General features: G+C 39.3%; 5 protein-coding genes and 4 long non-coding RNA genes across 16 annotated transcripts; 2 read left to right on the top strand and 7 right to left on the bottom strand.

Moving 5' to 3' along the window:
- Positions 1-424: 424 nt before the first annotated feature.
- LOC311085576 (calpain-2 catalytic subunit-like) lies at positions 425-5,224 on the top strand. Its single transcript, XM_084118096.1, has 5 exons — positions 425-498; positions 3,570-3,648; positions 3,728-3,844; positions 3,925-3,983; positions 5,102-5,224. Exons 2-5 carry the CDS (start codon positions 3,591-3,593, stop codon positions 5,123-5,125), a joined length of 258 nt encoding a protein of 85 aa, XP_083974222.1. The 5' UTR covers positions 425-498; positions 3,570-3,590; the 3' UTR covers positions 5,126-5,224.
- Positions 5,225-24,641: 19,417 nt separating this feature from the next.
- LOC311084443 (beta-1,3-galactosyltransferase 2-like) lies at positions 24,642-92,139 on the bottom strand. Of its 5 annotated transcripts, none has more exons than XM_084116454.1 (3): positions 91,931-92,120; positions 29,286-29,351; positions 24,642-27,244 (listed from the first exon to the last, which is right to left on the bottom strand). In XM_084116454.1, exons 2-3 carry the CDS (start codon positions 29,297-29,299, stop codon positions 26,245-26,247), a joined length of 1,014 nt encoding a protein of 337 aa, XP_083972580.1. In that variant the 5' UTR covers positions 29,300-29,351; positions 91,931-92,120; the 3' UTR covers positions 24,642-26,244. The 5 variants fall into 5 exon arrangements, with proteins under 5 accessions (XP_083972580.1, XP_083972578.1, XP_083972579.1 ...); XM_084116452.1 differs by lacking the exon at positions 91,931-92,120 and adding an exon at positions 40,868-40,943; XM_084116453.1 differs by lacking the exon at positions 91,931-92,120 and adding an exon at positions 30,542-30,759.
- LOC311085106 lies at positions 64,317-65,754 on the bottom strand. Its single transcript, XR_014606741.1, has 3 exons — positions 65,391-65,754; positions 64,865-64,941; positions 64,317-64,583 (listed from the first exon to the last, which is right to left on the bottom strand). It is a non-coding gene; the product is annotated as an uncharacterized lncRNA (long non-coding RNA).
- A 36,825-nt stretch (positions 92,140-128,964) lies between the features above and the next one.
- On the bottom strand, positions 128,965-143,706 carry LOC311084439 (beta-1,3-galactosyltransferase 2-like). Of its 2 annotated transcripts, XM_084116449.1 has the most exons (3): positions 143,631-143,706; positions 132,049-132,114; positions 128,965-130,026 (listed from the first exon to the last, which is right to left on the bottom strand). In XM_084116449.1, the coding sequence occupies exons 2-3, from the start codon at positions 132,060-132,062 to the stop codon at positions 129,027-129,029; spliced, it is 1,014 nt and encodes a 337-aa protein (XP_083972575.1). In that variant the 5' UTR covers positions 132,063-132,114; positions 143,631-143,706; the 3' UTR covers positions 128,965-129,026. The 2 variants fall into 2 exon arrangements, with proteins under 2 accessions (XP_083972575.1, XP_083972576.1); XM_084116450.1 differs by lacking the exon at positions 132,049-132,114 and having other exon boundaries at positions 143,631-143,705.
- Positions 143,707-165,386: 21,680 nt separating this feature from the next.
- LOC311084440 lies at positions 165,387-167,011 on the bottom strand. The gene is made up of 3 exons (XR_014606533.1): positions 166,459-167,011; positions 165,935-166,009; positions 165,387-165,653 (listed from the first exon to the last, which is right to left on the bottom strand). It is a non-coding gene; the product is annotated as an uncharacterized lncRNA (long non-coding RNA).
- A 4,245-nt stretch (positions 167,012-171,256) lies between these two features.
- On the bottom strand, positions 171,257-232,024 carry LOC311084438 (beta-1,3-galactosyltransferase 2-like). 3 transcript variants are annotated; one of them, XM_084116447.1, is made up of 3 exons: positions 231,622-232,024; positions 172,981-173,046; positions 171,257-172,749 (listed from the first exon to the last, which is right to left on the bottom strand). In XM_084116447.1, the coding sequence occupies exons 2-3, from the start codon at positions 172,992-172,994 to the stop codon at positions 171,750-171,752; spliced, it is 1,014 nt and encodes a 337-aa protein (XP_083972573.1). In that variant the 5' UTR covers positions 172,995-173,046; positions 231,622-232,024; the 3' UTR covers positions 171,257-171,749. The 3 variants fall into 3 exon arrangements, with proteins under 3 accessions (XP_083972573.1, XP_083972574.1, XP_083972572.1); XM_084116448.1 differs by lacking the exon at positions 231,622-232,024 and adding an exon at positions 195,239-195,310; XM_084116446.1 differs by lacking the exon at positions 231,622-232,024 and adding an exon at positions 191,476-191,826.
- Positions 232,025-235,551: 3,527 nt separating this feature from the next.
- On the bottom strand, positions 235,552-266,239 carry LOC311084437 (beta-1,3-galactosyltransferase 2-like). Its single transcript, XM_084116445.1, has 3 exons — positions 266,036-266,239; positions 237,034-237,099; positions 235,552-236,802 (listed from the first exon to the last, which is right to left on the bottom strand). Exons 2-3 carry the CDS (start codon positions 237,045-237,047, stop codon positions 235,803-235,805), a joined length of 1,014 nt encoding a protein of 337 aa, XP_083972571.1. The 5' UTR covers positions 237,048-237,099; positions 266,036-266,239; the 3' UTR covers positions 235,552-235,802.
- Positions 266,240-270,429: 4,190 nt separating this feature from the next.
- On the top strand, positions 270,430-273,292 carry LOC311084442. The gene is made up of 3 exons (XR_014606535.1): positions 270,430-270,923; positions 271,661-271,746; positions 272,422-273,292. It is a non-coding gene; the product is annotated as an uncharacterized lncRNA (long non-coding RNA).
- A 2,666-nt stretch (positions 273,293-275,958) lies between these two features.
- On the bottom strand, positions 275,959-279,755 carry LOC311084441. The gene is made up of 4 exons (XR_014606534.1): positions 279,709-279,755; positions 278,887-278,972; positions 277,528-278,211; positions 275,959-276,109 (listed from the first exon to the last, which is right to left on the bottom strand). It is a non-coding gene; the product is annotated as an uncharacterized lncRNA (long non-coding RNA).
- Between the last annotated feature and the right edge of the window lie 413 nt (positions 279,756-280,168).

Here is a 280,168-nt window from a genome sequence, read left to right as displayed (position 1 = left end):
ATCTTGTTGTTTGAATAAGTACTAAACATTATGTCTATAAAGGCTCATATTTTATTTATTTGATGTCTGACTGAGACATCAAATAAACTAGCATTTGCCATCTAGTCATAGAGCCAATACATAGTCTACACTTACTGTGCATACAGTATAGCATTTCATCTTTTATAAAATGAGATTTTGGCCAAATGTATTTTACAACAGGAAAAACTGAGCGCCCATATAGCTACAACAAACTAGTTTGTAACCTGTTGATGAAAATGTCATGTGATGCCGACGGCGCCGTTTTAATGACGGACAAAATCCACAGTTGCACACATCCGCTGGTCAAAAACCTCGCAAGCAACTGCATTTTAGTTTGACTTTTGTAAAATGTTATACAAGTAATACAACAACATATAGCCTATAATTTGTTTTTACCATTGGAAAATCACAGGTGCGCCCCCGCGCTGTTTCGTACTGGAACTTACACAAAGCAACTGAGTGATCCTCGTCACCTAGGTAACATATTTCTAAGAAATTTCTTTATTGATTTATGATTGCTGATACACTTAATTTATTAACATTTAATCATGTTATGGTAATAATATTAAATTATGGTTAATTCAAGGCTGTTAAATATGCACGTAATTCGCTCATTTTTGAATCTATACTCTCCGTTCGTCTTCACATGTATAAATGTAGTTAAACGTTTTTTTTTTTTTTTTTTTAGGGTTTTAGCCCTTTAGGGCTAAAGAAGCCCTGAAACCCTGTATATCTATATTATTATTATGGTTGTTATTAATAGTGAATAATTCTGAAGCTTTTTAGACTATTATTTTGTGTTATTGAATTTGTCATGAAGATGTGACCATTTTTTTCCTTTTATGTAGGCTTATTAAATAATTGTAATATATATAAAAAAAAAAGGGAGAGGCGTGCCCTTTTTCAGTTTCAACACATGCCCCTCAAAAGGTCTGTGCGCGGCCCTGCCTAGACCTACATACAAACATAAGCTACGTTCTTTCTTTTAAATAAAAACCTGTGGCGCGTCATCTATGATTATGTTTACACCATTGGTTAACGCATGTCACACTACGGCCTGTAGGCTAAGTTCGCTTCGTTTCATTCACTGTCAATGGTTCGCGCTTGGTAATTGCTTGGTAATGATGGCTGCGGCTTTACTCTAAAGATTATTTTATTTTTATATTGTAACAACCGTAACAAATGAAGATGGCAGAGATCAACACACTCGGATGGCAATTAACACACAATTCTTTATTTACTATAAAACATCACTCATCTCATAGGCGAAGTCGGTCCACGTCCCGAGCAGACAAACTCAGGTCAGGCAAAGTGGGTGCAGGCAAAGTTCACAGATGGACGGCTCACGTCCAACAAGAGGATACACAGACGGGCGGTCCTTTCTCAGACAGGATCAGCCTCTCCGGGTGCTTTAATGCACAGTTCAGTTGCACTGGGCAAGAGCTCTCCTAGCTCAGCGTCATGTCCCTAACTGTCTGACACATTTACCCCCCACTAACTGTCTATCTTCACCGCCGGAGATACTAGTTATCCCGAGCGGCCGTCTAGCGTTTCCCCACAAATGAGAGCTCCCCCAAATCTCTCTCGAACAGTAGCCTACTCAGAGTATCCTTAAATAATCATCATCTCCTCCCACATCAGCTGTACACGTTAATTTAATTAGACGCATCCCTTCATTCAGATTGAGGGGGCGTGTACATTAATCACCCCCATGATTCATCACACTACCCCCCCCCCAGATGAAAAGGACTCGTCCTCGAGTCAAGCAGATAAATCATAGTCCAAAAATCGAGCTGGTACCTGCCTAGCCCGCGACGAACGTCCCTCAGAAAATCCATTACTTATCCCAGAGTCAGATCGCAACTCACAAACTCCCGGTTCAATAGGTACAACCCCACAAGAGCCATCACCAGAAAGGGCTGCAGCCATATCCAATGTAGGGGCAGGCAACCGGATGGATACAGAAGGCATCACCGCATCCAACGCAGAATCAGGGGGCAGCGCAGAGTCAGGAAGTAGCAGATCAGGATGCCGTGCAGAATCAGCCAGTAGCACAGAGTCAGAAGGATGCAGTGCAGAATCATCCGGTAGCGCAGGGTCAGGAGGATGCAGTGCAGAATCAGCCAGTAGCGCAGGGTCAGGATGCAACGTTCTCCTTTCCACAGCCGACATTCGATCCCTCTCAATACTCTGCAACTCCGGTCCTCCTGCAAATAGATTAACAACAAATGGCTTAAGACGATTAAAATGCACAGCTCGCTCAAGTCCTTTTCCTTTTGGGGCTATTCGCTACAAAACATCTGTAACCCGCTCAATGACAACAAAAGGCCCCACAAAATGCCTTTGTAGCTTCGGACATAGCCCCCGCTTACGCGCCTTATTTTTCACCCAAACCAATTCCCCTTCTGTATAAAACTGATGGGAAACCTTTAAATCAAAAAATCGTTTCTGCCTTCCTGATGCTTTCAATTGATGTGCTTTCACAGCCTCCACTACCGTAGACATGCTTTCAGCTACTTTCTCCACATACTCATTCGCTGAATCAAAATGTTCCGTCTTCCCCACTCCCAGCACAACATCCACAGGCAAAACAATCTCTCGTCCAAACAGAACCTTATATGGCAAAAAACCTGTAGTAGCATGTGTACTGCTTCTATAAGCCATCATAACGTATGGCAGGAGCACGTCCCAATTCTGCTGGTTACTATCCACAAACAAGGACAGCATGGAAAGTAAAGTGCGATTAAACCTCTCCACCATCCCGTTTGACTGCGGATGATAGGCTGTAGTTCTTGTTTTATGCATTTGCAACAAGCCACACAACTCTGTAAATAACTTTGATTCAAAGTTTCGACCTTGATCCGAGTGAATACTACGTGGGACCCCAAATCTACACACCCACTCCTGCACCAAAACTTTAGCTATGGATGCGGCTTCTTGGTTTGGAAGCGCGACCGCTTCTGTCCACTTCGAGAAATAATCCCCAATTACTAGAATATACTTATTCTTCTCTGTTGTTAAAGGCAAAGGGCCCAAGATGTATACCGCTACACGTTCAAAAGGTCGAGAAACCAAAGAGGGCTGCAAAGGGCCACGAACGTTCAGCGCTGAAGATTTACGAGATGCACATTCTGTACATTCTCTACACCACCTCTTTACATCTTCGAACCACCCGGGCCAATAAAACCGGTCTCTCACTTTCGCCTGTAATTTTTGCACCCCTAGATGACCACCCGTAGCAGAATTATGCAACGTTTTCAACACCTCTGGAACCATTACCTTTGGAAGGATCACCTGAATTTTTAATGCAGCATCTGTATTTAGAGGTAGTTTACGCACTAACCGCCCTTGCTCAAATGCCAACTGATCCCACACAGGCAAAAACCCTTTTACTTCCACTTTAGTCTGTGCTTCAGCCCGCCCTTCCTCCTATGTTTTCATGCTTCTATCATTTTCATTTTTTGTACAATCCAACTTCGAAAGCAACATTTTGTATATTTATATAAAATGTCGTAACATTGCGATCCGCCTGTGTTTGTCTTCTGTAGGACATTTACTGTAAAATTGACATGGACAAGTCAGGCACAATGAGCTCTATGGAGATGAGAGGAGCCGTGGAGAAAGCAGGTCAGATCTTGTGTCTTAAAGGTACAGTTCAGCCAAAAATGGCAATTATGCTATCATTTAATGGTGTTTTTTTGTACAGGCTTCTCTCTGAGCAACCCTCTACACCAGATCCTGGTGGCGCGCTACAGCGACTCCGATCTCACCATCGACTTCGACAACTTCGTGGGCTGTATTATGCGTCTCGAATGCATGTTCAGTGAGTGTCTGATAAAGAGCGCCATTTGAATAAAGACTGATATGTAAATTGTGCATTTATATCTAAATTCTCATTTGCAGAAATATTTAAAATGCTGGACAAGGACAAGAATGGCACAGTAGAGCTGAACATGATGGAGGTTGGTGTCTTTGTTAGTCATGCGACACGCAGTGACACTTCTAGGATGATCTAGAATCGTGGCATGTTTATGAAGAAAACCATTTTTGTTCAGTTATCATCTTGGTGAATTTCCATTTTCCCCAAATGATGAGTCAAAAAAGACTATTGTTTTATTACTTTATGACTGTAATTCTAATTCACATCTCTACACTCTTAGAAAGGAAGGTTCTAGGGTTCTTGACTCAGTTTTGTTTAATTGGTTATTTCATTTTTTTCTAAGTTTTAATGTATGTTTATGAGCTGTTTAATTCATTAAATTTCATGAAATAAAAAATGAACTAAAACTAAATTAAATAATTAAAACTAAATCCATAAAATGATCCCATGATGGGGACCTTAAAATGTTCTATATATGAAGCGTCTGACGGAACTCTTTAAGGTTCTATGTAGAACCTTCTTCCAAAGGCCCATTCACACCAAGGACGATAACTATAACAATTAAGATGTAGGTCTTCAAATCATTCTAAATATAAAAAAATAGCAGAGTTCACACCACTATTATAACGATAACGGCACAGAGAATGATTGAAAAACACATTGACAGCCAATCAGAATCCACCCTGCTTTAAGAGCTCGAGCATTTAAAGTGAAAGACGACAAATATGCAGCGCACGCTTATAATAAACAGAACAATATCATCCGCTGGTGTGGACGCTAATATACTTATTGTTATAGTTATCATTTTTGGTGTGAATGGGACTTAACAGTGTAGAAATGGAAGGTCAAGTTGAGCGCATTGAATTGAGGGATGCAGTATTCCATCTTTCTATTCAATGCACAATACAGATAATGTGTTTACTGTGCACAGTATATACTACACTGTAAAGAAATATATGATCAATAAGTTATGACAACATGTGTTTTTACATTGCTTTAACTCATCAAAATAAGTTATACTAGATTAAGTGAGTTTAATGTAATTTAGGTTGAAATGACTTAAACATCCAAGTTGGTTGTACTTAAAAATGTAAGGCAGCAGTGTATATATTGCAGCAACAGTTATAAAATTGTTATGCTCTTCCAAATATATCGTTCCCAGTCGATTGACTCTGAAATGTATTTCGTCTCCCTCTCTAGTGGCTGAATTTTTCCATGCTTTGAGGGAAATGAGCAGATTCTGGACCGCTGGGAGGAGATCTGACCAGTTTCTTATGCATTGCTCTAACATTGACATCTACTGGAATTACTAAGTGACAGAAGAAAAAAAGAAAAACTGATGTCGCTATTTGCGTCATAATGTGAAATGCAATGTAATGCTACATGTTCTCCAGACTCAGGCCTGCATCAAACTGATCATCACCATCTTCATATAGTAAAAATGGGTTTCTGTGCAGTTAATAGAAATCATTTCATGTTAGTTCAGCTTGGTAATTATTGGTAGGTATTACTATAAAGAATACTATGATAAAAGAATAATACTTTGATGATAGATGACAAAAATATGTTAGATACAAACGACTATTTTATGTTTCTATTTCTAAAAATGTAATCATGAGCGCAAATAAATTGTCTGACTTTAAGGACACTGTTAATGACAGCAGCACTTCTTTCTACAACAAAAACAACAACAACAAAAAAGATCTAGCCAGATGAAGAATCTCCTTAGTGAACAAAACATATAGAATGTGTGTGCATGTGTGGTCCAGGTAAACCCTACGTTATTGGGTCAAAATGTCCCCACAAGGATAATTATATCATTCATTTCTTGCTTAACAAGAATCAAAACAGCTTATAAATCATACTAAATTATGTTTTTTTTAAATGTAAAATATGATAATGTGCATAAATGTGTGTTCCCTTTTTGTCTCTCATCTATTCTTCTTTATAATACTTGAATGCCAGTTACGATTTCAACTGATTGTAACAATTTCAATCGATTGTACTTACATTCACAAATCAAAAGCCATCCATCCATCCATCCATCCAATCCTCTCACAAAGAATATCCAAGCATCTCAGGCCGCAGGTGGGGAAAACACCCTGGACAGGGGCCAGTCCATAGCAGGGTTCTCCAATTCACCTATCCTGCATGTCTTTGGACTGTGGGGGAAGCTGGAGTACCCGGAGGAAACCCATGCTAAGGCCATCCTTAAAAATATTCTTGTTTGCCGTAACCCGACCGACCCTGTCAATTTAGTACCGACCCAATTATTTATTTATTTTCCCTTTTAGTCCGACCGACTTGCCGGTTGTAAAATGCGATTTTTTTTTTAACTCTTCAAACAACTAATACAAATGCAATAAAATAATATTAGTTATTAAGTATTGTGAATATAAATTGCCTAGACCCAGGCACGAGCACAGGTAGTCATAGACATCATATAGAGACTAGATGCCCTATTGGCTGTTGGGCACTGAGAAATGCGGCCGCCATCTTAAACCGGTCGTACTCCTAGTTTCGTTGCGTGTTATAGGCCTATAGCATTAACATCACAACTGGGCAAAGTTATGGAGAGAATAGTCACAGAAAGAATAGCATACTACATTGAAAGCAAAGGTCTTTTCTCTCCCTATCAGAGCGGTTTCCGTAAGGGCCGTAACACAATGGATTCAGTCTTATGTCTAGAGTCTGACATTAGAAAAGCACAAACCAATAAAGAGACAGTAATTGCAGTATTCTTTGATATAGAGAAGGCGTATGACATGCTCTGGAAGGAGGGTTTGCTAATTAAGCTAATGTCAATGGGAATAGGGGGTAAGGCATACAACTGGATTTTGGTTTTTTTATTTGACAGGAAGATACAGGTAAGAGTAGGTACAGAGTATTCTGAAATATATGCAGTGGAGAATGGTACACCGCAAGGTAGTGTGTGTAGCCCATTATTGTTTAATATCATGATTAATGATATTTTCTCAAATGTAGAGCAAGGTATAGGCAAATCTTTGTATGCGGATGATGGAGCATTATGGGCCAGAGGACGTAATATATCACATATCAAGACAAGAATGCAAGCAGCAATAACAAAAGTGGAAGAGTGGGCAAATGAATGGGGTTTTAGACTATCAGTGTTGTTGTAAAGTTTTTCTTTCTTCAAAGCAAACCAGGAGACATTGGGATGAGCAGAAGTGATTTATTTGGATCTTTGCTGTGTGTCGTCTGTAGTGTTCTTCCAAGTCTAACGTACATAAATTTACATGGTGTCTTATAGGCATTTTAGGAGGAGGGACTTTTGAAGGTGGAGACAAATTCAAACAAAGCATGTAAATGAGTATACAGGTTAAGGTAACACCCTAGACTGTGAGGGTCTGGCGAATCCTAATTCAATCAGCATAAGGCTCCAAGAGCCATTTGGGTCCGAAAGCCATTTGCAGAACAAAAGGTGAGATTCTCAGTGAATCATTCGTGAGCTAATCCAATCAGCCTGACTGTATCACCCATACCTTCACATCAGTGGCGGCTGCTGGTCTTTCAAAGAGGGGAAGCTCATTTTCGGCCTGCATCATAAAAATTGTCCATTTATTTATACGTAAATTCTGCCCTACGTTCCTTTTCAAGAAAATGCTCTGTGACCCTGTCGTACCAACTAGGCGTCTTTTCCAGTGACTTGACCAGTGTCCTCTCAATGGCCAGCAGAGCTAGGTATAATTGTATAAATGTAATAATATAATAAATATATAAATAATAATATAATACTACTACTACTAATACTATTTTTTAATTATTTTTTAATTATTACTAATAATAATATAAAAATATAATAAGTAATAATATAATAAAGGTATAAATGTATAATTGTGTGAAATGTATGATGAAAATTTGCTAGCAATTTCACCAAGCAAATACCAGGAAATAGGTTGCAGCAGTTTGTCTTTCAACTACACTTGCAAAATCCGCGATGGGACTGAGCTCGAACAGCTTCAGCGTCAGCGACTTTTTATAGAATGAAATCGCTGTCAATCAAAAGGAGCCTTTCGACAGACCCTCCAATCAGCACGCAGAAGCCCGGAGTCCAGGCCAGCCCACTCCTCCATTCACTCCAGAGACGCTGAGCGTCCGTGGGCGGGACATAATCGCAGCATTTATCCAATGACCGTCTAGTTTCGAAGCACTGAAAAAAACTGTTCGAAGCAGCCCCATTGAAGTCAATGGACGCTGGGCTTCAACAGGGAAATGCACTGTGACGCTACGGGAATGAATGAGAAGGAAATCGAGTCAGCCGACCTGCTATATGTAGCTGATTCTGAACGAACTCATCTTTGAGATGAATGTGTTCTAACGCATTTTTAGTCAATAAAATGTTAACACAATAGTACATATTTGACCATTGATTTTTTGACATTATAGGGGAAGCCGAGCTTCCCTTGCAGTCTTAAAGAAACCCCCACTGCTTCACATGATAACAGAGACAAAAGCACAGCTGTACATTGAGCTTACTGGTTAGGAAATGCATAAGGACAAGTCTCAGGAATTGACTCATTTAGAGCAACAGGACTGGCCAGAATCTCTTGATATACTCATCATAACCGCTGCTAAACTTTCTCAGTCTATATTGGAAACTAAATTAAACATTTAATAAAATATGTAATCCAACAGTGTCAAAGACCCAAGTAATTTGTTTTTCAAGGAGACGTAAATTCACCCCATTAATTTTAAAACTTTATGATCACCCTCTTGAGCAAGTCTTTAAGGCTATCCGATTTCTTGGGGTATGGTTTGACGAAAAGTTAACATGGAAAGTTCACATAAATAAGGTAGAAAGCAAGTGTAAAAAGGTTGTCAACATTCTCCGCTGTTTATCAGGGCAGTCCTGGGGAGCAAGCAGAGCAGCTTTGCTTAATATATACTGGGCACTTATGAGATCTATCTTTGATTATGGATGCATAGTGCATATGTCTTCAGCAGAGTCCAACGTGAAGGTCTTGGATATATTGCAAGCTCAGGCTCTGAGGATCTGTAGTGGATCTTTTAAAACATCCCCTGTACCAGCAATGCAGGTGGAAGTGGGTGAAATGCCACTAAGGATTAGAAGAATGCAACTGATGTTAACATACTGGGTTAACCTTAAAGGGCAATATGCTGATCATCCAGCTAAGAATATTTTAAATGACTGTTGGGAGCATAACAAGTCCAACTTCAGAAGCTTTGGGTGGATAGGTGATGCTAAAGCAGAGAGTTTAGAGAGTTTGTTTCACTGTCCTCTATTCAGCCATGGATGTTCCCGTTACCTTCTGTAGACATGGGAGTTCATTTAGAAATCAAAAAGAAACCAAAAGAGATGTCAGTAAAGACCGTAGTACAGAATTATTTAGAGTTACATTTTTCAGGTCATACCTATGTATTCACTGATGGGTCAAAGGATCCAAAAAGAGAGTGTGCTGGTTGCCAATAGATGGCAAATTATCTGTGTACACTACGGAGTTAGTAGCGATCTGGCTGGCCCTGGAATGGATAAAAGAAAAGAAAATTCACAATACTGTTATCATCTCAGATAGTTATTCAGTTCTACAAAGCATACAGTCAGGTAAGTCGTTCAGGGGCGACCTCATCAATGAAGTGTACAAAGCATTATTCCAATTAGAGTTAAGAGGAATAGCAACTCATTTTCTTTGGGTACCGGCACATGCTGGTGTTGAGGGTAACGAGCAGGTGGACAAGTTAGCCAAAATGACGCTCAAACATAAAGAAGTAGATTTGCAAATCCCTGTGAGTAAAGATGAGGTCAAGGTGCTTATAAAGAATCATGTAAAATCAATATGGCAGGTATACTGGGATGACAATGAAAAGGGTAGGCATCTATATAACATTCAAAAACAGGTGGACAAAGGAAGAATGGAAGGTAGAAACAGGAAAGAGAACCTGATAACCCGTCTGAGAATTGGTCACACAGGACTTAACTATACACTTAAAATAATAGATAAGCATCACACAGGAAACTGTGATTATTGTAGCCAGCCAGAAACAGTAGAGCATGTTTTATTTCATTGCAAACAGTATGAGGAAGGAAGAAGAAACCTTTGTCAGTCATTAAGTACAGTAAAACACAACAGTTTTAGTCTATCTGGCATCTTGGGTAAGGCATCTAGTCACATACATCATTTTGTTCTCAGGTTTCTCAAAGAGACTGGACTAGCCAAGAGGATTTATTTATTTTTATTTTTTTTATATTGTTTTGTTCATTTGATCCGATCTACCTGTTCCACACTCCAGCCCAGTTGGTGGCGGTAATGCTCCTATTAAGTTGGTTGCCAACCGCCATAAAACCCTAAAGAAGAAGAAGGAGGAGGAGTTTCGTGGCAGCAGTTAAGATGCCAGAGCACTGTGGACCATTTTCCTGTTCTAATCGGCGGACCATCGCAAATAGTGCCCGGGGGATTACTTTTAACATTACCGTACTATTGGTTGTATTTTGTGAATAGAATATTACCAGATAATTGAGAAGGAGCAATGATCTTTGATATTACTGTACTGAAATCGTAGCTAGCTAACGTTAGCTAGGCTATGTTTACTGCACCAGCCGGTGTTCACCCAGCATGGAGAGATGGGGTAGCCTAAAGTAATAATTACAAGAGCTTCTTGGTTATTTTAGTCCCGTCCGAATGTGCTATCTCAGTAATCATTACGGACAATGTCAGTAAAGATAATGGCGACTTTTACCTTCTGTAAAAAGGTCCGGGAAAATAACCTCAGGTAACGTTTTAATAGACGTGCGAATAGACCCACTGTAAATCAAATAATTTCGTGTTTAAAAGTAGTTTCCTGTGGTTTTTCAAGTATTGACACGCCTGAAAAGGCATTCAGTTGCGTTCTAGACACTGGGAGAAGTGCGTTAGCGTTAGGTTAGGTAAGTGCCTGCAGCCTATTACCAACACAATCCAAACTGAAGTTAATTCATACATTGTTCGACCGGACATAACTGTTTTACACAAATAACCTAGCCTGTGTGTGTGTGTGTGTGTGTGTGTGTTATTTGTGTTTGCACACGTGATATCAGGAAGCAATGTAATACACACACGTTTCTTCAACTTATTAAAATATTACTTTACTGCAACTATCTGTTTCTGCTTCTTTATCATATTTATAGTGTGTGATTTATAAAGTACCTTATATCCTACATCACATATTTTGATTTTGGACGTCTGGTCACTTTATATCTTATATCTGAATATTATATTACTGTTAAGCCTACTATGAATATTAAAATACGCCGAACCATGTGTCCTGTATCATAGCTACATGAATGACCTTTGCAGCAAAAAAACCCCGCTTGAAAATCAGTTCGGTATGCTTGATTAAATGCGCTGACAGCTCATTGCACCTGCCATTCAGATTACACTGAGTGGAGCGGGCGGGTGATCGGTCTAGACGGCGGCCCCACGGCTCGACCGCGCCATTAGGCAGTAGCGGTCGATAGGGCGTCTATCTCTATATGATGTCTATGCAGGTAGTGCTCAACCTGTGCAGAGCGCATGCCCTTTTTGCCCTTACACTCCGAAGTGCCCTTTTTTTTTGTGGTGGTTTTCTTCTTCTTCAATAAATCAATGCTATTGTTCACCCTTTACGTCTGTCTTTCTGTTTTACAAATATTTAGCCAATGAAAGTTCTTAAAAAGCGCTTGTGTAAATCGTGTTCGATCCTCGAACTGTCTGATAAATCCGCCCCCATATCTTGACTGAATGAACTGAAGTCCCACAGCAGACAGCAGCTGAACGAAGTTTTGCAAGGGTAATCAAAGATCTTGTTGTTTGAATAAGTACTAAACATTATGTCTATAAAGGCTCATATTTTATTTATTTGATGTCTGACTGAGACATGTGGGACCTGAGAGAGAGGTCTAGCATTTGCAATCTAGTCATAGCCAATACATAGTCTACACTTACTGTTTATACAGTATAGCATTTCATCTTTTATAAAATGAGATTTTGGCCAAATGTATTTTACAACAGGAAAAACTGAGCGTCCATATAGCTACAGCAAACTAGTTTGTAACCTGTTGATGAAAATGTAATGTGATGCCGACGGCGCCGTTTTAATGACGGACAAAATGCACAGTTGCACACATCCGCTGGTCAAAAACCCCGCAACTGCATTTTAGTTTGACTTTTGTAAAATGTTATACAAGTAATACAACAACATATAGCCTATAATTTGTTTTTACCATCGGAAAATCACAGGTGCGCCCCCGCGCTGTTTCGTACTGGAACTTACACAAAGCGACACAAAGTGATCCTCGTCACCTAGGTAACATATTTCTAAGAAATTTCTTCATTGATTTATGATTGCTGATACACTTAATTTATTAACATTTAATCATGTTATGGTAATAATATTAAATTATGGTTAATTCAAGGCTGTTAATATGCACGTAATTCGCTCATTTTTGAATCTATAGCCTATAGCCTACTCTCCGTTCGTCTTCACATGTATAAATGTAGTTAAATGGTTTTTTTTTTTTTTTTTTTTTAGGGTTGTAGCCCTTTAGGGCTAAAGAAGCCCTGAAACCTTGTATATCTATATTATTATTATGGTTGTTATTAATAGTGAATAATTCTGAATCTTTTTAGACTATTATTAGATGTGACCATTTTTTTCCTTTTATGTAGGCTTACTAAATAATTTTAATATATATAAAAAAAGGGAGAGGCGTGCCCTTTTTCAGTTTCAACACATGCCCCTCAAAAGGTCTGTGCGCGGCCCTGCCTAGACCTACATACAAACATAAGCTACGTTCTTTCTTTTAAATAAAAACCCGTGGCGCGTCATCTATGATTATGTTTACACCATTGGTTAACGCATGTCACACTACGGCCTGTAGGCTAAGTTCGCTTCGTTTCATTCACTGTCAATGGTTCGCGCTTGGTAATGATGGCTGCGGCTTTACTCTAAAGATTATTTCATTTTTATATGTTGTTGATTATGGTTTATTAAAAAATAAACATATGAGAGCGTGTTATAGGCAATATGTCATGTTTTAGTCAGATATGACGACGCTACTGCAACACGTATCGCCGCAGATGAGAAGCTGAGCATCAACGTGCTATTGCAAATCAAAGTGAAAGTAGGCTAAGTCGCAGACGCTTAACACACAATCATCTTCATTAAATGTAAAGAAACGAAATGATCTTACCAGGGCTGTTTCCGCTTTCTCTTATTGCGGGCTTTGATTCAGAAATTTTAGCTTTTGATCAATAAAATAATGTATCTCATAACTGTTGCTTTCGGTGACGTGCACTCCATTAAATCTGCATATAACGGGAATTGAAGATCGGATTTATATCCGCAAAAAACAAACAAAAAAAACCACACACACATTTGTATATGTAACCAGGTGTAAATGGAATCGTTTTGATAAATCAGATTGCAATCCGATCTGAGAAAACGCATTAAGTGGCCTGGTGTGAACAGCCCCTAGACATCGGTGAAAAATGCCCCCCCCCCCCCATACTTTTTTATATATATATTTTATATATATATAAAAATATAGACCTACCTACCGACCCTTTTTTTCATTTTTTTTTTTTTGCTGTTACTGCAAACCAAAATATTTTTAAGGATGGCCTAACACTGGGAGAACATACACAGAAAGGCCTCCCGTCCCAGCCAGAACTCGATCCGGGGACCTTCTTGCTGAGAGGTGAAGCGACACCACCGTGCCGCCCCAAAATTAAGAGCTAGGATATTTTTTTAATATAACTCAGACTGTATTCGTCTGAAAGAAGGATGTCATATACACCTTGGATGGCTTGAGAGTAAATCATGGTGTAATTTTCATTTTTGGGTGAACAAACCCTTTAATGCACACAAACTCAGATATTTTCTTCTGTCGTGAATGACCTGCAGAGGGCAGCAGAGGAGATCTGATACAAATAGAAAATACTTCTCTTTTTTTTTGCCATTTTTGCAGAAGCTGTATGATCTGTCGAGTTAAAGCAATATCACACGAGCGAGAGCAGCTATACTGAATATTAGACTATGCAGCAGCTAATATGACATCTAAAATATTAGAAGGTAATGTTTAAATGATTCAGAGCTCCAGTGAACACAGCACAGGTGTGACCAGTGGGTTTGAAATGAAATATAAACAAGCACTTATGGTTGTGGTGTTCAGGTGTCCACATACTGGCCATGTAGTGTTGTTGAGGTCTTTCAAGACTCTCACAATGAGGTAATTCTCATCTTTCCTGCTGACAGTGACATTTAGACACAGGGGCGGATCAACATAAGGGCTAGGAGTGGACCTGAAATTGGCTATAGAGGGACAGAAAAATAGGTAACTGGGAGAACCTGAACTTTTCCCCAGTGGGCCAATCGCCAAAACACCACCATGCAATATACTAAACTATCAGGATCTGAGTGAGAGAAGAACCAAATGCAGGACGTGCAGTGAGTAGATTTTGTTAAAAATGCAGCAGACAGGACACAAGTAGGTGTGGCGTGAAACAAACGGAAACAAATGGGAAGCGGAGGAAAGCATTTGGTGCAAAGCCTTGGTTGATTTTACTCCGAACTATCCCTTTAAGAACTGGAGAGGATGTGGCAACACAAGACAGATAGTTGTGGAGAAGCCCAGACAAGAACACAATGAACCAGCGTGTGAACTGAAACTTGATCACATATACTATACCTGCTAGGTAAAGGAAACCAGTGGCAAGTCTCAGGATAAATTTCAGGAGAACACAACACAACAGGACTTAACAAGACAAGACTTGTAGATATGTGATGACTTGTTATGCAGTTAGGTATGGTATTTGATGGGTGTATCAACAGAAGTTAAGGACATATATGGTCAGTCTCTTGGAGGGTTTTATGGAGATAAACAAGTTCATACTGGTTGAGTGATGGGGGGTCCTCTGGAACAGATAATAAAAGATGTTGTTCCCCAGCAAACAAAAGCCTCCGTGTCTATAATACCTGCAAGACTCAAGATCACAAGAACAACACAATGGGAAGAGGCAGCAAGAGAATGCACAAAATAATAAAGAACTGATGAAAGATAATGACTCAAGTAACAAAAACACAAGATAAGAACAAAAGAGAAATTAACAAAACTAAAAGCAAATAACTACATTATACAAAACAAAAATAAAAGGGAAATATACAAGGCTGATAGAGATTGCTAAAGAAAGAAAATAACGAAAATACTATAAAAAAGTATTTTTAGAAGTAGAAGTCTTGAATAAGCAACTTAATCAAAAAAGAAACGATGAAATCTTTGACAAGGATACACAAGAAACTGTAGCAAAGACTTTGGCTGCATTCGAAAACATGTTGTCTCATGCCTTAGGGATAGTTCACCCATAAATGAAAATTCTGTCATCATTTACTCACCCTCAAGTTGTTCCAAACCTGTATGAGTTTCTTTGTTCTGCTGAACACAAAGGAAGATATTTGGAAGAATGTTTGTAACCAAACAGATCTCGGTCCCCATTGACTACCATAGTATATTTTTTTCCTACTATGGAAGTCAATGGGGACCGAGATCTGTTGATTACAAACATTTTTCCAAATAAATGAAATTAAATGCTATACTGTATGCACAGTAAGTGTAGACTGTATTGGCTATGACTAGATGGCAAATGCTAGACCTCTCTCTCAGGTCCCACATGTCTCAGTCAGACATCAAATAAATAAAATATGAGCCTTTATAGACATAATGTTTAGTACTTATTCAAACAACAAGATCTTTGATTACCCTTGCAAAACTTCGTTCAGCTGCTGTCTGCTGTGGGATTTCAGTTCATTCAGTCAAGATATGGGGGCGGAGTTATCAGACAGTTCGAGGATCGAACACGATTTACACAAGCGCTTTTTAAGAACTTTCATTGGCTAAATATTTGTAAAACAGAAAGACAGACGTAAAGGGTGAACAATAGCATTGATTTATAAAAATAAATAAATAAATAAAAACACCACAAAAAAAAGGCCACTTCGGAGTGTAAGGGCAAAAAGGGCATGCGCTCTGCACAGGTTGAGCACTACCTGTGCTCGTGCCTGGTGCACAAAGGTTCCTCACTGATTTCAGACAGACTTTTTTGAGGTAGTGTTACTGTTTAATGATCAACAGCAAAATAGATAGAGCTTTGGTGAAAATTAAGCTAATATTTAATTACTACAATAGTAATTACTCGCTAGAAATTACATCAGAAGTGTAAAATGTTGGTCAAAAAAGTACATTTACACACAAACTGACCACCAACCGCAACCACAAACTGACCACCAACCGCAACTTTCTGATCCCATCTTTATTTTCTAGCTCAACTGTCAAGGAATGGAAAGCACAGGATTGTGGGATATCAAAGGCAGAGAAGGATACATCTATGCTGCCTTCAAAAATCCATCAGATGAAGGAGACAGGAAGTGAAGCAAACATTGGATTCGAATGCCTAAGACACAGTTTAAAAACTGACTACACGTGGCACAAAACGAACTGGCAAAGACAAGAGGGTAAAGGGTGAAGAGCACAATAAATTGGGAGGAAAGCACACAAGGCATATGTGGATCACACAGCACCACCTATAGGTGAGGCAAACGAGGACTAGACAAGTAGTGTGTTCCACTTGATGCTGCGCTGCGCAGACCGATTGGTGTGTGACATCAAAGTAGCATATGGAACTGTCTGCTCTCTGATCGCTCTCGCGATACTTTGACGTCACACACCGACCGGTCCTAAAGCACAAGGCAAACATAGAAACATTAAACAAAGACAAGACAGACAGAGCTGCCAGGGCAGAAACCCTGACATTAAACTTATTTGAATAGGCGCACAAGAGCCGTTAAATGGGTGGGACATGTCCCCACCACTTTTTGCCAGGGTCGATATTGTCCCCACCACTTTTTAAAACATCTCGCGGCACGAACTGTAGCCTACCAATTCTACAAATAAATAAAACATCTCCAGTTAACTGGCAGAGCATTCATTTCGTTATTTTTTTAAATAAGAGACGATCTAGCGCTGAAATGTGTTTTTTAAATCAAGTGATCAAACTAAGTGCTTGTTGCCGCTGCGATCAGTGGCGCGGATACGGTGTTTTCTCATGTGGCTCGCGCACACGCCGCACTGTCTTCACTCCGACGCGCGCTTCAATCTGTTGCGGATACTCTCTATTCGTTCTGGTGAAATCACAAAACATAATGCACACAAACGTGTCCCTGCTTGATATACAACCATGAACGTAATCGGTTTTGATTAGAAAAAAAAAACTATATGAGTTTCTTTTTGGCGAAAGTTCTACCACTGGACCATTAAGATACTATGGCAGTCGATCGGGGCCAAAAGTCTTTAAACGAAACGCGTGATTTTTGACCGTGTCAACACGCACCGTTTGTCCGTGTTAACGCGACAACACGCACAGCAGCCAATGAAATTGTTGTATTTGAGACTACATTTGCATATGTGACGTGATGGTATGTTGGTATATATGTATACAAACATCAGACGTCATGTTTATTCATGAAGGATGTTGTAATGGTATACTGGTATACACGTATGCAAACAGGGCCGGCCCCTTTTTTTAATAATTTTTTTTACTAATACTATTTTAAAACCATTAATTCGAAATACTAATATTAAGTAAAAAAACTCCACAAAAACTTAACTAAGTCCCCTGACTCCGGTCCGGCGCATCAGTCTTCCCCCACCCAGCGAGTGCTTGAAGTGCGTCAGAAACAGAGCGCGTGTGATCAGTTGTTGGTAATTTGTTGTGTAGCGTCGCCTCTCGCCGCATCCAATGTAGACAGCACTTATGGCAAGCCATTTTAACATTTAAAAGCTAGACTGGATATGTGTTGCAGATATCTGTAATTCAGTTTTGCCTAGTCAAAAAGAACATTTCAGATATCCACAACTACATTCTTCCTATCCATAATTGTCATTTCAGATATCCACAAAGACATTCTTCCTAGGACAAATGACATCACTTTTGCCATTCATTTGTATGGGGTTAATCATTACAGTTATCTACAATTCAGTTGCAGATATCCACTATGTGAATTACGGATATCTGCAACTGAATTGTAGATATCTGTAATTCTAGTTTGAGATATCTTCAATTTGATTCTGTCTAGTCATAACTCCAGTTCAAGATATCTTTAATTCACCTCAATTCAAGATATCTACATGTTCCTTTTCAGATATCTTAAATTAAGTTTTGACTAGTCAAAATGACGTTGTAGATATCTTAAACTGGAGTTAAGGATAGTCATAATTTAATTGTAGATATCTATTATCAAGTTATAGATATCTTGAAATTAATTTTGATTAGAGATATCTGAAATTTGAGATATCTGTAACTTTCATTCTGCCTAGTCAAAATGTAATTACAGATATCTTGAATTAGAGTTTTGAATGCCAAATGACGTTGCAGATATCTGTATGCATCACACTTTAGGCGGGAGCAGAGCGTGTTGTTCAAATCATCAAATCACATAGCACCTGTTAACTGTTAACTTTAATTAGCACTGATTAGCACCATGTCGGAGCAACCAGAGTTTTTAATCGTCTTTTTAATGCTGTTAGATACTGTTTCAAACTGAAAAAATAAAATAAAAAATAAGAACTAATCTGAACTAAGAACATTTTTTCTCATCTAAGGAAGTTAATGTTATTGTACTTCCATGGCAAGAATAGCATGCATGTCAGCATCTTTATTAAAGTGAATTAGTGTGAATCTCTTTCACGCATAAATTTTACGGCAACAATAACCTTTTAAGCATGATCATAAACATAGCATTGCAGCATTTTCTTTTTTTTATTTTATATAAAAAACATTTTCTGGTGTTTTTTTTCGATTACAGCCAACGCCATGACTGCTTCTTTCTTCTTCCATTCATAGAAATAAGGAAATGAACCCACTTCTTCTTTGATTATGGCGGGGAGGGGAAATGGATATCTAAAATAGAGCAACGTCATATGGCAAGCCATTTTAACATTTAAAAGCTAATTTTGACTATCCGGAATTAACATTGTAGATATCAACAATGTCTTTCTGACTAGTCGTAATTACATTTTGGATAGTTGGAATTATCATTCAAGATATCTGTAACGTAATTGTGACTAGTCGAATCCAGTAATCCAGTAAACTAGGCAAAACTGAATTACAGATATCTGCAATGACGTCATTGAAAATGACATTCAACTCGTCACACATCTTAAATGACAATTGCAGATATCTGTAATTCAGTTTTGACTAGGCAGAATGAAAGTTAAAGATATCTCAAACGTCATTATGACTAGTGCAAATTATTTTGCATGACATTGCTCTATTTTAGATATCCATTTCCCCTCCCCGCCATATTCAAAGAAGAAGTGGGTTCATTTCCTTATTTCTATGAATGGAAGAAGAAAGAAGCAGTCATGGCATTGGCTGTAATCGAAAAAAACACCAGAAAATTATTTTTATATACCAAAAAAATAAATAAATGTTGCAATACTATGTTTATGATCATGCTTAAAAGGTTATTGTTGCCGTAAGATTTATGCGTGAAAGAGATTCACACTAATTCACTTTACATGCATGCTGACATGCATGCTATTCTTGCCATGGAAGTACAATAACATTAACTTCCTTAGATGAGAAAAAAGTTCTTAGTTCAGATTAGTTCTTATTTTTTTTTTTTTTTTTTTATATTTTGAAACAGTATCTAACAGCATTAAAAAGACGATTAAACACTCTGGTTGCTCCGACATGGTGCTAATCAGTGCTAATTAAAGTTAACAGTTAACAGGTGCTATGTGATTTGATGATTTGAACAACACGCTCTGCTCCCGCCTAAAGTGTGATGCATACAGATATCTGCAACGTCATTTGGCCTAGTCAAAACTCTAATTCAAGATATCTGTAATTACATTTTGACTAGGCAGAATGAAAGTTACAGATATCTCAAATTTCAGATATCTCTAATCAAAATTAATTTCAAGATATCTATAACTTGATAATAGATATCTACAATTAAATTATGACTATACCTAACTCCAGTTTAAGATATCTACAACGTCATTTCGCCTAGTCAAAACTTAATTTAAGATATCTGAAAAGGAACATGTAGATATCTTGAATTGAGGTGAATTAAAGATATCTTGAACTGGAGTTATGACTAGTCAGAATCAAATTGAAGATATCTCAAACTAGAATTACAGATATCTACAATTCAGTTGCAGATATCCGTAATTCACATAGTGGATATCTGTAACTGAATTGTAGATAACTGTAATGATAAACCCCATACAAATGAATGGCAAAAGTGACGTCATTTGTCCTAGGAAGAATGTCTTTGTGGATATCTGAAATGACAATTATGGATAGGAAGAATGTAGTTGTGGATATCTGAAATGTTCTTTTTGACTAGGCAAAACTGAATTACAGATATCTGCAACACATATCCAGTCTAGCTTTTAAATGTTAAAATGGCTTGCCATAACGTCATGCACAATAATTTGCACTAGTCATAATGACGTTTGAGATATCTTTAACTTTCATTCTGCCTAGTCAAAACTGAATTACAGATATCTGCAATTGTCATTTAAGATGTGTGATGAGTTGAATGTCGTTTTCAATGACGTTATTGCAGATATCTGTAATTCAGTTTTGCCTAGTCAAAACTGAATTACAGCTATCTCTATCTGTCGTTTCGACTAGTCACAAATACGTTACAGATATCTTGAATGACAATTCCACCTATCCAAAATGTAATTACGACTAGTCAGAAAGACATTGTTGATATCTACAATGTTAATTCCGGATAGTCAAAATTAGCTTTTAAATGTTAAAAGGGCTTGCCATAAGCACTGCTTTTGTTTGAGGGTGCTTTACACAAACACCCCTGTAGAAACGGGCCTGGCAGCTCGCGCCAGGTCTAAACCAAAACGTCTCGATCGCCCCCCGGTGACTGGTCCTAGTATAGGTCATAAGCCCCGCCTCCCCATGTTATTCAACGGGACGTGAGACCAACTAAACAATTAAATTACACTTCAAAGATCTTTTTTCCAAAGGTGGTTTCTTTCATTTGCTGTCGTTTTTATCACGCTGATGTAAGTTCAAGTGTCTGTTTCAAAAATAAGTTGGTTTTTAGTTAGTTACGTGATGCGGTGTTGTAACGTCATGATTGACAGCTGTGATTGACAGGTTCTCGAGCGAAGTAGTCACTGAAGCACCAACAGACATTTTTTTCGGGATCTTCGGAAGACTGAGGAGATTGTATTTACTTTATTTTAACAAGCCTCTTGTCGTATTGCAATCAATTTTTAAAAAAGTGTGCAGAATCCTCTCTCCCTGAGTGCATTCTGCGAGAGTGAGGGCAGAGCGTAGATTTCGCGGCTTTACTTCCTGCTCACTACTGCGCAGGTCTGGTCACGAGATCGCTACTGCGCAGACTCAAGTTCCAATATGTCAGCGCCATATCGGGACTCTGGCAGCTTCAGTTCTCATCAATGGAAGAGAGCGAAGGGGCGTCGTCCATCTTTTTTTACCGTCTATGGGGAAAACAAACACTTTTGCTTGTGCTCCATGAATAGTTTGTGACATTTGGACGAGGACATCACTGTTTTTTCCAGAGTGGCTATATTTAAATGAACTAAATTTTATTATAAACTTTTATTATTTTATTATATTATAAAACTTATTTACAACAAAAAATAAACCATCACTGAACTTACTTAAGCTGGACTATGACACTATTTTCTTCTAGATCTGCTGTACAGGAGAAGCAAACTTTTTTGCGTTATTTTCCTGTTATCACTGTAAAGCTGCCTTGAAATAATCTGTATTCTATATTATAAAAAGCGCTATATAAATAAAGGTGACTTAACTTGAATGCTAGATGTAATGCTCTTGCTATTTGTGTTTAGGCTGTAATGTATATATAATGTATATATATATATATATATATAATTTAGCATATATATATATATATATATATATATATATATATATATATATATATATGCTAAATAAACATGAACACAGCAACCAATTTTGCTGCCACAACACAATGGCAGCAAACTGGTCAGGGCCGGCCCTGTATGCAAACATCAGACGTTATATTTGTTCATGAGGGATAATGCATTGGTAATTTGTCTTATGTCATGATTTGTCATGCCCTTTTAAGTTGTACTTTTAACGTTCTTTCTCAAGGTAGAAAAGTCAACAGCTGAAACGATGGCTCTTAGAATGGCTCTTTTATTTTAGCAAACTGCCAAAAAAACGTTTCAGACTGTGTACAGGTGAAGCTTAAGATTGCATGGAGCTGATGAGCATGAATGGCAGAAGAAAAAGACTGCAATTAAAAAACAAAACAAGAGAAAATTATTTTAATGCAAGCAATAAAAAACTGCACACATCAGTTGTGGAATAAAAGAAAAGAAATGCACGATTAACTTGATGTTTTCGGCTTCTCTATTGAAGCGCAAGTCGCTTGACCCATTTGAATTATGACACAAGAAAAACATGATATGTGAACATTAAAGTCTCTGTGGTGAATCTATGGCTGAAACCATACTGAATAGATCCGACAATGTAAACTGAAGTGTTGAGGTAAACTGTACACAGTGCTGGGTAGATTACTTACAAATTGTAATCAGTTACTGATTAAATTACATGAATTTTTTTTTTAGGTAATATACACGTTTTAGGTAATATAATCTGACTACTTTTAGATTACTTTTGACCTAACTTGTTTATCACATTGACCTAACTTGTTTATCACATTGATTTGAGTAGAATAATCTCGGACCATACTGATATAAAAATACAAAGAGAAAGAAAATATATTCCATTCTTTGATATGTTTTAGCCTACATTATGTTAGGGTTTCTCAGACTGGAGTTTGTGATGGAACTGCAGGGGTTTCTGAGTTTAATGAAAAGCTATTAAGTAATTAAATCATAAACATTTTAAATTAAAATAAATATATTTTTGAATAAAAACAATATGAATAAAACACTATTAAAAATATTTTATTGGTTTGGCTGCATGTCATGTGACCATTAATGACATCAGAGAACCGTGAACTTAATTTTAATTTTATTGACTTTTATTGAATTTTATTATTAACCTAACTTAAATTTTTTAATCTCAGGGGGTACTTCAAGTGAATATATTAGGTCAAAGAAATTTCAGCTGACAAAAAAGTTGGGGAATCCCTGCATTGCATGTAAATGAAATTATATGAATTTGTACATTTTAATGTGTTTGAAAGACAAAAGCCTTCCAAAGACATTATAACTCACTGAAACTTAGTAATAATTAAAATAATAATTAATGTGTGAATCAGGAGTTGATTACATATGCAATGGCAACATATCCAAGTTACAGATGATAACACTTAGTTTAGGGTCCAATTCTTACTAATAACTAACTATTAACTACGACTTTTGCCTCAAAAAACTCCTAAATAATACTACTTATTAATATTAGTAGTTGTTAAGTTTAGATATTGGGTAGGATTAAGGATGTAGAATATGGTCATGCAGAATAAGGAATTAATATGTGTTTTAAAAGTACTAATAAACAGCCAATATAGCAATACGCATGCTAATAAGCAACAATCTAATAGTGAGAAGTGGACCCTAAACTAAAGTGTTACCAACCGAAATGATTTCTGTGATGAAATGCTGTGTGGGTCTCAGTTTTCAGTTATAGTCACATGACTAACGGCTGGTCTGTGTGTAATTTCACAAACCTGCAGACCTTCTGAATGTATATAAGCAGTAGGCATTTTATAGAAAGGAAAATTTAACAGATTAAAGAAGTAGGGAGAATCAATTAATTATGAATATTTGACTGCCATTGTGAGAATAACATGTAATCAATAAAAAAGTTACTGTAGTCTGATTACAAGTATTTTAAAATGTAATACAATTACAAGTGCTTAATTTTTCGATTCTGATTACGTAATCCAGATTACATGTAATCAGTCACTACCCAGCTCTGACTGACGATAATTACAAGCGTTTCACACAGCACCACATCTATAAAAATTGCCATGCACTTCAATTACTAACGCTTTAGAAATATTTATTATTAAAGTTACTATTATTAAGTCTTCTATTAAGATTTTTGGGGTAATTGGGTAACGTAAGGGCAGTGTTGGGGAAACAAGTGTTAACAGTGTTAACAAGTAACATGAGTTAAGTAATCAGATTACTTTTTCCCAAGTAACTCGTAAAGTAATGCATTACTTTTAAATTTACAACAAAGTCTCAGTTACTTTTTCAAAAAAGTAACGCAAGTTACTTTGTTTTCCCATTTATTAACTGACACTCTCCTGTCCTCATGTTGAGAGTAAGAGGCAGAGTAAACATGGTTATTGTAATCCAGGCCTGGGACAGGTCTTTCTTACAAGACTAGGTAAGGTTAGTCATGTTTGCTTTGTAGCTGCTCTCACAAAGAGGTAATTCTTGTTGATCTTTAAACATTATTGCTTTTCCACTGTCAGGCCAAACTCAAATTCTCATTAATCTTTGATTGATTCTGTGGTAGATTTTTCCCTATCTCGCTCCTACTCTAAGTCTACCTGGGTCGTCTCCAATCGACGTTCCCTAACGTCTCCAATCGACGTTTAATATATAGTCTACCTGGGTCGTCTCCAATCGACGTTCCCTAACGTCTCCAATCGATGTTTAATATACCTCTCTAAACTAACTCACCTGCTGCGCAGCAGAAATTAACAGACAGACTTCAGCAAATGTCCTTCAGATTCTTTAATCATGGCCGGGAGAGTACTCGAGCAATTTTCAGAGAATCTCGCCCAAGCAGAAGAATATATCAGGTTTCATAGGATAAAGACAGACACATCAAAATAAGATCAGCGTGACTAACATGTGTGGTGGATTTTTAATAGATAAAATAGTAAACTGTATATTAAACTAACCATATAGGGACTATATAGGGAATGTCGACTGGAGACAACCCATTAGAATAGAAAGGGAATGTCGATTGGAGACAACCCAGATAGTTAGGTTTAGAGAAAAATCTACGACATGTCACCTTCTATCAATATGATTGGTTCAATTGGTAAAGCAAGCCCCTCCCTTCTTTACCATCTGTTACTGGCATAAGTAAAATCATCACAAAAAAAACTAAAGACCTAATAGTAAGACCTAAAAGAAGAAGTAAGATTTAGTTTGTTATATTGTTAGACCTTGAAGGGGAAGTCAGGTAAAAGTTTGTCATAATGTTAGACTCAAAGGAGAAGTTGTCAGATTTTTATAATGGTTAGTTCTAATAAATAGTTTACTATCTTATTAATTAAAAATCCACCACAATACTCATTAATAATTGAACTAACTATAAACTAGCATACAAACCAGAATCAAATAGTCCAGATAGTTTAATTCATGTAAGCAAATATTTACTTTCTTCATCAGTTAAATGACGACCATAACGTAATTTAGGTAGTTTAAAACATCTTGAAGATCATATTTTTAAAGGTTTAATTATTTTGTGAAAATGTTTAGTGTGAACTGTAAAGTTGTCCTTCAGAGTCAGCAAGTTCAAGGCGGATGAAAGTATGGTTATATAAATGCTGTGGGAGTGTCCATGTAGGTTTATATGACCAATGACTTGAATGATATTTAAATTGGCAGGCTATTCAGAAAGAAAATGATTATATTATGCTAGTTAACACTTCATATTTAAAGTAACCATGACAAAAATTTATAATTTTTTATGGAATATTGCAGTTTATAATAAATTATTTATCTGTGCATTTTTTTATTTATTAATGTGCCCTCATATTCTTGATATAAAATAACTTCCCCTCCCTCTTGCAGCGTCATCTATTCTCTGATGATGTGTTTACTGGCAGACGGACGGGACAACTCACATGAGATCCACCAATAGCAAACCACAACAATCCAATGAAAACAATGATCAGACGATTAACCAATGACAAGACACATGGCAGGATCACATGACAAACAGGGAATCACATGACAAGACACAGAAACATGACAATGATAAGAAAACCCAAACCGTGACAAAAAATGGATGTATTAAGAGTAATATCTGCATATTGTTTTCATGTCAGTTCTCAAACAAAACTGTAAATCATCAGAGTAAATAAGCAAGTAATAAATAATTTTTACATGTAACACTTGTTTAATTGTTCCTGAGGATATGTTCATGATGCAAATGGTTTCACTTGAAAGAAACAAATAAAATGCTCTCTCACACACACACACATTGTACTTTTGTAAACTGATGTAAAGTGAACCAGTACACCAAAGTAACATGTTTTTTTCTTGCTGTCAGAAACATAATATGAGGAATATTCGGGATGTTTCCACCTCAGCATGGTTGGCTGGATGAATAAATATCTGTCCAATAAGAAGTCATCTGATTTGTGTTTTCTGTTTGTATTGCTATTAGTCTAGAATAGTAACAGCGATTGTACTGCAGTAGTCCCACCACAAACAGTTCGATGTTTGGCGGTTTGGTGGGGACGATACCTAAACGCTCCAAACACATTCCAAGATATGCATCCTCGATATATATGGGCTTAACTTCCCTTGCTCCCAGTAGAATCTTTTGTGGGAGGTCCATAGAAATGATGTAACACATGCCCAGAGGATATGAAGGAAATGTGTCCCTGGAGTACACGTTGTAGGGGAGAAAAAACCTGTTGGAAGGGTCTCGTATTACAATGCTGTCATCCCACACTAACCCGGTCATATAGTTGCGTTGTACTGCGTTCAAACTCACAAGCATATTTATTAGGTTGTTCATGTTGAGGAGCACGTCAGCGTCCACTTTCGCCGCGTAGGACGCCTGTTGACATTTTTCGCTGAGCCATTCCATCATCACCATGGTTTTAATGGTCAGATTCCTGTAGGAATCCTGGAAGTTGCTCTGCAGAAGGTCTTTGTATTGTTGGCTCTCATTCCGGAGTTTTTCCTGCAACATCTCTTCATCGTTTCCACTGTGTACGCCTATAAGAAACAGAACCAGCACCACTTTGTCCCCAAAAACCTTTTGTTTACCCCACGTCTTCCTGATGCCATTGCGTGCATCAACGTCCCCAGGGGGCACGGGGACAACTGCCACCAAGTAGGGCTTTTGTTGTTCACATATATCTGGCTGGTCAATGATGAATTCGTATTTTCTGGGGTAAGCAACATAGTAAATCCCTGATACTTCCTGAAAAAGTTCCTTGGATGGTCCTTCTGTCCTTTGCAACCAGTTTTTTTTCAAAGGGATGCAAGTGAGATAGAGCAGTAAAGATGTTCCTGAAACCAGGACACAAAGCAGTAACCCCTTCTTTAAGGACATCTTTGTGAACGAGGTACAACTGAAAGAGCACAAAAAGAGACTAGGTCAATGACAACTTTTACATTTAATGAAAGAAAAATTACATTTAACTAGATTAAAAAGTTAGTCGAGACAAACTTTAAGTTGGCTTGAGAAAGTTTGGACCAGAAAGTTTGAATTAAGTTTAAAGTAGTTTGACTCCGCCCACACGCTGTTCTGATTGGCTGTGGCGTCTCACAGTCGCGTCGCGTCTAGTGTGGACAGACACACTGCCTGTCGCTGGAATTTTATCGCGTCGCGTGTAGTTAGGACACGGTGTAAATTAGTTTAAAGTAGTTTAAAGTTTAAAGTAGTTTTAAGTTTAGATTAGTTTAAAGTTTAAAGTAGTTTGATGTTTAAAGTAGTTTAAAGTTTAAAGTATAGTTTGAAGTAGTTTAAAGTTGCTAGGGTGTTTCTAGTGGGTTGCTAAGGTGTTCTGGGTGGTTGCTAGGCAGTTGCTATGGTGTTCTGGGTGGTTGCTATGGTGTTGCTAGGTGGTTGCTAGGGTATTCTGGGTGGTTGCTGTGGTGTTGCTAGGCGGTTGCTATGGTGTTGCTAGGCGGTTGCTATGGTATTTTGGGCGGTTGCTAGGGTATTTTGGGTGGTTGCTAGGGTGTTCTGGGTGGTTGCTATGGTATTTTGGGTGGTTGCTAGGTGGTTGCTAGGGTATTTTGGGTGGTTGCTAGGGTGTTCTGGGTGGTTGCTAGGCGGTTGCTAGGCGGTTGCTATGGTGTTCTGGGTGGTTACTAGGGTGTTGCTAGGAGGTTGCTAAGGTATTTTGGGTGGTTGCTAGGGTTTTCTGGGTGGTTGCTAGGCGGTTGCTATAGTGTTCTGGGTGGTTGCTAGGGTGTTGCAAGGTGGTTGCTATGGTATTCTGGGTGGTTGCTAGGGTGTTGCTAGGCGGTTGCTAAGGTATTTTGGGTGGTTGCTAGTGTGTTCTGGGTGGTTGCTAGGCGGTTGCTAGGGTGTTCTGGGTGGTTGCTAGGGTGTTCTGGTGGTTGCTAGATTGTTGCTAGGCAGTTGCTAGGGTGTTCTGGGTGGTTGCTATGGTGTTGCTAGGGCATTCAGGGCGGTTGCTAAGGTATTCTGGGTTGTTGCTATGGTGTTACTAGGTGGTTGGTAGTTGTTACAGATGGTTACTATGGAGTTTTTATAGAGTTCTTAGCATGATCTTGGCATGATTTAGCACTAAACTAATCGCTATTAGCATGTAGCTATTCACTGCTAGCATGTGTAGCATGTTGGAAGTGCTGTTTGCTAGCATGAGTCAAAAGAGCCAAACCTCATCTCTATACGATGTTCTGATACAGAGATATAGGTCTTGCAAAATATATAGGTTGCTAGGGTACTCAAGTTTGGTTGCTATGGAGTTGCTTGGGAGCTGGAAGCTTTACACTTAAGAAGTTTAAAGTAGTTTGAAGTTTAAAGTGATTAAAATTTATATTGTTTTTACCTCTACACAACCACGTCCAAGTGATCTGAGGGCGCGCGCGCTTCCTGGTGTGTGACGTGTGCGCGCATTCTGGCTTAGTCTGCGCAAGTGCCTGAAAGCGCCGGACGTGATCTCGGATGTGTACAAGAGGTAAAAACGATATAAATACTGTTCGTTTTCTCACACAAACCGCTCGTTTCGTGTCTTAGGCCATCAATGTGTACTTACGATGGGGAATTGTTTAATTTGGACTCTGTTTATGCTCACTGTGCATGCTCTTTGAGATAGTGACCATAGACCTGCATTATATGACTGACAGACAAGAACGGTTTGACCTAAAAATATCAAAATTGAAACTACTGTGGAAAAAAAGACACCTACATCTTGGATGCCCTTGAGGTAAGCTAAAACATACCAAAATTTAATTTCAAAGTGAACTATCCCTTTAATGACTCGGAAATGGCGTAACCATCAAGTAAAAAGAAATAAATTATTTGCATGTTGCACTTTGAATGTGTTGAAAATAATATTTTATTTTATTCTTGAATGCCATTACGTTTTGGGGAAGTACCACATGATGTTATCTGATTATTTTAAGAAACGAACTGACCTTTTCACAGTCATGAGGGTCTGCAGGGGTCACACCGTTGTCATGTTGCCGAACCTTTATCTTTATCTGAAGATAGACATGAGACTGTCAGGTGTTAAACAGTAAACTTAACCCTGCATTTGAGATGATGGCTGAAATCCAATGCCTCTCATTAAAAACCCAAGGTATCGAGTTTGACGACATATAGACCTTATTCACAGCAGAGCCATCTTTGATTTTTAACAGGAATGAAAGTGAGGCTATGAGGGATAGACAGACATACATCTCTTCAGTTGGTTGCACTGTTATTTAATGTGTTTTTGGATTGTTCTACTGATGAAACACTGCAAAAATATATTTCCAAGAAATTTCAGAAGACAAAAAACTCCAGACAATATGAGCTGTGGAAAATGATAAGTGATATAGGAGATTTATACAGCTTTTTACAGCAGATGCCATTGAAAACATGTTAAGTTTATCCCTCACAGCCTTGCTTTCATACCTAAACGTTCTAAACGGTCTAGGGTGAATACAGGTAAAGTGGGACATTTTCTCACACAGTATGTCTTTGGTTTCATGTTAAAATATGTTCCAAATGACTTCCTCATACTAAACCATTTGAAGTAGAGATCTTGACAACAACATACAGGTTCCTCTTTTTTTTTGTATAAAAACTTGTTCATATTCATATATTTTCCAAGCATTTCATGCAATGAACTAACCTTTATTGTCAAAGTGGGACACCTAGTTCTTTTAACTTTTAATTGTATTGATGTTTTATAAATAAACAATGTATTTTGAAGAACAAATACAGCACACAAAAAGTCGATCCTTTATCAAATATCTTCATTTCTCTTTTTAGACTGATTTTCCCTAATTGCTGGCCCTGACCTTTTGTCTTCATTTCCTGGATTCTGAAATGATTTATTATTTTATCAGTAGGCAAGTTGTACAATAAGCAAATTTTAAGAGCAAATTACACATTACATATGAACTTAATCATGTAGACTTACCGAGAACTAAAAAAAAATTCGTATTTTGACCAAAATTATGACCTACAATTTACGCAAAAAAAAATAAAAATAAACCATTCGCCATTCCCGTTACATTCTCACATACTAATTCAAAGCGCTGTAATCTTGACAACCCCGCTACTTAAACCAGACCACATGTTTCTTCCTTTACTAATGCGCACTGTAAAGTACGGCAAAAACAAAACAAAAAACTGTCATGTGAATTAAACTCTCGAAATGAGGAAAATAAATATATCTGCTTACATCAGTCCGCGGTTTACGGCAGCACACCTGGTGAACAGCTCTGAAACGCGTTAATACCTGATGGCTGCGATTCACTCCGGCCGTTTCGACAGCCAGCGGCACAATAACAGAAATATTCAATAAAGTATGCCAGTCGATTCTTATGGCAGCAAACAGGATCCTCTGTTTAAGACAAAACAACAGGTGTGCCCTCACCTCTATAGCCACACCCGCTCACCTTAGACTATTTTGCTCCTTCATTTGCCAAAGTAGGACACTTGACTAGATCTTTTAAATACATAATTTAATTGTAAAAGCGAATCTCTTTAAGTTAATATGGGATATCCTTCGATCACTTCGATGCCTTTAAAAAAATTACTAGGCCTAATTACATTTTTAGACTACATTTAATTTAACTTTTTTTTTCTTGACAGCTTTTTTATGCAATTTGTTGTACAAAAATAATAAAATAAATAATAATAATAATAATAATTAAAAACTGAAGTATGGTAGGCCTATTTGAAATATGTATGTTTGAGCATCAAATTGTGATCATCATCGTTAATTATTAACACAATCTCTACATTAACAGCATCCTCAGAGTTTCAGAACAGCATGAAACATTCCAATCAAAATCAGAATGAGAACAGACAACATACATATTTGTCAGTGTATATAGCCTATATTTATAGCCTAATCAAATTTTTTGGCTGTAGGCTACATACATCAACAACCAAGATTAGATGGCGTCCTGTTTGTTTAGCAGAGCTTTGCTGCCTTCTAGTGGCTTTAAAGCACTTAAGTATAGCTGATAGAAAATCCAAAATCAAGTTCCTGTTCTGACTCTTAAAGGTACAGTATGTTGTTCCGAAACAGAGTAAAATATGTGCAAACACTTCCTTTCTTTTAACAATGGCCACTTAAATTCATTTATGATTTACCAGAGTTTGCAAGGCTGTTTTTGTGGGGGATAGACCCCTTTATTAATGCAAGTTTATCTTAGAAGAACAGACACTGCTATTGCTTCCCTGACAGTGATCACTCACTTTGTTAGACCCTCGGTCACCTAAACACCTACTGAATATGCCTATAAGATCCCAAAGCAGTCTTCACCATCCCCAGTCATGTGACCTTTGACTTTCACTATGGCCGTTAGTTGTACCGCTTAAATAAGGTCTGCTATTAACTCTGAGTGGGATATTGGTTTCCCATCTGCGTTTTAAAAATTTCTTTGCGCCCATGTTTTGGCAAAGTGGTGTAGGCTACTACACAATGAGCATACTTAGAATCTGTGTAAATTGTTACTGCTTTATCTTTTGTAAGTATTTGTAGTGGGTTTTCTTCTGCGTTGTGTTTGATTTTAAAGAAAGAGATCCCACACAATGATGTACTTTTGTTTTTCTTTACTCTCAGCCAGTGGTGGACAGTAACAAAGTACATTTACTTGAGTACTGTACTTAAGTACACTTTTTGAGTATCTGTTCTTTACTTGAGTATTATCTTTTCTGGAAACTTTGTACTTTAACTTCACTACATTTGAAAGACAAATATCATACTTTTTACTCCACTACATTTCTGTCAAGGTCCTTGAGTAGAAAGTAGTAACATCAGTCAGGGGATGATTTTGGTTTGGAAATGAAAGTCGGGTTGACGTCAAAACCCGACGTCATATTTAGGTCAAAACCCGACGTCAGATTTACGTCAAAACCCGACGTCGGACAGACGTTGGATTTTGGTTGGAAATGAAAGTCGGGTTGACGTCAAAGCCAAAAAACTAAGCCAAGGGCACTATTTGAGGGAACAGCCATTTGGGTGTCCGAAACCATTGTAGACGTTATTGAGTGCACTTATTCAATCTCATATTCAATCCCACTACTGGAACTGTGTTCTAGAAATAAATGTGATATTGATATGAGGGCAGGCAGACATAGATTCAGAGGCATAAGGTACTGTATTACATTCAGCAATGCAACAATAATAAAACAATGCATTGACATTTACTTTTTACTTTTGATACTTAAGTACTTTTAAAAACGAGTACTTCTGTACTTTTACTTAAGTAAGAATCGGTCTTTACAACTTTTACTTGTAACGGAGTAATATTTGACCAGTAGTATCTGTACTTTCACTCAAGTAAGGAAGTTGTGTACTTTGTCCACCTCTGCTCTCAGCCTCACTGTGTCTGTGTCAAAAGAAATAACAGACACGATCACACTTAAGCACAGGTAATTGGCATTTCTGGTCTAGCCGTGCCTCTCGCCACGACATCCAGTGAAAGAGAGAGCGCGCACGCAAATTGCATCAGCATTCCCCTCACGCATGACGAAGCTTACGTAATAGTGCTTCCTTAATTTAGTGCAGAAATATTTATCAAGAATGAAACCAAAAACAATACAAAAAAAATAAGAAATATACATGTATGAAGAATTGAAAACAATGCAAATTATTAAGTTTATGATCACATGACCATTGACAACTGTGCAACTTCCAAAACAAATGTTTTCAAAATAAGATTCCCATAAAATAATACTGTTATTGATTAAATTATAGCAATAATCTAGTGTAACAACATACACTCGTCACATTCACCCCCACTGTTTTACGCTAGATTATTGGACAGGTCATCCACTTGACATATCGGTGATGTCATTTCACATAAACCACCTTAGGTTATACAGCTCTAAAGCCATCTTGTTTAAGATTCAGATAAATCAAGGGTAGCTAATCCCCAATCTACCATTCGAAAAACCATGCCATATACATAGTTTCAAATATGACATACACCAATAAATCACTTTTCTTACACTAATTGTTTGTTTTAAACAACTTAATGTATGACAGATCATGAAAGATCATGCCACCTCTGACAGATCGACAGATGCACACTCAATCAAAAACACTTTGAGAAAAAAAAATATATATACAGTGAGGAAAATAAGTATTTGAACACCCTGCTATTTTGCAAGTTCTCCCACTTAGAAATCATGGAGGGGTCTGAAATTGTCATCGTAGGTGCATGTCCACTGTGAGAGACATAATCTAAAAAAAAAAATCCAGAAATCACAATGTATGATTTTTTAACTATTTATTTATATGATACAGCTGCAAATAAGTATTTGAACACCTGAGAAAATCAATGTTAATATTTGGTACAGTAGCCTTTGTTTGCAATTACAGAGGTCAAACGTTTCCTGTAGTTTTTCACCAGGTTTGCACACACTGCAGGAGGGATTTTGGCCCACTCCTCCACACAGATCTTCTCTAGATCAGTCAGGTTTCTGGGCTGTCGCTGAGAAACACGGAGTTTGAGCTCCCTCCAAAGATTCTCTATTGGGTTTAGGTCTGGAGACTGGCTAGGCCACGCCAGAACCTTGATATGCTTCTTACAGAGCCCCTCCTTGGTTATCCTGGCTGTGTGCTTCGGGTCATTGTCATGTTGGAAGACCCAGCCTCTACCCATCTTCAATGCTCTAACTGAGGGAAGGAGGTTGTTCCCCAAAATCTCGCAACACATGGCCCCGGTCATCCTCTCCTTAATACAGTGCAGTCGCCCTGTCCCATGTGCAGAAAAACACCCCAAAGCATGATGCTACCACCCCCATGCTTCACAGTAGGGATGGTGATCTTGGGATGGTACTCATCATTCTTCTTCCTCCAAACACGTTTAGTGGAATTATGACCAAAAAGTTCTATTTTGGTCTCATCTGACCACATGACTTTCTCCCATGACTCCTCTGGATCATCCAAATGGTCATTGGCAAACTTAAGACGGGCCTTGACATGTGCTGGTTTAAGCAGGGGAACCTTCCGTGCCATGCATGATTTCAAACCATGACGTCTATACACTATAGTGTATTACCAACAGTAACCTTGGAAACGGTGGTCCCAGCTCTTTTCAGGTCATTGACCAGCTCCTCCCGTGTAGTTCTGGGCTGATTTCTCACCTGTCTTAGGATCATTGAGACCCCACGAGGTGAGATCTTGCATGGAGCCCCAGTCCGAGGGAGACTGACAGTCATGTTTAGCTTCTTCCATTTTCTAATGATTGCTCCAACAGTGGACCTTTTTTCACCAAGCTGCTTGGCAATTTCCCCGTAGCCCTTTCCAGCCTTGTGGAGGTGTACAATTTTGTCTCTAGTGTCTTTGGACAGCTCTTTGGTCTTGGCCATGTTAGTAGTTGGATTCTTACTGATTGTATGGGGTGGACAGGTGTCTTTATGCAGCTAACGACCTCAAACAGGTGCATCTAATTTAGGATAATAAATGGAGTGGAGGTGGACATTTTAAAGGCAGACTAACAGGTCTTTGAGGGTCAGAATTCTACCTGATAGACAGGCGTTCAAATACTTATTTGCAGCTGTATCATACAAATAAATAGTTAAAAAATCATATATTGTGATTTCTGTTTTTTTTTTTTTAGATTATGTCTCTCACAGTGGACATGCACCTAAGATGACAATTTCAGACCCCTCCATGATTTCCAAGTGGGAGAACTTGCAAAATAGCAGGGTGTTCAAATACTTATTTTCCTCACTGTATATCAAACTTCCAGAACAGGATAAACTCTTTGAGTTGACATTGTTTGAATCAATCTACTCACAGGTCTAATAAGTCTACCAAATCTTGTATATAATTTCTGCTGTTCACCAGGCTGTTCTCTTAAAGCTTGACAAGAAACCGAATCACGTTCAGATGAACTTACAGAGATGTCTCGCACTACCACTGAAATGTCACCATCATGATCATTTACAGGCACAAAAATTGGAGATACAGAGACTTCAGTCTGAACATCTGACACAAATGATGTTCCAGCAATTGATGCGAAGCACAAAGACGCTGAAGGATCAGACATTCTCTCAGAAATATCATGACACTCCATCCCTTCAACCTATTCAATTTGATTCCCCACTTCATGATCACAAATCTCATGCTCACCACTGTCAATCATGTCATCATTCAATTCACCACTGGCAGTCCCTGCAACTTCGTCTAGATTAGTAATCCATTGAGAAATTCGGTCTGTAGTATCACTCTTCTGACAATCAGTATGTGACAAATCACACTCTGAACTCAAATCACACTCTGAACTCACAGGATCATCCCAAGCAGGCAATGGTAAGAAGTTCACCGGCATCAACAAGTTTCGATGAACAGTTTTGGTACGACCATTAACAGGGTGGCGAATCTTGTACGTGTTCAAAGAAAAGTTCTTACTGATCACAATATACACCGTGGTTTCCCAACGATCAGCTAATTTCCTCTTTCCCTTTTCTCCTTTGTTTGCCAGAAGGACCCGATCACCCAACTCCAATGAATGACCCTTGCACTTGCGATTATAATATTCAGCTTGTTTACTCAGCTGCTGATGCGCATTCAGTTGTGCAAGTGACATTGCCTCCCTTAAATCCTTCCCCAGAGACTGGACATATTTACTCACATCAACAGTCCCATCATCCAAAATTACACTCTCAAACAAAACATCTACAGGCAATCTCAGAGTACGGCCAAACATCAAAAAGAAAGGTGGGTAGCCAGTTGTCTCATGTCTAGTGCAATTGTACGAAAAAGTCAGTGTGTTCAGCATCTGAGGCCGAGCAGCTTTAGACCTCGGAGGCAGGGACCTTATCATGTCACCAAGAGTACGATTAAACCTTTCAGTTTGACCGTTACCCATAGGGTGATAGGGCGTGGTACGAGATTTGGTAACACTTGACAACTTCAACATTTCAGCAATCAAAGAACTTTCAAAATTTGCACCCTTATCTGAATGGATCCGTCCTGGGAACCCATATACACAAAAAAAATTGTTCCACAGAACCCGGGCAACAGACTTCGCAGTTTGATTCGGACAGACATACGCACACGCAAGTTTTGTGAAGTGGTCGGTTACTACCAACACATCAACCGATTTGTTATTGACATCCTCAGCTGACCAGAAATCGATACAAACCAACTCAAGCGGCGCTGTAGTGGTTATTGACACAAGTGGAGCTCTGGCCTCAGGCTCAGGAGTCTTACTCAACACACATCTCTTACACTGCATCACGTACAGTTTAGTGTCTTTCTCCATAGAATACCAGTAAAATCTTTGCCTCGCTAGCCAAAGAGTGCGGTGCTGGCCCTGATGACCTGCGTCATCATGCACCCCTTTTAGGACCAAGCCTCTCAAAGCTGCTGGAATGACATACTCGAAAAAGTATTTTTCTTGGTTGTCGGATTCTTAGACACACAGTAAAGTATACCTAACCTGATTTTGAATTTTCCCCATTGTCTGAGTGTTCGCACAGTTTCTTTTGACTCACTGACTTTCTCCTAGATGGTCGTCTACCTCGCTCCATAAAGAACCTCACCCTACTTATGACCGGATCATGACATTGCTTGTCAAGTAAATCTGCCTGGGTAAGTTTATCGAGTGAGCACTGCCCCGCATCCTCCAAACCCCTTAAATGCTGCACATAAGCCACTGCTCTAACAGCTGCTCCTTCCTCCCAGTGACGGTGAGAGCGGAGTACAGCTGACTTCTCTTCACAGGACACCCGCCCCCCAGCCAAACTCTGAACCATGTTAGTGACCTCATGACACTTCTGCAACCCAGATATTTTCTCCATAGCTACACTCTTTTGTATGTTCACAGGACAAATGAAACATATCCTGAACCCGCTCAACCTCAAGTGCATCTGCTTCGTGCCTCAATATATCATAAGGCGTTCTGGTAAGTCTGTGCAAGATCTTGGGAGTAGCAAAAGGTTCCCGGCTCAAGGCATCAGCCACCACGTTTTTTGGTCCAGGAATGTACTGTATGTCAAATTCAAAAGGAGCCAAGTTCGCAACCCACCTGTACTCACAGGCATCAAGCTTTGGTTTGGAGTGCTGTTGTCAGTTACTGGTGTGGCAGTTTCTGACTGAGAAGAAGACACAGAAGATGATTCACTGTTAGGCTCAAATACTTTGGCTGTTTGTTGGCACGTAACTTGCTTAGTGGCTTTCTGTTCCCTTAGCATCTCATCTAATCGCTCTTGGACCTCAGACGCGGTCCATGACTGTGCAGATTTGCTTTTGAACACCAAAGAGAGTTCCTTATCAGGACAGTGTTGAATAAATATTACAGCCAGTTCTTTGCTCCGATTTTCCAAGGTTCTGCCCTCCTCCCTAAGGCTCCGCTCAGCCACCTCAGCTGCTTTGTTTAATCTTATCCAATAGTCCAAAGGGCTTTCATTGGAATAAGGTTTCAAATGAAATATAGTTGATCACATCATTTCAGTGATTCCAGTAGCTCAGGGATGCCTTTAGCTGATATAGTAAAAATCAGCTAAAGGCATCCCTGAGCTACTGGAATCACATAAATGATGTCTCAAGACTGTGAAAACCGCGTCTACAGTCGGGGTTACCAGTCTATTACTCAGCCAGACTTTTATGATATCCCTGGCCCTCCCCATTAGTCTGTTCATCACCCCAACTCTGTCAGAATCTGCCACTTCTTTTTTGTTAAGATACACTCGCATCAATTCTTCCCACTCCATCATGGAGCACTTCTCTGTACCATCTCCACGATAATACGGCGGTGAGGAAACTTCAGACTTCAGTACCAAATTTAACTTGGAAGCATCTATAATGGTTGCATTCGATACTTTTGTGTCAGAAATGTTAGTGGCATCTGCAAAACAACCACTAGATGGCAAACTTGAACGTCCAGTCTGCAACAGGGTGTCCCTGATGGCTTCGCCAATTTCAGAACCAATTTGTCTAACGAGGTCACTCATTTCATTTGTAAGTCCTGATTCAACATTAGTATACTCTGGTTTGACCGGTTTTGCGATGGGACAACAGCACATGTCTGGCCTAGTATCACCCGATGATCTAACTGCTTTACCCCTCCCAGTGCTTGTATACTCAGGACCCATAAACTGGAAATCTCTGTCAGGTGTGGCCAGTAATACACCTCTTCCTCTACCAGCCATCATTACACTTTGATCAAATGCTAACCTTTACTCGTTTGCCACACTTATCACCCTCAATTTCTCAATACACTTTGAAATAACTTTGAAAAATAACTGAATTTGAAAAATTTAAATGAAGTTAAATATCTATCACTTTATCTCTGAAATAATTTTCCCTTAAAAAATAAAAATAAAAAACAAGCAAAAAAAAAAAAAAAATTAACCAATTTCAAAATAGTCACTAATTAAATACTCCAACCATGCAGAAGATGACACAGTCCCCGCAGACGATGCAGATTATTCACGACGACGACAGTCCCAGCAGAAGATACAGATTATTCAGGACGACACAGTCCCAGCAGAAGATGCACGCTTGCAGCATCCCAGATGGTCAGCAATCAGCGAACCAAACGACGGGTCAGCGGCACCAATTTGTAGTGGGTTTTCTTCTGCGTTGTGTTTGATTTTAAAGAAAGAGATCCCACACAATAATGTACTTTTGTTTTTCTTTACTCTCAGCCTCACTGTGTCTGTGTCAAAAGAAATAACAGACACGCCTCTCGCCACGACATCCAGCGAAAGAGAGAGCGCGCACGCAAATTGCATTCCCCTCACGCATGACAAAGCTTACGGGAACGCAAAAGTTTTGAGAGGGAACGCAAATAACTTTGCGAGGGAACGCAAAGTTTCTCGGGGGAACGCAAAAGATTAAAAAAAATAAAATAAAAAAAATCTCTCAACCTACAAATATTTCCACCACCACGTCCCTTTAGGCAGGGCCCCTGGGCACTATACCTCAAAAGCCGCTGGCAACGCTGTAACGTCTCTGCTTTGGGGTGTGTCTGTTGCGAGTGTGTTTAATCAAAGTTTTTTTCAACACACGGACAGTATAATCATCAGCGATGCACGCGATTACATTTAGAAATAGACAAGATTTGTTTCCAAATGCACCAAGCAAAAATCCTGAAAAAAACTTTTATAAACCCAGCCAATATAATCACAATGAACACATCCAAAATAAAATCTTTAACATATAACAACTGCAAAGTGTCTAATTTGTAAACAAAATGATTTACGCACTAAATCCAGCATAACTCCGGCACAATTTGCATATTTTTAAACTCTCAAAACAGACGTCACATCCCGAACCTCACAGCAATTGGCTGACGACCGCGTTTTTGGCTTGATATTTGCATAAAGTCGAGAACTGCCCAACATTTTGACGCTCTCGGTCGCTCTCAACGCTTTCTCCGGTCCGCTGTCAATCCCAAAATGCACTGCGCGAGCGTGAAGCTTGACTTCCATAGGAATGAATTGAAAACGCTCGCTCCGCTCCGCTCGCACCGTGCCAGTGGACATGCACCGTTAGGGCTGCAGCATGTCCCCCGCTAGCGGCGCTAGCGCCGGCGGTACCATCTGAGATGCTAGTGTTACCGTCTCCACAGTTAGCTCCGGCTTCGTCAGACTCAGTGCTGCTAGTGATCGCAATTCCCGTGATATTCTCGCAAAAAACTAGTGATGTTCTCACAAAAAAACTTTCGATCCCTGGAAAATTTTGAATTGTAGCTAAACGTTTAACGTTCTTGTCTTTCTTTAACTTTCTTTTTGCAAAACCACTCAATTGACGTCTGTCCATTTTGGATTTAGATTCATTTTCTGTTGCCACATTTGTGCGTAGGGGAGACCGGGGACAGTTGCAACACATTTCTCTCAGTTAGAGACTATTTGGACTAGACCCACCAAATTTGTATATATTAAACTTGCATCTGTCTGCTAATTACCCATACCATTTAAAGATGATTATATATGACATATCGTTCACAGTATTTATTTGAATGGAAGAAGTCAGATGTTGCAACTGACCCCGACCCAGGGGACGGTTGCAACACGTTAAAAATACCTATTTTTTTTATTTTAGCTTTTTGTCTCAATGAGCATATAATTCTGAAAATATTAACTGTTTTAGGCCTACTATAATATTATAGTATTATTTATTTCAATAATATTATTGTAGCCTATAATTTATTTTAGTCATATTTATCAAATAACAGTTATTGTTTTTTTTGTTTATGTGTAGAACATAGGCCTACATATATTCAGTGTGCAGGTGTTACAGATGCTATTCAGTCTCTCCATATTTCAGTGTCAGACAGGAAGAATTGAACAATTTGCAATGCAACAAACCTTTATTAAACATGCAATTTATAACTTGTTGTAACTGTCCCAAACCCTATCAGCTATGACAGAACATCATGTGCCTGCTAGACACACTGACTTTGACACATGCTAACCATGTCACTTAGAAGTCAACAAAACAATAATTCAAACTAAGTAAGTTTAGATTAATTCATACAAAATGTCTGGACAGTATGACAAAAAGTATATCTCATGAAAAAATTTACTTTCATACCTCCAAAACAAGTTTTGTTCAATAAATGCAGCAGCAAATGTTGAATATGTTTACTGTCTTCTTGGTGGGGGGAGGGTCTAACTGTGCATGTACAGTGTGAGTGTCATCACTCTAGCTTGTTTCTAATCGGAGAAAAATGACATGTTGCAACCATCCCCATGTTGCAACTGTCCCTGGTCTCCCCTACTTGTTGTGGACCAACTCAACTCTGACAGATTGGGGAGGGAGGGGGGAGTGATAGTGGTCATGTAATCTTTATTTATTTATTATTATTATTGTTAAATTAGTGTTCATAAACGAGTTATGTATGGTCTTTCAAGAATTTCAAGTTAATAATATAACAATTTACGAAAAATATTTTTAAAGCTTGTGTCATGTGGTGCCCCCCCTAGTGGTTGTGAATGGTTGGTGCCCCTGAGCATTGGCCCAAGTGCCCTTATGAATAATCTGGCTCTGCCTTTGGGGCTCCGTAGAAAACACCATCAGAAGGTTTTGAGCAAGACCCATCTACAGGGGCGTATCTAACAGATATGGAGGATTTCTTCCAAACAGTCATGATGTCCCTGTGTTATGTCATCCAGTAACTTATTCAGTCCCTAAATAGCCAGCAATGCTTGGTTCACTACGACGTCTGTTTTATTGTCAAGTTAGGCGTCGTGCACAAAGTTGCTTCATTCCCTGAACATCGTTCTACAGTCATGTGTTGTGTTTGCAGGTTATGACTTGTGAAGTGTAGGCTAGAATTAAAGGGTGCGGTGAGGTGAAGCTGGTGGTTATAGCAGTGGATGTAGGGGATATGCCTGCCAGACAAGTGTTGTAATATTCCAGTATGACGTAATCTGCATCAGGCTGCTGGGGTTCTAACAAGCCAAGATGTTCCTCTGGCACACCATTGCACAAAAAACGAATTATAACGGACACATTTTCAGTGTTGCACCGCGATCCCTTGTGCCATCATTTTTTAAACAGAATGCAGCTGAATCAGCAGTGTCATATTTCTGTTTTATTTTTATTTTTCAGAACCACCCTTGTGAAAAAAAAAGCACTTTAGTGTACTTTTATAAAGTGTACTTATTATACAAATAATATACTTTAAATGTATACACTTAAGTGTAACTCAAATGCAATGTTTTCACCGGTCTGAATGCACATCAAGTATAATTGATTTGAAATATATCACATATTAAGTTGAAATAAAATGCAATAAGTTGTCATTAAGAGTGATTTTTTGGTACCACTTAAGTGGGACTTTAATACAACTTTATATTTACTTTCGTAATTGCTTCTAGTGTCTTTTAAAATTGATTTAAAGTGCACTGCTCAATGCATTGACAAGCAAATAATGTGAACTAAAATGTACTTTAATGTCAGTTAACAATACACTTAAGTGTGAATTAAATGTAATGTTTTCACTGCTTAAGTGCATTTTATTTGTATTTAATTTCAAATGTATCACAAATTAAGTTCATATTAAATGCAATTAGTTGAACTTTTGAATGCTTTTTTTAAACATAAATGGGACTTTAATACATGTTTAATAAGTACTTTCAGTGTATTTAAAATATAGTTAAAGTGTAGTTTAATGAACTGACAAGCAATTCATGTGAACTAAAATATACTTTAATGTCAGTTAACAATACACTTAAATGTGAATTAAGTGTAATGTTTTCGACAAACGTATTGCATGTAATTGATTTCAAATGCATCACAGATTAAGCTCAAATTAAATTAGTTGAAATTAAGAGTGCTTTTTTGGAACAACTTAAGTGGGACTTTAATACATTTTTATTTGAACTTTGAAATATGATAAAAGTGTACTTCCAAATTGTAACGATCACCAGCTGGAGTTGCCCTTGAGAGCCACCAGAGGGCACTCCACATAAGACCATTATCACTCTCAAACTACATTTCCCAGAACTCACTGCCTGGACTCATTATCACTGATCACATTCACCTGTACCTCATTCACTGATTGCATTCACCTTTGTCTTATCATCCTGTTAGTCTCAGTCTATATATACCTTGTTCATTCATTCACTCACCGCGAAGTCTTGTTTGTGTCTCACTGCATTTCTGAGCATTCTCCTAGTTTTCGTGTTTCTTGGTTCTGATTATCTTGCCCTGTTCCCTGGATTACTCTCTTGCCTCTGGTCCCTGCCTGTTTGTTTGTTTGTTTGTTTGTTTGTTTCTTTCTTTGTTTTGACTGCCTGCCTGTGTATGACCCTTGCCTGTACATTGGATTACGCCTCTGGATTGCCCCACAAAATAAAGCTGCATTTGGATCTCCTACTTCGTGTCTCTGAGCAGTTCGTGACAGAAGACTTCGCCATACCCAGATCCAGCAGCAATGACAACATGGACCCAGTAACTAGACTCTGCTCCATCTTCCAGGATGGTCGCCCCATAGAAGACTATGTGGGTGAGTTTGTGGCTTGTTGCCACCTGGCCCCGCTGGACGACGGGGAACTCAAGGATTGCTTTTGGATGGGACTGGATCAGGACGTGAGTTTTTATTTGCCTGAGACTGACCCCAGATGGACTCTGGTTCAATATATAGATTTTGTTTTGCTATTTTGTGGGTCTCCCTTCATAGTGGGCGAGGTTGAGCCCGCACTTCACGTCGCTTCTGCTGATCCAGAGACCGTTCACGTCGCTTCTGCTGATCCAGAGACCGTTCACGTCGCTTCTGCTGATCCAGAGACCGTTCACGTCGCTTCTGCTGATCCAGAGACTGTTCACGTCACTTCTGCTGATCCAGAGACTGTTCACGTCACTTCTGCCGATCCAGAGCTTCACACCAGTCCAGCCGAGCCTGCACTTCACGCCAGTCCAGAGTCTCCTTCGCCACTGGTCCCGTCCAGTCCAGAGTCTCCTTCGCCGCTGGTCCCGCCCAGCTCAAGGCCCTCTTCACCGCTGGTCCCGTCCAGCTCAGAGTCCTCTTCACCGCTGGTCCCGTCCAGCCCAGAGCCTTCACCGCTGGTCCCGCCCAGCTCAGAGTCTTCTTCGCCGCTGGTTCCGTCCAGTTCAGAGCTCTCATCGCTGCCCAGCACAGAGCTCTCATTGCTGCCCAGCACAGAGCCCTCATCGCTGCCCAGCTCCAAGCCCTCTTTGCCGCTGGTCCTGTCCAGCTCAAAGCCCTCTTCGCTGTTGGTCCTGCCCAGTTCAAAGCCCTCGCCGCTGCTGGTCCCGTCAAGCTCAGAGCGCGCTGATTCGGAGCCAGAGCTTCCCGTCAGTCCTGCCGAGCCAGAGCCAGAGCTTCACGTCAGTCCTGCCGAGCCAGAGCCAGAGCTTCACGTCAGTCCTGCCGAGCCAGAGCCAGAGCTTCACGTCAGTCCTGCCGAGCCAGAGCCAGAGCTTCACGTCAGTCCTGCCGAACCAGAGCCAGAGCTTCAGGTCACGTCTGCCCGTCCAGAGTCTCGTCTCGCCGAGACTGAAATTGTTCCTGAGCCTGAATCTGATCCTGAGCCTGAATCTGTTCCTCTTCCTCTTTCTGCGCCTGTGTCTTCGGACAAGATGGCCGACTCCACGCCTGTGTCTTTGGACAAGATGGCCGACTCCACGCCTGTGTCTTTGGACAAGATGGCCGACTCCAAGCCTGTGTCTTTGGACAAGATGGCCGACTCCACGCCTGTGTCTTCGGACAAGATGGCCGACTCCAAGCCTGTGTCTTCGGACAAGATGGCCACCGCATCCCCTGAGCCCGTTCCTGTTCTTGAGCCCGTTCATGTTCCTGAACCGTTGGAGCCGCCTGAAGGGTCGTCTCCGGCCCAGCCGCCTGAAGGGTCGTCTCCGCCCCGGCCGCCTGCACAGCCTGCTCCGCCCCGGCCGCCTGCACAGCCTGCACAGCCTGCTCCGCCCCGGCCGCCTGCACAGCCTGCTCCGCCCCGGCCGCCTGCACAGCCTGCTCCGCCCTGGCCTGCCGCCCTGCCAGAGTCTTCAGGTCCCCTTCCGCTGCACGGGCCTGGCCCTCCGTCCCGCCCCCGGGTCCGCCTCCGCTCCACCTCCCTCCTGGACAGTTTTAGGAGCGTCTGGAATCCGCTCCTTAAAGGGGGGGCTATGTAACGATCACCAGCTGGAGTTGCCCTTGAGAGCCACCAGAGGGCACTCCACATAAGACCATTATCACTCTCAAACTACATTTCCCAGAACTCACTGCCTGGACTCATTATCACTGATCACATTCACCTGTACCTCATTCACTGATTGCATTCACCTTTGTCTTATCATCCTGTTAGTCTCAGTCTATATATACCTTGTTCATTCACTCACCGCGAAGTCTTGTTTGTGTCTCACTGCATTTCTGAGCATTCTCCTAGTTTTCGTGTTTCTTGGTTCTGATTATCTTGCCCTGTTCCCTGGATTACTCTCTTGCCTCTGGTCCCTGCCTGTTTGTTTGTTTTTCTTTCTTTGTTTTGACTGCCTGCCTGTGTATGACCCTTGCCTGTACATTGGATTACGCCTCTGGATTGCCCCACAAAATAAAGCTGCATTTGGATCTCCTACTTCGTGTCTCTGAGGAGTTCGTGACACAAATATACTGACAAGCAATTAATGTGGACTAAAATGTACTTTAATGTAATATACATGTACACTATTATATAATTAAATACATTTGTAATTAAAAAAATTATAATAAAGTTGCAATTTATTTCAAATTTGAATTAAAAAAATCTTAACCTAGTTACAATCAACACAAATTCAATTTAAAACCCTCTAGGCAAGGCAAGTTTATTTATATAGCACATTTCATACACAATGGCCATTCAAAGTGCTTAACATAGAAGAAATTAAAATAATAAAAAGAAATAAGAATAATTAAAACCGTTTAGAAAAATAAAAAATAAAATACAGTACAGTATAGTACAAACAGTCGGACGAACATTGCCACAGTGCTCATTCATTAAATGCATAGCTAAACAGATGTGTTTTGAGTCTGGATTTGAAAGTGACTATTGTAGGAGCACGTCTGATCTCCTCTGGAAGCTGGTTCCAGCTGCGGCTGGCATAATAGCTAAAAGCGGACTCGCCATGCTTTGAGTGAACCCTTGGTATTTCTAGCTGATATGATCCTAGTGATCTGAGTGATCTGTTGGGTTTATATTCAGTGAGCATATCTGCAATATATTGAGGTCCTAGGCCATTGAATGATTTATATACCAGTAATAATACTTTAAAATCAATCCTAAATTTAATTGGGAGCCAGTGTAAAGACCTGAGGACTGGTGTGATGTGTTCATATTTTCTGGTTCTGCTCAGAATCCTGGCGGCAGCGTTCTGTATGAGCTGCAACTGTCTTATGGTCTTTTTGGGAAGGCCAGTGAGGAGTCCATTACAATAATCCACCCTGCTAGTGATGAAAGCATGCACAAGTTTCTCTAAGTCTTGTCTGGAAACAAAGCATCTAATTCTTGCAATATTTTTCAGATGATAGTATGCTGATTTAGTTATTGCTTTGACATGACTACTGAAACTAAGGTCTGACTCTAGTGTCACACCAAGATTCCTGACTTGATTTTTAGTTGTTTGACCCCTAGAGTGAAGGTATGCATTCACCTTGAGAACTTCATCTTTGTTTCCAAATGCAATGACTTCAGTTTTGTCTTTGTTTAACTGAAGAAAGTTTTGACACATCCAACTGTTGACTTCATCGATGCATTGGCACAGGGAGTCAATGGGGCTGTAATCGTTAGGCGATAGGGCTAAGTAAATATGTGTGTCGTCTGCATAGCTGTGGTAAGCAATTTGGTTCTTTCTCATTATTTGGCTCATTGGGAGCATATACAGGTTGAACAGGAGTGGCGCAAGAATTGAGCCTTGAGGGACTCCGCATGTCATGGATGTCCACTCAGACTTATGATCTCCTATACTCACATAATAACCTCTCCCATCTAAGTATGACCTGAACCATTTTAGGACTATCCCAGAAAGCCCCACCCAGTTTTCCAGCCTGTCAAGAAGTATGTTATGATCGACAGTGTCAAATGCAGCACTGAGGTCGAGTAGTACCAGTACTGATAATTTGCCTGAATCAGTATTTAAGCGAATATCGTTTATTATCTTTATGAGCGCTGTCTCTGTGCTGTGGTGCGGTCGGAAACCAGATTGAAAATTGTCAAAGTATCCATTCGAGCTTAAGAATTTGTTCAGCTGATTGAAGACAACTTTTTCAATGATCTTGCCTATGAAAGGAAGATTTGAGATCGGCCTATAGTTGCTTAATATGGTCTTATCCAGATTGTTCTTTTTCAGGAGGGGCTTGACAACTGCAGTTTTCAGGGAGTTTGGAAAACTCCCAGAGAGAAGTGAAGCATTAACCACTTCTAGAAGATCTGCTTTGAAAAATGATGTGGGAAGTGTGTCAAGAGCGCAGGTTGATGTTTTAAGGTGCTGTACGGTTTCTTCCAAAATTTTGCCATCAATTTCTTTGAAGTCAGACATAGTAACTACTTTCTCAGGTGGTTTGATCTGTCTAACCCCAGGGCAACTCAAGGATGTGCTGATCACCTTTCTGATATTATTGATTTTCTCAGAGAAGAAAGAAGCAAACTCACTGCACTTGTTGTCTGAGAGCATTTCACTGGGAATCTGGCTTGGGGGGGTTGTCAGTCTCTCTACAGTAGCAAAAAGAGTGCGTGTGTTGTTTAAATTACTGTTTATAATATTTGAGAAGAAAGTCTGTCTAGCTTTGCCTAGTTCCATATTGAAAGCATGGATGCTGTCTTTGTAGATGTTATAATGGACTACAAGTTTTGTCTTCCGCCACATGCGCTCTACTTTTCTGCATTGTCTTTTCATATTTTGCACTGCTGTTGAGTTTCTCCAAGGTGCTTTTTGTCTGCCACTCTTCTTCCTGACTTTCACAGGAGCAATATCATCAATTACACTTTTAACTTTTGAGTTAAAAGAATCAAGGAGAAAATCAACAGAGTCTGCAGATATGCTTGGTGTTAAGGATATAGCCTTCATAAATAGTACACTCTCATTTAAGCATCTCTTCTTGACAGACACAGATCTAGCTTCAGTGGCAGGAGAGATCAATATATCAAAGAAAATACAGAAATGATCAGACAGTGCTACATCCTTAATAACAATCAGTGAAATGTTTAGACCCTTACTGATAAGTAAATCTAGAGTGTGTCCACGATTGTGTGTGGGTCCATGTATATGCTGAATCAGATCAAAAGTTTTTAAAACACTTTTGATTTCTTTTGCCATATTGTTCTCTGCACTATCTATGTGGATGTTAAAATCTCCAGCAATGGCAAAACAGTCAAACTCTGAGGTAATTTTTGATAACAGTTCTGTAAAGTCCTCAGCAAAGGCTGGAGAGTATTTTGGAGGCCTGTAAATAATGATAAGTAAAATGCGTGGAGCACCTTTTAACACAATACCCAGATATTCGAAAGACAAGTAATTCCCAAATGATATTTGCTTACATTGATACATTGATTTAAAAAGAGCAGCTAGACCCCCACCTCTCTTAACAGCTCTGCAGACACTCATAAAAGTAAAGTTAGGGGGGGGGCTGCTTCATTGAGGATTGTTGCACTGCAGCTGTCTTCTAGCCAGGTTTCATTTAGAAGCATAAAATCCAGATTGTTTGTGGTTATTAAGTCGTTGACTAGAAGTGATTTATTTTTAAGTGAGCGGATGTTAAAGAGTGCTAACTTAACAGACTTACTTTTCCCAAGGGCAATATTAGTTTGACGTGTAATAGGCACCAGATTAGTTAGGTTTGCTGTATGGCTATTGAAGGCCTTAGACTTTCTATCTTGTAATAGAACAGCAATAGAGAAAGATACAGGCACACTGGGTTCCCGCTTGTTCTGTAAACATTTGAAAAAATTACTGTTATCAAAACGGGGACCCGACACATATCACTGAGAGCTGGTATCAGTTGTTTTTGGTTCACCTCGAGCAGATGGAGGAGGGTGTGGGCCCTGGCGTTGTGGCAGAGGCCGAAGAGCTCTCACAGGAGGGGGAGGGCGAGCTGGGCCCGCAGGCTTTGGTGCGGGTGGTAGCGGTGCCTGTCTTTTTTTGGTTGGTATCTGGGGGCTTGCAGCAAAAGAGTGGGATAGTCTGGTTCCAGCATACACCAGTTCTTCCATTTTCTGTGAGAAGCACAGAAGTGGCGATGCTGGAGAGAGGGAAAAAGTGTCAGGTGAAAGGGCCTGTTGCTCTGGTGTTATCGGAGGAAGGCTGATGGCTGTTTTCCAGGAAGTCGTCCTTGGGTGCTGAATCTTCAAGCAGTTCTGATATGTCTGTCTGTGGTGAGCTCTGTGGGCAGGTCTCAGCTGAGATTGTGTCCGTGAGCAGAGGTTGTTGTGGCGGAGTGGTGTTATGTCCATTTTGCTGCTGAAGTGAAGTCCCGTGGTCATTCATACTGTGTCCAGGTGTGTGTGTGCCGTTCAGATTGAGTGGATTGGCACAAACTGCAGAAGGATGATTGAGGGAGAAGTAGATATTGTCCTTTAACACTCTTGAACCAAGTTTGTTTGGGTGATGGCCATCCCGATGAAACAGTTGTCTCTGACTCCAGAAAAGATTGAAATTGTCAATGAAGTTTACTCCTTTTATATTGCAGGTTTTTTGCAGCCACGTATTAAGCCCAAGTAACCATGAAAACCTGTTTGTTCCTCTTGCTGGGAGTGGTCCACTGATGAATGTTTGAACTTTCAGTCTTTTAAGTGTTTCAAAAAGTTCATGGAAATCCTTCTTAAGGAGTTCTGACTGCTCTTTATGAATATCATTCTTCCCCACATGAATGATGAGTCGATTTGCAGTCTTATGTTTCATCAGAATGTTCTGAAGTTCCCTGTTTACATCAGAAGTTGTTGTTTGTGGAAGGCAGCACGTAGTTGTATCCCTGCCGCTAATGTTTCTGATTATGGAGTCCCCCACTATCAGAGTCCTGGGCTCGGCAGCGCTCTGAGCTGAGTGCCGCTGTCTGCTCGACTTTGAGCGCCAGTTAGCATCAGTGTTAGCAACTGGCCCATTCAGTCTGTGTTTGATCACATTCATCACATTTGGGGATTCCTCATTTACATTCCTTAGTACTTCAAATCTGTTCTCAAGATGTATAGGCGGTGGTAGGAGACCAGTGTTTGCAATCCTTGTCAGAGCTGTATCTGGGGTAGAGGATGCTACTGCGGCAATATGTGATGCTCGTGACAATCTGATGTCTCGAGTGCCTTTGGGTCTCGCTCCCTGTTTGTGCCATCGATTAGTAAGTCGATCGTCTTGTTTCTCTACCTGTCGAGGAGCACTAGTTTCATGGGACTCACCGGTATGCTGAGGGTGTCCATGACGAAGCTCTGTTGTGTGCTCCGTCTGGTCTGTGGCAGTTGGTGCAGCAAGTAGATTCCAGAAGAGGCATTTTCTCTTATCCTTGAGGCAGTTGTGTTTTCCTTTCCCGGAATGTAAGCTGGTCGGGTAAAATAATTCTCAGTTTTTGTAGTAATCCAAACTTTGTCGTATGAGCACTGTGCTGATTTGCTAAAGTTAAAATTAGGTGATAAAAGGAAACAAAATAAAGGAAATAAAATAAAGGAAATAAAATATAAAAATAGGAGATAAAATGTAAAAGCGATAGAGCAAAGCGCGGAGCAGTAAGCAAGAGTGTCCGAACAGTAGCTGAGCAGGAAGTGATATCTACGTACATTTACTGACAAAATCTCTAAAATAAATACATAAAAACCTTTCTGTTGATGCACAAAAAAACCCCAAAGAAACACTATACATAAACAGTTACAACACCTTAAAGGGATAGTTCACTTTAAAATGAAAATTCTGTCATCATACTCGCCCTCAAGTTGTTTCAAACCTGTATGAATTTATTTCTTCTGCTGAACACAAAAGATGATATTTGTCAGTTAACTGGTCCCATTGACTTCCATAGTAGGAAAAAAAAATACTATGGAAGTCAATGGGACCAGTTAACTGTTTGGTTGCAGACATTTTTTTAAATATCTTCCTTTGTGTTCAGCAGAAGAAATAAATTACATACATACAGGTTTGAAACAACTTTTGAGGGCGAGTATGATGACAGAATTTTCATTTTAAAGTGAACTATCCCTTTAACTCATTTAAGAGTCTGGAGGACAATGATGCTTATTATGCACAATCATTTTTTCCCTCATACAAAGGTACCTAAACCTATCCATCACAGAAAACATTTAGCATTTTTACATTTTCAGAAAACATCATTCTGTATGGATTTATAAGATTGTTTGCATGTAATTTACTGGTATTACTATACTTTTGGGGTAATTTGGTCCCCATAACCTAGGGATTACCAGTACACACATCATTTTAGAAGCAAACACACAGTACCTCAAACACACAACCCATGAATTAATACAAACAAAATGTGAAGAAAAGTATCATTCCATGTACAACACTAAGATTCAAACGGGTAATGCTTTACAAAAAGGTATTATTAGTTAACTACTTCAGTTAACATGAACTAAGAATGAATAATACTTTAAGCATTTATTAGTCTTAGTTAATATTAATTTCAACATTTAATAATGCATTATTATATTCAAAAGTTGTGTATTAAAATTAGTTAATGCACTGTGAACTCACATGAACAATGACTATAAATTGTATTAACTAACTTAAAGGTGCCTTGTGTCAAAAAAAATACATTCATACTGCACATTCCATACCAGATGGGGGCAGTATACCTCCAGAAAGTGAGTTGGTCTACTCTAGAGTATGAATATGACATCTTCAAGCTACTCCCCTTCACCTTTACCAGTGAATATGTTCATATTCGTTTTGTTCATATTACATTTTTATTGTTAGTTTGAATTACATTAATTTGACAGACAGCATTCGCTGGTGTTGACCAAGCTAGCGCCAACGTAACCAGAGCTTCCAACTCTCTCGCATTCACCGTGAGACTCACGCAATTGACACTTTTCACACGCTCTCACGCCACACATCCATTTTCTCACGCACAGAAAAATCGCGAAGCAAAGAGGACACGGAGACCGACAGACTAGACAGACAGAGCAGGTTAGTTATGATATAAAAAAAAAATCTCAGCTCTCAGATTCTGAAAATTTTATTACGCAATTCAAACAATACTGTTTTGGCGCTTGTAAATGTTACACGACAGATCCCTAGCTAGCGCACGTGAACCGATCATCTCTAACGTTACTAATAGTAAAAAAACACGAACACTGTTAAAAGATACAGTAGGCTACAACTTACCAAAATGTATTCCTCATACATAATATCGACCAATCAGTGTTTTTTATCAGCGTGAAGAGGTCAATAACACAGTTGGAGAACAATTATGTCAGATTTACCTCAGGAAAGCCATTTAATAAACATAATATAGGTCACGTAAGTTAGTTGGCAAGAAAAAAAGAGCTATAGAGATTGTGCTATATATGTGTACTATTACAATACTATATTTATGTACGTTATATATACGTTTATCGAACAGCCTTCAATACATTTCTATGTTATAACTTCCCGAAAAAACTACACAAACATATAAAACAAACTTCTAACGAAATACTAACAGCATCTTACTTACCAATCCAAAAGAAATGTTGCAAGTTCGGAGTCGAACCTCATTTCTTTCATGTCCATTAGTTGTCTCCAGCGATGAAAAGCAGTGCCAATGTTTACTCTGGTTCTGTTCCTTTTTTTTAATCAGATTTTATTTGAATGTAGTAGTGGACAGTAGGCTACTTTCCACACGATTGACATCAGGTTCAAGTACGCCCACAAGCCGTGCGAGTTATTCGTGTATTGCATGTTTGACTGGTGGTTATGTTGCCCGCATACCGCCTCCCATGGCCGAAACTGGTATTACGACACCTGTCGGGCCGTGGCTAGTAATGCTAATGCTAATTCAGGTTGATATCTCTGCAGCACTATAACTTGTCATTTTTTTAATGACATCATTGCCCTTATTTCTTCTCATTCTTTTGATGCGTGTAGCTCATTTTTTGGATATTTTTACCTCAATTCTGACACATGGCACCTTTAAACTATATTTTAATTAACTAATATTAACAAAGATTAATAAATACTGTAAAAAAAAAAGCTCATTGTTAGATCATGTTGGCTAATACATAAACTAATATTAACATAGCACACTTTACATAGCACCAACATTAAACAGGACAAAATGCTTACTCCAGCATTATAGTGAATATAAGTTTGTCTCAAAACAAAAACTGAAGAAATCCAAAAGGCACAAAAACAAGAAAACCAAAATCATGTCACCAATTTTTTTGAAGTTGTTGGAAGGTGCTGTTTATGTCAATGTCCCAGAAGCTCTCCAGAGTAAATGTGAATGGAAATGTTCCAAAGAGACAGAAAAAAAAACAAAAAAACAGAAGGAAACCATTTGTTTATAAAACAGATCCAGTCCATTATTATATTTGGCTCAAATGAATTAAATTGATAGATATACAGTTGCGCTTTAAAGTTTATATTGCAGTATCTGCAAAATGTTAATAATTTTAGCAATAAGAGGGATCACAAAAATGTATATGTTCTCTTTTTATTTAGTACTACCCTGATGAAGCAGTTTATTCTGCAAAGCGTACGTAAACTTTTGACTGCTAACTGTTGATGAATGTGTGATGAATTACCTCAGTCATCAGGGTCACATCATAGTGCTGGGCAAGGTTCCCTCTATTTCCCACAAACACCAGGATTCCACTGACCACACCATCTTCACTGACACTGGGTTTAAAGTGATTAAAAATAGAGAACATTTGTATTGCTACTTTACAGGGAATTAAACATAACTTATCAATTACACAAATATAGATAAATGACCCATGCAAACCCAAGACCCATGCAAATTGGGAAAGGTAATCTTGAATTTTAAGCTCGCACATAGCTATCTTCATGAAGGATGTTCCTGTAGGCTATTTACCACGGTTGACACAGCAATGCTGCAGCCTTCTTCCTTTGGTTTGTTACCTGTAAAATACATGGTGATTATAGGGGCATATGTAAATGCACAGGTGGAAAAGATTCAAAGCATTAAAGCTATAGGGATAGTTAGTGACTTGATAGTAGTGTTTTAGCTTGATCAAGGTGTGCTGTCTTGGCAATACATTTTGTACAGACTCTTGTACATCTACTCAAATGAGTCAAAAGAATATTTTATGCATATAACAATTATGTTGACTGAACATGTTATGCATAAGATCCTTATAAACATATGTAAACCATACATATTTAACATTCATTTTTCTTTCTGCAGCGGCAGGAAATAACACAGTATTACATAAGCTGAATGTATGTCTGAAACATTTGCCTGAGAAAGTGCATCCGATCTTTATACATAACTTAATAAACCAAACACAATTTTAAAGTAAATTCATAATGAACACTATAACCTTGTAAATGGAGTCAATTTGAATCGAATTAAACGCATTTCACAATCACCTCGTGTTTGGCGGACAGTCTGCAGATCAACATATTCACAACCCCAAACGTCATTACTCGAAATATCTGCGGCATATACATTTGCATTACAGATCTCGTGTGCATATTATTAAGTTGTTGTAACAACAATACCTGCAAAATAACAGGAAAAATTGATGAGACAGGAGCCACTGTGTCACGTCGCACCAAATCCTTAGCAGAGAGCAGATGTAACGGTACGTTCACACGGGTCGTCAGTAGGGATGGGACGATTACCGGTTTTACTATAAACCACGATAAAATGTACTGACGGTTAGTAATATCGTTTAAAATTTAATTATCATTAAAACCGTGTTTGATTATCGCGATTTTAGATCCTGTTCAGCCAGCAACAGTCTGATGCAGGCACAGCGCGCAAAGTTTTTTATTATTATTATTCAAGAAGGAATTGCGGAAGGCAGTGACCGTGCTCGGGAGATTTTTCAGCCTTTTAAGAGAACCAGTTCTGAGGTGTGGTCATATTTTGGCTTTAACAAAAGTCCTGAGGGAAACTTAATCGAGGATGGTCACCCTGTCAGCAGAACATGCACGAAACTTCAGATCTGCCGAGTCGTCTTGTGTGACCACCACTGTTGTAGGCTATAGCGAACGCAAGGCAAGTTAACTTTGACCTCAATACCAAAACTACGTCTGGGAAATAATTGGGCATAAAATGTTGTTTTAAGTTGAACTATTTTATTATATCAATCACTTGAAATAAACGTGAAGCTCCCGTAAAGAAAAGTTTGCAGCAAGTGGCTTTGAGCCAAGAACGAACAAGTTCAAGTTCCATTTAATTGATACTAATTTATATTCATTATACACTTATTACACCGATTTTGTTTTACCACATAATTACGGGGACAATGAATTGAGATTAATGTTTTAAATCTTACCTGTTTATAAATCCATTATGTTCAGTGTACAAAACAATCGTTCAGACAAGATGATCACAACAATATTATCAAACTCTGTAAACAATAAATCAACTCTGATTTAATTTCCAATACAATTAAAAAGACGCAAGACGGCAAGTTGTAGGCTATCTGAATGAAACGAGAGATCGCGTCCGTTGTGATACATGTTGTAACGTCTGTCAGAGAGTTTGAAGTCTGCCCAGATGAAGAATACAAGACAGTGCAAATGAACTGGTAGTTCCACAAGACTTTTATAGATGTTTTCTCTCAGTTAAGCACACTCTTCACATACATGTCGAAGAGCGAATGTTAAAAGGGAAAAGAAAACGCTCTAAAACACGCTACAAATCAAAGTGGAAGTAAACACATTATAAAACAACGGTCAGCAAGTAGAGCGGTCATCTTCCTCTTTGCGCGAGCATTGTGCGTGCGCGCTCACATAAAAACAGCATGCATACAATAACGTACGCCATAGAAGAAGTTATCTTAAAGGCACATCAACATTCATGTCATGAACACTACTTAACACTAGGCGGCCGTTACAATGGATGTGCGCGGTGTTATAATGCGTTGCTATTGACGACCGTCATTATAAGGAAGAAAAAGCCACATAATAGAATCTTGCTTTAAAAAGTGCATAGAGCTGCTTGTTTTATTAGTTGTTTGTTGATTTTCAAATATAAAACTTGTTGAAATGTCTTCAGTGTGAGCATCAACTCTTTTTGAACACTTTCATCTCGTTTTAACAAAACCGTGATAATATTGATAATCGCGATAATTTTGGTCACTATAATCGTGATATAAAGTTTTCATACCGTCCCATCCCTAGTCGTCAGCGTCAACGCTTGACGGAAGGCGTGGCTGAAGTTTGGCACTGACGCCATGGTCATAGCAGCGTCAGCCAATGAAATTAGACAGGAACTCAACAACAAGCTTCATTGTCATTCAATGGTCATAAAGGACCGGGTGATTGCCCACCGCAATAATTAGTTTCTCCTCCATTTTAAAATTTATCCTCAGTTTGCTGCTCTTGAACAGGATGAACGTGATTGGCTGCCGCCTGGCTACTGTATTTGCATAGAGCGATCTGATTGGCTGACGCTTCCATCGGCGGCGCTTCACTGGCGTTGCTCGCGGCAGAAGTTGAAAAATTCTCAACTTCTGCCGCGAGCAACGCCAGTGAAGCGCCGCCGACGGATCCACAATTCTTTTCGGCAACGCTTGACGTCACCCATTCAAAGTCAATGGGAAGCGTTGACGCTGACGCCCCGTGTGAACGTACCGTAAGGGCGCAGGCGCACACAGCTCCTAACAGCGCATTTTTCAAACTCTAGTGAAGTAGTGCGTCATCATGACGTAGTATTTCCGGCGCATGCGCATTAAACAACGCGCATATAAAAGGGTTATTTATTTAAGCTTTTCTGTTTAAGTTGAAGTTGTTCTAACTCACTGTGTTGTTAGACTCTGTAGCCTAAATTCACAAAACTTGACTCTTTCACCTAACTAAAAATCTATATTTTTGTTCAGTGTAGTGTAGTCTGATTACAATTAAATGTGTGTTTAATTGACTAAGAACAACATAATGATATTGAAAGTATTCTGTTCACAGTTGTAAAGTACAACACATTACTATTATGCTAAGACTCCTCTCATAAATTACATTTTATTGTCAAATATTATGTATAAAACAGACAAAAATTTCAACAATATGTTGTACTTGATTATAATGTACAAGCAAATGTATTGGAAAAATACATTTCAAGTGCATTAATGCACAAGTATATATTATAGACTAAACATATTTAAAATACATTAACAAATTATTTTTGGACAACACACCTGAGTTGTAATTAAAATCAATTATTTTCCATGTTTTCCATTATAGTTCTTATTTTATTGAGCATATTAGTCAATACATCAAAATAAATTTCCTTTAATAACTTAGAACTTTAACTTTAATAACTTTAAAACACTATAAAATCATAATTATTTAAAATGTTTGTTTAAATAAAATGAATTAGACATTATTATAATGTGCATTTTTAAAAAGTACACAAGTGTGTTTAGAAATATTGTGAGGAAAGTGTACTTTCTTCGAGTAAAACTTAATTAGACATTATTACAAAGTGCATTTTTAAAAAGTACACTTAAGTGTGTTTAGAAATATTGTGAAGAAAGTGTACTTTCTTCAAGTAAAACTTAATTAGACATTATTACAACGTGCATTTTTAAAAAGTACACTTAAGTGTGTTTAGAAATATTGTGAAGAAAGTGTATTCTTCAAGTAAAACTTAATTAGACATTATTACAACGTGCATTTTTTTAAAAATTATATTATATTATCTGCAAGTGCACTTTTTAAAAAGTATACTTTTATTATTTTAAGCACACAAAAAGTACGCTTTCAATACAATTAAGTAGGCTACACTTCTTTTTCACAAGGGCATGGATGCCAAAATTTCAATCACTTAATTCTGGATGGTTTTGGAAGTGTACTTTGCATTTTGTGGATACCTGATGTAATGTCAGCCAGGTATATCTTTTTCCAACGTGTATTTAAACAACTTGGCAAAAAGCCCCGCAGCTATGCAATCTTCCTCACTATCACATTCACAATCCCCGCGTAGTGGAAGCTGACTGCTAAAAACTTCACAACACCTGCCTGCCATGCTTTTTATGTAATACTAGCGATTCTTTTCTATCTGTTGGGGGACGAGCAAACATGCTACGGTCTCCCCCGACACCTGTCGGCGGCAAAACTCTGTCCATGAGGTCGAGGCTTGTAAATGAGCTTGGTGCACGCATGTTTTTGGCGATCACGTTCTAATGCTGCTTTCCAGTTTCGAAAACCTGTCGAAACGAACGTGTCATTTTCAGAGAAAGCAACACCGAACACTCGACACGGAAAACAAAAGCATGCATCGCGATAAACAGAATATTCAAGCGTATACGTACGGCCGTGACTGATATAAGGTAACTCATAATTATGTTTCCTCATAAATATTCAATGAATTATGTAAACCTAAAACATAAATTCCGTTATCCTAAGAAATTATTTTCTGTATATTCTTCTTTCTCTTTTCTGCATTTCACATTCTTCTGTTGCTTATTTACTTTTATTAAACATGGCATTTTCTGCAAAAAAAATAATAAAGAAACTGCTGAATCTTTTTATTTCTTTTTTTTAATGTCTTTATTGTTTTTGCTCCAAATTATAGAGAAGCGTGTCATAGAGTAGGCTATTAATAAGTATCAGTGATCAAATTTAACTACACCCATCCCTAATGATAAAGACATTTTTTTCCAATAAAAAATAATAGTTGGTTACATTATTCATTGATTATGTTTTTTTGTATTAATTAATTGACGTGTTAAATTTCTGTAGGCTACTCATAATTTGTTAACACTTTACATGGTTAAAAAAATCGTTAATGTTCAAAATGTACTGGCTTAGTAATTGTACAAAGTAACACTGAATAAATGGTTTTGGGCCATTTTCTATTTAGAATTTAATAGGGGTTTGTATTGGTTTCCATTACAATTGATCCCTAAATGTATTAACTGAAAACAATACACAGTTCCCTATTAGAATTTATAAGGTTTTACAGCAGAGAATGAAATGTTTGAGTTTATCAGTTCTTATCAGTTCTATGCGGATTTCAAGGTTATCAAGCACATCAAAGTTATGTTGCTGGAATGTTATTTGGCACGTCGCACCGACTAATATGGTCCTTGTATGTTACGTCCTCGCAACATGCCAGTTTGGTCACTGAGACGTAGGCTACTCGTTACATTCTTGCCACATACCACTATAACGTCGCCATGACGATTATGGGAATCACATTACGTCGCTGGAACGTTATGTAGTATGTCGCTATGACGAATATGGTCCGGTCCGGTTACGTCGACAACGTTCTGTGTTAGCTAGGATGGTAGTTCACTGATGTAAGTTTAAGTGTTCGTTTTTTAAAATAAGTTTGGTATGGCAAGCCATTTTAACATTTAAAAGCTAGACTGGATATGTGTTGCAGATATCTGTAATTCAGTTTTGCCTAGTCAAAAAGAACATTTCAGATATCCACAACTACATTCTTCCTATCCATAATTGTCATTTCAGATATCCACAAAGACATTCTTCCTAGGACAAATTACGTCACTTTTGCCATTCATTTGTATGGGGTTTATCATTACAGATATCTACAATTCAGTTGCAGATATCCACTATGTGAATTACGGATATCTGCAACTGAATTGTAGATATTTGTAATTTGAGATATCTTCAATTTGATTCTGACTAGTCATAACTCCAGTTCAAGATATCTACATGTTCCTTTTCAGATATCTTAAATTAAGTTTTGACTAGGTGAAATGACGTTGTAGATATCTGTAACTGGAGTTATGACTAGTCAAAATGACGTTGTAGATATCTTAAACTGGAGTTAGGGATAGTCATAATTTAATTGTAGATAGGCCTATCTATTATCAAGTTATAGATATCTTGAAATTAATTTTGATTAGAGATATCTGAAATTTGAGATATCTGTAACTTTCATTCTGCCTAGTCAAAATGTAATTACAGATATCTTGAATTAGAGTTTTGACTAGGCCAAATGACGTTGCAGATATCTGTATGTAAATTAGGCCCGCATCACACTTTAGGCGGGAGCAGAGTGTGTTGTTCAAATCATCAAATCACATAGAACCTGTTAACTGTTAACTTGTAATTAGCACTGATTAGCACAGCAACCAGAGTTTTTAATCGTCTTTTTAATGCTGTTAGATACTGTTTCAAACTGAAAAAATAAAATAAAAAATAAGAACTAATCTGAACTAAGAACTTTTTTTCTCATCTAAGGAAGTTAATGTTATTGTACTTCCATGGCAAGAATAGCATGCATGTCAGCATCTTTATTAAAGTGAATTAGTGTTAATCTCTTTCACGCATAAATCTTACGGCAACAATAACCTTTTAAGCATGATCATAAACATAGTATTGCAACATTTTTTTTTGTACATTATGAATTCCATACCATGTAGGCTACATATGGGGTTCAAAGCATCAAAGGCTTCAAAGTTTTCTGGGGCTCATAAATTACTGTAGGTCATCGATATCCGACTGTGCATTTCAGACAAACAGTTGACAATGTTGATTTGCATGTGTAATGCAAATCAACATTGCAACTGTTTGTCGGTCCGTGTACTTTTTCGTTCATTCATTATTCTATTTCGGAATGAAAGATGAAATTTAAAAAAGGGTGTAGCTTGGTTTTTTTGTTTTAATCCGCAATCTGCAATAAATGGAACTCCTTGCTGGCTGAAGCCTCCCTAGTTGCACAAGCATTGGAGATTCCCGTTCAGTTCCACAAGGCAGACAGACGTAAAAGAAAAAGAAAACACATGGCAGATGAGAGCTCTCAAGATGATGCAAGCGAAGACAGCTTTCAAACACAATGTTTTCTTCGTTGAACTTGACCGCATCATTAGTGAACTGAGCACAAGGTTTCAGATCACAGCAGAAATATGAAGCGTTTGCTCCCATTCTGAAGCTGACAGTAATGAGTGAAGCTCAGATAGCTGAAGCAAGTCAAAGACTAATAAGAAAATACAACAAAGACCTAACTTCTGAATTTGAAAATGAAATCCTCCACCTGAAGTCAGTATATTCTGCAACATTTCCAACTACTCTGGCCCCATTTGAGCTTCTTAATGCCATCTTTAAGATGCAACTGCAGAGTATTTTTGGAGATGTGTGCATTGCACTGAGGATTTTTTGCTCTTTACCAGTAATTGTTGCAGGGGGTGAGCGAGCTTTTAGCAAGTTGAGACTGGTGAAAAACTACCTGAGATCAACAATGTCTCAAGATAGGCTAAACAGCTTGGCACTTCTCTCCATCAAAAGCCAACTAGCTAAGAAGTTGGACTTCAAAGATCTAATAAGTGACTTTGCTAACATGAAAACTCGCCAGTGGGCTTTGTAAATGAAATCTCGTGTAGGTCTCAAAGGATCTAGCATAAGATTTAAAGTTTATTAAATACTTTTTTTTTTTTTTTTTTTGATTGCTTGATTCAAAGTATTTATGCAGGTCAGGTGTAATATATTTATTATGTTAGTATTATATGATTTTTTTTTTTTTTTTTTTTTTGACCCTCTGAATTTCACCTTGTGAAAATAAAAAAGAAGTTTTGAATAATAGTGAAAATAAAGCAGTCTTGGGTGTTTGTGGTGTTGTGAGGGGCCCACTCCTTGGTTCTGTGACCGGGGCCCAACATTTGGTGCTACGCCCCTGAGTTTATCCCTCACAGCCTTGCTTTCATACCTAAACGTTCTAAACAGTCTAGGGTGAATACAGGTAAAGTGGGACATTTTCTCACACAGTAATTTGTCTTTGGTTTCATGTTAAAATATGTTCCAAATGACTTCCTCATACTAAACCACTTTAAGTAGCTAAAGATCTTGACAACAACATACAGGTTCCTCTTTTTTTTATATAAAAACTTGTTCATATTCGTATATTTTCCAAGCATTTCATGCAATAAACTAACCTTTATTGTCAAAGTGGAACACCTAGTTCTTTTAAATATTAATTGTATTGATGTTTTACAAATAAACAATGTATTTGGAAGAACAAATACAGCACACAAAAAGTCGATACTTTATTAAATATCTTCATTTATTGTTTAAGACTGATTTAACATCTTCCCTAATTGCTGGCCCTGACCTTTTGTCTTCATTTCCTAGATTCTGAAATGGTTTATTATTTTATCAGTAGGCAAGTACAATAAGCACATTTTAAGAGCAAATTACACATGAACTTAATCATCTAGACTTACCGAGAACTAAAAGTTTTTTCGTATTTTGACCAAAATTATGACCTACAATTTCCGCCAAAAAACCCAAAAACAAATCGCCATTCCCCTTACATTCTCACATAATTCAAAGCTCTATAATCTTGACAACCCTGCTACTTAAACCAGACCACATGTTTCTTCCTTATAATGCGCACTGTAAAGTACGGCAAAAAACTGTAATGTGAATTAAACTCTCGAAATGAGGAAAATTAATATATCTGCTTAAATCAGTCGGCGGTTTACGGCAGCACACCTGGTGAACAGCTCTGAAACGCGTTAATACCTGATGGCTGCGTTTCACTCCGACCGTTTCGACAGCCAACGGCACAATAACAGAAATATTCAATAAAGTATGCCAGTCGATTCTTATGGCAGCAAACAGGATCCTGTTTAAGACAAAACAACAAGTGTGCCCTCACCCCTATAGCCACACCCGCTCACCTTAGGCTATTTTGCTCCTTCATTTATTGTCAAAGTAGGACACCTGACCAGATCTTTTAAATACATAATTTAATTGTAAAAGCGATTTTTTAAGTTAAAAATGTAACTCTTTAAGTTAATATGCGATATGCTTCGATCACTTCGATGCCTTTAAAAAAAATGATTAGGCCTAATTACATTTTTAGCCTACATTTAATTTAACTCTTTTTTTTTCTTGACAGCTTTTTTTGTGCAATTTGTTGCACACAATTAATAAAAATAAATAAATAAATAATAATAATAATAATTAAAAACTGAAGTATGGTATTTGAAATTATATTTATGTTTATGTTTTATGATCATCATCGTTAATTATTAACACAATCTAGAACAGCATGAAACATTCCAATCAAAATCAGAATGAGAACAGATAGGCTACATATTTGTCATAGTGTATAGCCTATATTTATAGCCTGTAGGCTACATTTTTTTCATTATCAACAACCACTTAAAGAGATTAGATAGCGTCCTGTTTGTTTAGCAGAGCTTTGCTGCCTTCTAGTGGCTTTAAAGCAAGTATAGCTGATAGAAAATCCAAAGTCAAGTTCCTGTTCTGTCTCTTAAAGGTACAGTATGTTGTTCCGAAACATGGGCTGCGTCCGAAACCGCATACTCAATGAGTAGGTACTTAATTTCAATGAGTACTTACTTAACGAGCGCTAAAAAAGTAGGTACTTTATAGCCAGATCTCGTTGAGTATGAATGCGAACCGGACATCTGCCATGTTGACGTTATCATGTGACGACGCATTATCACACGCGCAACAACTTAAAAGATTTGAACAACACATTTAATTCATCTATCTGTAAATATCTTGATATTGATTAAACTTGCTGATTTTGTGGTCTTTTTGAAGAAACTGCTGCCCATTTATTTTGTGAATACATTTAGGGTTGATTAAAGTTCGTATATTTAACCCTACTAATGTGACCCACCGTTTTATCCTTAACGATATTATTTATCTCTTGAATATGTTATTAATTTCTTTATTTTATATCCATTTTTATCCACAAGCAAAAGTGGCTAACTGCTTTATGTTTTCCTCTTTTTCTTGTTGAATTTAACTCTCGTTTCATCCCTCAGGCCTAGGCCTATAAATAAAAAATAAAAAAATGTATTTTTTAAATGTATTATAATGAATTATTTAAGAAAATATATATTAAGATATTCAACCTTGTACTAGGTTCTTTTTTCCTGTGTAAAAAATCTCATATTATGTATGCAAACCCATGATTGATATATATATATATATATATATATATATATATATACCTCATAACATCAGTAACTCAACAGCCCTACCTAGAACGGTTTTCCTCAGCGTTTGTAATGTCTGCACAAAGGGCAGCTGAGCGAAGATTTGCCTTTGGAGAAAACTGTTGATTTTATACTCAAAAAATTTAAGTATCATTAATATTTAAAATTAATATTACCCCAGAATGAATTGCATTGCTATCCCACCCCAAAACATACAATAATAACAACGATAAATGCTGACCAATACTTAATTATATTACTTTTTACTGAAAATATTCAATAAAACAAACAAAATGTGATGTATGTCATATGACATAGCTATGCAGGATTGAATACACTCTACATGTGTATATAGTGAACATATCTACATTTGCATTCAAACAATTAAAGCATTAATTAAATTATATTGTATTTACTGACAACAATGAGAAATATTAATAAATTAGTAAAAGAATGAATGACAGTCACCATCACACAATAAACAAATGCATATACAAGTCAACACATGAAACAAAGCTATATTCAAACTACAATCATGTATGTAGGCTGAAGGCGCTGAGGTTGTTGCGTGATGTGTTGTGCTTCACAATCTGAGGCAATAAGGGCAGGTGGAGTGATGGAGGGTCTCGTAAGGGCAGGTGGAGTGATGGAGGGTCTCGTAAGGGCAGGTGGAGTGATGGAGGGACTCATCCATGGCACCATCTCCAGGATTCATCTCTGGGCTCTTCATCCTCAGCGCTCACACCAGCCTGCTGACATATCAGATCCTACAAAATGCACAAACATAACACAAAAGCAGCCATTTTAACCGCACAATGTCATTTGATTTCAGTATTATTTAGAAGACAAAACCGCTTCTTTTTTTTCACAAACGCCGCCATCATCTTCCCTTGCAGGTCCTGCTCCACCACAAAAGCTGTGCAGCAAATGCACAGAAATCAAGAATCAGAAAAGTGCTGTAATAGCTCTGTTTGAAATTACAATAATTAAAATAACTACAACTTAAGATTTAAATAGTTGTAGTTATTCATTTCTGTAATATACTCACTCAAAGCCTTTGATGGCAGCATTCAGCTTCATGAGCCTCTCTCCACTGGATAAACACACACATCTGTTCATCTGTCCCTGTAACATCCAGACAAGATTCACATTACCTCTGATTTATGAGCTTGTTTTAACTTTTTATCCAACATTAATGTTCCTCAATTTATCAACAGTACTAATGGACAAATAAAATAGATAACTTATGTTTAGTTACTTTATAGATTTGTTCTACATAATAGCACACATTCATCACTCAGATGTCTACGGTATTTCGTGTTGTGATGTGCTGATGTAAATCCACTTTAGAGACGTAACTTACGTGTCCTTACTGGAGCTCCCCTGTGGTTTAGCTAACGTTGTTAGCTAACAGGGGAGCTCCAGTAAGGACACGGCATAATAAAACGTGTTTTTACAGCAAAATCACAACTATACTATACTGTGTAACGTCTTTACACCTTCAACAATTCAACAGTTTACTCTACAGTAGTTCATCACATGCAATTTTAACACAAGGACCCGTGTTTACTCACATTTGAAAGCACCCGCGTCGCTGATCTCTGCGATGTTTGATAATGACGTATCCTCTCGCGTGGCCTCCTGGGATAGAAGAGTAGCCATCGGTCGAGCACTCGAAAATCTGGCCGGAAGCAGTAAACCATCCGGGAACTTCTCGCCTACTCTTTTATGAATACTGATGTTTCGAACGTACTGCTTCCTTCACGTACTGTTTTCGCCTACTATATAGTAGGAAAGTAGGCATATTCGGACGCACTTAAGTCCGAATCTCGCGATAATTAGTACGTCACCCAGGTAATTCTCGCCTACTCTTTTGGATTCGTACATAATAGGCTTGTTTGAGATGCGCCTAGCCTCGCCTGAAATGTGTGCGAGAGTAGGCGGCTGCAGTGAGGGGAGGAGTGAAAAAAGCGCAGGCAAGACGGACAGTTCTCTCTTCTCGCAATGGATCTGACACCTGTGAGATCAAAGATGGATATCGCGGGATTCACGATATTCACGCTCGTGCACGGTGTTGCTAATAAACTGGATGTAATTTAAGTTCTGTTGCTTTTATATTAAAATAAATAAAATGAACAAGACACCCAAAGTACTTATTTAATTCCATTCCAAATACATGTTTATCAATATTGTTTTTATTTATTTTATTTTTTTATAAAAATTAAATTGCATAACCCAAAGAGATCGCACTGTCAGATAGTTTGGGAATATTCACACATAAAATATACACATAAAACATGATATTAGAGTTTTAAAATCAAACATTTTAAAAGAGAACAATACATCACAGTTGTTTAAACCAATGAGCATTAAGCTGTGTCGTCAGCAAGTCGTTTCCCATCATGCTTTTGATCAGCGCAGTAAGTGGAGAGCAACTGCGCTCGCCTGCAGAATCCGACACATCCGCCTTGCGATCGCGAGAGATTTTTGACATACGTCAGCATGACATCAGAGCAAGGCGGACCGCACTCGGACACATTTCTAACCGGCATGCATCTCGCGCTGATCACCGGTGATCGATTCTGCGCAGATTTTGCTCATCTCAAACAAGCCTAATTTTTCGCTCGCCTACTCTTTTTCCCATACTAAATAGGGAAGTATGCGGTTTCGGACGCAGCCAGAGAGTAAAATATGTGCAAACACTTTTCTTTTAACAATGGCCACTTTAAATCATTTATGATTTACCAGAGTTTGCAAGGCTGTTTTTGAGGGAGACAGACCCCTTTATTAATGCAAGTTTATCTTAGAAGAACAGACACTGCTATTGCTTCCCTGACAGTGATCGCTCACTTTGTTAGACCCTCGGTCACCTGAACACCTACTGAATATGCCTATAAGATCCCAAAGCAGTCTTCACCATCCCTAGTCATGTGACCTTTGACTTGACTATCGCTTAAATAAGGTCTGCTATTAACTCTGAGTGGGATATTGGTTTCCCATCTGCGTTTTTAAAATTTCTTTGCACCCATGTTTTGGCAAAGTGGTGTACTACACCATGAGCATACTTAGAATCTGTGTAAATTGTTATTGCTTTATCTTTTGTAAGTAGGCTATGCTCTTGTGAGCGAAATTAGCTCCGAATAGTGACATATGGCATGCTTCTATGATATTCCCATCGAGTTTTACGATTGAATACCCACAGAGGAAAACACCATCAGAAGGTTTTGAGCAAGAACCATCTACATAGGCTACATTTTCTCCCCTTATCCAGGGGCGTATCTAACAGATCATACCTGGAGGATTTCTTCCAAACAGTCATGTTGTCCCTGTGTCATCCAGTAACTTATTTAGTCCCTAAATAGCCAGCAATGCTTGGTTCGCTGGGAGCGTGTCTATGTTCCCACAGCCCTATGTTCCCACAGCCTTATGTTCCCACAGCCCTAACCCTAACATACCTAAACCTACCCCTCACAGGAGGGAGACTTGTCTGGGATGTTATTGGGCTATCCCTGTACCAGTACAAGCACTAAAACCTACCCTTCGCGGGGGAATTAGGTTTGATTCACATTATAAAAAGGCCCTAAAAGCAGCCAGGGCTGAGCATCTTTGCAAACTAATAGAAAATAACCAAAATAATCCAAGGTTTTTATTTAACACCGTGGCTAGACTAACAAATAAACAGACATCACCTGAGCAAAATATTCCGTTACAGTTTAGTAGTAATGATTTTATGAATTTCTTCACTGAGAAAATAAAAAGCATCAGAAACACAATTGTAAATGTACAATCTTTAATGGTGTCTTATGATTCAGCCTAGTTCTTACTAGGTCAAGAAAATATGATCATATAACACCAATTCTATCATCTCTACACTGGTTACATACTAATGATGGTAATTATGTTTATACTTTTCTGGTCTTATTTTAAAATTGTGGTGATGTTTACATTTTTGCTAGTAATATTTGTATACACTGTATACAGATTCCACTTCTGCACATGAGTTGTCCCCTCTTCTGACTGATGGGAACTCTGTCAGCAAGTCTTCAACCTTTACTGAATGCAATGAAGGCAACAAAACGTCTGCATTCCCTTCCAAAAGACCCAGGTTGGATGATTCAGAGCTTGCAAAAGAGGTTGGTAAAACAAGGGATCTGACCCAGCTTAAAGAAAATGTTCTCCAGTTTATCAAAAAATGCTGTTCTATAGACAATGTGTACATTTTGGTGTTGTCTGTTTAGACCATTGAAGACATCCTAAAGTGCAAACCTGGTGGTGTAGAAGTGATGCAGTGCCATATGCTTTAACAACTGGATTAATTGGTGTGTTATAGGGTGAGTGTGTTGGCACGACCCAAGGTTATTTTTGTAAACGAAAACAAACTAAGACTAAAACTATTGTTCAAAAAACATTTTTGTAAACTGAAATAAAATACGAATTTCAACAAAAATTAAAAACTAAAACTAACAACACTTACTGAAAAAACTAACTGAAATAAAATAATAATTAGCAAAAATAAATAATCGTTTTTGTAATTAATAAGCTCTCATGCTGTAGCCTACCGGAAAATCACTTTTTTCCATTCCACTGCCTTACTTTATTTTTCAATGTATGACCGTTGCGCTCGAGTCTCGCGTCTTTTGCATCGTTTCGCGCATGACACAACGTTCTAAAAACGCAGCACACTCAAGTTAAAATAAGTTAAACTTTTTCCGTTTTTCAAAGCAAAACCGCTTTCTGTGTGAACCAGCCCTAAGAAACAGAAATAGCCAATTAAATATTTCTATCATGACTAGACTTATGCAAATACGGCTGTATGTTAATTCCAGGTAAGATAACCATCTCATGTGAAACTAAACCACACGTTAGACTAGATACCACACTGAGCAGAAAACGGAAAAAACTAATTACATATCTAGGCCAGATATAGACATAGGCTACATTTGTCAGAGAAGTAGGCCTATACTAAATGTCTGGTCTGAATAGAACATTTGAATATGAGTATAACTATGAGTATATGATTTTAAACGATGCAATAGACAAAAAGCATAAATGTATCAATACAAGAATAATGTTTGAAAGGATTAATCATAGAAATAGCCTTAAAGAATAATCAATAATCAATCAATAATCATACGCATATTTTTTTTTCTCATACACCACGTTTAACAAGATTTCATTTTTAATATGAATGAGTATGAATGAATAATTTTTACTTTCTAGTTGCATATGTTTGGTTCTTTGTTCATCCTCAAACAACTTTATTATTTTTAAGAGGTTTTCACAAGAGTTAACTGTAAACTACAAACATTAAACTTTGCTGAAATTAAATGTCTTTAACTGGAAGTGTTCTGTTAATTCTGCTAAACTATAATTACTAAAGCTAAAACTGAAACTAAATATATAAAAACTAAATAGAAATGTGTTCACAAAATAAGAATGAAACTAAAACTAACAAAACCATTAATGAAACTAACTAAAACTAAACTGAAATTTATAGGAAATTTGAAAATGATATTAAAATAAAAACTACAATAACCTTGACGACTACACCCTGTGCTACAAAATTGTCTAACAGTGGCTGGATACACAGGTGACAATGAGTACTGTTTGACATACACGTGAGATTAAGTTTTTAGCTTGGCTCTGTATGGTTCAATATTCATAAAACCTGTGTCATATTTAAATTTAAACCAAATAATTGTGTTTACTTGCTCAACTTAGGGCCTCTTCTGTGGTATAGCGCTTCTGTGGTGCAATGCGGATGTAAGTATGGTTATATAAATACTGTGGGAGTATGTAGGTTTATATGACCAATGACTTGAATGATATTTAAATTGGCAGTCTATTCAGAAAGAAAATGATTGATTATATCATGCTAGTTAACACTTCATATTTAAAGTCACCATGACAAAAATGTATAATTCTTTATGGAATATTGCAGTTTATAATAAATTATTTATCTGTGCAATTTTTTTTTATTAATGTGCTTTTATTAATGTATCATATTCTTGATATAAAATAACTTCCCCTCCCTCTTGCAGCGTCATCTATTCTCTGATGTCTGGCAGAAGGACGGACAACCTGTCACTCACATGAGATCCACCAATAGCAAACCACAACAATCCAATCCAATCAATTCTTGGACAAAATCAAGTCCCGCCCTATATTTGTTCTTGTTTCGACAAGCTGTTTCAGATGTAAGTCACAATTGGGAAGAAAAGACTATCGCAACTGTGCAATTTTTTTACTTTAAGTAAAAATAATTATAATTACAGCAATAAAAATCTAATTACATTACTACTGAGAATAATGGGAATAACAAAACAAAAAAAACTCAAATATTAAATGTGTTACAAAAGATTCACTGGAGGCAAGCTGGCTGAGAACTCAAATGCAACTTTAATAACAAAACAATTCAAAAACAAACATAAAACAAAAGCATGGCATTGACAAGACACATGGCAGGATAACATGACAAACAGGGAATCACATGACAAGACACAGAAACATGACAGTGATAAGAAAACCCAAACCGTGACAGAATGGATGTATTAAGAGTAATATCTGCATATTGTTTTCATGTCAGTTCCATAAGTTCTGACTGTAAATCAGCAAGTAATAAATCATTTTTAAAAAATAAGTTTGCATGTACACTTGTTTAATTGTACCTGAGGATATGTTCATGATGCAAATGGTTTCACTTGATAGAAACAAATAAAATGCACACACACACTTTTTATACACATTTTGAAAACTGATGTAAAGTGAACCAGTACACCAACGTAACATGTTTTTTTCTTGCGGTCAGAAACATAATATGAGGAATATTCGTGATGTTTCCACCTCAGCATGGTTGGCTGGATGAATAAATATCTGTCCAATAAGAAGTCATCTGATTTGTGTTTTTTGTAAGTATTGCTATTAGTCTAGAATAGTAACAGCGATTGTACTGCAGTAGTCCCACCACAAACAGTTCGATGTTTGGCGGTTTGGTGGGGACGATACCTAAACGCTCCAAACACATTCCAAGATATGCATCCTCGATATATATGGGCTTAACTTCCCTTGCTCCCAGTAGAATCTTTTGTGGGAGGTCCATAGAAATGATGTAACACATACCCAGAGGATATGGAGGAAATGTGTCCCTGGAGTACACGTCGTAGGGGAGAAAAAACCTGTTGGAAGGGTCTCGTATTACAACGCTGCCACCACACACTAACCCGGTCATATAGTTGCGTTGTACTGCGTTCAAACTCACAAGCATATTTATTAGGTTGTTCATGTTGAGGAGCACGTCAGCGTCCACTTTCGCCGCGTAGGACGCCTGTTGACATTTTTCGCTGAGCCATTCCATCATCACCATGGTTTTAATGGTCAGATTCCTGTAGGAATCCTGGAAGTTGCTCTGCAGAAGGTCTTTGTATTGTTGGCTCTCATTCCGGAGTTTTTCCTGCAACATCTCTTCATCGTTTCCACTGTGTACGCCTATAAGAAACAGAACCAGCACCACTTTGTCCCCAAAAACCTTTTGTTTACCCCACGTCTTCCTGATGCCATTGCGTGCATCAACGTCCCCAGGGGGCACGGGGACAATTGCCACCAAGTAGGGCTTTTGTTGTTCACATATATCTGGCTGGTCAATGATGAATTCATATTTTCTGGGGTAAGCAACATAGTAAATCCCTGATACTTCCTGAAAAGGTTCCTTGGATGGTCCTTCTGTCCTTTGCAACCACTTTTTTTTCAAAGGGATGCAAGTGAGATAGAGCAGTAAAGATGTTCCTGAAACCAGGACACAAAGCAGTAACCCCTTCTTTAAGGACATCTTTGTGAACGAGGCACAACTGAAAGAGCACAAAAAGAGACTAGGTCAATGACAACTTTTACATTTAATGAAAGAAAAGTTACATTTAATGACTCTGAAATGGCGTAACCATCAAGTAAAAAGAAATGAATTATATGCATGTTGCACCTTGAATGTGTTGGAAATATTATTTTATTGTATTCTTTGATGCCATTACGTTTTGGGGAAGTACCACATGATGTTATCTGATTATTTTAAGAAACGAACTGACCTTTTCACAGTCATGAGGGTCTGCAGGGGTCACACCGTTGTCACGTTGCCGAACCTTTATCTTTATCTGAAGATAGACATGAGACTGTCAGGTGTTAAACAGTAAACTTAACCCTGCATTTGAGATGATGGCTGAAATCCAATGCCTCTCATTTAAAACCCAAGGTATCGAGTTTGACGACATATAGACCTTATTCACAGCAGAGCCATCTTTGATTTTTAACAGGAATGAAAGTGAGGCTATGAGGGATAGACAGACATACATCTCTTCAGTGGGTTGCACTGTTATTTAATGTGTTTTTGGATTGTTCTGCTGACGAAACACTGCAAAACTATATTTCCAAGAAATTTCAGAAGACAAAAAACTCCAGACAATATGAGCTGTGGAAAATTATAAGTGATATAGGAGATGTATACAGCTTTTTACAGCGGATGCCATTGAAAACATGGTAAGTTTATCCCTCACAGCCTTGCTTTCATACCTAAACGTTCTAAACGGTCTAGGGTGAATACAGGTAAAGTGGGACATTTTCTCACACAGTAATTTGTCTTTGGTTTCGTGTTAAAATATGTTCCAAATGACTTCCTCATACTAAACCATTTTAAGTAGCTAAAGATCTTGACAACAATATACAGGTTACTCTTTTTTTATATAAAAACTTGTTCATATTCATATATTTTCCAAGAATTTCATGCAATAAACTAACCTTTATTGTCAAAGTGGGACACCTAGTTCTTTTAAATATTAATTGTATTGATGTTTTACAAATAATGTATTTGGAAGAACAAATACAGCACACAAAAAGAGCACAATAACAGAAATATTCAATAAAGTATGCCAGTCCCCAGCAATAGCCGTCATTTCACCATCTCGGTTAAATATAGACCCAATATAGTCCGGTTATGTGCAACCCACTTTTAGCCAAAATAACATTGAATCTGGTTACATGTCATTTTTTGCAAAATAACTTGCGAGATGTATGATATTCCATCATGTAGGCACAGTCAACTGTGATTACAAGGTGTTTGGTTTCATTTCTTTGACATGTTCTATGTGTAGGCTGTGCGTAGCCATGATTTAGCTCGTAGTCAGACCGGCTATTTGTAGCCCACTTATAGTCAAAACTGATTAATTGTAGTTTTTTTGGCCAGGCAGCGCATGAGATGGTTGATATCCCATTATGTTCGCATTGGTAATAATATCTACAAGGTGCAAGTGTCATTTCATGACATGGTCAATCTATAGATTTAGCTCTGAATAGCCCTGATTTAGACCAGCGATTAGTATAGCCTAGCCTAGAAATCTAGACGCACCCTAGCGGCAGCAAAATTTATTTTAACCGCTACCGCTAGATGGCAACAGCCCTACTGAGACATGACTACTGGCAACGCGAGACTTGATAATTAGTAGGCTAGAAATCACTGTTCCCGCGATAAACATTTCCACCATTTTGAAACATTTTAAACGAGACGGAGCATTGCATTCACTTATCTGTCGGTCGAAGAGAACAGGTAAAAGACATTCCTACTTTTGTCTTGTAAGTATCTGTGTTTTCGTTTTAACATGTGCTTATTTTTTTATCTAAATTATTTGTTGTTGTTGGAATCGTGACATTTTTGCGGGTAACATTGTACAGTGAACTATAACCCGTTTCCATGTGCCCTTAAACTCGAATTATCTGAATTCAAAGGGGTAAACATGAAACGTCTCGGTTACTAACGTAACCTCGGTTCCCTGAGATGAGGGAACGAGTATTGCATAAGAAGCTTACGCTATGGGAAAACTCCTTTTCTCCAGAATATTGAAGCCAAATTTTTAAAACGCAGTGCAGCTGCACAGCATACACAGATGAACGGCCAGAGCGGTCATTGGCTGTGCTGCGGCAACTGCACAAACCTATGACGGGGTGGCTCAGACACGTAAACCAATCAGGGAATTTCACGCCTTGACACGTCAGAGCCCGCCAGAATGGGCGTGGCCAGAGGCTATAAATTGAGCCCATCGTCCGCCAGGGACTTTAGGTTAAATCGACTGAAGCAATTCCCTGATCAAAGCACAAGCACGGCGAGTTACGCAATACTCATTCCCTCATTTCAAGGAACGTTTCGAGAGGTCTCTCGTATTGCGTAAGTAGCTTACGCTATGGGAACCCCCTTCAAAACCCCGTGCGTGCTTAACTTAGCTCTAATATTAGCCCGAGGCAAGATGCCTGAAGCCGTAAAGAGTAAAGTATAACCCAGTAAGCCGGTCAGTGACAGGCTTCATAAGGGAAAAGACAAGGAGTGGGCCTAATGAGGGCCAAACCTTAATAATGTGTATAAATATATATGGGAACCGTAGTTTGTGTTAAAAACAGGACCGGATAAGTATCAGGCCCAAGTTTTATGGGGGTTTTGTGCTTACACATTTCATATTGAAAGTACCCTTGAATGCAAGCAGGGACTTGTAGGTCATAAAACCTGATAAATGTGGACGGTGAGGCCCAGCCGGCCGCCGCACAGATATGTTCAATGGGTATTCAGGCCCTAGATGAGGCCATGCCTCTCGTGGAATGAGCTCTGATACCTAAGGGGCAATGAAGGCCCTTAGATTCATAAGCCAACGCTATAGCATCAACTATCCAGCGCGATAATCTCTGCTTTGAGACAGCGAGTATAATATATATTATACTATAATGTAGCCTATTATATAAATTACTTAAAACATGGTTTGCATTTTCAATGCTTTCATATTCTCATTCCATTTACAGTTTGCGATGGCCACAGGCCTACTATCCACTTAATAATGTATCAAGTTTCAGGATATTTTAGGTGATTATCAAATAATTCACTCCATAAATTCTAAATTTATGTAAATGCTGCGTGACTTCTACGTGTTTTAATGGTTTTAATGGGCGCGCGCGCTGAACATTCAAGCAGCATTTGAACTGGAGCAGAGGGCGTTACCATGGAAACGAGGCGGCAGCTCAACTGACAATCAGCGAAACTCCGTCTCTCACTGTTGTTTTAAGTTTAGTCCATAAAATTACACAATTAGTACATACAGTGAGGAAAATAAGTATTTGAACACCCTGCTATTTTGCAAGTTCTCCCACTTAGAAATCATGGAGGGGTCTGAAATTGTCATCGTAGGTGCATGTCCACTGTGAGAGACATAATCTAAAAAAAAAAATCCAGAAATCACAATGTATGATTTTTTAACTATTTATTTGTATGATACAGCTGCAAATAAGTATTTGAACACCTGAGAAAATCAATGTTAATATTTGGTACAGTAGCCTTTGCAATTACAGAGGTAAAACGTTTCCTGTAGTTTTTCACCTGGCTGTGTGCTTCGGGTCATTGTCATGTTGGAAGACCCAGCCTCGACCCATCTTCAATGCTCTAACTGAGGGAACGAGGTTGTTCCCCAAAATCTCGCAATACATGGCCCCGGTCATCCTCTCCTTAATACAGTGCAGTCGCCCTGTCCCATGTGCAGAAAAACACCCCCAAAGCATGATGCTACCACCCCCATGCTTCACAGTAGGGATGGTGATCTTGGGATGGTACTCATCATTCTTCTTCCTCCAAACACGTTTAGTGGAATTATGACCAAAAAGTTCTACTTTGGTCTCATCTGACCACATGACTTTCTCCCATGACTCCTCTGGATCATCCAAATAGTCATTGGCAAACTTAAGACGGGCCTTGACATGTGCTGGTTTAAGCAGGGTAACCTTCTGTGCCATGCATGATTTCAAACCATGACGTCTTAGTGTATTACCAACAGTAACCTTGGAAACGGTGGTCCCAGCTCTTTTCAGGTCATTGACCAGCTCCTCCCGTGTAGTTCTGGGCTGATTTCTCACCTTTCTTAGGATCATTGAGACCCCACAAGGTGAGATCTTGCATGGAGCCCCAGTCCGAGGGAGATTGACAGTCATGTTTAGCTTCTTCCATTTTCTAATGATTGCTCCAACAGTGGACCTTTTTTCACCAAGCTGCTTGGCAATTTCCCCGTAGCCCTTTCCAGCCTTGTGGAGGTGTACAATTTTGTCTCTAGTGTCTTTGGACAGCTCTTTGGTCTTGGCCATGTTAGTAGTTGGATTCTTACTGATTGTATGGGGTGGACAGGTGTCTTTATGCAGCTAACGACCTTAAACAGGTGCATCTAATTTAGGATAATAAATGGAGTGGAGGTGGACATTTTAAAGGCAGACTAACAGGTCTTTGAGGGTCAGAATTCTAGCTGATAGACAGGTGTTCAAATACTTATTTGCAGCTGTATCATACAAATAAATAGTTAAAAAATCATATATTGTGATTTCTGGATTTTTTTTTTTAGATATGTCTCTCACAGTGGACATGCACCTACGATGACAATTTCAGACCCCTCCATGATTTCCAAGTGGGAGAACTTGCAAAATAGCAGGGTGTTCAAATACTTATTTTCCTCACTGTATCTCTTTGAGAGTTTACATTTAATATCTAAATGAACTGAGAAAAGCTCTTCACAACCCATTTTACCCTCATAATGTTCTTTCTGTGTGAAAACGCCATATTCCATTAGAAATTAGGTGATTTAAAAATAGGAGTAAGGAGTAATTTCCTCCTTCTTCAGTGACTCTTTAACCAGAAATGTAACTGAACACAGTTTAATATGGTTACTGACTAACTGAGAACAAGCCTTTGAGATTTGAGCATCTTGTGAAAGTCTTGCCGGTTTCACGCAGCTCTTTTAGTGTGATTTGTTAGCGCTGGTGGGCAAGCGTTGCGTAAGGCATGCAAGCGTTCACCAGAGACAGTTTAATATCGCAGCTATAATTTCTTCATCGAGTTCTTCAGCAGCAGCGAGAGGGAGAGTGGAAGTGTGCGAGAGTAAAGGGAGATAAAATGGGAGATGAAGTGGCTGAGGATGATGAATCGATGGGGAGGAAACACACTATTACACACCATAAAGAAGCCATTAGTAATGTGTGTGGAATGAGAGCGCGACAGAAGAACTACTAATGCAGTTACACATGCTAACCAGAGTGCACGCTAACCAGAGCGCACGCTAAGCAGAGCGCACGCTAACCAGAGCGCACGCTAAACAGAGCGCACGCTAACCAGAGCGCACGCTAAGCAGGGCGCACGCTAACCAGAACGCACGCTAAGCAGAGCGTACGCTAACCAGAGCACACGCTAACCAGAGCACGCAGAGCACACGCTAACCAGAGCACACGGTAACCAGAGCGCACGCTAACCAGAGCGCACGCTAACAAGAGCACGCAGAGCACATGCTAACCAGAGCACACACTAACCAGAGCACACGCTAACCAGAGCACGCAGAGCACACGCTAACCAGAGCACACACTAACCAGAGCACACGCCAACCAGAGCACACGCTCTGGTTAGTGTGGTTTGTAGTTAGTATTAATGTAGGTTTGTAGTTAGTATTAATAATGTAGTAAAACAGTGTTATTAAAAGATCAAATTCAATATATACCGCTTATTCATGATGCATACTTTGTACAGGTAAGCAGATGAACACAGAACAAATGATTTATAACATAATAATATTGTTTGTCTTCTCCCCTTTACAGTATTGTTTGCCATCTGGTCCTGATCACAGAGTTTAGCTCCAAACCCAATTAAGCAGACCTGAGCAGCTGATCCAGCATCACCAGAAACTCTGCAGAAATTTGGTCTGGACACCAGTGATGTAAGTTCAGAACATATTGCAGGAGATCTCAACATTGTGTGTCAAGGTCCACTTACATGCAGAGGTTTACTCCAACCTAGTCCAGCACACCTGAACAAGCTAATCAAGGTGCTAAACTCTGGGTGCATATCACTCAGGTCTCTAGCTCAGTAGTCAGTGGTTAAGGGCTGTCTTTATCACAAAATCCTTACAGTGCACTGAAACAATCGCTCCCTAAAAACTCACTATGTTATCTGAAGTTCTGAAGCTCAAAACTTTAATCACACGAGACAGTTCGCTACAAAATGACATGTGATAGCTGATTTTAAAACACAAACCAATATTATATTTCAGCATAAACATACGTCGCTAGACAGGTAATGTCTAATCAAGCAAACATTTACAACTGAAATCTTGCACGTAAATGTAGAGGGAAAACTCAAGTGTATACTTTACATTTTGGACAACCATTGCTTTTTTACATTTACATTTTCGTTATTGTTTTCTTTCTCACTTTAAATGCTGGAGAAAAAACAGCCAGGCTAAAGCATTCAAAGTGGAAACTTTTGTCGTGGCTCAATAATCCAGGATTGGGATGGTGGAAGGAGCAGAAGATCAGTGATCAGTCAGAGATCTACTGGTGCCCCTGAGGGAACTGATTTACCTAATGCGTCAAATTTAACCAAACATTTTCATCACTCACCTTCATGTCGTTGCAAACCTGTAAGACTTTCGTTCATCTTTAAAACACAAATGTAGATCTTTTAAATGAAATCTGAGAGCTTTCTATACCTCCATTTCACAGTTTTTGCAACTACAACTTTCAAGCTTCAGAAAGGTAGTAAAGACATTATAACAATAATCAATATGACTCCAGTGGTTTAACCGAATGAATTCACTGTTGAAATTAGGCCTGAAAAAGACGTCTTTTAACTCACTTTACAACCTAATTTAGACGCGATTGGGACGTCCTTTTATTGGCGTCTTTTCAACGACCTGAAAAAGACAGCTTTTCACCTTTCACTTTTCAACCAAATTTTAACGTTGTTTAGAAGTCTGGCAATGTCGTCCTTTCAACGAGTTTTTGCTGGGTGGGTCACTTTTTTGGGCTTCAAATTTTCTCCAGCCATTCACTGCCATTATAAAGCTTGGAAGAGCCAGGACATTTTGTAATATAACTCTGATTGTATTCGTTTGAAAAAAGAATGTCATATACCTGAGGGTGACTTGAGGGTGAGTAAATCATAGGCTAATTTTCATTTTTGGGTGAACTATCCCTTTAAAGACATACATCATTCTTATGAAAATACCTGAGATAGCCTGATGAACACAGATATATTATCGTTATCATGTGTTTGTCTTCATGTTTCATCAGTCAAAACGTCTCTGTTTGCATGTTATTATATCTATATAAGGCATTTCCTGAAAAGTCATAAGTTTAATACTCCTATGAATCTCACTTGTGGACTTTCTGCGTGAGGTATGAATTAGTATGTACTGGGCTTCCAGTATGAATGAAACAGAATTGACATAAGAGTGTTTAGCGCTCCATATCGCTATCATCTCCCCATTTTGGGTAAAAATAGAAAAATAATACTTAAGTACTTTGTAATGTTGTTAACTGAGTAGTTTTTAAGTACTCTTACTTGAGTCATATTATTTTTCAGTACTTCGAATTGTACTCAAGTAAATTATTACTTAAGTAGCAATACTTTTACTTAAGTTAGTACTCTTTCCACCACTGTATATATTACAAGTTTGTATCTGTCATTGTATTTCTGTGAATGGCATTTTACACATTTGTGACTACTTGTGTCCAGCTTCAAATTCAGAATACAGGTTTGTGACTTGTCTGCGAGTGCAAATTTCAACATTCAACTTCAGATTTTTATTTTACAGGTTTTCACATTGGAGCTGTGAGTGTAAATGTTCACGTACAAGTATGAATATTTATTGTACAAGTTCTCAAATTCACATCTACGTGGTCTCGAGTTTTGCTACTCTTTTACCTTCATAAGCCTCACAAGCATGTAAGTGGAAAGTCTTTTTGTAGTCAGGAAGTCTCAGCATGGGAGTTGACGTCATAGCTTTCTTTGAAGCCTTAAAGTGGTGCGTGGTTTCTTCCGTCCACGTTATTCTGTGCAATGGAGGTGCTGTGTGGTCAATCAACAGTTTGTCAACTGTTTGTCGTGAAATGTACAGTCTGGTATCGATGACCTACATAAATTTATGAGTCCCAGAAAACTTTGAAGCCTTTGATGCTTTGAACCCCGTATGTAGCCTACATGGTATGGAATTCATCATAGGTGCGTTGAGGATGACTGGCATTTTCGTAAACTGAAATAAAATAGAAATTTCAACAAAAATGAAAAACTGAAAACTAAATGAAACTAACAACACTTACTGAAAAACTAACTGAAATAAAATAATAATTAACAAAAATAAATAGTCGTTTTTTTGTAATTAATAAGCTCTCATCCTGTAGCCTACCGGAAAATCACTTTTTTCCATTCCACTGCGGTCCGTGTATCTTTTGGTCATTTGATTTCCTGTTTGGAATGGAATAACGAGAAATGAAAACCAGCTTGTTTATTCGTTTTTTAGTTTAGTTTAAAGAACGAAAAATGAGATTTTGGCTCGATTTTTCATTTTTTGTTAGTGGTTTACAAATCGGTTTATGGGTTCGATATTTCATTTGCACATGTGGGCGGCGCTGAAACGCCCCTTTCATCTGATTGGTCAAAACGCTCCGCCTTCAGTAAGCTACGAGCTTTTCTTTCTGTCAGGCAGAATAAGAGTCAGTACGAGTGCGGCACTGACAAATGCACTTTAATAAAATAATGTCTGAAACCACCACTCACTGTTAACTACACACAATATTTGAAGCAGAAATATGTTGCTGGTCACATAATTCGTGCTGCTGCGACTTGCAAGCGACCCCAATAATGTGAGCCACAGTATAGCCTATGACAGATTATTTTAGCATGATGTATTTCCCGTTGATAAATACAGTGCAAATAGTTCCGTCTTTTTGGATAAAAGGGAAGTGGAAATAAAAATCAATAATAGGGTGAACTGTACATGATAATATGTCCGTAACATGTACCACTCTCATCTTTTATTTACATCAAAAGTCAGGTAGGCGTGTATGACATATGTACACACATGTGTGTGTGACATGCCAGACTGTAGGCTATAAATAATTTTGAAAATTGAATAGAAATAAAGTTTATATTTATAAATGTAAGCATGTGTAGCCTTCTCAGTTCACATGAAAAGAAAGAGACAGAAAAGAGAGAAGCTAGAATCAGTGAACGTATATTAATACTGACAAAATTACCAGGTTTGGGATTAATTAAATCATGTCGGTTGAAGAGCACGGCATACCTTTAAAATGTTATTAGTTTTATTATAAAACTAATACAATTTTATTACATACTGAATTGGTCGATGTTTCTCTTGAGTTTTCTTTATTATGTTAACTTAAGAAAGCCAGCATATTTGAACATTATTATTATTATTATTTATTATTATTATGAGAAATTGACTCTGCCTAGAACTTTAATGCTTCACCAAACTCAACTCAGACCTTCAGACTGGTCTGACTCGCTTATATATTTTCTAACTGGTCAGACTTACTTTCCCAAAAAATCCATTGACTTGCGTTATCTGAGCAATGAAGGCCGTAATACTTAATGCTGTCCACTAGAGGGGGCGACAGGATAATAAGTGTTTTCTACTGTTTGCATCAGGTTTAAATGACAAATAAATACATGAATTTCATTCATAAATAGGCCATATCTGTGTATCCACTCTCTGGTTTATTTTAACATATTGTTATTTGTGGTGTAATCTGTTTTATGGTGATGGGCCTAACAGGAAGTACGGGGACTACTGTGTGCTTACTGTGATGTGAATGGCTTTGAGTTTGAACGACGCAAAATAAATGCTGTTCAGTTTCTCTACAACGTGTCGCTTGAATCTATGCCCAAAAACACGACATGGTGTCAGAAGTCGGGCGGCAGTAAGAGCTTAATCGCCGGGGAGTGAAAGTAAGCTGTTCTGGGAGTGAAAAAGACTTTATCCGGAGAAAAAGATGTCGGATACAGATGAAGCGGAAGCTAGCGCACTGCATACGCAGCCTTGCATGCTACCGCCCCAGCTACAAGTAAACAGCGGCAACAATGCTAACGCTAATCCACCCCCGAACGCCACATTCACCATTCAACCTCCCGAAGCATTTGATTTTTCTAAGCCTCAGCAATGGGAAGTGGATACGGAGGTTTGAAAGATTCCGATTAGCCAGCAATCTGCACCTTAGCTCAGAGGCTAACCAGGTAAACACGCTCATCTACTGTATGGGGGATGAAGCGGACGACATTCTTCGAGGTCAAGCTTTATCGGACGTGCAGAGACAACAGTACCAAGCGGTAAGAGACACTTTGGACATATATTTCGTGCCCAGGAAAAACATTATCTACGAAAGAGCCCGGTTTAATCAAAGAGTGCAGCTAGCTAATGAGACTGTTGACTCGTTTGTCACCGCGCTTTATGCTTTGGCGGAAAACTGCAACTACGGAGCACTACACGATGAGTTAATAAGAGATCGCCTCGTCGTGGGACTCAAGAGACACCAGCTTAGCTGAGAGACTTCAAATGGACAAGGATTTTACGCTGGAGAAGGCAGTAAATCAAGCCCGGCAGTCAGAAGTCATAAAAAGGCAACAAACAGACATCAGAGAATGCAACATGGAAATAGATGCGTGTCAGTGAAATATAGGAAACAACAGCATCCAAAATACAAGTCCCCAAGTCAACCAAAATACACAACAAAGTCCAAAACACCAAATGAGAGATCCTGCTACAGATGTGGTAAAACCCCTGCACATGCTAAAGGACAATGTCCAGCAAAAGATGTGACCTGTCGCATATGCCTCACGCTCCTTAACTGAGACAGAGCAGAGGTATGCACAGGTGGAGAAGGAGGCGCTTGGACTAACGTGGGGATGCGAAAGATTTAAAGACTTTCTCATCGGGAGACACTTCTCCTTAGAAACTGACCACAAGCCACTTGTCAGTCTGCTGGGACAACAAGCCCTAACCGAGCTTCCACCCAGGATCCAGCGGTTCCGACTCAGGCTCATGAGGTACAGTTACTCCTTCTCACACATTCCAGGCAAAGCACTCTTCACAGCAGACACACTGTCACGCGCACCTGTCGAGCAAGATTCAGAGTCTAAGGCTACAGCAGAACTACTGGCTGACACAAACATCTACGTCGATGAAATAATCAGAAGCCTACCTGCTAGCTCAACGTACATCTCACAACTGAAAGAACAACTAAATACAGACAACACATGTTCTGAAGTCATGTCATTGTGTCAGAGAGGCTGGCCAGATTACAGCCATCTCACAGGCCCAATCAAAGCATATTGGCCACACAGAGACACTCTAACTGTACATGATGAACTGTTACTGAAAGGCACCAGACTCGTGATTCCTACCACTATGCGCAACTCTGTCCTCGTAGCCCTACATGAGGGACATCAGGGAATGTCTAGATGCAGAGAGAGAGCTAGAGAGACAGTGTTGTATGTGGTGGCCTGGTCTGAGTGGCCAAATCAACGAACTTGTGAAAAACTGCACCATATGCATTAAAGAGCGTGCCAACTCAGTGGAGCCTTTAATGCCCAGTGAGTTACCTGAAAGACCATGGCAAAAAGTTGGAGCTGATCTTTTTACTCTCAACAACAGTAACTATGTACTTGTGGTGGACTATTATTCCAGATTTGTGGAGATAGCCAAACTGACGCCCACGAGATCAGAAGATGTTATAGTACACCTAAAGTCAATCTTTTCCAGACATGGCATTCCAGAGCTTTTCTACAGCGACAATGGACCTCAGTTCTCAAGCCAGCTGTTCAAAGACTTTGCAGCAGCATATGGTTTCAGACATGTAACCAGCAGTCCAAGATTTGCACAAAGCAATGGTGAGGCTGAGCGTCATGTCCAAACTGTGAAAAGACTACTAAAGAAAGCTAAAGTCCCATATCTTGCACTTTTAGCTTACAGAGCGACCCCATTGGCTAATGTATACAGCCCAGCGCAACTACTAATGGGACGGAGACTTCACACGCCAGTACCCCAGCTTCCCTCTTTGCTCATTCCCAGCCTGCCAAACGAGGCTACGGTGGAGAAAAGGGAGAGAGAGAGGAGACTAAAGGACAGTATTGTGTATAACAAAAGACATTGTGTGAGAGATCTTCCTCAATTATCACCACACTGTAAACCCGAATAAGTTAGCAGAACTCAAAAAATTTAAGGCAATCGATTGCCTTAATTTTTTAAGTTTTGAAATTCAAAGATTAAGTAAGCAGAACTGGCAGATTTTAAGTTTGTACTTAAACATTTCAAGTTAAGAACAATTAAACATTTCAAGTTAAGAATTTACTTATTTGAATATTTTCACATTTCAAGTACACCCGTCAGACCTACAGAGGGCACCAGGCTCACACCAAACTGTTCAGAGTCTGTAGTTAAGACTCCAAAGGCAGCTACCCCAGGTCCTGTCAGAACTAGGCTTGGCAGAGTTGTCGTAAAACCTCAAAGACTGGACTTGAATACAAAAGAGTTAAATAAAAAGAAAGTGTTCAAAAATTTGTAAAAGGTAAAAGAAAAAAAAGAGAGTTTTCTTTCATGCAGTAAATGTTCATTTAAGTCTGCATTCATCTCATAGAAAGGGGGATGTGGTGTAATCTGTTTTATGGTGAAGGGCCTAATAGGAAGTACGGGGACTACTGTGTGTTTACTGTGATGTGAATGGCTTTGAGTTTGAACGACGCAAAATAAATGCTGTTCAGTTGCTCTACAACGTGTCGCTTGAATCTATGCCCAAAAACACGACATTATTCACACTGGTTTTTGCATTTAATGTTTGTCCATCTGGAACTTTTATTTGTCATGAGCTCTATATTTTAAGATGTAGCCTACTAGAAAAAAAAATATGATTCAACAACACAAACTCTGTTTTTACTCTGCAAATTTGTTTTCCTTTCAAGTAGGCTATAGCCTACAAGTTATCCTGCTTTTTGCCATGGCTTGCCATACTGCCCAGAACAAAAAATATTTTATCCACACGAGATGTTTAAAAACCCTGCATGTAGTTTTTGTGAAGACGAGCGCATATCTTACAAAGGTTCCAGTTCTGTTTAGGCTATTGTAGTTTGTAATGCTTGTTATGTTCCTAAATTTATATAGGCCTAACACATTTAAACTTCTATCTATCTATCTATCTATCTATCTATCTATCTATCTATCTATCTATCTGACTGACTGACTGACTGAGCTTCCTTTGAGAAAAATAGCAGCTTTTAAAACACCTTTTTTAAACTGTTATTTAAACCGGTGGTCTGCTATATTTCACAAAGGAAGCCCAGGTCGTTGGCGTTATATGAGAAGGACATTTTGAATATGAGCCTACTGTAAAATTAGCTGGCTTAAAAATGCGGATTGATCAGTGCAGAGTTATTCCAGAAACCTCCCGGTGTGTTCGTATTGGAATTGTGTAATCACAGATTATGAACAGATTTCAGAGGTGGACAAAGTACACAACTTCCTTACTTGAGTGAAAGTACTGATACTACTGGTCAAATATTACTCTGTTACAAGTAAAAGTTGTAAAGACCGATTTTTACTTAAGTAAAAGTACAGAAGTACCCGTTTTTAAAAGTACTTAAGTATCAAAAGTAAATGTCAATGCATTGTTTTATTATTGTTGCATTGTTGTGTGTAATACTTACAGTACCTTATGCCTCTGAATCTATGCCTGCCTTCCTACCCTCATATCAATATCAAATTTATTTCTAGAACACAGTTCCAGTAGTGGGATTGAATGTGAGATTGAATAAGTGCACTCAATAACCTCCACAATGGTTTCGGACACCCAAATGGCTGTTCCCTCAAATAGTGTCATATTTAAAGTTTTTGGCCTTTTAGTATGAATATGTTAGCCTTACTGTTATCTAAGCTAGTGTGCACCAAAACAATGACAAAATTCGCATTTAGAAGACCAAACCCAACGTTGAAAATGAAAATCAGTTTCAATACAGTAAAATCAAGTAAAGTACAGATACTCAAAAAGTGTACTTAAGTACAGAACTCAAGTAAATGTACTTTGTTACTGTCCAACTCTGGATGTTTTACACAACAAGGATATATTCCCATTGGGTTGTTGGGTTTTTAATTTTTAATTTATTTATTATTAAGAGGTTTTCACAAGAGAAAACTGTAAACTACAAACATTAAACTTTGCTGAAATTAAATGTCTTTAACTGGAAGTGTTCTGTTAATTCTGCTAAACTATAATTACTAAAGCTAAAACTTAAACTAAATATATAAAAACTAAATAGAAATGTGTTCGCAAAATAAGAACGAAACTAAAACTAACTAAACCATTAATGAAACTAAATAAAACTAAACTGAAATTTATAGGAAATTTGAAAATGATATTAAAATAAAAACTACAATAACCTTGACGACTACACCCTGTGCTACAAAATTGTCCAACAGTGGCTGGATACACAGGTGACAATGAGTACTGTTTGACATACACATGAGATGAAGTTTTTAGCTTGGCTCTGTATGGTTCAATATTCACAAAACCTGTGTCATATTTAAATTTAAACCAAAGAATTGGGTTTACTTGCTCAACTTAGGGCCTCTTCTGTGATATAGCGCTTCTGTGGTGCAATCACTTTCACTTCATATTTTTTCCACAACTCATAAGATTCATTCATATATTTTATGTCCCGATTTGTATGGGATTAATATCCTGCCATGATTCAAAACTGAAAATAAAGTTCTGAAAGGTTGAAACTAAGTGTTCGAAAACTCAAAATCGTATAAAAAAAAGTTTTGCAAGATCGAAAAATAAGTTTTGCAAGCTTGCAAAATGTAAAAAAAAATAAAAAATATCTCTGCAAACATTATGTTGTTTTTGAGATTTCCTTCTTCAGAACTGCAAAAAAAAATGTACGATGTTGCGCAAACAATTTTTCAGAGTTTCAAATTTGTCAGTGTTCTCCCACTGTATTAGTTTGTTTTCCAGGTTTGAAACCTTGTAAATGGTGATCTGAAAACTGGTGTGCGAATGTGTGAAAAAAAGTTTTGAAACTCTGAAAATAGAGTTTTGCAGGCTTGCAAAGTGGTAAAAAAAATAAAAATCTCTGCAAACATAATATTGTGTTTGAGTTTTCCTTCTTCAGAAGTGCAACACTCTTTTTTACGGTGTTGTGCAATCATTTTTTCAGAGTTTCGAATTTGTCACTGTTCTCCCAGTGTATAGTTTGTTTTCCAGATTTGAAACCTTGTAAATGGTGATCTGAAAACTGGTGTGCGAATAGGTGAAAAAAAGTTTTGAAACTCTGAAAACTGAGGTTTGAAAGGGCGCAACTTATTACATTACATTACATTTGCACTCCTATTGCAGACTATTTTTTCAGAGCTGAGTTTACAACACCCACTTTGCGGAGATACGCCCACACAGTTGCGAGCTTGCGACTCACGTGATTTGTGGCAGCGTTGTCACGCAGCTCTGCTCTGAAACTCTGAAACTCAGACTGAGCGAAAATGCAATAGCATCCAGCTGCAGCCCCGCAGACTCACCTCTGGCTAGACACCACTGGCTGGACACCAGTGGATAGACAGCCTACGTCATTTCCATTTTCTCCGTCATTTCCGGTTTCGCCGCTAATTTCCGGTTTCACCGCTTGATTGACATATATTTATTTTATATTTTCACCTCTGGATAGACAGCATATTTAGTTCTCACCTCTGGATGGACAGAATATTTATTTTATATTTTCACCTCTGGATGGACAGCATATTTAGCTCTCACCTCTGGATAGACAGCATATTTAGTTCTCACCTCTGGATGGACAGAATATTTATTTTATATTTTCACCTCTGGATGGACAGTATATTTATTTTATATTTTCACCTCTGGATGGACAGAATATTTATTTTATATTTTCACCTCTGGATAGACAGCATATTTAGTTCTCACCTCTGGATGGACAGAATATTTATTTTATATTTTCACCTCTGGATGGACAGTATATTTATTTTATATTTTCACCTCTGGATGGACAGAATATTTATTTTATATTTTCACCTCTGGATGGACAGAATATTTATTTTATATTTTCACCTCTGGATAGACAGCATATTTAGTTCTCACCTCTGGATGGACAGAATATTTATTTTATATTTTCACCTCTGGATGGACAGTATATTTATTTTATATTTTCACCTCTGGATAGACATATATTTATTTTATATTTTCACCTATGGATAGACAGCATATTTATTTTCTGTTTTCACCAGTGGATAGACAGTATTCTTTGCAGGCTTAATTGCACACGTCTTTTCCGTATTGTCATTTTACTTTTATGACTTAAAATATATAATATAAAAGCTGTGTGCTAATTGAAATATGATCTTTATCATATCTCTTTACATGAAACAATTCTCAATATACTTAATATTATAACATCAATAATTCATGCAAACTGCATTCACAAGAACCACCTTGAAAATATATATTGTTCAGATCATATCACTATTTTTTGTGACTTAAATTCAGCCTAGATCAATGGACTATAACGTTTTGTCAATACAACAGACTTGTACATGTTAATTGACCACAGTTTTTTGCCTTGCCCATTTGGATATTCAATTCTTATTTTTTTTTTTGTAAATGTAACCACTTCTGTTTTTAAAATATACATAGATTCACATGATCAGACAATTTACCAAACAATCCAGATCAAATTAACACTTCATGGTTTTGCAATATTTATTAGAAATTAGGCATTTACACGTGCATAGGGAAAAGTACTAACGTTACTTCAACAAAAAACAAAAAAACATAGCTAGCTAGCAAACTCGTGTGCATATAGACAACCTAGCATTTTAGACTATTCTCTGCCAAGACTGTTCTATGAGATCTCGTTAACTGGGTACAATCTTCACACATCCAAGTGAAAAAAAAAAAAAACGTATTTACAATATTAAATCATACCACTCAAAGAACGATTTAATTAGAAAATCTATAGCAACCTAACTCTAAAATTGAGGCACACCAGAGTTCACTAATACCTTTAAAAACACGACACAGTACCTTGAAAACAAGACGAACATTTTTTTTTAACTAGCTAGTTTGTGCATTTGAATTCTGACATGACCTATAAATCATCGACAGTTTATTATTTTTTTCTTACCGCTGACATCTGCATGGCGCGTCAAATTTGAAAAGTGAACGCCATACGGAAATGACGTCAATTTGAAAGTGAATGACGATACGGAAATGACGTCTGCTGTCCATCCACTGGTGTCCAGCCACAGGTGTCTAGCGAGAAGTGAGTCTGCGGGGCTGCAGCTGGATGCCTCTCCGAAAATGAAGCTTCGCAACTTAAAAAAAAAGCCTGGAGGGAGGGCCTTCTGCTATTGGCCAATGCTCTGTCTGCTGACGTACAGTCCAATCACAAGTCGTATTTACTGGAAAGGTGGGATTGACCGACTGCTCCGCCAATGACGAAATTCTCACTCTCGAAATTCTCATGCTCACTCGCCTCACACACAGTCTATGCTCACTAGTGATGGGAAGTTCGGCTCTTTTCAGAGAGCCGGCTCTTTTGGCTCAGCTCCCAAAGAAGAGCCGGCTCTTTCGACTCCCGAAAGGCTCTTAATTTAGGATTTTTTTGTAGGCCTTTATTTTACCATAACTTTGCAAAAATGAATGGTTTGTGTGTTGAAAACCCTTTCATGTGCAGTGTTTTTATGCATTTATTGCACAAATTAACAACAAAACAGCAAATAAACAGCTCTGTTGTCATTGAATGCAAGTTTTTTAAACCTAGGGATCCTAAATAAAGCGACGAGAATACTTTTTGTGCGCAAAAACAAACAAAAATAACGACTTTATTCCACTATTAATTTCCTTCTCTCTGGGCCTCGAGTCTTTTCACGTAGTGTTTTTGCGCAGCGCGTCAGTGTTGTACGACACACGCATCACACACATGACCAGCGTCGGCCAATAGTGAGCCTACGTGGTGACGTGTAACACAGACACGCTGCGCAAAAACACTACGTGAACTAACTCGAGGCCCAGAGAGAAGGAAATGAATAGTGGAATAAAGTCGTTATTTTTGTTAGTTTTTGCGCACAAAAAGTATTCTCGTCGCTTGATATACTTAACATTGAGCCACTGTAGTCACTTAGACTATATTAACGATCTCTTTAATAACTTTTCTGGGCCAGCAAGTTTCAATCCCTTATAAGCCTATGGAGAAGTGATCCAGCTCTCAAATTTAATCAAAAATATCGTCATTTGTGTTCCGAAGATGAACGTAGGTCTTACGGGGTTGAAACAACATGAGGGTGAGTAATTACTGACAGAATTTTCATTTTGGGGTGAACTAACCCTTTAACGTTGTTACGACTCGTTAACTTGCAGTGGAGTGCTGCTTCGCTTCACCCACCTCTCTGTTTTTACATAATGGTATGATCCCATATCCTCACATCTGATTGGCCGCGATGCGATTGCTGACCAATCAAAACAAAGTTCTGCCTTGAGGAAAGCAGAGAAAGGAAAAAAACTGGGAGCCGGCTCTCACTCGATGCGAGCCGGCTCTTCTGATTCACTACAAAGCATCGGCTCTCAGAGCCGCATCTTTTGCGCATGACACATCACTAATGCTCACACAGCGAGCGACTTACTTTCCTCAGCTGGCGACTCACTCTCCTCACACAGCGAGCGACTTACTTTCCTCAGCTGGCAAATCATTCTCCTCACACAGCGAGCGACTCACTTTCCTCAGCTGGCAAATCATTCTCCTCACACAGCGAGCGACTCAGTCATGTACATTGGCCTAATATTATAATAAAATCTCAAGTACTGTATTGGTGCAATAACTAACTTCAGTAAACTGTTCAATTGTTGTGTTGTAAAAGTCATTTAATCTGAACCAATAATCTTAAATTGATTCTCATTGCATTTTTTTTTTAACATTTATAAAGGCAATTTCCCCCTAACTGTCATCTTTCAAGTCAAATTCTATACATTTTAAGTCACTATATTAGCCTACTTTTACCAATCAAATTGACTAGTATCAACAAAAAAAATTTGTTCCCACTGCAGAGAAAACAGAATCTGCATCAGAGGTGGCATTTATAAAAAGTTTAATATGCAAAACAAGCATAAAAAAAAAAAAAAAAAAAAAAAAAAAACTCAAATATTCAACATGAATGCATGGGGCAAAAATATAAAAATATTTAGTGTATATTATGTGTATTTTATGTTTGTTTAAGGACTGCTGCTGGCCAATAAAAAAGCCAATAAAACTTATGAATACAATTGTAGTTAAAAAACAAATAATAATCATAAAACATAATGGGGCATTCATGTTGAATATTCTTTTGAATGGTGTTATTAAATAATAATCTGTTATAATCTGATTGTAATTTATAGGCCTACAGTTAACTAATGTGATCTTTACAAAAACATAATGGTGTATGTAACTTTGAAATGTGTTTTACCTATTTTGATACCAATGTGAATCAGCAAAAATGGAAACGTCACTTTTTCAGAATATTCTATTTTAAAGATAATTTATAAAATAAACTTTTTAAAAAGCCGTGCATCCTGTTAGCGTATCCTGTGCGCTTTCACAACAACATAATGTTTGCAGAGATATTTTTTATTTTTTTTACATTTTGCAAGCTTGCAAAACTTATTTTTCGATCTTGCAAAACTTTTTTTTGTAAGATTTTGAGTTTTCGAACACTTAGTTTCAACCTTTCAGAACTTTATTTTCAGTTTTGAATCATGGCAGGATATTAATCCCATAGATTTGGGTCACCCCAACCATCAAGCACCATTGATTTTTGTGACATGGGTTCAGACCAAGCAGCAAGATTGGACACTAAAGTTTCTGTCAGAAACCTTTACTATATCTATACATAAAATCCACTGGTCTTTCCCCAGGGAGTGATCTTGAAACCCTATTTCCACATTCCAGCAATTAATTTAGACACAAATCAAATGACAATCAACAGATAAAACAATTACAGATCTGGTAATATTTTAGCCACTCTCTAGTCTTTTGTATGAAAGTCGCACGACTATGATTCCCTCATCTTGTTCACTTTAACCAAAAGTGGCCTGGACAAATTCCAGCCTTAAGATATTATAAATCCTTTTCTATTTTGGGTTTTATGTCAAACAGAGACTACAGTGAGAGTTCTTCAACAAAGATTTATACAGGCTGACGTCGAGCAAGTGTTATCTCAATCTTTAGAGAAGAAAACACACTTACACAAGATCAGCCTCCTGAAGATCCAAAATTGGTCCTGGTTCTGCTTGGACTATCCCGGACAAAGCCCCCAATCTGTTAGATCATAATTATGGACCTTCCTTATCGAATTAAAGACAGTGAGTGACACTGATATCAGGGACCAAAAATGGTGCAGACACAGAAGTTTCAGTCAAAGTCAAGTCTTTGTTGAGAACCCTTGACCTATGTGTGTGCGTGTGAAGTTGGCCTGTCAAGTTGAGGATGTGGTGGTGTGATACCACAAAATGGTAGGCTATATCATGTGATGAACTTCTGCACAGTGGAAAAAAACAATATGTGCATTGTGCAATCAATTCCTTTCTTTTACTTTTTTTTTTTTCAACTGCTTAAACACAAAATCCTTACTTGTCATACAATTTTTTAAACACCACACACCAAATCTACAAAACCATACACTAATTATCGGCCTTCGACTTTCAATTTCATAAAACACTTTTTGCAAAACCACAACACACAATTATTACTCGCAAAAATCTAAAAGTAAGTATCTTGATTTCCTTTTTCAAACACAACCTATCAAAATGCCACACTAATTCATCAGAGCCTCACACTAACTCCTCACATGTGCAAACAACCCCAACCAATCATGGCTTTAGAATAGGCCTATAAATAATTCAAAGGTCAAGTTATAGGTTTTTCGGACTGTGTAATATTGTATTCACAACCACAACTTTTTACTTACAGTAAAAAAAATTATCATTTGGTTTCAATCTTGCTTTGTGTTTACCGTGAATTTTTCAACATCTCTCTGCCAATTACTTTACAGTTTTTCTCATTTGTAAAAGGGGTCATATAATGCCATTTTTGTACAAGCTAATATGATTCTTTAGGGTCTAAATTAAAAGTTTGTAATATACTTTAATTAAAAATTCTCATTAGTATTGTAAGAAAACACTCATTTTACCTGGTCAAAAACAGCTCTGTTTTCAGCACGCCGTTTCAGTGCATGTGTCTTTAAATGATAATGAGCTTTGCTCACCCCGCCCTCTGTTCTGTGCGCACACCGGTCGAAGTCCACAGTAGTTGATTGTTGAGTTCACGCACATAGGTTTAGTTACCTATGATCACGCGCGTGAACTCGACAATCGACTACTGTGGACTTCGACCGAAAACAGGATGTAAATACAGGTATGAGCGCTGACTGAATAAACATCACTTTTATTCACATCTTTCACATCTACTGCAGTCAGATTCACCGTGTTCACTCTGGATGTGTTCACTCTCTAACTATAAACAGGAGTAGTGGTCGACCGATATATCGCCAAGGCCGATATATCGGCCGATATTTGGCATTTTTGAAATATCGGCATCGGCCGATAAGTTTTTCTGATTGGCCGATGTGTTGAAAGCGGGACTTTTATTTTGACGGCGCTCCAGACTTTTATTTTGACGGGCGAAGAGAACGAAGAGAACGGCAACGGCAGCTCCTCAGATCAAACAGTGCTCACTCACATTCTCCGTCTTCATTAATTTACGATCTCTGTCAGTCATATCTAATACTATGTTAGACAGAACTGGTAAACAAAGTAAGTTAATGGTAACTTATGCGAAGTAAGTAAAGTAAAGCGTTTGCTTTTATATTATTTGTAACAGAAAAGGCAAACAATCAGGCTAAAATACTTTCTCATTTGCCCTCAACATTCAGCAAATGCGCATCTACGTCATTTAAACAAATCTCCGAATATCTAATAAACATTTAAATTCACAAACCTTGCAGATTTAATTGAATCCAACTATGATATCTTGTGAAGTGTGCATTACTGTCTGCAAGTGACGGTCGGTCCGTGCGAAGTGAGTGAATGCGAACAGAAGATCAGCTTCACGGGAGACGCGATCGAAAAACTTTAAAGTGTAAGTTGCAGGTTAAATTTTTCACGAAGATAATGCAATGTGTTTATTAAACATAACGATAAGAACCGCCCACCATTGTTTTTTTTATACCAAAATGCTGATATAATATGAAAAGTTGGCACTTTTAACAGTGGTTTTAACCGCTCCCGCTCCCTTCCACTAGATGGGGCGTGACGTCATAAGAGGAACTCACTAGTAGAGTTACCGTACGCTAGCAGCTATAGATGCCTTACATAACTTCAGAAAAGTTGGTTGTATGTTTTATTTGATAAAAAAAATCATGGATAAAATAACTCAACTGTAAACATACTCGTGTGTGCTGACTTCAAGGGGACCGTGATCCTGCCTGAAATGAGAATAAGCTATTCGCAAAACAAACGGGTTCAGGCACGTCAGATCAGCCGGTCGCAGGTCGAGCTGTTCCACTAAATTCCAAAACGCGTTCACCTCACGGCAGCACATACTCTCCACTGCTGATTCAATTGGGTGGCATAGCCCACACAAACACAGTGATGGGGACATCGATCTCTCTTTTTCTTTTCTGACAATAAACATCGCTAATTAAATCGTGAGAAATTGATAACGCGTGGATTGAGGAAGGGTATTACATGACGTTTGAGGCGTCGATGAGACTATTGATGCCTGTGCAGTGTGTGCATCTCTAACGTTACAGCTCTGATTTGGACTGACTTACTGTAAGTAAATAATGTCTTCAGTCGTTGTCCCTCCTTGCTATTCTACATGACGGCAATATTTTGAAAAGACTTGCTTGTTCCGTTATATTATCCAGGTTAAGTTTGCACCAGGCTAGACTAGCTCTAACGTAGCTAACGTTACTCACCAGGACACCTGGCCAACCCTCCACTAATTCTCCTCACACCAAGCATTAATAACTCTTTGAGTGCCATGGCTGCCCTCTCTCACGCCTGACTGGTTAAAAATTGTAGGGCTGTGGTCCATAAAGAATTTGATGGTTTCCCACATCCTCAGTCGTTCTCCAAATAGCCATAATACAGTAAGAATCTAGCAGAGTATGGGTTGCGAGTTCCTCTTGTGACGTCATCACCCAGTAACTGAAAAAACACGCTACCTTCGAAGAAACCCCAATAAATGTTATTTTAACACATTTTAAGACAGAAATAATTAAATATATACATATAGAGCACTTTAATTTACACATTAATTGGCTGTGGTGGTTAACCTGCAACTTACACTTTAAATCCTTCATTTTAAAATATGCTGATATATAACCAGTTGCCAACTGTGTCATATTCATATCGTTTTCACTGTGCTGTATGTAAAATTAGCGTTACCTTGTCTTTATTTGAAAAAATATGATTACCAGCACGAAATTACCAGATTACTGAGTGCCCTGTTACAGTGTTTACATACTTTTTATTCACATATTCATATATTTCTAAACAATTACTTTGTGAAAAATACTGTAATAGGATTGCAAATTTAAGAAGTTGCCATCTAAAGTATAAAAGCATGTTTATTTTAAAAATTTGTTTTATAATTTATTTATAATTTATTAAATATTGATTAAAATAAATATATATAAAAATATCGGCTTTATATCGGCCATCGGCCACCCTGCTCTCCAAGATATCGGCATCGGCATCGGCCATCAAAAAAACAATATCGGTCGACCACTAAATGTCACGGTCACGTTCTTCAGCCTTCATCTGTGTGTGCACTTCATTCCCCAGAATCCTCCATGGCGCACACCTGCACTCACTCACCCAATCACCAATCATCATCACCTGCACTCCCTCATTAACCACCCTTTATATTCAGCACTCTCCCTTCACTCCTTGTCTGGTCTCGTCGATGTTCACCTTAACATGACCCACAGACTTCCGAACACTTACCTGGATTCCTACCTGTCATTTCATCCTCTCCTCTCCAATCCGTCCTGCCTACCATCCTGTTCTGCCTTCAGCCCGACATCATCTGCAAAGAGAAAGAAAGACAAGGACATTACCAACCAGCTAAGCATCCACTGTTATTCTGTGTTTCTGTTACTCACCATCTGTCTGCATCTCCACACTTCCTGAAAATAAACTATTAACTTTACCATCTTGTCTGCATCCTCTGTAAAACCCTGACACTAAACAGGAGTCTCGTCTCAAAACATCAAGATAACAAGTTCTTTCTCTCAGGATAGGACACTTTAGTCTAAATGGAAAATATAGGCTTTAACTGACAAATGGTCCCTTAAACTATAGACTTCAATGACCCCTATGTGTTTTAACATGTTGAAGACCTTTCTCAAACACAAAACAAGTCCCTATTTAATTTCTGGAAGCCGGGATAAATAGGCAAGCACTGTTACTACATTCAAATATCAAATACTGATATTAAAAAGAATACATGAAAATAATTTCAGTAATCACACTGGTAACTTCAATAACAAAATAAAATCTCCAGAGAAGTCATTCAACTCATTTGATATAGAAGGAAAAATATTGATTAATACCTTGATGATAATCACTCATTACATAAACATTGAAGCAGCAGTGGATTCCAATCCACCCCCTTCACAGTAATGTCAATTTTGACATGCTTTTTGCTTTTACTTTATAGAATCCACACATTACCACACACTGGTGGCAGAGGAAAGATATTTAGTATTGAACAGGAGTCTGCCATTGTAGATATGGTAGTGGCAAACAATGCAATCAGACTGCGTGAAATCCAGGCAGCAGTAATTGCAGATCAGGGAGCATTTAGAAATCTAAACAGTGTGAGTTTGGCAACTATAGATCGAGTCCTTAAACGAAACCATGTCAGAATGAAGCAGCTGTACCGAGTTCCATTTCAAAGAAACTCTGACATCGTAAAGGAGGCACGATTCCAGTATGTGCAGGTACAGATTTTTTATTGTAATACCTTGTTTACAATAGTTACATGCGACTGGAATAATTTGCTTTATGAATTTGCTCTTTTTCTTAGAGAATAATGGAGCTTGAAGCTGAAGGGGCACATCACAAATTAATTTTTGTGGATGAAGCCGGCTTCAACCTCTGTAAAGTGAGGAGACACGGGAGGAACATCATTGGGCAGAGGGCCACTGTCGCAGTGCCAGGTCAGAGAGGTGCCAATATCACCATGTGTGCTGCCATCTCCAATGATGGGGTCCTTTGCCACATACCAACTATTGGCCCATACAATACAGAACGCCTCATCACATTTCTTGATGCATTGAAAGAAATACTGATTCCACCCGAAGAGAGAGGGCTGTTGAGGCCTGGCATGACTCTGTATGTCATAATTTGGGACAATGTGGCTTTCCACCACTCTCGCCTTGTGAATGAATGGTTTGCAGCACAGCCTCGTTTTATGATGCAATTCCTCCCTGCATACTTGCCTTTTCTGAACCCAATCGAGGAGTTCTTCTCTGCTTGGAGGTGGAAGGTGTATGATAACCGGCCATATGAGCAGATGCCCCTCCTGGAGGCAATGAATGCTGGTTGCCTGGAAATAGGTGCAGAGGACTGCCAGGGATGGATACGCCATGCAAGGAGGTATTTCCCTTGGTGTATTGCAAGGGAAAACATTCAATGCAATGTTGATGAGAACCTGTGGCATAATCGTCAAGAACGAATGGACTGAATGTGTATTTCCACCCATAAGTTTCCTTTGGTAGCTTTTTTTTTTCCAGTATCCATTTGAGTTTGTCAAGTATCATATTTCATATTGATGGCTGTATTTTGTATTTTGTTGTCCATTGTGTAATGATTGATTGAAAGAATATATTAATTTGACCACAAGTTGTGGTGTTTGATGGAAATATTTGCTTATGTTGCATGTTTTTAATGTTTTGTGAGTGTTCGAGCATTTTGCTAACAAAATGAGTCATTTTGGCCATTGAGCTTCAGTTTTATCCTGTGTTAACTGTTTTGAAAATGTGATGTCAGAGTGGGCAAATGTGTTTAAGCAATCGAGAAAAACTGTAAAATAGGAGCTCATGAAAGAAGAGCTTTAGGTTTTGAATAACTGTGTATATGATATATCCAAAAATATGGTGTAACCCAGACTTAAATTAGTACATTTGCAGTCTATGCCAAACTTAATTTGTCCAAAAAGTTCAAAATTTAAATCGATAATTACATATTTAACTAAATATGTATGTGAGTGAACAGCAAATAAAACAAAACCTTGTGACAATGTGATAGTTTATTATAATATGTAAATCATATATTTTATTATTCATATAAGTAATAGCCTATGTAAATTATTGCAACTAATAAGAACTGGAGATAGCACTGCAGATGTTTGGCATCCAATCAGAAAAACCAGGCAGCAGCACTGACTCCGCCCCCCTGTGAGCAACGCAGATCGGAAAACCGGAGATAGAATACAGAGAGGAGAAAGAGTGATTTAGAGAATTAATTGTGATAAGTCGCGTGACGAGTGAAGGAAATAGATGGCGAGCCACCTGTAAACAAATCGAACTTGGATCTACTTTTCTCATTTTCCATCGGATTTGCATCATTCCTGCAGTTCGTTCATCTGTAAGAGTTCTTCTCTTTTGAACTGAAAGGTCCCATATTGTCAAAAATGAAATTTCCTGGCTTTTTTATGATAGCAGATGTCTAGGGGCTATGTAACTACCATATAAGTTTCAAATCCACAGACAAATGCACACAGCCATCAGGGCTGGACTGGGACAAACAATCGGCCCTGGCATTTTGGCCCAGACTGGCCCACTATGATCATAAACACCACCCATCTTTGGATGCCCTTGAATATGTATACCAACTCCTATTCCTTAAAACCACTAATGCCATGTCACGAGTGAGTAAGAATGAGTGAGAGTTAACAGATGAAATAACTCCCAAATTAATTGTAATAATACAATTGAACTATACCTCTACAGTGATGAATCCTAAAATAAGCTATAAGCTGCAGTGGCATAGCAATACCAGTGTTTCCCACAGGATATTTAGAAAACTGTGGTGGGTGGACCTGGGGCCTTCTGGAGGGGTTCAGGGGCAGAGCGCGCAGACTGGCGCTTGTGAAGTCGAACTGCCTCGGACATGGATCTACACAAAATAGTAGCTTTTTACTTTTATCTGGGCTTTTAACAAAAGGAAACTCTACACAGGTGCCAATCTACCAACATGCATTACCATGGAGTTGCCTATAGACGAGCACAGACTCCGCCGGATAGGTTCACAATCTGGTGCAAACTTTATGTGGCAGTGTTTTTGACGTGTTTTCGTGCTCATCTATAGGCAACACCATCTGGGTTGAGAACACTTAACAGTAACCGTACTGTCTCCCTCTTCACCGTAAATACGTTCTGGGTACATTTTAACTGGTTTTATATTTCTATTTGCATCTGATTAATCGTATGCCTCATTTATCTGAGAGTAGGCATCTCATTTCGGTCAAAAATTGCCGGCCATTGAAAGTGAATGGGAGAGATTGAAAATAAGAGAAAATTTTAGTTTTCAGGCGCATGTTCATTATGTTCATGTATATACATGTGTGCTTGCAAACATCGAGCCCTTGGACCTGTGCATGTGTGGATACATGCATACACACACTACCTAAACACACACACACACACACACACGTTAAAACACAAACTTTTTTCTGATTTTGTTCTGTGATAGTTTCCATTTTGTCTTTTGTTTTATAGATATTTATAGATCTCCTTTGCTGGGTGTGTGTGTGTGTGTGTGCGTGCGTGTGTGTGTGTGTCTGTGTGTGTGTTGTGGGTGTGTGTATGTGTGTGCATGAGTGTGTGTGCGCGTGCGTGTGAGAGAGAGATTGTGTGTAAGTGTGAAAGAGTGCAAGAGTGAGTTTTGTGTTTCTACTCCTGCCACTCCCACACGAGGTTGCAATTCTTAAATGTGATCTAACAAAGGTAAAGAGAAAATATTAACCATACATGCTGTTTATATTGCTTGTAATTGGGATGAAGTAAACATCTGTTCAGTATTTTAACATAACATTTTTGATTGTGTTGAATTAAAAACCCAAAAATGCAGCGGGTCCACCAGACCCACGAACACTGGCTGAGTAACAAAAATATGAACACCACACAACCCAGCTGGCATTTTAACGTAGAGTCAGCGTTGAATCAACGTCAGGTGTCAGTGTTGGATAACCGTTGGATTTTGTTTAGATTTTGCAAATCTAATCAACGTTGAAATAGCAACGTCATTCCAACGTCAATCTAATCAACGTTGAAATAGCAACGTCATTCCAACGTCAATCTAATCAACGTTGAAATAGCAACGTCATTCCAACGTCAATCTAATCAACGTTGAAATAGCAACGTCATTCCAACGTCAATCTAATCAACGTTGAAATAGCAACGTCATTCCAACGTCAATCTAATCAACGTTGAAATAGCAACGTCATTCCAACGTCAATCTAATCAACGTTGAAATAGCAATGTCATTCCAACGTCACGTTTCTCAACTAGGTGAATTTGCCAACGTTGAATCAATATTGATTTTAGTTTAGATTTTGCAAATCTAATCAACGTTGAAATAGCAATGTCATTACAACGTCAATCTAATCAACGTTGAACAGTCAGCTAGGAAGAAGCCAATTGGTCAAAGCAAGACCAGGAAGAAGATTAATAAAGACATTTCACTGACGTAAGAAACATGCTTTATTGCATGGCTGCAAGTGTGCCAACATTTCACACAACATCATTTTACACGTGTCGAACTTTAACCTTTAGAAAAACGGCCCAAACATTGGGCAACATTGAACACGGCTGGTTAAATCTTCCCTTCTTGTTACTTCTTTCTGCCACCGCCACCTATCCTCTCTGGTGCATATTTCAAGTATTTGGCCATGTATTCGTCTACTTTTGTTGTAGTTGTATCAAATGAGCTCAAGACAGCGTCTGATGAGGGGGGGGAAAACAGATCAGTATTAGCAAACGTTAACCTCTCAAATTAAAATATTTTGCAAATATCAACTTTTGTGGAATTGCCAATGTTTCAAGTATATAAATTAGTATTGATCAATGTGCAAGGTCATTGATAATCATGTGCTTGGGCAAGCAACAAAAGGCAGTTGGTAGTAACCAGTGCTGCCGGTAGAGAAGTTAGTCTAGAGCCCAGAATGGAGTACTGTATATAATATTTGACCATGCTCTGTAGAGTCCTCCAACTAAAATGATTTCTTCATTTCTTATGAATTATTATTCTGCTTACTATATTCAATTATTTAAAACACGGTTACAAAACTACTATGTTAAAGCAAACTCACCACAGATTATCTTGTAGAGACGGGTCTTCATGAAGGCAACCTTCCCACTTCTTCCTCTGAGGCTCATTATGGCCATCATTTTATTTGTCATAGTTCTGCCATGGTTAAACAGATTTATATTAGAATATTATATTGCAATCAAGTTCATTATGAAAATGTAGCAGAGAGTGAGTAAGTGGGTGTGTGGGGGGAGTGCATGACAGTATATGACAGGGAACATCACTGTAAACTAATGCAAAAAAGGAACATAAAGTTACTTACGCAGCCATTGACTTCTTCACATGGTCTGCAGCATCAACGCCTCCCAACATCTTCAGTTGTTTACTCGGAAAAGAACAAGAAACAAGAAATTAAAATTATAACCAGAAAATGTGGTCAGAGTCAGACCTCCACAAAGCAGGCACATGATGAGGACGAGGAGTTTGTAGTGGTCACCAAAGTGAACAAGCCAATTGTCATAATGAAACTTTGCCAGCACTTTACAAGATTAATTATTTAAAACTTACCAGTTCTACTCCCTCATTCTTGTCCTCCAAGTGATTCTCTAAAGCTTCAAGCTCTTCTTCAGTGTTTGCCGGCTTCACTTCATAACTTGTTCCAGCAGAGCTCTTTTCCCGCTGTCTTCCCGTATAGTATTTTCCTATAAAATATCCCGAAAAATGAAAATTTCAACATTCATCTTTCTGTTGCTATCCCTCTGCTGACAGCAAAAATTCGTACTACAAAACTGCAGCATTAACTATGCGAGTTGTGAAGCTAGGTCTAACGTGACTTTGCTTACAGATTGGCATGAAATCGTGCTCTCACAACAACCACGCTGTTATCTTAAAAAGGCCAATATCACGCTAAGGTTGACTTCAAGTAAGCAAAACGATGCTTTGAAAACATCTGTTTCGCTGAAAGGGCAAGGGGGTAGAAACAGGACAACAGTGCAGAGACTGACAGGTCCGATGGAAGGGCTAACATTAATGTTATGAGAGTAAGGTATTAAAATACGGGATATTTTACAGGAAAATTTGTCCACATACTGGTCCCTGGTTTCCCCATTTAACGTATCCCGGTAAATTCCACATCCTTTTCGGGATTCTAGCATCTTTTTTCTTTCTTTTCTTCTCCCTACTCTGTTTCTCCTCGTTCGACTTGTTGTATGTTTACATTCGCGAGGCCATCAACATGGCCGCCACGCCAAGTATGACGTCACGACGCCCATATTAATATATGTGACAGAGTCAGGCACACACAACATTTATTTAGGAATTTTCTAGTTATAAAATGTGACTTCAAAAACTTTGCTTACCGTTTGAGATGTTACCACCAAATTCATTCCGAACCCGTCCAGGTCAGAATCTGCCTGACGATGACAACACAGACCCACTTCGCGCATGCGCAATCGGGTGTTGTCTGGAACCGTCAGAGCCAATAGAATCACAGTTGTGTGATGGACAACCGCCGTCCTCCAATCAAGCTCTTGTGTTGAACGATATAGTTCATATCCCGTTTGAATTGTGCCATGAATTGAACATATGTTGTCTGTGAATTTTTTATATAACTTTTCATGTTACGAGTTTGACAGTATATGGTATGATTCTTCGGCTAGCAGTTGTGGAAAAGACATAACGAGAAAGACTACATGTCGCCTATGTGACGTCACCCCATAAAGTTGACTTACCCGTGGTTTTCACCAACCTCAACGATTTTGTTCTCTCCCTGAAAGAAGGCGATGAAGTGCATCAAAGACACAGCCATGTTTAGCGGGATCCGTGAGCTAGTGTCCGTGTGCTAGTGGTGTTGACGTTTCAAACGCGTCGAAAGCAGCGAGAGTTGTAGTCCACAAAGTGCTCTCACACAAAGTCTACCCGTATCAAACTTCTACCCGCTAAATTGTAGCATTCTTTACACGAAAAGTTATATAAAAAATTCACAGACAACATATGTTCAATTCATGGCAAAATTCAAACGGAATCAGAAAATAATTATTTTCTCCCATTCACTTGCATTGACGATTTTTCAACCTAGAGGTCCAGCGGGGTTAGCGGAAGGGGCGGGACTTACCAGCTCTATTCCAAAATGATCAATCAGACTGGAGTTGCTCTCAAAGTACGCCAGGAGATGTAGAAAGCGTCTCAATTCTCTTTTGGCTGATGTGTATTTATTTTTATTTTTTATTCCTTATGAAAACATGAATTGTATCTAAATGATGTATTACAAGATCAATTTCTTTTTTCGGCAAATTGTAACAAATGTGTTATGCAAAAAAAAAAAAAAAAAAAAAGAAAAGATGTAACGTTAGAAAGCGCTTTTATCACGACTCAACAAACGTTTAATTCAGAGTTGATCTTTCAACGTTGTATCATTATTCATGTATCAACACTTTTTCAACAGTTAATTGATCAGCATTGTTTGGATGTTGGAACAACGTTATTTTTCTATTGATATATTTCAACAAAATGTTTAAAAGTCATGGTTGTAAAAAAACAATGTTGATTTGACGTACAACTAAAAAAATTATTTTTATTTCTATGTTGAATCCGTAGTGAGTTAACAACACCACTACAACCATTTAGTGTTCAACGTTGTTTTGACGTTGAATTAATGTTACTTAACAAACGTTTAATTCAGAGTTGATCTTTCAACGTTGTATCATTATTCATGTATCAACACTTTTTCAACAGTTAATTGATCAGCATTATTTGGATGTTGGAACGTTATTTTTCTCCTGATAGCCTATATTTCAACAAAATGTTTAAAAGTCATGGTTGTAAAAAAATAATGTTGATTTGACGTACAACTAAAAAATTTATTTTTATTTCTATGTTGAATCCGTAGTGAGTTAACAACACCACTTCAACCATTTAGTGTTCAACGTTGTTTTGACGTTGAATTAATGTTACTTAACAAATGTTTAATTCAGAGTTGATCTTTCAACGTTGTATCATTATTCATGTATCAACACTTTTTCAACAGTTAATTGATCAGCATTGTTTGGATGTTGGAACAACGTTATTTTTCTATTGATATATTTCAACAAAATGTTTAAAAGTCATGGTTGTAAAAAAATAATGTTGATTTGACGTACAACTAAAAAAATTATTTTTATTCTATGTTGAATCCGTAGTGAGTTAACAACACCACTTCAACCATTTAGTGTTCAACGTTGTTTTGACGTTGAATTAATGTTACTTAACAAACGTTTAATTCAGAGTTGATCTTTCAACGTTGTATCATTATTCATGCATCAACACTTTTTCAACAGTTAATTGATCAGCATTGTTTGGATGTTGGAACAACGTTATTTTTCTACTGATATATTTCAACAAAATGTTTAAAAGTCATGGTTGTAAAAATAATGTTGATTTGACGTACAACTCAAATTTTATTTATATTTCTATGTTGAATCCATAGTGAGTTAACAACACCATTTCAACCATTTGGTGTTCAACATTGTTTTGACGTTGAATTAATGTTTTTCCATAAACTGACATTATTTCAACCACATTTAAACGTTTAAGGTCAGTCGAATGCCAGCTGGGAAGGGTTAACATCACAAGAAATGGAGTTGGAGACAGTGGTTTTGTTTTAAACTAAAGATAAACCCACAGCTTCCTTTTACTGTAAGATGCTGTGTTATTTTGGGTCACGAGGCTACGAGGGAGGAGGGGGGCCTCCAGGGGCCTCTGCTCAGCGTGCCTGTTACCGCAAACTCTACACTCACTCATCTCTCCTTATCCTCCTCACTATCATCATCTGTCACAGAATGCTGCCATCTGCTGCAGAAAACATATCTGTTATTTTGACACATTTTAGCGTCTGCTTGAAGGGCCTGCTTCTTTTTTTCACGCTATTTCTCTGCACATTCCTTGCGTTTTATTCTCCATCTCTCTGACTATTTTGACAGATACACACTGACACAGCACGTGCGCGTAGAGCCCAAAGGAGGAGGTGTTTAAAGATGTGTTTGGGCCAGCCCAGTGTCAATCAATAAAAGAACCAATGGGCCACTGATCTATGTGTTTCATGGTCCGGTCTGTGAGAAAGAAAAAAAAAACTATGATGACTTTTTTTGACCAATGCAAAAGACCCCAGCGAATTAAGTAACACAAAACAAAATGAATGGGCTGCCGATGTACCAATTTTATGGGCCGTTTACTTTAGACAAAAAATATATATAGGCTATATATATATTTTTTTTTTTTTTTTGATGTATCAGCACAAAAAGCACATCGGCCCACCGGGAAAGTGCGCGGTCTATGGAAGCAGATTAGTCTCAAATATAATTCACGCAAAAAACATGATTCACAAATGCGTAGACAATTTCACATGCATGAAACCTAATTCACGTACACACAAAAAAAATCCACGTGCGTGAAAAAAAAAATATATTCACAAAAGCGATTCACATGCGCAAAATAAAATTATATAATCATAAAATTCATTTCACAAATGCAAACCACAATTCGTAGATATACAACTGTGCACAAAAACCTTTGAATGTTTAAAATGTACGAGTGTATCCTTGCATTTGAATGTGCAAATCGTCATTCACGTACGAATCGCCTTAGATATGTGTGTGTGTGTGTGTTTTTGAGACTTTCCTGGCAGCATAACACTTGTAACACAGAGCAGTCGTACTCTTTAGCCAATCAGATTTAAGCTTATCAATCGACCAATCAGTATCACGTGAGGGCGGGCCTACCTACATGTTACTTCATCAGCTTTCGACCAGTTCATGGCTGAGCAGAGGTAAGTGCAGTTAATCGTTCATTTCTGTGTTAACTGAAGTTAAAGAAGTTTGAGATCAGTTGAAGCAATAGTTTATGAACTATTAACTGATGTAAGTAAGTGTTGTTGTAATCAGATGTCCCATATCGTGTCAAAAATGAAGAAGAATGATGCTTGTTTTGTTGTATTTTAGCTGAAGGTACAGACAGCTCTAACAGCTACAATCACGCTAATGATTGCAAAACAATCATCTGTGGTCAATACCCATCGAGATTGTTCTTTAAATAGTGAATAGACCTATTTTAATGAGCAGCCAGTGTTTTTTGCCATTTGTGTATGATGTTAAATTATTATTAACACTTGTTTCCCTGCATTTTTCAGGATTACTCACCTTTGGTGTGACATCTGGATAGCAGTCACGAACATCTTAATTCATGTTGTTTCTTTATTCTCTTTTATACTTTTTTTTTTTTGTATTTATGTCTTAATTGGTAACACTTTATTAAAACGTTTCATTAGTTAACATGAACTAATAATGAACTGCACGTGAACAGCCTTTATTATTTTTTGTTAATGTTAACATTTACTAATACTTCATTAAAATCTTGTTAACATTAGTAAATGCACTGTAAACTAACAATGAACAGCTGTATTTTTAACTAACGTTAACAAAGATTAACAAACACAGCAACAAATGTATTGCTCATGGTTATTTAATACATGAACTAATGTTAACTTAGTTATTGTACCTTATTGTAGAGTGTTACCAATATATTCGACATGCATTTCCTTATGCTGTATTGTAATCACAATATTGTGAAGCATTAATTTTACTTTGCCTAGTAAAATAGGCAAATCTGATTTTATGCTGATAAGACAAAGGTACTTATCATAGAGAGGCAATTAAGATTATGCGACTAAGATTACTCAGTAAACTCTATTCAAATACCATCACTTAATCTCCCTCGTCCTCCGTCTGCACCTCTTGTACTATAGGGTTTTAGTACTTTAAATATCAGGACAAAATCTTATATGTCCTAACAGAGAGGTCTACTGATGACCGGACTGAACACAATTCATTTTTTAACTTTTCACTTGATGTATTGCACTTATATTTATATACTTTAAAAGCAAAGTACACTCTGACTGGATCTCACAACTCCTGAAGAGACGTATATTTCTCTGTACTGAATATTGTGCTTCACAGTTTAGACTGTCAGTTCATGATCTTCATATGTAACAGGAACATTAATCATGATCAAGTCATTTTATATATTTTATTCCCAAAGGATTCAGAAACTTTCAAATTAATAAAACGTGTACATCAAATTGAACTATGTCTGAATCTTTTAATTCTTACAAGAACATTTAATAATGCATGCATAGCAAGGCTTTATTCCTAAAGCGTGCACATATAGTCCGCAGGAGACAAATTAATACAGTAACAATGCATCACTTTCAACCACTTGTTGAAACAACTGTCAAAATGGATGGCTTGCAACATGACTGTTTTCAAAGAATTACAGTAGAAGTACTGGTTGTCTGCAACCTCATACATCATCTGTCTTGGAAATCTGAAACAATAAAACTACATAATATATGCAGATCAAAACATGTCTCCTATATATGCACGTCATTACATACATTATCATAAGTTGAATGTGTGGTGGACAGGACATGAAAATCCATCAATACTAAAAATAAATGTTTATATTCACATGTGGACTAAACAGCAGTTAATAAACTATTGCTTCAACTGATCTCAAACTTCTTTAACTTCAGTTAACACAGAAATGAACGATTAACTACACTTACCTCTGCTCAGCCATGAACTGGTCGAAAGCTGATGACGTAACATTCAGGTAGGCCCGCCCTCACGTGATACTGATTGGTTGATTGATAAGTTTAAATCTGATTGGCTAAAGAGTACGACTGCTCTGTGTTACAAGTGTTATGCTGCCAGGAAAGTCTCAAAAACACACACACACATATCTAAGGCAATTTGTACGTGAATGACGATTTGCACATTCAAATGCAAGGATACACTCGTACATTTTAAACATTCAAAGGTTTTTGTGCACAGTTGTATATCTACGAATTGTGTTTTGCATTTGTGAAATGTATTTTATGAGTATATAATTTTATTTTGCGCATGTGAATTGCTTTTTGTGAATATATATTTTTTTTCACGCACGTGGATTTTTTTTGTGTGTACGTGAATTAGGTTTCATGCATGTGAAATTGTCTACGCATTTGTGAATCATGTTTTTTGCGTGATTTATATTTGAGACTAATCTGCCTCCATACGCGGTCTGCCAGATGGCCAGTCCGCCCCTGGCCTGCATAAAGTAGAATAGAAATAAAAATAGAAATATCTAAAAATAAAACATCTAAAAACAAATAAATTGTTATTCATATGTTGCACAAAAGCAACAAGAATGACTAAAACTAATAAAAACGATTTACAGGCCAGAACGAGTTTCTATTTAACGTTTGCAGCGTTGAGCAATGTAGCCAATCACAGACATATGTTTTGATTTCTTGAACACAATGGCCAATGAGATGCATTTAAGATAGAATCCAAAACTGAGTTTTTGTTCATTGCTGAATTCTGCATGCTGGCAAATCCTCTGATTATAACAAACGAAGTGTTGACATTATGAAAGATTTATTGTGCAGTCAGCTTCATTGATAATAGCGGAGCTTTGTGAGATCGCGATGAACTGAGATGTCAGCTTTTTAGGAATTATTAAGGGAGCGCACTTTGCGTGATTTCTGTCATGCCAAACCCAGAGCCGTTGCCAAACCATGCACGTAGTAGCTGTGAGAGAGAGAATAGAGGGCACCTTTCGTCAAAAAACTGACAGTTTTATTGCTTTATGGCCCTCAAAGCCCCGCCCCTTTTGACCGTGGGAATTTTCCCACGCTAGCTCCTCCCACTTATGGGCTGTACATACACCGTGGGAAAATCTGACTTTTGACACGCCTCCTTAGGGGTTGAACATCTAAAGCGTGGGAAAATTTCCCATGCTCAGTAGTTCTAAACAGTGTATATTAAAACTTTTTTAAATGTACAAAAAGAACATAGTCAGAGATGAGATCAGTGTTTTTATTAAAGAAGACAGATGTACATTAATCACTTTTAAAAATGAGTTAGTGTTATTTCAAGATGTTAAAACATTAAAACAACTTTTTTTATTTACAAAAAGATCATTTTTCTCTAAAAAGTTATTAAAAAATGAGTTAGTGTTATTTCAAGATGTTAAAACATTAAAACAACTTTTTTCATTTACAAAAAGATCATTTTTTAAAATGTTGACTTGTAAGCATTTAACTTTCACATAGTATTTTGTAAAACTTTTACATAAAACACAAACATTGTTAAAAAGCCTTGCGTTTTTACATACCCAATTGTTAAAGGACTCAGAGTTTAAAGATACAAAAGTGTTTCCTTGTGGTGGAGCAGAGTGGAGAACGTCCACACAGGCCGGAGGTCTGAGAGGAAATGAAGCTCTGTGAGGCCTACAGCAGTGTTGCCAGATGTACGATAATTATCGTATTTGTACGATAATTTTGACCTCTGTACGATGTACGATCAATAATGGAAAAAATCCTATAATGTACGATAATTTCAGAAATGTGTGACACTTCAAATGATGGTCGTTGTAATAGGGCTTCTCATTGATCTAGCTGTGGATTCTACGTCTACCGGGGGAAGAACGTGTAGAGAGAGGGAGCGAGAGACCTTGCGTGTATGTGCTAGTGTGCCTCACGAAGCGCATGTAAGGACCCAACCAATCAAATGTAAGTGCGGGCGGGCTTTTATCTATAGCTACTCCCGAACCGAATCTGAACCGAACACCCCCCCTGAGAGGTCAATTTCGATTTAAGGGCGTTCCTAAAATGACGTCCCTGATGGGGGATTCCCCCTCGCTCCCTTCGTCCCTCCCACAGTGACAGCTAGTGTTTAAAAAGGAGCGCAAACTTGAAGTGAAATACTACTTGAGGTTTTATTCAAGTAGAACACTATGGCTACGTCAGACCCCAAAACACCTGAAAGAAAACACCTGACTTTGACCTTAGTGCCGCAGAATAAACATGGACCCTGTTTAACTCGATTTCTCCATGAGCCGGCGGAGCGCAAGTGAAATACTTTTCACTTGTCTGGAGGACGTGCGTGCGAAGTCAGATTGGTTAATGGATAACGACGAGCGATTCACAACGAATACAACAGAGGATCCGGATTGGATTTTATTTTATACAGGATCATGGAGAGATTTGAAAGATGATGGAAGTGAACCGGTTTTCATAGCAGAGTGGGCTGGATTAACCACGGTTGCAAGATACCGACTTCTCGCGGATTATATAAAAAAAAACACCCAGAGGATTACGTTTATATACTTTTTTGGAATGGATGTACCCGAATGTTCGTAGCCTATTTCTGAGGATGAGCGTTTAAAATAGCCTACTACGATTTAAAATTCATGTTTCAATGGAAGGTTTACCTGTGTTTTTCTAAAATCACGTAGCTTTTTTTAAATGGAGCGACGCATTTGGATCTGTTGATGGATATACGCACCAATAGGATTACCGGCTGCAACGAATGGATACCCACAGAAAAGCATCGATTGGCTGAATAAATTTTGTGATTATTTAATCCTTTCTATGCAAAGTACTTTGAATTGCCAGTGTATAAAATGTGCTATATTAATAAACTTGCTATGCCTTGCTTCGCCTATGTCACAGGAGAAATTATATTTAATTCACAACTCTATGCTCTCATACAGGCTAGAACTGGCTCACACAAACACCCACCCCACCCCACCACTTTTGGCCTGAGCCCTCCAACGTGGAAAATTCCCCACGGTCCACATTTCAAGTTGTACTTTTCACAATCACATACAAAAAAGACATTAAAACAATGTATATCATTAAAATACAACGGCTGGTAAACACATTTGTAAAATGTTAAAAAAGTTTGAATTGCAATCATGTTCTAGAATTAAAACATGTATTAAAATTATATCAACCAAATAGTTCTATTTTCTAACATACATTTGCAGAAAAGTTGTACTTTCACAATTACATAGTGTTTTAAAGACATTAAAACGTTGCATCAATTTAAAATACACATGTCTTTAGCGTTCATACATTTGTAAAATGTTAAAACGTTTTAATGTGCTTTAAACTTTTAAAAAAGTGAAGCAATGTATTGGGTAACAGATCAGAGAGTTTGTTTTTTAATTTAAGAAAAGTTTTGTTTTCCACATACATTTAAAACTTTTTAAAAACACTGTATAAAGTTAAAATGCAATGGTTTAGTATTCGTACATTTTACAACGTTATCTGAAAAAAAGTTAGAATGTGGTCCTTCACATACAGATTTAAAAAACCGTTCAAAACAACATCAACTAAAATACAATATGCTACTAAAGTTTAGTTTAGTTTTAAGTTCCGTATGATACATCACTCATCGACGGTAGAAACATGTATGAGTATAGGCTAGATCAGTGTGTGAAGCCGAGTCTCCGCCCACCTATCACTAGTTTTATTTATAATTAGGCTACACTAAATAACATTTATAAAAACAATAGTTGTTTAAAAAAATAAAAACTCATGTTTTAGTTAGTTTTGGACTTTTAGTGAAGTTAACAAATATTCACTAACTTACTGATTTATTCACTCTTCGATAGGATAATCCAGCAATGGAGAAATATGATCATTGTTTGAGAATGCGTTTTGGAGTAAAAAAATAATGAATCTGTTCAAAACTAAGTGGTAGGCAAACAGTTTTTTCACAGACATGTAACACTCTCACATACAACTTTAATAACTTTTTAAAATGATACAGACCTAGTATTTAAAACGTTAGGCCTATCAGAAAAATGTAAAACAAGTTAGAATGTTTTCCTTCACATACAGATTAAAAAAAAAAAAAAAAAAAAAAAAGTCAACGTTAAATCATTTAAAGTTATAGAATGTCTTTCACAAACGACTTTTAAAGATACCAGAAAAATGGTAAATTATGTTTTTTAAACAATGTTTCAAATGTGAGCATTAAACATATCAAACAACAACAACAACAACAGTTAAAAAATACATCAAACGAATAGATTATAAGCAAAACTTTTTAACATAAACTTTTGTTTAGTTTTTAGCTAACAATATCTCTTACGCTGTCCCGCAAAGCACATTAATGAGAAATAGAGTCTCCGCCCACCTAAAACTCCGCAACGCATGAGAATACACATGCGCAGTGCTAGCCTATAGCTACAGATTTAAATCTTGGTAAAAAGACTTATCAAAACAACGTTTTAAATTTTTTAATTTTTTGTTTAGGCTAATTTAGTTATTAATTCACTATTAGATATTTCTAGCCTAATATTTTCAAGCATCTGTCCACACACACACACACACACACACATACGGATGAAAGTCTTAACTTTTACGACATCATAGAGAGAGAGCATCACTTTGTACCATGCTGTGTTATGCCTAGATAACGAGAAATTATCTCTTGTGAACTCTGAATGGCATTGTGAGCTTTGGGTGAGCCTACTGTAAACTTTTGGTTTTCTTTCCAAGAAATTGATGAAAGCTATTTTTAGAGTCGACATGAAATCAAAATTGATCCTATTTACTTTGTTAGCGCATATTACTAGTCTTGTGGTGAACAATTAATCCGTGCAAGTTAATACACAGGAAAAATTGTTGGCCATGGTAATCTTAATCAAAGTCTGAAAAGCGACTTCCGGTCTGGAAATGGCGTTTCTTTTCTGATGACGTCAGTTTGGCGTCAGTTTGACGGCTTAACCACTCCTTAAACCGTCTGCTATGAGCAGAGATGGACAGGAGGAGCGTTAGAGTAAAACCCTACCCTCTATGGCAAGCCATTTTAACATTTAAAAGCTAATTTTGACTATCCGGAATTAACATTGTAGATATCAACAATGTCTTTCTGACTAGTCGTAATTACATTTTGGATAGTTGGAATTGTCATTCAAGATATCTGTAACGTAATTGTGACTGGTCGAATCGACAGATAGAGATATCTGTAATTCAGTTTTAACTAGGCAAAACTGAATTACAGATATCTGCAATGACGTCATTGAAAATGACATTCAACTCGTCACACATCTTAAATGACAATTGCAGATATCTGTAATTCAGTTTTGACTAGGCAGAATGAAAGTTAAAGATATCTCAAACGTCATTATGACTAGTGCAAATTATTGTGCATGACGTTGCTCTATTTTAGATATCCATTTCCCCTCCCCGCCATATTCAAAGAAAAAGTGGGTTAATTTCCTTATTTCTATGAATGGAAGAAGAAAGAAGCAGTCATGGCGTTGGCTGTAATTGAAAAAAAACACCAGAAAATGATTTTTATATACAAAAAAAAAAAAAATACAAAAAAGATTTATGCCGTAAGATTTATGCGTGAAAGAGATTCACACTAATTCACTTTACATGCATGCTGACATGCATGCTATTCTTGTCATGGAAGTACAATAACATTAACTTCCTTAGATGAGAAAAAAAGTTCTTAGTTCAGATTAGTTCTTATTTTTTATTTTATTTTTTCAGTTTGAAACAGTATCTAACAGCATTAAAAAGACTATTAAAAACTCTGGTTGCTGTGCCAGTGCTAATTACAAGTTAACAGTTAACAGGTTCTATGTGATTTGATGATTTGAACAACACGCTCTGCTCCCGCCTAAAGTGTGATGCGGGCCTAATTTACATACAGATATCTGCAACGTCATTTGGCCTAGTCAAAACTCTAATTCAAGATATCTGTAATTACATTTTGACTAGGCAGAATGAAAGTTACAGATATCTCAAATTTCAGATATCTCTAATCAAAATTAATTTCAAGATATCTATAACTTGATAATAAATATCTACAATTAAATTATGACTATCCCTAACTCCAGTTTAAGATATCTACAACGTCATTTTGACTAGTCATAACTCCAGTTACAGATATCTACAACGTCATTTCGCCTAGTCAAAACTTAATTTAAGATATCTGAAAAGGAACATGTAGATATCTTGAATTGAGGTGAATTAAAGATATCTTGAACTGGAGTTATGACTAGTCAGAATCAAATTGAAGGTATCTCAAACTAGAATTACAGATATCTACAATTCAGTTGCAGATATTCGTAATTCACATAGTGGATATCTGCAACTGAATTGTAGATATCTGTAATGATAAACCCCATACAAATGAATGGCAAAAGTGACGTCATTTGTCCTAGGAAGAATGTCTTTGTGGATATCTGAAATGACAATTTGGATAGGAAGAATGTAGTTGTGGATATCTGAAATGTTCTTTTTGACTAGGCAAAACTGAATTACAGATATCTGCAACACATATCCAGTCTAGCTTTTAAATGTTAAAATGGCTTGCCATATATTCTGCCTAGTCAAAATGCACAGATATTTTGAATTAGAGTTTTGACTAGGCCAAATGACGTTGCAGATATCTGTATGCATCACACTTTAGGCGGGAGCAGAGCGTGTTGTTCAAATCATCAAATCACATAGCACCTGTTAACTGTTAACTTTAATTAGCACTGATTAGCACCATGTCGGAGCAACCAGAGTTTTTAATCGTCTTTTTAATGCTGTTAGATACTGTTTCAAACTGAAAAAATAAAATAAAAAATAAGAACTAATCTGAACTAAGAACTTTTTTTCTCATCTAAGGAAGTTAATGTTATTGTACTTCCATGGCAAGAATAGCATGCATGTCAGCATCTTTATTAAAGTGAATTAGTGTGAATCTCTTTCACGCATAAATCTTACGGCAACAATAACCTTTTAAGCATGATCATAAACATAGTATTGCAACATCTATTTTGTATATATATATTTTTTTGTATATAAAAATAATTTTCTGGTGGTTTTTTTTTTCGATTACAGCCAATGCCATGACTGCTTCTTTCTTCTTCCATTCATAGAAATAAGGAAATTAACCCACTTCTTCTTTGAATATGGCGGGGAGGGGAAATGGATATCTAAAATAGAGCAACGTCATGCACAATAATTTGCACTAGTCATAATGACGTTTGAGATATCTTTAACTTTCATTCTGCCTAGTCAAAACTGAATTACAGATATCTGCAATTGTCATTTAAGATGTGTGACAAGTTGAATGTCATTTTCAATGACGTCATTGCAGATATCTGTAATTCAGTTTTGCCTAGTTAAAACTGAATTAGCTATCTCTATCTGTCGATTCGACTAGTCACAATTACGTTACAGATATCTTGAATGACAATTCCAACTATCCAAAATGTAATTACGACTAGTCAGAAAGACATTGTTGATATCTACAATGTTAATTCCGGATAGTCAAAATTAGCTTTTAAATGTTAAAATGGCTTGCCATAGTTTGGTCTTAGTTAGTTATTTGATGCTATAAAAACGGGAATGTGACGTCATGATGGACACCTTCTCTAAACAAGTAGTCACTGAGGCACCAACAGACTTTTTGGAGGATTTCCGGTAAGGAGATCGGAGCTTCAACTTTATATTTCAATAACTGTTCATTTCATGCTGACAGTTCTGTAAACTGTAGGCTACTAACACTACGGTTTCTGCGAGAGTGAGGGCAGGAGCTTGATATCGCGGCTCTTCACGTTCACTATTGCGCAGAATCCGGTCCCAAATCAGAGCAAGACGTCAGCGCCATATTGGGACTTTGGCGGCTTCACTTTTCTACAATGAAAGTGAATGTGCGTCGTCCATCTTTTTTACAGTCTGTGCTTGTGCCATGCTGTTGTATGAGAGTAAAAGAGTAGCAAAACGAGCAAAAAAAGCAAAAAGAGTAGCAAGAATTTGAGAACTTGTACAATAAATATTCGTATTTACACTCACAGCTCCAATGTGAAAACCTGTAAAATAAAAATCTGAAGTTGAATGTTGAAGTTTGCACTCGCAGACAAGTCGGTCTGTGTACTTTTTCGTTCATTCATTATTCTATTTCGGAATGAAAGATGAAATTTAAAAAAGGGTGCAGCTTGGTTTTTTGTTTTAAAGAAAAAAAGCAGAAATGGCTGTATTTTGTTTTCCAAATGTATTGTTGTCATCAAATAATAGTATTAGAAAATTGGACGACATTTCCGATCGTTTTTTAATTTGTAATATTTATTTGTATCCTACGTTTATTGTATTTCATTTGACTGATCCTATCTTTACCCGGAAGTAAATTACACCGTTGTGCGAAGTCATAGATATCTACACTAGATGTTGCCTTGGCTACGACAGTTCATTGGAACGAATGCGTCAATAGAGCCGCAACTATTCTAAAAGATGTATTATTCACAATAAAGTTATTTCAACATAGGCCTAAAATCTCGTTATTTCAACATAATGTGTGCGTGCAACAAGCAAGATGTGCATTTGTAAATCCGGTGACGCCTGCATTGATTTTTATTAATAAACTAGTGTTTTCTGACAGTGTCGACTGCAAAGATGAAGTTGGCGTTCGCCATCTCCGTAGTGAACGCGCCTATAGAGAGAAATGCACATAATGGATTACATAATTAGAGAGTAGCCTTTTTCTTTTCGTTTTGAATTATTTCGTTTAAAGCTTCATTATGCAGCTTTGCCGACTTCTTTGCTGTTTTCTCGCTTTTTGCTCGAGGGTTTCTCTATAGAGCTCCCCCTACAGCTTCGGAATAGATATTTGACAACACTGTCGTTAAAACTCGTTGGCTCGTCCCTTCTTCTCCCGCTGGTCATGTGCATTTGTTTTCAAAGAACCCGGCGAACGCAGGGAGCCATGTCCACTGAGGTATGTATAATACACAGAAGGCTAGCATATAAATGTTTAGATAGTGTATGTGTGCAGTGCCGTAAAGCAGTTTGTTACATCGCGAGACCTGATATCACGCGATACTTCCTGATGCTGCGGCCGGCGGCCCGCCGGCCCAAAGTTGCAAGGCTGGTTTTTCGTCTCACAGGCGCTCGAGGGGTGCGAGAAGACCACCATTCAACCCGAAAACAGTCATATAACCATTCCAATGACTCCGAAGCTGTTCGGTTAAGATAAAAAAGTTACTTAGTTCACCTTTAAAGACATTTCAAGCTTTGTGTATTTGATGTATTTCTCATGTCTGTGTGAGGCATACACTGAGTTTCGTTAAGTTAGGATGAGATGCACTCCAGTTAACGTGACCAATTGACCGGCGCCTCCATGATTATATTGTCTGTTATATTTGCTTCTTATTTATTAAATTCAGGCAATTGGTTGATTAAAAATTGATTAAAATTAAGATACAATTTATACAAAACGAAATTCACTTTAAAGAAAGGCTTTCTACAAAACAAAACTTAATGAAGTGGTCAAAATCATGTCTGACTCACTCCATGTCTCATATTGCGCATCCTATCTTACTCGTGCTGTTCACTTTTCATAAATCAACATAAATGGAAACAAAAAAAAAAATAACATTATAATATTTTAACAAATATGAAACTAAATGTGCTTATTTAATGGCTACAACAGTATAGTAGGCCTACAGACTCTCTATTTGTACAAATTGCTGCACATTCATTTAATTCTGAATTTTGCACACATAAGTTGAAAGGCATTTGTTCAAATCAAGTTCACGGATAATTGTGCGTGCATTTATTAATCATTATGATACTAAAATCATAACAAAGTAGGCTATGCTATGTACAAAAAAATCAGATGAGCCCAGAATATGAATGCACAACGTTGAATGCACAATCATTTATGTTGATTTTTGACCACTTCATTAAGTGTATATATCTATGACTTCGCACGACGGTGTTAATTCACTTTCGGGTAAAGATAGGATCAGTCAAATGAAATACAATAAACGTACAAATAAATATTACAAATTAAAAAACGATCGGAAATGTCGTCCAATTTTCTGATACTATTATTTGATGACAAGTGACAACAATACATTTGGAAAACAAAATACAGCCATTTCTGCTTTTTTTCTTTTAAACAAAAAACCAAGCTACACCCTTTTTTAAATTTCATCTTTCATTCCGAAATAGAATAATGAATGAACGAAAAAGTACACGGACCGACAAACAGTTGCAATGTTGATTTGCATTACACATGCAAATCAACATTGTCAACTGTTTGTCTGAAATGCACAGTCGGATATCGATGACCTATAGTAATTTATGAGCCCCAGAAAACTTTGAAGCCTTTGATGCTTTGAACCCCATATGTAGCCTACATGGTATGGAATTCATAATAGTAGGCGCGTTGGGTAGGCTACAACTGGCACAAGTGGGACGATTAATTGGTTAATGCACGCAGGTCTTGTGCGAGTCACCAGCTAGTGCCATATGCTTTAACAACTGGATTAATTGGTGTGTTATAGGGTGAGTGTGTTGGCACGACCCAAGGTTATTTTCGTAAACAAAAACTGAAACTAAGACTAAAACTATTGGTCAAAAAACATTTTTGTAAACTGAAATAAAATACAAATTTCAACAAAAATGAAAAACTAAAACTAAACGAAACTAACAACTAGGGATGTCCCGATCCGATCCACATCATCGGTATCGTGCCAATACTGGCCCAGAACGCTAGATCGGATATCTGAGGGGAGAAAAAAATAGGATCCGACCTATTAGGGGTGGAACGGTACATGTATTCGTATTGAACCGAAACGGTACGTGCGTCACGGTTCGGTGCATGGATTTACACGGAGAATCCACGGTATAAATATAAATAAAACTCGCGTGCACATTAATTAATGTAATGCGGAACTACTGTTAGATACGCGCATAGACATAATGCGGGTTATTTAGGGACACCTAATTATGGCAAGCCAAAGTATTCATAAACGCCTGGTCAGGCGTCTGATTGCACACTGACACGTCAAAAGCGTGTGTTTTGACAGACAAACGCGCGATTTGCCATAATAGCGCGCGTTCTTAACGTGCGCTTTGTGGTCACTGAAAACGCGCGTCAGAAACGCGCGGTTTTTGCATCAAAGTTAACCCAAACAGGCAGTACAAACGTGTGTGAAGTTTCCAACCAGGCGAAAAGGACGCGTGAAATACGAGTTAAAATCAGTTTGAACGGGTCAGTGTCACTGGCTGCTGAAGGCTTGGGTCTAACCATTTCTGTGGGCTTAGGGGGGTTTAGCTAGCCTACTGTTCATAGACTAGGCTACCACCATTTAACATGCCATAGATCAGGTTATTCAGCCTATCTATTTTGTCCTTTTTTGTAGAACTTATAGAAATAATATATTTAAATTGCAGTTTTATCAAAATTTAGATAAAAATAAAATTGCCTTGTTTTTCTTCAATCATGCCTTTTTGTAAATAAACACATTAGTGGTCATTCTAGCTCTAACATGAAATCATTAACATTTGTGTGGGAAAATCAGTTGCGGTGGAGGTAAGCAATCAATGCAGGTTAATCAATATCTGTCTTTAGAGAACAACGTGGACTTTTGTTGTGCTTACATTTGAAGGTATCACAAGCAGGTGGCGCTTATTGAAACCTTTTTGTTCAAATATTGTGCGCTCAACACAGACAAACAGTAATTAAGTACACAGGTGATATTATCCATTTAGTTTTTTTAAGACTTAGTGTTTAAATAGGGTATTTTATACTTTATAGAAGTATTTAAGATTTACAGGATTAGAATGAGAGCTTGTGCTCAGGGCAGGACATATATAAGAACTTAATTAATTTGTCCCTATATTTTTTCCATTTTCTTTTTCTTGTGTAGGCCAAAGAAAATATCTAGATTGCAATTTTATGAAAACATTTTTTTTTTACCAAGATAAGATTGCCTTCTTTTGCACATTAATACCATTCTAGCTGTATATCTATACCTCAAGTTTTCAAACTTTAAAAGTTAACATTTGATTGGGGAAAAGTGTACAGATGTGGTTCTTGATCGATGCAGTTATAATGAAAATTTGTTAAGCAACATAACCTTTTATATATATATATATATATATATAAATATATATATATAATGACTATAAAATGTATCACTATTGCGAGCAGGGTGCCATCAAAGATCCTTTACAGGGACCAAATTACAGAAACATCTGATAGTTCACTCAAAATTCAAAACATTCTGTCTACATTTATTCACCCTCATGTTATTTCAAACATGCACAAGTCATCCTAATTTTTAAGATTTAACATATGCTTTTTATTTCTTTTCTTAAATGTGAGCAATGGTAACAGAACTAATTTACATCCTGGGATCAATCAATTATATTTTTTATCCAATTTATTTTCTACAAATGTGATGCATCTTACCAGGTTTCAAATATAAATAAATACTGTCTATGTTATAAGGCTTATGTTATGAAGTCTTCACCTCAATTAGCACCAAATAAAACCAGTCAACCCATTAACATGGATAATCCATCTCTACATCTCTAGATAGATGGATAGTCATCTACATCTAGATCGATAGATAGGTTCCCTAGGAGGAGTCTTTCATATTCCACTGTATGTGTTTTCCAAACAACCCTAAATAGCCGACTTCCTGTTGGGCGGAGCTAATAACATAGAGTGCGTAAGTTGTTCGGCCCGATGAGATCTGTATGTGTACCGAGTTTCATATGATTACATGCAAGCATGTTTGATTTATGGACCAAGTTTTCGGACCCCGTTCCAGGGGGCGCTGTCGAGCCCCCCTGCCACGCCCGGGTACTAGAGATGCGCGGTTGGCGGTTACAGCCGCGGACTCCGCGGATAAACCGCGGATCGGGCGGATGACGTGACGAAAAATAATATTTTAATTCAATTCGGGCGGGTGGCGGGCGGTTGAACCAATCAAATGAAAAATATTATGTATACAGCAATCAGCGGATGGCGGGCGGGTGCGGTTTTGAAAATTGGTCAAAAACGTTGGTGCGGATGGATGGCGGACGGATGATGAGTTTTGTGATGCGGTTGCGGATGAAATAATAGTCCATCCGCGCATCTCTACCGGGTACCAGCTTCAGCCCGGCCCTGATGGCCGCGGGTTCTGACCTGTGTGCAAAGTTTCAAGAGTTTTCGAGCATGTTAAGGGCCCCAAAAGTGCCTGAATAGTCGTAAGAAAAAAATAAATAATAATAATAATAATAATAAATAATCCTAAGGAAAACAATAGGGCCTTCGCCCTTTCAGGGCTTGGGCCCTAAAAACATGGCACATAAAGTTAAACTAATGATTTTGGGGTGTGTGTATTGTAAGTTGTATACCATTTCAATTCGTTGGGTTCGTCTGCAGCATGCTGCAAAGCACACAGTACTCCTCTGCATTACCTATACATTTGTTAACATTAAAAAGTTAAATGTGAATTCTTTGGGCAATCATAGTGTAGCCTACTAAATGTCAACATACACGACATGAAAAATACTATCTCAGAACGGTTCTGAAATTACATTAAATCATTATTGCATTACTTTTTGCAACCTTCAAGTTATTTTGATGTATATCTGGATTGTATTTCTGTATATTTGAATATTCTTACTTGATTAAATACATTTTTAGACTGAAGATAGCATCTAAAGAGGTGTAATATGACATACTGTACATTAAAATACTGTACATACATTACCATTACAGAATTAAAATTAAATTAAATTAAAAATGGAGCACCCCAAACAAGTAATTATCAAAAGAAATGACAGCAGTAGATAAATACCAATATAGATTCTTCATTTGTGATGTGGAGGCAAACTATAACTCGGGCTTTGATTCTTTCCGTACATTTTTATATGTGTTTTAGAGATTGAATTCAAATCAAATATTAAGATTACTGCCCTAACTATTTCTGAATAGGATGTCTACTTCATACATATTTGGAATAGTATGGAAATATAGGGCCCTATTTTAACGATCTGAAACGCAAGTGTCAAAGCGCAAAGCGCAAGTAACTTTGTGGGCGGGTCTTGGCGCTGTTGCTATTTTCCCAGCGGAATAAATAACTCTTGCGCCAGGCGCAAATCTAAAATGGGTTGGTCTGAAGTAGCTTCATTATTCATAGGTGTGGTTTGGGCGTAACGTGAAATAAACCAATCAGAGCGTCATCTCACATTCCCTTTAAGAGCAGACGCGCTTTGCTCTAAAGCGGATTCCTATTATAACGGCGGATTTGCCAGGCGCGCGCCAGGAGCGGTTCACAGCCAAGGAGAGCAACGCTCTCGTCAGGGACGTTGGGGATGGAGAAACCCACCCAAATTAACTTCGGTTAAAAAGGTGTATGATAATTTGGGTAAATGTGTAAGCTAGATGTATGCTTTTATAATAAATTGTCTATCTATCTATCTATCTATCTATCTATCTATCTATCTATCTATCTATCATAATAATGTATGATTTGCAAAAATGAAAACTGCTGCTTCTGTGTAGATGAGAGAATCAAAGTGTATGCGCGTTGTGCACACGCTACATTCATTATGGCCAAGCATGCGCCCTTAAAATAGCATATGAATAACATGCGCAACGCGCCACTGACTTTAAACTATTTTTTCCTGGTTAGTGGCGCAATTGTTTTCTAAACCTGCAAAATAGCATGAAGGAACGTTTGCGCCGGAACACGCCTCCTTTTTTGCGCTGAACCGCCCAGGGAGCGCAAGTTCATTCCCTAGTTTAGCGACGTGCTTCTGTGGAGGGAAAAGCGCGCTTTGCGCGGGTGCAAAATAGGAATGATACATGCGTCAGCGTACAAAGTCAATTGCGCTGGGTGCAAGATAGGGCCCATAAGGTTCAGATCACTAAAAACCATACATGGAAGTCGAAGATCTCATCGGTGGAGTCTGGATGTCATCTAGTGGAAAATTTTGGTACTGCGCACAATACAATCTTTCCTAAAGCTCATTTATTGAGACATCAACCTAAAATCTGGCCCAGAACTTGTCCAGACATTTAATATTGATTTTCTTGAAGTTTTAGGGTTGAAAATGTTTTGTAAAATAATAATAATAATAATTACCCCTAATAGGTCGGATCCTATTTTTTTCTCCCCTCAGATATCCGATCTAGCGTTCTGGGCCAGTATTGGCACGATACCGATGATGTGGATCGGTTTTCGGTGACCCCAAAGCGCACGTTGCAAACGTGCGTTTTAAATAGCAGATCACACGTCGAGGACACGCGTTTTGATGCAAAAAACGCACGCTTTTGACGTGTCAGTGTGCAATCAGACGCCTGACCAGGCGTTTATGAACACTTTGGCTTGCCATACTAATCTGTAGCCCCGCCTTAGCTCTGAACGCGCGTCTATTTCGCTTCAAACGCTCGCTTTATACACGCGTCCTATTCGTTTTGGACGCGCGAATGGATTCAAAATGTTCAAGCGTCGAACTAGATGCGATAGACGCGAATTTGACGCTCTATTCGCGTTTGGTGTGAACGCAGCTTAATGAACAGGCTGCGATGTCAAGATTGCAATGTTGGAATGTGTGTGTGTGTGTGTGTGTGTGTGTGTGTCAGAGAGAGAGAGAGGGGCACGGGCGCGATCGAACAGTGGAAACATAAAAACATACTCCGTCATTTTGTTCATACAGGACATCATTAAAACTGCAAAGTGTTTAGTTTACTTATATTTGTGTAAAACACAACACTGTGCTTTTGAAAAAACACTGCACTGTGCACTGTGCCCAACCAAAATCACACACACATGCTGTTTAAAAGCAAAAATTATCTCATCTTTTGGACATTCATCATATTGCATTTGTTTTCATTTCTTGTCCTAAAACAGAGCACTAATCTGTTTATTTTTAAGCCACCCTGGGGTGGGTTTCTATTATTGTCCAGCAGTGGCTGGATACACAGGTGACAATGAGTACTGTTTGACATACACGTGAGATGAAGTTTTTAGCTTGGCTCTGTATGGTTCAATATTCAAAAAACCTGTGTCATTTAAATTTAAACCAAAGAATTGGGTTTACTTGCTCAACGTAGGGCCCCTTCTGTGGTATAGCGCTTCTGTGGTGCAATGCGGATTGGGGATGAAAGTATGGTTATATAAATGCTGTGGGAGTGTCCATGTAGGTTTATATGACCAATGACTTGAATGATATTTAAATTGGCAGTCTATTCAGAAAGAAAATGATTATATCATGCTAGTTAACACTTCATATTTAAAGTCACCATGACAAAAATTTATAATTTTTTATGGAATATTGCAGTTTATAATAAATTATTTATCTGTGCAATTTTTTTATATTAATTTTTCTCACCCAACCCGCGTAAAAATCCCTGGCCAAATTAGTACCTTCTGTTTTTTGACAAGCCTTTTTGATCACTGCCGAGCACCGTACGCAAGATGTAAACTTTTATTACTGAAATGCTGGAAAGTATTTACAAGAACAATATTTCATCGCAGCTCCACCTCAGCGAACAAAAATGGGAAAGAGAAGAAGGCACGTAAATTTTTGAAAAGGTTATTGTGGCAGCAATATATGTTACAATTTTAAAATATGTAGGCTAGGCTATTATAGGCTATTATAGTTTGGATTATTTTTTATAATATCCAATAATCATAATAAATTGCAATTTCAACTATTTCTGAAGTGCTTCATTTATAAAGATCACCGCTTTCTCACATAAACAGCCCCTGCACGAGAGAATAATTGATTCTCGAGCCATCGATATCAAACAATTCAGCACCATCGCCACGGACAGTGCCGGGTAACGTCGCACGTAAGAAGGTATATCTTAAGCAGCTTCCTAAGGTATGGTTCGGGGAACACACTTAGAAACATAAACAACTTTGGTAAGATATATCTTTCGAGCTTTCTTAGCGCGCTAAGAGTGAGCGTTATCGGGAAACCGGGCCCTGATCTCACGTGTTTATGTGTATAAATTATGTTTTAGTATTCCCAAACTCTCTGACAGTGTTATCTATGGGTTATTTGATTGATGTCATATTTATAAAAATATATACAGGGTTCCCACACCTTGGTTAACTTCAAATTCAAGGACCTTTCAAGGACTTTCCAGGTCCAATACCCTCAAATTCAAGGACTTAATGTGGGGACACATTTGTTGTGTCCAACAACAAACGTTGAGGTACCATCGTAGTTTCATGCGCGCACGAACGTCATGCCAACGTACAACCCAAAGTAGCCTACCTCATGCGGGAACTTTCCGGGCTCAAAATGAGGCGGAGGTGGTAAAATCCTAATAATGTATTTTAATAATAAGATAATTAAATTTGTATTTTTTGTAGATCATCATATAGCCTAATGTGCTTTCCCACATTATTTTTGTGGGTGGAGTCTGGTACTTCTAGGGGGGTCTGGGGGCATGCCCCCCCCCCCGTAAGAAAATTTTGTACATTTTAAAGATAAATTCATTAATCTGGTGCACTTTGAGTCACCCGAATCCACTGTTAAAAATAAATAATCCACCCGCAAACCACCCATATTCTTTGATTTAGATATCTGCATCTGATCATCACATTACAATTATTCAAATTCTTAGTGTTAAGCATGATAATATGGTAACATCACACTGAAGTAGGCTGATTTAAAATGAACATTTATTTTAAATAAAAGTTCTTCTTTTGGCAAAATTACATTTCTTAATAGCCTAAACAGAGGCTTTACTCCCTTCAAACTTAAATTGTCAATGTTTCATTACATCACTGTTTGAAAACACTAATTTTTTGTACCTTTTATAAAGGGCATTTTCCCCCTAATTTTATTAAATGTATGCTCCATCTTTCATTTCAAATTCTTAAATTTGATCAATATATTCAATTAAAATAATAAGACACTAGGCTGTTACCAATCAAATTAAATAATTTACATTGAAAAATTATAACTGTATTAAATTAGATTATTTTAAATATTTTTGAATATACAAATAAGGAATGTTGAAAAGAATGATACTTTATGAAACTAAACCGCCAGTAGGAGGCGGCAGGCGACCGTTTTAATGAGCGAGTCATTGAGTCATTCATTCAAACGATTCGTTCAAAAAGCTGATTTATTCAGAATGAGGCAGTTCATGAATGGGTAATTAAATCTTTGACTCAACCGATTAATGCGTGTTACTGTAGTGTTGCTGTGAGATGCGCTATGGTTCTGCTGTGATCTTTGTTTGGAACTATTTTCGCTGCTGAAACAGAACAAAAACAGTCATTGCGTCTAAAATGTAAGTGACTACATTTTAACTATTTGTTTATTGAACTGTTATGAAATCAATCTCGGTTTCAGTCTTGATGGCATTCAGGAAAACAGCTCTCTGGTCGTGTGTAGCCTAGGCTATATATTGTTTCTTAACTATAATATGTTATAAATAACTGCGCGAGCCTCAACAGCGCAACATTGTTACCGTCAGTACATTAGGTAGGCCTATATTATTATCAACTATAGGCTATCAATCGCCACTTACATTAAATTAAATAAAACAGAATCATTCTCACGTTTTTGGTGATTCCCTAGTTATTTTTTATTTTTATATTAAAAATTGTTTTAATCAGGGCATTTGTCCGGTTGGGCTACAATTCTCTCTCACTTTTCCCTTCAAAAAAAGAATAAAAAAACACACGTGTCCCGGACACAGTCTATGGTCCCTGACAAGCGTTACTCGAGCCCTGATATGTTTTCCTTGATGGGTTTTCCCTGAAGAGAATTACGTTGTTGAAAACGAAAGTAAAAGAGTCACGCACGATCACTGCGTTTTACCGTGATGAGAGTTCCGTGTCTTTATTAAACTCAACACATTATAATGATTTATTTGTCATCCACCCTCGATTAATTGGAATGGAATGTTTGTATTACTTGGCCCGCCCGACCTGCGGATTATCCGCGATCCGCGCAGCACTATACGGTTTGAGAATGGACACAAGCGGTAACAGCAATAGAACCATCACGGTGGGAAAAGTGTATCTGACCATGTGACTGTCTGTCCCGAGTTTTGTCGAGAGCCGGAGGCGGCACGAAATTTGACGGAGGCGGCCGCCTCATAATTCTCTATGCAGGAAAAACCCTGAACGTAACGCGTAAATGCGCTTAACTAGTGTAAATCAAGCAAGCTAGTATGCATAGGCCATGAAGTGTTGGCGAAATAACACATTAGGGGACCGGAGTGAATATGTAATTTTTTCCAGAAAACTTATTGCACAAAATAAAATCAAGCACTTTCAAGGACCTGTCTCTATGTAGGTTTATTTTCAAAAACTTTCCAGGGCCTTGAAAACATTTTTTCAGATTCACAAACTTTCAAGGATTTCAAGGACCCGTGGGAACCCTGTATATATATAAAACATGTCTGTAATTAGAGTAAAAATGATTGATAAACACGTCTTTGGTATGTAATTATAAATGGGTTTCTTGTTCATTATAATTATTTTCATATAAAAGCAACATAACTTAAATTACATCCAGTTTATTAGCAACACTGTGCACGAGCATGAATCCCGCAATATCCATCTTTGATCTCACAGGTGTCAAATTCACTGCGAGAAGAGAGAACTGTCCGTCTTGCCTGCGCTTTTTTCACTCCTCCTCTCACTGCAGCCGCCTACTCTCGACTACATTTAAGGCAAGGCAAGGCGCATCTCAAACAAGCCTATTCTTGATATAAAATAACTTCCCCTCCCTCTTGCAGCATCATCTATTCTCTGATGATGTGTTTACTGGCAGAAGGACGGGACAACCTGTCACTCACATGAGATCCACCAATAGTAAACCACAACAATCCAATCCAATCCAATCAATTCTTGGACAAAATCAAGTCCCGCCCTATATTTGTTATTGTTTCGACAAGCTGTTTCCAGGGGGGCAGCGTTTCATATTATGTTGAAGCTTCCCCGGGCGCCGCCATTGGCTAGCAGACCATCACCTGCTGTTAGCATCCCATTGACTCCCATTCATTTTGACGTCACTTTGACAGCGGATAACTTTACATCTGAGGCGTTTAAAGACTCCATTTGTCCATTAGCCTATTTATTTCTAAAGAAACACGAAAATGTATAAAAGCCTCCATTACCTTGTATCTTACGTTATGGCCCCGTAGATGCAGTTTTTGTAAAAATAGGCTAACGATTGCGTCATACCCATGCGACTCTCTGTCGCACGGTAGAGAGATTACAGTATGGACAGGAGGAGAAGCTCGCGGGCAATCGGGGGGACGTGGAGGCAAAATGGCAAAGTAATTCATTAGAATACTTAGCAAACGTTTCTCCTGCTCCTCGCTCATGGACACCTCCTACTCACACTCTCCGTCTCTGCAAGTTTCGGAAGGGAATTATTCAGATTTCTCTTGGCACGGCTACTAGAAGACAGACGGGTTGCTCACGTCACATCTACGTCGTCAAGCTCAGTTTGAGTCTGCGCAGTACGCTCAGCCATCAGGAAGTGAGTACTTCTAATTGACGTCACTTGTCTCCGTTGAATCCAATGGGGTCGCTGTGTCCAGTTTATATACTGTCAATGGCTGTTTCAGATGTAAGTCACAATTGGGAAGAAAAGACTATCGCAACTGTGCAATTTTTTTACTTAAAGTAAAAATAATTATATTACAGCAATAAAAATCTAATTAGCCTACATTACCACCGAGAATAATGGGAATAACAAAACAAAAAAAAACCCTCAAATATTAAATGTGTTACGAAAGATTCACTGGAGGCAATCTGGTTGAGAACCCAAACGCAACTTAAATAACAAAACAATTCAAAAACAAGATCAAACATAAAACAAAAGCGTGGCATTAAACTAAAAAACAAGAAACTAGATCTGGGACATAGAACAAACAGGACACAGGGCAACACAGGAACACCTGTGAACAATGATCAGACGATTAACCAATGACAAGACACATGGCAGGATCACATGACAAACAGGGAATCACATGACAAGACACAGAAACATGACAATGATAAGAAAACCCAAACCGTGACAAAATGGATGTATTAAGAGTCATATTTGCATATTGTTTTCATGTCAGTTCTCAAACAAAACTGTAAATCATCAGAGTAAATCAGCATAAATAATTTTTAAAAAATAATTTTTTACAGGTAACACTTGTTTAATTGTTCCTGAGGATATGTTCATGATGCAAATGGTTTCACTTGAAAGAAACAAAGAAAATGCTCTCACACCCACCCACACAAACACACACACACACACACACACACACACACACACACTTTTTATACACATTTTGTAAACTGATGTAAAGTGAACCAGTACACCAAAGTATAAGTTTTTTTCTTGCTGTCAGAAACATAATATGAGGAATATTCGGGATGTTTCCACCTCAGCATGGTTGGCTGGATGAATAAATATCTGTCCAATAAGAAGTCATCTGATTTGTGTTTTCTGTTTGTATTGCTATTAGTCTAGAATAGTAACAGCGATTGTACTGCAGTAGTCTCACCACAAACAGTTCGATGTTTGGCGGTTTGGTGGGGACGATACCTAAACGCTCCAAACACATTCCAAGATATGCATCCTCGATATATATGGGCTTAACTTCCCTTGCTCCCAGTAGAATCTTTTGTGGGAGGTCCATAGAAATGATGTAACACATGCCCAGAGGATATGAAGGAAATGTGTCCCTGGAGTACACGTTGTAGGGGAGAAAAAACCTGTTGGAAGGGTCTCGTATTACAATGCTGTCATCCCACACTAACCCGGTCATATAGTTGCGTTGTACTGCGTTCAAACTCACAAGCATATTTATTAGGTTGTTCATGTTGAGGAGCACGTCAGCGTCCACTTTCGCCGCGTAGGACGCCTGTTGACATTTTTCGCTGAGCCATTCCATCATCACCATGGTTTTAATGGTCAGATTCCTGTAGGAATCCTGGAAGTTGCTCTGCAGAAGGTCTTTGTATTGTTGGCTCTCATTCCGGAGTTTTTCCTGCAACATCTCTTCATCGTTTCCACTGTGTACGCCTATAAGAAACAGAACCAGCACCACTTTGTCCCCAAAAACCTTTTGTTTACCCCACGTCTTCCTGATGCCATTGCGTGCATCAACGTCCCCAGGGGGCACGGGGACAACTGCCACCAAGTAGGGCTTTTGTTGTTCACATATATCTGGCTGGTCAATGATGAATTCGTATTTTCTGGGGTAAGCAACATAGTAAATCCCTGATACTTCCTGAAAAAGTTCCTTGGATGGTCCTTCTGTCCTTTGCAACCAGTTTTTTTTCAAAGGGATGCAAGTGAGATAGAGCAGTAAAGATGTTCCTGAAACCAGGACACAAAGCAGTAACCCCTTCTTTAAGGACATCTTTGTGAACGAGGTACAACTGAAAGAGCACAAAAAGAGACTAGGTCAATGACAACTTTTACATTTAATGAAAGAAAAATTACATTTAACTAGATTAAAAAGTTAGTCGAGACAAACTTTAAGTTGGCTTGAGAAAGTTTGGACCAGAAAGTTTGAATTAAGTTTAAAGTAGTTTGACTCCGCCCACACGCTGTTCTGATTGGCTGTGGCGTCTCACAGTCGCGTCGCGTCTAGTGTGGACAGACACACTGCCTGTCGCTGGAATTTTATCGCGTCGCGTGTAGTTAGGACACGGTGTAAATTAGTTTAAAGTAGTTTAAAGTTTAAAGTAGTTTGAAGTTTAGATTAGTTTAAAGTTTAAAGTAGTTTGATGTTTAAAGTAGTTTAAAGTTTAAAGTATAGTTTGAAGTAGTTTAAAGTTGCTAGGGTGTTTCTAGTGGGTTGCTAAGGTGTTCTGGGTGGTTGCTAGGCAGTTGCTATGGTGTTCTGGGTGGTTGCTATGGTGTTGCTAGGTGGTTGCTAGGGTATTCTGGGTGGTTGCTATGGTGTTGCTAGGCGGTTGCTATGGTATTTTGGGTGGTTGCTAGGCGGTTGCTAGGGTATTTTGGGTGGTTGCTAGGGTGTTCTGGGTGGTTGCTATGGTATTTTGGGTGGTTGCTAGGTGGTTGCTAGGGTATTTTGGGTGGTTGCTAGGGTGTTCTGGGTGGTTGCTAGGCGGTTGCTAGGCGGTTGCTATGGTGTTCTGGGTGGTTACTAGGGTGTTGCTAGGAGGTTGCTAAGGTATTTTGGGTGGTTGCTAGGGTTTTCTGGGTGGTTGCTAGGCGGTTGCTATAGTGTTCTGGGTGGTTGCTAGGGTGTTGCAAGGTGGTTGCTATGGTATTCTGGGTGGTTGCTAGGGTGTTGCTAGGCGGTTGCTAAGGTATTTTGGGTGGTTGCTAGTGTGTTCTGGGTGGTTGCTAGGCGGTTGCTAGGGTGTTCTGGGTGGTTGCTAGGGTGTTCTGGTGGTTGCTAGATTGTTGCTAGGCAGTTGCTAGGGTGTTCTGGGTGGTTGCTATGGTGTTGCTAGGGCATTCAGGGCGGTTGCTAAGGTATTCTGGGTTGTTGCTATGGTGTTACTAGGTGGTTGGTAGTTGTTACAGATGGTTACTATGGAGTTTTTATAGAGTTCTTAGCATGATCTTGGCATGATTTAGCACTAAACTAATCGCTATTAGCATGTAGCTATTCACTGCTAGCATGTGTAGCATGTTGGAAGTGCTGTTTGCTAGCATGAGTCAAAAGAGCCAAACCTCATCTCTATACGATGTTCTGATATAGAGATATAGGTCTTGCAAAATATATAGGTTGCTAGGGTACTCAAGTTTGGTTGCTATGGAGTTGCTTGGGAGCTGGAAGCTTTACACTTAAGAAGTTTAAAGTAGTTTGAAGTTTAAAGTGATTAAAATTTATATTGTTTTTACCTCTACACAACCACGTCCAAGTGATCTGAGGGCGCGCGCGCTTCCTGGTGTGTGACGTGTGCGCGCATTCTGGCTTAGTCTGCGCAAGAGCCTGAAAGCGCCGGACGTGATCTCGGATGTGTACAAGAGGTAAAAACGATATAAATACTGTTCGTTTTCTCACACAAACCGCTCGTTTCGTGTCTTAGGCCATCAATGTGTACTTACGATGGGGAATTGTTTAATTTGGACTCTGTTTATGCTCACTCTGCATGCTCTTTGAGATAGTGACCATAGACCTGCATTATATGACTGACAGACAAGAACGGTTTGACCTAAAAATATCAAAATTGAAACTACTGTGGAAAAAAAGACACCTACATCTTGGATGCCCTTGAGGTAAGCTAAAACATACCAAAATTTAATTTCAAAGTGAACTATCCCTTTAATGATGGCGTAACCATCAAGTAAAAAGAAATAAATTATTTGCATGTTGCACTTTGAATGTGTTGAAAATAATATTTTATTTTATTCTTGAATGCCATTACGTTTTGGGGAAGTACCACATGATGTTATCTGATTATTTTAAGAAACGAACTGACCTTTTCACAGTCATGAGGGTCTGCAGGGGTCACACCGTTGTCATGTTGCCGAACCTTTATCTTTATCTGAAGATAGACATGAGACTGTCAGGTGTTAAACAGTAAACTTAACCCTGCATTTGAGATGATGGCTGAAATCCAGTGCCTCTCATTTAAAACCCAAGGTATCGAGTTTGACGACATATAGACCTTATTCACAGCAGAGTCATCTTTGATTTTTAACAGGAATGAAAGTGAGGCTATGAGGGATAGACAGACATACATCTCTTCAGTTGGTTGCACTGTTATTTAATGTGTTTTTGGATTGTTCTACTGATGAAACACTGCAAAAATATATTTCCAAGAAATTTCAGAAGACAAAAAACTCCAGACAATATGAGCTGTGGAAAATGATAAGTGATATAGGAGATTTATACAGCTTTTTACAGCAGATGCCATTGAAAACATGTTAAGTTTATCCCTCACAGCCTTGCTTTCATACCTAAACGTTCTAAACGGTCTAGGGTGAATACAGGTAAAGTTGGACATTTTTCTCGCACAGTATGTCTTTGGTTTCATGTTAAAATATGTTCCAAATGACTTCCTCATACTAAACCATTTGAAGTAGAGATCTTGACAACAACATACAGGTTCCTCTTTTTTTTTGTATAAAAACTTGTTCATATTCATATATTTTCCAAGCATTTCATGCAATGAACTAACCTTTATTGTCAAAGTGGGACACCTAGTTCTTTTAACTTTTAATTGTATTGATGTTTTATAAATAAACAATGTATTTTGAAGAACAAATACAGCACACAAAAAGTCGATCCTTTATCAAATATCTTCATTTCTCTTTTTAGACTGATTTTCCCTAATTGCTGGCCCTGACCTTTTGTCTTCATTTCCTGGATTCTGAAATGATTTATTATTTTATCAGTAGGCAAGTTGTACAATAAGCAAATTTTAAGAGCAAATTACACATTACATATGAACTTAATCATGTAGACTTACCGAGAACTAAAAAAAAATTCGTATTTTGACCAAAATTATGACCTACAATTTACGCAAAAAAATAATAAAAATAAACCATTCGCCATTCCCGTTACATTCTCACATACTAATTCAAAGCGCTGTAATCTTGACAACCCCGCTACTTAAACCAGACCACATGTTTCTTCCTTTACTAATGCGCACTGTAAAGTACGGCAAAAACAAAACAAAAAACTGTCATGTGAATTAAACTCTCGAAATGAGGAAAATAAATATATCTGCTTACATCAGTCCGCGGTTTACGGAAGCACACCTGGTGAACAGCTGTGAAACGCGTTAATACCTGATGGCTGCGATTCACTCCGGCCGTTTCGACAGCCAGCGGCACAATAACAGAAATATTCAATAAAGTATGCCAGTCGATTCTTATGGCAGCAAACAGGATCCTCTGTTTAAGACAAAACAACAGGTGTGCCCTCACCTCTATAGCCACACCCGCTCACCTTAGACTATTTTGCTCCTTCATTTGCCAAAGTAGGACACTTGACTAGATCTTTTAAATACATAATTTAATTGTAAAAGCGAATCTCTTTAAGTTAATATGGGATATCCTTCGATCACTTCGATGCCTTTAAAAAAATTACTAGGCCTAATTACATTTTTAGACTACATTTAATTTAACTTTTTTTTTCTTGACAGCTTTTTTATGCAATTTGTTGTACAAAAATAATAAAATAAATAATAATAATAATAATAATTAAAAACTGAAGTATGGTAGGCCTATTTGAAATATGTATGTTTGAGCATCAAATTGTGATCATCATCGTTAATTATTAACACAATCTCTACATTAACAGCATCCTCAGAGTTTCAGAACAGCATGAAACATTCCAATCAAAATCAGAATGAGAACAGACAACATACATATTTGTCAGTGTATATAGCCTATATTTATAGCCTAATCAAAATTTTTGGCTGTAGGCTACATATATCAACAACCAAGATTAGATGGCGTCCTGTTTGTTTAGCAGAGCTTTGCTGCCTTCTAGTGGCTTTAAAGCACTTAAGTATAGCTGATAGAAAATCCAAAATCAAGTTCCTGTTCTGACTCTTAAAGGTACAGTATGTTGTTCCGAAACAGAGTAAAATATGTGCAAACACTTCCTTTCTTTTAACAATGGCCACTTAAATTCATTTATGATTTACCAGAGTTTGCAAGGCTGTTTTTGTGGGGGATAGACCCCTTTATTAATGCAAGTTTATCTTAGAAGAACAGACACTGCTATTGCTTCCCTGACAGTGATCACTCACTTTGTTAGACCCTCGGTCACCTAAACACCTACTGAATATGCCTATAAGATCCCAAAGCAGTCTTCACCATCCCCAGTCATGTGACCTTTGACTTTCACTATGGCCGTTAGTTGTACCGCTTAAATAAGTTCTGCTATTAACTCTGAGTGGGATATTGGTTTCCCATCTGCGTTTTAAAAATTTCTTTGCGCCCATGTTTTGGCAAAGTGGTGTAGGCTACTACACAATGAGCATACTTAGAATCTGTGTAAATTGTTACTGCTTTATCTTTTGAAAGTATTTGTAGTGGGTTTTCTTCTGCGTTGTGTTTGATTTTAAAGAAAGAGATCCCACACAATGATGTACTTTTGTTTTTCTTTACTCTCAGCCAGTGGTGGACAGTAACAAAGTACATTTACTTGAGTACTGTACTTAAGTACACTTTTTGAGTATCTGTTCTTTACTTGAGTATTATCTTTTCTGGAAACTTTGTACTTTAACTTCACTACATTTGAAAGACAAATATCATACTTTTTACTCCACTACATTTCTGTCAAGGTCCTTGAGTAGAAAGTAGTAACATCAGTCAGGGGATGATTTTGGTTTGGAAATGAAAGTCGGGTTGACGTCAAAACCCGACGTCATATTTAGGTCAAAACCCGACGTCAGATTTACGTCAAAACCCGACGTCGGACAGACGTTGGATTTTGGTTGGAAATGAAAGTCGGGTTGACGTCAAAGCCAAAAAACTAAGCCAAGGGCACTATTTGAGGGAACAGCCATTTGGGTGTCCGAAACCATTGTAGACGTTATTGAGTGCACTTATTCAATCTCATATTCAATCCCACTACTGGAACTGTGTTCTAGAAATAAATGTGATATTGATATGAGGGCAGGCAGACATAGATTCAGAGGCATAAGGTACTGTATTACATTCAGCAATGCAACAATAATAAAACAATGCATTGACATTTACTTTTTACTTTTGATACTTAAGTACTTTTAAAAACGAGTACTTCTGTACTTTTACTTAAGTAAGAATCGGTCTTTACAACTTTTACTTGTAACGGAGTAATATTTGACCAGTAGTATCTGTACTTTCACTCAAGTAAGGAAGTTGTGTACTTTGTCCACCTCTGCTCTCAGCCTCACTGTGTCTGTGTCAAAAGAAATAACAGACACGATCACACTTAAGCACAGGTAATTGGCATTTCTGGTCTAGCCGTGCCTCTCGCCACGACATCCAGTGAAAGAGAGAGCGCGCACGCAAATTGCATCAGCATTCCCCTCACGCATGACGAAGCTTACGTAATAGTGCTTCCTTAATTTAGTGCAGAAATATTTATCAAGAATGAAACCAAAAACAATACAAAAAAAATAAGAAATATACATGTATGAAGAATTGAAAACAATGCAAATTATTAAGTTTATGATCACATGACCATTGACAACTGTGCAACTTCCAAAACAAATGTTTTCAAAATAAGATTCCCATAAAATAATACTGTTATTGATTAAATTATAGCAATAATCTAGTGTAACAACATACACTCGTCACATTCACCCCCACTGTTTTACGCTAGATTATTGGACAGGTCATCCACTTGACATATCGGTGATGTCATTTCACATAAACCACCTTAGGTTATACAGCTCTAAAGCCATCTTGTTTAAGATTCAGATAAATCAAGGGTAGCTAATCCCCAATCTACCATTCGAAAAACCATGCCATATACATAGTTTCAAATATGACATACACCAATAAATCACTTTTCTTACACTAATTGTTTGTTTTAAACAACTTAATGTATGACAGATCATGAAAGATCATGCCACCTCTGACAGATCGACAGATGCACACTCAATCAAAAACACTTTGAGAAAAAAAAATATATATACAGTGAGGAAAATAAGTATTTGAACACCCTGCTATTTTGCAAGTTCTCCCACTTAGAAATCATGGAGGGGTCTGAAATTGTCATCGTAGGTGCATGTCCACTGTGAGAGACATAATCTAAAAAAAAAAATCCAGAAATCACAATGTATGATTTTTTAACTATTTATTTATATGATACAGCTGCAAATAAGTATTTGAACACCTGAGAAAATCAATGTTAATATTTGGTACAGTAGCCTTTGTTTGCAATTACAGAGGTCAAACGTTTCCTGTAGTTTTTCACCAGGTTTGCACACACTGCAGGAGGGATTTTGGCCCACTCCTCCACACAGATCTTCTCTAGATCAGTCAGGTTTCTGGGCTGTCGCTGAGAAACACGGAGTTTGAGCTCCCTCCAAAGATTCTCTATTGGGTTTAGGTCTGGAGACTGGCTAGGCCACGCCAGAACCTTGATATGCTTCTTACAGAGCCCCTCCTTGGTTATCCTGGCTGTGTGCTTCGGGTCATTGTCATGTTGGAAGACCCAGCCTCTACCCATCTTCAATGCTCTAACTGAGGGAAGGAGGTTGTTCCCCAAAATCTCGCAACACATGGCCCCGGTCATCCTCTCCTTAATACAGTGCAGTCGCCCTGTCCCATGTGCAGAAAAACACCCCAAAGCATGATGCTACCACCCCCATGCTTCACAGTAGGGATGGTGATCTTGGGATGGTACTCATCATTCTTCTTCCTCCAAACACGTTTAGTGGAATTATGACCAAAAAGTTATATTTTGGTCTCATCTGACCACATGACTTTCTCCCATGACTCCTCTGGATCATCCAAATGGTCATTGGCAAACTTAAGACGGGCCTTGACATGTGCTGGTTTAAGCAGGGGAACCTTCCGTGCCATGCATGATTTCAAACCATGACGTCTATACACTATAGTGTATTACCAACAGTAACCTTGGAAACGGTGGTCCCAGCTCTTTTCAGGTCATTGACCAGCTCCTCCCGTGTAGTTCTGGGCTGATTTCTCACCTGTCTTAGGATCATTGAGACCCCACGAGGTGAGATCTTGCATGGAGCCCCAGTCCGAGGGAGACTGACAGTCATGTTTAGCTTCTTCCATTTTCTAATGATTGCTCCAACAGTGGACCTTTTTTCACCAAGCTGCTTGGCAATTTCCCCGTAGCCCTTTCCAGCCTTGTGGAGGTGTACAATTTTGTCTCTAGTGTCTTTGGACAGCTCTTTGGTCTTGGCCATGTTAGTAGTTGGATTCTTACTGATTGTATGGGGTGGACAGGTGTCTTTATGCAGCTAACGACCTCAAACAGGTGCATCTAATTTAGGATAATAAATGGAGTGGAGGTGGACATTTTAAAGGCAGACTAACAGGTCTTTGAGGGTCAGAATTCTAGCTGATAGACAGGTGTTCAAATACTTATTTGCAGCTGTATCATACAAATAAATAGTTAAAAAATCATATATTGTGATTTCTGTTTTTTTTTTTTTAGATTATGTCTCTCACAGTGGACATGCACCTAAGATGACAATTTCAGACCCCTCCATGATTTCCAAGTGGGAGAACTTGCAAAATAGCAGGGTGTTCAAATACTTATTTTCCTCACTGTATATCAAACTTCCAGAACAGGATAAACTCTTTGAGTTGACATTGTTTGAATCAATCTACTCACAGGTCTAATAAGTCTACCAAATCTTGTATATAATTTCTGCTGTTCACCAGGCTGTTCTCTTAAAGCTTGACAAGAAACCGAATCACGTTCAGATGAACTTACAGAGATGTCTCGCACTACCACTGAAATGTCACCATCATGATCATTTACAGGCACGACAATTGGAGATACAGAGACTTCAGTCTGAACATCTGACACAAATGATGTTCCAGCAATTGATGCGAAGCACAAAGACGCTGAAGGATCAGACATTCTCTCAGAAATATCATGACACTCCATCCCTTCAACCTATTCAATTTGATTCCCCACTTCATGATCACAAATCTCATGCTCACCACTGTCAATCATGTCATCATTCAATTCACCACTGGCAGTCCCTGCAACTTCGTCTAGATTAGTAATCCATTGAGAAATTCGGTCTGTAGTATCACTCTTCTGACAATCAGTATGTGACAAATCACACTCTGAACTCAAATCACACTCTGAACTCACAGAATCATCCCAAGCAGGCAATGGTAAGAAGTTCACCGGCATCAACAAGTTTCGATGAACAGTTTTGGTACGACCATTAACAGGGTGGCGAATCTTGTACGTGTTCAAAGAAAAGTTCTTACTGATCACAATATACACCGTGGTTTCCCAACGATCAGCTAATTTCCTCTTTCCCTTTTCTCCTTTGTTTGCCAGAAGGACCCGATCACCCAACTCCAATGAATGACCCTTGCACTTGCGATTATAATATTCAGCTTGTTTACTCAGCTGCTGATGCGCATTCAGTTGTGCAAGTGACATTGCCTCCTTTAAATCCTTCCCCAGAGACTGGACATATTTACTCACATCAACAGTCCCATCATCCAAAATTACACTCTCAAACAAAACATCTACAGGCAATCTCAGAGTACGGCCAAACATCAAAAAGAAAGGTGGGTAGCCAGTTGTCTCATGTCTAGTGCAATTGTACGAAAAAGTCCGTGTGTTCAGCATCTGAGGCCGAGCAGCTTTAGACCTCGGAGGCAGGGACCTTATCATGTCACCAAGAGTACGATTAAACCTTTCAGTTTGACCGTTACCCATAGGGTGATAGGGCGTGGTACGAGATTTGGTAACACTTGACAACTTCAACATTTCAGCAATCAAAGAACTTTCAAAATTTGCACCCTTATCTGAATGGATCCGTCCTGGGAACCCATATACACAAAAAAAATTGTTCCACAGAACCCGGGCAACAGACTTCGCAGTTTGATTCGGACAGACATACGCACACGCAAGTTTTGTGAAGTGGTCGGTTACTACCAACACATCAGCCGATTTGTTATTGACATCCTCAGCTGACCAGAAATCGATACAAACCAACTCAAGCGGCGCTGTAGTGGTTATTGACACAAGTGGAGCTCTGGCCTCAGGCTCAGGAGTCTTACTCAACACACATCTCTTACACTGCATCACATACAGTTTAGTGTCTTTCTCCATAGAATACCAGTAAAATCTTTGCCTCGCTAGCCAAAGAGTGCGGTGCTGGCCCTGATGACCTGCGTCATCATGCACCCCTTTTAGGACCAAGCCTCTCAAAGCTGCTGGAATGACATACTGAAAAGTATTTTTCTTGGTTGTCGGATTCTTAGACACACAGTAAAGTATACCTAACCTGATTTTGAATTTTCCCCATTGTCTGAGTGTTCGCACAGTTTCTTTTGACTCACTGACTTTCTCCTAGATGGTCGTCTACCTCGCTCCATAAAGAACCTCACCCTACTTATGACCGGATCATGACATTGCTTGTCAAGTAAATCTGCCTGGGTAAGTTTATCGAGTGAGCACTGCCCCGCATCCTCCAAACCCCTTAAATGCTGCACATAAGCCACTGCTCTAACAGCTGCTCCTTCCTCCCAGTGACGGTGAGAGCGGAGTACAGCTGACTTCTCTTCACAGGACACCCGCCCCCCAGCCAAACTCTGAACCATGTTAGTGACCTCATGACACTTCTGCAACCCAGATATTTTCTCCATAGCTACACTCTTTTGTATGTTCACAGGACAAATGAAACATATCCTGAACCCGCTCAACCTCAAGTGCATCTGCTTCGTGCCTCAATATATCATAAGGCGTTCTGGTAAGTCTGTGCAAGATCTTGGGAGTAGCAAAAGGTTCCCGGCTCAAGGCATCAGCCACCACGTTTTTTGGTCCAGGAATGTACTGTATGTCAAATTCAAAAGGAGCCAAGTTCGCAACCCACCTGTACTCACAGGCATCAAGCTTTGGTTTGGAGTGCTGTTGTCAGTTACTGGTGTGGCAGTTTCTGACTGAGAAGAAGACACAGAAGATGATTCACTGTTAGGCTCAAATACTTTGGCTGTTTGTTGGCACGTAACTTGCTTAGTGGCTTTCTGTTCCCTTAGCATCTCATCTAATCGCTCTTGGACCTCAGACGCGGTCCATGACTGTGCAGATTTGCTTTTGAACACCAAAGAGAGTTCCTTATCAGGACAGTGTTGAATAAATATTACAGCCAGTTCTTTGCTCCGATTTTCCAAGGTTCTGCCCTCCTCCCTAAGGCTCCGCTCAGCCACCTCAGCTGCTTTGTTTAATCTTATCCAATAGTCCAAAGGGCTTTCATTGGAATAAGGTTTCAAATGAAATATAGTTGATCACATCATTTCAGTGATTCCAGTAGCTCAGGGATGCCTTTAGCTGATATAGTAAAAATCAGCTAAAGGCATCCCTGAGCTACTGGAATCACATAAATGATGTCTCAAGACTGTGAAAACCGCGTCTACAGTCGGGGTTACCAGTCTATTACTCAGCCAGACTTTTATGATATCCCTGGCCCTCCCCATTAGTCTGTTCATCACCCCAACTCTGTCAGAATCTGCCACTTCTTTTTTGTTAAGATACACTCGCATCAATTCTTCCCACTCCATCATGGAGCACTTCTCTGTACCATCTCCACGATAATACGGCGGTGAGGAAACTTCAGACTTCAGTACCAAATTTAACTTGGAAGCATCTATAATGGTTGCATTCGATACTTTTGTGTCAGAAATGTTAGTGGCATCTGCAAAACAACCACTAGATGGCAAACTTGAACGTCCAGTCTGCAACAGGGTGTCCCTGATGGCTTCGCCAATTTCAGAACCAATTTGTCTAACGAGGTCACTCATTTCATTTGTAAGTCCTGATTCAACATTAGTATACTCTGGTTTGACCGGTTTTGCGATGGGACAACAGCACATGTCTGGCCTAGTATCACCCGATGATCTAACTGCTTTACCCCTCCCAGTGCTTGTATACTCAGGACCCATAAACTGGAAATCTCTGTCAGGTGTGGCCAGTAATACACCTCTTCCTCTACCAGCCATCATTACACTTTGATCAAATGCTAACCTTTACTCGTTTGCCACACTTATCACCCTCAATTTCTCAATACACTTTGAAATAACTTTGAAAAATAACTGAATTTGAAAAATTTAAATGAAGTTAAATATCTATCACTTTATCTCTGAAATAATTTTCCCTTAAAAAATAAAAATAAAAAACAAGCAAAAAAAAAAAAAAAATTAACCAATTTCAAAATAGTCACTAATTAAATACTCCAACCATGCAGAAGATGACACAGTCCCCGCAGACGATGCAGATTATTCACGACGACGACAGTCCCAGCAGAAGATACAGATTATTCAGGACGACACAGTCCCAGCAGAAGATGCACGCTTGCAGCATCCCAGATGGTCAGCAATCAGCGAACCAAACGACGGGTCAGCGGCACCAATTTGTAGTGGGTTTTCTTCTGCGTTGTGTTTGATTTTAAAGAAAGAGATCCCACACAATAATGTACTTTTGTTTTTCTTTACTCTCAGCCTCACTGTGTCTGTGTCAAAAGAAATAACAGACACGCCTCTCGCCACGACATCCAGCGAAAGAGAGAGCGCGCACGCAAATTGCATTCCCCTCACGCATGACGAAGCTTACGGGAACGCAAAAGTTTTGAGAGGGAACGCAAATAACTTTGCGAGGGAACGCAAAGTTTCTCGGGGGAACGCAAAAGATTAAAAAAAATAAAATAAAAAAAATCTCTCAACCTACAAATATTTCCACCACCACGTCCCTTTAGGCAGGGCCCCTGGGCACTATACCTCAAAAGCCGCTGGCAACGCTGTAACGTCTCTGCTTTGGGGTGTGTCTGTTGCGAGTGTGTTTAATCAAAGTTTTTTTCAACACACGGACAGTATAATCATCAGCGATGCACGCGATTACATTTAGAAATAGACAAGATTTGTTTCCAAATGCACCAAGCAAAAATCCTGAACAAAACTTTTATAAACCCAGCCAATATAATCACAATGAACACATCCAAAATAAAATCTTTAACATATAACAACTGCAAAGTGTCTAATTTGTAAACAAAATGATTTACGCACTAAATCCAGCATAACTCCGGCACAATTTGCATATTTTTAAACTCTCAAAACAGACGTCACATCCCGAACCTCACAGCAATTGGCTGACGACCGCGTTTTTGGCTTGATATTTGCATAAAGTCGAGAACTGCCCAACATTTTGACGCTCTCGGTCGCTCTCAACGCTTTCTCCGGTCCGCTGTCAATCCCAAAATGCACTGCGCGAGCGTGAAGCTTGACTTCCATAGGAATGAATTGAAAACGCTCGCTCCGCTCCGCTCGCACCGTGCCAGTGGACATGCACCGTTAGGGCTGCAGCATGTCCCCCGCTAGCGGCGCTAGCGCCGGCGGTACCATCTGAGATGCTAGTGTTACCGTCTCCACAGTTAGCTCCGGCTTCGTCAGACTCAGTGCTGCTAGTGATCGCAATTCCCGTGATATTCTCGCAAAAAACTAGTGATGTTCTCACAAAAAAACTTTCGATCCCTGGAAAATTTTGAATTGTAGCTAAACGTTTAACGTTCTTGTCTTTCTTTAACTTTCTTTTTGCAAAACCACTCAATTGACGTCTGTCCATTTTGGATTTAGATTCATTTTCTGTTGCCACATTTGTGCGTAGGGGAGACCGGGGACAGTTGCAACACATTTCTCTCAGTTAGAGACTATTTGGACTAGACCCACCAAATTTGTATATATTAAACTTGCATCTGTCTGCTAATTACCCATACCATTTAAAGATGATTATATATGACATATCGTTCACAGTATTTATTTGAATGGAAGAAGTCAGATGTTGCAACTGACCCCGACCCAGGGGACGGTTGCAACACGTTAAAAATACCTATTTTTTTTATTTTAGCTTTTTGTCTCAATGAGCATATAATTCTGAAAATATTAACTGTTTTAGGCCTACTATAATATTATAGTATTATTTATTTCAATAATATTATTGTAGCCTATAATTTATTTTAGTCATATTTATCAAATAACAGTTATTGTTTTTTTTGTTTATGTGTAGAACATAGGCCTACATATATTCAGTGTGCAGGTGTTACAGATGCTATTCAGTCTCTCCATATTTCAGTGTCAGACAGGAAGAATTGAACAATTTGCAATGCAACAAACCTTTATTAAACATGCAATTTATAACTTGTTGTAACTGTCCCAAACCCTATCAGCTATGACAGAACATCATGTGCCTGCTAGACACACTGACTTTGACACATGCTAACCATGTCACTTAGAAGTCAACAAAACAATAATTCAAACTAAGTAAGTTTAGATTAATTCATACAAAATGTCTGGACAGTATGACAAAAAGTATATCTCATGAAAAAATTTACTTTCATACCTCCAAAACAAGTTTTGTTCAATAAATGCAGCAGCAAATGTTGAATATGTTTACTGTCTTCTTGGTGGGGGGAGGGTCTAACTGTGCATGTACAGTGTGAGTGTCATCACTCTAGCTTGTTTCTGATCGGAGAAAAATGACATGTTGCAACCATCCCCATGTTGCAACTGTCCCCGGTCTCCCCTACTTGTTGTGGACCAACTCAACTCTGACAGATTGGGGAGGGAGGGGGGAGTGATAGTGGTCATGTAATCTTTATTTATTTATTATTATTATTGTTAAATTAGTGTTCATAAACGAGTTATGTATGGTCTTTCAAGAATTTCAAGTTAATAATATAACAATTTACGAAAAATATTTTTAAAGCTTGTGTCATGTGGTGCCCCCCCTAGTGGTTGTGAATGGTTGGTGCCCCTGAGCATTGGCCCAAGTGCCCTTATGAATAATCTGGCTCTGCCTTTGGGGCTCCGTAGAAAACACCATCAGAAGGTTTTGAGCAAGACCCATCTACATAGGCTACTCTCCCCTCATCCAGGGGCGTATCTAACAGATATGGAGGATTTCTTCCAAACAGTCATGATGTCCCTGTGTTATGTCATCCAGTAACTTATTCAGTCCCTAAATAGCCAGCAATGCTTGGTTCACTACGACGTCTGTTTTATTGTCAAGTTAGGCGTCGTGCACAAAGTTGCTTCATTCCCTGAACATCGTTCTACAGTCATGTGTTGTGTTTGCAGGTTATGACTTGTGAAGTGTAGGCTAGAATTAAAGGGTGCGGTGAGGTGAAGCTGGTGGTTATAGCAGTGGATGTAGGGGATATGCCTGCCAGACAAGTGTTGTAATATTCCAGTATGACGTAATCTGCATCAGGCTGCTGGGGTTCTAACAAGCCAAGATGTTCCTCTGGCACACCATTGCACAAAAAACGAATTATAACGGACACATTTTCAGTGTTGCACCGCGATCCCTTGTGCCATCATTTTTTAAACAGAATGCAGCTGAATCAGCAGTGTCATATTTCTGTTTTATTTTTATTTTTCAGAACCACCCTTGTGAAAAAAAAAAGCACTTTAGTGTACTTTTATAAAGTGTACTTATTATACAAATAATATACTTTAAATGTATACACTTAAGTGTAACTCAAATGCAATGTTTTCACCGGTCTGAATGCACATCAAGTATAATTGATTAGAAATATATCACATATTAAGTTGAAATAAAATGCAATAAGTTGTCATTAAGAGTGATTTTTTGGTACCACTTAAGTGGGACTTTAATACAACTTTATATTTACTTTCGTAATTGCTTCTAGTGTCTTTAAAATTGATTTAAAGTGCACTGCTCAATGCATTGACAAGCAAATAATGTGAACTAAAATGTACTTTAATGTCAGTTAACAATACACTTAAGTGTGAATTAAATGTAATGTTTTCACTGCTTAAGTGCATTTTATTTGTATTTAATTTCAAATGTATCACAAATTAAGTTCATATTAAATGCAATTAGTTGAACTTTTGAATGCTTTTTTTAAACATAAATGGGACTTTAATACATGTTTAATAAGTACTTTCAGTGTATTTAAAATATAGTTAAAGTGTAGTTTAATAATCTGACAAGCAATTCATGTGAACTAAAATATACTTTAATGTCAGTTAACAATACACTTAAATGTGAATTAAGTGTAATGTTTTCGACAAACGTATTGCATGTAATTGATTTCAAATGCATCACAGATTAAGCTCAAATTAAATTAGTTGAAATTAAGAGTGCTTTTTTGGAACAACTTAAGTGGGACTTTAATACATTTTTATTTGAACTTTGAAATATGATAAAAGTGTACTTCCAAATATACTGACAAGCAATTAATGTGGACTAAAATGTACTTTAATGTAATATACATGTACACTATTATATAATTAAATACATTTGTAATTAAAAAAATTATAATAAAGTTGCAATTTATTTCAAATTTGAATTAAAAAAATCTTAACCTAGTTACAATCAACACAAATTCAATTTAAAACCCTCTAGGCAAGGCAAGTTTATTTATATAGCACATTTCATACACAATGGCCATTCAAAGTGCTTAACATAGAAGAAATTAAAATAATAAAAAGAAATAAGAATAATTAAAACAGTTTAGAAAAATAAAAAATAAAATACAGTACAGTATAGTACAAACAGTCGGACGAACATTGCCACAGTGCTCATTCATTAAATGCATAGCTAAACAGATGTGTTTTGAGTCTGGATTTGAAAGTGACTATTGTAGGAGCACGTCTGATCTCCTCTGGAAGCTGGTTCCAGCTGCGGCTGGCATAATAGCTAAAAGCGGACTCGCCATGCTTTGAGTGAACCCTTGGTATTTCTAGCTGATATGATCCTAGTGATCTGAGTGATCTGTTGGGTTTATATTCAGTGAGCATATCTGCAATATATTGAGGTCCTAGGCCATTGAATGATTTATATACCAGTAATAATACTTTAAAATCAATCCTAAATTTAATTGGGAGCCAGTGTAAAGACCTGAGGACTGGTGTGATGTGTTCATATTTTCTGGTTCTGCTCAGAATCCTGGCGGCAGCGTTCTGTATGAGCTGCAACTGTCTTATGGTCTTTTTGGGAAGGCCAGTGAGGAGTCCATTACAATAATCCACCCTGCTAGTGATGAAAGCATGCACAAGTTTCTCTAAGTCTTGTCTGGAAACAAAGCATCTAATTCTTGCAATATTTTTCAGATGATAGTATGCTGATTTAGTTATTGCTTTGACATGACTACTGAAACTAAGGTCTGACTCTAGTGTCACACCAAGATTCCTGACTTGATTTTTAGTTGTTTGACCCCTAGAGTGAAGGTATGCGTTCACCTTGAGAACTTCATCTTTGTTTCCAAATGCAATGACTTCAGTTTTGTCTTTGTTTAACTGAAGAAAGTTTTGACACATCCAACTGTTGACTTCATCGATGCATTGGCACAGGGAGTCAATGGGGCTGTAATCGTTAGGCGATAGGGCTAAGTAAATCTGTGTGTCGTCTGCATAGCTGTGGTAAGCAATTTGGTTCTTTCTCATTATTTGGCTCATTGGGAGCATATACAGGTTGAACAGGAGTGGCGCAAGAATTGAGCCTTGAGGGACTCCGCATGTCATGGATGTCCACTCAGACTTATGATCTCCTATACTCACATAATAACCTCTCCCATCTAAGTATGACCTGAACCATTTTAGGACTATCCCAGAAAGCCCCACCCAGTTTTCCAGCCTGTCAAGAAGTATGTTATGATCGACAGTGTCAAATGCAGCACTGAGGTCGAGTAGTACCAGTACTGATAATTTGCCTGAATCAGTATTTAAGCGAATATCGTTTATTATCTTTATAAGCGCTGTCTCTGTGCTGTGGTGCGGTCGGAAACCAGATTGAAAATTGTCAAAGTATCCATTCGAGCTTAAGAATTTGTTCAGCTGATTGAAGACAACTTTTTCAATGATCTTGCCTATGAAAGGAAGATTTGAGATCGGCCTATAGTTGCTTAATATGGTCTTATCCAGATTGTTCTTTTTCAGGAGGGGCTTGACAACTGCAGTTTTCAGGGAGTTTGGAAAACTCCCAGAGAGAAGTGAAGCATTTACCACTTCTAGAAGATCTGCTTTGAAAAATGATGTGGGAAGTGTGTCAAGAGCGCAGGTTGATGTTTTAAGGTGCTGTACGGTTTCTTCCAAAATTTTGCCATCAATTTCTTTGAAGTCAGACATAGTAACTACTTTCTCAGGTGGTTTGATCTGTCTAACCCCAGGGCAACTCAAGGATGTGCTGATCACCTTTCTGATATTATTGATTTTCTCAGAGAAGAAAGAAGCAAACTCACTGCACTTGTTGTCTGAGAGCATTTCACTGGGAATCTGGCTTGGGGGGGTTGTCAGTCTCTCTACAGTAGCAAAAAGAGTGCGTGTGTTGTTTAAATTACTGTTTATAATATTTGAGAAGAAAGTCTGTCTAGCTTTGCCTAGTTCCATATTGAAAGCATGGATGCTGTCTTTGTAGATGTTATAATGGACTACAAGTTTTGTCTTCCGCCACATGCGCTCTACTTTTCTGCATTGTCTTTTCATATTTTGCACTGCTGTTGAGTTTCTCCAAGGTGCTTTTTGTCTGCCACTCTTCTTCCTGACTTTCACAGGAGCAATATCATCAATTACACTTTTAACTTTTGAGTTAAAAGAATCAAGGAGAAAATCAACAGAGTCTGCAGATATGCTTGGTGTTAAGGATATAGCCTTCATAAATAGTACACTCTCATTTAAGCATCTCTTCTTGACAGACACAGATCTAGCTTCAGTGGCAGGAGAGATCAATATATCAAAGAAAATACAGAAATGATCAGACAGTGCTACATCCTTAATAACAATCAGTGAAATGTTTAGACCCTTACTGATAAGTAAATCTAGAGTGTGTCCACGATTGTGTGTGGGTCCATGTATATGCTGAATCAGATCAAAAGTTTTTAAAACACTTTTGATTTCTTTTGCCATATTGTTCTCTGCACTATCTATGTGGATGTTAAAATCTCCAGCAATGGCAAAACAGTCAAACTCTGAGGTAATTTTTGATAACAGTTCTGTAAAGTCCTCAGCAAAGGCTGGAGAGTATTTTGGAGGCCTGTAAATAATGATAAGTAAAATGCGTGGAGCACCTTTTAACACAATACCCAGATATTCGAAAGACAAGTAATTCCCAAATGATATTTGCTTACATTGATAGATATCTTTAAAAAGAGCAGCTAGACCCCCACCTCTCTTAACAGCTCTGCAGACACTCATAAAAGTAAAGTTAGGGGGGGGCTGCTTCATTGAGGATTGTTGCACTGCAGCTGTCTTCTAGCCAGGTTTCATTTAGAAGCATAAAATCCAGATTGTTTGTGGTTATTAAGTCGTTGACTAGAAGTGATTTATTTTTAAGTGAGCGGATGTTAAAGAGTGCTAACTTAACAGACTTACTTTTCCCAAGGGCAATATTAGTTTGACGTGTAATAGGCACCAGATTAGTTAGGTTTGCTGTATGGCTATTGAAGGCCTTAGACTTTCTATCTTGTAATAGAACAGCAATAGAGAAAGATACAGGCACACTGGGTTCCCGCTTGTTCTGTAAACATTTGAAAAAATTACTGTTATCAAAACGGGGACCCGACACATATCACTGAGAGCTGGTATCAGTTGTTTTTGGTTCACCTCGAGCAGATGGAGGAGGGTGTGGGCCCTGGCGTTGTGGCAGAGGCCGAAGAGCTCTCACAGGAGGGGGAGGGCGAGCTGGGCCCGCAGGCTTTGGTGCGGGTGGTAGCGGTGCCTGTCTTTTTTTGGTTGGTATCTGGGGGCTTGCAGCAAAAGAGTGGGATAGTCTGGTTCCAGCATACACCAGTTCTTCCATTTTCTGTGAGAAGCACAGAAGTGGCGATGCTGGAGAGAGGGAAAAAGTGTCAGGTGAAAGGGCCTGTTGCTCTGGTGTTATCGGAGGAAGGCTGATGGCTGTTTTCCAGGAAGTCGTCCTTGGGTGCTGAATCTTCAAGCAGTTCTGATATGTCTGTCTGTGGTGAGCTCTGTGGGCAGGTCTCAGTTGAGATTGTGTCCGTGAGCAGAGGTTGTTGTGGCGGAGTGGTGTTATGTCCATTTTGCTGCTGAAGTGAAGTCCCGTGGTCATTCATACTGTGTCCAGATGTGTGTGTGCCGTTCAGATTGAGTGGATTGGCACAAACTGCAGAAGGATGATTGAGGGAGAAGTAGATATTGTCCTTTAACACTCTTGAACCAAGTTTGTTTGGGTGATGGCCATCCCGATGAAACAGTTGTCTCTGACTCCAGAAAAGATTGAAATTGTCAATGAAGTTTACTCCTTTTATATTGCAGGTTTTTTGCAGCCACGTATTAAGCCCAAGTAACCATGAAAACCTGTTTGTTCCTCTTGCTGGGAGTGGTCCACTGATGAATGTTTGAACTTTCAGTCTTTTAAGTGTTTCAAAAAGTTCATGGAAATCCTTCTTAAGGAGTTCTGACTGCTCTTTATGAATATCATTCTTCCCCACATGAATGATGAGTCGATTTGCAGTCTTATGTTTCATCAGAATGTTCTGAAGTTCCCTGTTTACATCAGAAGTTGTTGTTTGTGGAAGGCAGCACGTAGTTGTATCCCTGCCGCTAATGTTTCTGATTATGGAGTCCCCCACTATCAGAGTCCTGGGCTCGGCAGCGCTCTGAGCTGAGTGCCGCTGTCTGCTCGACTTTGAGCGCCAGTTAGCATCAGTGTTAGCTACTGGCCCATTCAGTCTGTGTTTGATCACATTCATCACGTTTGGGGATTCCTCATTTACATTCCTTAGTACTTCAAATCTGTTCTCAAGATGTATAGGCGGTGGTAGGAGACCAGTGTTTGCAATCCTTGTCAGAGCTGTATCTGGGGTAGAGGATGCTACTGCGGCAATATGTGATGCTCGTGACAATCTGATGTCTCGAGTGCCTTTGGGTCTCGCTCCCTGTTTGTGCCATCGATTAGTAAGTCGATCGTCTTGTTTCTCTACCTGTCGAGGAGCACTAGTTTCATGGGACTCACCGGTATGCTGAGGGTGTCCATGACGAAGCTCTGTTGTGTGCTCCGTCTGGTCTGTGGCAGTTGGTGCAGCAAGTAGATTCCAGAAGAGGCATTTTCTCTTATCCTTGAGGCAGTTGTGTTTTCCTTTCCCGGAATGTAAGCTGGTCGGGTAAAAGAATTCTCAGTTTTTGTAGTAATCCAAACTTTGTCGTATGAGCACTGTGCTGATTTGCTAAAGTTAAAATTAGGTGATAAAAGGAAACAAAATAAAGGAAATAAAATAAAGGAAATAAAATATAAAAATAGGAGATAAAATGTAAAAGCGATAGAGCAAAGCGCGGAGCAGTAAGCAAGAGTGTCCGAACAGTAGCTGAGCAGGAAGTGATATCTACGTACATTTACTGACAAAATCTCTAAAATAAATACATAAAAACCTTTCTGTTGATGCACAAAAAAACCCCAAAGAAACACTATACATAAACAGTTACAACACCTTAAAGGGATAGTTCACTTTAAAATGAAAATTCTGTCATCATACTCGCCCTCAAGTTGTTTCAAACCTGTATGAATTTATTTCTTCTGCTGAACACAAAAGATGATATTTCGAAGAATGTCAGTAACCAACCAGTTGACTGGTCCCATTGACTTCCATAGTAGGAAAAAAAAATACTATGGAAGTCAATGGGACCAGTTAACTGTTTGGTTACAGACATTTTTTTAAATATCTTCCTTTGTGTTCAGCAGAAGAAATAAATTCATACAGGTTTGAAACAACTTTTGAGGGCGAGTATGATGACAGAATTTTCATTTTAAAGTGAACTATCCCTTTAACTCATTTAAGAGTCTGGAGGACAATGATGCTTATTATGCACAATCATTTTTTCCCTCATACAAAGGTACCTAAACCTATCCATCACAGAAAACATTTAGCATTTTTACATTTTCAGAAAACATCATTCTGTATGGATTTATAAGATTGTTTGCATGTAATTTACTGGTATTACCATTACTTTTGGGGTAATTTGGTCCCCATAACCTAGGGATTACCAGTACACACATCATTTTAGAAGCAAACACACAGTACCTCAAACACACAACCCATGAATTAATACAAACAAAATGTGAAGAAAAGTATCATTCCATGTACAACACTAAGATTCAAACGGGTAATGCTTTACAAAAAGGTATTATTAGTTAACTACTTAAGTTAACATGAACTAAGAATGAATAATACTTTAAGCATTTATTAGTCTTAGTTAATATTAATTTCAACATTTAATAATGCATTATTATATTCAAAAGTTGTGTATTAAAATTAGTTAATGCACTGTGAACTCACATGAACAATGACTATAAATTGTATTAACTAACTTAAAGGTGCCTTGTGTCAAAAAAAATACATTCATACTGCACATTCCATACCAGATGGGGGCAGTATACCTCCAGAAAGTGAGTTGGTCTACTCTAGAGTATGAATATGACATCTTCAAGCTACTCCCCTTCACCTTTACCAGTGAATATGTTCATTAGGGGTGGGGAAAAAAATCGATTCTTAGATGAATCGCGATTCGGGACGTGGACGATTCTGAATCGATTCACAAATGTCAAAAATCGATTTTCTAAAAAAAAAAAAAAAAAATCTAATAACGTAACATTTAAGGAACGCAAAAGGCGGAAATCTGAAGCGGACGTGCAGTGCGCGGACAGTCTGTGGCGTGCACATAACAGAGACGCGCACATAACAGACGCATGATGGCTGAGCGCCAAATCCGAACGGCACCAGAGAATGTCTTCGTTAAAAGCTAACGTATGGAACATTGGCAATTTCATTGTGATCTATTTAGTATTTTTTTGTATGAGAGCTAATTTCTGTATTGTTTAGTTTTCACATCAATATGCTGTGTAAACCGATCTGATCTGTATGCAATATGTGCAATGCCAGTCACAAAAAGTTACATTTTGACTGTAAGTTACTCTCTGCAGAATGTTCATTCACTTTCTTTGCTATTTTTGATTGTGGTATACAGCAAACATTTCAAGTCATAACTCTTTATTATTTAGTTGTGTATAAGTCAAGAGCGACTTTGTATGTTACTAATTATTCAGAATATGCATAAGTCCACAAGCATTATACGTTATGATAGCTTCAGGTACATAATTCTATATTTTTGAACGAAAACTGTTTGTGAATTTGCTACAGCAAAATGTTTTTTTTTGTCTGAAGGATTATATTGCTCATTGGAAATAACAAGAGGATGTTGGTTAGAAGTCTATTATTAAATGCCAGAGATTCAGAATATGCTGAAGTTTGTATTAATTTACTACAAGTATGCTGCTAGTACAGGCACACATTTATTTTCCTGTTGGTTCTCAGCAATGTTGGGACATATGCTGGCAAATGTAACCTTACAGTTGACTTGCCAAATCACTTCCATTTGTTTTATTAATACAATTAATATAGGAAGTATTGGAAGTAAGTTCGTTATGGGTCATCATAAATACTTTGCTTTAAAAGTACCAAGTAAAAATATTTTTTCAATGTTTTTGATAAAAGGCACTTCCCTGAGAATTGAACTTAATAAATGTGAAAAAGACACTTTAATGTCTCCGTTTGTCATTCTGTATTGCAAAGCAGATGAGAGTAGATCATGATCAGAAACCTGATTAGAAATCATTATGAATAAAATCGAATTGTTTTGAATCGAAAATCTTTTTGAATCGAAAATCGATTTTGAATCGAATCGTGGCCTCAAGAATCGGAATCGAATCGAATCGTGAGATGGTAAAAGATTCCCACCCCTAATGTTCATATTCGTTTTGTTCATATTACATTTTTATTGTTAGTTTGAATAACATTAATTTGACAGACAGCATTCGCTGATGTTGACCAAGCTAGCGCCAACGTAACCAGAGCTTCCAACTCTCTCGCATTCACCGTGAGACTCACGCAATTGACACTTTTCACACGCTCTCACGCCACACATCCATTTTCTCACGCACAGAAAAATCGCGAAGCAAAGAGGACACGGAGACCGACAGACTAGACAGACAGAGCAGGTTAGTTATGATATAAAAAAAAAATCTCAGCTCTCAGATTCTGAAAATTTTATTACGCAATTCAAACAATACTGTTTTGGCGCTTGTAAATGTTACACGACAGATCCCTAGCTAGCGCACGTGAACCGATCATCTCTAACGTTACTAATAGTAAAAAAACACGAACACTGTTAAAAGATACAGTAGGCTACAACTTACCAAAATGTATTCCTCATACATAATATCGACCAATCAGTGTTTTTTATCAGCGTGAAGAGGTCAATAACACAGTTGGAGAACAATTATGTCAGATTTACCTCAGGAAAGCCATTTAATAAACATAATATAGGTCACGTAAGTTAGTTGGCAAGAAAAAAAGAGCTATAGAGATTGTGCTATATATGTGTACTATTACAATACTATATTTATGTACGTTATATATACGTTTATCGAACAGCCTTCAATACATTTCTATGTTATAACTTCCCGAAAAAACTACACAAACATATAAAACAAACTTCTAACGAAATACTAACAGCATCTTACTTACCAATCCAAAAGAAATGTTGCAAGTTCGGAGTCGAACCTCATTTCTTTCATGTCCATTAGTTGTCTCCAGCGATGAAAAGCAGTGCCAATGTTTACTCTGGTTCTGTTCCTTTTTTTTTATCAGATTTTATTTGAATGTAGTAGTGGACAGTAGGCTACTTTCCACACGATTGACATCAGGTTCAAGTACGCCCACAAGCCGTGCGAGTTATTCGTGTATTGCATGTTTGACTGGTGGTTATGTTGCCCGCATACCGCCTCCCATGGCCGAAACTGGTATTACGACACCTGTCGGGCCGTGGCTAGTAATGCTAATGCTAATTCAGGTTGATATCTCTGCAGCACTATAACTTGTCATTTTTTTAATGACATCATTGCCCTTATTTCTTCTCATTCTTTTGATGCGTGTAGCTCATTTTTTGGATATTTTTACCTCAATTCTGACACATGGCACCTTTAAACTATATTTTAATTAACTAATATTAACAAAGATTAATAAATACTGTAAAAAAAAAAGCTCATTGTTAGATCATGTTGGCTAATACATAAACTAATATTAACATAGCACACTTTACATAGCACCAACATTAAACAGGACAAAATGCTTACTCCAGCATTATAGTGAATATAAGTTTGTCTCAAAACAAAAACTGAAGAAATCCAAAAGGCACAAAAACAAGAAAACCAAAATCATGTCACCAATTTTTTTGAAGTTGTTGGAAGGTGCTGTTTATGTCAATGTCCCAGAAGCTCTCCAGAGTAAATGTGAATGGAAATGTTCCAAAGAGACAGAAAAAAAAACAAAAAAACAGAAGGAAACCATTTGTTTATAAAACAGATCCAGTCCATTATTATATTTGGCTCAAATGAATTAAATTGATAGATATACAGCAGGCGCACACAGCTCCTAACAGCGCATTTTTCAAACTCTAGTGAAGTAGTGCGTCATCATGACGTAGTATTTCCGGCGCATGCGCATTAAACAACGCGCATATAAAAGGGTTATTTATTTAAGCTTTTCTGTTTAAGTTGAAGTTGTTCTAACTCACTGTGTTGTTAGACTCTGTAGCCTAAATTCACAAAACTTGACTCTTTCACCTAACTAAAAATCTATATTTTTGTTCAGTGTAGTGTAGTCTGATTACAATTAAATGTGTGTTTAATTGACTAAGAACAACATAATGATATTGAAAGTATTCTGTTCACAGTTGTAAAGTACAACACATTACTATTATGCTAAGACTCCTCTCATAAATTACATTTTATTGTCAAATATTATGTATAAAACAGACAAAAATTTCAACAATATGTTGTACTTGATTATAATGTACAAGCAAATGTATTGGAAAAATACATTTCAAGTGCATTAATGCACAAGTATATATTATAGACTAAACATATTTAAAATACATTAACAAATTATTTTTGGACAACACACCTGAGTTGTAATTAAAATCAATTATTTTCCATGTTTTCCATTATAGTTCTTATTTTATTGAGCATATTAGTCAATACATCAAAATAAATTTCCTTTAATAACTTAGAACTTTAACTTTAATAACTTTAAAACACTATAAAATCATAATTATTTAAAATGTTTGTTTAAGTAAAACTTAAGTAGACATTATTAAAAAGTGCATTTTTTAAAACATGCACTTAAGTGTGTTTAGAAATATTATCATGAAAGTGTACTTTCTTTAAATAAAATGAATTAGACATTATTATAATGTGCATTTTTAAAAAGTACACAAGTGTGTTTAGAAATATTGTGAGGAAAGTGTACTTTCTTCGAGTAAAACTTAATTAGACATTATTACAAAGTGCATTTTTAAAAAGTACACTTAAGTGTGTTTAGAAATATTGTGAAGAAAGTGTACTTTCTTCAAGTAAAACTTAATTAGACATTATTACAACGTGCATTTTTAAAAAGTACACTTAAGTGTGTTTAGAAATATTGTGAAGAAAGTGTATTCTTCAAGTAAAACTTAATTAGACATTATTACAACGTGCATTTTTTTTAAAATTATATTATATTATCTGCAAGTGCACTTTTTAAAAAGTATACTTTTATTATTTTAAGCACACAAAAAGTACGCTTTCAATACAATTAAGTAGGCTACACTTCTTTTTCACAAGGGCATGGATGCCAAAATTTCAATCACTTAATTCTGGATGGTTTTGGAAGTGTACTTTGCATTTTGTGGATACCTGATGTAATGTCAGCCAGGTATATCTTTTTCCAACGTGTATTTAAACAACTTGGCAAAAAGCCCCGCAGCTATGCAATCTTCCTCACTATCACATTCACAATCCCCGCGTAGTGGAAGCTGACTGCTAAAAACTTCACAACACCTGCCTGCCATGCTTTTTATGTAATACTAGCGATTCTTTTCTATCTGTTGGGGGACGAGCAAACATGCTACGGTCTCCCCCGACACCTGTCGGCGGCAAAACTCTGTCCATGAGGTCGAGGCTTGTAAATGAGCTTGGTGCACGCATGTTTTTGGCGATCACGTTCTAATGCTGCTTTCCAGTTTCGAAAACCTGTCGAAACGAACGTGTCATTTTCAGAGAAAGCAACACCGAACACTCGACACGGAAAACAAAAGCATGCATCGCGATAAACAGAATATTCAAGCGTATACGTACGGCCGTGACTGATATAAGGTAACTCATAATTATGTTTCCTCATAAATATTCAATGAATTATGTAAACCTAAAACATAAATTCCGTTATCCTAAGAAATTATTTTCTGTATATTCTTCTTTCTCTTTTCTGCATTTCACATTCTTCTGTTGCTTATTTACTTTTATTAAACATGGCATTTTCTGCAAATAAAATAATAAAGAAACTGCTGAATCTTTTTATTTCTTTTTTTTTAATGTCTTTATTGTTTTTGCTCCAAATTATAGAAAAGCGTGTCATAGAGTAGGCTATTAATAAGTATCAGTGATCAAATTTAACTACACCCATCCCTAATGATAAAGACATTTTTTTCCAATAAAAAATAATAGTTGGTTACATTATTCATTGATTATGTTTTTTTGTATTAATTAATTGACGTGTTAAATTTCTGTAGGCTACTCATAATTTGTTAACACTTTACATGGTTAAAAAAATCGTTAATGTTCAAAATGTACTGGCTTAGTAATTGTACAAAGTAACACTGAATAAATGGTTTTGGGCCATTTTCTATTTAGAATTTAATAGGGGTTTGTATTGGTTTCCATTACAATTGATCCCTAAATGTATTAACTGAAAACAATACACAGTTCCCTATTAGAATTTATAAGGTTTTACAGCAGAGAATGAAATGTTTGAGTTTATCAGTTCTTATCAGTTCTATGCGGATTTCAAGGTTATCAAGCACATCAAAGTTATGTTGCTGGAATGTTATTTGGCACGTCGCACCGACTAATATGGTCCTTGTATGTTACGTCCTCGCAACAGTTTGGTCACTGAGACGTACTCGTTACATTCTTGCCACATACCACTATAACGTCGCCATGACGATTATGGGAATCACATTACGTCGCTGGAACGTTATGTAGTATATGTAGTATATGACGAATATGGTCCGGTCCGGTTACGTCGACAACGTTCTGTGTTAGCTAGGATGGTAGTTCACTGATGTAAGTTTAAGTGTTCGTTTTTTAAAATAAGTTTGGTATGGCAAGCCATTTTAACATTTAAAAGCTAGACTGGATATGTGTTGCAGATATCTGTAATTCAGTTTTGCCTAGTCAAAAAGAACATTTCAGATATCCACAACTACATTCTTCCTATCCATAATTGTCATTTCAGATATCCACAAAGACATTCTTCCTAGGACAAATGACGTCACTTTTGCCATTCATTTGTATGGGGTTTATCATTACAGATATCTACAATTCAGTTGCAGATATCCACTATGTGAATTACGGATATCTGCAACTGAATTGTAGATATCTGTAATTTGAGATATCTTCAATTTGATTCTGACTAGTCATAACTTATGGCAAGCCGTTTTAACTTTTATTCATTTCCAGGATATGAATTCTTGATATCAACAATTCAATTTTCACTAGTTAAAATTATAATTGTTGATATCAGGAATAATGTTTCTACTAGTAACAATGGCAATTTTTGATATCAGGAATTACATTTCAACTAGTAAAAATGTTCATTCTTGATATCAACAATTTAATTTTAACGAGTAAAAACTATAATTCTTGATATTAACAATTGAATTTCAACTAGTAAAAACTATAATTCTTGATATTAACAATTTATATCCTGAGAATGGCAATAGGCAAGCCGTTTTGACTTTTAATCATTCGCAGGATATGAATTCTTGATATCAACAACTAAATTTTCACTAGTTAAAATGATAGTTATTGATATCAGGAATTAGATTTCTACTAGTAACAATGCCAATTTTTGATATCAGGAATTACATTTCCACTAGTAACAATGCTAATTCTTGATATCAGCATTTACATTTTCACTAGTTAAAATGATAATTCTTGATATCAACAATTGAATTTCAACTAGTAAAAACTATAATTCTTGATATCTGTAATTGTATTTTCACTAGTGAAATGTCACCATAGGCTGCCATTCAAAATCCATTGTTGATATCAAGAATTGATTTCTTACTAGTTAAAATTCCAGTTTCACATATCAGAAATACAATTCTTACTAGTAAAAACCTTTATTTTTGATATCAAGAATTCAATTGTCTCTAGTTGAAATGTCTATTCTTGATATCAACAATTTAATTGCTACTAGTAACAATGCTCATTTTTTATATCAATAATTCCATTTTCACTAGTGACAATGTTAATTTCTATGGCAAGCCATTTTAACTTTTATTCATTTCCAGGATATGAATCCTTGATATCAACAATTCAATTTTAACTAGTAAAAATGTTCATTCTTGATATCAACAATTAAATTTTTACTAGTAAAAACTATAATTCTTGATATTAACAATTTAATTTCAACTAGTAAAAACTATAATTATTGATATTAACAATTTATATCCTGGGAATGGCAATAGGCAAGCCGTTTTGACTTTTAATCATTCGCAGGATATGAATTCTTGATATCAACAACTAAATTTTCACTAGTTAAAATTATTGTTATTGATATCAGGAATTAGATTTCTACTAGTAACAATGGCAATTTTTGATATCAGGAATTACATTTCCACTAGTAACAATGCTAATTCTTGATATCAGCATTTACATTTTCACTAGTTAAAATGATAATTCTTGATATCAACAATTGAATTTCAACTAGTAAAAACTATAATTGTTGATATCTGTAATTGTATTTTCACTAGTGAAATGTCACCATAGGCTGCCATTCAAAATCAATTGTTGATATCAAGAATCGATTTCTTACTAGTTAAAATTCCAGTTTCACTTATCAGAAATACAATTCTTACTAGTAAAAACCTTTATTTTTGATATCAAGAATTCAATTGTCACTAGTTGAAATGTCTATTCTTGATATCAACAATTTAATTGCTACTAGTAACAATGTTAATTTTTGATATCAATAATTCCATTTTCACTAGTGACAATGTTAATTTCTGATATCATGAATGTGATTGTTACTAGTAAGAAAGCCATTTTAGATATCTGAAATAATATTGATATCAGAAATACATTTTCAGATATCAAAAATGAAAAATTTTACTAGTAGCAATTAAATTGTTGATATCAAGAATAGACATTTCAACTAGTGACAATTGAATTATTGATATCAGTAATTGCCATTTTTACTAGTAACAATGTAATTCTTGATATCAACAATTATATTTTTACTAGTAAGAAATCAATTCTTGATATCAACAATTGATTTTGAATGGCAGCCTATGGTGAGATTTCACTAGTGAAAATACAATTCTTGATATCAACAATTAAATTCTTGATATCAACAATTACATTTTTGATATCAACAATTCCATTTTTGATATCAAGAATTGAATTGTTGATATCAAGAATTGAATTGTTGATATCAAGAATTGAATTGTTGATATCAAGAATTTAATTGTTGATATCAACAATTCATATCCTATATGTGTTTTAAATGTTAAAAGGGCGACAAAACTATTACAGATATCAAAAATGTATTTCTTACTAGTTAAAATTCTGAATACACATATCAGAAATACAATTCTTACTAGTAAAAACCTTTATTTTTGATATCAATAATTCCATTTTCACTAGTGACAATGTTAATTTCTGATATCATGAATGTGATTGTTACTAGTAAGAAAGCCATTTTAGATATCTGAAATTATATTGATATCAGAAATACATTTTCAGATATCAAAAATGAATTTTTTTACTAGTAGCAATTCAATTGTTGATATCAATAATATATATTTTAACTAGTGACAATTGAATTATTGATATCAGTAATTCACATTTTTATAGTAACAATGTAATTATTGATATCAAAAATTATATTTCTACTAGTAAGAAATCAATTCTTGATATCAACAATTGATTTTGAATGGCAGCCTATGGTGAGATTTCACTAGTGAAAATATAATTACAGATATCAAGAATTCAATTGTTGATATCAAGAATTACATTTTTGATATCAAGAATTAAATTGTTGATATCAAGAATTCAATTGTTGATATCAAAAATTAAATTGTTGATATCAACAATTACATTTTTGATATCAAAAAATTTAATTGTTGATATCAAAAATATAATTCTTGATATCAACAATTCATATCCTGGAAATGAATAAAAGTTAAAACGGCTTGCCATACATAACTCCAGTTCAAGATATCTACATGTTCCTTTTCAGATATCTTAAATTAAGTTTTGACTAGGTGAAATGACGTTGTAGATATCTGTAACTGGAGTTATGACTAGTCAAAATGACGTTGTAGATATCTTAAACTGGAGTTAGGGATAGTCATAATTTAATTGTAGATATCTATTATCAAGTTATAGATATCTTGAAATTAATTTTGATTAGAGATATCTGAAATTTGAGATATCTGTAACTTTCATTCTGCCTAGTCAAAATGTAATTACAGATATCTTGAATTAGAGTTTTGACTAGGCCAAATGACGTTGCAGATATCTGTATGTAAATTAGGCCCGCATCACACTTTAGGCAGGAGCAGAATGTGTTGTTCAAATCATCAAATCACATAGAACCTGTTAACTGTTAACTTGTAATTAGCACTGATTAGCACAGCAACCAGAGTTTTTAATCGTCTTTTTAATGCTGTTAGATACTGTTTCAAACTGAAAAAATAAAATAAAAAATAAGAACTAATCTGAACTAAGAACTTTTTTTCTCATCTAAGGAAGTTAATGTTATTGTACTTCCATGGCAAGAATAGCATGCATGTCAGCATCTTTATTAAAGTGAATTAGTGTTAATCTCTTTCACGCATAAATCTTACGGCAACAATAACCTTTTAAGCATGATCATAAACATAGTATTGCAACATTTTTTTTTGTACATTATGAATTCCATACCATGTAGGCTACATATGGGGTTCAAAGCATCAAAGGCTTCAAAGATTTCTGGGGCTCATAAATTACTGTAGGTCATCGATATCCGACTGTGCATTTCAGACAAACAGTTGACAATGTTGATTTGCATGTGTAATGCAAATCAACATTGCAACTGTTTGTCGGTCCGTGTACTTTTTCGTTCATTCATTATTCTATTTCGGAATGAAAGATGAAATTTAAAAAAGGGTGTAGCTTGGTTTTTTGTTTTAATCCGCAATCTGCAATAAATGGAACTCCTTGCTGGCTGAAGCCTCCCTAGTTGCACAAGCATTGGAGATTCCCGTTCAGTTCCACAAGGCAGACAGACGTAAAAGAAAAAGAAAACACATGGCAGATGAGAGCTCTCAAGATGATGCAAGCGAAGACAGTGCAGAGACAGCTTTCAAACACAATGTTTTCTTCGTTGAACTTGACCGCATCATTAGTGAACTGAGCACAAGGTTTCAGATCACAGCAGAAATATGAAGCGTTTGCTCCCATTCTGAAGCTGACAGTAATGAGTGAAGCTCAGATAGCTGAAGCAAGTCAAAGACTAATAAGAAAATACAACAAAGACCTAACTTCTGAATTTGAAAATGAAATCCTCCACCTGAAGTCAGTATATTCTGCAACATTTCCAACTACTCTGGCCCCATTTGAGCTTCTTAATGCCATCTTTAAGATGCAACTGCAGAGTATTTTTGGAGATGTGTGCATTGCACTGAGGATTTTTTGCACTTTACCAGTAATTGTTGCAGGGGGTGAGCGAGCTTTTAGCAAGTTGAGACTGGTGAAAAACTACCTGAGATCAACAATGTCTCAAGATAGGCTAAACAGCTTGGCACTTCTCTCCATCAAAAGCCAACTAGCTAAGAAGTTGGACTTCAAAGATCTAATAAGTGACTTTGCTAACATGAAAACTCGCCAGTGGGCTTTGTAAATGAAATCTCGTGTAGGTCTCAAAGGATCTAGCATAAGATTTAAAGTTTATTAAATTATTATTATTTTTTTTTTTTTTTTTTTTGATTGCTTGATTCAAAGTATTTATGCAGGTCAGGTGTAATATATTTATTATGTTAGTATTATATGATTTTTTTTAATTTTTTTTTTGACCCTCTGAATTTCACCTTGTGAAAATAAAAAAGAAGTTTTGAATAATAGTGAAAATAAAGCAGTCTTGGGTGTTTGTGGTGTTGTGAGGGGCCCACTCCTTGGTTCTGTGACCGGGGCCCAACATTTGGTGCTACGCCCCTGAGTTTATCCCTCACAGCCTTGCTTTCATACCTAAACGTTCTAAACAGTCTAGGGTGAATACAGGTAAAGTGGGACATTTTCTCACACAGTAATTTGTCTTTGGTTTCATGTTAAAATATGTTCCAAATGACTTCCTCATACTAAACCACTTTAAGTAACTAAAGATCTTGACAACAACATACAGGTTCCTCTTTTTTTAATATAAAAACTTGTTCATATTCGTATATTTTCCAAGCATTTCATGCAATAAACTAACCTTTATTGTCAAAGTGGAACACCTAGTTCTTTTAAATATTAATTGTATTGATGTTTTACAAATAAACAATGTATTTGGAAGAACAAATACAGCACACAAAAAGTCGATACTTTATTAAATATCTTCATTTATTGTTTAAGACTGATTTAACATCTTCCCTAATTGCTGGCCCTGACCTTTTGTCTTCATTTCCTAGATTCTGAAATGGTTTATTATTTTATCAGTAGGCAAGTACAATAAGCACATTTTAAGAGCAAATTACACATGAACTTAATCATCTAGACTTACCGAGAACTAAAAGTTTTTTCGTATTTTGACCAAAATTATGACCTACAATTTCCGCCAAAAAACCCAAAAACAAATCGCCATTCCCCTTACATTCTCACATAATTCAAAGCTCTATAATCTTGACAACCCTGCTACTTAAACCAGACCACATGTTTCTTCCTTATAATGCGCACTGTAAAGTACGGCAAAAAACTGTAATGTGAATTAAACTCTCGAAATGAGGAAAATTAATATATCTGCTTAAATCAGTCGGCGGTTTACGGCAGCACACCTGGTGAACAGCTCTGAAACGCGTTAATACCTGATGGCTGTGTTTCACTCCGACCGTTTCGACAGCCAACGGCACAATAACAGAAATATTCAATAAAGTATGCCAGTCGATTCTTATGGCAGCAAACAGGATCCTGTTTAAGACAAAACAACAAGTGTGCCCTCACCCCTGTAGCCACACCCGCTCACCTTAGGCTATTTTGCTCCTTCATTTATTGTCAAAGTAGGACACCTGACCAGATCTTTTAAATACATAATTTAATTGTAAAAGCGATTTTTTAAGTTAAAAATGTAACTCTTTAAGTTAATATGCGATATGCTTCGATCACTTCGATGCCTTTAAAAAAAATGATTAGGCCTAATTACATTTTTAGCCTACATTTAATTTAACTCTTTTTTTTTTCTTGACAGCTTTTTTTGTGCAATTTGTTGCACACAATTAATAAAAATAAATAAATAAATAATAATAATAATAATTAAAAACTGAAGTATGGTATTTGAAATTATATTTATGTTTATGTTTTATGATCATCATCGTTAATTATTAACACAATCTAGAACAGCATGAAACATTCCAATCAAAATCAGAAGGAGAACAGATAGGCTACATATTTGTCATAGTGTATAGCCTATATTTATAGCCTGTAGGCTACATTTTTTTCATTATCAACAACCACTTAAAGAGATTAGATAGCGTCCTGTTTGTTTAGCAGAGCTTTGCTGCCTTCTAGTGGCTTTAAAGCAAGTATAGCTGATAGAAAATCCAAAGTCAAGTTCCTGTTCTGTCTCTTAAAGGTACAGTATGTTGTTCCGAAACATGGGCTGCGTCCGAAACCGCATACTCAATGAGTAGGTACTTAATTTCAATGAGTACTTACTTAACGAGCGCTAAAAAAGTAGGTACTTTATAGCCAGATCTCGTTGAGTATGAATGCGAACCGGACATCTGCCATGTTGACGTTATCATGTGACGACGCATTATCACACGCGCAACAACTTAAAAGATTTGAACAACACATTTAATTCATCTATCTGTAAATATCTTGATATTGATTAAACTTGCTGATTTTGTGGTCTTTTTGAAGAAACTGCTGCCCATTTATTTTGTGAATACATTTAGGGTTGATTAAAGTTCGTATATTTAACCCTACTAATGTGACCCACCGTTTTATCCTTAACGATATTATTTATCTCTTGAATATGTTATTTTCTTTATTTTATATCCATTTTTATCCACAAGCAAAAGTGGCTAACTGCTTTATGTTTTCCTCTTTTTCTTGTTGAATTTAACTCTCGTTTCATCCCTCAGGCCTAGGCCTATAAATAAAAAATAAAAAAATAAAAAAATGTATTTTTTAAATGTATTATAATGAATTATTTAAGAAAATATATATTAAGATATTCAACCTTGTACTAGGTTCTTTTTTCCTGTGTAAAAAATCTCATATTATGTATGCAAACCCATGATTTATATATATATATATATATATATATATATATATATATATATATATATATATATACCTCATAACATCAGTAACTCAACAGCCCTACCTAGAACGGTTTTCCTCAGCGTTTGTAATGTCTGCACAAAGGGCAGCTGAGCGAAGATTTGCCTTTGGAGAAAACTGTTGATTTTATACTCAAAAAATTTAAGTATCATTAATATTTAAAATTAATATTACCCCAGAATGAATTGCATTGCTATCCCACCCCAAAACATACAATAATAACAACGATAAATGCTGACCAATACTTAATTATATTACTTTTTACTGAAAATATTCAATAAAACAAACAAAATGTGATGTATGTCATATGACATAGCTATGCAGGATTGAATACACTCTACATGTGTATATAGTGAACATATCTACATTTGCATTCAAACAATTAAAGCATTAATTAAATTATATTGTATTTACTGACAACAATGAGAAATATTAATAAATTAGTAAAAGAATGAATGACAGTCACCATCACACAATAAACAAATGCATATACAAGTCAACACATGAAACAAAGCTATATTCAAACTACAATCATGTATGTAGGCTGAAGGCGCTGAGGTTGTTGCGTGATGTGTTGTGCTTCACAATCTGAGGCAATAAGGGCAGGTGGAGTGATGGAGGGTCTCGTAAGGGCAGGTGGAGTGATGGAGGGTCTCGTAAGGGCAGGTGGAGTGATGGAGGGACTCATCCATGGCACCATCTCCAGGATTCATCTCTGGGCTCTTCATCCTCAGCGCTCACACCAGCCTGCTGACATATCAGATCCTACAAAATGCACAAACATAACACAAAAGCAGTCATTTTAACCGCACAATGTCATTTGATTTCAGTATTGTTTAGAAGACAAAACCGCTTCTTTTTTTTCACAAACGCCGCCATCATCTTCCCTTGCAGGTCCTGCTCCACCACAAAAGCTGTGCAGCAAATGCACAGAAATCAAGAATCAGAAAAGTGCTGTAATAGCTCTGTTTGAAATTACAATAATTAAAATAACTACAACTTAAGATTTAAATAGTTGTAGTTATTCATTTCTGTAATATACTCACTCAAAGCCTTTGATGGCAGCATTCAGCTTCATGAGCCACTCTCCACTGGATAAACACACATCTGTTCATCTGTCCCTGTAACATCCAGACAAGATTCACATTACCTCTGATTTATGAGCTTGTTTTAACTTTTTATCCAACATTAATGTTCCTCAATTTATCAACAGTACTAATGGACAAATAAAATAGATAACTTATGTTTAGTTACTTTATAGATTTGTTCTACATAATAGCACACATTCATCACTCAGATGTCTACGGTATTTCGTGTTGTGATGTGCTGATGTAAATCCACTTTAGAGACGTAACTTACGTGTCCTTACTGGAGCTCCCCTGTGGTTTAGCTAACGTTGTTAGCTAACAGGGGAGCTCCAGTAAGGACACGGCATAATAAAACGTGTTTTTACAGCAAAATCACAACTATACTATACTGTGTAACGTCTTTACACCTTCAACAATTCAACAGTTTACTCTACAGTAGTTCAACACATGCAATTTTAACACAAGGACCCGTGTTTACTCACATTTGAAAGCACCCGCGTCGCTGATCTCTGCGATGTTTGATAATGACGTATCCTCTCGCGTGGCCTCCTGGGATAGAAGAGTAGCCATCGGTCGAGCACTCGAAAATCTGGCCGGAAGCAGTAAACCATCCGGGAACTTCTCGCCTACTCTTTTATGAATACTGATGTTTCGAACGTACTGCTTCCTTCACGTACTGTTTTCGCCTACTATATAGTAGGAAAGTAGGCATATTCGGACGCACTTAAGTCCGAATCTCGCGATAATTAGTACGTCACCCAGGTAATTCTCGCCTACTCTTTTGGATTCGTACATAATAGGCTTGTTTGAGATGCGCCTAGCCTCGCCTGAAATGTGTGCGAGAGTAGGCGGCTGCAGTGAGGGGAGGAGTGAAAAAAGCGCAGGCAAGACGGACAGTTCTCTCTTCTCGCAATGGATCTGACACCTGTGAGATCAAAGATGGATATCGCGGGATTCACGATATTCACGCTCGTGCACGGTGTTGCTAATAAACTGGATGTAATTTAAGTTCTGTTGCTTTTATATTAAAATAAATAAAATGAACAAGACACCCAAAGTACTTATTTAATTCCATTCCAAATACATGTTTATCAATATTGTTTTTATTTATTTTATTTTTTTATAAAAATTAAATTGCATAACCCAAAGAGATCGCACTGTCAGATAGTTTGGGAATATTCACACATAAAATATACACATAAAACATGATATTAGAGTTTTAAAATCAAACATTTTAAAAGAGAACAATACATCACAGTTGTTTAAACCAATGAGCATTAAGCTGTGTCGTCAGCAAGTCGTTTCCCATCATGCTTTTGATCAGCGCAGTAAGTGGAGAGCAACTGCGCTCGCCTGCAGAATCCGACACATCCGCCTTGCGATCGCGAGAGATTTTTGACATACGTCAGCATGACATCAGAGCAAGGCGGACCGCACTCGGACACATTTCTAACCGGCATGCATCTCGCGCTGATCACCGGTGATCGATTCTGCGCAGATTTTGCTCATCTCAAACAAGCCTAATTTTTCGCTCGCCTACTCTTTTTCCCATACTAAATAGGGAAGTATGCGGTTTCGGACGCAGCCAGAGAGTAAAATATGTGCAAACACTTTTCTTTTAACAATGGCCACTTTAAATCATTTATGATTTACCAGAGTTTGCAAGGCTGTTTTTGAGGGAGACAGACCCCTTTATTAATGCAAGTTTATCTTAGAAGAACAGACACTGCTATTGCTTCCCTGACAGTGATCGCTCACTTTGTTAGACCCTCGGTCACCTGAACACCTACTGAATATGCCTATAAGATCCCAAAGCAGTCTTCACCATCCCTAGTCATGTGACCTTTGACTTGACTATCGCTTAAATAAGGTCTGCTATTAACTCTGAGTGGGATATTGGTTTCCCATCTGCGTTTTTAAAATTTCTTTGCACCCATGTTTTGGCAAAGTGGTGTACTACACCATGAGCATACTTAGAATCTGTGTAAATTGTTATTGCTTTATCTTTTGTAAGTAGGCTATGCTCTTGTGAGCGAAATTAGCTCCGAATAGTGACATATGGCATGCTTCTATGATATTCCCATCGAGTTTTACGATTGAATACCCACAGAGGAAAACACCATCAGAAGGTTTTGAGCAAGAACCATCTACATAGGCTACATTTTCTCCCCTTATCCAGGGGCGTATCTAACAGATCATACCTGGAGGATTTCTTCCAAACAGTCATGTTGTCCCTGTGTCATCCAGTAACTTATTTAGTCCCTAAATAGCCAGCAATGCTTGGTTCGCTGGGAGCGTGTCTATGTTCCCACAGCCCTATGTTCCCACAGCCTTATGTTCCCACAGCCCTAACCCTAACATACCTAAACCTACCCCTCACAGGAGGGAGACTTGTCTGGGATGTTATTGGGCTATCCCTGTACCAGTACAAGCACTAAAACCTACCCTTCGCGGGGGAATTAGGTTTGATTCACATTATAAAAAGGCCCTAAAAGCAGCCAGGGCTGAGCATCTTTGCAAACTAATAGAAAATAACCAAAATAATCCAAGGTTTTTATTTAACACCGTGGCTAGACTAACAAATAAACAGACATCACCTGAGCAAAATATTCCGTTACAGTTTAGTAGTAATGATTTTATGAATTTCTTCACTGAGAAAATAAAAAGCATCAGAAACACAATTGTAAATGTACAATCTTTAATGGTGTCTTATGATTCAGCCTAGTTCTTACTAGGTCAAGAAAATATGATCATATAACACCAATTCTATCATCTCTACACTGGTTACATACTAATGATGGTAATTATGTTTATACTTTTCTGGTCTTATTTTAAAATTGTGGTGATGTTTACATTTTTGCTAGTAATATTTGTATACACTGTATACAGATTCCACTTCTGCACATGAGTTGTCCCCTCTTCTGACTGATGGGAACTCTGTCAGCAAGTCTTCAACCTTTACTGAATGCAATGAAGGCAACAAAACGTCTGCATTCCCTTCCAAAAGACCCAGGTTGGATGATTCAGAGCTTGCAAAAGAGGTTGGTAAAACAAGGGATCTGACCCAGCTTAAAGAAAATGTTCTCCAGTTTATCAAAAAATGCTGTTCTATAGACAATGTGTACATTTTGGTGTTGTCTGTTTAGACCATTGAAGACATCCTAAAGTGCAAACCTGGTGGTGTAGAAGTGATGCAGTGCCATATGCTTTAACAACTGGATTAATTGGTGTGTTATAGGGTGAGTGTGTTGGCACGACCCAAGGTTATTTTTGTAAACGAAAACAAACTAAGACTAAAACTATTGTTCAAAAAACATTTTTGTAAACTGAAATAAAATACGAATTTCAACAAAAATTAAAAACTAAAACTAACAACACTTACTGAAAAAACTAACTGAAATAAAATAATAATTAGCAAAAATAAATAATCGTTTTTGTAATTAATAAGCTCTCATGCTGTAGCCTACCGGAAAATCACTTTTTTCCATTCCACTGCCTTACTTTATTTTTCAATGTATGACCGTTGCGCTCGAGTCTCGCGTCTTTTGCATCGTTTCGCGCATGACACAACGTTCTAAAAACGCAGCACACTCAAGTTAAAATAAGTTAAACTTTTTCCGTTTTTCAAAGCAAAACCGCTTTCTGTGTGAACCAGCCCTAAGAAACAGAAATAGCCAATTAAATATTTCTATCATGACTAGACTTATGCAAATACGGCTGTATGTTAATTCCAGGTAAGATAACCATCTCATGTGAAACTAAACCACACGTTAGACTAGATACCACACTGAGCAGAAAACGGAAAAAACTAATTACATATCTAGGCCAGATATAGACATAGGCTACATTTGTCAGAGAAGTAGGCCTATACTAAATGTCTGGTCTGAATAGAACATTTGAATATGAGTATAACTATGAGTATATGATTTTAAACGATGCAATAGACAAAAAGCATAAATGTATCAATACAAGAATAATGTTTGAAAGGATTAATCATAGAAATAGCCTTAAAGAATAATCAATAATCAATCAATAATCATACGCATATTTTTTTTTCTCATACACCACGTTTAACAAGATTTCATTTTTAATATGAATGAGTATGAATGAATAATTTTTACTTTCTAGTTGCATATGTTTGGTTCTTTGTTCATCCTCAAACAACTTTATTATTTTTAAGAGGTTTTCACAAGAGTTAACTGTAAACTACAAACATTAAACTTTGCTGAAATTAAATGTCTTTAACTGGAAGTGTTCTGTTAATTCTGCTAAACTATAATTACTAAAGCTAAAACTGAAACTAAATATATAAAAACTAAATAGAAATGTGTTCACAAAATAAGAATGAAACTAAAACTAACAAAACCATTAATGAAACTAACTAAAACTAAACTGAAATTTATAGGAAATTTGAAAATGATATTAAAATAAAAACTACAATAACCTTGACGACTACACCCTGTGCTACAAAATTGTCTAACAGTGGCTGGATACACAGGTGACAATGAGTACTGTTTGACATACACGTGAGATTAAGTTTTTAGCTTGGCTCTGTATGGTTCAATATTCATAAAACCTGTGTCATATTTAAATTTAAACCAAAGAATTGGGTTTACTTGCTCAACGTAGGGCCTCTTCTGTGGTATAGCGCTTCTGTGGTGCAATGCGGATTGGCGGATGTAAGTATGGTTATATAAATACTGTGGGAGTATGTAGGTTTATATGACCAATGACTTGAATGATATTTAAATTGGCAGTCTATTCAGAAAGAAAATGATTATATCATGCTAGTTAACACTTCATATTTAAAGTCACCATGACAAAAATGTATAATTCTTTATGGAATATTGCAGTTTATAATAAATTATTTATCTGTGCAATTTTTTTTTATTAATGTGCCCTCATATTCTTGATATAAAATAACTTCCCCTCCCTCTTGCAGCGTCATCTATTCTCTGATGTCTGGCAGAAGGACGGACAACCTGTCACTCACATGAGATCCACCAATAGCAAACCACAACAATCCAATCCAATCAATTCTTGGACAAAATCAAGTCCCGCCCTATATTTGTTCTTGTTTCGCCAAGCTGTTTCAGATGTAAGTCACAATTGGGAAGAAAAGACTATCGCAACTGTGCAATTTTTTTACTTTAAGTAAAAATAATTATATTACAGCAATAAAAATCTAATTACATTACTACTGAGAATAATGGGAATAACAAAACAAAAAAAACTCAAATATTAAATGTGTTACAAAAGATTCACTGGAGGCAAGCTGGCTGAGAACTCAAATGCAACTTTAATAACAAAACAATTCAAAAACAAACATAAAACAAAAGCATGGCATTGACAAGACACATGGCAGGATAACATGACAAACAGGGAATCACATGACAAGACACAGAAACATGACAATGATAAGAAAACCCAAACCGTGACAGAATGGATGTATTAAGAGTAATATCTGCATATTGTTTTCATGTCAGTTCCATAAGTTCTGACTAGTAAGTAATAAATAATTTTAAAAAAATAAGTTTGCATGTACACTTGTTTAATTGTACCTGAGGATATGTTCATGATGCAAATGGTTTCACTTGATAGAAACAAATAAAATGCTCACACACACACACACACACACACACACACACACACACACACACACTTTTTATACACATTTTGAAAACTGATGTAAAGTGAACCAGTACACCAACGTAACATGTTTTTTTCTTGCGGTCAGAAACATAATATGAGGAATATTCGTGATGTTTCCACCTCAGCATGGTTGGCTGGAAGAATAAATATCTGTCCAATAAGAAGTCATCTGATTTGTGTTTTCTGTTTGTATTGCTATTAGTCTAGAATAGTAACAGCGATTGTACTGCAGTAGTCCCACCACAAACAGTTCGATGTTTGGCGGTTTGGTGGGGACGATACCTAAACGCTCCAAACACATTCCAAGATATGCATCCTCAATATATATGGGCTTAACTTCCCTTGCTCCCAGTAGAATCTTTTGTGGGAGGTCCATAGAAATTATGTAACACATGCCCAGAGGATATGGAGGAAATGTGTCCCTGGAGTACACGTCGTAGGGGAGAAAAAACCTGCTGGAAGGGTCTCGTATTACAACGCTGCCACCCCACACTAACCCGGTCATATAGTTGCGTTGTACTGCGTTCAAACTCACAAGCATATTTATTAGGTTGTTCATGTTGAGGAGCACGTCAGCGTCCACTTTCGCCGTGTAGGACGCCTGTTGACATTTTTCGCTGAGCCATTCCATCATCACCATGGTTTTAATGGTCAGATTTCTGTAGGAATCCTGGAAGTTGCTCTGCAGAAGGTCTTTGTATTGTTGGCTCTCATTCCGGAGTTTTTCCTGCAACATCTCTTCATCGTTTCCACTGTGTACGCCTATAAGAAACAGAACCAGCACCACTTTGTCCCCAAAAACCTTTTGTTTACCCCACGTCTTCCTGATGCCATTGCGTGCATCAACGTCCCCAGGGGGCACGGGGACAACTGCCACCAAGTAGGGCTTTTGTTGTTCACATATATCTGGCTGGTCAATGATGAATTCATATTTTCTGGGGTAAGCAACATAGTAAATCCCTGTTACTTCCTGAAAAGGTTCCTTGGATGGTCCTTCTGTCCTTTGCAACCACTTTTTTTTCAAAGGGATGCAAGTGAGATAGAGCAGTAAAGATGTTCCTGAAACCAGGACACAAAGCAGTAACCCCTTCTTTAAGGACATCTTTGTGAACGAGGCACAACTGAAAGAGCACAAAAAGAGACTAGGTCAATGACAACTTTTACATTTAATGAAAGAAAAGTTACATTTAATGACTCGGAAATGGCGTAACCATCAAGTAAAAAGAAATGAATTATATGCATGTTGCACCTTGAATGTGTTGGAAATATTATTTTATTGTATTCTTTGATGCCATTACGTTTTGGGGAAGTACCACATGATGTTATCTGATTATTTTAAGAAACGAACTGACCTTTTCACAGTCATGAGGGTCTGCAGGGGTCACACCGTTGTCACGTTGCCGAACCTTTATCTTTATCTGAAGATAGACATGAGACTGTCAGGTGTTAAACAGTAAACTTAACCCTGCATTTGAGATGATGGCTGAAATCCAATGCCTCTCATTTAAAACCCAAGGTATCGAGTTTGACGACATATAGACCTTATTCACAGCAGAGCCATCTTTGATTTTTAACAGGAATGAAAGTGAGGCTATGAGGGATAGACAGACATACATCTCTTCAGTGGGTTGCACTGTTATTTAATGTGTTTTTGGATTGTTCTGCTGACGAAACACTGCAAAACTATATTTCCAAGAAATTTCAGAAGACAAAAAACTCCAGACAATATGAGCTGTGGAAAATTATAAGTGATATAGGAGATGTATACAGCTTTTTACAGCGGATGCCATTGAAAACATGGTAAGTTTATCCCTCACAGCCTTGCTTTCATACCTAAACGTTCTAAACGGTCTAGGGTGAATACAGGTAAAGTGGGACATTTTCTCACACAGTAATTTGTCTTTGGTTTCGTGTTAAAATATGTTCCAAATGACTTCCTCATACTAAACCATTTTAAGTAGCTAAAGATCTTGACAACAATATACAGGTTACTCTTTTTTTATATAAAAACTTGTTCATATTCATATATTTTCCAAGAATTTCATGCAATAAACTAACCTTTATTGTCAAAGTGGGACACCTAGTTCTTTTAAATATTAATTGTATTGATGTTTTACAAATAATGTATTTGGAAGAACAAATACAGCACACAAAAAGAGCACAATAACAGAAATATTCAATAAAGTATGCCAGTCCCCAGCAATAGCCGTCATTTCACCATCTCGGTTAAATATAGACCCAATATAGTCCGGCTATGTGCAACCCACTTTTAGCCAAAATAACATTGAATCTGGTTACATGTCATTTTTTGCAAAATAACTTGCGAGATGTATGATATTCCATCATGTAGGCACAGTCAACTGTGATTACAAGGTGTTTGGTTTCATTTCTTTGACATGTTCTATGTGTAGGCTGTGCGTAGCCATGATTTAGCTCGTAGTCAGACCGGCTATTTGTAGCCCACTTATAGTCAAAACTGATTAATTGTAGTTTTTTTGGCCAGGCAGCGCATGAGATGGTTGATATCCCATTATGTTCGCATTGGTAATAATATCTACAAGGTGCAAGTGTCATTTCATGACATGGTCAATCTATAGATTTAGCTCTGAATAGCCCTGATTTAGACCAGCGATTAGTATAGCCTAGCCTAGAAATCTAGACGCACCCTAGCGGCAGCAAAATTTATTTTAACCGCTACCGCTAGATGGCAACAGCCCTACTGAGACATGACTACTGGCAACGCGAGACTTGATAATTAGTAGGCTAGAAATCACTGTTCTCGCGATAAACATTTCCACCATTTTGAAACATTTTAAACGAGACGGAGCATTGCATTCACTTATCTGTCGGTCGAAGAGAACAGGTAAAAGACATTCCTACTTTTGTCTTGTAAGTATCTGTGTTTTCGTTTTAACATGTGCTTATTTTTTTATCTAAATTATTTGTTGTTGTTGGAATCGTGACATTTTTGCGGGTAACAGTGTACAGTGAACTATAACCCGTTTCCATGTGCCCTTAAACTCGAATTATCTGAATTCAAAGGGGTAAACATGAAACGTCTCGGTTACTAACGTAACCTTGGTTCCCTGTGATGAGGGAACGAGTATTGCATAAGTAGCTTACGCTATGGGAAAACTCCTTTTCTCCAGAATATTGAAGCCAAATTTTTAAAACGCAGTGCAGCTTCACAGCATACACAGATGAACGGCCAGAGCGGTCATTGGCTGTGCTGCGGCACCTGCACAAACCTATGACGGGGTGGCTCAGACACGTAAACCAATCAGGGAATTTCACGCCTTGACACGTCAGAGCCCGCCAGAATGGGCGTGGCCAGAGGCTATAAATTGAGCCCATCGTCCGCCAGGGACTTTAGGTTAAATCGACTGAAGCGATTCCCTGATCAAAGCACAAGCACGGCGAGTTACGCAATACTCATTCCCTCATCTCAAGGAACGTTTCGAGAGGTCTCTCGTATTGCGTAAGTAGCTTACGCTATGGGAACCCCCTTCAAAACGCCGTGCGTGCTTAACTTAGCTCTAATATTAGCCCGAGGCAAGATGCCTGAAGCCGTAAAGAGTAAAGTATAACCCAGTAAGCCGGTCAGTGACAGGCTTCATAAGGGAAAAGACAAGGAGTGGGCCTAATGAGGGCCAAACCTTAATAATGTGTATAAATATATATGGGAACCGTAGTTTGTGTTAAAAACAGGACCGGATAAGTATCAGGCCCAAGTTTTATGGGGGTTTTGTGCTTACACATTTCATATTGAAAGTACCCTTGAATGCAAGCAGGGACTTGTAGGTTATAAAACCTGATAAATGTGGACGGTGAGGCCCAGCCGGCCGCCGCACAGATATGTTCAATGGGTATTCAGGCCCTAGATGAGGCCATGCCTCTCGTGGAATGAGCTCTGATACCTAAGGGGCAATGAAGGCCCTTAGATTCATAAGCCAACGCTATAGCATCAACTATCCAGCGCGATAATCTCTGCTTTGAGACAGCGAGTATAATAAATATTATACTATAATGTAGCCTATTATATAAATTACTTAAAACATGGTTTGCATTTTCAATGCTTTCATATTCTCATTCCATTTACAGTTTGCGATGGCCACAGGCCTACTATCCACTTAATAATGTATCAAGTTTCAGGATATTTTAGGTGATTATCAAATAATTCACTCCATAAATTCTAAATTTATGTAAATTCTGCGTGACTTCTACGTGTTTTAATGGTTTTAATGGGCGCGCGCGCTGAACATTCAAGCAGCATTTGAACTGGAGCAAAGAGTATAGAAGTACCAAGAGGCGAAACTCCGTTGCAGTTTTGACAACAGCCACTAGGTGGCGCTTTGGTAGCGCGGCCGCCATTTTGGACTGAACCAACGGCTTTACCGTTAGCACAACTACCGTATACAGCATTAACATTATGTCTGGAAATAATTGGAGACAAAGAAAACAGTGTTCTGCCATCAACTGCAACAACTACCAGTGTACAACCAATCAACTAGCATTTCATAGATTCCCCAAAGATCCAGAGAGGTAAAGTAGAAAAGTTTTATTAACTTTAAAGTGAGCTAACGTCTACGATAACAGGTGCTGTAACGTTAATGTAAGCTATCCCATAACCGCAGTAACAGTTTGCTAACGTTTTGTATTTGGTCGAAATTGTCAAGACTCGAAGTGGGCTTTTTAAATCGCATACTTTCAGAGATATATGAACACCTAACCTGGCAAATGACCGCTTTATTAATTCATTGTTATCACTAAATTAACCCTTTAACTGTCACCTTTTTTTCGCATAAACATGAAAATCACTATCCAAACTTAAATGGTTGTAATTCAAGAATGCTTTGGAATATAGACCTATGGTTGGTCTTGTTTTAAAGAAGACATTTGTCAGATTATTGTTGAAGTGAAATAAATTATGAAAGTGAAACAGAAAAAAGTTATATAAGTTTGAGTTTATTAAAATGTACAAATTTAAAAATATAATTATTTATATTTTATATAAAATATATATATTACAAAATATATTTTACTCAAGAACTGCAAGAAAATGAAAGCAAAAAATCTGAAGAAGTTGTGTTCCACATTTTAGGTTGATATGTTGATATCTCGCTCCCTCACCCTTTCTGCCGTGTGCTCTAACGTTACACGGTTTGGAGCTGCGCGCTCTTGCTCGCTCGCTTGCTCTAGATTCCGGGAGATTTTAGCCTAATTTGCGGGCATCAGGGAGCCGCTATCAATATGCGGGAGACTCCCGGAACTTCCGGGAGACATGGGATGTCTGCTATAGAGATATTAAAAACTAGAAACTACTATTTAGTTCATGTAACCGCTTTTGAATTTGAACCGGTTATCGTTCAATTCTATGACAGCTGTGTTGCGTTCAGTCCAAGATGGCGGAGCTGCAGCTCTGCGCATGGGTGCGTTTGTTGCAATGGAACGTTCTATTGAGTTTCGCCTCTTGGTACTTTTATACTCTTTGACTAGAGCGGAGGGCGTTACCATGGAAACGAGGCGGCAGCTCAACTGACAATCAGCGAAACTCCGTCTCTCACTGTTGTTTTAAGTTTAGTCCATAAAATTACACAAATAGTACATATAGTGAGGAAAATAAGTATTTGAACACCCTGCTATTTTGCAAGTTCTCCCACTTAGAAATCATGGAGGGGTCTGAAATTGTCATCGTAGGTGCATGTCCACTGTGAGAGACATAATCTAAAAAACAAAATCCAGAAATCACAATGTATGATTTTTTAACTATTTATTTGTATGATACAGCTGCAAATAAGTATTTGAACACCTGAGAAAATCAATGTTAATATTTGGTACAGTAGCCTTTGTTTGCAATTACAGAGGTCAAACGTTTCCTGTAGTTTTTCACCAGGTTTGCACACACTGCAGGAGGGATTTTGGACCACTCCTCCACACAGATCTTCTCTAGATCAGTCAGGTTTCTGGGCTGTCGCTGAGAAACACGGAGTTTGAGCTCCCTCCAAAGATTCTCTATTGGGTTTAGGTCTGGAGACTGGCTAGGCCACGCCAGAACCTTGATATGCTTCTTACAGAGCCACTCCTTGGTTATCCTGGCTGTGTGCTTCGGGTCATTGTCATGTTGGAAGACCCAGCCTCGACCCATCTTCAATGCTCTAACTGAGGGAAGGAGGTTGTTCCCCAAAATCTCGCAATACATGGCCCCGGTCATCCTCTCCTTAATACAGTGCAGTTGCCCTGTCCCATGTGCAGAAAAACACCCCCAAAGCATGATGCTACCACCCCCATGCTTCACAGTAGGGATGGTGTTCTTGGGATGGTACTCATCATTCTTCTTCCTCCAAACACGTTTAGTGGAATTATGACCAAAAAGTTCTATTTTGGTCTCATCTGACCACATGACTTTCTCCCATGACTCCTCTGGATCATCCAAATGGTCATTGGCAAACTTAAGACGGGCCTTGACATGTGCTGGTTTAAGCAGGGTAACCTTCCGTGCCATGCATGATTTCAAACCATGACGTCTTAGTGTATTACCAACAGTAACCTTGGAAACGGTGGTCCCAGCTCTTTTCAGGTCATTGACCAGCTCCTCCCGTGTAGTTCTGGGCTGATTTCTCACCTTTCTTAGGATCATTGAGACCCCACGAGGTGAGATCTTGCATGGAGCCCCAGTCCTAGGCAGATTGACAGTCATGTTTAGCTTCTTCCATTTTCTAATGATTGCTCCAACAGTGGACCTTTTTTCACCAAGCTGCTTGGCAATTTCCCCGTAGCCCTTTCCAGCCTTGTGGAGGTGTACAATTTTGTCTCTAGTGTCTTTGGACAGCTCTTTGGTCTTGGCCATGTTAGTAGTTGGATTCTTACTGATTGTATGGGGTGGACAGGTGTCTTTATGCAGCTAACGACCTCAAACAGGTGCATCTAATTTAGGATAATAAATGGAGTGGAGGTGGACATTTTAAAGGCAGACTAACAGGTCTTTGAGGGTCAGAATTCTAGCTGATAGACAGGTGTTCAAATACTTATTTGCAGCTGTATCATACAAATAAATAATTAAAAAATCATATATTGTGATTTCTGGATTTTTTTTTTGATTATGTCTCTCACAGTGGACATGCACCTACGATGACAATTTCAGACCCCTCCATGATTTCCAAGTGGGATAACTTGCAAAATAGCAGGGTGTTCAAATACTTATTTTCCTCACTGTATCTCTTTGAGAGTTTACATTTAATATCTAAATGAACTGAGAAAAGCTCTTCACAACCCATTTTACCCTCATAATGTTCTTTCTGTGTGAAAACGCCATATTCCATTAGAAATTAGGTGATTTAAAAAAGTAATTTCCTCCTTCTTCAGTGACTCTTTAACCAGAAATGTAACTGAACACAGTTTAATATGGTTACTGACTAACTGAGAACAAGCCTATGAGATTTGAGCATCTTGTGAAAGTCTTGCCGGTTTCATGCAGCTCTTTTAGTGTGATTTGTTAGCGCTGGTGGGCAAGCGTTGCGTAAGGCATGCAAGTGTTCACCAGAGACAGTTTAATATCGCAGCTATAATTTCTTCATCGAGTTCTTCAGCAGCAGCGAGAGGGAGAGTGGAAGTGTGCGAGAGTAAAGGGAGATAAAATGGGAGATGAAGTGGCTGAGGATGATGAATCGATGGGGAGGAAACACACTATTACACACCATAAAGAAGCCATTAGTAATGTGTGTGGAATGAGAGCGCGACAGAAGAACTACTAATGCAGTTACACACGCTAACCAGAGCGCACGCTAACCAGAGCGCACGCTAAGCAGAGCACACACTTACCAGAGCGCACGCTAACCAGAGCGCACACTAACTAGAGCGCACGCTAACCAGAGCACGCAGAGCACACGGTAACCAGAGCACACGCTAACCAGAGCGCACGCTAACCAGAGCACACGCTATCCAGAGCGCACGCTAACCAGAGCGCACGCTAAGCAGAGCGCACGCTAACCAGTGCGCACGCTAACCAGAGCGCACGGTAACCAGAGCACACGCTAACCAGAGCACACGCTAACCAGAGCACACGCCAACCATTGTAGTTAGTGTTAATGTAGGTTTGTAGTTAGTATTAATAATGTAGTAAAACAGTGTTATTAAAAGATCAAATTCAATATATACCGCTTATTCATGATGCATACTTTGTACAGGTAAGCAGATGAACACAGAACAAATGATTTATAACATAATAATATTGTTTGTCTTCTCCCCTTTACAGTATTGTTTGCCATCTGGTCCTGATCACAGAGTTTAGCTCCAAACCCAATTAAGCAGACCTGAGCAGCTGATCCAGCATCACCAGAAACTCTGCAGAAATTTGGTCTGGACACCAGTGATGTAAGTTCAGAACATATTGCAGGAGATCTCAACATTGTCTGTCAAGGTCCACTTACATGCAGAGGTTTACTCCAACCTAGTCCTGCACACCTGAACAAGCTAATCAAGGTGCTAAACTCTGGGTGCATATCACTCAGGTCTCTAGCTCAGTAGTCAGTGGTTAAGGGCTGTCTTTATCACAAAATCCTTACAGTGCACTGAAACAATCGCTCCCTAAAAACTCACTATGTTATCTGAAGTTCTGAAGCTCAAAACTTTAATCACACGAGACAGTTCGCTACAAAATGACATGTGATAGCTGATTTTAAAACACAAACCAATATTATATTTCAGCATAAACATACGTTGCTAGACAGGTAATGTCTAATCAAGCAAACATTTACAACTGAAATCTTGCACGTATATGTAAAGGGAAAACTCAAGTGTATACTTTACATTTTGGACAACCATTGCTTTTTTACATTTACATTTTCATTATTGTTTTCTTTCTCACTTTAAATGCTGGAGAAAAAACAGCCAGGCTAAAGCATTCAAAGTGGAAACTTTTGTCGTGGCTCAATAATCCATGATTGGGATGGTGGAAGGAGCAGAAGATCAGTGATCAGTCAGAGATCTACTGGTGCCCCTGAGGGAACTGATTTACCTAATGCGTCAAATTTAACCAAACATTTTCATCACTCACCTTCATGTCGTTGCAAACCTGTAAGACTTTCGTTCATCTTTAAAACACAAATGTAGATCTTTTAAATGAAATCTGAGAGCTTTCTATACCTCCATTTCACAGTTTTTGCAACTACAACTTTCAAGCTTCAGAAAGGTAGTAAAGACATTATAACAATAATCAATATGACTCCAATGGTTTAACCGAATGAATTCACGGTTGAAATTAGGCCTGAAAAAGACGTCTTTTCAACTCACTTAACAACCTAATTTAGACGCGATTGGGACGTCCTTTTATTGGCGTCTTTTCAACGACCTGAAAAAGACGGCTTTTCACCTTTCACTTTTCAACCAAATTTTAACGTTGTTTAGAAGTCTGGCAATGTCGTCTTTTCGACGTCCTTTCAACGAGTTTTTGCTGGGTGGGTCACTTTTTTGGGCTTCAAATTTTCTCCAGCCATTCACTGCCATTATAAAGCTTGGAAGAGCCAGGACATTTTGTAATATAACTCTGATTGTATTCGTTTGAAAAAAGAATGTCATATATACCTGAGGATGACTTGAGGGTGAGTAAATCATAGGCTAATTTTCATTTTTGGGTGAACTATCCCTTTAAAGACATACATCATTCTTATGAAAATACCTGAGATAGCCTGATGAACACAGATATATTATCGCTATCATGTGTTTGTCTTCATGTTTCATCAGTCAAAACGTCTCTGTTTGCATGTTATTATATCTATATAAGGCATTTCCTGAAAAGTCATAAGTTTAATACTCCTATGAATCTCACTTGTGGACTTTCTGCGTGAGGTATGAATTAGTATGTACTGGGCTTCCAGTATGAATGAAACAGAATTGACATAAGAGTGTTTAGCGCTCCATATCGCTATCATCTCCCCATTTTGGGTAAAAATAGAAAAATAATACTTAAGTACTTTGTAATGTTGTTAACTGAGTAGTTTTTAAGTACTCTTACTTGAGTCATATTATTTTTCAGTACTTCGAATTGTACTCAAGTAAATTATTACTTAAGTAGCAATACTTTTACTTAAGTTAGTACTCTTTCCACCACTGTATATATTACAAGTTTGTATCTGTCATTGTATTTCTGTGAATGGCATTTTACACATTTGTGACTACTTGTGTCCAGCTTCAAATTCAGAATACAGGTTTGTGACTTGTCTGCGAGTGCAAATTTCAACATTCAACTTCAGATTTTTATTTTACAGGTTTTCACATTGGAGCTGTGAGTGTAAATGTTCACGTACAAGTATGAATATTTATTGTACAAGTTCTCAAATTCACATCTACGTGGTCTCGAGTTTTGCTACTCTTTTACCTTCATAAGCCTCACAAGCATGTAAGTGGAAAGTCTTTTTGTAGTCAGGAAGTCTCAGCATGGGAGTTGACGTCATAGCTTTCTTTGAAGCCTTAAAGTGGTGCGTGGTTTCTTCCGTCCACGTTATTCTGTGCAATGGAGGTGCTGTGTGGTCAATCAACAGTTTGTCAACTGTTTGTCGTGAAATGTACAGTCTGGTATCGATGACCTACATAAATTTATGAGTCCCAGAAAACTTTGAAGCCTTTGATGCTTTGAACCCCGTATGTAGCCTACATGGTATGGAATTCATCATAGGTGCGTTGAGGATGACTGGCATTTTCGTAAACTGAAATAAAATAGAAATTTCAACAAAAATGAAAAACTAAAACTAAATGAAACTAACAACACTTACTGAAAAACTAACTGAAATAAAATAATAATTAACAAAAATAAATAGTCGTTTTTTTGTAATTAATAAGCTCTCATCCTGTAGCCTACCGGAAAATCACTTTTTTCCATTCCACTGCGGTCCGTGTATCTTTTGGTCATTTGATTTCCTGTTTGGAATGGAATAACGAGAAATGAAAACCAGCTTGTTTATTCGTTTTTTAGTTTAGTTTAAAGAACGAAAAATGAGATTTTGGCTCGATTTTTCATTTTTTGTTAGTGGTTTACAAATCGGTTTATGGGTTCGATATTTCATTTGCACATGTGGGCGGCGCTGAAACGCCCCTTTCATCTGATTGGTCAAAACGCTCCGCCTTCAGTAAGCTACGAGCTTTTCTTTCTGTCAGGCAGAATAAGAGTCAGTACGAGTGCGGCACTGACAAATGCACTTTAATAAAATAATGTCTGAAACCACCACTCACTGTTAACTACACACAATATTTGAAGCAGAAATATGTTGCTGGTCACATAATTCGTGCTGCTGCGACTTGCAAGCGACCCCAATAATGTGAGCCACAGTATAGCCTATGACAGATTATTTTAGCATGATGTATTTCCCGTTGATAAATACAGTGCAAATAGTTCCGTCTTTTTGGATAAAAGGGAAGTGGAAATAAAAATCAATAATAGGGTGAACTGTACATGATAATATGTCCGTAACATGTACCACTCTCATCTTTTATTTACATCAAAAGTCAGGTAGGCGTGTATGACATATGTACACACATGTGTGTGTGACATGCCAGACTGTAGGCTATAAATAATTTTGAAAATTGAATAGAAATAAAGTTTATATTTATAAATGTAAGCATGTGTAGCCTTCTCAGTTCACATGAAAAGAAAGAGACAGAAAAGAGAGAAGCTAGAATCAGTGAACGTATATTAATACTGACAAAATTACCAGGTTTGGGATTAATTAAATCATGTCGGTTGAAGAGCACGGCATACCTTTAAAATGTTATTAGTTTTATTATAAAACTAATACAATTTTATTACATACTGAATTGGTCGATGTTTCTCTTGAGTTTTCTTTATTATGTTAACTTAAGAAAGCCAGCATATTTGAACATTATTATTATTATTATTTATTATTATTATGAGAAATTGACTCTGCCTAGAACTTTAATGCTTCACCAAACTCAACTCAGACCTTCAGACTGGTCTGACTCGCTTATATATTTTCTAACTGGTCAGACTTACTTTCCCAAAAAATCCATTGACTTGCGTTATCTGAGCAATGAAGGCCGTAATACTTAATGCTGTCCACTAGAGGGGGCGACAGGATAATAAGTGTTTTCTACTGTTTGCATCAGGTTTAAATGACAAATAAATACATGAATTTCATTCATAAATAGGCCATATCTGTGTATCCACTCTCTGGTTTATTTTAACATATTGTTATTTGTGGTGTAATCTGTTTTATGGTGAAGGGCCTAACAGGAAGTACGGGGACTACTGTGTGCTTACTGTGATGTGAATGGCTTTGAGTTTTAACGACGCAAAATAAATGCTGTTCAGTTTCTCTACAACGTGTCGCTTGAATCTATGCCCAAAAACACGACATGGTGTCAGAAGTCGGGCGGCAGTAAGAGCTTAATCGCCGGGGAGTGAAAGTAAGCTGTTCTGGGAGTGAAAAAGACTTTATCCGGAGAAAAAGATGTCGGATACAGATGAAGCGGAAGCTAGCGCACTGCATACGCAGCCTTGCATGCTACCGCCCCAGCTACAAGTAAACAGCGGCAACAATGCTAACGCTAATCCACCCCCGAACGCCACATTCACCATTCAACCTCCCGAAGCATTTGATTTTTCTAAGCCTCAGCAATGGGAAGTGGATACGGAGGTTTGAAAGATTCCGATTAGCCAGCAATCTGCACCTTAGCTCAGAGGCTAACCAGGTAAACACGCTCATCTACTGTATGGGGGATGAAGCGGACGACATTCTTCGAGGTCAAGCTTTATCGGACGTGCAGAGACAACAGTACCAAGCGGTAAGAGACACTTTGGACATATATTTCGTGCCCAGGAAAAACATTATCTACGAAAGAGCCCGGTTTAATCAAAGAGTGCAGCTAGCTAATGAGACTGTTGACTCGTTTGTCACCGCGCTTTATGCTTTGGCGGAAAACTGCAACTACGGAGCACTACACGATGAGTTAATAAGAGATCGCCTCGTCGTGGGACTCAGAGACACCAGCTTAGCTGAGAGACTTCAAATGGACAAGGATTTTACGCTGGAGAAGGCAGTAAATCAAGCCCGGCAGTCAGAAGTCATAAAAAGGCAACAAACAGACATCAGAGAATGCAACATGGAAATAGATGCGTGTCAGTGAAATATAGGAAACAACAGCATCCAAAATACAAGTCCCCAAGTCAACCAAAATACACAACAAAGTCCAAAACACCAAATGAGAGATCCTGCTACAGATGTGGTAAAACCCCTGCACATGCTAAAGGACAATGTCCAGCAAAAGATGTGACCTGTCGCATATGCCTCACGCTCCTTAACTCCTTAACTGAGAGGTGGAGAAGGAGGCGCTTGGACTAACGTGGGGATGCGAAAGATTTAAAGACTTTCTCATCGGGAGACACTTCTCCTTAGAAACTGACCACAAGCCACTTGTCAGTCTGCTGGGACAACAAGCCCTAACCGAGCTTCCACCCAGGATCCAGCGGTTCCGACTCAGGCTCATGAGGTACAGTTACTCCTTCTCACACATTCCAGGCAAAGCACTCTTCACAGCAGACACACTGTCACGCGCACCTGTCGAGCAAGATTCAGAGTCTAAGGCTACAGCAGAACTACTGGCTGACACAAACATCTACGTCGATGAAATAATCAGAAGCCTACCTGCTAGCTCAACGTACATCTCACAACTGAAAGAACAACTAAATACAGACAACACATGTTCTGAAGTCATGTCATTGTGTCAGAGAGGCTGGCCAGATTACAGCCATCTCACAGGCCCAATCAAAGCATATTGGCCACACAGAGACACTCTAACTGTACATGATGAACTGTTACTGAAAGGCACCAGACTCGTGATTCCTACCACTATGCGCAACTCTGTCCTCGTAGCCCTACATGAGGGACATCAGGGAATGTCTAGATGCAGAGAGAGAGCTAGAGAGACAGTGTTGTATGTGGTGGCCTGGTCTGAGTGGCCAAATCAACGAACTTGTGAAAAACTGCACCATATGCATTAAAGAGCGTGCCAACTCAGTGGAGCCTTTAATGCCCAGTGAGTTACCTGAAAGACCATGGCAAAAAGTTGGAGCTGATCTTTTTACTCTCAACAACAGTAACTATGTACTTGTGGTGGACTATTATTCCAGATTTGTGGAGATAGCCAAACTGACGCCCACGAGATCAGAAGATGTTATAGTACACCTAAAGTCAATCTTTTCCAGACATGGCATTCCAGAGCTTTTCTACAGCGACAATGGACCTCAGTTCTCAAGCCAGCTGTTCAAAGACTTTGCAGCAGCATATGGTTTCAGACATGTAACCAGCAGTCCAAGATTTGCACAAAGCAATGGTGAGGCTGAGCGTCATGTCCAAACTGTGAAAAGACTACTAAAGAAAGCTAAAGACCCATATCTTGCACTTTTAGCTTACAGAGCGACCCCATTGGCTAATGTATACAGCCCAGCGCAACTACTAATGGGACGGAGACTTCACATGCCAGTACCCCAGCTTCCCTCTTTGCTCATTCCCAGCCTGCCAAACGAGGCTACGGTGGAGAAAAGGGAGAGAGAGAGGAGACTAAAGGACAGTATTGTGTATAACAAAAGACATTGTGTGAGAGATCTTCCTCAATTATCACCACACTGTAAACCCGAATAAGTTAGCAGAACTCAAAAAATTTAAGGCAATCGATTGCCTTAATTTTTTAAGTTTTGAAATTCAAAGATTAAGTAAGCAGAACTGGCAGATTTTAAGTTTGTACTTAAACATTTCAAGTTAAGAACAATTAAACATTTCAAGTTAAGAATTTACTTATTTGAATATTTTCACATTTCAAGTACACCCGTCAGACCTACAGAGGGCACCAGGCTCACACCAAACTGTTCAGAGTCTGTAGTTAAGACTCCAAAGGCAGCTACCCCAGGTCCTGTCAGAACTAGGCTTGGCAGAGTTGTCGTAAAACCTCAAAGACTGGACTTGAATACAAAAGAGTTAAATAAAAAGAAAGTGTTCAAAAATTTGTAAAAGGTAAAAGAAAAAAAAGAGAGTTTTCTTTCATGCAGTAAATGTTCATTTAAGTCTGCATTCATCTCATAGAAAGGGGGATGTGGTGTAATCTGTTTTATGGTGAAGGGCCTAATAGGAAGTACGGGGACTACTGTGTGTTTACTGTGATGTGAATGGCTTTGAGTTTGAACGACGCAAAATAAATGCTGTTCAGTTGCTCTACAACGTGTCGCTTGAATCTATGCCCAAAAACACGACATTATTCACACTGGTTTTTGCATTTAATGTTTGTCCATCTGGAACTTTTATTTGTCATGAGCTCTATATTTTAAGATGTAGCCTACTAGAAAAAAAAATATGATTCAACAACACAAACTCTGTTTTTACTCTGCAAATTTGTTTTCCTTTCAAGTAGGCTATAGCCTACAAGTTATCCTGCTTTTTGCCATGGCTTGCCATACTGCCCAGAACAAAAAATATTTTATCCACACGAGATGTTTAAAAACCCTGCATGTAGTTTTTGTGAAGACGAGCGCATATCTTACAAAGGTTCCAGTTCTGTTTAGGCTATTGTAGTTTGTAATGCTTGTTATGTTCCTAAATTTATATAGGCCTAACACATTTAAACTTCTATCTATCTATCTATCTATCTATCTATCTATCTATCTATCTATCTATCTATCTATCTATCTATCTATCTATCTATCTATCTATCTGACTGACTGACTGACTGAGCTTCCTTTGAGAAAAATAGCAGCTTTTAAAACACCTTTTTTAAACTGTTATTTAAACCGGTGGTCTGCTATATTTCACAAAGGAAGCCCAGGTCGTTGGCGTTATATGAGAAGGACATTTTGAATTTGAGCCTACTGTAAAATTAGCTAGCTTAAAAATGCTGATTGATCAGTGCAGAGTTATTCCAGACACCTCCCGGTGTGTTCGTATTGGAATTGTGTAATCACAGATTATGAACAGATGTTTTCAGAGGTGGACAAAGTACACAACTTCCTTACTTGAGTGAAAGTACTGATACTACTGGTCAAATATTACTCTGTTACAAGTAAAAGTTGTAAAGACCGATTTTTACTTAAGTAAAAGTACAGAAGTACCCGTTTTTAAAAGTACTTAAGTATCAAAAGTAAATGTCAATGCATTGTTTTATTATTGTTGCATTGTTGTGTGTAATACTTACAGTACCTTATGCCTCTGAATCTATGCCTGCCTTCCTACCCTCATATCAATATCAAATTTATTTCTAGAACACAGTTCCAGTAGTGGGATTGAATGTGAGATTGAATAAGTGCACTCAATAACCTCCACAATGGTTTCGGACACCCAAATGGCTGTTCCCTCAAATAGTGTCATATTTAAAGTTTTTGGCCTTTTAGTATGAATATGTTAGCCTTACTGTTATCTAAGCTAGTGTGCACCAAAACAATGACAAAATTCGCATTTAGAAGACCAAACCCAACGTTGAAAATGAAAATCAGTTTCAATACAGTAAAATCAAGTAAAGTACAGATACTCAAAAAGTGTACTTAAGTACAGTACTCAAGTAAATGTACTTTGTTACTGTCCAACTCTGGATGTTTTACACAACAAGGATATATTCCCATTGGGTTGTTGGGTTTTTAATTTTTAATTTATTTATTATTAAGAGGTTTTCACAAGAGAAAACTGTAAACTACAAACATTAAACTTTGCTGAAATTAAATGTCTTTAACTGGAAGTGTTCTGTTAATTCTGCTAAACTATAATTACTAAAGCTAAAACTTAAACTAAATATATAAAAACTAAATAGAAATGTGTTCGCAAAATAAGAACGAAATTAAACTAACTAAACCATTAATGAAACTAAATAAAACTAAACTGAAATTTATAGGAAATTTGAAAATGATATTAAAATAAAAACTACAATAACCTTGACGACTACACCCTGTGCTACAAAATTGTCCAACAGTGGCTGGATACACAGGTGACAATGAGTACTGTTTGACATACACATGAGATGAAGTTTTTAGCTTGGCTCTGTATGGTTCAATATTCACAAAACCTGTGTCATATTTAAATTTAAACCAAAGAATTGGGTTTACTTGCTCAACTTAGGGCCTCTTCTGTGATATAGCGCTTCTGTGGTGCAATCACTTTCACTTCATATTTTTTCCACAACTCATAAGATTCATTCATATATTTTATGTCCCGATTTGTATGGGATTAATATCCTGCCATGATTCAAAACTGAAAATAAAGTTCTGAAAGGTTGAAACTAAGTGTTCGAAAACTCAAAATCGTATAAAAAAAAGTTTTGCAAGATCGAAAAATAAGTTTTGCAAGCTTGCAAAATGTAAAAAAAAATAAAAAATATCTCTGCAAACATTATGTTGTTTTTGAGATTTCCTTCTTCAGAACTGCAAAAAAAAATGTACGATGTTGCGCAAACAATTTTTCAGAGTTTCAAATTTGTCAGTGTTCTCCCACTGTATTAGTTTGTTTTCCAGGTTTGAAACCTTGTAAATGGTGATCTGAAAACTGGTGTGCGAATGTGTGAAAAAAAGTTTTGAAACTCTGAAAATAGAGTTTTGCAGGCTTGCAAAGTGGTAAAAAAAATAAAAATCTCTGCAAACATAATATTGTGTTTGAGTTTTCCTTCTTCAGAAGTGCAACACTCTTTTTTACGGTGTTGTGCAATCATTTTTTCAGAGTTTCGAATTTGTCACTGTTCTCCCAGTGTATAGTTTGTTTTCCAGATTTGAAACCTTGTAAATGGTGATCTGAAAACTGGTGTGCGAATAGGTGAAAAAAAGTTTTGAAACTCTGAAAACTGAGGTTTGAAAGGGCGCAACTTATTACATTACATTACATTTGCACTCCTATTGCAGACTATTTTTTCAGAGCTGAGTTTACAACACCCACTTTGCGGAGATACGCCCACACAGTTGCGAGCTTGCGACTCACGTGATTTGTGGCAGCGTTGTCACGCAGCTCTGCTCTGAAACTCTGAAACTCAGACTGAGCGAAAATGAAGCTTCGCAACTTAAAAAAAAAGCCTGGAGGGAGGGCCTTCTGCTATTGGCCAATGCTTTGCTGTCTGCTGACGTACAGTCCAATCACAAGTCGTATTTACTGGAAAGGTGGGATTGACCGACTGCTCCGCCAATGACGAAATTCTCACTCTCGAAATTCTCATGCTCACTCGCCTCACACACAGTCTATGCTCACACAGCGAGCGACTTACTTTCCTCAGCTGGCGACTCACTTTCCTCAGCTGGCGACTCACTCTCCTCACACAGCGAGCGACTTACTTTCCTCAGCTGGCAAATCATTCTCCTCACACAGCGAGCGACTCACTTTCCTCAGCTGGCAAATCATTCTCCTCACACAGCGAGCGACTCAGTCATGTACATTGGCCTAATATTATAATAAAATCTCAAGTACTGTATTGGTGCAATAACTAACTTCAGTAAACTGTTCAATTGTTGTGTTGTAAAAGTCATTTAATCTGAACCAATAATCTTAAATTGATTCTCATTGCATTTTTTTTTTAACATTTATAAAGGCAATTTCCCCCTAACTGTCATCTTTCAAGTCAAATTCTATACATTTTAAGTCACTATATTAGCCTACTTTTACCAATCAAATTGACTAGTATCAACAAAAAAAAATTGTTCCCACTGCAGAGAAAACAGAATCTGCATCAGAGGTGGCATTTATAAAAAGTTTAATATGCAAAACAAGCATAAAAAAAAAAAAAAAAAAAAAAAACTCAAATATTCAACATGAATGCATGGGGCAAAAATATAAAAATATTTAGTGTATATTATGTGTATTTTATGTTTGTTTAAGGACTGCTGCTGGCCAATAAAAAAGCCAATAAAACTTATGAATACAATTGTAGTTAAAAAACAAATAATAATCATAAAACATAATGGGGCATTCATGTTGAATATTCTTTTGAATGGTGTTATTAAATAATAATCTGTTATAATCTGATTGTAATTTATAGGCCTACAGTTAACTAATGTGATCTTTACAAAAACATAATGGTGTATGTAACTTTGAAATGTGTTTTACCTATTTTGATACCAATGTGAATCAGCAAAAATGGAAACGTCACTTTTTCAGAATATTCTATTTTAAAGATAATTTATAAAATAAACTTTTTAAAAAGCCGTGCATCCTGTTAGCGTATCCTGTGCGCTTTCACAACAACATAATGTTTGCAGAGATATTTTTTATTTTTTTTTACATTTTGCAAGCTTGCAAAACTTATTTTTCGATCTTGCAAAACTTTTTTTTGTAAGATTTTGAGTTTTCGAACACTTAGTTTCAACCTTTCAGAACTTTATTTTCAGTTTTGAATCATGGCAGGATATTAATCCCATAGATTTGGGTCACCCCAACCATCAAGCACCATTGATTTTTGTGACATGGGTTCAGACCAAGCAGCAAGATTGGACACTAAAGTTTCTGTCAGAAACCTTTACTATATCTATACATAAAATCCACTGGTCTTTCCCCAGGGAGTGATCTTGAAACCCTATTTCCACATTCCAGCAATTAATTTAGACACAAATCAAATGACAATCAACAGATAAAACAATTACAGATCTGGTAATATTTTAGCCACTCTCTAGTCTTTTGTATGAAAGTCGCACGACTATGATTCCCTCATCTTGTTCACTTTAACCAAAAGTGGCCTGGACAAATTCCAGCCTTAAGATATTATAAATCCTTTTCTATTTTGGGTTTTATGTCAAACAGAGACTACAGTGAGAGTTCTTCAACAAAGATTTATACAGGCTGACGTCGAGCAAGTGTTATCTCAATCTTTAGAGAAGAAAACACACTTACACAAGATCAGCCTCCTGAAGATCCAAAATTGGTCCTGGTTCTGCTTGGACTATCCCGGACAAAGCCCCCAATCTGTTAGATCATAATTATGGACCTTCCTTATCGAATTAAAGACAGTGAGTGACACTGATATCAGGGACCAAAAATGGTGCAGACACAGAAGTTTCAGTCAAAGTCAAGTCTTTGTTGAGAACCCTTCCACCTATGTGTGCGTGTGAAGTTGGCCTGTCAAGTTGAGGATGTGGTGGTGTGATACCACAAAATGGTAGGCTATATCATGTGATGAACTTCTGCACAGTGGAAAAAAACAATATGTGCATTGTGCAATCAATTCCTTTCTTTTACTTTTTTTTTTTTCAACTGCTTAAACACAAAATCCTTACTTGTCATACAATTTTTTAAACACCACACACCAAATCTACAAAACCATACACTAATTATCGGCCTTCGACTTTCAATTTCATAAAACACTTTTTGCAAAACCACAACACACAATTATTACTCGCAAAAATCTAAAAGTAAGTATCTTGATTTCCTTTTTCAAACACAACCTATCAAAATGCCACACTAATTCATCAGAGCCTCACACTAACTCCTCACATGTGCAAACAACCCCAACCAATCATGGCTTTAGAATAGGCCTATAAATAATTCAAAGGTCAAGTTATAGGTTTTTCGGACTGTGTAATATTGTATTCACAACCACAACTTTTTACTTACAGTAAAAAAAATTATCATTTGGTTTCAATCTTGCTTTGTGTTTACCGTGAATTTTTCAACATCTCTCTGCCAATTACTTTACAGTTTTTCTCATTTGTAAAAGGGGTCATATAATGCCATTTTTGTACAAGCTAATATGATTCTTTAGGGTCTAAATTAAAAGTTTGTAATATACTTTAATTAAAAATTCTCATTAGTATTGTAAGAAAACACTCATTTTACCTGGTCAAAAACAGCTCTGTTTTCAGCACGCCGTTTCAGTGCATGTGTCTTTAAATGATAATGAGCTTTGCTCACCCCGCCCTCTGTTCTGTGCGCACACCGGTCGAAGTCCACAGTAGTTGATTGTTGAGTTCACGCACATAGGTTTAGTTACCTATGATCACGCGCGTGAACTCGACAATCGACTACTGTGGACTTCGACCGAAAACAGGATGTAAATACAGGTATGAGCGCTGACTGAATAAACATCACTTTTATTCATATCTTTCACATCTACTGCAGTCAGATTCACCGTGTTCACTCTGGATGTGTTCACTCTCTAACTATAAACAGGAGTAGTGGTCGACCGATATATCGCCAAGGCCGATATATCGGCCGATATTTGGCATTTTTGAAATATCGGCATCGGCCGATAAGTTTTTCTGATTGGCCGATGTGTTGAAAGCGGGACTTTTATTTTGACGGCGCTCCAGACTTTTATTTTGACGGGCGAAGAGAACGAAGAGAACGGCAACGGCAGCTCCTCAGATCAAACAGTGCTCACTCACATTCTCCGTCTTCATTAATTTACGATCTCTGTCAGTCATATCTAATACTATGTTAGACAGAACTGGTAAACAAAGTAAGTTAATGGTAACTTATGCGAAGTAAGTAAAGTAAAGCGTTTGCTTTTATATTATTTGTAACAGAAAAGGCAAACAATCAGGCTAAAATACTTTCTCATTTGCCCTCAACATTCAGCAAATGCGCATCTACGTCATTTAAACAAATCTCCGAATATCTAATAAACATTTAAATTCACAAACCTTGCAGATTTAATTGAATCCAACTATGATATCTTGTGAAGTGTGCATTACTGTCTGCAAGTGACGGTCGGTCCGTGCGAAGTGAGTGAATGCGAACAGAAGATCAGCTTCACGGGAGACGCGATCGAAAAACTTTAAAGTGTAAGTTGCAGGTTAAATTTTTCACGAAGATAATGCAATGTGTTTATTAAACATAACGATAAGAACCGCCCACCATTGTTTTTTTTATACCAAAATGCTGATATAATATGAAAAGTTGGCACTTTTAACAGTGGTTTTAACCGCTCCCGCTCCCTTCCACTAGATGGGGCGTGACGTCATAAGAGGAACTCACTAGTAGAGTTACCGTACGCTAGCAGCTATAGATGCCTTACATAACTTCAGAAAAGTTGGTTGTATGTTTTATTTGATAAAAAAAATCATGGATAAAATAACTCAACTGTAAACATACTCGTGTGTGCTGACTTCAAGGGGACCGTGATCCTGCCTGAAATGAGAATAAGCTATTCGCAAAACAAACGGGTTCAGGCACGTCAGATCAGCCGGTCGCAGGTCGAGCTGTTCCACTAAATTCCAAAACGCGTTCACCTCACGGCAGCACATACTCTCCACTGCTGATTCAATTGGGTGGCATAGCCCACACAAACACAGTGATGGGGACATCGATCTCTCTTTTTCTTTTCTGACAATAAACATCGCTAATTAAATCGTGAGAAATTGATAACGCGTGGATTGAGGAAGGGTATTACATGACGTTTGAGGCGTCGATGAGACTATTGATGCCTGTGCAGTGTGTGCATCTCTAACGTTACAGCTCTGATTTGGACTGACTTACTGTAAGTAAATAATGTCTTCAGTCGTTGTCCCTCCTTGCTATTCTACATGACGGCAATATTTTGAAAAGACTTGCTTGTTCCGTTATATTATCCAGGTTAAGTTTGCACCAGGCTAGACTAGCTCTAACGTAGCTAACGTTACTCACCAGGACACCTGGCCAACCCTCCACTAATTCTCCTCACACCAAGCATTAATAACTCTTTGAGTGCCATGGCTGCTCTCTCTCACGCCTGACTGGTTAAAAATTGTAGGGCTGTGGTCCATAAAGAATTTGATGGTTTCCCACATCCTCAGTCGTTCTCCAAATAGCCATAATACAGTAAGAATCTAGCAGAGTATGGGTTGCGAGTTCCTCTTGTGACGTCATCACCCAGTAACTGAAAAAACACGCTACCTTCGAAGAAACCCCAATAAATGTTATTTTAACACATTTTAAGACAGAAATAATTAAATATATACATATAGAGCACTTTAATTTACACATTAATTGGCTGTGGTGGTTAACCTGCAACTTACACTTTAAATCCTTCATTTTAAAATATGCTGATATATAACCAGTTGCCAACTGTGTCATATTCATATCGTTTTCACTGTGCTGTATGTAAAATTAGCGTTACCTTGTCTTTATTTGAAAAAATATGATTACCAGCACGAAATTACCAGATTACTGAGTGCCCTGTTACAGTGTTTACATACTTTTTATTCACATATTCATATATTTCTAAACAATTACTTTGTGAAAAATACTGTAATAGGATTGCAAATTTAAGAAGTTGCCATCTAAAGTATAAAAGCATGTTTATTTTAAAAATTTGTTTTATAATTTATTTATAATTTATTAAATATTGATTAAAATAAATATATATAAAAATATCGGCTTTATATCGGCCATCGGCCACCCTGCTCTCCAAGATATCGGCATCGGCATCGGCCATCAAAAAAACAATATCGGTCGACCACTAAATGTCACGGTCACGTTCTTCAGCCTTCATCTGTGTGTGCACTTCATTCCCCAGAATCCTCCATGGCGCACACCTGCACTCACTCACCCAATCACCAATCATCATCACCTGCACTCCCTCATTAACCACCCTTTATATTCAGCACTCTCCCTTCACTCCTTGTCTGGTCTCGTCGATGTTCACCTTAACATGACCCACAGACTTCCGAACACTTACCTGGATTCCTACCTGTCATTTCATCCTCTCCAATCCGTCCTGCCTACCATCCTGTTCTGCCTTCAGCCCGACATCATCTGCAAAGAGAAAGAAAGACAAGGACATTACCAACCAGCTAAGCATCCACTGTTATTCTGTGTTTCTGTTACTCACAAAGCCCTCATCGCTGGTTCCGTCCAGCTCAAATCCCTCTTCATCGCTGGTCCCGTCCAGCTCAAAGCCCTCATCGCTGGTCCCGTCCAGCACAAAGCCCTCATCGCTGGTTCCGTCCAGCTCAAATCCCTCTTCATCGCTGGTCCCGTCCAGCTCAAATCCCTCTTCATCGCTGGTCCCGTCCAGCTCAAAGCCCTCATCGCTGGTCCCGTCCAGCACAAAGCCCTCATCGCTGGTCCCGTCCAGCACAAAGCCCTCATCGCTGGTTCCGTCCAGCTCAAATCCCTCTTCATCGCTGGTCCCGTCCAGCTCAAAGCCCTCATCGCTCGTCCAGCTCAAAGCCCTCATCGCTGGTCCCGTCCAGCTCAAAGCCCTCATCGCTGGTCCCGTCCAGCACAAAGCCCTCATCGCTGGTTCCGTCCAGCTCAAATCCCTCTTCATCGCTGGTCCCGTCCAGCTCAAAGCCCTCATCGCTCGTCCAGCTCAAAGCCCTCATCGCTGGTCCCGTCCAGCTCAAAGCCCTCATCGCTGGTCCCGTCCAGCACAAAGCCCTCATCGCTGGTTCCGTCCAGCTCAAATCCCTCTTCATCGCTGGTCCCGTCCAGCTCAAAGCCCTCATCGCTGGTCCAGCTCAAAGCCCTCATCGCTGGTCCAGCTCAAAGCCCTCATCGCTGGTCCAGCTCAAAGCCCTCATCGCTGGTCCAGCTCAAAGCCCTCATCGCTGGTCCAGCTCAAAGCCCTCATCGCTGGTCCAGCTCAAAGCCCTCATCGCTGGTCCAGCTCAAAGCCCTCATCGCTGGTCCAGCTCAAAGCCCTCATCGCTGGTCCAGCTCAAAGCCCTCATCGCTGGTCCAGCTCAAAGCCCTCATCGCTGGTCCAGCTCAAAGCCCTCATCGCTGGTCCAGCTCAAAGCCCTCATCGCTGGTCCAGCTCAAAGCCCTCATCGCTGGTCCAGCTCAAAGCCCTCATCGCTGGTCCAGCTCAAAGCCCTCATCGCTGGTCCAGCTCAAAGCCCTCATCGCTGGTCCAGCTCAAAGCCCTCATCGCTGGTCCAGCTCAAAGCCCTCATCGCTGGTCCAGCTCAAAGCCCTCATCGCTGGTCCAGCTCAAAGCCCTCATCGCTGGTCCAGCTCAAAGCCCTCATCGCTGGTCCAGCTCAAAGCCCTCATCGCTGGTCCAGCTCAAAGCCCTCATCGCTGGTCCAGCTCAAAGCCCTCATCGCTGGTCCAGCTCAAAGCCCTCATCGCTGGTCCAGCTCAAAGCCCTCATCGCTGGTCCAGCTCAAAGCCCTCATCGCTGGTCCAGCTCAAAGCCCTCATCGCTGGTCCAGCTCAAAGCCCTCATCGCTGGTCCAGCTCAAAGCCCTCATCGCTGGTCCAGCTCAAAGCCCTCATCGCTGGTCCAGCTCAAAGCCCTCATCGCTGGTCCAGCTCAAAGCCCTCATCGCTGGTCCAGCTCAAAGCCCTCATCGCTGGTCCAGCTCAAAGCCCTCATCGCTGGTCCAGCTCAAAGCCCTCATCGCTGGTCCAGCTCAAAGCCCTCATCGCTGGTCCAGCTCAAAGCCCTCATCGCTGGTCCAGCTCAAAGCCCTCATCGCTGGTCCAGCTCAAAGCCCTCATCGCTGGTCCAGCTCAAAGCCCTCATCGCTGGTCCAGCTCAAAGCCCTCATCGCTGGTCCAGCTCAAAGCCCTCATCGCTGGTCCAGCTCAAAGCCCTCATCGCTGGTCCAGCTCAAAGCCCTCATCGCTGGTCCAGCTCAAAGCCCTCATCGCTGGTCCAGCTCAAAGCCCTCATCGCTGGTCCAGCTCAAAGCCCTCATCGCTGGTCCAGCTCAAAGCCCTCATCGCTGGTCCAGCTCAAAGCCCTCATCGCTGGTCCAGCTCAAAGCCCTCATCGCTGGTCCAGCTCAAAGCCCTCATCGCTGGTCCAGCTCAAAGCCCTCATCGCTGGTCCAGCTCAAAGCCCTCATCGCTGGTCCAGCTCAAAGCCCTCATCGCTGGTCCAGCTCAAAGCCCTCATCGCTGGTCCAGCTCAAAGCCCTCATCGCTGGTCCAGCTCAAAGCCCTCATCGCTGGTCCAGCTCAAAGCCCTCATCGCTGGTCCAGCTCAAAGCCCTCATCGCTGGTCCAGCTCAAAGCCCTCATCGCTGGTCCAGCTCAAAGCCCTCATCGCTGGTCCAGCTCAAAGCCCTCATCGCTGGTCCAGCTCAAAGCCCTCATCGCTGGTCCAGCTCAAAGCCCTCATCGCTGGTCCAGCTCAAAGCCCTCATCGCTGGTCCCGTCCAGCACAGAGCCCTCTTCACCGCTGGTCCCGCCCAGCACCAAGCCTTCACCGCTGGTCCTGCCCTGCATAGAGCCTTCACTGTTGGTCCCATTCAGCTCAACGCCCTCTTCACAGCTGGTCCTGTCCAGCTCAACGCCCTCTTCACCGCGGGTCCTGTCCAGCTCAACGCCCTCTTCACCGCTGGTCCTGTCCAGCTCAACGCCCTCCTCACCGCTGGTCCTGTCCAGCTCAACGCCCTCCTCACAGCTGGTTCCGTCCAGCTCAAATCCCTCTTCACAGCTGGTCCCGTCCAGCTCAAAGCCCTCATCGCTGGTCCCGTCCAGCTCAAAGCCCTCATCGCTGGTCCCGTCCAGCACAGAGCCCTCATCGCTGGTTCCGTCCAGCTCAAATCCCTCTTCATCGCTGGTCCCGTCCAGCTCAAAGCCCTCATCGCTGGTCCCGTCCAGCACAAAGCCCTCATCGCTGGTTCCGTCCAGCTCAAATCCCTCTTCATCGCTGGTCCCGTCCAGCTCAAAGCCCTCATCGCTGGTCCCGTCCAGCTCAAAGCCCTCATCGCTGGTCCCGTCCAGCTCAAATCCCTCATCGCTGGTCCCGTCCAGCTCAAAGCCCTCATCGCTGGTCCCGTCCAGCTCAAAGCCCTCATCGCTGGTCCAGCTCAAAGCCCTCATCGCTGGTCCAGCTCAAAGCCCTCATCGCTGGTCCAGCTCAAAGCCCTCATCGCTGGTCCAGCTCAAATCCCTCTTCATCGCTGGTCCCGTCCAGCTCAAAGCCCTCATCGCTGGTCCCGTCCAGCACAGAGCCCTCATCGCTGGTTCCGTCCAGCTCAAAGCCCTCATCGCTGGTCCCGTCCAGCACAGAGCCCTCATCGCTGGTTCCGTCCAGTACAGAGCCCTCTTCACCGCTGGTCCCAACCAGCACTGAGCCCTCTTCACCGCTGGTCCTGCCCAGCACCAAGCCTTCACCGCTGGTCCTGCCCTGCATAGAGCCTTCACTGTTGGTCCCATTCAGCTCAACGCCCTCTTCACAGCTGGTCCTGTCCAGCTCAACGCCCTCTTCACCGCGGGTCCTGTCCAGCTCAACGCCCTCTTCACCGCTGGTCCTGTCCAGCTCAACGCCCTCCTCACCGCTGGTCCTGTCCAGCTCAACTCCCTCCTCACAGCTGGTTCCGTCCAGCTCAAATCCCTCTTCATCGCTGGTCCCGTCCAGCTCAAAGCCCTCATCGCTGGTCCCGTCCAGCTCAAAGCCCTCATCGCTGGTCCCGTCCAGCACAGAGCCCTCATCGCTGGTTCCGTCCAGCTCAAATCCCTCTTCATCGCTGGTCCCGTCCAGCTCAAAGCCCTCATCGCTGGTCCCGTCCAGCACAAAGCCCTCATCGCTGGTTCCGTCCAGCTCAAAGCCCTCTTCATCGCTGGTCCCGTCCAGCTCAAAGCCCTCATCGCTGGTCCCGTCCAGCTCAAAGCCCTCATCGCTGGTCCCGTCCAGCTCAAAGCCCTCATCGCTGGTTCCGTCCAGCTCAAATCCCTCATCGCTGGTCCCGTCCAGCTCAAAGCCCTCATCGCTGGTCCCGTCCAGCTCAAAGCCCTCATCGCTGGTCCCGTCCAGCTCAAAGCCCTCATCGCTGGTCCCGTCCAGCACAAAGCCCTCATCGCTGGTTCCGTCCAGCTCAAATCCCTCTTCATCGCTGGTCCCGTCCAGCTCAAAGCCCTCATCGCTGGTCCCGTCCAGCACAGAGCCCTCATCGCTGGTCCCGTCCAGCTCAAATCCCTCTTCATCGCTGGTCCCGTCCAGCACAAAGCCCTCATCGCTGGTCCAGTCCAGCACTGAGCCCCCTTCACCGCTGGTTCCGTCCAGTACAGAGCCCTCTTCACCGCTGGTCCCAACCAGCACTGAGCCCTCTTCACCGCTGGTCCCGCCCAGCACCAAGCCTTCACCGCTGGTCCTGCCCTGCATAGAGCCTTCACTGTTGGTCCCATTCAGCTCAACGCCCTCTTCACAGCTGGTCCTGTCCAGCTCAACGCCCTCTTCACCGCGGGTCCTGTCCAGCTCAACGCCCTCTTCACCGCTGGTCCTGTCCAGCTCAACGCCCTCCTCACCGCTGGTCCTGTCCAGCTCAACGCCCTCCTCACAGCTGGTTCCGTCCAGCTCAAATCCCTCTTCATCGCTGGTCCCGTCCAGCTCAAAGCCCTCATCGCTGGTCCCGTCCAGCTCAAAGCCCTCATCGCTGGTCCCGTCCAGCACAAAGCCCTCATCGCTGGTTCCGTCCAGCTCAAATCCCTCTTCATCGCTGGTCCCGTCCAGCTCAAAGCCCTCATCGCTGGTCCCGTCCAGCACAAAGCCCTCATCGCTGGTTCCGTCCAGCTCAAATCCCTCTTCATCGCTGGTCCCGTCCAGCTCAAAGCCCTCATCGCTGGTCCCGTCCAGCTCAAAGCCCTCATCGCTGGTTCCGTCCAGCTCAAATCCCTCATCGCTGGTCCCGTCCAGCTCAAAGCCCTCATCGCTGGTCCCGTCCAGCTCAAAGCCCTCATCGCTGGTCCCGTCCAGCTCAAAGCCCTCATCGCTGGTCCCGTCCAGCACAAAGCCCTCATCGCTGGTTCCGTCCAGCTCAAATCCCTCTTCATCGCTGGTCCCGTCCAGCTCAAAGCCCTCATCGCTGGTCCCGTCCAGCTCAAAGCCCTCATCGCTGGTTCCGTCCAGCTCAAATCCCTCTTCATCGCTGGTCCCGTCCAGCACAAAGCCCTCATCGCTGGTCCAGTCCAGCACTGAGCCCCCTTCACCGCTGGTTCCGTCCAGTACAGAGCCCTCTTCACCGCTGGTCCCAACCAGCACTGAGCCCTCTTCACCGCTGGTCCTGCCCAGCACCAAGCCTTCACTGCTGGTCCTGCCCTGCATAGAGCCTTCACTGTTGGTCCCATTCAGCTCAACGCCCTCTTCACAGCTGGTCCTGTCCAGCTCAACGCCCTCTTCACCGCGGGTCCTGTCCAGCTCAACGCCCTCTTCACCGCTGGTCCTGTCCAGCTCAACGCCCTCCTCACCGCTGGTCCTGTCCAGCTCAACGCCCTCCTCACAGCTGGTTCCGTCCAGCTCAAATCCCTCTTCATCGCTGGTCCCGTCCAGCTCAAAGCCCTCATCGCTGGTCCCGTCCAGCTCAAAGCCCTCATCGCTGGTACCGTCCAGCACAAAGCCCTCATCGCTGGTTCCGTCCAGCTCAAATCCCTCTTCATCGCTGGTCCCGTCCAGCTCAAAGCCCTCATCGCTGGTCCCGTCCAGCACAAAGCCCTCATCGCTGGTTCCGTCCAGCTCAAATCCCTCTTCATCGCTGGTCCCGTCCAGCTCAAAGCCCTCATCGCTGGTCCCGTCCAGCTCAAAGCCCTCATCGCTGGTCCCGTCCAGCACAGAGCCCTCTTCGCCGCTGGTCCCGTCCAGCACAGAGCCCTCGTCACCGCTGGTCCCGTCCAGCACAGAGCCCTCTTCACCGCTGGTCCCGTCCAGCACAGAGCCCTCTTCACCGCTGGTCCCGTCCAGCACAGAGCCCTCTTCACCGCTGGTCCCGTCCAGCACAGAGCCCTCTTCACCGCTGGTCCCGTCCAGCACAGAGCCCTCTTCACCGCTGGTCCCGTCCAGCACAGAGCCTAGCACAGAGCCTTCATCGCTGGTCCCGTCCAGCACAGAGCCCTCTTCACCGCTGGTCCCGTCCAGCACAGAGCCCTCTTCACCGCTGGTCCCGTCCAGCACAGAGCCCTCATCGCTGGTTCCGTCCAGCTCAAATCCCTCTTCATCGCTGGTCCCGTCCAGCACAAAGCCCTCATCGCTGGTCCAGTCCAGCACTGAGCCCCCTTCACCGCTGGTTCCGTCCAGTACAGAGCCCTCTTCACCGCTGGTCCCAACCAGCACTGAGCCCTCTTCACCGCTGGTCCCGCCCAGCACCAAGCCTTCACTGCTGGTCCTGCCCTGCATAGAGCCTTCACTGTTGGTCCCATTCAGCTCAACGCCCTCTTCACAGCTGGTCCTGTCCAGCTCAACGCCCTCTTCACCGCGGGTCCTGTCCAGCTCAACGCCCTCTTCACCGCTGGTCCTGTCCAGCTCAACGCCCTCCTCACCGCTGGTCCTGTCCAGCTCAACGCCCTCCTCACAGCTGGTTCCGTCCAGCTCAAATCCCTCTTCATCGCTGGTCCCGTCCAGCTCAAAGCCCTCATCGCTGGTCCCGTCCAGCTCAAAGCCCTCATCGCTGGTCCCGTCCAGCACAAAGCCCTCATCGCTGGTTCCGTCCAGCTCAAATCCCTCTTCATCGCTGGTCCCGTCCAGCTCAAAGCCCTCATCGCTGGTCCCGTCCAGCACAGAGCCCTCTTCGCCGCTGGTCCCGTCCAGCACAGAGCCCTCTTCGCCGCTGGTCCCGTCCAGCACAGAGCCCTCTTCACCGCTGGTCCCGTCCAGCACAGAGCCCTCTTCACCGCTGGTCCCGTCCAGCACAGAGCCCTCTTCACCGCTGGTCCCGTCCAGCACAGAGCCCTCTTCACCGCTGGTCCCGTCCAGCACAGAGCCTAGCACAGAGCCTTCATCGCTGGTCCCGTCCAGCACAGAGCCCTCTTCACCGCTGGTCCCGTCCAGCACAGAGCCCTCTTCACCGCTGGTCCCGTCCAGCACAGAGCCCTCTTCACCGCTGGTCCCGTCCAGCACAGAGTCTTCTTCACCGCTGGTCCAGTCCAGCACTGAGCCCCCTTCACCGCTGGTTCCGTCCAGTACAGAGCCCTCTTCACCGCTGGTCCCAACCAGCACTGAGCCCTCTTCACCGCTGGTCCTGCCCAGCCCAAAGTCTACACCGCTGGTCCTGCCCAGCACCAAGCCTTCACTGCTGGTCCTGCCCTGCACAGAGCCTTCACTGTTGGTCCCATTCAGCTCAACGCCCTCTTCACAGCGGGTCCTGTCCAGCTCAACGCCCTCCTCACCGCGGGTCCTGTCCAGCTCAACGCCCTCCTCACCGCTGGTCCTGTCCAGCTCAACGCCCTCCTCACCGCTGGTCCTGTCCAGCTCAACGCCCTCCTCACAGCTGGTCCCGTCCAGCTCAACGCCCTCCTCACAGCTGGTCCCGTCCAGCTCAACGCCCTCTTCACCGCTGGTCCCGTCCAGCACAGAGCCCTCTTCACCGCTGGTCCCGTCCAGCACAGAGCCCTCTTCACCGCTGGTCCCGTCCAGCACAGAGCCTAGCACAGAGCCTTCATCGCTGGTCCCGTCCAGCACAGAGCCCTCTTCACCGCTGGTCCCGTCCAGCACAGAGCCCTCTTCACCGCTGGTCCCGTCCAGCACAGAGCCCTCTTCACCGCTGGTCCCGTCCAGCACAGAGCCCTCTTCACCGCTGGTCCCGTCCAGCACAGAGTCTTCTTCACCGCTGGTCCAGTCCAGCACTGAGCCCCCTTCACCGCTGGTTCCGTCCAGTACAGAGCCCTCTTCACCGCTGGTCCCAACCAGCACTGAGCCCTCTTCACCGCTGGTCCTGCCCAGCACCAAGCCTTCACTGCTGGTCCTGCCCTGCACAGAGCCTTCACAGCTGGTCCTGTCCAGCTCAACGCCCTCCTCACAGCTGGTCCTGTCCAGCTCAACGCCCTCCTCACAGCTGGTCCAGTCCAGCTCAACGCCCTCCTCACAGCTGGTCCAGTCCAGCTCAACGCCCTCCTCACAGCTGGTCCTGTCCAGCTCAACGCCCTCCTCACAGCTGGTCCAGTCCAGCTCAACGCCCTCCTCACAGCTGGTCCAGTCCAGCTCAACGCCCTCCTCACAGCTGGTCCTGTCCAGCTCAACGCCCTCCTCACAGCTGGTCCTGTCCAGCTCAACGCCCTCCTCACAGCTGGTCCTGTCCAGCTCAACGCCCTCCTCACAGCTGGTCCAGTCCAGCTCAACGCCCTCCTCACAGCTGGTCCAGTCCAGCTCAACGCCCTCCTCACAGCTGGTCCTGTCCAGCTCAACGCCCTCCTCACAGCTGGTCCAGTCCAGCTCAACGCCCTCCTCACAGCTGGTCCTGCCCAGCACAGAGCCCTCATCGCTGCCCAGCACAGAGCCCTCATCGCTGCCCAGCACAGAGCCCTCATCGCTGCCCAGCACAGAGCCCTCATCGCTGCCCAGCACAGAGCCCTCATCGCTGCCCAGCACAGAGCCCTCATCGCTGCCCAGCACAGAGCCCTCATCGCTGCCCAGCACAGAGCCCTCTTCACCGCTGGTCCCGTCCAGCACAGAGCCCTCTTCACCGCTGGTCCCGTCCAGCACAGAGCCCTCTTCACCGCTGGTCCCGTCCAGCACAGAGCCCTCTTCACCGCTGGTCCCGTCCAGCACAGAGTCTTCTTCACCGCTGGTCCAGTCCAGCACTGAGCCCCCTTCACCGCTGGTTCCGTCCAGTACAGAGCCCTCTTCACCGCTGGTCCCAACCAGCACTGAGCCCTCTTCACCGCTGGTCCTGCCCAGCACCAAGCCTTCACTGCTGGTCCTGCCCTGCACAGAGCCTTCACAGCTGGTCCTGTCCAGCTCAACGCCCTCCTCACAGCTGGTCCTGTCCAGCTCAACGCCCTCCTCACAGCTGGTCCAGTCCAGCTCAACGCCCTCCTCACAGCTGGTCCAGTCCAGCTCAACGCCCTCCTCACAGCTGGTCCTGTCCAGCTCAACGCCCTCCTCACAGCTGGTCCAGTCCAGCTCAACGCCCTCCTCACAGCTGGTCCAGTCCAGCTCAACGCCCTCCTCACAGCTGGTCCTGTCCAGCTCAACGCCCTCCTCACAGCTGGTCCTGTCCAGCTCAACGCCCTCCTCACAGCTGGTCCTGTCCAGCTCAACGCCCTCCTCACAGCTGGTCCAGTCCAGCTCAACGCCCTCCTCACAGCTGGTCCAGTCCAGCTCAACGCCCTCCTCACAGCTGGTCCTGTCCAGCTCAACGCCCTCCTCACAGCTGGTCCAGTCCAGCTCAACGCCCTCCTCACAGCTGGTCCTGCCCAGCACAGAGCCCTCATCGCTGCCCAGCACAGAGCCCTCATCGCTGCCCAGCACAGAGCCCTCATCGCTGCCCAGCACAGAGCCCTCATCGCTGCCCAGCACAGAGCCCTCATCGCTGCCCAGCACAGAGCCCTCATCGCTGCCCAGCTCAGAGCCCTCTTCGCCTCTGGGTCCGCCCAGCTCAGAGCCCTCTTCGCCGCTGGTCCCGTCCAGCTCAGAGCCCTCTTCGCCGCTGGTCCCGTCCAGCTCAGAGCCCTCTTCGCCGATGGTCCCGTACAGCTCAGAGCCCTCCTCGCCGCTGGTCCAGTCCAGCTCCGAGCCCTCCTCGCCGCTGGTCCTGCCCAGCTCAGAGCCCTCTTCGCCTCTGGGTCCGCCCAGCTCAGAGCCCTCTTCGCCGCTGGTTCCGCCCAGCTCACAGCCCTCTTCGCCGCTGGTCCCGTCCAGCTCAGAGCCCTCTTCGCCGCTGGTCCCGTCCAGCTCAGAGCCCTCTTCGCCGCTGGTCCCGTACAGCTCAGAGCCCTCCTCGCCGCTGGTCCCGCACAGCTCAGAGCCCTCTTCGCCGCTGGTCTTGTCCAGCTCAGAGCCCTCTTCGCCGCTGGTCCTGTCCAGTCCAGAGCCGCCTTCATCACTGGTCCTGTCCAGCCCAGAGCCGCTTTCGCCCCCTGCCTCTTCCAGTCCAGTGTTAAAGCCTGATATTTCCCCAAAGGAATTTTGGGGGGGGGGGCTATCAGTCTTCTCCGCCATGGCCACCTGAAGGGTCCTCACCGCCGTGGCCACCCGAAGGGTCTTCTCCGCCATGGCCACCCGAAGGGTCTTCTCCGCCATGGCCACCTGAAGGGTCCTCACCGCCGTGGCCACCCGAAGGGTCCTCTCCGCCATGGCCACCCGAAGGGTCCTCTCCGCCATGGCCACCCGAAGGGTCCTCTCCGCCATGGCCACCCGAAGGGTCCTCTCCGCCATGGCCACCCGAAGGGTCCTCTCCGCCATGGCCACCCGAAGGGTCCGCACCGCCATGGCCACCCGAAAGGTCCTTACCGCCATGGTCCCCTGCTCAGCCTGTACCACCATGGTCCCCTGATCAGTCTGCTTCACCTTGGTTCCCTGCTCAGCCTGCACCGTCCTGATCACCTCCTCTGTCTGTCCTGCCACCATCCTGGAGTCCGTACTCCTGAACCTGCTCCACCTTCCCGTCACGGACTCCAGGATGCCCACCCCCCCAAAGGGTCCTCACCGCCGTGGCCACCCGAAGGGTCCTCTCCGCCATGGCCACCCGAAGGGTCCTCTCCGCCATGGCCACCCGAAGGGTCCGCACCGCCATGGCCACCCGAAAGGTCCTTACCGCCATGGTCCCTGCTCAGCCTGTACCACCATGGTTCCCTGATCAGTCTGCTTCACCTTGGTTCCCTGCTCAGCCTGCACCGTCCTGATCACCTCCTCTGTCTGTCCTGCCACCATCCTGGAGTCCGTACTCCTGAACCTGCTCCACCTTCCCGTCACGGACTCCAGGATGCCCACCCCCCCTCCCGTATGCTGCCTTCTTCGGTGCGGGACGCGCCTTACGGGAGGGGGGAGTAATGTCACGGTCACGTTCTTCAGCCTTCATCTGTGTGTGCACTTCATTCCCCAGAATCCTCCATGGCGCACACCTGCACTCACTCACCCAATCACCAATCATCATCACCTGCACTCCCTCATTAACCACCCTTTATATTCAGCACTCTCCCTTCACTCCTTGTCTGGTCTCGTCGATGTTCACCTTAACATGACCCACAGACTTCCGAACACTTACCTGGATTCCTACCTGTCATTTCATCCTCTCCAATCCGTCCTGCCTACCATCCTGTTCTGCCTTCAGCCCGACATCATCTGCAAAGAGAAAGAAAGACAAGGACATTACCAACCAGCTAAGCATCCACTGTTATTCTGTGTTTCTGTTACTCACCATCTGTCTGCATCTCCACACTTCCTGAAAATAAACTATTAACTTTACCATCTTGTCTGCATCCTCTGTAAAACCCTGACACTAAACAGGAGTCTCGTCTCAAAACATCAAGATAACAAGTTCTTTCTCTCAGGATAGGACACTTTAGTCTAAATGGAAAATATAGGCTTTAACTGACAAATGGTCCCTTAAACTATAGACTTCAATGACCCCTATGTGTTTTAACATGTTGAAGACCTTTCTCAAACACAAAACAAGTCCCTATTTAATTTCTGGAAGCCGGGATAAATAGGCAAGCACTGTTACTACATTCAAATATCAAATACTGATATTAAAAAGAATACATGAAAATAACATTTCAGTAATCACACTGGTAACTTCAATAACAAAATAAAATCTCCAGAGAAGTCATTCAACTCATTTGATATATAGAAGGAAAAATACTGATTAATACCTTGATGATAATCACTCATTACATATACATTGAAGCAGCAGTGGATTCCAATCCACCCCCTTCACAGTAATGTCAATTTTGACATGCTTTTTGCTTTTACTTTATAGAATCCACACATTACCACACACTGGTGGCAGAGGAAAGATATTTAGTATTGAACAGGAGTCTGCCATTGTAGATATGGTAGTGGCAAACAATGCAATCAGACTGCGTGAAATCCAGGCAGCAGTAATTGCAGATCAGGGAGCATTTAGAAATCTAAACAGTGTGAGTTTGGCAACTATAGATCGAGTCCTTAAACGAAACCATGTCAGAATGAAGCAGCTGTACCGAGTTCCATTTCAAAGAAACTCTGACATTGTAAAGGAGGCACGATTCCAGTATGTGCAGGTACAGATTTTTTATTGTAATACCTTGTTTACAATAGTTACATGCGACTGGAATAATTTGCTTTATGAATTTGCTCTTTTTCTTAGAGAATAATGGAGCTTGAAGCTGAAGGGGCACATCACAAATTAATTTTTGTGGATGAAGCCGGCTTCAACCTCTGTAAAGTGAGGAGACACGGGAGGAACATCATTGGGCAGAGGGCCACTGTCACAGTGCCAGGTCAGAGAGGTGCCAATATCACCATGTGTGCTGCCATCTCCAATGATGGGGTCCTTTGCCACATACCAACTATTGGCCCATACAATACAGAACGCCTCATCACATTTCTTGATGCATTGAAAGAAATACTGATTCCACCCGAAGAGAGAGGGCTGTTGAGGCCTGGCATGACTCTGTATGTCATAATTTGGGACAATGTGGCTTTCCACCACTCTCGCCTTGTGAATGAATGGTTTGCAGCACAGCCTCGTTTTATGATGCAATTCCTCCCTGCATACTTGCCTTTTCTGAACCCAATCGAGGAGTTCTTCTCTGCTTGGAGGTGGAAGGTGTATGATCACCGGCCATATGAGCAGATGCCCCTCCTGGAGGCAATGAATGCTGGTTGCCTGGAAATAGGTGCAGAGGACTGCCAGGGATGGATACGCCATGCAAGGAGGTATTTCCCTTGGTGTATTGCAAGGGAAAACATTCAATGCAATGTTGATGAGAACCTGTGGCATAATCGTCAAGAACGAATGGACTGAATGTGTATTTCCACCCATAAGTTTCCTTTGGTAGCTTTTTTTTTTCCAGTATCCATTTGAAGTATCAAGTATCATATTTCATATTGATGGCTGTATTTTGTATTTTGTTGTCCATTGTGTAATGATTGATTGAAAGAATATATTAATTTGACCACAAGTTGTGGTGTTTGATGGAAATATTTGCTTATGTTGCATGTTTTTAATGTTTTGTGAGTGTTCGAGCATTTTGCTAACAAAATGAGTCATTTTGGCCATTGAGCTTCAGTTTTATCCTGTGTTAACTGTTTTGAAAATGTGATGTCAGAGTGGGCAAATGTGTTTAAGCAATCGAGAAAAACTGTAAAATAGGAGCTCATGAAAGAAGAGCTTTAGGTTTTGAATAACTGTGTATATGATATATCCAAAAATATGGTGTAACCCAGACTTAAATTAGTACATTTGCAGTCTATGCCAAACTTAATTTGTCCAAAAAGTTCAAAATTTAAATCGATAATTACATATTTAACTAAATATGTATGTGAGTGAACAGCAAATAAAACAAAACCTTGTGACAATGTGATAGTTTATTATAATATGTAAATCATATATTTTATTATTCATATAAGTAATAGCCTATGTAAATTATTGCAACTAATAAGAACTGGAGATAGCACTGCAGATGTTTGGCATCCAATCAGAAAAACCAGGCAGCAGCACTGACTCCGCCCCCCTGTGAGCAACGCAGATCGGAAAACCGGAGATAGAATACAGAGAGGAGAAAGAGTGATTTAGAGAATTAATTGTGATAAGTCGCGTGACGAGTGAAGGAAATAGATGGCGAGCCACCTGTAAACAAATCGAACTTGGATCTACTTTTCTCATTTTCCATCGGATTTGCATCATTCCTGCAGTTCGTTCATCTGTAAGAGTTCTTCTCTTTTGAACTGAAAGGTCCCATATTGTCAAAAATGAAATTTCCTGGCTTTTTTATGATAGCAGATGTCTAGGGGCTATGTAACTACCATATAAGTTTCAAATCCACAGACAAATGCACACAGCCATCAGGGCTGGACTGGGACAAACAATCGGCCCTGGCATTTTGGCCCAGACTGGCCCACTATGATCATAAACACCACCCATCTTTGGATGCCCTTGAATATGTATACCAACTCCTATTCCTTAAAACCACTAATGCCATGTCACGAGTGAGTAAGAATGAGTGAGAGTTAACAGATGAAATAACTCCCAAATTAATTGTAATAATACAATTGAACTATACCTCTACAGTGATGAATCCTAAAATAAGCTATAAGCTGCAGTGGCATAGCAATACCAGTGTTTCCCACAGGATATTTAGAAAACTGTGGTGGGTGGACCTGGGGCCTTCTGGAGGGGTTCAGGGGCAGAGCGCGCAGACTGGCGCTTGTGAAGTCGAACTGCCTCGGACATGGATCTACACAAAATAGTAGCTTTTTACTTTTATCTGGGCTTTTAACAAAAGGAAACTCTACACAGGTGCCAATCTACCAACATGCATTACCATGGAGTTGCCTATAGACGAGCACAGACTCCGCCGGATAGGTTCACAATCTGGTCCAAACTTTATGTGGCAGTGTTTTTGACGTGTTTTCGTGCTCATCTTTAGGCAACACCATCTGGGTTGAGAACACTTAACAGTAACCGTACTGTCTCCCTCTTCACCGTAAATACGTTCTGGGTACATTTTAACTGGTTTTATATTTCTATTTGCATCTGATTAATCGTATGCCTCATTTATATGAGAGTAGGCATCTCATTTCGGTCAAAAATTGCCGGCCATTGAAAGTGAATGGGAGAGATTGAAAATAAGAGAAAATTTTAGTTTTCAGGAGCATGTTCATTATGTTCATGTATATACATGTGTGCTTGCAAACATCGAGCCCTTGGACCTGTGCATGTGTGGATACATGCATAACACACCTAAACACACACACACACACACGTTAAAACACAAACTTTTTTCTGATTTTGTTCTGTGATAGTTTCCATTTTGTCTTTTGTTTTATAGATATTTATAGATCTCCTTTGTTGTCACAGTTAACATCACAAGAAATGGAGTTGGAGACAGTGGTTTTGTTTTAAACTAAAGATAAACCCACAGCTTCCTTTTACTGTAAGATGCTGTGTTAGTTTGGGTCACGAGGCTATAAGGGAGGAGGGGGGCCTCCAGGGGCCTCTGCTCAGCGTGCCTGTTACCGCAAACTCTACACTCACTCATCTCTCCTTATCCTCCTCACTATCATCATCTGCCACAGGAGCTGATGAAGGTCCTGGTGCTGCAGAAAACATATCTGTTATTTTGACACATTTTAGCATCTGCTTGAAGGGCCTGCTTCTTTTTTTCACGCTATTTCTCTGCACATTCCTTGCGTTTTATTCTCCATCTCTCTGACTATTTTGACAGATACACACTGACACGGCACGTGCGCGTAGAGCCCAAAGGAGGAGGTGTTTAAAGATGTGATTGGGCCAGCCCAGTGTCAATCAATAAAAGAACCAATGGGCCACTGATCTATGTGTTTCATGGTCCGGTCTGTGAGAAAGAAAAAAAAACCTATGATGACTTTTTTTGACCAATGCAAAAGACCCCAGCGAATTAAGTAAAACAAAACAAAACGAATGGGCTGCCGATGTACCAATTTTATGGGCTGTTTACTTTAGACAAAAAAAAAATATATATATATATATATATATATATTTTTTTTTTTGATGTATCAGCACAAAAAGCACATTGGCCCACCGGGAAAGTGCACGGTCTGCCAGATGGCCAGTCCGCCCCTGGCCTGCATAAAGTAGCTGTGCTTTTTCACGGCCATTGTGACTTCCGTAAAAATGTGATGTCAGAACTACTCAGTCACCACCTTCAGTCCCACCCTGAACACTGCCCACTGTCCCTCCTTTTGCCCAACCCCAGACAACATCGCTGCTGATCGAGCAACAACAACACGGAAACATGTCGAGAAAATGCTGTTCAGTCGATGGATGTAGAGACCTGCACTCCTGCGGGACCCAACGCGACAGTGCGGCGCGGGACTAGATTTGATGGCCGAGTGCAGGCGTAAGGTACTCGTGTGTGTGTGCGGGTTGCGGGACAATTAAACGATTCGCGGGACTCCCGCAAAATAGAAATATCTAAAAATAAAACATCTAAAAACAAATAAATTGTTATTCATATGTTGCACAAAAGCAACAAGAATGACTAAAACTAATAAAAACGATTTACAGGCCAGAACGAGTTTCTATTTAACGTTTGCAGCGTTGAGCAATGTAGCCAATCACAGACATATGTTTTGATTTCTTGAACACATTGGCCAATGAGATGCATTTAAGATAGAATCCAAAACTGAGTTTTTGTTCATTGCTGAATTCTGCACTTTGCGCGATTTCTGTCATGCCAAACCCAGAGCCGTTGCCAAACCATGCACGTAGTAGCTGTGAGAGAGAGAATAGAGGGCACCTTTCGTCAAAAAACGGACAGTTTTATTGCTTTATGGCTCTCAAAGCCCCGCCCCTTTTGACCGTGGGAATTTTCCCACGATAGCTCCTCCCACTTATGGGCTGTACATACACCGTGGGAAAATCGGACTTTTGACACGCCTCCTTAGGGGTTGAACATCTAAAGCGTGGGGAAATTTCCCATGCTCAGTAGTTCTAAACAGTGTATATTAAAACTTTTTTAAGAAATGTACAATAAGAACATAGTCAGAGATGAGATCAGTGTTTTTATTAAAGAAGACAGATGTACATTAATCACTTTTAAAAATGAGTTAGTGTTATTTCAAGATGTTAAAACATTAAAACTTTTTTATTTACAAAAATATCATTTTTCTCTAAAAATAGTTATTAAAAAATGAGTTAGTTATTTCAAGATGTTAAAACATTAAAACAACTTTTAATTTACAAAAAGAAAATTTTTCTCTAAAAAGTTATTAAAAAATGAGTTAGTGTTATTTCAAGATGTTAAAACATTAAAACAACTTTTTTCATTTACAAAAAGATCATTTTTTAAAATGTTGACTTGTAAGCATTTAACTTTCACATAGTATTTTGTAAAACTTTTACATAAAACACAAACATTGTTAAAAAGCCTTGCGTTTTTACATACCCAATTGTTAAAGGACTCAGAGTTTAAAGATACAAAAGTGTTTCCTTGTGGTGGAGCAGAGTGGAGAACGTCCACACAGGCCGGAGGTCTGAGAGGAAATAAAGCTCTGTGAGGCCTACAGAGAGACACACGCAAGCTCCACCCCTAACCCCGCCCACAACAGAAGTCACCGTGGGAAATTCCCACACCCCCTTCGAGCTCCTATCCATTCCCAAATAGAAAAAGCGACCGCTCGCTTCGTTGTCCGATCTTAAATGACCATAGAAAACCGGTGCAACGGCTCGAAGAGACCACACCTACTAACACACCCCTCTCAAAGCTGAGAGGTCAATTTCGATTTAAGGGCGTTCCTAAAATGACGTCCCTGATGGGGGATTCCCCCTCGCTCCCTTCGTCCCTCCCACAGTGACAGCTAGTGTTTAAAAAGGAGCGCAAACTTGAAGTGAAATACTACTTGTGGTTTTATTCAAGTAGAACACTATGGCTACGTCAGACCCCAAAACACCTGAAAGAAAACACCTGACTTTGACCTTAGTGCCGCAGAATAAACATGGACCCTGTTTAACTCGATTTCTCCATGAGCCGGCGGAGCGCAAGTGAAATACTTTTCACTTGTCTGGAGGACGTGCGCGCGAAGTCAGATTGGTTAATGGATAACGACGAGCAATTCACAACGAATACAACAGAGGATCCGGATTGGATTTTATTTTATACAGGAGTATGGAGAGATTTGAAAGATGATGGAAGTGAACCGGTTTTCATAGCAGAGTGGGCTGGATTAACCACGGTTGCAAGATACCGACTTCTCGCGGATTATATAAAAAAAAACACCCAGAGGATTACGTTTATATACTTTTTTGGAATGGATGTACCCGAATGTTCGTAGCCTATTTCTGAGGATGAGCGTTTAAAATAGCCTACTACGATTTTCAATGGAAGGTTTACCTCTAAAATCACGTAGCTTTTTTTAAATGGAGCGACGCATTTGGATCTGTTGATGGATATACACACCAATAGGATTACCGGCTGCAACGAATGGATACCCACAGAAAAGCATCGATTGGCTGAATAAATTTTGTGATTATTTAATCCTTTCTATGCGAAGTACTTTGAATTGCCAGTGTATAAAATGTGCTATATTAATAAACTTGCTATGCCTTGCTTCGCCTATGTCACAGGAGAAATTATATTTAATTCACAACTCTATGCTCTCATACAGGCTAGAACTGGCTCACACAAACACCCACCCCACCACTTTTGGCCTGAGCCCTCCAACGTGGAAAATTCCCCACGGTCCACATTTCAAGTTGTACTTTTCACAATCACATACAAAAAAGACATTAAAACAATGTATATCATTAAAATACAACGGCTGGTAAACACATTTGTAAAATGTTAAAAAAGTTTGAATTGCAATCATGTTCTAGAATTAAAACATGTATTAAAATTATATCAACCAAATAGTTCTATTTTCTAACATACATTTGCAGAAAAGTTGTACTTTCACAATTACATAGTGTTTTAAAGACATTAAAACGTTGCATCAATTTAAAATACACGTCTTTAGCGTTCATACATTTGTAAAATGTTAAAACGTTTTAATGTGCTTTAAACTTTTAAAAAAGTGAAGCAATGTATTGGGTAACAGATCAGAGAGTTTGTTTTTTAATTAAAGAAACGTTTTGTTTTCCACATACATTTAAAACTTTTTAAAAACACTGTATAAAGTTAAAATGCAATGGTTTAGTATTCGTACATTTTACAACGTTATCTGATAAAAGTTAGAATGTGGTCCTTCACATACAGATTTAAAAAAACGTTCAAAACAACATCAACTAAAATACAATATGCTACTAAAGTTTAGTTTAGTTTTAAGTTCCGTATGATACATCACTCATCGACGGTAGAAACATGTATGAGTATAGGCTAGATCAGTGTGTGAAGCCGAGTCTCCGCCCACCTATCACTAGTTTTATTTATAATTAGGCTACACTAAATAACATTTATAAAAACAATAGTTGTTTAAAAAAAATAAAAACTCATGTTTTAGTTAGTTTTGGACTTTTAGTGAAGTTAACAAATATTCACTAACTTACTGATTTATTCACTCTTCGATAGGATAATCCACCTAACCCAATGGAGAAATATGATCATTGTTTGAGAATGCGTTTTGGAGTAAAAAAATAATGAATCTGTTCAAAACTAAGCGGTAGGCAAACAGTTTTTTCACAGACATGTAACACTCTCACATACAACTTTAATAACTTTTTAAAATGATACAGACCTAGTATTTAAAACGTTAGGCCTATCAGAAAAATGTAAAACAAGTTAGAATGTTTTCCTTCACAGAAACAATGTTTCAAATGTGAGCATTAAACATATCAAACAACAACAACAGTTAAAAAATACATCAAACGAATAGATTATAAGCAAAACCTTTTAACATAAACTTTTGTTTAGTTTTTAGCTAACAATATCTCTTACGCTGTCCCGCAAAGCACATGAATGAGAAATAGAGTCTCCACCCACCTAAAACTCCACAACGCATGAGAATACACATGCGCAGTGCTAGCCTATAGCTACAGATTTAAATCTTGGTAAAAAGACTTATCAAAACAACGTTTTAAATTTTTTAATTTTTTGTTTAGGCTAATTTAGTTATTAATTCACTATTAGATATTTCTAGCCTAATATTTTCAAGCATCTGTCCACACACACACACACACACATACGGATGAACGTCTTAACTTTTACGACATCATAGAGAGAGAGCATCACTTTGTACCATGCTGTGTTATGCCTAGATAACGAGAAATTATCTCTTGTGAACTCTGAATGGCATTGTGAGCTTTGGGTGAGCCTACTGTAAACTTTTGGTTTTCTTTCCAAGAAATTGATGAAAGCTATTTTTAGAGTCGACATGAAATCAAAATTGATCCTATTTACTTTGTTAGCGCATACTAGTCTTGTGGTGAACAATTAATCCGTGCAAGTTAATACACAGGAAAAATTGTTGGCCATGGTAATCTTAATCAAAGTCTGAAAAGCGACTTCCGGTCTGGAAATGGCGTTTCTTTTCTGATGACGTCAGTTTGACGTCAGTTTGACGGCTTAACCACTCCTTAAACCGTCTGCTATGAGCAGAGATGGACAGGAGGAGCGTTAGAGTAAAACCCTACCCTCTATGGCAAGCCATTTTAACATTTAAAAGCTAATTTTGACTATCCGGAATTAACATTGTAGATATCAACAATGTCTTTCTGACTAGTCGTAATTACATTTTGGATAGTTGGAATTGTCATTCAAGATATCTGTAACGTAATTGTGACTAGTCGAATCGACAGATAGAGATATCTGTAATTCAGTTTTAACTAGGCAAAACTGAATTACAGATATCTGCAATGACGTCATTGAAAATGACATTCAACTCTTCACACATCTTAAATGACAATTGCAGATATCTGTAATTCAGTTTTGACTAGGCAGAATGAAAGTTAAAGATATCTCAAACGTCATTATGACTAGTGCAAATTATTGTGCATGACGTTGCTCTATTTTAGATATCCATTTCCCCTCCCCGCCATATTCAAAGAAAAAGTGGGTTAATTTCCTTATTTCTATGAATGGAAGAAGAAAGAAGCAGTCATGGCGTTGGCTGTAATCGAAAAAAAACACCAGAAAATGATTTTTATATACAAAAAAAAAAAAAAAAAAAAAAATGTTGCAATGCTATGTTTATGATCATGCTTAAAAGGTTATTGTTGCCGTAAGATTTATGCGTGAAAGAGATTCACACTAATTCACTTTACATGCATGCTGACATGCATGCTATTCTTGCCATGGAAGTACAATAACATTAACTTCCTTAGATGAGAAAAAAAGTTCTTAGTTCAGATTAGTTCTTATTTTTTATTTTATTTTTTCAGTTTGAAACAGTATCTAGCAGCATTAAAAAGACTATTAAAAACTGGTTGCTGTGCCAGTGCTAATTACAAGTTAACAGTTAACAGGTTCTATGTGATTTGATGATTTGAACAACACGCTCTGCTCCCGCCTAAAGTGTGATGCATACAGATATCTGCAACGTCATTTGGCCTAGTCAAAACTCTAATTCAAGATATCTGTAATTACATTTTGACTAGGCAGAATGAAAGGTACAGATATCTCAAATTTCAGATATCTCTAATCAAAATTAATTTCAAGATATCTATAACTTGATAATAAATATCTACAATTAAATTATGACTATCCCTAACTCCAGTTTAAGATATCTACAACGTCATTTTGACTAGTCATAACTCCAGTTACAGATATCTACAACGTCATTTTGCCTAGTCAAAACTTAATTTAAGATATCTGAAAAGGAACATGTAGATATCTTGAATTGAGGTGAATTAAAGATATCTTGAACTGGAGTTATGACTAGTCAGAATCAAATTGAAGATATCTCAAACTAGAATTACAGATATCTACAATTCAGTTGCAGATATTCGTAATTCACATAGTGGATATCTGCAACTGAATTGTAGATATCTGTAATGATAAACCCCATACAAATGAATGGCAAAAGTGACGTCATTTGTCCTAGGAAGAATGTCTTTGTGGATATCTGAAATGACAATTATGGATAGGAAGAATGTAGTTGTGGATATCTGAAATGTTCTTTTTGACTAGGCAAAACTGAATTACAGATATCTGCAACACATATCCAGTCTAGCTTTTAAATGTTAAAATGGCTTGCCATACATTCTGCCTAGTCAAAATGCACAGATATTTTGAATTAGAGTTTTGACTTGGCCAAATGACATTGCAGATATCTGTATGCATCACACTTTAGGCGGGAGCAGAGCGTGTTGTTCAAATCATCAAATCACATAGCACCTGTTAACTGTTAACTTTAATTAGCACTGATTAGCACCATGTCGGAGCAACCAGAGTTTTTAATCGTCTTTTTAATGCTGTTAGATACTGTTTCAAACTGAAAAAATAAAATAAAAAATAAGAACTAATCTGAACTAAGAACTTTTTTTCTCATCTAAGGAAGTTAATGTTATTGTACTTCCATGGCAAGAATAGCATGCATGTCAGCATCTTTATTTCACGCATAAATCTTACAGCAACAATAACCTTTTAAACATGATCATGAACATAGTATTGCAACATTTTTTTTGTATATTTTTTTTTTGTATATAAAAATCATTTTCTGGTGTTTTTTTTTTTCGATTACAGCCAATGCCATGACTGCTTCTTTCTTCTTCCATTCATAGAAATAAGGAAATGAACCCACTTCTTCTTTGATTATGGCGGGGAGGCAGGGAACTACACTAACCTTTTCCACTGGTGGCACTTGCGCTACTAACTTTTTCAGTTACTGGCGCAAAACATGATTTGGTTGCACAAATTGTTTATAGTAAGCCGCTCTGGATAATAATGAACAATAATGAAACTGTATTGCATACAGATGTGCTTTTTATTTTACTTGCCATCTTTTAAACCACATGCCTTCTTGTTTTTGTTTTCTTTAACATTAGTTGGGATAGATTTACTGCAATAGAAAATACAGTAAAGTGCAAAATGGATTTCAACATGCTATGGTTGGCACAGATGGGCAGACTCCTGAACTCTTAAGTAGTGATGCACCAATGTGAAAATTGTGGCCGATACCGATAATAACCGATATTAATATTGCTGTTATGGCCGATATCGATATCTCTGTATAGAAAACAAATTTACTGATAATCAAATAAAGAGATGTTTTCCAAAACCTTTTTTTTTTTTTTACTTTAGAAATGACTTAGGTTGGGCACCTTTACCTGTGTGCAAAATATGTCACACATAGGACACACATGCATTATATTGCATTGCATTGCATATAATGTGTGCTGGTCAACTTGTCTAAAATTAAGAAACCCCTAGAAAACAGTAAAAAAAAAAAAAAAAAACGAAAAAAAAAAAAAACAGGTGTACAGTAAAGATAGGCTACTAAATTTATTATTCCAATATCCAAATATGATACTAAATAGCACAGGGAAAAGGGCTTCTATTTGTGACGTGCTGTCTTTGCATTTGAACATTGCACATTTTAAACAGGACAGGCATAGCTGCATAAATGTTAGCCAATACAAACATATTTATAGAAAACAGTTGACAATGAATAGACAGGAGTCCAATAATAGCATAACGAATCACTTATTCTAAAAATAATATCAAGTAGGCTAAGTTTGACGAATCCGACATATAACGAGGGCTGTGTTGTAAAACGTCCGTCATTTAACGAATTTTAAAAACACGGATGGATAATACAATATGCTTTCCGACATTTTGACAGAAAAAAAAACAAGCAAGAACAAAATTTAAACTATAGCCCGTCAATTTTCATTTTACAATTATCTTCTCTCTCTGTGTGCACGCGCGTCCGTATTTGTGAGAGAGAGAGAGCTCGCGAGTCACACAGATACAATGGTACGTTTTAATCTAAGTAACGGTCGCGGGGCTGAAGCCAACTTGATGTGTTGAATGCTCAGAGCACGTTATAAAACGTATTCTTAAAATACACATTTCTGTTTTAATAAATGCTCATAGTAAATCATAGCATATTGCCTAAAACATAGGTACAAAAATAATCAGTGATACATTTGCGACCCATTAAAAATTTTGGTCGCAATGGCATTTCAAAAGGTCGCATATGCGACCATTTTGGTCGCAGTGTAGTTCCCTGGCGGGGAGGGGAAATGGATATCTAAAATAGAGCAACGTCATGCACAATAATTTGCACTAGTCATAATGACGTTTGAGATATCTTTAACTTTCATTCTGCCTAGTCAAAACTGAATTACAGATATCTGCAATTGTCATTTAAGATGTGTGACAAGTTGAATGTCATTTTCAATGACGTCATTGCAGATATCTGTAATTCAGTTTTGCCTAGTTAAAACTGAATTAGCTATCTCTATCTGTCGATTCGACTAGTCACAATTACGTTACAGATATCTTGAATGACAATTCCAACTATCCAAAATGTAATTACGACTAGTCAGAAAGACATTGTTGATATCTACAATGTTAATTCCGGATAGTCAAAATTAGCTTTTAAATGTTAAAATGGCTTGCCATAGTTTGGTCTTAGTTAGTTATTTGATGCTATAAAAACGGGAATGTGACGTCATGATGGACACCTTCTCTAAACAAGTAGTCACTGAGGCACCAACAGACTTTTTGGAGGATTTCCGGTAAGGAGATCGGAGCTTCAACTTTATATTTCAATAACTGTTCAATTCATGCTGACAGTTCTGTAAACTGTAGGCTACTAACACTATGGTTTCTGCGAGAGTGAGGGCAGGAGCTTGATATCGCGGCTCTTCACGTTCACTATTGCGCAGAATCCGGTCCCAAATCAGCGCAAGACGTCAGCACCATATTGGGACTTTGGCGGCTTCACTTTTCTACAATGAAAGTGAATGTGCGTCGTCCATCTTTTTTACAGTCTATGCTTGTGCCATGCTGTTGTATGAGAGTAAAAGAGTAGCAAAACGAGCAAAAAAAGCAAAAAGAGTAGCAAGAATTTGAGAACTTGTACAATAAATATTCGTATTTACACTCACAGCTCCAATGTGAAAACCTGTAAAATAAAAATCTGAAGTTGAATGTTGAAGTTTGCACTCGCAGACAAGTCGGTCTGTGTACTTTTTCGTTCATTCATTATTCTATTTCGGAATGAAAGATGAAATTTAAAAAAGGGTGCAGCTTGGTTTTTTGTTTTAAAGAAAAAAAGCAGAAATGGCTGTATTTTGTTTTCCAAATGTATTGTTGTTATAAAATAATAGTATTAGAAAATTGGACGACATTTCCGATCGTTTTTTAATTTGTAATATTTATTTGTATCCTACGTTTATTGTATTTCATTTGACTGATCCTATCTTTACCCGGAAGTAAATTACACCGTTGTGCGAAGTCATAGATATCTACACTAGATGTTGCCTTGGCTACGACAGTTCATTGGAACGAATGCGTCAATAGAGCCGCAACTATTCTAAAAGATGTATTATTAACAATAAAGTTATTTCAACATAGGCCTAATATCTCGTTATTTCAACATAATGTGTGCGTGCAACAAGCAAGATGTGCATTTGTAAATCCGGTGACGCCTGCATTGATTTTTATTAATAAACTAGTGTTTTCTGACAGTGTCGACTGCAAAGATGAAGTTGGCGATCGCCATCTCCGTAGTGAACGCGCCTATAGAGAGAAATGCACATAATGGATTACATAATTAGAGAGTAGCCTTTTTCTTTTCGTTTTGAATTATTTCGTTTAAAGCTGCATTATGCAGCTTTGCCGACTTCTTCGCTGTTTTCTCGCTTTTTGCTCGAGGGTTTCTCTATAGAGCTCCCCCTACAGCTTCGGAATAGATATTTGACAACACTGTCGTTAAAACTCGTTGGCTCGTCCCATCTTCTCCCGCTGGTCATGTGCATTTGTTTTCAAAGAACCCGGCGAACACACGGAGCCATGTCCACTGAGGTATGTATAATACACAGAAGGCTAGCATATAAATGTTTAGATAGTGTATGTGTGCAGTGCCGTAAAGCAGTTTGTTACATCGCGAGACCTGATATCACGCGATACTTCCTGATGCTGCGGCCGGCGGGCCGCCGGCCCAAAGTTGCAAGGGTGGTTTTTCGTCTCACAGGCGCTCGAGGGGTGCGAGAAGACCACCATTCAACCCGAAAACAGTCATATAACCATTCCAATGACTCCGAAGCTGTTCGGTTAAGATAAAAAAGTTACTTAGTTCACCTTTAAAGACATTTCAAGCTTTGTGTATTTGATGTATTTCTCATGTATGTGTGAGGCATACACTGAGTTTCCTTAAGTTAGGATGAGATGCGCTCCAGTTAACGTGACCAATTGACCGGCGCCTCCATGATTATATTGTCTGTTATATTTGAATGTTATATATATATTATATATATATATTATATTAAATGTTTATTTATTAAATCCAGGCAATTGGTTGATGAAAAATTGATTAAAATTAAGATACAATTTATACAAAACGAAATTCACTTTAAAGAAAGGCTTTCTACAAAACAAAACTTAATGAAGTGGTCAAAATCATGTCTGACTCACTCCATGTCTCATATTGCGCATCCTATCTTACTCGTGCTGTTCACTTTTCATAAATCAACATAAATGGAAACAAAAAAAATAACATTAAAATATTTTAACAAATATGAAACTAAATGCGCTTATTTAATGACTACAACAGTATAGTAGGCCTACAGACTCTCTATTTGTACAAATTGCTGCACATTCATTTAATTCTGAATTTTGCACACATAAGTTGAATGGCATTTGTTCAAATCAAGTTCACGGATAATTGTTCATGCATTTATTAATCATTATGATACTAAAATCATAACAAAGTAGGCTATGCTATGTACAAAAAAATCAGATGAGCCCAGAATATGAATGCACAACGTTGAATGCACAATCATTTATGTTGATTTTTGACCACTTCATTAAGTGTATATATCTATGACTTCGCACAACGGTGTTAATTCACTTTCGGGTAAAGATAGGATCAGTCAAATGAAATACAATAAACGTACAAATAAATATTACAAATTAAAAAATGATCGGAAATGTCGTCCAATTTTCTGATACTATTATTTGATGACAAGTGACAACAATACATTTGGAAAACAAAATACAGCCATTTCTGCTTTTTTTCTTTTAAACAAAAAACCAAGCTACACCCTTGTTTAAATTTCATCTTTCATTCCGAAATAGAATAATGAATGAACGAAAAAGTACACGGACCGACAAACACCTTCACATGCAAATCAACATTGTCAACTGTTTGTCTGAAATGCACAGTCGGATATCGATGACCTACAGTAATTTATGAGCCCCAGAAAACTTTGAAGCCTTTGATGCTTTGAACCCCATATGTAGCCTACATGGTATGGAATTCATAATAGTAGGCGCGTTGGGTAGGCTACAACTGGCACAAGTGGGACGATTAATTGGTTAATGCACGCAGGTCTTGTGCGAGTCGCCAGCTAGTGCCATATGCTTTAACAACTGGATTAATTGGTGTGTTATAGGGTGAGTGTGTTGGCACGACCCAAGGTTATTTTGGCTGGTTTTCCCGAAGCTCTATCCAAGCACGAGGAGATCAACCAACGGACCCCGAAAACACCCTTTTTACCCAACAAAAGGGAACCCTCAAACGGAAACGCAAGTAGACTACCTCCAGACTTAAGCTGAACTGGTGTTTTTGATAATAACCTGTCTAAGAAACGATAGAAGGGTTAAATTAATGATTGATGGTTCGTTCAGGTCATGTCTTACAAGTGCATATAGAAATTCGGAATTTCCTTCCTCTTACCCTTAAACTCATTCTTCCCAAACTCATTCTTCTTTTTGTATTTCTTTCTTTCTTTCTTTCTGTAACCTGTATGAATGTGTGCGTATGCGTGTTCGTGGGTTTGTGTTAGATATTTTAGATAATTAGCTTTGTGTGTTAGTATATAATCAATAAAGTATTGTTCGTATTTGAAAAGATATTGCTTGTGTGTGTGCTTATCAGATTTATTGTCTTAAACTTTGATCTAAGTTACCGATGCTGTTACCCGTGATTTTCTTAATTTATTGTTAGCTGGAGATTAATTCTTTCTTGGCCAGGAAGATATTATATTTCCTAGAGTTAATACTTGTTTATTAGGGGTGTGACGAGATCTCGTGTTACGAGATTAAAACGAGACGAGATTTCTCGTCGAGGTGAAACTTTGTCTCGTGAGTTGTTGTGATGTCAGCGTGATGGAGCGTGAGGGTGAAATTAGTATTGAAGATGCCCCTGTCACTTTTTAATCATTTGTGTGCCGGGCCAATCACACACACACTCACTGTCCCTCGCTCACTCACTCACTCGCGCGCACACACACACACACACGCTCAATCGCGCGCGCTCACACGCACACTCACTGTTGCTCGCACTCTCACTCACTCGCGAGTCGCGCACACTCACTCTCGCTCACACTAAACCCGTCGTGGAGGACCGTTAAAATTAAACATGCTAGTCTTTCTGTCGTGATGTCCTGAAGCATCGCAGACGCGTAGGTTGTCGCCCACTATGACACACTATACGAAATGAAACGATCGAATCTTGCGTCCCGACGCCCGTTGTCCTTTACGAATCTCCACGAAACGGATCGCGCTAAAATAGTGTAATCTGAACCAGGCAGGTAATAAACATTTGACCTATCGCGCAAAGAACCTATTAAAGCACTAAGACATGGGAACAGTATAGCTAACATTCACATATCACAAGTCATATCGACATCGCAATATTAAACAATGTTATCGCACATCGCAGCTTTTCCTCATATCGTGCAGCCCTAGTTACTGCCCAAAGGTCTCTCAACTGCTGCCAGAAATCGTCGACATGCTTATATTCTTGAAAAAGAACATGACCATAATCTTAGTCTGTTCTGTGTAGTTAATTTATCTCTTTTTCATGCTTGAAGAAAAAATGTGTTTCTGTTTGAACTTGTAGTTTTGAGAGAGCAGTACTTTGATTATGGATACACACTGTTTGCATTTAAAGTGTTATTTCAGTTATTTATATTTATTTATTTATACTGTTTTATTTTATTTTTATGTTCGATTTGTGGAAAGGAGTTAGATTTCTCATGTGAAATCGTACAGGGGAGAAGCCAGACGGTAGAGTTTATAGCAAAACATTTTGCAGTGTTTGCATGTCCTTTACTGAATAGAATTCATTAAAATATAAGTAAAATAACATTCATTACAAGTTGATTTCAAAATGCACCTAAATTGTTTTGCATTTTGTGATTTTCAGTTGAATAAAATACTATTTTCCATTCATATATTTCATCATTGAGGATTTCTTAAAAATTGTGTAAAAATCTCGTCTTGTCTCGTTCTCGTGAACCCAATCTCGTGTCTCGTCTCGTCTCGTGGAGTAAGCGTCTCGTCACACCCCTATTGTTTATGCTTTCTGTTCATTGGATGAACTGATAAAATGATCATACTATTGATTCTGCTACAGTAAATTCTGAAAATAATTAAAAATAATTAAAATATTAATTATTGATCATAATCCGTTATGAATAATAATTAAATATTCATAATCAATTATAACCAGTTATTATTGATTATTAATATTTAATATAGAGCTAATTTGCTTACATTTATGGTGGAGAATGAATAGGGCATGATTAAACAAAGGTTATGAGCTTAAACCACTGTCAACCTAAAAGTGTGTATTTGATAATTCTAGTCAGAATAGGACACAACATGCGATACCGCATTAAGGTCGCTAGTTGCTGGCATGTTTAAATGCGGATAAAGGATGATTTGAATTGACGTCTCTACTGTAATTGAAAAAGTCTAAACACATTTAAGCATATTTTCAAATGGTATCAGTGTAAGGTTAATATGATTTTAGCGAAGAAACCCTAATTTCAGTATTAAAGCGTAAGTCTGTTTTGACGAAGGAATCTCAGCTCAGCGGCATATAAACTGTACCAGAATTGATTATTCTGCTTTGGTTAAAGAATTCCAAATTCAGTATTGCTTAACCTGTTTCTGATGAAGGAATCTCAGTACAGTGTTATATAAATGTAAATATGGGCGATGCTCCCCTTTTTACAGTGTAGAAGCCTTACAAATTATAGTTAGATTGATGTCATTCATCTAAACTTTATCCGTGCATTTAAAAAGCATAGCTACCTGGTGATCAAAACGGTGTCTCACTCACTGAAACTCTGAAGTGCATTGGTTCCCATGACAACGACTTGTCACAGGAAGTGCTAACTCTAGATAGCACGTTACCTTCCGACGCCATTTTGTAAACAAACAGCCGAAGTGGCTAAGCTAACCCAACCTAGCAGCCCTTCAGCTTAGGCTAAGCTAACTAATAACTTCAACAGTTAGTTGTTAGCATCATTTACATGAAGCCTTTAACTACAGCTTGTGTGTGTGCAGTGTGAATTATCTAAACCATTTTCCTTTAATCCCATTTCTGGTTTCTGAATTCTCACTTTCTCTTTCCTTAACTTTTATTCTTCTCATCTAATTTCACCTGCACTTTTCAGGTGCATTCCTTGCTGTTCAGCTAAATTTGCAGTTACTTTGTTAATTAAATCTAAACTTAATTACATGTAAACTGTTTAGCTAGAGAAGAATTTTTATAGTTATTGGGAACTTTCAATGGCATGTTGACTAAACTTTATGGAGGGACAAACACATGGTATGGTCTTGAACACGCAGCAGCTGTGACCAACTATAGAATGATGTCCAAAGCAAATCTAATGGTTGATCATAAGTGCAATTGATTATTCCCAATACTAGATCATTCAGCTGTTTTAATCACTTTAAATCTTTTTATTAAATTTAATCATAATAGAAGTCAGCTATTAATTTTTTCATTTAACCCTCTTGTTCTAGTGTGGTTTTATTTCCCCATGAAACCGCAAAAGTAACAAGACAACTTTCCTTCTTGATTTGTTTATTTTCAACAGTTGCTTCAATTTTATGAGCCAGCTACACAAGTAATCTAGACGATTGCTATGGCATAATTTTGAGTACCACTAATAAACACAATCTAATCGGAAAGCTCTCCTCTTCCTCTTTCTTTCTCTTCTTCATTTGGTCAGAGATCAAGCCTGTTGTATGCTATCAGTAAGATCTGAGAAATAATTTGACCATAAGAACCATCTTAAGTCATTTATTAAATCTAGGCTTACGCTCTTCTAGCAAAGCCACTCAGATCCACACAAATCTGAGAATCCTGCTATTTGCAGCTAAGATAGTAATAATCAGGTACACATTTCACTTGCTAACCACACCTGGCAAAACCTAGCTGTACATTATACACCTAGCTGTCTCACTTTGCCTTTAGCTCAAGCAACCACCTGCCTCAAAGGACAGGTGACACACTGTCAAGGCACCTGCTGCCTCGGCACCTGCTGCAGAGACCTGGACTTGGCTACTGTCTACATCACCCGATGGAATGACCACTGCTCCAGGAAACACAAACAACCAAGGCCACCATGGCCTTCCAGCCTTGTATGACAGAGGTGTGTCTGATCTTTCTGCACTTCCAACGTCGTTCGTGGTTGTCCTTGAGAGGGGGGAATATGTAGCGTCTGGACCAATCAGACACACAAATTATTCATTTATTTAATGAATAATCTGTGTAAACTCACTCTCCCAAATAAGGCCTGTGAAACGTTCCCCAAATGAAGCTAACACACTGGCAGGATGCGGTGTCTTGTTACAGGACACACACTGAAACTGATTTTACGATCGAAAGGAATGTCCTGAGAGCTGCGACTCTCACTTAAACTCTTGCAGAGGAAGAGAAATAAAAACCCTGTTAATCCTATATATTCTCTATATATATAAACACTTGATAAATGTGTAAACATGTATCTAATTTTCCCACCTCATGATTTTCCTTTAATGTGGTTGTCTTTTGTATTCGTGTAAACTCTATTGGGTTAATATTTCAGACTTTGGATAATATGGTTAACCAGATCAAATGTGTGGCATTTTTGGTCTCTATAAACTCCAATCTTCATCCCCGTTTTGTTAATTTACATTACATTCTGCTAACTTTGTGACGCATTAGTATTATAAGCATCTTAAAGATTCTTGTGTTAAACATCCAATCAAATTGCATGTTCAAAGGGACAATGGGTCGTAAAAATTTCCCTCCAAAGGGAAATCTTCTCATTGGCTCACACAGCTCCAGAGGTTGTGCCATCTTCACGCTTTACAGTCACTGATCAGCTCTTAGCTCTCTCTTAGTCCCTTTCTGAAATGCTGATGTGAAGATGATGCTGAACTAGAAGCCTCTAAGGACCCACCAAGCTTGTGCCAGGCTGCGGCCTTGTCTTTCCATTCACCAAAGATACTCTGAAAACCACTGGTTCTCTCTCATCAAGACAACTGGAGCCTCAACAAATTGCATCAGGACATTTTAATTCAAATGGGCGAGACATGCAAGTATCAAACTTAGTCTCATTATTTGATACATTAAGTATCCTTACCCCTTTAAAGAAGGGCGTGTTAGAACTAAACTGATGGTTTGCTCAAGGCTGTTGATCTGCTGACAAACAATGATTTCAAACAATGCTATAATTTCTTGCTTTCCTGTATTCTGCTTCAGCTCTCTTTCCCTTGGTAAACTGTATGCATGTATGTGTGTGTATGTTAGAGTAGTTTAAGTGTTTAGACTAGTTAATAAAATCTTGTTCATGTCACACGTAAAGTTGTCCTTGTCTCAAGCTCATAACTGGAGTCACTAATCATTTAGATCTTGGTTACTGCTCTTAGTAGTATTGTAAATTAAGAAAGACATTTCCCATGCCCCGGAAATGTGCATTTCTTAGAGTTAATAAACAATTGATCCTGAGTGTTCATGGGACAAATAGGTTAATTGATTGTAATATTAATTTACGACAATAAATTAATTATATTAACTAATCCAAATATTCATAATCAATTATAACCAGTTATTATTGATTATTAATATTTCATATAGAGCTAATTTGCTACAAAGTCTTCACCTCAATTAGCACCAAATAAAACCAGTCAACCCATTAACATGGATAATCCATCTCTACATCTCTAGATAGATGGATAGTCATCTACATCTAGATCGATAGATAGGTTCCCTAGGAGGAGTCTTTCATATTCCACTGTATGTGTTTTCCAAACAACCCTAAATAGTCGACTTCCTGTTGGGCGGAGCTAATAACATAGAGTGCGTAAGTTGTTCGGCCCGATGAGATCTGTATGTGTACCGAGTTTCATATGATTACATGCAAGCATGTTTGATTTATGGACCAAGTTTTCGGACCCCGTTCCAGGGGGCGCTGTCGAGCCCCCCTGCCACGCCCAGGTACCAGCTTCAGCCCGGCCCTGATGGCCGCGGGTTCTGACCTGTGTGCAAAGTTTCAAGAGTTTTCGAGCATGTTAAGGGCCCCAAAAGTGCCTGAATAGTCGTAAGAAAAAAAAAAAAAAAAATAATAATAATAATAAATAATCCTAAGGAAAACAATAGGGCCCTTCGCCCTTTCAGGGCTTGGGCCCTAAAAACATGGCACATAAAGTTAAACTAATGATTTTTGGGTGTGTGTATTGTAAGTTGTATACCATTTCAATTCGTTGGGTTCGTCTGCAGCATGCTGCAAAGCACACAGTACTCTGCATTACCTATAAATGTGAATTCTTTGGGCAATCATAGTGTAGCCTACTAAATGTCAACATACACAACATGAAAAATACTATCTCAGAACGGTTCTGAAATTACATTAAATCATTATTGCATTACTTTTTGCAACCTTCAAGTTATTTTGATGTATATCTGGATTGTATTTCTGTATATTTGAATATTCTTACTTGATTAAATACATTTTTAGACTGAAGATAGCATCTAAAGAGGTGTAATATGACATACTGTACATTAAAATACTGTACATACATTACCATTACAGAATTAAAATTAAATTAAATTAAAAATGGAGCACCCCAAACAAGTAATTATCAAAAGAAATGACAGCAGTAGATAAATACCAATATAGATTCTTCATTTGTGATGTGGAGGCAAACTATAACTCGGGCTTTGATTCTTTCCGTACATTTTTATATGTGTTTTAGAGATTGAATTCAAATCAAATATTAAGATTACTGCCCTAACTATTTCTGAATAGGATGTCTACTTCATACATATTTGGAATAGTATGGAAATATAAGGTTCAGATCACTAAAAACCATACATGGAAGTCGAAGATCTCATCGGTGGAGTCTGGATGTCATCTAGTGGAAAATGTTGGTACTGCGCACAATACAATCTTTCCTAAAGTTCATTTATTGAGACATCAACCTAAAATCTGGCCCAGAACTTGTCCAGACATTTAACATTGATTTTCTTGTTTTCTAAGTTTTAGGGTTGAAAATGTTTTGTAAAAAAAATAATAATAATAATTATATATATATATATAAACAACATTATGTATTGTATACATTTAAAATGTTCATAAACTTAAACTACTTTAACAACTTTGTTTTACTTTACTAATCTGAGAAGTGTACCCTTTTAGTACCCTGTTAGTTCGCAGTGCATTAAGTAATGTTAACAACAACTTTTGATTTTATATTAGTAAAGGTTGAAATGAAATTTGAAATTAACATGTAGAAGTGCAGTTCATTATTAATTCATGTGAACTAATGTACTTAAAATAAGTTCTACAAAAAAGGACAAAATAGATAGGCTGAATAACCTGATCTATGGCATGTTAAATGGTGGTAGTCTAGTCTATGAACAGTAGCTAAACCCCCCTAAGCCCACAGAAATGGTTAGACCCAAGCCTTCAGCAGCCAATGACACTGACCCGTTCAAACTGATTTTAACTCGTATTTCACGCGTCCTTTTCGCCTGGTTGGAAACTTCACACACGTTTGTACTGCCTGTTTGGGTTAACTGTTTACACGTCAAAAGCGTGCGTTTTGTCCTAGTCAAAACACACGTTTTCAACGCCCATTTTTGTTATTATAAACGCACGTCAAAAACGCGCGTTTTCGGTGACCCCAAAGCGCACGTTGCAAACGTGCGTTTAAAATAGCAGATCACACGTCGAGGACTTGCATCAAAACGCGCAGTGACCACAAAGCGCACGTTAAGAACGCGCGCTATTATGGCAAATCTGTCAAAATTATTATGGTTTGTCTGTCAAAACGCACGCTTTTGACGTGTCAGTGTGCAATCAGACGCCTGACCAGGTGTTTATGAATACTTTGGCTTGCCATAATTAGGTGTCCCTAAATAACCCGCATTATGTCTATGCGCGTATCTAACAGTAGTTCGCATTACATTAATTAATGTGCACGCGAGTTTTATTTATTTTTATACCGCGGATTCTCCGTGTAAATCCATGCACCGAACCGTGACGCACGTACCGTTTCGGTTCAATACGAATACATGTACCGTTCCACCCCTAATAGGTCGGATCCTATTTTTTTCTCCCCTCAGATATCCGATCTAGCGTTCTGGGCCAGTATTGGCACGATACCGATGATGTGGATCGGTTTTCGGTGACCCCAAAGCGTATGTTGCAAATGTGCGTTTTAAATAGCAGATCACACGTCGAGGACGCGCGCTTTGATGCAAAAACCGCGCGTTTCTGACGCGCGTTTTCAGTGACCACAAAACGCACGTTAAGAATGCGCGCTTTTATGGCAAATCGTCAGGGACGCGCGGTTTTTGCATCAAAACGCACGCTTTTGATGTGTCAGTGTGCAATCAGACGCCTGACCAGGCGTTTATGAAGACTTTGGCTTGCCATACTAATCTGTAGCCCCGCCTTAGCTCTGAACGCGCGTCTTTTTCGCTTCAAACGCTCGCTTTATACACGCGTCCTATTCGCTTTGGACGCGCGAATGGATTCAAAATGTTCAAGCGTCGAACTAGACGCGATAGACGCAAATTTGACGCTCTATTTGCGTTTGGTGTGAACGCAGCTTAATGAACAGGCTGCGATGTCAAGAAACAGGGCTTTAAATACATGAACAGACGAGATGACAACGAGAGACAGCTGGGTAAACAGATTACAAACACCTGGGTGCAATAACACAGACTGGAATTGTGGGAAAGGTAGTTCCTGTGAATGACACCGTGGGGAAAGGAGGACATCTAGTGGATACCCGGGGAAACACAACCAGACACTGTGACATAACCCCCCCTCTACGGAGTGGCTCCCAGACACTCCAAGACAGGACACGGAACAAAACAAGAGTTCAGGAGGGAGGTGGCACGGTGGAGGATCGGGGGAGGGACGGGGGGCCAGGTCCATGAAGGAAAACAGAAACAGGGGGTAACAGACTCAAAGGGGGCCAGGGTGACACAGACAGTTGTGGTGGAATTTTTTGGCGGGCCATCTCAGGGTATTTTCCCCTCCTGGATCTGGTTTCCAGCATGACAAGTTGCTATTTGCAGAACAAAGTTTCATTGACAGCTTTCTGGGCGCACTCTCAAAAACAACGAATAAAATACTCAACGTATACTAATTTGGTTGAATTTAACCATAATCATTGCTCTTAATAGACAAGGTAAAACATTTTTAGCAAAGGTAAAACATTATTTATTTTTTTTTAAATCACTTAAATCTTTTAAATCTGATTACCAGTTTTCTTCAAAATGTTACTTAACAGAATTAGCCAATTTTTAATTAAACCTTTTAATTAATTTAGAAGCATTTTAAAGGAAAATTGTCAGGTCTGTCGTCCTACCTTAATACTTTAAATCCTTTTAGCCCGACTGGAATGGTCCCTCTGTCGAACAGGGTTCTGCAGTCTGCAGAGTGAAGACAACGTGGTTCCTCGCTCCCATCGATCTGACAGAGGGAGATTCCGAGGACTCCTGGATGGCCCGCCAAACTGTGGTGGAATTTTTCCCTAAACCTAACTATCTGGGGCGTCTGCACTCGACAGCCACCTGATCTTAATATCTCTGGCGTCTACACTCGACACCAATACCTTAAACTCTCTGGCGTCTACACTCGACACCAATACCTTAAACTCTCTGGCGTCTGCTCTCGACACCAATACCTTAAACTCTCTGGCGTCTGCACTCGACACCAATACCTTAAACTCTCTGGCGTCTGCACTCGACACCAATACCTTAAACTCTCTGGCGTCTGCACTCGACACCAATACCTTAAACTCTAGCTCTTGCATCTTCAGTCGACAACTGGCCGAGTTTCTAACTAACTTGCTTCCCTAAACTAGCTTCCTGCGCAGGAATAAATCGACAAACAGACCTGCAATTGTCCTTTAAATGCTTTAATCACGGCCGGGAGATCTTCCCGAGCAGTTCTCAGGGAATCTCTCCCAAGAAGCAAGGCCGGAGGATCTCAGACAAATTCCATTGAGAATCCCACCGAAAAACACATATACAACAGTTTTTATAGTATAGAGGTATGGCATAAATTTCATGCTGCATTACATAATTTCCCCACTATTTGATTGGTTCTTCATATGCAAACCCCTCTGTTACTAGGTAAAGCAAACTCTGATCTTGTGATTACTTATCACAAGGTTCTAACGATGACTTAATTTGTTCTAACAGACTGTCTAGGTTTACTTCCCAAAACTATGTTATTTTTACCCATAGACACATACTCAAAGTCACAAGTTTTTCCCCAAAGAGTTTGGAAACATTAAAAGCATATGAATGTCATTCCTGCAAGAAAGACAAATGTTAGTTGATTAATTAAAGTTGATTAATTAAAATTCATTCACACAGTACATCGGGGGAACAGGGCGAAGCAAACAGTCCATCCGGTGGCCGGGGCGAAACAAACAGTCCATCGGGCGGCCGGGGCGAAGCGAACAGTCCATCCGGCGACCAGGGGGAAGCACCCAGTCCATCCGGCGGCCGGGGCGACGCCAACAGACCATCGGGCGGCCGGGGCAAAGCGAACAGTCCATCCGGCGGCCGGGGCGGAGACTTTCCCTCGGGCGGCCAGGGCGGAGACCTTCCCTCGGGCGGCCAGGGCGGCGGAGACCTTCCCTCGGACGGCCAGGGCGGCGAAGACCCCTCGGGCGGCCAGGGCGGCGAAGACCCCTCGGGCGGCCACGGCGGCGAAGACCCCTCGGGCGGCCACGGCGGCGAAGACCCCTCGGGCGGCCACGGCGGCGAAGACCCCTCGGGCGGCCACGCCGGCGAAGACCCCTCGGGCGACCACGCCGCAGGAACTGGAACAGACACCAACGGCTCAGGAACTGGAACTGGCACCAACGGCTCAGGCACTGGAACTGGCACCACCGGAACTGGCACTGGAACTGGAACCACCGGCTCAGGCACTGGAACTGGCACCACCGGCTCAGGCACTGGAACTGGCACCACCGGCTCAGGCACTGGAACTGGCACCACCGGCTCAGGCACTGGAACTGGCACCACCGGCTCAGGCACTGGAACTGGCACCACCGGCTCAGGCACTGGAACTGGCACCACCGGCCCAGGAACAGACACCACCGGCACCAAGTGTGTGCGTAGCCCACACACACCACATGGCTGTGGCCATAATGGCCAGTGTCGCGGTCACTGAGGGCTCAGGAACAGACGCCACCGGCTCAGGCTCAGGAACAGACACCACCGGCTCAGGCTCAGGAACAGACACCACCGGCTCAGGCTCAGGAACAGACACCACCGGCTCAGGCTCAGGAACAGACACCACCGGCTCAGGCTCAGGAACAGACACCACCGGCTCAGGCTCAGGAACAGACACCACCGGCTCAGGAACAGACACCACCGGCTCAGGCTCAGGAACAGACACAGGCTCGACGGCGGCCATCTTGTCAGGGGACACAGGCTCGGCAGGCGTGACGTGAACAGGCTCGGCGGCGGCCTTCTTGTCCGAAGACACAGGCTCGGCAGGCGTGACGTGAACAGGCTCGGCGGCGGCCATCTTGTCCGAAGACACAGGCTCGGCAGGCGTGACGTGAACAGGCTCGGCGGCGGCCATCTTGTCCGAAGACACAGGCTCGGCAGGCGTGGGCGGAGCCGGCAGGGCTAGCAGCGTGGGCGGGGCCGGCAGGACGAGCAGCTCGGGGACGGCCTCCGGGACGACGGCGGGCTGCTCGGGGACGGCCTCCGGGTCATTGGGGAGGCCGGAGGTCTTCCTCCTCCTCCGCCGTCTTCGATGGTGAGGTGCAGGTTCAGGTCTGGACGGAATTAATGGCGGATGGAGCTCTGGGCTAGGCAGCGGCGATGCATTCTCTGGGCTGGGCAGCGGCGATGCATTCTCTGTGCTGGGCAGCGGCGATGCATTCTCTGGGCTGGGCAGCGGCGATGCATTCTCTGGGCTGGGCAGCGGCGATGCATTCTCTGGGCTGGGCAGCGGCGATGCATTCTCTGGGCTGGGCAGCGGCGATGCATTCTCTGGGAAGGACATGACAGCCATCTTGCTTGGAGACGCAGGCGAGGCTGGTGTATCCCATTGGCTACGATGGTGTAGATACGTAGTAAACCCCCAAAAGTCAAGGATCTCCAGCCCCTTCATCTCCCATTGCGGCAACGGGTCATCCAGGCAGTGATTAAAAAGGTCCTTCAGGGTTGCATCATTATAGTTCATGCCTCTCGATAAAGTCCAAAAGGTTTGAGACAAACAACTCACTGTCTGACCCTGCTGGCGTAGGGCCATTAAATTTTGGAGTCTTCCCCTCCTCTCCTTCTCAGTGGTAGGGGGAAGGATACGAAACCCCGTACTGCTGGATCCATACATGGTGTATCGTTCTGTCACGGTTCCGCACAAGGAAGAGAGCGAGATGGATCCAAAGTGCAGTAGAGTGAGGTTTATTAAAGGGTAATCCAAAGTCATGGTCAAAAACAGGCAGGGTTCAATATCCAGTCAGGCAGTACAAAAACAATAAACAGGCTCAGGTAGGGAACACAGGAAACAGACATGGTGTGACATTAACAACGATACACACAGAACATGGAACAAACAGGGCTTTAAATACATGAACAGACGAGATGACAACGAGAGACAGCTGGGTAAACAGATTACAAACACCTGGGTGCAATAACACAGACTGGAATTGTGGGAAAGGTAGTTCCTGTGAATGACACCGTGGGGGAAGGAGGACATCTAGTGGATACCCGGGGAAACACAACCAGACACTGTGACAGATTGTTGTTCGATTTTTGATTATATTATTATACAATATTATTAATTTAATTAAAACGCTCTTTTAAAGGCCAGTGAAAGCATAGGCTACTGTCAGTTAAGTCCTATTCGGACGCTAATATTGTTTCTCATGGGCTCGTCCGGTATTTTAAATGTGTTACGAAAGATTCACTGGAGGCAATCTGGTTGAGAACCCAAACGCAACTTAAATAACAAAACAATTCAAAACCAAGATCAAACATAAAACAAAAGCGTGGCATTAAACTAAAAAACAAGAAACTAGATCTGGGACATAGAACAAACAGGACACAGGGCAACACAGGAACACCTGTGAACAATGATCAGACGATTAACCAATGACAAGACACATGGCAGGATCACATGACAAACAGGGAATCACATGACAAGACACAGAAACATGACAATGATAAGAAAACCCAAACCGTGACAAAATGGATGTATTAAGAGTAATATTTGCATATTGTTTTCATGTCAGTTCTCAAACAAAACTGTAAATCATCAGAGTAAATCAGCATAAATCATTTTTTTTTAATAATTTTTTACAGGTAACACTTGTTTAATTGTTCCTGAGGATATGTTCATGATGCAAATGGTTTCACTTGAAAGAAACAAAGAAAATGCTCTCACACCCACCCACACACACACACACACTTTTTATACACATTTTGTAAACTGATGTAAAGTGAACCAGTACACCAAAGTATAAGTTTTTTTATTGCGGTCAGAAACATAATATGAGGAATATTCGTGATGTTTACCTCAGCATGGTTGGCTGGATGAATAAATATCTGTCCAATAAGAAGTCATCTGATTTGTGTTTTCTGTTTGTATTGCTATTAGTCTAGAATAGTAACAGCGATTGTACTGCAGTAGTCTCACCACAAACAGTTCGATGTTTGGCGGTTTGGTGGGGACGATACCTAAACGCTCCAAACACATTCCAAGATATGCATCCTCGATATATATGGGCTTAACTTCCCTTGCTCCCAGTAGAATCTTTTGTGGGAGGTCCATAGAAATGATGTAACACATGCCCAGAGGATATGAAGGAAATGTGTCCCTGGAGTACACGTCGTAGGGGATAAAAAATCTGTTGGAAGGGTCTCGTATTACAATGCTGTCATCCCACACTAACCCGGTCATATAGTTGCGTTGTACTGCGTTCAAACTCACAAGCATATTTATTAGGTTGTTCATGTTGAGGAGCACGTCAGCGTCCACTTTCGCCGCGTAGGACGCCTGTTGACATTTTTCGCTGAGCCATTCCATCATCACCATGGTTTTAATGGTCAGATTTCTGTAGGAATCCTGGAAGTTGCTCTGCAGAAGGTCTTTGTATTGTTGGCTCTCATTCCGGAGTTTTTCCTGCAACATCTCTTCATTGTTTCCACTGTGTACGCCTATAAGAAACAGAACCAGCACCACTTTGTCCCCAAAAACCTTTTGTTTACCCCATGTCTTCCTGATGCCATTGCGTGCATCAACGTCTCCAGGGGGCACGGGGACAATTGCCACCAAGTAGGGCTTTTGTTGTTCACATATATCTGGCTGGTCAATGATGAATTCGTATTTTCTGGGGTAAGCAACATAGTAAATCCCTGTTACTTCCTGAAAAGGTTCCTTGGATGGTCCTTCTGTCCTTTGCAACCAGTTTTTTTTCAAAGGGATGCAAGTGAGATAGAGCAGTAAAGATGTTCCTGAAACCAGGACACAAAGCAGTAACCCCTTCTTTAAGGACATCTTTGTGAACGAGGCACAACTGAAAGAGCACAAAAAGAGACTAGGTCAATGACAACTTTTACATTTAATGAAAGAAAAGTTACATTTAATGACTCGGAAATGGCGTAACCATCAAGTAAAAAGAAATGAATTATTTGCATGTTGCACCTTGAATGTGTTGGAAATATTATTTTATTTTATTCTTGAATGCCATTACATTTTGGGGAAGTACCACATGATGTTATCTGATTATTTTAAGAAACGAACTGACCTTTTCACAGTCATGAGGGTCTGCAGGGGTCACACCGTTGTCATGTTGCCGAACCTTTATCTTTATCTGAAGATAGACATGAGACTGTCAGGTGTTAAACAGTAAACTTAACCCTGCATTTGAGATGATGGCTGAAATCCAGTGCCTCTCATTTAAAACCCAAGGTATCGAGTTTGATGACATATAGACCTTATTCACAGCAGAGCCATCTTTGATTTTTAACAGGAATGAAAGTGAGGCTATGAGGGATAGACAGACATACATCTCTTCAGTGGGTTGCACTGTTATGTAATGTGTTTTTGGATTGTTCTGCTGACGAAACACTGCAAAAATATATTTCCAAGAAATTTCAGAAGACAAAAAAACTCCAGACAATATGAGCTGTGGAAAATTCTAAGTGATATAGGAGATTTATACAGCTTTTTACAGCAGATGCCATTGAAAACACGGTAAGTTTATCCCTCACAGCCTTGCTTTCATACCTAAACGTTCTAAACGGTCTAAGGTGAATACAGGTAAAGTGGGACATTTGCTCACACAGTAATTTGTCTTTGGTTTCATGTTAAAATATGTTCCAAATGACTTCCTCATACTAAACCATTTGAAGTAGCTAAAGATCTTGACAACAACATAGAGGTTCGTCTTTTTTTATATAAAAACTTCATATTCATATATTTTCCAAGCATTTCATGCAATAAACTAACCTTTATTGTCAAAGTGGGACACCTAGTTCTTTTAAATATTAATTGTATTGATGTTTTACAAATAAACAATGTATTTGGAAGAACAAATACAGCACACAAAAAGTTGATACTTTATTAAATATCTTCATTTATCTTTTTAGACTGATTTAACATCTTCCCTAATTGCTGGCCCTGACCTTTAGTCTTCATTTCCTGGATTCTGTATTTTATCAGTAGGCAAGTAGTACAATAAGCAAATTTTAAGAGCAAATTACACATGAACTTAATCATGTAGACTTACCGAGAACTAAAAAAAAATCGTATTTTGACCAAAATTCTGACCAAAAAATAAAATAAATAAAAATTTCGCCATATTAATTCAACCCCGCTACTTAAACCAGACCACATGTTTCTTCCTTACTAATGCGCACTGTAAAGTACGGCAAAAAACTGTAATGTGAATTAAACTCTCGAAATGAGGAAAATAAATATATCTGCTTACATCAGTCCGCGGTTTACGGCAGCAACACCTGGTGAACAGCTCTGAAACGCGTTAATACCTGATGGCTGCGTTTCACTCCGGCCGTTTCGACAGCCAGCGGCACAATAACAGAAATACAGGGCTGCCAACTCTGACGCATTGAGCGTGAGACTCACGCAATTGACACTTTTCACACGCTCTCACGCCACACATCCATTTTCTCACGCACAGAAAAATTGCGGAACAAAGAGGTACCTACTTTTTAAACTAATTCTCAGCTCTTAGATTTCGTCAATTTTATTACGAAATTCAGACAAAAATACGTTTGGCGCTTGTAAATGTGACGTGACAGCAGGCACGGCGTCATGGGTGGGCCTGACGGGCCTAGGCCCACCCACTTTTCAACAGGCCCACCCAAAAAATAACTAAAAAATAATAATTAATATATTCTAATTTTGTCAAGAATTATAAAAAAAAATCGTCAATAAGCTCATAATTTGTACTAAAATAGTCTAAATGTTTAGTTTTAAAAACAATTTTAAAAAGCTGGCTATGTCTATTTTGATGTTTCTGCGCAAGTTCAGCAGACAGTTCGGGTTTGTTCCGATCAGAGCTCATGAGTGGAGAGCGCATTTCTGAATATTCCGCTCAGCTCGTTCATTCCGCAGGGTCGCTCGCTCAACCCAGAAGAATGGCCTGCTGGTTCGAAAATATGTGGAATAAGGGCTGCCTCCGACTAATTTTTTTTTCTAGTCGACTAGTAGTTGTTCATTTAAGCCATTCGTGGACAAATCGCCGCTTTATATTAATTTAATTACTTAAATAGGCTATAGCCTACAGGATAATAAGCGTTATGACCGCACGCATAAAGCTTGCCACAAAGAACCGGTTAAAGTAATGATTATGAATGTGTCTAAATTAGCAAGGAGACATTTAACTGTTTAGTAATAAACTGGTGTTTTCTGTGTCGCTGCAAAGATGAAGTTGACGATGCGGACTCGCCATGAACGCCAGAGAGAAATGCACATTTCATATGGATTATATAATCAGAGAGTAGCCTATAGCCTATTTATTTTGGTTTTAATATTTTCGTTTAAAAGTAGACATTTCAAGCTTTCTGTAATATATAGCCTATATTTCTCAAATCTGTGAGGCACAAGCTGAGTTTCGGCGCCTTCCAGTTCACATGCAATGCAAGTGATCGTGTCGGCGCCTTATTACATTGCCTTATTTATTAAATACGGGCAATTGATTGATAAAACATTGATCAAAATTAAGATACAATTTATACAAAACGAAAATCTTTTAAAAAGAGTTTTCTATAAAACAAAACTTAATGAAGTCGTCAAAATCATGTTTTACCAAAAACAGCGCCGTTGCTAGGAGGGCGCCAGCTCCTCTGCCTCGCGAGTGGATGATAGCCCTGAAGACGCCTAGCAATGATATACCTTTAATGGTAGTATACATTTAGTTAAGTTATACCTTAAGAGTCTTCGTAGCGCGCTTAGAGACAATGTTATCGGAAAATGCAGCCCAGGTATGATGCGTATGATGCGTAACGAGATTCCAATTCCTTCTTTGGTCAGAACCATGGAGAGCGATCGCGGATAGGTCTGTCCTATGCACCGAAACTTTTAACAATGCAACAAAATATTTAAAGAGCATCAAGCTATTAAAATATATATTATGTATACGCACAGATAATATAACAGTAGGCTATATTAGTCAATATTTTTTTATTAGGTTAAGCATTGATTGGATAACGTTTTTTTTTATTTTATTTTTTTATTTAACGTTTTTAATTTAAGGCCCACCCACAATTGGTCTGGCCCATCCAAAACTGGAATCCTGGCGCCGTGCCTGCGTGACAGATCGCTGAGCGCCTCAGTTCAAGTGCACGTGAACCGATCATCTGTTACTTTTTTATTTAAAGATGCAGTACAACTTACCGAAAGTATACATAATATCGACCAATTACTGTTTTTCAACCACGGAAAGAGGTCAATATAACAGCTGGAGAACAATTATGTCACATAACGTTACATTTACCTCAGGAAAGCCATTTAATGACCATATCATGTTAACTGAATAGAAAAAATAGCTAGAGGAGATTTTGCTGAGCACTATATTACATATTTATTATATTTTTACTTATGTCATTAAATAATTATTATTATAACAAAAACTGCATTATATTTAATTTAATTTATTTTTAACCTTTAATAATACCAGCAGATTGGGCCCTCTATGTTTACAGCATTAGGTGAGATTATTTTTTTAAATAAAATTTAAAATAAACATGTATCCAAATTAGTCAATATTGAATCAAAATCGGAATCAAATCACAAGAATGGAATTGAAATCTTGAAATGTTTGTCAAGCAATAATACAAACTATCCTACCAATCATTGTACAATGTAAACATTGTAACATCTTGTCACTAAACTTCATAAAATTCTATTTAAGATTATTAAAATTATAAGGCCTAATTACATTTTTAGCCAACATTTAATTTAACTTTTTTTTTCTTTCTTGACAGCTAGTATATTTCAATTTGTTGAACAAAAAATAATAAAATAATAATAATAATAATAATTAAAAACTGAAGTATGGTATTTGAAATTATATTTATATTTGAGCATCAAATTGTGATAATCATCGTTAATTAGGCTATTAACACAATCTCTACATTAACAGCATCCTCAGAGTTTCAGAACAGCGTGAAACATTCCAATCAAAATCAGAATGAGAACAGACAACATACATATTTGTCATAGTGTGTATAGCCTATATGTATAGCCTAATCAAAATTTATGTCTGTAGGCTACATATATTTTTATCAACAACCACTTAAAGAGACAGTGATCTCAAACTCAATTACTGGAGGGCCACAGCTCTGCACAGTTTTGCTCCAACCCTAATCAAACACACCTGATCCAGCTAATCAAGGTCTTCAGGATTACTAGAAACTTCCTTGCAGGTGTAAGTTGGAGCTGGTTGGAGCTAAACTGTGCAGAGCTGTGGCCCTCCAGGAATTGAGTTTGAGATCACTGATTAGATGGCGTCCTGTTTGTTTAGCAGAGCTTTGCTGCCTTCTACTGGCTTTAAAGCACTTAAATCCAAAGTCAAGTTCCTGTTCTAACTCTTAAAGGTACAGTATGTTGTTCCGAAACAGAGAGTAAAATATGTGCAAACACTTCCTTTCTTTTAACGATGGCCACTTTAAATCATTTATGATTTACCAGAGTTTGCAAGGCTGTTTTTGTGGGGACAGACCCCTTTATTAATTCAAGTTTATCTTAGAAGAACAGACACTGCTATTGCTTCCCTGACAGTGATCACTCACTTTGTTAAACCCACGATCACCTAAACCAGTGGTTCCCAAACCTGTCCTGAAGGACCCCCAACACTGCACGTTTTCTTTGTCTCCCTAATCAAACACACCTGATTCAACTCATCAGCTCATTATCACATGGGTTAATGAGCTGATGAGTTGAATCAGGTGTGTTTGATGAGGGAGACAAAGAAAACGTGCAGTGTTGGGGGTCCTTCAGGACAGGTTTGGGAACCACTGACCTAAACAGCAGTCTTCGCCATCCCCAGTCATGTGACCTTTGACTTTCACTATGGCCATTAGTTGTACCGCTTAAATAAGGTCTGCTATTAACTGAGTGGGATATTAGTTTCCCATCTGCGGTTTTAAAATTTCTTTGCGCCCATTTGGCAAAGTGGTGTAGGCTACTACACAATGAGCATACTTAGAATCTGTGTAAATTGTGATTGCTTTATCTTTTGTAAGTATGTTCTTGTGAGCGAAATTAGCTTGTGCCGAATAGTGACATATGGCATATGCTTCTATGATATTCCCATCGAGTTTTACGATTAAATACCCACAGAGGGAAACACCATCAGAAGGTTCTGAGCAAGACCCATCTACATAGGCTACATACTCTCCTCTCATCCAGGGGCGTATCTAACAGATCATCCCTGGAGGATTTCTTCCAAACAGTCATGTTGTCCGTGTTATGTCATCCAGTAACTTATTCAGTCCCTAAATAGCCAGCAATGCTTGGTTCGCTACTGACGTCGGTTTTATTGTCAAGCTAGTTGCTTCATACCCTGAACGTCGTTCTGCAGTCATGTGTTGTGTCTGCAGGTTTTGACTTGTGAAGTGTAGGCTATAGAATTAAAGGGTGCGGTGAGGTGAAGCTGGTGGTTATAGCAGTGGATGTAGAGGATATGCCAGCCCAACCTTTGTTGTAATAAAGCCTGAACACCACCTCGCACCCCACTCATCACTGATGCTTCATCATAACACTGGCTCATTATATTATCAGCATTGTATCCTGTTTCAGACAAGTGTTGTGATATTTCACTAGTGATGTAGGCTAATCTGCATCGGAGCTCGGAGCCCTCCCCCGGACAGCACGCCAAATACGCATAATCTTTACTCTGTTTAATTGATGTAAGGGTTGTGATGGATTTTAATTAATCAACTTTAATTAATCAACTAACATTTGTTTTTCTTGCAGGAATGACATTCATATGCTTTTAAATGTTTCCAAACTCTTTGGGGAAAAATTGTGACTTTGAGTGTGTGTGTGTATAAATAACAACTAGGGAAGTGAAACTATACAGATGACTAGTTCTCAAACCTTGTGATAAGTAATCACAAAAACAGAGTTTGCTTGTCATATTGAAGGTGACATGTTAGACATGTTCTCGATTCTATAAAAACTGTTGTATCCGTGTTTTCTGGTGGGATTCTCAATGGAATTTGTCTGAGATCCTCCAGCCTTGCTTCTTGGGAGAGATTCCCTGAGAACTGCTCGGGAAGATCCCCCGGCCGTAATTAAAGCATTTAAAGGACATTTGCAGGTCTGTTTGTCGGGTCAGGTCAGTTAGGTGACTATTAATGAATGGGGACGTCGATTTGTAGACGAGACCCAGATAGACTAAACGTCGACAGTAGACGTTCGGGGACGTCGATTTGTAGACGAGACCCAGATAGTTAGGTTTAGGGAAAAATCTACCACATTTTGGCGGGCCAGATCCAGGAGTCATCGGAATCTCCCTCTGTCGGGGGAACGAGGAATCATGTTGTCTTCACTCTGCCAGACTGAAGAACCCTGTTCGACAGAGGGACCATTCCAGACGGGCTAAAAGGACTTAAAGTATTAAGGTAGGTAGGATGACTTTTAAGGTAGGTAGGTAGACTTGACATTTTTCCTTTGAAATGCTTCTAAATTAATTAAAAGGTTTAATTAAAAATTGGCTTTTCTGTTAAGTAAAAAAATGAAGAAATTGTTAAAATTATAAATCATAATAATAGGAATATGCATTCTGTGATAATTAGGAAATTCTGAGTCATGAAGAAACTTTTATGAGTTAGACTTTGATTTATTAAAGTAGATGAGATATATAAAACCGAGCAATAGGTGCTCTTAAAGTGATGAATAAAATGCACGTGTCTAAATATTATACTTTCTATCTGAAGGCGTCTAGAATTTGTATCTCGTTATCCCTGGGAGACAGTGTGAAAAACTGATCCATTGCAGTGATTCTAAGAGTCAATGGTTTATGCTTAACTAAGATATTTTTTGTGCATTGTGCATTGAATGAGAATGAGATTGGGTGACCAACTTTAAATAGAAATTGTGATTTGAACAAGCACATAACAGACATCTTACAGCCATTTTATTTTGGTTTCTTGTAAAAAAGAAAAGACAAAGAATTATTTTTGTATACATTATACACTGTATTATAATTAGAGGAGTTTTTCCTGCTTTTTCCTGCGTCTTTGCAACGAAGAAGTGCTTGCTTTTTTCCGCAATGAAGGACTAAGCTTTTTAATAAATTGAAGAATTGCTGTGTTGTAAACCAGAAGAGACTTTTGGAAATTAAGCTGTTTAATTTAAAGGGACACTGTGGAGAAATTGTGTTTTTGTCAAACAGCGACCCCTAGAGTCGCTGTGGAATACTTGCACTGTCGTAAATACCCCTCCACCCCCCACCTCCACCCTGTACACCGTTACCAGCGTTGGGCATGGAACAGGCACGCAGACTCCGAAGACATGATTATTGCAATTTATCATAATAGTTTGCAAATTGTGCTCGTTTATTTACAACCTCTACGTTAGGCTTATTTATGTCCTGATATTTATGTGAGATATTGAAAACTGTTCTCATGATAATCGCAAGAATCAACGTCAACAGCGTCGTCTGATATCCCTCAGGACTACGTGATAAATACACCTCACAACACCTGAGTTCAGCTGGCAAACTAGTTCGTGAGGCAAGCTAGGCAATAAAACATAACGCAAAAAACACGTAAGAGAACGAGTGTTTGTTGTCTGTTAACAGCTCTGATAATCGAAAGCTAGCTAGACATATGTGGAAATTATTGGACTGGTCTAATTATCAGCAATGGATGAATGAACAGCATGTAAAAAAATGACATACTACAAGCAAGCGCAACAACACACAACATAGAATGCAAACAAGTTTACAAATAATAGATTTATTTACTGGCCACTTCGTGCGTTTTCTCAGATCGGATAGCTATCAGATTTATCAAAACGATTCTATTTACATCTGGTCACATAAATGTGTTTTTGCGAAACGGATTTAAATCCGATTTTCAATTCTCGCGCTATATGCAGATTTAATGGAGTGCACGTCACCGAAAGCAACAGATATGAGCTGCATTTTATTGATCATGAGCTAAAATTTCAAAATCAAAGACCGCAATAAGAGAGAGCAGCAACAGCCCTGGTAAGATCATTTAGTTTCTTTACTTTTAATGATGATGATGATTGTGTGTTAAGCATCTGCGACTTACTTTCACTTTGATTTGCGATAGTTTGCATGTTGGCTTGATGAATTGATGCTCAGCTTCTCATCTGCGGTGATGCGTGTTCCAGCGCGTCGTTATATCTGGCAATAACATATAGCCTATAACACGCTCTCACGCGTTTTTTTTATTATTTATTTTTTAGCATTTTTGGGAGGAGTACAATTTCCATATGTGGTTTCAACAACCAGATGCATTTACACTTGTTCAGTTTCGTCTGGAATGCGTCTCAGACCTCCTCCTGAAGTGGTTTGAGCGATCGGATTCAAATCCGTCTTGAATGCGTTTCGGAGGGCATTTACACCTGTTTTTTTCACGATCAGATAGCTATCCGATCTGAGAAAACGCATGAAGTGGCTAGGTCTAAACACAACAGCCCCCATGACAAAAACATACGCACGAAAGCCGAAAACAAACGCTGGTTGGCCTCTCACGTCCATAAACAGTATATAAACGTTCACGTCCGAATTTGAGGAAGTGGTGGGGGAAGTGACGTATGCCGTAAAGCAGTCGAATTTTGTAGTTCTTTTTGTGCTCTGGTTACTACCCGAACCCCGAAATTACATAGTGCCAGTAAAAGCGATACAGACCCCGTCAGGCTATGGCAGACGTGTCATTCAACCTATTGTAAGTCGATGTGCCATCACAAGGATCTTGAAAATATATTATGAAGGTTGAAAAGTTACACGGTGTGGCTTTAATTTGATTTGATTGCGGTTCTCTGAGTGTTCAAGATTTCAGACAGCTACCTTGACAATGTGGGAAGACTGTACAAAAGAGGAAGTGGGGCCTGCAGCCACCCTCCTGAAAGAGGAAGTTGACACTTCTGAGAGGTTTAACCAAAGTTAACAATAAGTTAAAACTGAGGCTGGATTCTCTAGAAAAGACATTACATTAACCAACTAGTGGTAAAAACATGCATTTGTTGAGAATAGAAAATACATTATTGGCTAGAAAAGCAAAAATATTGGTCACTCCATTTCATTTAAAGGTAATTTTCTGGATTCAATAGAAACAATGTTTTCTAATTCTAAACTTTTGAAATCACATGCTGTCATCACCAGGGGTACGAGATGGAAATGTTATTTTCTTTTTGTCCATGGATCAAAGATTGTGTGAAGATTTCTAAATCTTCTTTTAAATAGCTTATGAGCAACAACAAAAAGCTGGAAAATTGAAATTGTGCAAAGAATGACAAATTGCATTTGAGAAATTAAAACTGACTCTACAACTAGGTCTATTTGATTATTTTTTTGTAAGTATGCTCTTGTGAGCGAAATTAGCTTGTGCCGAATAGTGACATATGGCATATGCTTCTATGATATGCCCATCAAGTTTTACGATTGAATACCCACAGAGGGAAACACCATCAGAAGGTTTTGAGCAAGACCCATCTACATAGGCTACATACTCTCCTCTCATCCAGGGGCGTATCTAACAGATCATCCCTGGAGGATTTCTTCCAAACAGTCATGTTGTCCGTGTTATGTCATCCAGTAGCTTATTCAGTCCCTAAATAGCCAGCAATGCTTGGTTCGCTACTGACGTCGGTTTTATTGTCAAGCTAGTTGCTTCATACCCTGAACGTCGTTCTGCAGTCATGTGTTGTGTCTGCAGGTTATGACTTGTGAAGTGTAGGCTATAGAATTAAAGGGTGCGGTGAGGTGAAGCTGGTGGTTATAGCAGTGGATGTAGAGGTTATGCCAGCCCAACCGTTGTTGTAATAAAGCCTGAACACCACCTCAACCCCACTCATCACTGACGCTTCATCATAACACTGGCTCATTATATTATCAGCATTGTATCCTGTTTCAGACAAGTGTTGTAATATTTCACTAGTGATGGAGGCTAATCTGCATCGGAGCTCGGGGAGCTCGGAGCCCTCCCCCGGACAGCACGCCAAATACGCATAATCTTTACTCTTTTTAATTGATGTAAGGGTTGTGATGGATTTTAATTAATCAACTTTAATTAATCAACTAACATTTGTTTTTCTTGCAGGAATGACATTCATATGCTTTTAAATGTTTCCAAACTCTTTGGCGAAAAACTGTGACTTTGAGTGTGTGTGTGTGTGTGTGTGTGTGTGTATAAATAACAACTAGGGAAGTGAAACTATACAGATGACTAGTTCTCAAACCTTGTGATAAGTAATCACAAAAACAGAGGGAAAAGGTTGGGGCTTTTGAACCAATTGAACCAATCATATTGAAGGTGACATGTTAGTCTTATTTGTTTTCTCGATTCTATAAAAACTGTTGTATCCGTGTTTTCTGGTGGGATTCTCAATGGAATTTGTCTGAGATCCTTCAGCCTTGCTTCTTGGGAGAGATTCCCTGAGAACTGCTCGGGAAGATCCCCCGGCCGTAATTAAAGCATTTAAAGGACATTTGCAGGTCTGTTTGTCGATTTATTCCTGTGCAGGAAGCCAGTTTAGGAAGGAAGCTAGTTTAGGGGAACAAGTTACAGGGTTCCCGCGGGGTCTTAAATAGTCTTAAAAAGTCTTAAATTCTGAACTTTAAATTAACTTAAAACGTCTTAAAAACAGGCAGATTTTCATCCGCGGTCTTAAATTTCATTTAATCAGGTCTTAAAAAAGATTTTACCCTCGTTCATTTCCAGAAACGCTGGCCGCAGAAAGTTATTACAAAGTAGCAAAAAAGTATCGAAGTCGCTCGCCGAGGCAGTTCACATATCGCGTCTTTTTCGCGCTCAAGTTCATTCGAATGTAGGCGCTCTGTAAGCGCGCTCATAACTGAAGCGACGCGCTCGTTTTTTTCCAGGCGCAGCAACATGAAAAAAGATATGAAGGATGCAGGTGCACACAAACACTACGGGTGTTTTTCTCTTCTCCATAAATAAATCTTGTAACAGAGCTACAGCAAGCGTTTTTCGGCGGTGGAAATCCATTAGCCACTAAAACTTTTTTTGTCATTGTGGAGAGCGCAGGGCATGGTTGCAGGGCATGGTTGCATAGCAACGACAGGCGACACGGGAAAATCGGACCGAATTTTACTATTAATAATAAAAGATAAGCTAAAGTGTATTGTAAATGTCAGTAAATCATTTTTTATAAAAAGAATGAGTCAAAAAAGATAAAGTCTGAAATATGTGAGGTTTATCTTTTTATAAAAACCTTTTTTGTCAACTTTATTTGAACCTGTACATGTTACATTTACATTTACATTTAGTCACTTAGCAGACGCTTTTATCCAAAGCGACTTACAAATTAGGACTAAATTAAGCGAGTCATCATGAAGAGGCAAAAACAACAACAACGCAAGAAGTGCTCAAAATACGAAGTTCAGGCATTATTCAGAGTAGCATAAGCCTGATAAGTGATGTTTCACAGGGAAAGATTTTTTTTTAATTTATTTTTTTATGAGGTTAAGTGCTCACGGAATAGATAGGTTTTCAGTTGTCTTTTGAATGTTGTCAGGGATTCTGCATTCCGGATGAGGGTGGGGAGAGCGTTCCACCAGCATGGAACTGTGAATGAGAATGTTCTGGAAAGTGATTTTGTGGCTCTCTGTGATGGAACCACGAGCCGTCGCTCGTTGACCGATCGTAGGCATCTGGTAGGGATGTAGACTCGTAGGAGTGAGTGAAAGTAGGAAGGAGCTGAGCCTGTGATAGATCTGTAAGCAAGCGTCAATGCCTTGAACTTGATGCGAGCAGCGAGAGGTAGCCAGTGCAGAGTGATGAACAGAGGAGTGACGTGGGCCCTCTTGGGCTCGTTGAAGACAAGACGAGCTGCAGCATTCTGGATCATCTGTAGGGGTTTGGTTGCACATGCTGGAAGTCCGGCCAGAAGAGCATTACAGTAGTCAAGCCTAGAAATGACCAGGGCCTGGACGAGAAGTTGTGTTGCATGCTCAGTTAGGAAAGACCTGATCTTCCTGATGTTGTGCAGTGCAAACCTGCATGATCGAGCTGTCTTTGAAATGTGATCTGTGAAGGTCAGCTGGTCATCAAACGTTACTCCAAGATTTCTGACCGACCTTAGTATATAACATGTTGCAAGACACTTTTAAAATCTGGCTATCATTTTTAATCGTATTTTAATGTTTATGTTAGTGTGTATTGATGCTAATTGTATTTGTTATTTGCTGTTTTTCAACATAAAACTTGGTGAATTGATTTTATTGTGTACTAGTATTAGTACTTTTTGAACAGGATTCTGTGATAACAGTGATAATTTTTGGCACTATAATAATTAAATGAAATGTTCATGCCATTTCATCTCTAGTTATGATCAACTATGATCAACTAAAATCAACTAATTATGTGTTTTTTACAGTAGGCCTATAATATGCAAAGTACAATTTTCTATAAAAAAATTATATCTGATTCTGTTCTTTTCTCTGACACGCGTTGGGTGTGGAAGGTTACTAATGTGATTGCTTTATATGTAAATTAAGTTAATTCTTTTTCAATTACTGAATTCATTGAAATAAAATGAATTCTTTGATTTGAATATTTTTTTGGCAATGCGTCGTGTAGGTCTTAAATTTCAATCTTTATGGTCTTAAAATGACTTAAAAAGGTCTTAAATTTGACTAACTGAAACCTGCAGGAACCCTGAAGTTAGTTAGGTGACTATTAATGAATGGGGACGTCGATTTGTAGACGAGACCCAGATAGACTAAACGTCGACAGTAGACGTTCAGGGACGTCGATTTGTAGACGAGACCCAGATAGACTAAACGTCGACAGTAGACGTTCGGGGACGTCGATTTGTAGACGAGACCCAGATAGTTAGGTTTAGGGAAAAATCTACCACATTTTGGCGGGCCAGATCCAGGAGTCATCGGAATCTCCCTCTGTCGGGGGAACGAGGAACCATGTTGTCTTCACTCTGCCAGACTGCAGAACCCTGTTCGACAGAGGGACCATTCCAGACGGGCTAAAAGGACTTAAAGTATTAAGGTAGGTAGGATGACTTTTAAGGTAGGTAGGTAGACTTGACATTTTTCCTTTGAAATGCTTCTAAATTAATTAAATGGTTTAATTAAAAATTGGCTTTTCTGTTAAGTAAAAAAATGAAGAAATTGTTAAAATTATAAATCATAATAATAGGAATATGCATTCTGTGATAATTAGGAAATTCTGAGTCATGAAGAAACTTTTATGAGTTAGACTTTGATTTATTAAAGTAGATGAGATATATAAAACCGAGCAATAGGTGCTCTTAAAGTGATGAATAAAATGCATGTGTCTAAATATTATACTTTCTATCTGAAGGCGTCTAGAATTTGTATCTCGTTATCCCTGGGAGACAGTGTGAAAAACTGATCCATTGCAGTGATTCTAAGAGTCAATGGTTTATGTTTAACTAAGATATTTTTTGTGCATTGTGCATTGAATGAGAATGAGATTGGGTGACCAACTTTAAATAGAAATTGTGATTTGAACAAGCACATAACAGACATCTTACAGCCATTTTATTTTGGTTTCTTGTAAAAAAGAAAAGACAAAGAATTATTTTTGTTTACATTATACACTGTATTATAATTAGCGGAGTTTTTCCTGCTTTTTCCTGCGTCTTTGCAACGAAGAAGTGCTTGCTTTTTTCCGCAATGAAGGACTAAGCTTTTTAATAAATTGAAGAATTGCTGTGTTGTAAACCAGAAGAGACTTTTGGAAATTAAGCTGTTTAATTTAAAAGGAGACTGTGGAGAAATTGTGTTTTTGTCAAACAGCGACCCCTAGAGTCGCTGTGGAATACTTGCACTGTCGTAAATACCCCTCCACCCCCCACCTCCACCCTGTACACCGTTACCAGCGTTGGGCATGGAACAGGCACGCAGACTCCGAAGACATGATTATTGCAATTTATCATAATAGTTTGCAAATTGTGCTCGTTTATTTACAACCTCTACGTTAGGCTTATTTATGTCCTGATATTTATGTGAGATATTGAAAACTGTTCTCATGATAATCGCAAGAATCAACGTCAACAGCGTCGTCTGATATCCCTCAGGACTACGTGATAAATACACCTCACAACATCTGAGTTCAGCTGGCAAACTAGTTCGTGAGGCAAGCTAGGCAATAAAACATAACGCAAAAAACACGTAAGAGAACGAGTGTTTGTTGTCTGTTAACAGCTCTGATAATCGAAAGCTAGCTAGACATATGTGGAAATTATTGGACTGGTCTAATTATCAGCAATGGATGAATGAACAGCATGTAAAAAAATGACATACTACAAGCAAGCGCAACAACACACAACATAGAATGCAAACAAGTTTACAAATAAGAGATTTATTTACTGGCCACTTTGTGCGTTTTCTCAGATCGGATAGCTATCAGATTTATCAAAACGATTCTATTTACATCTGGTCACATAAATGTGTTTTTGCGAAACGGATTTAAATCCGATTTTCAATTCTCGCGCTATATGCAGATTTAATGGAGTGCACGTCACCGAAAGCAACAGATATGAGCTGCATTTTATTGATCATGAGCTAAAATTTCAAAATCAAAGACCGCAATAAGAGAGAGCAGCAACAGCCCTGGTAAGATCATTTAGTTTCTTTACTTTTAATGATGATGATGATTGTGTGTTAAGCATCTGCGACTTACTTTCACTTTGATTTGCGATAGTTTGCATGTTGGCTTGATGAATTGATGCTCAGCTTCTCATCTGCGGTGATGCGTGTTCCAGCGCGTCGTTATATCTGGCAATAACATATAGCCTATAACACGCTCTCACGCGTTTTTTTTATTATTTATTTTTTAGCATTTTTGGGAGGAGTACAATTTCCATATGTGGTTTCAACAACCAGATGCATTTACACTTGTTCAGTTTCGTCTGGAATGCGTCTCAGACCTCCTCCTGAAGTGGTTTGAGCGATCGGATTCAAATCCGTCTTGAATGCGTTTCGGAGGGCATTTACACCTGTTTTTTTCACGATCAGATAGCTATCCGATCTGAGAAAACGCATGAAGTGGCTAGGTCTAAACACAACAGCCCCCATGACAAAAACATACGCACGAAAGCCGAAAACAAACGCTGGTTGGCCTCTCACGTCCATAAACAGTATATAAACGTTCACGTCCGAATTTGAGGAAGTGGTGGGGGAAGTGACGTATGCCGTAAAGCAGTCGAATTTTGTAGTTCTTTTTGTGCTCTGGTTACTACCCGAACCCCGAAATTACATAGTGCCAGTAAAAGCGATACAGACCCCGTCAGGCTATGGCAGACGTGTCATTCAACCTATTGTAAGTCGATGTGCCATCACAAGGATCTTGAAAATATATTATGAAGGTTGAAAAGTTACACGGTGTGGCTTTAATTTGATTTGATTGCGGTTCTCTGAGTGTTCAAGATTTCAGACAGCTACCTTGACAATGTGGGAAGACTGTACAAAAGAGGAAGTGGGGCCTGCAGCCACCCTCCTGAAAGAGGAAGTTGACACTTCTGAGAGGGTTAACCGAAGTTAACAATAAGTTAAAACTGAGGCTGGATTCTCTAGAACAGTGGTTCCCAATTCCAGTCCTCGTGAACCACTGCTCTGCACATTTTGTATGTCTCCCTTATTTAACACACCAGAACCAGATCATCAGCTCATTAGGAGAGACTCCATGAACTGAACTGAGTGTGTCAGATAAGAGAGACATACAAAATGTGCAGAGCAGTGGGTCACGAGGACTGGAATTGGGAACCACTGCTCTAGAAAAGACATTACATTAACCAACTAGTGGTAAAAACATGCATTTGTTGAGAACAGAAAATACATTATTGGCTAGAAAAGCAAAAATATTGGTCACTCCATTTCATTTAAAGGTAATTTTCTGGATTCAATAGAAACAATGTTTTCTAATTCTAAACTTTTGAAATCACATGCTGTCATCACCAGGGGTACGAGATGGAAATGTTATTTTCTTTTTGTCCATGGATCAAAGATTGTGTGAAGATTTCTAAATCTTCTTTTAAATAGCTTATGAGCAACAACAAAAAGCTGGAAAATTGAAATTGTGCAAAGAATGACAAATTGCATTTGAGAAATTAAAACTGACTCTACAACTAGGTCTATTCGATTATTTTTTAAAGTGTTTAATCTATTTGATTTGATTTTGATAAGTTAGGTTTACATCCACTGTGTAAACTCAATCACATGGCGACTGCATCGGACATTTCAAAATTGATATCCTAACGTTTAGACACTGTCGCAAGGGGAATGCCACAGTGTGAAAGATGGTGTTCTGAGAGATACGAAGACAAATAAATGATGTCAATCAAAACAGCTGTATCTAAATTTATTAAGTGCGCCCACAGGGTAAAATATACCCAACAAAATAACGACCATGGATGAATTTGGCTAACTATCCTGGCCTGGGTTATTGTTGTGGCAGAAAGAAACAGAGCCACACCTGCACAGCGTATAACTTTGGGAAGGCAGAGAGCAAGCTAGCTTGCCCTGTCCACCCCATTTTTAACTTTTTCCTTTTACAGGATGTCATGATGGATCCCATCGAACAGAACTGATTCTGTTCCAAATGTATAAAATATTGTCTTGTTACTGTTTAACATGAAATTTCACAGGTCTCATCAAAAAAGGACGACCGGCCAGACAAGCAGATGAGTCTGGCGACATGATACATGTTGTAACTAGCAAAAATACTTAAGGTCTCCATTCACAGGTTGTTCTTGTGGTTCACTCCACAAACAAGGTCCAGTGGAGTGCGGTTGTGTTCTGAGGAAAAATCTTGCAACTATCAGCAAGGTTGTAGAGTGACACCGCCGTCCAAGCCTCTCACCTTAAACTACACCAACCAGCCTGAGCAAACCCCACACGCCAGCGCCAACGCCAACGCGAAGTATAAAGTGGGGGATCAAGGACGTGCTAGTAACGTATCTCCCTTGTCAACGAGGGAAAGCCCATTGCAACGGTTCGCAACGAGTCACCCTGGTGAAGATGGAACGTCCATGCGGCAACGAGATGATCAACACATCTGGTGGACCAACTAATGGTTTAAGCTTATCTTAATAATTAATTCTGTGTGATGTTTATTGATGTTTTATTTGGTTCAATCAAACTATACTGTAGGACTGAGAATTGATATAGATCTGAGATTTGAACAATTACTGATTAATTTTTAAATGTTTCAGGTACACTTAAATTGAAAAGAGGAAAATATCTCCCAGTCCACCAGGTATTCCAGACGGGAATCCAGGATAGTATGGACGCGGTAGACTTGTTCCTCTTCTACAGGAACGGGAGGAGGTGGTACGTCCGTGGAAGTGCCATCTGTGGGAACAGGAATGACTGGGTCAGTGAAAGGTTTGAGTAATGAAACGTGAAAAGATGGTGAAATCCTGTACTGAGGAGGAAGGTTGAGCCTGTAGGTAACTTCGTTCAACTGCCTCTGGATGGTGAATGGTCCGATGAATCGAGGACTCAGCTTACGGCAAGGCAGTCGGAGGCGGATGTCCCGAGTTGATAGCCATACCTTCTGTCCTGGCCGATACTGAGGAGTATCAAGACGACGACGGTCCGCATGTTCCTTGTGCCTCCGAACTGCCTGTTGGAGGTGCACATGAGCTGAGTCCCATACCCTCTCGCTCTGATGGAACCAGAAGTCGACAGCTGGAACCTCCGAGGGCTCACCCGACCAAGGAAAGAGTGGAGGTTGATATCCGAGGATACACTGGAAGGGGGTGAGCCCGGTGGTGTTCTGCCGAAGGGAGTTCTGAGCGTACTCGGCCCAAGGGAGGTAGCGGCTCCAGCTGTCCTGGTACTGATGGCAGTATGTACGCAGGTAACGTCCTATCTCCTGGATCTTCTGCTCAGTCTGTCCGTTCGTCTGAGGGTGGTAACCAGAAGAGAGGCTGACAGTGACCCCGAGGAGCTTAAAGAAGGCGTGCCATACCCGGGAGATAAACTGGGGTCCCCTGTCCGAGACGATGTCCTCTGGGATGCCGAAATTCCTGAAGACATTATTGAAGAGAGCTTCTGCTGCTTCAAAAGCTGTGGGAAGACCAGGTAGAGGAATCAGCTTACAGCCCTTGGAGAACCGGTCCACAATGACGAACACGCAGGTGAAGCCTCCAGAATTGGGTAGATCAGTCATGAAATCTATGCTGATATGGGACCATGGTCGTCGAGGGAGAGGTAACGGCACGAGCTTGCCTTCTGGTAGCCTCCTCGGGGTGTTGGTGATGGCACAGACTGAGCATCCGCGGACGAACCTGGAAACATCCTCGGAGATGGACGGCCACCAGTACCGTTGACTGAGGAGCGAGAGGGTACGCTTGCTACCCGGATGTCCAGAGCCCGGAACAGTATGAGCTGAGTCCAGAAGGGGTGTCCGAAGATGTGGAGGTACGAAGATGCGCCCTTCTGGACCTCCCGGTGGAGTGGGTTGGCGTGCTACTTCCTGGGTGATTTGTTGGACTAGTTCCCAGAGGATGGGACTGAGGATCATGGCTGGAGGGAGGATAAGCTCAGGATGAAGGTCTTCCACGGAGGCATGATGAAGCCGAGATAGTGCGTCCGCCTTGCAGTTCTTACTCCCAGGCCGATACGACACCACAAAGTCAAACCGTGTAAAGAAGAGAGCCCAACGGGCTTGGCGAGACTGATCACAAGCTGTGAGGCGCTGGGAGATGCAAATAGATTTCTGGATCAGATTCTCTAACCCCATGCTGTCTTCGTACACAACCAACAGATGGCGGATGTTGGGATTTAAACCATGTCGAAAAGCTGTGATCAGCGCGGTCTCATTCCAGCCGCTGGATGCGGCTAGCGTGCGAAACTGCAGGGCAAAAGAACTCACCGATGATTTTCCTTGACGAAGATTATACAGTTGGTCGTGAACTGACAGTTCGGAGACGGTTTGCCCGAAAACCTCTTTGAAATGTTGAGTGAATTCAGTAATGGATTTTACCACTGTAGATTCTGAATTCCACAAAGACTGAGCCCACTGAAGTGCTTGACCTGATAGAAGGGAAATCATGAAAGCCACTCGGGAGGAATCGTTCCGAAGTTGATGTTCATTCATGGTGAAATATAGTGATGTTTGAAGGAGGAACCCACTGCAGTTCTCCGCCTCACCGGAGTAGGTCGCTGGCCGGGCCATGGGACTCGCAGAGGCAGTGAACGAAGCAGCGGGTGTTTGCGGAAGTGAACGTGATGGCATGGAAGCGACGGATTCGGCTGGGAAATCTGTGTATAAATCCTCTGAAGACTCCGCTTTCTGCATGTTGTGGTCTGGTCTTCTGTCAGGGTTTACAGAGGAAGCAGACAAGATGGTAGGTTTAACTCTTTTAATTGCAGAATGAACGGAGAAGCAGGAAGATGGTGAGTAACAGCAACACAGAATAACAGTGAATGCTTAGCTGATTGGTAATGTCTCTCTATTTCTCTCTCTCGTAGTTGACCCAGGATGGAAGGCTGAAGAGGAAGGCGGGCTGGCAGAAGGATGAGGCAGGCTGGCAGAAGGATGAGGATTCGCGTCAGGTAAGTATCCAGGTAGGTGTGTAGGGAGTCTGTGAGTCATGCAATGACGATACCAGACAAGTGACTGCAGGGAGAGTGCACCTTATAAAGGGAGTGCTGGTGATGGGACACAGGTGACAGTGATTAGTAGTCCGGGGATAATGAACGGGTGACTGGATGAGAGGGCGGAGAAAGAGAATGAGTGGGCGGAGGTGATGATGAGCGTGGTGGTTGAGATGGAATCCTGACAATATCAGAGTTAAATAGGAATACATTGTAATAATGTTAATCAAGCAGACTAAATCACATGACTGCGCAGCAATATTTAATTCACAATAAAAATACAATAGCCTATAATTTAAAACAAAGACAAGCTCATTATACAAAGGAAATAATATTACAGATCTAGACAAATTGGGTTGCTTATAGTTAAAAGAATGTCATGAACGATCATTTAAGCTAGATGTAGGCCTAGGCCTATATTTTTCACATTTTTGGTCACAAAATATATATATATATTTTTCACTTTTGATGACTTTGCAATATTGATCAAATGTTAGAATATTAATAATGAAAAATGAGTAGGGCTACACCAAAATGTGTAACATTAGTGTAGCCTACAAAAGAAATACAAAATCCCCGACATAGAGTTTTGACGCAGCTTTAATCTCCCTTTTGGTTATTTCAATACTTAATTGACGACAGAACAGGACGTTAGCCTACATGCTAGTTTATTTTGCGTGATACAGGGCGCCGCTAGCAAACGGCTGACACGACAGGAAGTTCGTTTTTTTTTTAGTTTTACTGGCATAGCCTGACAACATTTGGTATGACAGAGGACTGTGCGGCGGTGCTGACTGCGTTATTTATTTTTATTTTTTTAATTGCTGTGAGATTGTTTGCTGTTGTGCGCAAATCCTAGAGATATTCTAGATAGGCTTAAATCACTCACGTGGTGCGTCTCTGTGTGAGAGACAGATTTCAACAATCACCAATAAGGCAACTTGTGATTTCGGGGGTTTACATAGGCTATCTTGTTTCATATTTGTCAGTCAACTTTTAAAAATACATTCAGGGCTACACTCAAAACATTCGGGGCTGAAGCCCCGGCAAAATCGGCTGACGCCGGCTCTGTAACAGCAGTGGGTTCTCAGCACATTTTCGGTAGGACGAAAAAAAGAGCATTTCATTTAACAAGTTAACCGTACCCCACTATCTATCTATCTATCTATCTATCTATCTATCTATTTATTTATTTATTTATTTATGGCACTTTTTTTATTCATAATGTTGTAAATCTCTCTTTTTTTATCGGACCTCTCACTTAACCTAATTGCTTTCAATTATGAAATGATTCAAATGATATACCTGAACTTACTTTTCAAAATTAGTAATAAAACAATTGCTCTTGATAAAAGGGAAAGCTAGTATGTTTGCTTAGCATTCCCTCAGACACTACAGGCCTATGAGTTTAATATTGCTCCAAAATCACAAAACATGTCCGTGTTTGAAGTTACTTCTGTGGTTTCATGTTCTTAACACAGAGTGAGAATATATTATTTATTATCCTTTTTATTTTATTCTATCAGCCTACAGGCTATGTTGATTAGCGTTGCATTAAAGGGTTAGTTCACCCAAAAATGAAAATTAGCCCATGATTTACTCACCCTCAAGTCCTCCTATGTGTACATGACATTCTTCTTTCATACGAATACAATCGGAGTTATATTAAAAAATGTCCTGGCTCTTCCAAACTTTATAATGGGAGTGAATGGCTGGAAAAAATTGAAAACCCAAAAAAGTGCATCCATTCATGATTAAAAAAAATACTCCATACGGCTCCAGTGGGTTAATAAAGGCCTTTGAAAGCGAAGCCATGGATTTTTGTAAGAAAGATACCCATATTTATAACTTTATAATCTAAAATAACTAGCTTCCGCCAGACAACCGTACGCATACTACGCAAATGACTTGCGCCACAAGAGTAACCCGTGACACATGTATGACGTAGGATGTAGGAGTAAAGCTTAGACGCCTCTCGCAGTTTAAACAAATAGGGCTGTGCAACAAACTGAAGCTCCTCTTCTATTATATAGAAATCCTCCAACATTTCTCTTTAAAATTGCTAATTCGCGGCCAGGGTTTTGTTTTGCTCTTATTTCTGAGCTTCCATGTTCGTCATTACGTTGTGTGTCGGGTCAGGGGTTAGTCTTCCACCGTAAATCGATGCGTACGGCCGTCTGACAGAAGCTGGTGATTATAGTTTATAAAGTTTTAAATATGGGTATTTTCCTTACCCAAACGCATGGCTTCACTTCAGAAGGCCTTTATTAACTCCCTGGAGTAAAAGTGGAGCACTTTTATCATGGATGGATAGGGGTGTGACGGTTAGTATATAACCGTGAGACCGACGGTTATAGTTGAACACCGTAATTAGATCTCTATAACCGCCAAAACCGAGTTATTAAAATATTTTTTACAAACATTTTTTATCATAGAGAATGTTTAAATACTAATTAAAAACAATTTTTAACAGTCTGTGTTATTAATGGTCTACGTCGTTTCCAACTGTATTTGATTATTTGCCAGGTACCAACGCAAGTTTTGTTTTGTAAATTGTCAGACATGATTTTTACCACTTCATTAAGTTTTTCTTTGTAGAAAGCCTTTCTTTAAAGCGAATTTCGTTTTGTATAAATTGTATATTAATTTTAATAAATGTTTCATCAACCAATTGCATGCATTTAATAAATAAAAAGCAAATATAGCAGACAATATAATAACCATGACATTGAGGCGCCAGTGCACCGCGTTCACTTGCATTGCATTGTTAAAAGCCTTTCTTTAAAGCGAATTTCGTTTTGTATAAATTGTATATTAATTTTAATAAATGTTTCATCAACCAATTGCATGTATTTAATAAATAAAAAGCAAATATAGCAGACAATATAATAACTGTGACATTGAGGCGCCAGTGCTCCACATTCACTTGCATTGCATTGTTAAAAGCCTTTCTTTAAAGCGAATTTCGTTTTGTACAAATTATATCAATTTTAATAAATGTTTCATCAACCAATTGCATGCATTTAATAAATAAAAAGCAAATATAGCAGACAATATAATAATCGTGACATGGAGGTGCCAGTGCGCCGCGTTCACTTGCATTGCATTGTGAACTAGAGCGCATCTCATCGTAAATGAATGAAACTCAGCGTAGGCCTATGCCTCATACATTAGCATTAAATATCTTTGCTGCATCCTTTCTAGAACAGACAAGGGCTTTCTTGCGGCTCGCATCAGCAGAGCATTGCATCGTCCATAGACCGCAAAACAATCAGCGGATGGCGGGCGGGTGCGGCTTTGAAATTTGGTCAAAAAACGTTGGTGCGGATGAGTTTTGTGATGCAGTTGCGGACTCAATTGATTAACCGCCATCACCAATTCTGAAACCGGCACACCCCTATGGATGGATGCACTTTTTTGGGCTTCAAATTTTCTCCAGCCATTCACTGCCATTAAAAAGCTTGGAAGAGCCAGAACATGTTGTAATATAATTTTCATTTTTGGGTGAACTATCCCTTTAAAGACATACATAATTCTTATGAAAATACCTGAGACAGCCTGATGAACACAGATATATTATCGCTATCATGTGTTTGTCTTCATGTTTCATCAGTCAAAACGTCTCTATTTGCATGTTATTAAGGCATTTCCTGAAAAGTCATAAGTTTAATACTCCTATGAATCACACTTGTGGACTTTCTGCGCAAGGGATGAATCCGTACTGGGCTTCATGAATGAAACAGATGAAACAGATATGACATGAGAGTGTTAAGTGCTCCATATCACTATCATCACCCCATTTTGGGTAAAAATAGAAAAATAAAACTAAAGTACTTTGTAACGTTGTTACTTGAGTAGTTTTTAAAGGGACACCAGGCAAGTCTGAGTGTTTTTTCTCTACGTAGCTCCCCCTAGTGTCTGGTAGTAAATGCTTTCAAACACTCTGTAGTAAAAATGAACTGTTGTCCCTCCCCCCCTCGCCACGAGCAACCCAGCTGATCAGCTGTCAACCCAGCTGAGCAGAGGAACAGGCTATTTCAAAACCAGTTAGGTCTACCGAGGCAAGTAAAGCAATATTTTCTTTCCAACTGATGGCGATTTTTATTTTTTATTTTTTATTGTGTTGTCATGCATACTATTATTTTTACCGGGAACGAATGATATGAACAAGGCGAACTACTGCTTTGGTGTTTGTTTGTTTTTGGGAGAATGGGCATGAGCATAAAATATATATATATATATATATATATATATATATATATATATATATATATATATATATATATATATATCGGAGGCTAATATTTGTCTAAAGTTATATTAGTAAGGTCTATAAGTTAATCTGGTAGAATGACGGTTTACCTTTGCTTGTCTAAGAAAACATCAGAACGTTTTTCTAGCTCGATCATGATATGTGCAACATGTTTATTGCCTATTATCAGACGCGTTGACTTAGTGACATAGAAATAAAAGTGTAAGTTACACAAATAAAACCGACAGAGGAACGGCCAAACAACTACAGAAATCAAACGTGTTTGCTAATGACAATGCTAACATCAAAGTTATAGTATCTAGCGTACTAGTAAGCCTGTAACAGACAGCGATCATAATAAAAACCTTTACAGACAATAGCAAACATCCTGAGGTCGCAATTACTTGAAATTTAAATATTAAACACAGTTTATTCCAAAGATACTTACAAGTGCAACAGCAGGATCAGCATCCGTTTTGCAGGCTTCTGTTTCTCTCAGTTCTCCCCATTCTGAAAAAGCCGGTCCGATACTTACTCGAGTCTGACTTGCTTGGTCAGTATCCCGTTTCCTCTTTCATTGGTCCTCCGACAAAGATTTCCTAGCTTTCTGCTTCTTTTTTACAGCCTCAGCCATAACTCAATCTATCGTTGCCCTTTGCTTATAGCTAGCCGATGCTTGAATGGGGGCGTGTACGTGTGCAGTGCCGTCAAGCAATTCGTTACATCGCGAGACCTGATATCACGCGATACTTCCTGACACCGACCCGCCGGCCCAAAGTTGCAAGTGAGTTTTTTCCGCTCTCGGGCACCAGGGGGGTGCGAAACCACCACCATTCAACTCGAAATAAGTAATATAACCATTCCACTGACTCCAAAGCTGTTCAGTTAAGGTTAAAAAGTTACCTAAAGCACCTTTAAGTACTCTTACTTGAGTCATATTATTTTTCAGTACTTCGACTTGTACTCAAGTAAATTATTACTTAAGTAGCAATACTGTCACGAACTGCATGGAAGCAGAGACAGTAGTAGGATCTAAATGCAGCAATAGAATTTAATTAACCAAGACTTGGTAAAACTCAGAACTGGAACAGGGAAAACTCACGGAAGATACATACATTCATAGCGCCGCTTCAGAACACGACCTGGGTGGGGGGGTGGTTGTCCTGGAGTCCCAGACAGGGTAGCCGGGGACCATAGACTCCAGGACGTCACCGGTGCAGGTGGCCACGGCGGAGCGGGTCGTGCGGGTGGCCATGGCGGAGTAGGTCGTGCGGGTGGCCACGGCGGAGCACCCTTGGACGGACACCAGGGCGGAGCAGACTCGGACAGACACCAGGGCGGAGCAGACTCGGACAGACACCAGGGCGGAGCAGACACAGACAGACACCAGGACGGAGCAGACTCAAACAGGGACCAGAGCGTGTGGCACACAGGACTGGACGGGACCAGCAGCATGGGAAACTTAGGCGTGTAAAGCACTGCAATTGTCCATGTAGGCGCCACCCCCATGGCCCTCTCAAGGTACCTACTGCCCCCCCCAAAAAAATACTTGGGGAAATTCAAGGCTAAAGCCTCCGGGCTGGAAACGGCCTCTGGAAAAGGCTCCTGGAGCTTGATAGGCGCAGGTGAGGTGAGGAGCAGAGGCGGAGCCGGCAGGGCGAGGCATCTGGGTACGCCCACCGGAGCCTGGCGAGCCGAGCGAGTCCTCCTCCTCTTCCTCCTGCGATGCCGAGTCACTGGGCTTGATTCATTCACTGGGTTTGGTTCACTCACTTGACTCACTGGGCTTGGTTCACTCACTTGACTCACTGGGCTTGGTTCACTCACTTGACTCGCGGGACCGCTCGGTTCACTCGCAGGACTGCTTGTGCAGAGGCGACGAGCGGGCTTGTGGAGATCAGGAAAGCGTGGGATTAAGCTGTCCAGGCAGATGGAAATAGCCTCTCTCCATCCCAGACCAGAGATATCGGGGAGCTGTCGTGGATCGACATATTTAGCCCAGTTAGATAGCACGCCTTTATAATTTCATTCCCCAGGTGGCAGTTCTCGACCAGTCGAATATATCTGAAGCTGAAGTCGAACAGGTTACGGCTCTCCTGAGCTAATGCTGCGATCTGGACACAGCTCATCTTCTTGGGTTAGATCGACCGCTCCGGGTACTAACTGCTAGATCCTTGTATGTTCAATTATTCTGTCATGAACTGCATGGAAGCAGAGATGGTAGTCAGATCTAAATGCAGCAATAGAATTTAATTAACCAAGACTTGGTAAAACTCAGAACTGGAACAGGGAAAACTCACGGAAGATACATACATTCATACATTCAATAACTGACCCCGAACAAGAGAGCACACAGGGTTTAAATACACAGCGGGATGAGGGAACGAGACACAGCTGGGGCAAATGAGCACAATAATCAGGACCATACAAACTAACAAGACAACACACCTGAAACACGGGAACTAATAATTAACATGACTAGCAGACTAGGACTAACTGAATACAATGAACAGAAACAAGAAACTGAATGTAAAAACCAAAGACAGAGAAAACACAAACCAGAAACATGACAAAATAACACACCATTACAAATACTTTTACTTAAGTTAGTACTGTGTCTGTCACTGTATTTCTGTGAATGGCATTTTACACATTTGTGACTACTTGTGTCTAGCTTCAAATTCAGAATACAGGTTTGTGACTATTGTCTGCGAGTGCAAATTTCAACATTCAACTTCAGATTTTTATTTTACAGGTTTTCACATTGGAGCTGTGAGTGTAAATGTTCATGTACAAGTACGAATATTTATTGAACAAGTTCTCAAATTCACATCTACGTGGTCTCGAGTTTTGATACTCTTTTACCTTCAAGCCTTTTCAAGCATGTAAGTGGAACAGGGACGCCCCCTCCACCATTAAAATGAATCGGTTCAAAGGAGTCATTAGTTCGCGAATTGGATGTGTCGTGCGCGTTGTGTGATTATTCCAGCAGTTAGGACATGGACATCCAAGATTTGTGTCAACATAGAAAACATTTCATCACTGTAAAGTTTTATTTCGTTTAATTAAAGTGTTGTTTTATGTCAGCTGAATGTCCGGAACGTTTTCAGAGAAGATAAGGCAACTTATTTAGCACAATTCACACCCAGCCCAGCGGTAATTCAGGAAAAAAAATCTCAGAATGCTCCACATGAAACTTTTGGTCTTCCGACCTTTTACCACCGTGTCGATTTATTTTGATTAATATGTGCGAGGGAGAGAGAGCAACACAGCGCCTAGTTTGGAGACGGTGAAGTCTTGTTTACACTTTCGCCTGGCTCTGAAGAGAGAGAGAGTGCGCGCGCGCGACCGGGTCTCCCTGTCTTGCGCGTGCAGCGCAGCAGCCAAACAGAGTTTGCCCTTTCCCTACTGACTTTCACTTTCGGTGCCCGAATGGAAGTGAATGAGGCTTTGGGTTTTTTTTTTTATCTAGGCCTATGTGAAATTCTGCATCCATTGTAGGCTTTTTTTTTGTTTTTTGTTTTTTTTTCTCGGAAGGGCAACGTGAGTCGAGAAGGGCATATGGGCAGTTGCCCGGGCAACCTGAGCAACCCCCCTGTGCACGTCCCTGAAGTGGAAAGTCTTTTTGTAGTCAGGAAGTCCCAGCCTCATAGCTTTCTTTGAAGCCTTAAAGTGGTGTGTGGTTTCTTCCGTCCACGTTATTCTGTCCAATGGAGGTGCCGTGTGGTCAATCAACAGGCTATATATAAATATATAGGCTACTGCTACATTTGTCAGGGTATAGAAGTAGGCCTATACTAAATGTCTGGTCTGAATAGAACATTTGAATATGAGTAAACTATGAGTATATGATTTTAAACGATGCAATAGACAAAAAACATAAACGTATCAATGCAAGAATAATGTTTGAAACGATTAATCATAGAAATAACATTAAAGAATAATCATAATAATCATACGCATATTGTTTTTTTCTTATACACCACGTTTAACAAGATTTCATTTTTAATATGAATGAGTATGAATGAATAATTTTTTACTTTTTAGTTGCATATGTTTGGTTCTTTGTTCATCCTCAAACAATTTTTTATTATTAAGAGGTTTTCACGAGTTAACTGTAAACTACAAACATTAAACTTTGGTGAAATTAAATATCTTTAACTGGAAGTGTTCTGTTAACTCTGCTAAACTATAATTACTAAAGCTAAAACTGAAACTAAATATATAAAAACTAAATAGAAATGTGTTCACAAAATAAAAACTAAACTAAAACTAACAAAACCATTAATGAAACTAACTAAAACTAAACTGAAATTTATAGGACATTTCGAAATGTTATTAAGATAAAAACTAATTTAAAAAAATGCAACACTACAATAACCTTGACGACTACACCCTGTGCTACAAAATTGTCCAACAGTGGCTGGATACACAGGTGACAATGAGTACTGTTTGACATACACGTGAGATGAAGTTTTTAGCTTGGCTCTGTATGGCTCAATATTCACAAAACTTGTGTCATTTTTAAATTTAGACCAAAGAATTGGGTTTACTTGCTCAGCTTAGGGCCCCTTCTGTGGTAGCGCTTCTGTGGTGCAATGCAACGGCATTATTTTGCAGTGGTTCAACAGAGAGCTGCAGGCTTGACAGAAATGTTTTTTTGTTGTTGTTGCTTTTTCTCAGGTCCCTGGTCCCACACTTTCTTCATATTTTTTCCACACCTCATAAGATTCATTCATATATTTTATGTCCCGATTTGGGTCACCCCAACCATCAAGCACCATTGATTTCTGTGACATTAGTTGAGACCAAGCAGCAAGATTGGACACTAAAATTTCTGTCCAGAAACCTTTACTATATCTATACATAAAATCCACTGGTCTTTCCCCAGGGAATGATCTTGAAACCCTATTTCCACATTCCAGCAATTAATTTAGACACACAAATCAAATGACAATCAACAGATAAAACAATTACAGATCTGGTAATATTTTAGTCACTCTCTAGTCTTTTGTATGAAAGTCGCACGACTATGATTCCCTCTTCTTGTTCACGTTAACCAAAGCGGCCTGGACAAATTCCAGCCTTAAGATATCATAAATCCTTTTCTATTTTGGGTTTTATGCCAAACAGAGATTACAGTTAGAGTACTTCAACAAAGATTTATACAGGCTGACATCGGGCAAGTGTTATCTCAATCTTTAGAGAAGAAAACACACTTACACAAGATCAGCCTCCTGAAGATCCAAAATTGGTCCTGGTTCTGCTTGGACTATCCCGGACAAAGCCCCCAATCTGTTAGATCATAATTATGGATCTTCCTTATCGAATTAAAGACAGAGTGACGCTGATATCAGGGACCAAAGATGGCGACCAGACCCTTCACCTATGTGTGTGCGTGTAGAAATGGTGTTGTGAGACAGGTTATGAGAAGTTAGCGTGAAGTTCAGGATGTGGTGATGTAATTCCACAAAATATCATGTGATTAACTTCTGCACAGTGGAAAAAAAACAAGATGTGCAATCAATTTTTTTTCAACTGCTTAAACACAAAATCCTTACTTGTCATACAATTTTTGAAACACCACACACCAAATCTACAAAACCATACATTAATTATCGGCCTTCGATACAGTTTTCAATTTCATAAAACACTTTTTGCAAACCACAACACACAATTCTTACTCGCAAAAATCTAAAAGTATTGATTTCCTTTTTCAAACACAACCTATCAAAATGCCACACTAATTCATCAGAGCCTCACACTAACTCCTCACATGTGCAAACAACCCCAACCAATCATGGCTTTAGAATAGGCCTATAAATAATTCAAAGGTCAAGTTATAGGTTTATCGGACTGTGTAATATTGTATTCACAACCACAAATGCTTACAGTAAAAAAAATTATCACTTGGTTTCAATCTTGCTTTCGTGTTTACCGTGAATTTTTCAACATCTCTCTGCCAATTACTTTAAAATAGGAGCTCATGAAAGAAAAGCTTTAAGTTTTGAATAACTGTGTGTATATGATATATCCAAAAATATGGTGTAACCCAGACTTAAATTAGTACATTTGCAGTCTATGCCAAAGTTAATTTGTCCAAAAAGTTCAAAATTTAAATCGATAATTACATATTTAACTAAGGGACTGTTCAAGAGACTGGTTCATGTCGATAGATCTGAAGGACGCATGTTTTCAAATACAGATAGCGTCACGTCACAGGCGATACTTGAGATTCGCCTTCGAGGGCCAGACATACCAGTATACAGACCTGCCGTTCGGCTTATCCCTGGCACCTCGTACATTTACGAGGTGCATGGACGCAGCGCTCGCACCTCTCAGACTCAGAGGCATGCGAGTGCTGAACTATTTGGACGACTGGCTGATTCTAGCTCAATCGCGATCAGAGCTCGTGGAGCACAGGACCATTTTACTCGATCACCTCGAGAATCTTGGTCTCAGAGTCAATTGGACGAAGAGTTCGCTGAACCCCAGTCAAACGATTTCGTTTCTGGGCACAGTTCTGGACTCACAGTCTGTGATAGCGCGGCTGTCACCAAAAGTTTGGCGCACGGCGAAACTTTTCCGCTGTGGCGCGACCGTCACACTCAGGAAATTTCAGAGGATGCTAGGTCTTATGGCCTCAGCATCATCAGTTCTCCAGCTGGGCTTGCTCCGCATGCGCCCTCTGCAGTTCTGGTTGAAAGCGCGAGTACCGCGCAGAGCGTGGGCATCCGGTTGGCTGCGTCTCAGGGTCAATCAGAGCTGTGTGGAAGCTCTAAAACCTTGGAAGACGAGCGACTGGTACCAATTAGGTGTAAGCCTGGGGACTTCCTCGAGAGTGGTAGTTGTGTCGACAGACGCCTCCACATCGGGATGGGGAGCGCTGCTCGAGGGCAGAGCGTTCTTCGGCCTGTGGTCAGAACGCGAAAAGCTCCAACATATCAACTGCCTGGAAATGTTGGCAGTGGACAACGCGCTGACGCGTTTTCGTCCCCAAATCAAGGACCAACACGTCTTAGTCCGTTCGGACAACATGTCTGTGGTGTCCTATATAAATCGCCAGGGCGGTCTCACATCCCTAAACCTGTACAGGCTGGCAGAACGCCTCCTGATATGGGCTCAGCGCAACTTGCGCTCGCTGAGAGCAGTGCATGTGCCAGGGATCCAGAATCTGGGTCCAGACAGACTGTCCAGGAACAACGTTCCTACGAGCGAATGGTCTCTACACCCGCAAACAGTCCAGCTGTTGTGGGAGAGATTCGGCAGAGCGGAGGTGGACCTGTTCGCGTCCCGCGAAAACGCTCACTGCCCCGCGTTCTTTTCCAAGAGCGAGAGCGCGCTGTCCCGAACGTGGCCGCGCTGTACGCTCTACGCTTTTCCCCCCGTCTCCCTCCTGCCTCAGGTGTTAGAACGGATCAGGGAAACTAAATGCTCAGTGCTGCTCGTAGCGCCGCTCTGGATGAACCAGCCGTGGTTCCCAGTTCTGATGCAGCTAGCAGACACTGCCCCGTGGCCAGTGCCATTGAGGGAGGACCTCCTCTCGCAGGCCAGGGGTTCGATTTGGCATCCTCACCCGGAATTGTGGTCCCTCCACGTGTGGGCGCTCAACGGGTACCCGCTGATCTCTCAGTGGGGGTGCTAAACACTATCACTCAGGCTAGAGCACCGTCAACTAGACGGCTTTACGCCTCAAAGTGGTCAGTATTCTCCAGCTGGTGCACGGCTTGGGGTCATTCACCCCTCGATTGTGAGGTGACGGAGGTTCTCTCCTTCCTACAGGAGCTGTTGGATAAGGGCAGAGCCCCTTCCACGCTCAAAGTCTATGTGGCGGCTATCGCAGCGTTCTCTGAAACAACGCTCGGTCAGTCATTAGGAAGGAACGACTAGTCATCCGCTTCCTCAGGGGAGCTAGGAGGCTGAATCCTCCCAGACCTCCTTCAGTCCCTATGTGGGACCTCTCTACAGTTTTGGAGGCCATGAAAGGTCCCCCTTTCGAGCCCATCCAAAAGGTTAGCCTCAAACATCTGTCATTCAAAACAGTGTTTTTGTTGGCTCTCGCTTCAGTGAAGCGCGTAGGTGACCTGTACGCGCTCTCGGTGAGCGCAGCGTGCTTCGAGTTTGGGCCAGGTGACTCAAGAGTCATACTCAAACCTAGGCATGGTTATGTGCCAAAATCCCTCAACACACCGTTTCGGGCTCAGGTTATCTCCCTGTCTGCCCTGCCGGTGTCAGGCGAGGAAGGGGACTCAAGTTTTCTCTGCCCTGTAAGGGCCCTGAGAGCTTATGTGTCTCGCTCTTCTGTCTTTAGACAGACTGAGCAGCTATTTGTCTCGTTCAGTGGACGTTCCAAGGGAATGGCTGTTTCGAAACGAAGCCTATCCAGATGGATAGTCAATGCTATAGCGCTAGCTTACACTGCCAAGGGTCTTCAGTGCCCGTTGGGTGTCAGAGCGCATTCCACGAGAGGCGTTGCCTCATCGTGGGCTTGGTCTAGTGGGATTTCCTTACAGGACATATGTATGGCGGCAGGCTGGGCCTCGCCGTCTACATTTATTAGGTTTTATAACCTAGAGGTTCCCGCTCTACAGGCTAAGCTATTGTCGGTATAATCGAATCAGTGGTCTGATTAGGACTCTGAGGTCGCGAGCGCAGTGTGCTGCCGGCTATCATATGGGCAGTTTTGCGTAAGACCCACAAATTCCCACATTAGTTCAGGCTCCCTGCCTTGTCTATGTGATGTCATGTTATTGCGTCAGTGGACGTCACCATATAGGGGCAGAAGGGTTCCCTTCCTGTTCCAGGACTCTCTGTGAGTCCCTCTAGTGATTTATGCTTGATAAATCCTGGGTATCCAGGTTTATGGGTGATTAATCACAGTACGCACGGCGTTTTGCACTGGTTCCCCTAGCGTTTTCAACGCAGTACGAGAGACCTCTCGTAAGAGAACGTACTCGGTTACTAACGTAACCTCGGTTCTCTCTAGAAGAGGGAACGAGTACTGCGTTTTCTGGCCGTGCGTACGGTTCACTCTGGTTCGCTTCGGCGATGAATAAAATCAGTGAATCAGCCTTTTCGAGCTTCCTTTATAGGGCTAAGCCACGCCCGTTTCGCCAGGAAGTGGCGAGGAGGGCGCGAAGCGCCCTCATTGGCCTGACGTCACCGCAGCCCTCGCTCAATAGGCTTATGCAGTTGCCGCAGAGCAGCCAATGAGCGAGGGAGCCGTCTCGCCCATGGCTGTGTGCTGCTGCAACGCGCTTTACATTATTTCAAAAATTAAAGGATAATTTTTTGCTTCAGTATTTCGTGAAAAAGAGTTTTTCCCCTAGCGTTTTCAACGCAGTACTCGTTCCCTCTTCTAGAGAGAACCGAGGTTACGTTAGTAACCGAGTACGTTTTCATTTTAATTTGGCGTAGTATTTACACGCCAAAGTCACATTTCGCGTTCATATGGTACGCAAAACCCTCCCGTTAAACTTCTATTGATGGAAAATGCGTATGCATTGCACACAGAAATGTATTATAGTTAACGTCATCGTCCCGCCCCTTAATCGTACGAAGATTCACGATTCCATCTCGTGCAGATGCCGAAGGTGCATGCAGAAATACGCGTTATTATTATTTATTTATTTTTTGTTTGTTTTTTTTGTACAGAAACATAACTCATAATCTCTAATGGGGGCGAATGTTGTTACTACATCTAATAGCAAGTCTCACGGCAGTTCGTGAAATGGTCACATAATTTAATCTATTGATTCGTGACACGGGCACGTTTATTTCGTTATTTTCGTAATACCAGCACGTTTTTTAAACTAATGTATTTTCAATGGGAAGCGTCTTTCGTGATCACAGCATGATTCTTTCTGCCTATTGGGCTGCAGCAGAGAACCTGTTTAATCAACATTAATTCACGAGGTTTTTTCTTATCATGGACCATGGTTTATGTATTTTTTTAATGTTATTTTTTGATCTTATTGCCAGGGAAGCTGGATTGCTTTGCTGTTTATTGATATTTTTAAAATTATATTTTATCAGTAGGAAATCGCGCTGAAGAAGTCTCGTTCCGAACACATCGCGATATTTGGCATCAGTTCACGTGTGCCAGATGTTGGTAAGTAGGCCTAGTAATAAATACGCTGTCCTAATAATGTGTGATATAATGTCTTTTCTGTTTGTCGATATCAATAAGATTAGCTCGCATTCAGTCACTGCATTATATCTGTCATCGCCACGGAGGCTTTGCGTTTCATTGCTTTCTAATTCTAAACAGGTTGATTAAACACCGTCTGTCACGTGACGTGCTATAGGCCTATAGACCTTCAATCAGTTCCAAAGTTGTATTTGTAGTAGAAGCACAGTAAAAACAACACTTACCATGCTTTTACCACATTAACATTAGTTTTACTGTGATAAGTGTAGTAAAAAGACAGTAATCACAAAACTGACCATGCGTTTACCACACTATTGGTAGTTTTAATGTGATACGTATTGTAAATGTACAGTAACCACAACACTTACTATGCTTTTACCACAGTAACCCTAATTTTACTGTGATAGGTGTGGTAAAAGGACAGTGACCACAAAACTTATCATGCTTCAAACCTCAGTAACCTTAGTTTTACTGTGATTGGTGTAGTACAGGGCAGTAATCACAAAACTTACCATGCTATTCCCCAGAATTGGTAGTTTTAAAGTGATATTTGTTGTAAATGCATATTAAACACAACACTTGCCATGCTTTTAATGCTTTATAATGTAACATCCAATATTTGTAAGGCAGTACTTTGTCCTTTAAATAATCCTATATATTAATTATACATAATGATATTTTCTTTTCTTTTTTTTCAGCTGAAAAGACCAAAAGGGCCTTTCGGACTCAGTCAGCCCCATATTGTTTGAGGACAAGTAAACGGAGGAGACGGAAAGCTGCATAGGTAAATATTCGCAATGGTATGTATGTGTTGTTTTTAACCCTAAATCAAATAATTTATCAAGCATTTGTTGTTTCTTAAACCTTTTCTCACAAAACCCATAGCCCAATCAGTACGAACATAGTCTGAAGGTCTTAATAATTCACAAGATTTAACAAGTTGTCAAATTCGTACGATACTCGTACATATTTGTATACTCGTACACAATCCTGCAGCTTTTACTCCTAGTGCTGTCATTGGCTACTGCCTCAATTCCTGTACGTATTTATCGCGATATTTGTAAATCAGTTGCGCCACTTCTTGGAAAGTAGTCGGATGTCCCACACACTGTCAGAAAGTTGATATTAATTGCATTGTATTTATTACAATTATTACAAATTGGTCCCCGTCTGTTTATGTTCCAGTGATACATGATGTCTCTCCACACCTCATAACCTACCTCTGTTTGCAAGAGTGGAAAAGCTTATCTGACATTATCATGTCACATGACATCAGATACTCAATTATTTTGTCGTAATCAGATCAGTTACACTGCCCTACCCGTTTGCATGTAAATCATTTTCATACGATTATTGCTTGCTATTAAAGACATACTTTTATTCATAGAAATGCCCACATATCAGTGAACTTATAACATAAAAATGCTTTTAACATTTAATTATGCAACACTCTTTACAGAAAAATATCCCACAGTTATGGATAAACTCACAACATCATCATCAAGTGCTGTGCCGGGCACATTGGTCGACAAGTGTCCTCCAACGTATTCGATCCGTGGCCAAGTTCTCCACATCTTCCCATGGGACACTGACATTCTTCAGGTCTTCGTGAAACATCTGTCTCCGTGTCTTCCTTGGTCTTCCCTGTCTCCTGCATCCTCCTGGCGGTGTCCTCTTCATCACTGTCTTTGGGTGTTGTTGTTTGGGCATGCGTAGGATGTGTCCAGCGAAGTGCACCCTTTGCTCTGTCTCAGTTTCTGAAAGTCTTCATGTGAAGTCCACTCCTCCTCGTGATCTCTTTCATATAAGCAGAACCAATGTTGAAAATAGTGATTTATCTTTTTCCATATTGTTAAAGCATTTTGTTTTCTCTTTCAGCTTCATAAACTGTACTTGATTTCTGCCTAATGCCTTTATAAAAAAGGGTCAGTGCTCATCAGGTGTTTTGCTAAAGGACATATTCATTGCATAGTTACAATAAAAGTGACCAATAATCACAAGGATATAGAATGAAAGTTGAGAATGTAAAATTTTGTGCTTATATTTTTGCCTATTTGTTCTTTAAAGCAAAGAAACAAATGTATTTTCACATAACAAAGTTGAATCTCATCTCTTGGTTTGTAAATATATAACTTTACTTCATCATAGCAATTTTTTAACGTTAATGTATGTGTCACTATAATAGATTGCCCCTGTATCTGGATATTTTTAATTAACTGATTTTTATACTTTTGTGCTGTATTTTTGGGTCTACATTTGTCTTTAAACAGTTTGACATTACATATTGGAATATGCTTTCAAAATTGTGTCCATTCATTTGTGCTTTTGTTACATTTATTTGAATATAATTGATATACCTTTAATATACTATACATACACTGTAAATGTTAGAAGCACTTTAGAACATGTAATTATCTTTAATTAAAATACTGCAAAACTACCCTGCTGTAGGACATTGCTTAGAAAAAAGTTTCTCTTTCAAATTTATGCATCAGTCTAATCAAAAAAGCTAATTTGTAGCATTGATCATGTGAACTCGTTTTTGGATGGTAACCACACAAAGGAGTATTTTGTTTTTAAATATGAGTTTTATAATTTAATTAGAAGGAATACATGTTTAACAGCCTAAATATACAATATTTAAGGTATCTATCCTGCAGGCGGAACCAGAAGAGATGTGTCATCATTTACCATAAATGGGCATGTAACTGTGACGCATCTGTTCAGCTGGGTTGTTATTGGCTGTGACTTTATCGCAGAACTCGCTGTGATTGGACAATCGTTTAACACATATAAAACGGCGCTTCATGTTACAAAGTATGTTTTGGTGTTATTATTACGTTAGTTATACATTAAGTTAACTATAAAGTGTCTCTATGTTGTGAGAAATTACTCCTTTACCGAGATCCTAACCCTAACCCTAAGCATGTCTGCACATTTCAATGAACTACAGCACCATGCTTCCGGTTCCATTGATAGAATGACAGAGACATGTGGGTAATGTAGTTTAAAACATTTAGTAATGAAACAATAAATGTTAAATAATAGATGTTGAGACTTCTTCCTCTGGTTGAGAAAAAGCTACACCACATCAGTGATCACATCTTCTGTTCATGTACTGTAGGGTTCAACTGAACAAACTGTTTAGAGGAGGAAGAAGAACATGAACACGATAGAGACGTACATCGGAAGAGCAAGAAACCGGTTTAGCTGTGATAATGAATCATTATATTCCAACACAATATCAAATTCTGTAGGTGACTGAATATGATTCTCTGGCACTCAGTTTATGGCTTCAGCAGATGTGAATGGATCAATATGATGTTAATGTATTTTTGAAGACACATTTTTATTTATCTTGAATCTCATTTCTCTTTATGCTACTTTATCAACTTTATTGATAAAGTGTTGTTTAATAAAGTCCTCCAATTGTGTTGTTTAATAAAGTATGGTGAATATTGTGTATTGAAAGTGGTGTTTCGTACAGTAAATATAATTTTTTATTTTAGAAATTTTAATTTCTTATTTATTTAGTTTAATTCATAATTTTAAAACAACTACATATAATTAATGACCATGATTATTTTACTTAGGACATAAAAACTTAGATCTGGTTAATGATATTTGGGACAACAATGCAACATAAGTTGCATATACTTGCATGTATGTCACATTTCAGTGAAATAAAGGGAAACTAAATTACAAAAGGCTGCAGTGGGCTATCTTACTATTAACACTTCAAGCATAATTGAAGATGATCCATGTTGATCATTCTAGTACATCTACTACTGCTTTTCAAATGAAAGCATAGACATTACTGATGTCAGGCATATAAGCAGCAATCAGAAGGGGTGAAAAGGAAATTCTGGCACTGTTTTTTTGTTTTGTTTTACTGAATGGTGCATTATCCTTGTGTAATAGTAATAGTGTGTGTAGATCTGTGTAGATTGTAGCCCTTCCACCCCCAGGGGCCCAGCAACGGCCCCCAGAAGAGCAAACAAATGCACATTTCAAATGGCTGTAACTCAAAGTCCGGTTAGTGTATAAAAGAGAAAATCGGCAGGACAACTGCTTATGCTATCTTTAATAAATAATGTTAGCCACAGTTTTCAGACATATATGGAAAGTTGGCATAAAGGTTATTTTTAAAGTGCTCACAGTAAAATATAAAATTTCAGCCTGTCCCTCATATATGTCATAAAGGTTTGCACAATGAACAAATTTAGATATCCAGTTGTCCATTAAATATATTATTTATTTAACATTTATTGTTTCATTACTAAACGTTTTAAACTACATTACCCACATGTCTCTGTCATTCTATCAATGGAACCGGAAGCATGGTGCTGTAGTTCATTGAAATGTGCAGACATGCTTAGGGTTAGGGTTAGGATCTCAGTAAAGGAGTAATTTCTCACAACATAGAGACACTTTATAGTTAACTTAATGTATAACTAACGTAATAACACCAAAACATACTTTGTAACATGAAGCGCCGTTTTATATGTGTTAAACGATTGTCCAATCACAGCGAGTTCTGCAATAAAGTCACAGCCAATAACAACCCAGCTGAACAGATGCGTCACAGTTACATGCCCATTTATGGTAAATGATGACAGATCTCTTCTGGTTCCGCCTGCAGGATAGATACCTTAAATATTGTATATTTAGGCTGTTAAACATGTATTCCTTCTAATTAAATTATAAAACTCATATTTAAAAACAAAATACTCCGTTGTGTGGTTACCATCCAAAAACGAGTTCACATGATCAATGCTACAAATTGCTTTTTTGATTAGACTGATGCATAAATTTGAAAGAGAAACTTTTTTCTAAGCAATGTCCTACAGCAGGGTAGTTTTGCAGTATTTTAATTAAAGATAATTACATGTTCTAAAGTGCTTCTAACATTTACAGTGTATGTATAGTATATTAAAGGTATATCAATTATATTCAAATAAATGTAACAAAAGCACAAATGAATGGACACAATTTTGAAAGCATATTCCAATATGTAATGTCAAACTGTTTAAAGACAAATGTAGACCCAAAAATACAGCACAAAAGTATAAAAATCAGTTAATTAAAAATATCCAGATACAGGGGCAATCTATTATAGTGACACATACATTAACGTTAAAAAATTGCTATGATGAAGTTTAGGGCTGTCACGATGTTAGATTTTTCACACCACGGTTATTGTGGCCAAAAGATTTCACGATATCGATATATCGCGATATCGATATATCGCGATATATATAGAATATATGGGGGGGGGGTCAGTAGTTATCAGTCAAATTAATTTTTACTTTGTTTATATAGTTTTTCTTTTTTACCCAACAAACATAAGGATACTGATAAACACATTATGCATACTCAATCTATGGCAAATTTTTTGTGAAGGAAGACAAGCATGTGAAGTTTATCTGGTTTTAAACTGAAGCCAAACACTGTCTGAAGGTTTCCTGAAGAACTGAAAAGCTCTTAAACCTATTGCCAATAAAGTCATGCAGATAGCAGATTTGAACAAAAAAAATCAAGTGCAAATACAAATACAAAAATAAGATGAGTAAAGAAAACAGGGTTCTTAATTTTAATAATCACCCTTTATTAAATATATGAACACAGAAACCCCCTGTTAACAGTTAATGTCACGTTTCCCATTCAATGACTAGTAAAATAATAGCCGCATCGCGTCTATGACAACTCGAGGTCGAACACCGGACGCGCACTTTCTCAGTTTATGGCCAGCAATATCATTATGTTTAAGGACATTATGGAATTGAGATAATGTCTGTACTATGTTATGATTATATTGTACAATTAAATACAATAGTTGCTAGTCTGTCATCTGAACACTTTACCTCAGAGCGTCCGTTAACTGAATGCATTGAGAATATCACCTGAAAATCCGATAACATCAGCAATTTTCATTCAAGCAGCTGATTTCTGTAAATAAATGTAAAATTAAATGTATATTGCAGCACAGGGTGAAATCATTTAGGCTGATTTGAGACAAATATAATGTAAATTTAATATAAAACGATGTAAATGGCGCTCTGTGTCGCGGCAGGATTTTGAACAAGGTCCTGAGCCGTTGCTGGGCGCCGCCAGTGTGTGTACACCATAGACTGTTAAAGGTGTACACTCATACAGAATGTGTTCTAATTTTAAATACGTGGCGCTGCGCTTCTCGTCCGGTGTGCGACCATCTTTAATGTGCTGTTTTCTTTGATGAAGTCGAAGAACTCTTTTTTTATTACTGGCGAGCTTACTTTTTTCGGTTGTGGACAGTGTTTCACTCTAGCTACGCGAGCGCGGACGAGCGCTGCGTCGTCTTCTTATTTGACAGGTGTTCGCGGGTGCAATACTGCCACTTGAGAGGTCAACCAGGTACTGGTGCTGTAGTATTTACGTGTCATGTTATCATAAGAGTCCTATTCATTTTAAACATTGTGGTTATTATCGCCAATACCGGTATATTGTCACACTCTAAATTAACACGATGTCGATATTTCATGCTTTGAATATCACGATTATCGTCAACACCGGTATATTGCGACACCCCTAATGAAGTTATATATTTACAAACCAAGAGATGAGATTCAACTTTGTTATGTGAAAATACATTTGTTTCTTTGCTTTAAAGAACAAATAGGCAAAAATATAAGCACAAAATTTTACATTCTCAACTTTCATTCTATATACTTGTGATTATTGGTCACTTTTATTGTAACTATGCAATGAATATGTCCTTTAGCAAAACACCTGATGAGCACTGACCCTTTTTTATAAAGGCATTAGGCAGAAATCAAGTACAGTTTATGAAGCTGAAAGAGAAAACAAAATGCTTTAACAATATGGAAAAAGATAAATCACTATTTTCAACATTGGTTCTGCTTATATGAAAGAGATCACGAGGAGGAGTGGACTTCACATGAAGACTTTCAGAAACTGAGACAGAGCAAAGGGTGCACCTCGCTGGACACATCCTACGCATGCCCAAACAACAACACCCAAAGACAGTGATGAAGAGGACACCGCCAGGAGGATGCAGGAGACAGGGAAGACCAAGGAAGACACGGAGACAGATGTTTCACGAAGACCTGAAGAATGTCAGTGTCCCATGGGAAGATGTGGAGAACTTGGCCACGGATCGAATACGTTGGAGGACACTTGTCGCCCAATGTGCCCGGCACAGCACTTGATGATGATGTTGTGAGTTTATCCATAACTGTGGGATATTTTTCTGTAAAGAGTGTTGCATAATTAAATGTTAAAAGCATTTTTATGTTATAAGTTCACTGATATGTGGGCATTTCTATGAATAAAAGTATGTCTTTAATAGCAAGCAATAATCGTATGAAAATGATTTACATGCAAACGGGTAGGGCAGTGTAACTGATCTGATTACGACAAAATAATTGAGTATCTGATGTCATGTGACATGATAATGTCAGATAAGCTTTTCCACTCTTGCAAACAGAGGTAGGTTATGAGGTGTGGAGAGACATCATGTATCACTGGAACATAAACAGACGGGGACCAATTTGTAATAATTGTAATAAATACAATGCAATTAATATCAACTTTCTGACAGTGTGTGGGACATCCGACTACTTTCCAAGAAGTGGCGCAACTGATTTACAAATATCACGATAAATATGTACAGGAATTGAGGCAGTAGCCAATGACAGCACTAGGAGTAAAAGCTGCAGGATTGTGTACGAGTATACAAATATGTACGAGTATCGTACGAATTTGACAACTTGTTAAATCTTGTGAATTATTAAGACCTTCAGACTATGTTCGTACTGATTGGGCTATGGGTTTTGTGAGAAAAGGTTTAAGAAACAACAAATGCTTGATAAATTATTTGATTTAGGGTTAAAAACAACACATACATACCATTGCGAATATTTACCTATGCAGCTTTCCGTCTCCTCCGTTTACTTGTCCTCAAACAATATGGGGCTGACTGAGTCCGAAAGGCCCTTTTGGTCTTTTCAGCTGAAAAAAAAGAAAAGAAAATATCATTATGTATAATTAATATATAGGATTATTTAAAGGACAAAGTACTGCCTTACAAATATTGGATGTTACATTATAAAGCATTAAAAGCATGGCAAGTGTTGTGTTTAATATGCATTTACAACAAATATCACTTTAAAACTACCAATTCTGGGGAATAGCATGGTAAGTTTTGTGATTACTGCCCTGTACTACACCAATCACAGTAAAACTAAGGTTACTGAGGTTTGAAGCATGATAAGTTTTGTGGTCACTGTCCTTTTACCACACCTATCACAGTAAAATTAGGGTTACTGTGGTAAAAGCATAGTAAGTGTTGTGGTTACTGTACATTTACAATACGTATCACATTAAAACTACCATAGTGTGGTAAACGCATGGTCAGTTTTGTGATTACTGTCTTTTTACTACACTTATCACAGTAAAACTAATGTTAATGTGGTAAAAGCATGGTAAGTGTTGTTTTTACTGTGCTTCTACTACAAATACAACTTTGGAACTGATTTAAGGTCTATAGGCCTATAGCACGTCACGTGACAGACGGTGTTTAATCAACCTGTTTAGAATTAGAAAGCAATGAAACGCAAAGCCTCCGTGGCGATGACAGATATAATGCAGTGACTGAATGCGAGCTAATCTTAGTGATATCGACAAACAGAAAAGACATTATATCACACATTATTAGGACAGCGTATTTATTACTAGGCCTACTTACCAACATCTGGCACACGTGAACTGATGCCAAATATCGCGATGTGTTCGGAACGACTTCTTCAGCGCGATTTCCTACTGATAAAATATAATTTTAAAAATATCAATAAACAGCAAAGCAATCCAGCTTCCCTGGCAATAAGATCGAAAAATAACATTAAAAAAATACATAAACCATGGTCCATGATAAGAAAAAACCTCGTGAATTTATGTTGATTAAACAGGTTCTCTGCTGCAGCCCGATAGGCAGAAAGAATCATGCTGTGATCACAAAAGACGCTTCCCATTGAAAATACATTAGTTTAAAAAACGTGCTGGTATTACGAAAATAACGAAATAAACGTGCCCGTGTCACGAATCAATAGATTAAATTATGTGACCATTTCACGAACTGCCGTGAGACTTGCTATTAGATGTAGTAACAACATTCGCCCCCATTAGAGATTATGAGTTATGTTTCTGTA

The sequence above is a fragment of the Abramis brama genome (assembly GCF_963993115.1).
Source record: "Abramis brama genome assembly, chromosome: 6".
In the NCBI taxonomy this organism is placed as follows: Eukaryota; Metazoa; Chordata; class Actinopteri; order Cypriniformes; family Leuciscidae; genus Abramis; species Abramis brama.
This window is presented reverse-complemented; position numbering and strand designations above follow the sequence as displayed.

Excerpts from the sequence above, each read along its gene's own strand:
- LOC311085576 (XM_084118096.1), top strand. The coding sequence starts at position 3,591 with ATGGACAAGTCAGGCACAATGAGCTCTATGGAGATGAGAGGAGCCGTG. Across the intron at positions 3,649-3,727 it reads AGGAGCCGTGGAGAAAGCAG|GCTTCTCTCTGAGCAACCCT; the intron begins GTCAGATCTTGT and ends TTTTTTGTACAG. Across the intron at positions 3,845-3,924 it reads GCGTCTCGAATGCATGTTCA|AAATATTTAAAATGCTGGAC; the intron begins GTGAGTGTCTGA and ends TCTCATTTGCAG.